At 32.3% G+C, this 288,358-nt stretch overlaps 4 protein-coding genes, 1 long non-coding RNA gene and 1 pseudogene across 7 annotated transcripts; 3 read left to right on the forward strand and 3 right to left on the reverse strand.

Moving 5' to 3' along the window:
• Positions 1-221: 221 nt before the first annotated feature.
• On the reverse strand, positions 222-161,680 carry LOC126856246 (regulating synaptic membrane exocytosis protein 1). The gene is made up of 23 exons (XM_050604587.1): positions 161,352-161,680; positions 122,038-122,382; positions 106,066-106,174; positions 90,449-90,527; positions 88,231-88,390; positions 81,933-82,184; positions 74,958-75,120; positions 74,161-74,469; positions 71,223-71,430; positions 59,782-59,957; positions 53,864-53,932; positions 39,719-39,843; positions 30,872-30,984; positions 30,689-30,753; positions 29,567-29,625; positions 14,146-14,324; positions 13,563-13,778; positions 12,151-12,479; positions 10,930-11,115; positions 2,697-2,784; positions 2,404-2,486; positions 1,777-1,884; positions 222-1,133 (listed from the first exon to the last, which is right to left on the reverse strand). Exons 2-23 carry the CDS (start codon positions 122,074-122,076, stop codon positions 823-825), a joined length of 3,426 nt encoding a protein of 1,141 aa, XP_050460544.1. The 5' UTR covers positions 122,077-122,382; positions 161,352-161,680; the 3' UTR covers positions 222-822.
• On the forward strand, positions 115,626-118,955 carry LOC126856332 (uncharacterized). Of its 2 annotated transcripts, XR_007688351.1 has the most exons (4): positions 115,626-115,849; positions 115,919-116,106; positions 117,248-117,746; positions 118,829-118,955. It is a non-coding gene; the product is annotated as an uncharacterized LOC126856332 (long non-coding RNA). The 2 variants fall into 2 exon arrangements; XR_007688352.1 differs by having other exon boundaries at positions 115,626-116,106.
• A 27,275-nt stretch (positions 161,681-188,955) lies between the features above and the next one.
• LOC126856303 (GATA zinc finger domain-containing protein 15-like) lies at positions 188,956-191,225 on the reverse strand (annotated as a pseudogene).
• A 1,632-nt stretch (positions 191,226-192,857) lies between these two features.
• Positions 192,858-193,885, forward strand: LOC126856325 (cytochrome c oxidase assembly factor 3, mitochondrial). Its single transcript, XM_050604740.1, has 3 exons — positions 192,858-193,018; positions 193,338-193,433; positions 193,507-193,885. The coding sequence occupies exons 2-3, from the start codon at positions 193,424-193,426 to the stop codon at positions 193,785-193,787; spliced, it is 291 nt and encodes a 96-aa protein (XP_050460697.1). The 5' UTR covers positions 192,858-193,018; positions 193,338-193,423; the 3' UTR covers positions 193,788-193,885.
• An 87-nt stretch (positions 193,886-193,972) lies between these two features.
• On the forward strand, positions 193,973-195,443 carry LOC126856291 (dimethyladenosine transferase 1, mitochondrial). The gene is made up of 3 exons (XM_050604691.1): positions 193,973-194,603; positions 194,683-194,836; positions 194,933-195,443. Exons 1-3 carry the CDS (start codon positions 193,973-193,975, stop codon positions 195,192-195,194), a joined length of 1,047 nt encoding a protein of 348 aa, XP_050460648.1. The 3' UTR covers positions 195,195-195,443.
• A 50-nt stretch (positions 195,444-195,493) lies between these two features.
• On the reverse strand, positions 195,494-272,751 carry LOC126856239 (uncharacterized). Of its 2 annotated transcripts, none has more exons than XM_050604579.1 (14): positions 272,385-272,751; positions 230,849-231,071; positions 214,828-215,227; positions 211,714-213,150; positions 199,943-201,888; positions 199,565-199,779; positions 198,006-198,270; positions 197,686-197,907; positions 197,446-197,595; positions 197,276-197,383; positions 197,017-197,169; positions 196,723-196,839; positions 196,514-196,615; positions 195,494-196,431 (listed from the first exon to the last, which is right to left on the reverse strand). In XM_050604579.1, the coding sequence occupies exons 2-14, from the start codon at positions 230,972-230,974 to the stop codon at positions 196,303-196,305; spliced, it is 5,370 nt and encodes a 1,789-aa protein (XP_050460536.1). In that variant the 5' UTR covers positions 230,975-231,071; positions 272,385-272,751; the 3' UTR covers positions 195,494-196,302. The 2 variants fall into 2 exon arrangements, with proteins under 2 accessions (XP_050460536.1, XP_050460537.1); XM_050604580.1 differs by lacking the exon at positions 272,385-272,751 and adding an exon at positions 265,972-266,386.
• Between the last annotated feature and the right edge of the window lie 15,607 nt (positions 272,752-288,358).

A 288,358-nucleotide genomic window follows, 5' to 3' on the forward strand; every position in this document is an offset into this window, starting at 1 on the left:
ACGATGAAATCATCTGAAGTTGATTGTCTTCTGGATATATGTTATACATGATTTCTTAGATCAAGTTTGTTATGAGATACATGATCGATCCGTTGCTAATTGATGATTGTTTTCCTCAATTATTTTTTATGATAATCTAAAATTTTTATAATAATATTTCATAATAATATTTTTTTAAAAAATCTATTTAAAGAGAAAGGATAATATATATTCTAGAAACACGCGCTTTTTTTATTATTTGTAAAAGTTAATACATGATTGAGTACTCGATTAATTGATGTATCATTTGGTATCTGTTTGTCTTATCAATCGATTTAATACAAGTCAATTGTATCTGTTTGTCTTATCAATTGATTTAATGTTCTTATCCTTTGATAACAGAAAATAGGATACATATGTATAGCAGAAAATAGAATTACTATTCATACATAATAAATTTTAACTGATCGAGATATTGAATAAACAATGATACCTTTTTCGAATGATATTTTGCATAAGATCATGAATAAATCTCAGAAAGGAGCGAAAAATTGCAACACGGAAAGATCCTCGTCGGACCTCGTCGACGATAAACTTGGTTTATCTTCTGGAACAACGTGCATCTCATCGCTACATTCAAAAACTCGTAATAATAAGACACGCCATTGTCATCTCGAGAAGATCGAGATCGCGCTGGTCTCGAGCTAGCCAGCACCGCGACGTCATCAGCCATGATTTCCATCAAGAGATAATTTTGACGACGGACTCGCCCTCATCCTTGAGCAAAAGACTCAATCTGAGGTCGAGCTCGCCGGCTTCGAGGGCCCACTTTTCCCTCAACCATCATGGTGAGTCCGCGTTCTGCGTGCCGAGGGTGTGAATCGGGAAGAGCGGATACCAGTCGAAAATGAATTCCTTCGGCGGCAGCAGGTCGAGATTCACTTCGGCGCCGCCCAACCCTTGATTGCTCTCGAAGCCCTGTTTCTTCTCCCACAGCATCACCAGCAAGTGTCTGCCCTGCAGGATGTCGCAGCGGCCGTACTTCAGCGTCTGCCGATATTGCGGATTCTTCGAGTGCCGTATCACGCGAGTCTTGCGCTTCTGCAGCCACTTCTCGCCGTCTCGTTCTCGCAAGTACGTCTTCACATAAGTATCTGCGAATAAAAATAAAAGTTTCGTGCCGTCGAGATCAGGACGCAAGAAAAATATTGTTGAAAATCAAAAATCTCTTTTCAGCGTGTCTGCATGAGGTGCAAAGAAATGTATTATATTCTCTGGTATGTGAATCTTCAATTAAATTTCTTCAGAGATAAAAGAAAAGAAACTTTCAATCTTTTTATAAATTATACATGAAAATAGTTTTGAAATGATCAAAGATTTCTAAATGATGAAGGAAAGTATTTTGGCGTCTTATTCAAATCGTTTTGTCTGAATTGAATTAATAGAACTGACAATCAGCTAATTTTGTTATCATTATCGAGATATTTATAAATAATATAGCACGTTTGTTTTATCGTAAACTTGAACTTTTAATGTACTTTAATGATTAATCGATAAACAAGTCATCGAGATTATTTTGCGTTAAACGCTTGCTCGGAAAGTAGTCTCTAAATGTTAAAAAAGCAATGCATAAATAATCAAGATGCATTATAAAGGTAACGGAATTAATGTTTGGCACGAGGATAAGATAGTAACATTTAAAGGCCATGAGTATCTTATAATAATCATAAACACAGAAGTGAGCTTCTTCTATTAGGAATTAATGTAGCAGTAAAGAGAAATAGCGCTTCAAATTACCTGGCTCCTCCTTCTCCTCGAGGCAGATGTCCCTTGCACAGATAACCTCGACTTCGAGAGCTCCCTTGCAAAGATAAAAGCCCAATTGCACTTCACCATTCTGCGCGCCTGCAATATACATGATCGCAATGGAGTAGATGGAAGCATTCAGTTTAGACAAAAGTTGCGTATATGCCTAAACAATTTTATTATATTATTATATATAATATAATATATAATATAGTATATATATTATTATATATATATATATATATATATATATATATATATTATATATAATATTATATATATTATATTATATTATATATTATATATTATATATTATATATAATATATTATATATATATATATATATATATATATATATATATATATATATATATATATATATATATAATATTATATATAATAGTATACATATATTATATATAATATAATATATAATATATAATATATAATATATAATATAAACATATAATATAAACAATATTAGAATAAAATTAATAAGCAATAAATTTAAAGTTGAATAAAATCTGATTTTTGCGGTTTCCGGATAGCAACTAAGTATCCAGCTAATATTAGCTCTAAATTATATTTTAAATTTGATTTTTTAATTAGACCTATTACCACTGATTATTTTGTATCCTTTAGGTAACACCTGTCCGCGACCCAGTTTCAGGTCGACGCCGTTTTCATTTCTCGCTAACTGACTGCAACAATAAGAAAATCGCACATATTCAATTATGTTTAGCTTAATAAATATGAATTTAAACTGATTCGTATCCACTCGTTTATTGTTAAATACACGATGATTGAAACGCAATATTAATGATGTAATCATTGATGAATCGATAATAAACACATTGTAAATGCGAGTGGAATAGATTTTTAATTCGTCATAAGAAGGATGAATCGCATACCTCCATTTCTCGTCTTCGTCGGATTCGCTATTTCGATCGAAAAATTTCTCAGGAATCTCCATGACGCTGTCTTTGCGCCCACCCCGCCCTACGAGTTCAAAGATATCTTTTCACATTATTGATCATTGACAGGCTGCAATCTGTATGGCGTTGCACGAATAAGCAAAAGTCTATCACTAAATTATAACTCTCATTCATCGATCAATTTTACTCATCACACATAATTATCACTCCTATCGATTTCCTAAGTGCACGATCATACAAATCGCAGTCAGATTATTCAAAAAGACAATTTACACCTGCCAATTAGAAGAGTCAGTTCTACAGGCTTGTTATTTTAAACTCAGTTTTGCGACAGATTTCTCAGAGAAGCTTCTTACTAAACAATACGACAATTGCAAAGCATCTTCGATCGTATGAATTTCAATTTTTCACGATTTTTTAAAATAATCTATATTATGTTATTAATATTTATATTACATATCCTTTTTTTTTATAAAATATTTATTAAAATTGATGATAATTGATAATATTTCGTAAAATGATGATACCGTATTGGTGGTCTTATTTAATTGCCACTTCAAATAGATAATTATTTTAAAGCTAATGAAAATTTCAGCTAAATCTTTTCATATTGAACAGATAGAAAGAAAGAAAAAGGTATTATATATAAAATTTATAATACAAAATGAATATAAATTGCATCTCTTTTTCATCGTTTCTTTTTTATATCCTTATGCTTTAATATCAATTTTTCAATTGCTCATAGAGTGATATGTATAATTTTAGTACACACAAGAATATACGCGGTGAAAATTTTTCTATGCAAGCAATTCGATCAATGCGAATAGTGCGGCCAAATCGTAAAATTCAACGACCGAAGCTTCCTGAATTAAATAGATATATAATAAGTTCCAACGCGTTCTCTCTACATAGAAGTAAGATACAAACTTCGACTCCAAAGTACCAGTGATAGCAGGGAAGTTTCAACTCTACGAAGAGGAAAGTTTGGTCTCGATAGCTGTAATAAGATAATTAGAAGCTCGGAGAGCTAGTATATGTAGTTCGCTCTCTCTCTCTCTCTCTCTCTCTCTCTCTCTCTCTCTTGTTCTATCGTTAACATATTCCGCTCAAACTATAGTTGTCACTATGATTTTTATACTTGTATTTTCTTCTTATTATTAGTTGCAGAACACAAATTAATTTCAATTCTGCCACATATTTTTCATCAAAAAAAAAATTTTGTTATATAATTATTAAATATATACAATTTCAATCAATTTTATATCTTTTTTCTCTTTTTTCATTGATAATAAGCCATTCAATAATAAGCAAGTATACAGACTATTTCTGTCGGAATTAAGAAATTGACTTGTTTTGATAAAATCGTAGAGATTTGTGGCACAAAATATATATTATTTCTTATTTATTTTTACAAAATATTCTTCGATGCAATGTGAATTTTTAATTAAATGTTATCTTCAGAAATACATATATAAATAAAAATAGATAAAAAAAGATATAAAAAAATTAAAAATAAGCCGATATAAAGATATAACGTAGAATCAATAGAGAATTATAGTATAATCAATACAGACAGAGTTTGTTGTAATCATATCAGTACAGTGCTACTTGTTAAATGCTCAGTTCAATACAGTGCTTGAAAAACGTGCGACAGTACGACAGTACAACATTTGACTTCTCTTACCTAAAATCATAACTGTAGATAGCAACAATGGTGTAGCAGAGCAAGTGGCTAAGGATCACATTATCTACAAATACTAATAATGCATTTTCAAGCGAATATTCTAAGTGTTACCTACTCGCTCTAATTGCAAGGAACGGGATGTTGGAAAGAGATAAGCAAAAAGAGCATCACGAAGGCTTGCAGAATAGGTTGCAGGACGTGGATAAGGTACTTTCTTTGCTTTCTACTCACCTGTCAACAGATGATTCGAAATTGTACAATATCCGCATTGTATAAGTAAATATACGTAAATATAATATAATATGATAGCAAATCGCAAATTTAATCGTCTATTGAATTATGTTTAAAGACTCATTAATGTTTTAAAGTAATTAAAGAGCATTTTTTTTTTTCAATTTGATGCTTGAATATAAATATAGTATATTTCTGCATTAGAATATATTAATACAATTACAATTATTTTTATTAATTAAACTAAATTGGTTGCATTAAAATTTTTGACAGTTATAATAAGTTTTGCGCGAATAATAATGTTGTGCGATTAAAAGCAATTTAAACGAAAACATTGTATATGTTATCTTTTAAATAAATACCTCATTCAAATTCATAAGAAAGATATAATCTTAAGAGAAAGGTGAAAAAAGAATGAATGAGTTAATTAGAGAAGAGGGCAAAAAATTACATGTTAAAGCTCTTGACGTCTTAAAGTAATTAAAGAATATTTTTTTCAACTTGCTCAAATATAAATATATATTTCTGCAAGAATATTAGAATATATTAATAGTTACAATAATTTTATTAATTAAGCTAATTTTGTTGCAAACTTTTGTTAAAACTTTTTACAATTATAATAAATTTTGAATAATAATGTCGCGCGACTAAAAAAAAATTTGAACAAAAACATTATATATGTTAACTTTTGAACAATTGTCTCATTTAAATTCATGATAGATGAAATCTTAAGAGAAAAGAGAAACAAAGAATATATGAGTTAATTAAAAAAGGGCAATAAATTATCTGTTAAAGCTCTTGACGTTTAGAAAGATTAAATAGATTAATAAATAAAAGTAGAAAGTAAAATGAGATACAACCAATAAAAGCAAGAATTTAATAATATATTCGAAAAGTTGAAACACCAACAGAAGTATAATTAATCTCGCTGTAAAAATTATTTCACGATGGAATTACGGAAGGGAAAAATGCGCGTGCGAAAAGAAAGAGATCTCGCGACTGAAATTTATCAGCATGTTTTCTTTTTGTTTTATGATAAATGATATTGCGTGCATCTCTAAAAAATATAATGTGACGTATCGGGGAGAGAAGACAAATTAATAACATATGTGCGCAAAAAGAGAGAATTGAACGTAGAAAAAGAAATAGCGTAAAAATAAACCGAGACACGCGAGAGATATCATAGAGACGATATTTTCTCTATAAAAACAAAATACATTGCTATCAATTCGACTTCTTTTTTTTTAAGTACCTTGTCTACGTCATTGATTAATAAAAATTACAGAAAAATAGAAGAGAGCAAGAAAAAAAAAACAATAAAAATAGAAAAAAAAAATTGTAGAGAAAAACAAATGTTTAATTACGTGAGCGTAAGGTAGATAAACGAGTCTGTTATTCATAAACTGATCATAAAATATTTGCTCTCGCTATATAAAAATTTTTATTCAGAAAATATATCTTTTCCATTTTAATTAAAAAAATTTTTTTTTCATCACAAAAAATTAAAACGCTGTTAAAGAAACGTGTTTTGAATAAAAATATCAGAATAATTATATATTTGATATATTATTATATTATTGTAGATTTTTTTATCAAAAATATATAAAAAATTTATTGTACCTCTTTTCTTAAACACAAGATGTTATTAATAAAATTATTATTTTAACATATAAACCTTTTTATTTTCTGCATATTTCGAATAAAAAAAAATTGAAAAGAAAAATCTTTAATATTAAAAATAATTGTGTCAAATTTGAAAATTTTGAAACATAGATAGATATTTTCAGATTCTATTTCTCGATTTCTTTATATCCATTATCAATTGTCCGTGAATATTAATAACTTTGTCTGTGTATCAATGAACCTACTCCTATTTTTTCTCCGCTACAACGATGCTGTTGTTAAAAGGGGCAAACTAAAGGAATCAGAAATTGGAAGCGAGATCTTGCTAAAGATATATACAGTACAGATAAACGGAAATTGGCGGAGGAGAAGAGCGATAGATAGTCAATGACAGAGAAAGTGTGTCTTACCGGAAGCCCGTAATGCTGGTTGACAGTGTCCTGCGGTTATTTATCGAGGTGGTATGGAGTGCGGCAGTGGGAAGGAGGCCGATTTACCGGTCCTCGGAGACACAGGCTCGCACTGCCACACAGTAACTGTTGGGACTACGCACTCTGTTGTCGTTGGTGGTGGTCGATGGTGGTTGTTTGGTTGGTTGGTTGGTTGGTTGGTTGGTTGGTTGGTTGGTTGATTGGTTGGTTGGTTGATTGGTCGTGCGTGCGTGGCCCACGATTTGTCGTCGATAATCGGGGTCGTGACGATGGCCAATGGCATTTCGACCGAGCGAACCGAGTGTTTCGTGATTCGAGTCGAGTATGAAGGGCATTCAGAGTTTTGGCATTGAGCGGACGATGCCGACCGAGAAAGGATATCAAGATAATCAACAATACGGTGAGGCGTTCAAGTTCAAAATGCACGCCAAGCGGTGCACTTATGCGAACGAAGATGCACACAGATGTCAATAAGTCGCGGAGAATGGAGCGACAAAGACTGATTAAATGATTGCGATTCTTTGATAGCGACAAGACGCTTGATAATCTTTTTGGCGACTCGACGAGGTGGATGTCGCGAGATAGTTTAAGCAAAAGTTAAGGAAAAGAGGGAGAAAGAGGGCGAGAAAATGAGCCGTACATTTTCTAGAAACGTCACTCAAGCTCATTTCTCATGCAATTTGCAGCCTATTTTCTCGTAATGCAAATCTACTCCTAGTCTTCGTTATCATGCTAACAGATAAAAATGATGGTAATCTCGTGTTTATTCGTTCAACTAGTGGAGTTAACACTTTATTTCGTTTTTAATTTTTTATCTTGCAAAAATGTTGCTATTTCAACTAGGTACATTCTATTAGTACGAAAATTTTGGCATATATTTTAAATATATCCAGTACGTTCAAGAAGTTCCGAAAATGATTTTTTTTTTAAAGAATGATTTTTTAGACGTATTAATGACATTATCTTTCAATCAATATTGAAACTAGGTGGTACCCAACTTTTTAAGTCCCTTATAATTTTTTTGTTATGTTACGTACAATAGTTTTTGAATAATACAATTGAAAGATTGTTTGTTTTTTTGTATTGTCACGATTTTAAGAATAGCAACAGACCGCAATTAAATTTTGCTTTAAAAGTGGAAAAACTATCAAATTTTATCAAACTATTGGAATTCTATCAAAATGTTATAGATCGATGTTTAAAGCAAATTTAATGTTTTAAGCCCGAATTTTATCAATCGAGTGAAATTTCTTTTCCATGACAACGCATCCGCGCATTCATCAATCGTTGTCTCCCAATTTTTGACCCCAAAAAATGTAACTATCATCCATCCATCCATCAGACTTGGCATCTGCCGATTTTTTTGTTCCTCAAGATAGAATTTGATGATGAAGGAGATTCGCTATGAAGATGTGAAGGCGATTCAACACGCTGTGACAGAGTGTTTAATTTCGATTTCTCAAAGGAATTTTTTTGGCCAAAGATTGGGAAATGCATGAGTGCGTTGTTATGAAAAAGAAATGATTCACCCAATTGATAAAACTCGGACCTAAAATGTCGAATTCGCTTTAAAAGTCGATCCATAATATCTCGATAAAACAGTTTTTCCATTTTTAAAACAAAATTTATTCGCGGTCCATTACTCTATTCTTGAAATCGTGACAATGCTAAAAGAACAAATGGTCTTTCAATGTGCACTACCCAAAAACTATTGCACCTAACACAACAATAAAATTATGGGAGACTCAAGAAGGTTGATACTAGTTTCAGTATTGATTAAGAGATAGTATCATTAATACGTCTTTGAAAAAATCAGTCTTGAAACTTTTTGAATGTACCAAATATATTAATTTTTTTGACAATTTATTTTTTGAAAGTCCACGAAAAACTATTCACATATATTATCGCAATCCACCCCGTGCGTTCAACACGGAAGCCGCTAGTTAAGCCTGAACGATGAAGAAACGATAATCTTGTTGACAGAACGATCAGCAGCGCATCGCTATTATGACAACTTGGCACGCCTGGTGTTGATGAGGCAAACAACATTTGGAGAAGTGGATGAGAAGCTGAACAACGTAAGAGCAGACAGGGAAAGAGAAAAAAAGAGAGGGACAAAATGTCGGCGTTAGATACAAGGTGCGTGCAACAGCACAGGAGCGCAATAGCATATTGTGTCTTTCGTTGTCCCGGTTACGTTGGTGATGATGGCGATAACGTTCATTCTTCCGCTTCTTGTAAAAGCCTTAAGCACTGCGAGAGAAAGGATTTTTGGCATTTTCGAGTCATTATTGTCAGGCTGTAAGACGATACGAGCAGTCAACAACAGGCACAATAGCGGCGCGCAACAATAAAATTGTAGTACAGAAGAGCGGAGATCACAAATGGCATTAACTTTTGCTTGGCTGGAATGAAGAAAAAACATTGATTTCCATCCGTAGGACACAAGCCGAAGCGAGAGACAGGCACAAAGGCGTGGAATGAACCTGGCGATTTAGATGCTTGGTAAGACCACAATCAATTCTATCTCAATTCGTCGACCGAGACGATGACTCCTCGAATGATGTAACAGCGAATGATGATTGACGAGCGAGGCTCGCACAGAAGTCAGCACGATAAATCATTTTGCTAGACTTCAGATGGACCCATTAATGGTGATCGGAACGTTTCAGAACAATTCCGGCTCGTTTCCATTTCGACGTCAACGTCGATCAGTTCATCGCAGTTTGGCAAATAGATATGCCGATTATTGTTGGCTCGCTGAATATTTATAGCGTAATCAAGGAATGAAGCAGACGCCGAATCGAACATTAAGCGTATGAACGATAAAACAACGGCGCAATTGAAGACACAAAACACAAAGCAAATTTCAAAAGCGGTCATCGTCATGGTCGACAACACTAAACAGAAAATCTGAAATCAATCTGATCCCGAATTCCCGACGTCATGACGAGCTCCTTTCTAGGTCGGGCTGCTCCGTTAGATATCATAAATTGATAAATGCAAATGAAGGATTTTTTGCAAATGAAAGAGAATATTCTCCGCGTGTTAACAATGTTCGCTCGGTCAAACCGCGCAGGATCGACAGGACGTGATAGTGCGAGACAGATAATAATTGCATCCGAAAACAAGAATATAGAAAAAACTTTACAAAAATGGAATAGATGCAGATTATATGTTTTGTACATTTGGAAGAATAATTACAAAATAGAACTATGAATAAAAATAAATGCAGAATATATTGATTGATTTTTGATTATATATGTACAGTAATTAAAAAATCAATAAAATTTTAGAAACATCTCTTTATTAAAAGTATATCTTACCATAACAAATTTTCCGAAAGTATCTTGTTTTTTTGTATTATATAATAAACAATATAGTAAAATATAGATCTAAGAAAATAAAATTTAAAATCTTATCTAATATACTGTCAAAAATATTTACATAAGTTATTAGATTAATCGTATTTATAAGTTTATGTAAATGAGATCTATTACATATGAAAAATATCTACATTATATAAGTTTATAAAAATTTATAATTTTCAACTATTTGTTTCTCAATTGAGAGAAGAAAAGAAAAGAATATATTTAAAAATCAAGATGGTGATTATAAAAATTGCTGAAATTTACATGTACAAAATTATTTTATAAAAATGCAAGTTAAAAAATAGGAAGAAAAACAACACTAATATAGAAAATAGAGGGAAAGAGAGAAGGAGAAATGATTTGTTTAATGCAACGAATGTTAAACGATTCAGCAAACGATTAAACGGTCACACGTGAGACGATGCATGAATATAATATAAACAATATACGCGCACATACATACACACACGTACACACACACACACACACACACACACACACACACACACACACACACACACACACACACACACACACACACACACACACACACACACACGCACACACACACTTATGTACATTTAGATGCACGATTTGCATAATATGATAGACGTTTATTAATGACACTTGATGTTAGTCAGAGTAGACTGTGATAATGACGGCGATAGGCCGACGAGAAACGTTACAAAAACAAACAACAATAACGGTGGCAAAAAGGAGAACCAGAGTGTTACAAAATGCAGTTAAAATGATCGTGAGAGTTGTGACGAGCGAATGGAGAGATACAAAGATAGACAAACAGACGGACGACGGACGAACGAACGAGCGAAGTGATGGCCAAGAAGAAGCAAGAAAACGTTTATACTCACGGCTGCCGCGTCTCTTGTCGCCGGTGAGGCTCATGGTCCTGTTGAGCTCACCTTTGGCTGCCTTCAATGTTCGCAAACCTTCCAGTATCTCTTCAGGATCCCTCATTGGTCTCGTGAACGAGCTACGCCGCCGATCACGATTGTAATGCACTATGGCGGGCATATCGGCTTCGCCCATGCTTCCACCTACGAAATAAATTCAATTAGATGGGATTAGATACAATTGCGAGGATATTATTATATCAAAATGACATCGGGGAAAAAAATTGATATGTTTCATTTCCCTGATTCGCAAGACCTAATTCTCTAATATAAAAATGTTTAATTTTAAAAACATACACATTTGTGGTGTTTATTAAAAAAGAAATATTATATTATATTATTATATTTATTCTTATTTGTTTTTCTCTCAATATTATTTTAAGACTTGCTAACTTTCACAATACTTTGCATCGATTTTTGCTGTTTACAATGTTTTATGCGAGCTTCTTGCTGAAGCGACGTAATCGAATAGCGATAATCAAAGAAGCTGTTATTTAAGCCAAGTAGCACTCCAACAAGCACTCGGAGATGCCGAACAATAGCATCGCCATTGGCTAACCACTATGTCGTTATCATTTTTGTAAAGAAGCAGAAGAAGGGTGTGCTTTCTTGAAGAAGAGCCAGTAGAAAGCGGGACACAATTTACTGGGTCAAGTATGTCAATTCATAATGTCAATTTAGAATTTAGATGTACACCGTCCGGAAAAGAGGAGACTGATTTTTTGTTCCTCATATAGATGCTGCTATTTGTTTGATTACTATAGAACTTTGTAATGTCAGAAGTACGCCTATTTTTTTTTTTTTTTTTAAGTAACAAATTTTAATTGAATCCATTAATCTACTTCGAACCATTAATAACCGATTTGAAGTAGATTAATGGATTCAATTAAAATTTACTTTTTTTATTGTGTTAATTAAAACTGTGAGTTGTTATTCAAGACATCATTCGTTTAATTAATATTCCATTCTTTTTATTTCTATTATTTATTTCTACAATTAGTATTCCAATCTTTTTATTTCTATTATTCCTATTAAATGCTCTCATAATTAAGAGTCGCATTAATCTCTCTTGATCGCGAGACCAATAAAATTTATACGAGAAAGATTCTCTTACGCGTCGGTATATTCCCGCTGGAGGGAAAAATGAATCGTCTGTCGAATACTCTTTGTGATACTCACGTTTGCTATCAGTACCGCCCTGACTTTGGAAGCTGCTCCTGCGGCTACCCGGCAGAGATCTGCTGTAATCCCGGTTGAGCTCGTAAGGCTCGACTTCGAGCTGTTCGGACTGGCTAGAACCGCGTCTGGAATTGGCGTGCCAGGCGTGATCTGGATGCAAGAAGCAGAACTCTGGACTACCGCTGTCGCTCTGCGTGTCGTCGCTGTAGCTACGATCGCGCAACTCCTTCCTCAGAAGCCGTTGAGCGATGTCCATTGACAGCGAACCGCGTGGCGAGCAGTACGGCGATTTTCCCGATCGAAGCCCGCGCGGATCCTCCAATCGATACCTAGACATTTCAAAAATTTAATAAAATTTTAAATATAAATTAAAAAAATAATTAAAAATTTAATTTTTTGTTTATATAAAATTAAAATTAATTTATAAAAAAATAATGAAAACATTTGTTAATTTAAAATGTATGATTTATTCTATCAAAATAATCCTTTTTCAGGCATATCATTTAATTATAAAATAATTGAGATATTTTAAAAAATAAGAAAAAATAATTAAAAAATCCAATAATAAACAAAAATATATTTTAATGTATGAAGCATAAAAAATTTTTGAAATTTTTAGAAATAGTTTAATTCTATTAAATATAATATATATATGTTTAATATTATTATTATTATTATTTCATTTATTAATCATATATTAATTTAATTATAGGTTAAAAAAATATGTAAAGAAAATAAATTATATGAATATAAAAATTGAATGATCATTTTAAATTCTTTTATGGATATATGAGAAGAGTTTAACCTTAAGATTAAATATTATTTTTAGTGTTCACTTAACTATAAAGTTTAAAAAGAAGAAAGTAAAAAAAATAATCATCACACTGCGACACATAATCTCGACATTTATATGTTAGTTAATTCAATTTAATTCATTTATTCAAACTGTTATCCTGCAAACGTGCTTATACTCTTTCTTCTTTATGTCGAATATGCTTGACAAGCAATTATGTTGATAACATTTTTTAAATATTATTCTTTTTATTATTTAGATTTTGTAAAACTAAAAACTTTTATATGTTAATATTATTATTTTTATCACATTTTTAAAGAATGTAAAAAAATTCTATAATACTTAAAAAGATATAATAATTGTATTCGAATTATATCCGAAAATTATAGATTTACTCAAGTTTTATAATAATAATTTGATAATTTTGTTTAATTTATAATAATTTTTTTATATAATAATAATAATAATAATAATAATATTAATAATAATAATTATAGAGTATAGCTTGTGATAGTTCACGGATTGCTGTACCATGGCAATCACAGGCTACGTTGTAACAATTTTATGCTATCCAATATGAAGGGTTCTCCAATCTTTATTCTTTGAAAGATGCACTTACCAAACCGCTCGATCATTTTCAAGCGCTCGTTGAACATCGACAGTGCATTCACCGAGGAACACATTATCACCATCAGGACAGTAATCCCAGAGAGTCACCTCGATCGCACGTTCCATCAGGCTCTCGCCATCAACTCCGGTAAAGAACAATGTAGCGTTCCAGATAGGTTTTTGGGTCGGCTCGGCCACGATAGTCTTCCGCGAAGTTGCATCGCCGCTGCATGAAAATCAATTAATCAATCTCTCATTTAGAGTGTCGAGAAACATAGAATAATAAAAATAAATAATAAAGAAGAAGTAAAATCTCTTCGCAAAAAGGTAGTTATAATAAGGCATTTGTAAGAAAAGTAATTTAATTATTTATGCTAAATTACTCGTAAATGTATGTTATTCAATATTATATATTTCAATTTTATAATTATAATTTTTTTGAGTACATATACTTGAATATATCAAACTTATGTATATGATCCTTACTTTGCTTTGATGCGTAATACGAATTTTATGCGATCGGGAATGAATTTCGTGAGAGCCGAAAACGTATGTTGGACATGTTGAATCCGAAAATTTATAAGGTGACTTACCATGGCGGAGCAAGAACGAGTTTGGCGAAAGCCTCCGGCAAGGTGCCGAATCCAGTGTCTTCCCGGGCACATAAGTCGTCGGCCATAAAAACTGAAACGACCAATTCTTTGCGTTCTGCCTCGTATGAAACCTGGATTTGTATGCGACCAGACACCTGCCTCTCTTTTGCTATTTGCTCCTAAAATACAGGAAACCGGTATTAACATCTCGGATATATCAAGACTTAAACGGTTAAAGATTTCTGCCAGTGGTAACGAATGTTCCTCGTTTTTTTTTAATAACTCAGATAAAATATACAAAAAATTAAAGCAAGTAACAACAAAATTGATATTACAAAGATGTCAAAGATCGTTTCGAACACATCATAAATATTAAAATTCGAAAAAATAAGTGTTAAATTATTTATTTTACTTTTATAACAATAAAAAATTTAATAAAAATTCAAAGAAATAATATGATTTGGAAAAGAATCAATAATTTTGAGATACGTTGGAAATAGTGTTATTAAATTATATTCATCAATCAACACACAGTTTATAAAAAGAATAGCGATAAAAATACTTTATCAAAAGTATCTAAATTTTACGATAGAATATTTTGAAGAATATTTTAATGGAACTTTTGTGCCCACTTACAGTTGCCATGAGAAGCTGGAAGCAGAGTTAATTTTGCATGCAGAAGCGGTTTTGCGGTGGAGTTTTGTTAAAGAGATAAAACGATAATAAAAAGATGAGAATGAGCCAACTAAGAGCAGTCCTCGAGGTTTTATTCATGTCAAAACCCATTCCGTGTCACAGACTATGTAGCATAGCAACTATAAATGTGTGTGTGTGTGTGTGTGTGTGTGTGTGTGTGTGTGTGTGTGTGTGTGTGTGTGTGTGTGTGTGTGTAGGGATGTAGTCCTAGAAAAAATCTTGGTTCTGAAAAGTTTATTAATTAAATTTTACTTAATTAATTTAACTTTTTGAGCGGATTAGTCGCAGATCGATAATATGTTCTAAAAATAAGAAGATAAAAAAAATTTTAAAATCCATAATTTTTAAATTTTGATTTTCTCACAAAAACACATACAAATCTTTCGAAAATCTTTAAGTTTAATATTAAAAACTCATTCTTCAACTTTTATATTTATAAATTTATAAATTTTTGTAAGTCTATTTTAAATTACTTCAGAATTACCTTTTTATTAAAGAAACAACAGAAAACAATATATGTTAATTATATAAAATTTATCTTACTTTAATATTTTTGCAATCATATCTTAAAAAAATCTTAGCATATTGCTGGTAAACACTATATATAATAAATCTTTTTCCATATTTTTTTTAGATATTATTTCTTATAAATATATTTAATGTAAATGTGATCATTGGACTACAACCCTGAACGTGCGATACAGTCAAGAAAAACGTTCGTTTAAGCAGATCATTAATTCTCATTCATTTTTTTTTTTTTTGCTATACGCGATCAACAATTTATATATTGTCTTCTTGGTCCTCTGCTTTTACTTCTTTTCCGGCTTGTTCATCCTTCATACGTCTTGTTTCCGTAATTCCAATTTCGCGTGCCTTTTCAGATCGTCCCAATCTTTTTATGTAATGTGAAAATATAATTGAAATCTCCATTATCCTTTTTTTACGTACGGTTTTCTCGGACTGCATACTGTTTGTCACATATCCACATTGTATATTTACTTGAATTAAATAATTTCTTTCAATGCGCAAGCAAAGACACGCGTTTATCGCAACGCGATTCTGCGGCTGCAATAAATCACATTATGACGTTTATATTAGGGAAGGTATATTTGTCATAAAATTTTTATCCGTGATTCTAATATTTTAATAATCGAAACAACTTTAGTGCATGCTCCTGCATTCTCTAAATAAAAACTCGTTTATATCTCGTCTAGTAAATTGATCGTACTGCTGTTTTGTTTATGAAAACAGAAAGCAATTGATATTACACTATTATTATTTTAACTATGAAATAACTATGTTATTTATATTATAACTACGTTAACTATGAAATAGGATATGAATTTGGAATATGAATATGAATCTCATATCCTGATTTTGGAACTGAAATTCGATATCATGTGATAATTATGGAGAAACTTTCCAATGATATGCTGATTTCAGAATTAGATTTTAACATGGCCTATTAAGACGTAATTTCCTGAATAAAATAATATGTATGATAAAAACGCTAATCTAAAATATATAATACGTTTTAAGTTAAAATTATTTAATAAATTTATAAGTAAAGCTTCAATTTTTTTTTTAATATTATACAAAAAATTAAATTCTAATTTTTTAATTTTAGAATACAAGATTAGCACTTACAACAAAAAAATCAAAATTTAATTGTTAAAATATAATTTTCAGTATTTATTTATATAAAAAGACTTATGCATATATATAGGTAGAACTCTCGAAGGTAAAACTCTTGCGGACAATTATTCGTAAGAACCTCCTTGACAACATATGTCAAGGTCAAAGTCATCGGCGTATAGGACCAACTTTGAGAGTTTTACCGATATACATTTATTATAATTAATATAATATTATTATATAAATATTCATAATATATATATTTTGTAAATAAAATATATGTATATGTATATAATCATTGTAAAATATTTTTTTTTTTGTAAATTAGAATAAGAGAGAGAGAAAGAAATGAAAATATAATACAATATGAAAAGATAATTAATAATCATAAGAAGAGAAAAAAGAAGTCAAAATTGCATATACTTGAAGATTATTTATAAGGACAATCTCTTTGCTAACAAGTGCGGTCTCGGTAATGAGAATAGAAAAGTTATCGCAGATAAAAGTCGAGATGAGAGAATCTTTTTATCCCGATTTAAAGTAAAAGGTGAAAAATGAATTTTAATGAAGATGCCGAGATAAGATTCTGGAAAGAAATCACGGCGAAAGTAACCTAATCATCAAGTTTTCTATCTCCATTATTTCTCCATGTAACAGTTTCATATATTAAAATCATCGCAAGTTTTTTTTTTTTGCCGCTTAGTAATCATCGCTGGAATTAGAATCTAAAGTTGGTAAAAATTGTATGACAGATATATTTAAACAATTCTCCTCTTAGGAAATTGATCTGTTTTTTATGCCGCACACATAAATCATTACCAATTATTTATATATAGTTTTTCTTAAATAATACATTTATTATGTATTAAAAACGGATAATCAAAAATGTTAAGATTAATTATCGCATATAACTACTGTGTACACATATTTATTATTCTCTTTTCAATCTTTTTTCAGGCATCTTTCTCAAGCATCTTCCTTATGTTGGCTACCATCTACGCTATAATTACACGTGCACACAGGGGATGGGTTCTGTCGAAGCCGAAAAAATATCGTTGCCACAAGCATTGATGTACAATGTTAGTCTACGGTTCTTTCCCAAGCTCGCACTTCCCAAGTATAGCAACCGACCAATGTTGTGCGATACGCTTCGTCCGTCTCTTCTCTCCGGAAAAATTTATCCGCCGTACGATATCGGCGAAAGTCGATTCGTATTTTTCTTTTTTTTTATTATTCATATTACGATTCATATAAATCCGCACATGCCTCGCGTATATACTAGGGAAAGCGACAATGTGACAACAAACCAAACGCCCCGCGTTTCTCTATCTCAGCAAACCGAACGCTAAAGATTATCGATTACTTCGCTCATTGACTTGTATGGCCAATCGTTGAATATTGAGCAAAAATAACTCCAAAACCCCAAAACGTAAAAACCATAAAAACTAACAGAGCTATTGAATGCCCGTTTGTATCTATTTATATTCGCCGATCGCGTTGCATATCGATGAGACTGCAGCTGACAGGGATTGCAGCAGCATCGACAACAATTCGTGAGTTCGCCACGTGAAAAGATCTGACGGAAGACCGAAAAATTATCTTTCTATCTCGTCAATATAGGGTTGATTGATCGCAATCACAAACAATGCGTTCGGACGTTTGGCATTTGTGCATCACTCAGAACGAGTTTGGTGTTCGTGTGTCTGCGCTCGCAATCAAAATTAAAGATAGCGGATAGATAGGAAAAAAAAAATAGCCATATATAATTTATATGTGTTTTTACGTAGAGAGAAAGACAGAGAGAGAGAGAGAGAGAGAGAGAGAGAGAGAGAGAGAGAGAGAGAGAGAGAGAGAGAGAGAGAGAGAGAGAGCCAGAAAGAAGTTGGTACACGTCGATCTATAAATTGAAATATTACTGAGCTAAACAACGAGGCAGCCACAGACTTACGGGAGAATTGAAAGAGAGAAAGTAAGAGGTAAGAGAAACGAGAGAGTCGCAAAGAAAAGAAAGGAAAAAAAAAAAAAAAAAAACGCTAACGTACAACTAGAATTCGTGCCAGTTGGGAGAGAGTAGCGTGGAGGGCCAATATGCTAAACTTGCTCAACATGGACAACTTACATTTCGTCTTTTTCATTTCTCTTTCGTCTCAGCGGATCTATTGCTTTTTTTTTAATTCTGATCATATTGATTTTTTATATATATACATATACATATACATATATATATATATATATATATATATATATATATATATATATATGATACACGGTGCGGTCGGCTTATGTCAGCGGGTATATATAGGGAGACACACAGTTGCATATATGCACGTATATATATATATATGTATATAGATATGTATAATATAAAGAAACGTAGATGACATCGAGTATGTACATACGTATGGGCAGAAATAACGGAATTTCTTAGAGTAACGTAGAAAGTGAAAAGACGGAGTACACAGAATATGCAGAAATCCAAAGAGGAGTCTCGTGTAAATCTCTCATATATCGGGATGAATGTAAAGAATTAAGGACACAGAACAATAAAAAAGTTAGACAGAGAAATAGGATACGAGAGAAAATGAGAAAGAGAGGGGGGAGAGGGAACAGAGAGAGAGAGAGAGAGAGAGAGAGAGAGAGAGAGAGAAGAGATATCAGCTAAACGAGATAAAATAAAATGAAGCTATATGTGATGAGGCGGAAGTGAGTTCGAAAAAGAGAGAATGAAAGAGCGGAACGCGGCAGATGGATATACATTTATACATATATATGATCTTTCTCTGGCAGGATGAAAATTATATAAAGAAAGATCGAGTGCCACAGCCTCCATGTATATAGTCGAGCTTCTTCCGCGAGAGCCTCTTTTTTTAACTTTTCCGCCGTTTCTCCTTTCTATTCAGATCACTTTTTCGAGAACGCGAGATGGATAATCCTCACATCGCGAGCTCAGGATTTAAATCTCGTGAAGGAAATCTGGAACAGTGTCAGAGCAGTTTTGCGAAAAGAGACTAATGAGCGTTTTTCTGCCCGCTTTATTTATAAAAATGAAATTTTATTTATGAAAATAAAATTTGTTAAGCAACGCTTTATTCATGACATATATATTTTTTTTCTGTATAAATGTAGTTTTGATATTTACACAAATAATACTTTAGGTGTGTAGTTATTTGAAAATTGTGTAAAATGGCAAAATAAAGTAAAAAATTTAAACTAAAAATAAAAACTAAATTTAATAACGCCCCAATTTTTTAGCATTCAAAAAACATTTTGAAAATATGTCGGCAGATACGTCGTGCAACATCCAATTGTGTAAAGAGTAAAATTACAAACACTCGTAACGTTTAATATACGCATAATGTTTTCGATATTACATAATATACGCAATATTAGCATGAATAAAATCCGCTTGACATTATTCCACTTCTTTGGAAAATAAAAAAAATCTTAGGTTTTGAAAAAATTTGACATGTGCTTCGGATCGCTTTCAGGCGACTTTAATTCGCAATGAAGCAAAGAAAGGAGAACAGCAACGACACAACTCGCCCCAACTGACACTTTCATTTTTTTTATGCTACGCGTCTTTTTCTGAATCTTCTTATTGCACGCGCGTTTATAGCGTCTTAACGCGTTTTGCCTCTCTTACGTCAAACGAAAAGCGTGACATTCGTTCTCTCTCACAAAAGCGACAGGCACGCTTGTTTGTTGCCTTTTTCTTTTTTTTTCGCCACCACGTACGTCACGTTTTGGAGGATTTTGGATATTACTATCATCTCTAATTTTATCGTTGCAAATACCCTGCAAAGAAGGACTCAAAGCGATTGTCAAAAACGGGATTTTCAAATGCAAGCGAGTTCTTGAAATTTTGAATTTTTATATGTTGCTTTATCAAAAAGACATCAGCTAAGAATTTTTAAAGACGATATGAGTGATTTATTTTATAAACTTTAAGTCTATTTGCAAGGTATGCGATTTTACAAAATTGGCAAACGTTTGCTGCAATTGTAGAACTTGCACTGAAGAATCGATAAACCCTGAATTTGTTAGCCCTAATATATATCAATAATTAATATATATTAAAATTTATACAAATATTAAAATTTATACAATTATCTATATATTTGTTTTTTTCCACATAGATATATGCTATATGTATACATATATACTGACGACTATTACATTATTTAGCAAACAATAGATTATAGAAATTTCTACATTTTCTGATTCGACAAGAATACTGATTCAATTTTTACCTTCCTATATTAGCAAAATTCTTTGATTCACATTGTTACTTGCTAAAGGCGTTCAGAATCGACGCTGCAGTATCTAACAATAAGGTAATATATCGATTATTACATGTGCAAGTTCTATAAATTGCCAAGTAATAAATGTACTCGCATTAGAGATGTTATTTATGTATTTGTCTTGTCTTTATCAGTTCGATTATCGACGAAACGTACGGGCCGCAAAAGAAGTTTTTTTTTTTTATCAGTGTACAACGTGTCAATATCTTTCTCAACCTGATAAAACCGGATACGCTCTATTCCGTTTATCAATGAACTCTGTCGATTACGGAAATTCTAAAAGTATTGTTATTTTACACCTTATTTAATTATGTTCTACATAAATTTCTCTTTTACTCTCTTACAATTATTTTATAAATGTATAATGACAATTATATATAAAATATATAAGGATAAAGATGAGATAATTGTTTACATTAATCTTACGATGATCTTGATCTTGATATGTTCAAAGATATGACTCTGAGTAACTTTTCCTTGTAATTTCATTGGTGGTGATTGTTTATTAAAAAGTTACTCAGAGTCATGTCCTTAACGACATTCAACATGTCAAGTTACAGGCCATCGACATGTCCGTTAATGTAAATAATTATCAAAGAAAGAAGAAGAAAGAAAGAGACAAATTTGACTTATCGAATTTTATAACGCAAATAATAATATGTCTTGCTGATATAAATAATAAATAAATTTTCAATAAAATCGTAAAACAGAAATTTGGATATATGATAAACGATTCTCGAAGTAGTTTTGGAATCTACAAACAGAAGGTAATAAAAATAATAAAATCACCATTTCTCTTTCTATACGCAGAAAATATATTGAATAACGTAGTCTGAAGTTTGTAAACTACTTCCACTTCGCATGCGGGCTATAAACACAATAAACTATAATATAAATTGCGCCCATTTGATTTTAATTATATGTAGTTTACATCAAAATTAAAGAGAATGCAATTTCTATATCAGAAATTAATTTTTCTTTTCCTAGTTAGATAATTTGTGTTTTCCTGTTAAAAAATATGCCAGTTAAAATTTTTGTGTTAAATATTTGACACATTTATGTGTTGCTATTGTATTAATTAAATTCAAATGTTAATTGAAATAAACTCTAATTAAACGTCATGTTACATTTTCTCGTGCGTTGCGTGAATATACGAATTGCGAGTACGCGCATAATCCGGCACAAGCTTACAATCTAAGGAATCCGTTGTCTGATATACAATATTCTCCCAATGTTCTCTCGACGATATTCTTTTATCCAGCATCCGGACATCGAAAAGCATTGGAGGGACGATGGTAACGTCAATTCCCCCAATTCCCGCGCGATTTTACGTCAGTTGCGTCTGTCACAATTGTGACAACTGACGTCACTTCAGTTCTCGCGTGATTTTACGCCAGTTCAGTGATGGCACATAGCAAGCCAGGAAGTGTCGCACTTTACTGTACTTGACTCTTTTTTTTTTACTTTTTTGTTTTCGTTTTATCAATTCGACCGCTCGAGGACTGCCAAGTACGTTTTCTGCCACGTGTGTGATCGATGCCGGCTCGTAAAAGAATATTCGCGCATTTCGTTGAGTGTCCGGAAGTGTCGAAATAAATGTACGGACGATTGTTTCAACCCGTAAACTGTGATGCGTGCGAGCGCGAATGTATCTTGACTGTATACGTCGACTGTATATGTGTGCGATTGATGTCAATCATGTTCTGCCAAATCGCCATTCGATTGAGGTTTTTTTTTTTTTGACAAATACGCATGTTTCGCTCATGTGATCGAGTAGAATTCGAGAGATATCAAGGATTATAGAGGAATTGAAATGACATTGCTCGCTTTACGATATTAAGATAATTGTTGAGTGTCTCTATGTTATTTACTTGCAGCCGAATTACTATTATTGGAATTTTTATCCACATTCCATTCGATGTAAAGAGATAAAATATTCTACAACTGATTATAATTAAATAAAAATTAATTTATTGTCAGAGAATGTCCTCCCAAAAAAAAAAATTAAATTTTCTAAATGTCATCGTCTTTCAAGCTACACAGTGAACATTTTTTAATGTTAAAATTTTCATAAGAAGCATAATACATATAATTTAATCAGCATATAAATATATAATCAACAAAGTTCATCAATTTCGACATTTTATACAATCCCGCAGATACTTCCGGCTATTTTGGTAAATGCTTTAATGGTCAACACACACGTAACACAACGCTTATAAGATCGGGATAAAAAGAAAAATACATTTGAAAGTTTTGGGGAAGCTGCGCCCTAAGCATCTAATTCTAAGCGGTAGCGATCTTATTCAATAATCGTATTTAAAACACATAATTTCGCTTATAGACATACCCGATTAATCTACGCATATCATTTGATTCTTTAACATTCATACAGGTAGAAATTTGTAGGTAATATTCTGCTTTTTTTCAGCAAAGAATGCATACATATATATATCTGATACAAAGAGTCAATTTATTGCGCGATGACATATGTATTGCACGTTGCAATTATAATTTGAGATATGCAGTATAATATTAGAATATCTTTGTCTAATGTAAAGCATTCATATCGTAAAAATAAATTTCCATTTTGATAATACTCAAGACATCAAAAAATTTAACAGAATATTTCAAAAGAAAGTGAGCGAAAGTTTTTTATAAAAATTCTTATATAATATTATCATTATTATAAATATTTATAATACATAGAATTTATTAAATATAAATGCATGTGCGCATATACATTGCGCAAAACATTGGGCGTTATTCGAATAAATTTTTAATTGAATAAAACGAATATCTTGTTATTCATTATTCATTTATTCGTTATTCGATTTCAATTCGTTATTCGTTATTCGAAAAAGGACAATTATTATTTGTTACTTTTTATTCAAAATAAAAATTACTTTTTTATATAAATAAATAAAATATACATATAAATATTTTTTACATAATATTTTTTTAAATAATTGCTCTGAACCCATAGAGATGTTCAAATATTTTATTTAATCTTCAAGGAAGTCTGATATTTCAACAATTTTCGTAATTTTTATAATTTCTTTATTAATTTCGTAATTTTCAATTTCATTATTAAGTTAATCCTTGCAGCCCAGATAAACGTTAGAAAAATCTAACTGATTTGTTTATTTAGTCCAGGAGTCAATAAACAAAGGTGATATTAGCGTCATTTCTTTTAGTCTAACCGTAAGAACATTATATAGCAGTTTAAAATTTTCGACTGTAAATTATTTATTTATTTAACTTTATTTATATTTTATTGATGATTTATTTTTTTTTCTATTGTGATCATGACATTGATAATGACGAAAGCGGCAACATTCATGATAGCTTTGAGTTTTCAGCTTTAGATTTGAACCAAACATCAGGACCTTAAAATTTAAATAAAAATCATTGAATATAATTCGTCCGTTTTTTTATTTAAAAAGTTTAAATAACGAATAAAAAGATAACAAATAAGTTTCACTTAGTTGTTATCTCTTCGCAATTTTCGTAAGTTTCAATAAGTTTCACTTATTCGTTATCCGCGAATAATAACTAATTAGTTTATTCATAATTCGTAAATAACAAGTAGAATTTATATATATATATATATATATATATATATATATATATACCTTATCTTTTTATTTATAAAATAAATGTTGCTCAACATTGGCGCAGAATAAATTCAAATTTTTTTTTCGTTTGCACAATATACGGATCAAGTATTTGTAAAAAGGATTATTGAGTCAATTTGTCATGTTGTTCTCTTGTTACAAATGACACTTCGTATCAGATACATGCCCCTTGCGCTTCAATGAATTTTATACTCTATGGACGCCTATTGGTCCAACTGTAAAAATCCCTCGCGAGAGATACAGTGGTCCATATAACAAAGTTTTCTAATAATCTATAGATCAAGTAGTAGTTACATTGCCGGTCGCGCACGTAAGATGATCGGCTTGATGTGTTATACGATATATATATATATATATATATATATATATATATATATATATATATATATATAGGCGAAACCGCATCACAATTATTAGCGACGCAATTAAGTCAAAACCTGAGCAAATCTATTTTTTTCAAAGTCTTTCTAATTTGTTTAAACAAGTAAAAAGCAGCAATATGTTTTCAATCGTTTGTGTTTATGCGATAAAGTAGGAACGGGATAAAAAAAATATATAAATATTAATATATAAATATATATACATATATATATATATTTAAATATATATTAAAGAATATATATATATATATATATATATATATATATATATATATATATTCTTTAATTTAATTAAATTGATTAAAGCCAGGTTTTGATCAAACAGCATCCATTTCGTAGATGCACGCCGATTAAAGAAAAAAAAAAAAAAATTAATGTATCAAGTACTTTATCAAAACACCCAATATACACACCTAAAACTGCGCTAAAATACTAAATTCATTTTTCTCCTGTATATTCCGTGCTTTACAATCGCTTCTACATCTTTGAAGCTCGCGTTAATATCTAGGAGCCGTGTGAATTTCCGCTTTCGCTCGTTCGCTGTCTCGAGAAAAAAATAAGAAAATAAATCTGGAAACGAGAGTGATTCTGTAAAAGTTTTTTTTTTATATATATAATATTATAATATTTAAATACAATATTTATGTATGATAATAGTAGGCAAAGAGAGATGTGCCGATGTGTTTTGTACGGTTTCACATGCTAATTAAAAATATACTTTTAATTTAAAATAAATTTATATAATAAAATTGTTTTTTATAACATAATAGCGCAACGAAACACACGTACATATGTGTGTGTGTGAGAAGATCAATATATAATTTTTTTAAATAGAAATATGATTACATAAATGTGCGAGCACATTTAACTATAATATTAAAATGAAAGTTCATCGACGAAGAAGACAGATCTTTGTAGATTAAAATTTATTTTAATCACTTGTTCCCAGATTCTCACGTAATAATCTCGCGATTCATATGAATTTTTCGCGAAAAATTGACGATTCTCATAAAAATCCTCAAAGGCGATACGAGCAACGCGCTACTCACACGATTTTTCTACGATTGATTGTACGAAAGCTTTTCTCATTCTTCAGACAGAAATCGGTTGCGGTGTCGCGTTGCGAAACCGACGGACGGAGGTGTTCATAAGCTCGCGGTTTAATCGATATAATTACACACCCGACCGATTCGTGTATCATGTTCATTTGCGATAATTAATCGGGGGGACTGATCAAATAGCGTTGCTTCAAAATGAACGACGCATCGGCAAACAATCAAATTAATGGCTGAGAGTGAACGCGTCAGACGAGATCGGGGAGGAAGAGGGGTAATTCGATCGCTTATAGATTAATTATTTTAGCACATGACAGGTCTCGGTAGCATTCGAAATTTTGTGTTAATAATGCTTGGGAAAAGAGAGAAAAAAAATTGAAAAAGAAACTTTCAGTTTTAATTATTTTGAAAGGACAAATTTCAGATATATTAAAATATGCATTCCATTAATTGGTTCGCATTTTGATGGAAAACTTTAATGCCCTTTAATTGGAGATGTTACGAGCGAGTTTTTAAGATCAATCTCTTTGTATATTGATATTTACAATGATAGTTTTCAATAATAGTAACAACAATGTATACAAGATATCATATTTATGCATATCTGTTCAAACAACAAGAAATAACAATAATTATGCTATTCGTAATTGTTTTAAATTTTGTCATTTATTTTATAATTGCTTTAGAAAATACATTAATTTTTTTTTTTTAGTACGGAATTTTTCATTAAATAACCAAATAAAAGTTTTAATAAGAGATCTATCTCAATTTCTATGTTTTGTATTAATATTTTTTGCAATCCCGCAAATATATGAAGATAACCGAACACCCCCGCGATTGCGCCGAAGAAATCAAATTGGCGTACACCGTAACGCGCATTTCTGCTAGTGATTGTACGAGTGCTGCTATATGGCCTATAAAGGGATCATATATGTAATAAAGTTGTTTTCGTGTCAAATCTTATCATCGATATTAGACGGTAGAAAGCAGTGCCGTGAATTCAAAAAATTTCATGTATTTTAATCAATCAAAAATATCATTAATATACATAATCTTACGTAAAACTCTAAGTAAATACACAAATATATAAATATGCCGATATATAAAATCGGCACTATATTTGTTTTTATATACTTTTTTATTTTTATCTTTATGTTTTTATATTTATCTATAATGTTTGTATTAAATTATTTTTTTAAGTACAGCTGTTCAAGATTGATGTCCTTATAAAAATGTTTTCTAATTTTCGTAAAAGTGTCAAATGTGATCATATAACGGGGAGATATTTGTTTTCAGCAATACATTAACCATAACATTTTAATTGTAAATTTATAGGAACATCATATTACGCGATTGTTGAGTGAACTTTAAAGGTAAACAGTCTGGTGTAATAATTGCGATATTTATGTAGCTTATTTTTCGCTACTGCATTATTATTCGAGTATACAAACGGCTAAGATCACTATCACCGATTGAGAAACAGCATACATACTATATCATGTGATATTAGAACAGCATATTATCGGATATTCACGGCACTGGTTGAACCTCGTCGTCTTTTTCTTTTTCTTTACTAGCTATAATACACAAAAAACAGTCTTTTCCTTAAATTTCATCTGATAGGTGGCTCGAGGAAATTTTTTACAAATGCGACAAGAAGCTAATTCCGCTAATAATTTCGCTTACTCTTGCTAAAACTCTGTGTCTAATATAGGATACTTTGTGATCCTTAAATCACCGCGATAACGGATAAAAATGACAAAAGGGGATGAAGCAAAATGAAAGCAATTAGCAATAAATTCCTTGTAACTCACGTAAGCCAATGATATATGACGATCGCTATTTTCTCATCAAGTTTTATTCTTTCGTGTAATTTTCGTAAAAAAAAGGAAACAAATACACTGATTGTAAAATTTCGATTTTTGAAATATTGAATTTTGAAAATGCGCAATAGAGGGAATGACGTATCTGTTACATAATTTACTGCTTGCCATTAAAATATTCTGATATTATCTTTCGCCCTCTGAGAACTAATTCAAAATATTCAAAATAGAATAATAATCGAACTAAAATAATTAATGTAACGTAATAAACAAATATAAGATTATAATAAAAGATTCGTCTATTCGATGGATCACGAAATTTTGCAAATATTTTTTTTCCCTTTTTTTTTTCTTATCTCTTTTCTTCGATTGGTATCGCATGAAATGCGCGATTGTGATAACCTCGTATCTTCATTATTCATAAAATTTAAAAAGTTACGTTAGCTTTTGCTACACTCTTTTTCTTTTTATCACGAATTCTAAAATCACACGAGCTCGAAATTATCGTTAAAGATCAAAAAACTACCAATTACTACATATCATATCAATCGAGTTGAATGGTTTTCAATTTTTTTTTTTTTTCAATTATCTAATTCCTCAAAAACATTCTTCAAATTTCCTATATCCTCGTTGATTATCTTCGTCTTTTTATGAACAGATTTTTTTTCATTAGACGCGATCGAAACTTATCTGACGACAATACGAAGAACATGCTCGTTTTGTTTTGAGGAAAAAGGGACACCATAGCTAATTACATCAATATACGTACAATATTTACATGTAGCGGTTTTCGCGCACAATCAGTGAAAATGTGCGGTTGAACTGTGTCGCATCGTTTTTTACTGAGGTAAAATTGGCGTGACTTGAGTGGTCTTACTTTTCAAGAATAATGCTCAGTCAGAATATCCGAGTACTTTTCAGCTTTTCTTAAACACCACTGACAATGCGCCTAGATAAGATTGTCGGTCCGTGAGAAAGATGTAATTTGGATAGCCATTCGGCTATTAGATCAAAGAGTTGAGCACCCGAATAATTCAAGATTGAACTAAAAATTAAATAATGCAACAATTAATGTAAAAATAAATTTTTTGAATACATGAAAAATTATATCACATTTTCATCACAGAAATTTAGCATCATTATTTGTATATTAATATCAACATTAAGATTAAACTTGTTATAGTAAAGATGCGTACAGATATTAAAATTTTATAATTCGCAGTTGTAAACTGGCAATTAACTGTAAAATTTTTTTACAAAATAATATATAAAAACTTAGAGACTTGAACGGACAAATTTTTACTTAATTTCCTATTGCACAAAAAAAAAAAATATTGCGACAAATCCAGGGAATTAAACAATTAGTCGAAGCGTTGAAGATGTAAATTGATCATGTTGTTTTTTACGCGACAAAATTGACTCACGGACATTTCGACTGCGATTACCATTTTTTTAAATTATTCGTGACACTTTTTACACGCTTCGGCACATTCACATAGCTCGATCATTTTAACTGATTTGCGTCGACGCTGAAAGCCGCGGTCTCACGCATTCATTTACACATGTCACCCGTCACGTTTACATCCGTCGTTTACACGCGTGCACGATCAGTTCGTGTTCATATATGGCTAACATGAATAACACGTATTATATTATATGTACAAAAGCAAAGAGAGGATGCGTGAGGGAGGATGCCTTTTTCTTTTCCTTTAGCTGCTCCCTTGCGCTTTTCTCTTTCTTTTTTTTTTTTCTTACGCTCTTATTCTCGGCTTTTAAGCGTGCTTATTCCCGAGTCTGCGTATGCATCGTGTACATCGTGTAGGGTAATGAAAGAAAGAGAGAAAGAGAGAGACGGTCAATGCGTGTAGGTGTCAATTTATCAACTCGTTATACCGGCGTTTTTGGCAATTTCCTGCGCGTCGGCGACGAGGGCGTTTTGTCCGTTTCGGTTTCTGCAAAAATATTTCAATATGCATCGTATCAGTAACGCACAATTATAATGATTGTTGGAAGTCATTTCTTTAATTCGTTTCATGTCAGCACAATCGTGGAAACATGTATTGTAGATTGAAAATGTTATCATTCTACAGCTTGTAGAATAAAATTTTGGGTATGTAAATCATTGATGATAAATTCAATATGCGTTATAAAAAGGGAATTTGAGGTATTTATGATGTGTTGTATGTATGTGTAAATAAAATTCAGGGATATTAATATTAAATATACGAAAAAATGTGAAATATTTAAGGATAATAAATTGATAAAAGCATGTATACAAATACTACATATTTCTCATTGTAAAAATACCTATCAAACAAAAGATTTTTAATTTTTGAGACCCCTTAAATTCTTTTGCGAGCGATTTTAATTTTTAATGGTAAATTATTTTCATGAAATTGCATATTTTCTGAATTTATACAAAGAAACGCGTTAAGAATGAGATAGAGTGATTATCAAATATTCACGGATACTAAAATATTCGTTCTTCATCTTGAGGTCAATACGGAACTGTGTCAGCGGTCAGAGGTCATTCTCGTCCTCGCAACGTCCTGGAATACCACTTGGGACTTTTATTCGTTATATAAAAAACCACTACGCGTGCTACTCGAAGTTATTTCCAGAACGACATATATATATCGAGCCTATGATAGGCTTTTCTTTTCTTTATGACAACCTAGTTTCGCGATGGTCGATCTTCTGTCATCAAATCAACTGAGTGTAGTCATAGAGTTTATGTTTTATTACAACGATCGTCATCAATTTTAAATGTAAAAATATTTTCATAGAATTTATATTTCGGACATGAAAATCGAATATTTTTCAGCCAATTTAAAATTATGATAATTTTGTTTTTTACATCGGCCAACGCGTATTGTCGAAAATTATTTATAGACTCGATTAATATTTTTATACGTACTAAGGGAAAATTTTCTCTAAGATACCATTGTTTCTACTAAATTTGAATTAAGAAATTTCAAAAATCATTTTTGACAAGATTTATCTGTTGGTACTTACCCATCAGAAGGCCCAAATTTGTAGGTGACTTTCCAGATTGCGGATCGTCTAGTAAGTCTCCGGTACTGTTTTTCGAGGGCGTCAGAGAAATCGGTCGGCAGGAAACACGAAGTGAATATAGAGAATCGATTTGCGGTTAGGTCTGTTCACTCACGGTAATATCACTATATGGCATTGACTTACATATCGGTCGCATGCTCCACCACCAATTCCGCTACGTCGTCGGTTCGCTCGATTATCTGCTGCACCTCCTCGAAGCTCCGATCGATAAGAGATGCACCGGACCATTCTAGCACCTACACATACACACACACACACACACACACAGAGCCATTTCATACAGTATATATTATTAATGTTAATTATAAATGCAAAAATATGAGAAAAATGTTTCTTTGGGACGTTAATTATTACGATCATTCCCTTTTCTCTCTCATTTTAATTGTTTTTTTTTTTTTAATACAAATTAATACACATAATCAGAGACACTTGATTTTTGGTGTATTATTATAAAAATATCTTACAGTTTTTACAAGAAATGTCGCAACAAATTACATTTTTTATTCGCGATGACAATATTAATAGCTAGAAATTTGATCTTTCTTTTTCTTAATTTTCTTAACTTCCCTAAATTTTAAAATATATTTTATGAAAGATTTTTGTGCATATTAAATTACTTATTAAAATTTGATAATATTTTATACAAAATTATTATACATTTATATTCTTCTATATAAATTTAATATACGCATATAATGATTGAACTAAATATATCATTCACGAGAGACATAAGCTCACATAAGAATGTATTAAAAGATTATAATTTTTGAATCTTTTCTTATCTCGGGATCACGCAAAATGATTAATAAACGAAATGAACGAAAGGGCTCAAAAATTTCCGAAGAATTGTAACCAGCGGCGGTAAAATTAATGTTAAGACGCGTCTCGGCAAGAAAGAGGGAGAGAGAGAGAGAGAGAGAGACTGAATTGCAATCGGTCATAAAGTAACCCGCTTTCGCTTGCGCCTTTAAGTATTTAAATTACTTTAATTACTTGAGCGGATTGCCGTGGGGAGAAACAAAGAGACCGGGTCGTCACGGGCGACAGTAAACTGTTAACTTTCGGGAGGGATTCGTTGTGCTAATCCTTACGGCCCGGGAGATATTAAGATTTAAGGGCCCATCTGATTTAACCAGATAGATGATATTTATTTTCGCGTACGATGGAGGAGCGTGAAAATTGAAATGCAGTGATTAAACAGGTGGATTCGTTTAATTTCTTATCGTCGCAAGCGCGAATTTGATAAACTCGGTTCTCCGATCTTCATTGATATTTAGTACGGATTCAGATTTAAAACTCTTTAACGATATATCTTATTGTAAACTTATACGTATATTTTTCGCTTCGCTATGTTGCAGTCAAGTTTCAATTTGGATTGTGTTCAGTCGCTTAATTAATTAATAATCGTTAATTAATTAACGAGAACAAAGAATTAAATATCCGATTAACGTGTCATAATTATTGCGGCGTGATGTGGAAAATTCACGATGATAAAACGCAAGATTAGAGTTTCTCCTTGTTCTCTCGCACACACACACACACACACAATGAAACATTAATAGCGTTTGCAACAAAATATCGCCATATCGACCGTTATTTAAATTTCAAATAATCGCGAAACTTGCACGTTTGTTTTAATTAGCATATATTGTACGCGAAATCCGAAACTATATTCACCGCCACACCTGCTGTATAAGGGCGGATTCTTTGAAGAACGTTACATGGATTCGCGTTAATTACGGCGCCCGATAGCTTTCAATTAAAGCACGAACAGATTCGAATTCAAATACATTGCTGAATACATATATATCGGTGGAAAAAGGAGCTCGATCGATATAGCACGACTATTTTCCTTTCGTTGAGGTGTAAAAAGCGTAAGAGCGAAAAGTGAATTACATAAATTAACTTTTAAAATAAAAAATTTACTTTTAAAAATTGATTTATTGTACATCGTATTAAAATAGACCCAAACTAGTCAGTTAATATATTTTGAGCTAATTTTATAATTTTTTACTATATTTTCTTCCGTGCTATTTTATTTTTAATAACTCTTTCGTTCTCGCGTATGATGCTGAAAGATATTAAATTCGCATGGCATATGACAAAATAATCGATTAGACATCCTCTTTTTTTTCCTTTTTTCCTCTCTCTCTCTCTCTCTCTCTCTCTCTTTATATAATATATAAAAGTAGGCAGTATGAATATAAGATAATTCATGTACTATATATTTGCTTGTTCGCGACAGCATCCGCATATATTCTTGCGACCAGCGTACTTCAGTACAATCTCGCACATAATTTTTTTTAGCAAACATTTATCCTTACCGTCGTTGCGAAGACAAGACGGCTTATATTCGAAAACGCTCGCAAGGAAATCGAGAAATAAATTTCCCATGTATGTGTATTAACAGACTGAATATAAAGATGTAATAAAAAGAACTTGCGAGAAAAATGAGAACGAGAGCAGGAGATTTGAGAAAAATTTTGTATTGTACGATATTTAACGAAATGCAACAACGGACAAAGTAATATAATAATTACGTAATGCTTAGAGATGCTTCAACGTTCAAGTTTCCCTTTTGAGAAATATCTGCAATGCGAACCTTTCGAAATGGAAATATTTATTCGTGCAGGAGATGGGGAAAAGCATTTTCAACTTTCCAGATGCCCGTCGAATGGTTTTCATTGCGTGCAAATCATTCCTCCTTTGTATTTCCGGATGCGAAAACGGATTTATAGGGAAGAGAAGAACGATTCCGGTGGCACGTAGTAATACAGAATTTGATCAATTTTTTATGTTTGATAAAAGCCAACCCGAATTTATAATTTCTAGTCATTTTAGAATCACCGTATTTTTTTGCAGCTGATCAATACATACTATTTATTTACGTCTTCGCGATTTCATACATTTCTTAAGTAAGTCAGAATCTACAAATATTTTTAATTTGTCTGAATCTTTTCTTTTCAGTTAAATTATTTTCCTTGGTATCATATATATATATATATATATATATATATATATATATATATATATATATATATATATATATACAGAGTGTCCGAAAATTCGCGCAACACCCTTTAAGGAAAGGTGGAGGGTGTTATTTTGAACAGAAAAGTCCTGTATCATTTTTTTCTATAATGCTTAATAAAAGAGTTATTATTGAGTGAAGTCTGGCCTATCATCGCCGATCTTTAGCTGGACGCACGATCGGTGAGCCGCGCGCCTGGTAGTGTGCGTGAGCGCTCAGATGTTTATGACAGCAGAAGTAATAATATTTAATCGTAATAAAATAAAATTATAAAAATATATAAAATAAAATTAATAAATAATATAATAATATAATATAATAATATTTACATAATAATAATATAATAATAGAATAATATTTACATAATATATATAATATGTAGGATACGCGTAGCGTATAAATCTATTAATAAAAAAAATTAAAGATTATATTTTATTATAATATTTGTTTTTTAATAAGATTATTTTTTTTATTTAAATTTATGTTTAACGATTTAATTTGAATTAATATTAGAATATTATTAGGGTATGATTTTTTTTTCATATTATTTATTAATTTTGAGAATATGAGTATTAGGGTTAATGTTTTTAGTAATTCAATGTAGAAGAGAGGATTTATATAAAAATAGACAGTCAATTTTATTTTATTACGATTAAATATTATTACTTCACAATCAGTTATTAAATTTGATTGATAATTTGACTTTCAGTCAAATTATTTAAATTATATGATACATAAATGTTTTATTAATTTATTTTAACATAAATTACTTATATAAATCCTATAGTATTTATTAATTTTATTTTATATATTTTTATAATTTTATTTAATTTTATTTTATTATGATTAAATATTATTACTTCACAATCAATTATTAAATTTGATTGATAATTTGACTTTCAGTCAAATTATTCATTTATCAAATTTTGCAATTTATTGAAACCATGCATGACCATCTGTCATGTCATAAACGAACATAAAATTATGCTCATGTACTCCGGCGACAATAATTAGCCGGCAACGGAAGGAATTTTTTTCCTTCATCGACCTCTTATGGGGGTCGAAGCTATATGCTCTGGCTAGATATAGCCAGAATGAATATGGCCAGGATCAAAGGTAAGTCCGACTGGACTAACGGAAACAATCTACGGTGCATTATATTAGGGCATTCTATTAGGACACGCGAATAAGACATGCGAATAGGGCACGCATCTATTATAAAATACATGTTATATTATAAAATTAGTTATATGTAATATAATAATATGTATTACCTGTTTTTTCAAAATCAATTAAATCAAAATTATACATATATAATATTTGAATTGTCAAATACGCAGCCATGACATATCTTTATTAATAAGAAGTAATTTACAACGTAATATTGAAATAATCAATCAATATCGACGAAAAGAAGCAACAATACTTGCGAGTATCGATTTAACATGTCCTTTTTAAGAATTGTTGGAGATTAACTTGTATTTTTGTTCATATTTATGCGTCAATATTGATGCGTTGGTGTCACGTGAATGTATCGTGACGTAAATATTCGTTCAGAATCACAAAATGAAAAAGGAAGAGGGAATGATGATGCTTCATTTATCGTTTTTATTTATTGTAAATTAAATTGATATTAAAAAAAATTGTTTCAACTCTTGGCAACAAAGCCTCTTTGTATTATTATTGTAAAATACATGAATGTACTTATGGAAGCATTTTCAGTATAGCGTAATAAAATAGCATTTTATTTTCCGATAAAATTTGTCTCACTTAACACAGTAAAATTCATTTTGTCGAGTTTACTTTATCATAATTAAATTAAAACAGAAAGAATTTTATTTTCATAAAATAAACTCAAATTATTTGATTTATAACAAAGTTACGATTAATGAAATATTGAATCAGAGAACGAATGCGCATGATTTTAAAATTATATTATCTCACTTTATTTTCAACCACTTTAAGTTATTTTAATTCTATTAACATTCAAATCTCTTTTCCAATCTCAATCTTCCAACATCAACTTTCAACTCGTGAAAGTTGACGTCTCCAATCCAAGTTATTGTTTAAACTTGATTTCTCGATTTGTATTTTTGAATAATTTGCAGGATTTTAGTTTGCAGAATTGAATATGAAAAAATTCTATTTTATTTTGAATAAAAAATGAATACTTTTTTTAAGTGTATTTTCCTATATTTCTATTAATATATGTATTTTAAAAATATATTTTTCATTCATTCTTAAGAAATTGAACAATGCAAAAATCTTGTACAAAATTTCTACAAAATCTATTCAATTGCAGAAATCGTATTTTTAATTTATCTTCACATTGTTTGGCGTCAGGAGAGTTTAATTTATCTGCGAAACGTGCACATATCACGCACGATCTAACTTTGAAAGTATTGGCCGGTAATAAAAGTTTCTTATACAGGTTTATTGAATCACGTCGACGATTAATCAGCGTACTGTGTCCTCGTGAACGTTAAATTTCATTTCCCACGTAAGCCATGTGACGACAACGCTCACCTGACGTCAGGGACAAACATTGTCAGAACGTAGAGGATCTGCTAAAAAGTGGATTTGCCTTTCGATTGACTCGACGTCAAGCTTTATTGTTATTAATTACCGCGTGGGCGATCACCCACGCGCGGTTTATTAACCGCGGGTGTATGTACGCGGTGCGCCACAATAATTCGCTGACCGATAAATAATCACACTGACGATATGGCATAGGACAAGGTATTACGGTATCATTATGACAGGATAAAGCACGATATATGAATTATGATAGAAAAAATTTTAGATCTTAATTTTATTATAATTCTCGAAAACAATATTCTGGAAAAAAATTAATATAATGAATATTTAAATTTATTGCAAAAAATCTTATTTTCTTGATTCACTGTATTCTTATTACAAATTTATTCTATATAAATATTCCTTCTTAGTTTCAACTTTTACAGGTTTTTTAAATCTCTAAATCGATACTTTTATCGCAAACATTTGATGAAAGATCAGCATTCGTTTTAAATTCGACGTGTGAAATGTAAAACCGTTTACGACCTTTTTACTGTCGCGATAAAATGAAAAAAAGAAAAGGAAGATCAATATTTAATTACGTTCTCGTCCTTGTTTCCAGGTCCGATTTAGTAAGAACTTGTTCTCGCAGGAGTTCTAATTACTCCGCCCCTCTGAGAAAAATGCTCTTTTTATCTTCATTTCTCTCTGTTTTTTCCTTTTTTTTTTGTTACTCATTATTTAAGTATAGAATAATATCTAAGGCAGCATAAAATATTCCTCTATCGAACCATAAAATTAATAAGAAACATATGTTTGTATCTATATTTATATTATGTGCATTATACTGTAAATCAATTCTGAATTAATAGAACAGTTCAATAAAATTATTATTTCTTATTATCTTTATTAATATTAGTTCTTTTATAGTAATATAAAAATGTAAAAACAATTTCTATTTACTTATATGTGTGTTATCTAAAAATAAAAAAAAAACGTAGTTTAATGCTCAAATCAATATTTGCATCTTTTAATATCAATTTTCTCTTTAATTAAAAGGAACAATAAATTCGTAATTAGATCAATAAATTAGCATTCAATTATACCATGTATTCGAATTTGATTTCTTGTAGTAGGGTGCACTAAATTAAGGAAAGTCAATTCTAACGGAGATCTAATCTAAAGTTGGACAGTAATGAATAGATGGATCGAAATAGATGTTGAGTTTGTTGCCCATTTCGATTTTACAAACAACGGTACGTAAGCGGATTAAACAAAGCTCCATTCGCACGGAAACGTCGCGGTGTGAATTTTCGTTACGCGCAACAAGTATGTCACGCCTGTCAGGATGTTTGCCATTTCCCGTTTTCATGTTTCGCGAAATTCAGAGCACTCCATTCTCTCTTAATCCCGACTCGATATTCAGTCATCGAGGAGAAAAACGAGGAAAAGCTGGAAGGGGAGGAGGAGGAGGCAAACACGCTTCCTTTATATCTTAAGAGGGATAATGCGCGCGTAACGAGAATGCCGGCTATTGTGCGATGTCTGCACGTTCCTCATTAGACATTGCTGCTGAGCCGAGAGAAGAAAGCTCGCCGATGATAAGCGATCATCGTCGGAACCTCTTTATGGAAATGTAATGACGGCAAATAGGAGCGAGAGAGCGTCTCTCTTCGTCTTGTCGATCGATCGAAACTGGCGCGCATCTATCTATACCGTGACCCTTTGTGCGCGATGACACTCGAGGAAAAAGATAGAGAATTCAAGGGATTGTACTTTCCGCCTTTTTATGCAGATTGACGTTTGAATGACGTCTGAGTATCATGCTGTTGCAAAACCATTTAAACATAAGTCGAAAAATATAGGTCTTGCTTCGATTTTGCATTACGTAAATATGACGTGTAAAAACATTAAATAGATATTCTTTTTCTTCACACATTATATTTATTTTACGCTTAATAAGCAGCTAATTTTAATTTATTTGTCCTAAAGTTTGCGTTTTGCATCGCGATAGATATGAATACGTTAATAATCCAGATCGTAAATATGGATACTTTTATAATAAAACTGGTTGCCCCACAATTAATGCATAATGAGCTTGTGCAGTTGCATGCAGCTTGTATGACGTTAAATAAAATTGATCAATTTTAATTTTAATATGACTATGCAAGCGAACAGAATGGCTCTTTTCGCTTGACTGTCAGTATACTTCAACTTTAAATTTAATTAGAATCGATGCGTCACAAACTGTCGATATTTACGCGCCTTTATCGTTTATAACAATGTTGGACAGGTAGAACGATGAATGTATGACAGGAAAATATTTTCGTCGCCATACTATATTTGCTTTCCAGGTATATTGAATATTTATGTTATGTTATTTGAGTGTTATTCTGTATACGATTGGCTGAAACAGTAGAGAGTTTTCTCTCATTTCATAAATGCATATATAAAAATAAAGAACTGACAAAATGGTTAAATTTTAGAAACATTGAAAGCCATACGTACAAAATTATCGCACTTTAAAAATGCAAAACCTATCGCGTGAATCTAAATAGAATGGCAGTAACGTCAATAATTTATCATAATTTTGTATGTTCTCGAACAAATATTTGATCGATTGAAATAAGGAGTTTAATTTTTTATATAAAAGTAATAAAAATGGATTATATTTATGTGTACATCTAATTAATATATTCAAATTTCTCACTACACGTTTTTTTTATAAAAATAGCATGTAATATAATAATATAAACTTTAAGCGTTTAAATATTAAACATGCTATTCCAAAATATTTAGTGCATTAAAAATATATATTGGACAATAAACAGATGATAACAAATAACTTGTTTAAATCTGAGAGAGACAATAGGGAATCGAGTCGTAATACGGTTGGAAAATTTGGTTTAAATTTAACATATATATCGCATGTCTTAAACGGCTCACACAAATATGAATGTTAATTTAACATAATATTAAATACTATAAAATAAATGCAAACTTTATAGTAATTTAAGATAAATTTTCTCACTCACGCTCTTGTTTTAGAATGAAGTTAACATTTTTCCTGTAAATTTTAATAGATAAATCCTGTCACTAATAATACGAAACATATTTATTGTATAAAATTAAAAATATGAACACACATTGTGTTATTTCTATGCTTTTTTTCCATTGTTTTAGTAATTTAACATTTGACTTCAATTAATACAACAGCAATATGTTAAATTAACACATAAATCTCTTAAATATTCAATACAAAAATTTGAACTGCCATATTTTTTAACAACAAACAAATTTTCCAACTGTGTAAGCAACTTTTTCAGGATTATTCTTTGAATGTAGATGTTAATACATGTATATGATAATTATATTACAACATTCTATGTAGAATGAAACATCAACATGTGCCTTGCACGTACCTTGTCGCCTTGTTGCAAGCCGGCCTTTTCGGCAGGGCCACCTGGTACGGTCCACACGATGCACGCGAAGCTGCGCCCATCCGATCCGGTCTTGCCACCCACCACTCTCATGCCAAATCCGCGCGCTGCAACAAAAGGATATAACGTGGGCTGAGAATGCGTAGGTAGTGTCATGCACCACCGTTCATAATTCCTGCGAATGTCTCGTCTCCGTGGGTAGGATTTACGTCACCGAGTCGAGAACGCATGGCTGCGCGCATCGCACGCACCGACCTCTTCTCCAAGAGGACATATTCACGTTTTGCAGGGCGATGTTTAATCCGGACTCACTGTTTACCCCAATATCCCCTTCCCCTTCCCTCTCCTCTCCTTATACAGGCAATTTATGCAATACATATTCCGCAACACTAGGTCTAGGAAAATAATTAACACCCACGCTCGCTTCCTGTAAACGTGAGCGAAAATTGCGCCGATTGTTAAGGTAACAATGTTATATTATTGTTAGTGAGCTCTGAACGCGCGCCCAATTAAATTTATAATTCAATTAATTATAAGTTAATTCTCATCTCCAATTGTCGAGACGTTTTTTTTTCTTTCTTTTTCTTTTTTTTTTTTAATAAAAAATAAGAATTTGGCAAACAGTAAGTTTAAAAAAAAAACCCGGATTTAAATACAAAAGTTATAATATTGCTTAATAATTATAATAATTATAAGTAGTTCCTTATTCTAATTTTTATGATGATATCGCATGCATGCGCACGCGCATATACAAAGATATCAGCGGAAATTGTTCTTAAAGTTTGCATATCAATTATTATAGCTCGGTTTAAGATATTGCATAAAGTATTACTCTAGTGAAAATGCATCATCATTTTCTCATACCAATTTTAAGGATTAAAAAATTTCAGTGAAAAAAGTTGAGAGAATCTTTAATCATTTTATATTGCTGAAAATTGACACATTTACTTTCCACTTAGCCTGACAAAAGGAATCCACAGTGTCGTGTCTCAATCGCATCTTGCGATTAAGCGCACTTTCACGGAAACAATAATCCGACATGATTAAGCCAATTTCGAGCCCTAAGGATTTTGTAACATCTGGATAAACCTTCGCGCGAATTCGACAGACACCCGCCTTATTGCCGGTTACCGTAGATCCTATGTCCATTAGGACGAGAACTCATGTAATGTTCCCGTAAAAGCTCTGGGGATTATAGACAATGAGGGGAGATCCGTTTCACTTTTCCGATCTATACATCGTACGGATTTTGTTTTATGGAATTTACATTGGATTTCCATCGGATTTGTGCTGTCCAATGGGATTAAAATGCTTAAAGAATTGATTATTTCTATTTCTTTGAGTGTTACTTTTCGAAAAAAAACAGAAGAATTAGCAGATCTTCCGAAAATAAATGATTAAGGAGAGATTAATTATTTAATATATTATATTATTATTATTATAATTATTATTGTTATTATTATTATTGTTTTTATTATTATTGTTATTATTATTATTGTTATTATTGTTATTGTTATTATTGTTGTTGTTGTTATTATTGTTGTTATTATTATTATTTATTATTTCATTGTTATTATCATTATTCCATTCCATTCCATTGCTATTATTGTTATTCCATTGCTCATTATTGTTATTATTCCATTCATTATTCCATTATTCCATTATTATTATTGTCATTATTCCATTTATTATTATTATTATTATTATTGCATTATTATTATTCCATTGTTATTCCATTATTTCATTGTTATTCCATTATTATTGTTATTGTTATTGTTGTTATTATTATTGTTATTATTATTATCGTTATTATTTATATTAATTATATTATATTATATTATATTATTGTTTTGTTATTATTATTTATATTATCTAAAGCCTAATATAATTAAAATACCTAATATAATTAATATAATTAAAATACTGTACAATATTGTAAATAGAAATATAAAATTCATTCAGCTCGAGAATATTGCAAACATATTTACGAACTAGTTTTCCATTCCTGACAGAAACCAAGTTTATCGGGGTTAATGGAAATTAATAATGCCGGAAATTTTTGCGGAAAAAGATTGCGCGATCATCGTTTTCTTGTTCACCGAACAATGATCGCGTTTACGCCGGGAAAAGCGCATAGAATAGGTTGAAAAAGTTCACTCTTCTCGCGCTATTTGTGCGGATGGAGCAACGTAACTCGCTTTCAAAGTTTTAACGAGCATAAATAAAGTGACGCGGCATGATGAGCATGTAGGACGAGAAAAATGGAAGAGATATTAGTGATGAAAACGGAGAGATTTGTTAATAATTGCACGTAACATTCGTAATTTGGCTGTTCCCTGCGCTACGGGCAAGAAAAAAGAGATTGCCAAGTCGATTTTTTCCAGCTTCACCCGCACACTACTCCACTTGTTTCTCACGTTCGTAAAAACAAGTTTATATCATTCGTTATTTACGATTTTTCCATAAAAATTTTCTATAAAACTAAGGATACAATCGTGCATGAACAATTTAAGAAAAAAAAAATTATCAGAAATATGAGTTATATTAAGCATTGTTCAATTGGAGAAGTTATTTATATAAGATATATTTTATCTAATATATATATATATATATATATATATATATATATATATATATATATATATATATACTCGGATTTTCCAGGTCAGGTCAATAAAATTTCTTTCAAGGGTCTTATAGAAAATTGAATTTGAAACAAAAAAGTTTCTATAAACATAGATTCAGAAACGCTTCATTAAAAAGTAATAATTAATAAACTTCAAAAAGTCAATATTGCGTAGATGCTAAAATTGCATAAATGAACAGGAATATCATTTTGAACATATTTGATAATTTGGTTAAAAATTATTTTTCTTTTACTTTTAATAAAATTGTTGTCCTTCTGGAGGGCCCTATTAATGCAATCTTGGAATTATCCTTTGTTTTAAGTAAATTTTTTAACGAAGTATTTCTGGACATGTATGTTTATAGGAAATTTTTTTAAATAAAAAATGTAACTTCAAAAAATTTAAATTAATTTTTAAAATTATTAGTATTTATTATCTTTTAATATTTATTTAAGAATCTATTTGATTTATTGGTTATCAAGAGAATTGAAGTGGGATTAAATTATTATCGAAAGTGACTAAAATGCTGTTCCAATTTAGAATAATAATTTAGTGGCTAAAATCCTTAAATGCTGTTCTAATTTAGAATAATAATTTAAAACTTCTAAACATTTACTTTCGATGTTTGATAGAAAGATACGGAAAGAATCAATATAACTAGCTTAATCCATTCATCCCACGCTTCTCATTTCTCAGTACTGCGGGAAAACATTTTTTCCCTTCTGAGAAACGATCTCTTCACATACTCATCTTCTTTTAGGTCGTGTTACGGAACAACGTAGGCATGGGACGCTGAAGCATCTTATTGTGATGACGGGTGGGTCGAAAGGGCACGGAAAAAGGGTGGTCGAGGACGAGATGTCGAAGGTGCAGTTCGGTACACAAGGGATGATAGAGGGGTAGGGAAGGGGCAAGTAAGACACCTACGTTGTCTCACGTGCTATGCGGATTGCGAACGCAGTCAACACCTTCGCGTTCGAACGTATCTACGCCTACGTGGTCAGCTGTGCGACATTGCTGGCCGCCGCCTGTAATAGTATTGTCTTCGTGAGTATTAACGTGAGAAATTCGAAACGCGAGCGCGCGAGGAGAAGCACTTAATTAAGTGTTATCATGCTAGCCGCGTAATTTCGTTCTGATGTGTACGAATTAATCCCACTTGTAATTGCTGCGCATAATCTTACCTCGATGCTCGAATCGTAAAGATACATTCGCGAAATGTATATTGTTGATTTAATAGAGTTTTTCGTCTGCGACAATGCTAGCGGAGGATGAGTATAAGAAAATCTTGTAGAAATTGTTTGCGGAAAATAATATTTTTGTGTTGGATATATTATAAATAATATATTAATGAATTTATATTATTATATAGTTTATAATACAAAGATATTACTTATTTATTTTACAATATTATTTTAATAGAGTTTGCGTTTACGCAATGTGAGTTTTAAAGAATCTAGTATCAGTATCATATTGAATACACGGAGAAATTATCAAAGAGTTATCGGTGAAAGCGTTATCGAACGAAATCGCAATTCACGGAAGAGTAAAAAATCTCACTTGAGAATATTTGAAATAAATCGAATTAGAACGTCACGTTGACGTCTCTCGTGGTTGAAACAGTCGCAATTTTAAAATCAATCCTATCGGCGAATCGGTTGTCATTTCGAACTACTGTCGTATTGGTTGACATGCGAACTTGCGTTTGCACAAACGCGACATTAACGAGATACGACGTGGACGCGACATCGTACCATTTAATTGATCAATGTCATCGAGCTCTCCAGCGTAGCGAGATTATCTGTTAATGCTCTGACGAACTGGTTAAGAGAATCTCGTTTGTGTCGTAACGCCGGGATAACTCCGAGAGCAATCCGTTTAGAGGTTTCCCTCGCAACGCTATGGCAATTATCAATAAGTATCAGTCGAAATGAGCTGTGTGCTAAAACATAGAGCTTGTTTGCATCGTATCGAATTTGTTAGCAACTCTGCATTCGCGTATTCTTTTTTATCAATATTAATCGACGATGAGTTGCTCAATAATCCGAAAACATTCTTTATTAAATCAATATCACTTTTTTAATTCTTGAATTTATTATTTTTCAAATCTGCCAATCTTACTTGAATTACCATAATGTTGAATTTAATAAATCTAATTAAATTTTATGAAAAAAGTATTTCTCTCAAATATATTTCAATATTAATCGACGATGAGTTGCTCAATAATCCGAAAACATTCTTTATTAAATCAATATCACTTTTTTAGTTCTTGAATTTATTATTTTTCAAATCTGCCAATCTTACTTGAATTACCATAATGTTGAATTTAATAAATCTAATTAAATTTTATGAAAAAAGTATTTCTCTCAAATATATTTCAATATTAATCGACGATGAGTTGCTCAATAATCCGAAAGCATTCTTTATTAAATCAATATCACTTTTTTAATTCTTGAATTTATTATTTTTCAAATCTGCCAATCTTACTTGAATTACCATAATGTTGAATTTAATAAATGTAATTAAATTTTATGAAAAAAGTATTTCTCTCAAATATATTTCAAAATTCAAGAAAAATTTTCTTGGTTGTACATAAAGCAGATATTATCAAACTGATAGAATATTGCTGCGATTGTTTGCGAAACGAAGAGGAGCGCAATATGAGCACTTGAAAATGACAAAGCTAATTAAAACTGATGTTTGCGTTCAAGAACTTGCGTTCAAGAAAGGCGATTTAATTACAAACAATACGCAGGTTGTATAAATATAGAGTGTGTTGCTCATTTGCATGTATTACTCTACGCTCACGATAATGATGTTAATTCTGAATTGTATTATCGTCAAATGATTTGCATGTTTAAAATTAATAAATGAAAATTAATCGAAATTATAAAATTGCAGCTTGATTTAATATGAGATTATTTATTAACGGCAGTATATCATAATATTAAGTATTGAATATAAATCATGGTTTGGCATCTAACTTTTAGAAAAATATGTAAATATTTATTACTCCAAACCAATTTCAAGACAAGGTGAAAAATTATCGTGCAAATCGTTAGTATCTCTGAAAAGAAAAAAATTTGTTGAATTTTATACCGTGTAGAGAAAAATGAAATAAGAAGGTAATATACAATATAATAAATATTACAACAATTACAAAGTTATATTGTTTTAAATATTTTTTTTTAGTTTACTCAAATAAAAAAGTCGCACATTATTTTTACTTTGTCTCTGCAACTAGAAACATCTTTCTAAAAAGCTTCAATTTTGCAAGGCAAAGTGAGAATGGTAATTATTTTATTCGCGTACTTTCGTATAATTTTCTGTAATAAATAAATCACAGAAAGATCTTGCTTGAAATCTATGTACGTACATAATGATAATACTTTTCACTTGCAATCCAATATACGTATAATTTTTTTGTCCGTCCTTTCCATTAAGTTTACCCTTGTTTTCGTGATTGTCGGTTCTCGATTTCCGAAGGTAGATAGCTTTAAATATTCAAAAAAGGAAAAAAAAAATTTCTTTATACAAACATTATATATATATATATATATATATATATATATATATATATATATATATATAAGGTGTCGATAATTCGCGGATTACCCTTTAAGGGAAGGTAGAGGGTGTTATTCTGAATAGAAAAGTCGTGTACCATTTTGTGATTTTCTCAATATTTAAGAAAATATTAATTTTAAAAGATCAGCCAACGAAGTGCCGCGAAAAGCTCGCGGTGCGAAGATGCCTCCCACTGTCAATTGATCTTTTAAAATTAATATTTTCTTAAATATTGAGAAAATCACAAAATGATACAGGACTTTTCTATTCAGAATAACACCCTCTACCTTCCCTTAAAGGATAATCTGCGAATTATCGGACACCCTGTATATAGCATCTAGATGATGACTTTCTTCGGAATGATATTCTTAAATACAAAAGAGCGCTCGATAATTCGGAAGAGTTATCGAGAGACTTGAAGTGATCGAGAGATGTGGAGTGAATTATAAAAGAGCACTATGTCCCGAATATTTTAGAAAAAGCATTGTTTTTTTTTATCAAATAAGGACATGCTTTACTTTATGACATCTATAGTTTCATGTTATATTAAACATGTATATACGTGTAAATGTCATTGTTACTTTTTTTTTTTATAAATAAGAAACATAACATGTGTCAAACATATGTTAAACATGTGTTTTACAAACGTATGTAATCTGTCAAGATCTATTTTCTTGACAATGTTATTAAACTAATGGATTGTACGCGGTCAACGCTTTTTTCAACGATTACGTGTTTCGAAGTAAAAGTTTAAATACGTCATGTTGAGATTACAGGCCGTGCTGTTGCGCGGAATTAAATCCCAGCAGCAACTCCATGTTTTTCCGCCTTGCCGACGTCGTTTAATTATAATTATTGTCCGAGTGAAATAAATCGTCTCCACCTACCGCTGTTCTTATATTAAGTATAACGATGTCACGCGCATGGAAGTGACAAAGCGAGAGGCGTTCCGCTCTAAATTATAGTTTGCAGTAGCGCTGGCCGTGATAATTCATACTCTGGAAAACGTGATCTACGAATTAATTTGCATTGTTACCGAGATTTACATGCGAGCGTCGCGTCTGCTGTCATGTGGAAAATTTTTACAATCTATCATGAACAATCGTATGCGCGCCGCAATTTGTTTCCGGGTTGTCACTCAATTGTATCCCGTGACTTGTATTTTTGTAGGACAATTCTGAAAACGTCCGTCACTCAACTATTATTTTTACATAATTCTTTAACCGTCATTTCATTTCATTTCATTTCAAATATTACGTTCACGTATTGATTTTACTTGTGTTAAATTCGTAAGTATTAATTCGTCATTATTGTATTGCTTTTAAGAGAGTTAACTTTATGGCTTTTCAAGCCGTATTCTATTGGCTATTAATGATCTATATTGAGCCATAACATAATTAGCACTATAGTATATTACTGAATTTTTATAGTAGGTCAAGTTTCTTTACGTAAATGTTAAGATGTACAAGGATATTTAGGATTTTTAATTATGAAATTTTCAATTTTGAAAATTAATTAAATAAACCAAATGCACACGTCATAGATTTTTAGATAAATTTAATCTCTTTTTTTTTTTGTAAATCTCTTTTTTATATAAATAATATTACTGAATTTTTATTGTAGATCAAGTTTCTTTACGTAAATGTTAAGATGTACAAGGATATTTAGGATTTTTAATTATGAAATTTTCAATTTTGAAAATTAATTAAATAAACCAAATGCACACGTCATAGATTTTTAGATAAATTTAATCTCTTTTTTTTTGTAAATCTCTTTTTTATATAAATAATATTACTGAATTTTTATTGTAGATCAAGTTTCTTTACATAAATGTTAAGATGTACAAGGATATTTAGGATTTTTAATTATGAAATTTTCAATTTTGAAAATTAATTAAATAAACCAAATGCACACGTCATAGATTTTTAGATAAATCTAATCTCTTTTTTTTGTAAATCTCTTTTTTATATAAATAATATTACTGAATTTTTATTGTAGGTCAAGTTTCTTTACGTAAATGTTAAGATGTACAAGGATATTTAGGATTTTTAATTATGAAATTTTCAATTTTGAAAATTAATTAAATAAACCAAGTGCACACGTCATAGATTTTTAGATAAATCTAATCTCTTTTTTTTGTAAATCTCTTTTTTATATAAATAATATTACTGAATTTTTATTGTAGGCCAAGTTTCTTTACGTAAATGTTAAGATGTACAAGGATATTTAAGATTTTTAAATATGAAATTTTCAATTTTGAAAATTAATTAAATAAACCAAATGCACACGTCATAGATTTTTAGATAAATTTAATCTCTTTTTTTTATAAATCTCTTTTTTATATAAATAATATTAACAAGTTTATATACCATGTATAACCATAATGCACAAATAACTTTTCTTGCAATACATCGATTTAAGTAAATGATACGCAAATATTACGCATCATTACTTTTCCCCACGATCTCTTGCAAAAAAAAACTTGACGTAAATATTTATACGTTATATATGTACATATGTATGTATCGAGCACCGGTTCCCTTCTAGTCTGTCGTGTTCGCTCGCATGTTACATGTACATCTCGATCAAATAGCCCGGACAATATTCGCCAAAATTCTGCTACAGTAAACAGCCCCATTTCTCATGATTAAATCAAAACAGATTCCTGTTGCATTCGTAGTCAACCTGTTGATCGTTAATTCCAAACATCCTTGTTTCTCTTAGTGCATTATCCCGTTCCGCAAAAAGTATTTAGCCTTCGCAAAATGGAACGAATCACGCTTGCAGTTTGTTGTGTCGATTAATACGCAGCCTATAAAAAAATATATTCTCTTGCAATCTGTCATTTAAGAAATTAATCGGCAGAAAGATGGGAGAACGTCCAGCTTTATATAAAAAATTTATAGGTTTTTTTTTCCTTCCCATGTAATGTATGTTTTTTTAATTGAATCTATCAGAATACAGATTTTTTTAAGCATCCGTGCTCTATTTATTTATATTATTTATATTTTATATTATATTTTTGAAAACTGATTCAAACTTATTGAGATTACTAATAATGTTTATAACTCTAAATCTTTATAACTTTATATATACAAGAGAAAGAGAAAGATCAATAATTTTTCTTTCACAAAAGTTTTTTCTTTTGCGAGTTCTTGTTTTTTTTTTTTAATAAAATTCCCTTGACCGGATACCTTCGAATATTGAGACAGCGAGAGATCAAGACAACGGGCGATTGCGGTGATCGACGTGTATCCGGATGTGCGGCGAGATGAGCGGTTTACAAACGGGCTCGTAAAATACACGAGAGACACGTCCGTTTACGTTAACGTGTCTCTATTGAGCCGTACGCGGTAAGAGAGAGAGAGAGAGAGAGAGAGAGAGAGAGAGAGAGAGAGAGAGAGAGAGAGAGAGAAAGAGTGACAGGGAGAGAGGAGAGGCCCGATCGATCGCGCACCTTCCGCATATTCCGCGAGCGCGGCTGCGTCCCGTGATGTGTTCCGTGTGTGCGAATTCGTACGAAAAGCTATTATCCCGGGATAGAATTGTGTGCGCAAACGACCGATGTGTGCGGTGAGAGCTGGACGACTGTGCCTGCAATCTGGGGATTCGTGCGAGGACGGACGGGATGACAGGTCTTTGGCACGCGCTAGGCGCCGCGCTATATTATTTATGGAAAGATGTTGAAATCCGTAGCTCTGCATATTCGCGGTTTTTCCCGAATATCCATTTAAATGGATCCTCAAGCGCGCGAGGAACAAACGCGTGACATTTTTGCGGACAAGATACGCGTATGCAAGCTCTTTTGCTTTCTCATAAAGGAAGCTTTGTTTTTTCATGAGAAAATAATTTTTTTCGTTTTCTATGCCAATGGGTTTAAAATATTCCAAAACATCGAAAAATCATATTTTTAGAAAATCTCTGTATGTATGTATGCATATACGGAATGTATTGTACAATCTCTAACTTCCGCAATTTTCGAGATATTGGGTTAAATTTTTTTAACTAAAATAAATTAACGAAAATATTATTAAATAGATAGAATGTCATTAAAGAATGGTTGGTATTAAATTTGGTGAGAATTTGTGAAAGGATTTATTTTTTATAAAAGTTTGAATTTGTTGAGAAATGTCTGTATTAGCTGTAGCTTCTGCAAATCTTAGAGATATCTTCCTCTATGAGGAAGCAAAAATTGAAAAACTCGCTTGCTTTAAAGAGCATGAGCTTTGTGAACGAAATAAAATAATGAAAAGCAATGTGCAATTTTCTAATTTGCACAATTTTCATCTAATTTATTTTAATATCATTTTGATTTTCACAACTTTGACAATTGAGGAATAAGAATAAATAACGAAACATTATATTGAGATGTATTATGGCGCTTATCAGGATTGCCTTTTTTAATTATTTCAATCGTAAATATCAAATAAGATTAACACAAGATCAATTGATTTGACAATTCGATAATGTTTGACAGCTTTCTTTTATTTTCTTTTATTCTCTCTTATTTTTGATTATTTCAATTTTAGACAATAATTGCCCACAAATGCGGATATTCTATATTTATTCAATGAGATGTTGCCATATCGTCATTCGTGGAAAAGCATTGCGAAATTACATCCTGGTTATTACAGCTATATCCAGTTTACGTCCATGCATTACGTATCATCGCGTTTAATGGCTTTCCCTTCGAATTGCGCGAATTGCAAAGCGGATCCATCATTATTGTGCTTTCTGTGTGATTACAACGTATTAGTGCGGCTGATGATGTCGTGATTAGTAGGTGTTGCTTCATACGTAAACAAGAAGCATGTTTGAGCAATGTGTAATATGCATTGGTCAAATCAGCTCGCAAATTGCAAATCCTTTGTTTTTCTGAATTATGAAAATTATGAACTGTGAAAATACAGTGTGACGTGCAAATATCTGCGCGAAATTATCAGATTCAAAAATCAATTTAAAATATAATAGCTTCAAAGTTTTTTTGTATTTATATTACAGGCATTATTAATAAATAACGAACAATAAAAAATGAAAAAAATCGTACGTAATGACACATGAAAATACATTAGAATAAAAATTGTCGTTTTTAGATTAATGATTTCGTATTGAATCAAACTTGAATCGTTAAATGGTTATATCGATAAAAATGAATATATAATTATATATTTTGTCTTGAATTGAGATCCATTTGTGTGTGTGTGTGTGTGCAAATAAAATTAATGAAGAAAACTGGCGTAAATAAGAGCATAGGCGCGGGTATTGATGCGCAATTTTATTATTGTTAAATTCAAATAACCAATGTGCATTTAAAAAATTTTTTCCTAATTTAATTGCTCTTATCCCAAGCCTATTGCTTGCGTTATTAAAATTAGAAAAATCGCATGTACATCTCCGTTCTAGACCAATATAATAAATAGACCAATAATATAAATAAACAAATACATGTAATATTATAATTTAATCGTCTCGGTATTGAACAAAGCTGCAATAAAACAGAAACCATTAAATCACCCATGCACTTGCCACGCCCGAGAGCTTTATATCATTAAATAAATGCAATAATTGTTTTAAATATTAAGCGCGGCGTACACCTACACACGTATTCATATTTGATAACAGCAAGCGCAATAATTATATAATCATGCAAAATTTTCGAGATTAACGAATATATATAAATAATAGAAAGTAAACCGCGTACGAGAGAAAAAAGAGAGAGGAAATCGATTTAAAACATCGATTGCAAAAACATTCGCGACATAATTCAATTGATCAAGCATATAATTTATTAAAATAATTCGCAACGCATACCGCGTAAAAATTTGTTAATAATTAATTTAACTGAAATACTATTACATATATGAAAAATTCTCTACGTATAGTAAATAATTGTTGAAATTTTGATCGGATGCTATCGAAGGGTTGAATTTTGAATTTTCTAGCTTGGCTTTTTAATTAATCATTAAGACGTAATCGGTATATTTCGCGCTTTTGTAACAGTGCAGAAACGAGAAAGAACAACGAGAAAACGCGGGCACGTGTTGTGGAGGAAGAAGAGTTTGAATGCGCAACGAATAATTAAATGTCAATCGCACGCCTACTCGTCAGGCGCAGGCTTAGAATCGTTGCGCTGACTCTCTCTCTCTCTCTCTCTCTCTCTCTCTGTCTCTTTATCCCTCTTTCTCTCTCTTTTTCATCTCCGCTCATTTATCTGCTATTTATCTGATGAGCACACTAGTTAGTTGTTGTAGTTGATATAATTACAAACCGTCATCCATTTGGAGCAACAGCTATATCGATCATCGAGAATTCCGCGTCCGTATATGACGTAGCACGTTGACAAACGCCTGTCATATACAATATAAGATCGGATATGCACACGTGAAATGATAATAAGTTGAAGTAATGATACGTACAATGCATACGCGTGATAAGAGTTTAAAAATTTTTTTTTTCGAGAATTTCACAAACTCATTTTATTTCAAATGCCTAGGGTTTAATTTTAGATTTGATTATTGAAATCAAGCCCTCGACTACGTAGATGAAAATACATAATTCATGGAGAATGTAAATGTGGGCGATACACGGGACATCACAATGGAACGGCTATAAAAGGCTCTAAAAGACCGAGGTGTAAAATGACAATGGATGTGGAGGGTAAACACAAGGCGTGAGAGAAAAAGAGAGAAAGAAGGAAGGTAAGGAGGGGAGGGGAGGGGAAGGGGGAGGGGAAGAGAGTCAGTCAAAGAGGAAACGACTCGTGAAAGGATGACAAAGAGAGATGGAGTTCCGCGGAGTGGTGAAAGATTAATGGTGTCGCATAGTCCCCGGCTGCTGATTAACTTGGATTCTATCAAAGTACTTCACAATTCGTTAATCTCTTGATTATTATCTCACCAAACTTACGAACCTGTTGCACCTCCTTTTTAACGAGCAATTATTTTGCGCAATACAGCAATTTCTTTTCGCGAAAACTACCCGTTATTTTTATTATAATTATATTGTATAATTTCATTTTGTTATTATGCCAAGGCAAAACTTTCTCTTGATCTTTCACTTTATTGCGATCAAGTCCTTTTCAATATGTATGTCATGTCATATAATCTCATCTTTAAAATTTTTATTAATTTATTATAAATTGTTTTATTAATTTTATTATAAATTGTTTTATTAATTTTATTATAAATTGTTTTTGTGCACTGTTTGAAATTTAAATCTTTTTCTCAATGTCACAATAATCTTTAAAGATAAAATAATGATATCTATAAAGTTTTATATAAGGATAAGAGAAATAAATAAATAAGTAACTTATATAAAAAAAGCAAACTAATATGATTTTTTATATTAGTATAAATAAAAAAAATTTATGAGACATTTAGTATAAATAAAAATTATATAAGCACAACTTAAATTAAATATTTTAATCATAAGCAAGTCATCATTAAATACTTTAATATCATATAAGTAAATATTTTAATAATTTTTTTATTTCAATATGCAATTTCAAAAGCATATTTAAAAAGAAAACATATTTTACAAATTATTTTAAATTTTTTAATAACAATAATCTCCCTCTTAGGATATATATATATATATTAGATCGTCAAACAATTATATTTACTAATATAATTTTAATACATACATACTAATGTTTGCGGAATGGACTGATGCATCAATAATGCTAAAAGTTTCAATGTGATTCACGAAAAGTCAATACTCAAGACTAAAGAGACGACATGAAGCATATTATTATTCGCCCAGTAGTAGATATCAATGATATGAATCATCAATATATCAGTGTCGGAGAACTTTGGCGGATCGGTAGAAGTTAGAGAATCTAAAGCAAATTTAAACTCTTCTTAAATTTCAAGTTTTGAATGCCTCAAAGGTGCTTTAATTATGGTGGTAATTTGTGCTCTAATTATATACTTACTTCTATGTCCTTTATCCATGACCGGATCTCTCCTCAACTTCACTCTCCTCTTCGCATTCATTCGTGGAGCTGAAAAAGATAGAAAATATATAAGTTTGAAAATTTTATCTCTTAAAAACTTTAAATATAATGACTAGCTTTCATCTTTTGATATATTAATGATGTTTGAAAAAAAAAAAATAAACTTTATGAGATTTAATAAGAAGGAATAAAAATGAGTATAAATAAATTAATAAATAATGAAATTTCTTTTCTAACGTTGTCGTTAACAGTTATCATGTCGGATTGCTCATGTAGACTGCATTCTCCAACTACATAGTAGCTGTCTGTCGTAGGCTGATAAATAATCGTTTCGCAGAAGAATGAGTTTAATTAAAATTGCCGATGTATTTCGCGAAAATCCTTCTGTTTAATACACGTTAAGAGCAACGGTGACTATAAGAGGCGAAGCGAGAAGAGCATCATCGAGATTTTCGGAGCAGTTCCCTTTTTATGCGCCCGGGCGATTTCTGCTCCATGTAGCATGAAGACGATTTTGGCGTTAACCTCGATTGCATACCATCTATGTTCGATCTCGACACGTCACCGAAAACTTGAAAAATTGATCCAACAATGACCCGCGGACAAACTTAGAATAGGAATAGACCTGTCGAAGCGACGAGGCGAAAATGAATGAGTATTTAACCGCAGATGTATTCTTCAGAAAGACAAAAGGGAATAAGAAGTATAAAGTACTATGAGAGTATTAAATAATTTATATATTTCTCACTTAAAATAAAAAAAAAAACAATAATTTTAAAAAGTTACAGAGAGACAAACGTTTTAAAGATAAATTTCATTGTAACATGTGCAAAGAAATTGTTTAATCTTATATATTTTTAAGTTTCAAATCTCTTGAACTTCAAATGAAAAAAAAAAAAAAAAACTCGTAAAACACGCTTCTGCGTAAACTTCGTTAGCTGTGGACGCAGCGAGAGTTTGAATGTCGTGCGATTACTTAACACGAAAAGCGCTTGATTATCTTTCCATCGTGCTCCTCACTCCGCGCGCCTGTTATCACGGTGTGTTTGTTGGCGAACAAATTAATCTCCTGCGTTAAGTAAATATCGAAGGACATAACTATTTAAATGAGAAACTCGAACGCCTCCCAAGAGTATTGCGATGATAAAAGTTTGTTATAGCTAATACGATATATCTGTTAATCTTCTCTTCTTTCTCTCTTCTCTCTTTTATTTTTGATATAAAAAAAATTTTTTATACAATAATTAAAAAATTAACAATTTTTGAATACGTATATGTGTGTTTGCATGATGATAAAATTGAGAATCGACAACAACAAAGAGTAATTTACATTTAAAATCTTTTCTAAAGAGTCTCTCGTAGTTGTTAAATTGTGATATATTTTTGTTTTACATTAAAAACATAAATTTAACGATTAACATGCGAATTGATTAATTCACGACACCTATTACTGCTCTTCGTCGCACACTCGTGTGAATTTCCTTTAATTCACGAGATGTTGCGTAGACCGTGCCTCGGCCCTACAGGCATAAATCAATTACGTGACTCACTAACAGTTTCAACAAACGACTCTCTCGTGTAAACTGCGTTATCCGTCGTCGCAGCAGCAAACTTGCACATCGTAAAATTACATACAATCACTTTAGCACAGGGGTTATCTTCACACCTCCTCTTAACTCTCTGCTCTTCCCCTTTGTCTCTCTCTCTCTCTCTCTCTCTCTCTCTCTCTCTCTCTCTCTCTGTCTCTCTTTCTCCTTCTCTCTTTCTATGGAGAAATTCGCTCTCACCTTTTTCATTGCATCTCGTGCGCAGCTTGTTGCATCACAGCTTATCGGCGAAACAGACTACGGCGTAATCCACCTTTCGATCGACATTCCGTTAATGAACACGTGGACAGATCGCGATTCGCACGTAGCTTTCGTAGCATGTCGTGTTGATACGCGATAAACTGGCGTCGTTGCAATCGATATAGCGGAGCTACGTGGGATAGTCGCTTGTCGAGCGAGAAAAATGAAACGGTTTTTCCAGCTGTAACTCGGTGACCCGCACGACGAGAAGGAAAATACGCTGTGTCGACCGATCTCGCGATAAAATTCTCCCGAACCCGTACATGTTGGCAGTCGTCCAAGTGCTTCTTGCCGCGTACTTTTCAACTGTCCGCGTCAGCTGTCAATTTTCTATAAACGCGACGGAACGATATCACTATCGTGTGAAATAATTTCCAAAACGAATTCTCTGATTCTTAATGTTTTTCAATTAAAATTAAGTTTATATAAAAGTTCCAAATTGGTCAAAACAAACCGGGATACGCGAAGGAACCAGCGCAGTAATTTAGGTGCAATTTTCTAGTTTATTGAAACTCTGTAACATTCGCGAACGTTTCGGTCCTTTCTTTGACTCATCCTCAGCGCAAATACATAATAATAATAAATTAATTTCGACAAAGACGCACGTAAACGTATTCAATATGTGAACATTAAACGCAGGGCATGTCAGTTTTGTTAAAATAAAAAAAAAGGTTAGACAAAAAAAAAAGATAAAAGGGTTAAACAAAAAAAAAGATAAAAATTAAAGAAATTCAAATTATTAAACAAAAAAAAAAAAAAGATAAAAATTAAAGAAATTCAAATTATTAAACAAAAAAAAAAAGATAAAAGGGTTAAACAAAAAAAAAAGATAAAAATTAAAGAAATTCAAATTATAAATTAAGCGGTGTGAGCGTCATCCATAGGGCATGTCTCTTCCATTGTTCGAGGGCAGTGGAAATGTGGATACAATCCATCAGTCAATCGTGACGATTCTTCACTGTATGCCATGAATGAGCATGCATATCTGAAGAGTGAAGAAGATAACACAATGGAATATATATATATATATATATATATATATATATATATATAAATTTTTATAAAAAAGACACACCTCTAAAGAGACACTTCAAATTTAAAACTTACGAAGTGATTGATTGATCCCATACATCGTGGTATGTCGCATAGTAGTAGTTGTAAATTTTAAATTAATGATTAATAAAAGTGAACACAAGTAATAATAAGACCACATTGCTAAGCTTAAATTAATCAAACAAGCGTATTTACACGTAACACGTGCGCAGTAAGTAAAGATGTGACTCTGATATAAGCGATTTAAAGAGTGAGCGAGATCAATATAACGTCTGTAATATGTCTAGGCCAATGTATACAATCAAAGGTTAAACTTTCGGGAGCTTGTTTATTGTGTTGACATACGCCTCATGCAAGCCTTCGGTATCGGTTTGTAAATTTAGGCTGTTATTCCGTCTTTTGATAAATAATATTTCACTTATCAGGCGTTTATTATAAATTGTTTCTATGTCTAATATTTTGACATCGTTCCATTTAAATTATTTCATGATTATGTTGTAATCTATGGTCAGTAATAACGGAATGTGACGTCGTATGTGGTTACGATGTTCTTTGATTCTTGTTTGTAATTGTCTGCCTGTTTGGCCGACATACGATGCATCGCAATTTATTTTATAGATAATGTTGCTACTTGATGCTTTAGGTACCTGGTCTTTATGTACTTTGATGAAACGATGTAATTTGTTTAAGCTAAAATAAGACAGTCTGACATCCAAATCCTTTGTTATACTCTTGATTCGTTCAGAGATGGATGGTACGTATGGAATCGTGATAAATTTTTCTTTTCTTATTTCCTCAATCTCATCAGACGAACTATGATTGTTTTTATTATGATTAATTTTTCAATTAATGATTATGTAACAATCCGAAAACTTGATAGATGTAAAATGATTAATACAGTTACATTAATTCTCTCTTTAATTCTCGAGCTTCACAATGAGAGAGCTGCGTTATTATACACTATATGTATATTACTTATAAGTAATATTACAAATAATTTAAGATATAATTATTAATTGAACAAATTTTAAATGATTTTTCAAAAAATATGTTCACACGTATTTTAGGAAATTTACGAATCAATCTTTCTTTCTTTCTGTATTAAAACACTGTGTATTTAAATTACTTCAAAAGATAATTTTCTTTTAATTTTAATTAAACGTGATAGAAGCTTTTATCGGAAGGCTTAAAAAAAAACTAGGTCAGCTATAATAAAAAGATACTGCATCGAACTAAGTTAGTCTCTCGATTAATGGTGATAAAATCTTTCTGCTCACAATGTATAATAAAAATTATTCATATACGTCTCACACACACACACACACACACACACACACCACACACCACACACACACACACACACACACACACACACACCACACACACACACACACACACACACACACACACACACACATCACACACATATATATATATATATATATATATATATATTATATAGTCCATATTTAAAAATTATATTATTTTTTGCAATAATATAAACCAAGAAAACTAACATGAAATAAGAGGGATATAAAACGCACTTTAATTGAGATGCTTGTAGTTTTTTAATCCGTGCAGAAAAATACTTATGTATTTATTAAATATTTATATAATTATTTATATTAAGTATGTATTAAATATTTTGTACCAACTAATAACTGATGACATGATTCTTCGGATAAAAAAAATTTTGAATTTTTACAACAATGAAACAGCTTTCAATTCAAAACAAACTTTATGCATTCGATTATACATATTTTAAAAGGGGAAATATTCATCTTGCAACAAATTGCAAAACGCAATCTAAACACTTTCGAGTAAGAGTCTTTCGCGATATATATATGCATTTTAATGCATAGTGTACATGCAACAGAGCCGTCTCTTTTTTTCCCTCATAAATATTTAAACTACGTAAATACATATTTTGCAAGATATTTATCCATAATTATAAATTGTATGAAGAAAATACTATGATAAATTTAGAAATGAGGGAGAAGAAAGCGCGTAAAAGTGTTTGCAAATAATTATTATGAAAATGAGAGATACAAATATACTTTATCTCGCTGTAGGAATACATGACATTAATAAAAAATTATAATAATGAAAAATGAAATAAAATGAAATATAATGATCCCTTTATTTATAGGACGGAGTAAGATCCTTCCGAGGCCCCATCAATTGTACATTATAATATGAATCTTCTGCGGGAAAGAGGATTCTGATAAAAGCAGGTCGCGCGTGCAAGTCATATGCAAACTAAGGGCGATATTTGATTGTGCTCGAATCAGGTATCACACCAGTCTAATTAACCCAAATGTCACGTTATTCTAGACAAAGGGAGAAAGAGACAGCCGGCTTGGTTTTCCCGTAGCAAATTAAATGGTATTTGAACACGACACCTTGGGCACTGAGTATGGAGTTCCACGATGACCTCCGAAATTAAATTCCAGATTCCTAATTAACGAGATTTCACCACTGGCGGATACAAAAAATTCAGGATTAACTGAAACCAGTGTTATCCGCGAAATTGAATCACTGCCCAGCGAAGCCCTCGAAGCCCGATCGATCATACGCACTCCCTTTCCACGTACAACTTTTTTTTTTTTCCGTAATGCTAATATTTGCGTACCCGTGGCGAAAAATTCCTGCGGTTTGTAGATACTCGATATTCCTTTAATAAAGTACAAAATTATCCGTGAAAAGTTAAATAATTAAATATTGAGTCCTATATTATCCTCACCCATTACACGATCAATTAATAATAAAGGAAAAATTATTTTTACGCGTGAAAGGAATAATCAAATTTTGCTATATTTAAAATAAAAAGCATGTCTTTTTGTGAGATTAATAATACGAATATTTTCATTCTTTACGAGTATAAAAATATTGAGAGGAATATTGAGAGACGAAAGAAACGGTGATAAATCAGCCAGAAGTATATTGTATAAAGAATTAACACTTTTCGGAAATGAAGTTTCGATTATTAAGTCTTACCAAGATCACTGTCGACATCATGAATGACAATCTTAATGCCCTCTCCATCGACCAGACTACTCTGTCGAGGCAATTCGCGTTCTTCAGCTGCGACCCTGCTAACGGCTGTTGAAGGAGCACCTTTTGCCGCTCCTGGTTGAGCTGATGTCAACGCCCTTATCGCGTTTATGTCAGGTCTGAAATTAATGTAGAATACCCAATATGATTAGCAAAAAAATCTTTCTAATAATGAATAATTCCTTATAATAATTATTTTAGAATAAAGATATTTTTGTGAGGTTTAATTAATTTTTGCAACGTCTAATTAAATCTGAAATTCAGTAAAACTCTTTAAGCCTAAAAAAATAATCAAGCTAAAATCAGGATTATTTTTATAAACTAGGATATTCAAAATATTCCTATATATATATATAAATTTTTTAAATATTCTATTTTAAATTATTCCATTTTAAATTATTCTATTTTAAAATATTTATCATTTACGTATTTCCAACGACGTGAGCAAATCACAAATACTAGCAAACTATGCGATCGACGTCTAAAAACTTCGCTTGAGAAACTAAAGACATTAATATAAGCCGATTTAAACAACTGATTACAAATATTATATAGGTTAGACGAGAGAAAATTCAAACTATCGCGGATTTAAGCCGCAAGATGGATATTGATCGTCCATATTGAAGCAAGTTTTGCTATTACTAAACTATCTTGGAATAATTGAGATAAGTTTATTAATAATTTCGCCAAGCAACGCTCGGGGCAAAGGTTAAAAAATGTTACAGCCAGTATTGACTCTCAACTTTCTCAGTTAAAATTGTAATAAGACTTTCGAGAAATATTATTTTATTTGCTAAATGATATGAAATTGGTATGAAACCATGTTGACTTAAAAATAAATTTTTATTTATGTATAATTTATATCAAACGATATAATTAAAATTTTTCTTGCTTCTAAATAGTTATTTGTAATTTTTAATTAAAAGTGAGTTTATATTAACTGAAAATGCAGATTAAAGAAAATGGAGTTCTTTTAAATTTCATATTTAATTTAAGCATTATTATAATAATTTAATTTTTTATTTCAAACATCTCGGTATCATACATCACTCAAATTACAATTTCGTACGAAAAGAAAGAAAAAAACGATCTTTTGCGAGCATAATAAAGAAATTTGACTTTATACTTGTCACGCTTTAATTCATCAAATTCTCTAACTTACAACATAAAACAAGTTTAATCTTAAATTGCATTTTCTCTGCGAGAAGAAAAAGCAAAGAATATGAAACATAGTCAATCTCTCTACTGATATTTTTACCAAAGAAAAATAAAGTTTTTTGTTTTATTTTTTTTTCTACACTCCAACGACACTCTCAAATGTAGCCCCGATTGCGTTAAATTGTTCGACTCGCGCAATGAGCATCGTCGAGTAAGCAATGAAATTATCCTCCCACGCTCAGCGTGATATCATGGACACAAATTACCACCCTAATTCCGCGCTATAAAGGCTAAAGAAGCTTAAGTTTGAGGTTCATAAAATAGTCTCGACCGCCGTAACTGCTATTTCTCCCCGTCGCAGAAAACGGCTAATAGCTTTCCGGATTTCGTCGGGTACATTTAACGCTAAATGCGAGGTCTGATTTTTAACTTGCGAGATAACTTTGTGAATGATTTTAATACACGAGACGTAAAACTTCAATTATATCTCTAGACTTTTTCGAAATTTAAATCACTTCAAGAACCGATCTGTTCATAATTTGTTTTTCTAAAGAATAATATTTTTTTGGAAATGTTTTTTTAAACAAAATAATTCTTTATACAATAATATTATAATGTATTATATATATATATATATATATATATATATATATATATATATATATATATATACAGTGTTTATAAAGTTTCTTCCCACTCTCTATATTTTGGAAACGGCTTAAAATTATGAAAAATCGCAAAGTACATGTTCAATCATTTTGAAGGATTACTCTCTTATAGAGGTTGAGGGAGTTGTCTCCTCAAGAAGAACCCCAACTTAAAAATTTCAAACAATATATTTTAATATGAGAGCTCCAAAAATGAAACTTTCTATATTATAGTTTGAAAAGGCATAAAAGAAGAAAATTTTTTGGCGCAAATCGGAGGTTGATGCATTGCCCTATTTCGGAATTATTTAGAGTCAGAGTTTGAAAAAGTCAATATTCAAAAAATCTTTTCTCTATTTGGAAAATCCTAAAAAAAAACATTCGAGATGTGAAAGTGTTTGTCTTTTTAAATCTTTCCCATAAAAAAATTCAGATTTGACTTTGGTCCTATAAAAAAAAAATAAAAAAATTGGCATCTTAAATTTAACAGTTTTTACCTTTAAAAAAAAAAAAAAAAAACAAGATTAAATATGAATTTTTCAATAATGTATCGACCTTCAATTTACGCCAAAAATTTTCTCTTTTTATACCTTTTTAAGCAACATACTACAATATGAGGTTTCATATGAAATTTTTGAGTTGGGGCTTCCCTGGGGCACTTCTTGGCGAGACAATTCCCCTCTTCCTTAAAAGAGTAGGCCTTCGAAATGATCCAACACATTATTTCGCGATAAATTTGGGACGTTTCCAAAATATAGGGGTTGAGGACAAATTTTATAGACACTCTGTATTAAATTGTGTTTCATGTATAAAATGCAAAATTTCTTTGAAAGTAATCTCTTTCTATATTGATGTGAGAAATTTTGTTCTATTAATGTAGCTTTCCTCAAAAAGATCGATTAATTTGACGTTAAATGTGAGGTATGAATATGGTTTCCAGTATGTAAACACATGCCAAGAGGAAAGCATCGAAACATCGGTACACTATGAAGTAGTTTGTCGTATATGCGGAGCTCTCGACATGCATCGTATCGAAAGTTTCCGGCATAATCCTGCAAAAGTTTCCACGTAAAGGAGAAATTTCAGCGATAGTTACGACAAGGGCACTCGCTACAAACTAACGAAGAATATCAATAGAGTTCCATTTTCGCGGTAAATTCTTTGATTGGAAACAGAATAAATAAAGAGAGTGTGCATGAAGAAACATAAAATGTCAAAGTGTAGTTTTTGTATTTACGAAGAAGCACGAGTGATATACACATATATTTGTTGAACGATATTTTAATTGGAAGCGTACAACTTTTTTAATATGTGTCAAAAAATATCGTAACATTAGTTGTTGAATTCTCGTTAAAATTAACTGAAAATGCATATTGAGATGTTATACTGCACGGTCCATTTACATTATGATGACTTTACGAGCCTTTGGCGGAATTTCTTCAAGATTCACTTCAGGAAAACGTAAACGAGCGATCTTGGTCGCTCATTCGCAAGAGAGTTGGCTGTAAGTTCGACTCGCACAAGAGAAATACGAGAGTGATCTTAGAATAAGAGGGCGAGTTGATGGAACATATATATGTCTGCATCGTATTTCCAACGTTTCACTTACGGAATAACGCAGCGGAAAGTTGCTCGCTTCTCGCAATAAATAAAAATTCATAAGTCGGTTGCGGGCCGATTATTCGCAAACGATTGTCTGAAAGCCCCCGCGGCTACGCTGCATTAAAAACAACCATATCATCCTCCCGATGCGTATGACGTTGATGCAGCCGCCCCGCCGTATCCTCCCGTTTTCCTCTCGCAAATTGAAATTTGCAATTTCGCTGACGATCGCGGCAGCGCGCGTGCCCCGCAGCGCTGGGCTTATCATCTCGCATTTTTATACGCAGCGCGGAAAAATCCTCCCTCCCCGAAGAAGAAAAAAAAGAAACCGAAAAAAAAAGCGATGCAAACTCCGAGGCGAATAAAACAGATTTCAAACGAGCCGTGCAACTTTTAACGAGTCTCGAGTGTTCCAAAAGCGTTTCCGCTTTCCCCAAGATGCATAATTTCGCGACCGCGGCACGCTCGTCGTTCAATTGTTTTCGAAGAAATGGAAAAAATTGAAAAAAAAAATGCGATAAATCACTACTGCACGTACGAAGTAGTATTTTCTCGATGTGATTTTTTTTTTATGTTCGTCGCTAATGGTATCTTTTTGTTAATTGTATTCTGTTCTGACGTAACGCAATGATATTGAATTACGATGATATTGTAAAATTTTCTTTATTATTTGATCACCTCTTCTTACTGTCTCTTAGTGTCTTATTGTTTTCGGGACATTTGTAATTGCATTTTGAGTCTGTCTTTGAAATAGCTTGCATCGTTGCGCCCCAGAATACAATTATAGAAAGAAGGTCAATTTTCCAAGGCATTTTCCTTATTTATTACAGCTGACACACGCAAGAAGAAATATATATATATATATTACAAATTCTAATATATTATTTTAATAAATTCTTGTACAAAAAGCAAATACATGGGATTTCACAATCCTGACTCTCAAATAATATCAATTATTCGAATGCAATTGGAAAAGAGATTTGTCTCTTCTATTCATATTACTAAAATACCTTCTTAATTAAAGAAAATTCTTCAATTTTCAACATTTAATAATGCCAGAATTAAATTAAATTTTTAATTTGATTTTTGTATTTTTTTTTTTTTTATTTTTTATTCAATTTATGTCGAGGAAGAATTGATCGAAGATTCGTCAAAGAATAGAAATGTTATTAACAACGAGCCATGACTATGTAAAGGCGAGATTGCTCTGCGAATGGACCTTCTTTCATCTTGCACTGATAGATCTTCCTTCTATAACCACGTTTAATCATACGAATTCGTACTCATGTGGTATCGACAAGAAGCGATTTTAGCCGCGAGCAATCGACCTTTCAAACGTAAATCCGTCGAGTTGATAGAATCTTGCGTTAAACGCACGACTTTGTCGAATGCTAGAGACGTTTATTTCGGAGAAAATAAAAATACTACAGCCGTGGGCAAAACGTTTTTGCAAACAGGTCGCGGCATAGGTCGAGATTGAAAAGTAGCATGCGATCACGCATCTGATTTTTCCTTTAAGTCTTGATATTTCGATGTAATAGAGAGTATGTTTTGGTACGGATGATAAGATCGCGCGCATATCTCTTTCTCTCTCCCTCTTTGCAAGGTTTCCTTTTTAAATCGCTGCCTTAATATGTTGCAGTTTTCCATCACAGTGATCCTCCCTTCCTTTTACATACAAACCTTTTTCTGACAACATTGCCAATTACTATGGAAGTACATCTTTTCTTTATTTGTAATTTGTGACGAGAGATGCCATTTCAGAATCATCCGATATAATTATATCTTAATTTGCATGAATATATCTTAAATTATATCTATAAAACATTTATTAAATTATATCTTAAAACAATTATTTACAGTTTTTAATCGCAATATTAATCAAATATAAATCTTCTTATTTCTCATTATTATCACTATGATCATTATTCAAATCTCTATATTTAAAAATTTTTTGAAAAAATCCATACAGAGAAACGACATTGTGAATAAGCAATTTTTTAATATTGATTTAATAAATGAGAACTCGATAGAAAGAATTAAATATACCTAAATTAATAAAGGTAAAAGAGAGCGTGGTCGTAGTGATATATATATATATATATATATATATATATATATATATATATATATATATATATATGACTTGCGTTTCTCGATATTTTCCGAAGACATTTTTGGTCTTTGTCGCCATTAACCTTTAGAAAATGGAATTTTCTTGCTAAAAGCGTGCCTTCAGCTCACAAATTAAATTCCAAACGTATATTTTTCTTTTAAAATATAAATTGAAATCAATATATGAATACACATTGTAAATAAATTGGCAAGGATGAGTGTGATGTACGTGTGTATGATGATTAGGAAAAATTTTCAATGGATTAGTTTTAATATACGACAACCTAACCGTCGTATAAAATTTAAGCTACATATAAGCTTGAAAAAAGTGACAGATGAGACTAGACTTGAAGAGGATAATTTTAAAGAATGTGGACTCTGCAATTGAAGTGATTAAATACATCCAATCTAGATTTTGACATTTGATTCCAGAATTGAATGTATGTGTGCTTCTCTCGTTAGATTTCTATTAAATCTCTTCTTTTTTTTTTCATTTACCATATAGGAAGCCGTATTGCATTCAGATCGAATTCTGCGATCAAATGCAATGTCACATGTCAGCTTTAGAAGAGCTTTCTCTCTTTTTCTCTCTTTCTTCCTGCCTCGATTTTGTGCGCGGGTTAGTCGGTGATAGATGGAAATTTACAAGATCATATCCCTTTATGAGATTCTTCTCATTCTTTTCATCGCGGCTCATTGAAGCCACTCTTTGAAGAAGGGAGAATCGCTTAATTGCACAGTGCCATCACGAACTCCAGCGGAATAAAAGCTTTTCCTAGCCGTTTCGCCGAATAAGAATGAGCTGCGCAACGATATCGATTAGGACATATTCGAGAATTTGCGGAAAAATAGAATCTTGCTTTACTTGCACGGTACTTTAGCGTTATTGAGAGAAATGTAATTTTTCTTCGACAAATGAAGAAAGAAGACACGAGAAGCATATCGTTAATAAAAGCAAATTAAATTTATCACATTTTATATTACTATTACACTTATAATTTATTTTAAAGGATAAAATTATTCCCAATTTATGAAACAGATTTACAATTTAGATTCGAGAAGCGTAAATATGTTGCGATGTTGCCACACAGAACATTGCGGCAATGTTGCTGCAATTAAATAAATTTTGTCACCCAGCTAGGATTAAGCAAGTTCTATAAAATGCGATAAATAGCAGGCTCGTGTTCGTACATTAGAGTTATCACAGTTTAGTGTTGAAGAAAATTCGGGTCATATAGCAAATTGGATACAGAATAACGAAACAAGATAATTACATAAAATCGGTAAAGTAAATGAAAGGGAATTAAAAGTTTGGAAATTAAAAAATTATCGTGGCTGGAAATACAGGATACAAAATTCGTAAATGATAATTAAAACTTTTACTGTTGTATTTCGAAATTTTGTTGAGAAAGAGAGACAAATATAAGCTATTATTCTTTCTTAATTTCTCTCTCTCTCTCTCTCTCTTTCTCTCTTTCTCTCAATATAAATAACTTTTTACTCAATTATAAATTGCATCGTTAAAATAAATGAAACATAAATGGAATATTGTCTTCAAAGTTGGGGTATTCGGCGAAAAAATTTACATTTTTTATTATATAAGTAATTTTTTTCAAAAATATTGCAGTTGTTATAAATACATTGTTATATAAACCAACTTAAAAAAAAAATGTTCTTTATCGTCTTTTTTTTTTTTTAATTTCTCAAATTGTTTTAATATTACCAATTTGAAGATGATATAATTAATAAATTTAAATGATTTTTAGATTATAAGAATGTAAATGTTATTGTGTGAAAATAAAGCATGCTCTTGCAGAAGAATTAGATTTTTAAAGCAATTGTCAGAAAAAAAAAGAAGGAGAAAGAGAAAGAAAGAGCTCGTTCTCTCTAACTTAATATGTCAGGTGGGTTGAAAATACATCGACAGCAGTTGAAAGTATGCCAGTTAAGGCGTGCGATACTTGGCAAAATTATCGGGACAATTTACCCTGATTTCCGGCGGTCTACCAAGATGACGATACCTAGGTCGTGATTGGCGGATCTCTCGATGCAAGCATTCGAGGCACGACCGAATTTCGACGTCGTGCAGCAAGGCCGTATTAAAGCGCAAGTGCCGCTTCTATTCTAAGCCGCTCTTCACAATGCAATGTTTAGCCGGTATAAGCCAAAATAAGCCAGGAGAGGAAATCGAACATTCGTTTTAATTCGTAATACAGCCAGCTGTTTTCTATTTCTCTCGTCTTTCCCGATTTAGCGACTCGCCGTGTCGCTTGGAAATTGAGGTCAACGAATGGTGCCGCTTTAAGATAGTACACTTTGATCGGTTGCAAATAATCAATGACCCTTTTCGAAAGTGTAAAAACGGACTGGTATTTTGAAAGCGTTTCGTATGTACGCTTCGTTTACCAGATTAAATTGCATGAGCTATGTTCAATGAATTCTTTCTAGTTTAACAGTGTAAAACTATAGCATTTTAGACAGTTAAGCAAACTAATTTATAAGAACATTTCACAGAAATTTACATTTTAAGAACTAATTTTTTTAAAACAATTTGGCAAAAAAAAATATATATATATATAAGAGTTGTAATAGAAATTGTATAAAATTATTTCTAATACTCTTTTATGCATTTTGTGTTTCACAAATGAATTACAATGATTAAAATCATCATTTATTATTACAATCCTTATTTTTTAAATTAATATATATATATATATATATATATATATATATATATATATATTTTATATATTTATAAATATATAAAATATATATTTACAATATATATATTTATTTAAATATATATTTATTAAATATATACTATACGTATATATTTTTTAACTATTAAGATTATTAATATATCTATTGTTAATTTAAATTTTTATTATTTTCGCAAAAATAGAGAAAAATATTTATTAATTGTAATTTTTATTTTATCAATATTGTGTAATTTTACTTTATTCTGTCCCTTTGTTTAAAATGTGTATCAAAAATAACTCTAATATAAAGAATTGACGTGTACGAGCGTTTTAATTTTTAACAATACCCATACGAGATAATAGCGATTATAAGCAATTCAGATGCTTTATAACGCTGGCTGATAATCTTAACAGGTAATTCTCCTCGGGCTTTTTCACTCGACTGATAAAAAGGCGAAGGGTCGCGCAGGTTAAGCCAATTTTGACAAAGGCGATACATCACGTAACGCGCGACCCTTTCATTAAACATCTCCAGACCCTTCTTATAATAAGCGTAACGTCTGAGGGATGACACTTTCTTGCCCAATGTCAGACCTTTGACTTTTCTTCTCGTAGAAAACGAGAATGAAGATTTTTACCGCAATCATTGAATCTGCGGACGAGCCCGGGACTTGATAACCCGTAAAAGAAATTATTTTCTAATATATGATTATAGCGATTACGTGTGTGTGTTTGATTTTAAATGTTAAATTAATTAAAATTTAAGCTTTTAGAAATTGAAAGTGAGATTACTTTCCAAGATGTCCATCTGAAAGCAAAAGATATAAATAATGCAAATAGAAAGGAAAATAAATATATATTATTGTTTGAGAGAAATTTTAATTTACCTTTCATTCACAACACAAATTTTCGACGCGCTATACTGTCACACATTTGAAATTGACATTTTTAATTTAATTTGCAATTTCATTGTATCGTATCCATATTTCGAGTATCGCATTTTACGCAGGCGCAGACCAGTTAATATCACAAACTTGTCTTGCTGCATATTTTCGAATAATCGTTATATAGCGTGGAAGATTAAGCTCGCTGAAATTGTAACAGTTTAGAACTCGACTTTGGCGAGAACCGCAGATGCTCGTACACGAGTAAATGCGCGCACTTAACGAAGACTGGGAGGGGGAGGGCGAGAGAGAGAGAGAGAGAGAGAGAGAGAGAGAGAGAGAGGAGCTGGATAGGTGGGTGGCATTAATTATTTCTCTAGTAGCAAACTTCCCTGTTTGCGATCCCCTCGACTTCTTGCTTGCAATACACATATATGCGCTTATACAATACACGTTGCATTCTGTTCCGTCGGGAAAAATAAAAGGGACGCAACCGCACGGGGATAAATGGAGGAAGCGAGAGAAAAGGGTAGTGAATCGATTCTCATTTTCACCACGCTGAGGGTTAAGAAAGGATGTTCAGTTCTATTATATCTACAGAAATATAATTTTCCATCAAATACACATACTTAGAAAGAAGATACTTGTAGCTTGTCATTAACACTAAGTTTAACTGAGTAAATTTTCTTTCCTTGTCTACGTACCATTAGTAAGATTAGCAAGAAACTATAGAATCGCTGAGATTTATTTAATTTAAACTATCAGCGTAAAAGAGTTTTAACGAAATGTAAACGCCATAGCAAGGTTTCTTTTCTTCAAAAATAGATTACGCGATAAGCATTATCTTGTTTTGAAATCTGAATATATTTCATGACAGCTCGATGTAAATAAAAAATTCCGTTTTATGTCAAGAAGTGTTGGAATGGAAAATCAACATTTTGAGAGTTTCAATAAAAAGATTCTGTCATCTTCGCAAGAGATAATTTGTATGCATTGAATACTTTAAGTTTCTTCCTTCATAATAATAAAATCAATAAAATATATTTTTGTCGATTAAAGTAAAAACTTCCCGAACATTGTTTAAAAAATATTTCAACAATGAGTTTATTCAGAAATATGCCGCTCTATATTTCTAGATACCTGAATTAATTCGTTGAAAAAAAAAGTCAATTTTCTCGATTTGTCCACGCATTTTCTATATAAATGACCAATCTTACTAAAATTATTAAAACTAACCGAATTATTTAACAATCTAATTTTGAATATAAGTTTGAATAAATATAATTGTAAAGGAAAATGATAAATTCTTGAAAAAAAAAAAAAAAACTAGAAATATTTTCTCATATATACTTTTGATAAATAAATAATAAATATATATTTGCAGTATTTAATGATATTTTTTGAAAAATTAATTTATACAGAGAAATATAAAATTTATACAATAAAAAATCTATGCAATTTGAAAAAATTATTGCATTTGTTTGTTTTTGACGAAAAATTTTATACATGTGTTTATAGAGTTTGATGTTCGTCAAATAATTATTTATTATTATTACAGAGAATACTTTTTTATCATTTATTACAAAAAAATATATATATATATATATGTATAATTTTACTTTCACATCTTTCGATGACGCAGCAAGCTGAAAAGTTTAAATTACTCTCTGAAAGCGTGGACGAAATGTGTCTGTCTCGATGTCAAAACTTCAGTGTCATGAGAAGTTAGAAAACAAGCAAATATGTGGGAATTTTAAATTAAAGCACGCAAATTGCGTATACTTTTTTGCAAAAGAAAAGCTGCAAAGTAACAAATACAAGTGAATATTTGCTGAAAATTATTTCAAACACTATATGCTCAAAATTAATTATATATTTAATTATATTGTTTATTTAATCACATTAAACTGCATATATTTGTATGATATTTATTCAAACTTAAATATGTAATACGTATACATATATAGTATACAAGTTTACATAAAGCTTACTGAATGATATAATTTGACGCAAAAGGGGTTCAAATACACCATAACTATTCAGTGATTATAAAGATTTAAGCAAAGCGAGAAGCGATTTCGCAAGGAAGATTATCTGATTTAACGCACGTCAAGTCACAAATTGCGAGAAAACTCTGTAAATGGCTTGATGTCATCTCAATCCAATTGTAAATATATTTAAATCCCCTGAATGAAAATATAGATTTCATTTTATAAGTAACAAATCTGTGGATTAGTACGATAAATCTTTATGAGATAATAGTGTCATTGATAACTCACAATTGGGAGCCCCTTCGCCGATTACGTCTCTCCTCGTCGGGTACAAGAACAGGCTGAGATACTGCAGGCGGTGCGACTGCAGGTGCAGATGACGAGTCTAGCTTAATCATCTTCTCGTCGTCGCCGGCTACCTCGTAAGGCATCACCGGCTTTACAGCGCGGAAGGAGGACCTGCGCGTTACGGGTCGCTCTTCAGGTTCTCGAGCGCCTGCGAAGAAGCAGATGATTAAGGACATTTTCAGGTCAATTATGTTATACTTGATATATCTAATGCGACTAGCATTATAACGCGAATAAATCGCCCGGAATAACAAGTCGCTGGCCGATAGTACAATTAAAAAAATAATATATGAATTTAATAAAATGTTTAAGTGATAGAAATCACTAGATTATGTATTTCTCAATTGTTTTTGAGATATTATTATTTATATATCGGAAAATTAAGGCAAATTAATTTTCATAGATAAATATCTCGATAAAATGTTACACACACATCATATACACGTACATAGTATTAATTAAAAAAAGTTTTTTATAAAAGTAATTTTATATATACTAATCGTTAGATGCGCAGAATCATTGCGAATTACATATAGAAGAACATATAATTATATTATATATGTAAATAATTAATTTTTTATTTAACGACGTAAATTTTTTTGTTATTTTCTTTTGCACTGTGTGTGTTTTACCTATTTTTAAAAAATAATTCTACCTTCAAAAGAAAATGTACACGTGAGAAAAAGTCAAACTGACATAAAAAAAAAGAATATTTATTTATTTTATTTGATAATATATGAAAAGTTTAAAAAGATTAATTGCAATATATATTCAAAAGTAATAAAATGATTATAGCTTTTTCATATTGAAGTACTACACAGTCAAGTACCAATGTTATTTTTCTCTAAAACATAGAAAGTATTCAGCACTTGACTTTTGGAGAAACCAGCATAGGTCGTTACCTAAAGAATGAAATACATTTTTGCTTGATTACAGATATCGTGGCTGAAATAATATTTGAGCTCTAACTAATTGTGAGATTATAGAGAAAGAGGAGAAATGGACAAACTAAAAGTGAAATGACCTTTCGATTGGATGATGATGATAATAATTGTCGCGACAATGTATTTCCTTGACAATCGAGTTTCCCGGAAATTTCTCACGTGGCTTTCCGACATACAGAACTCGAGTCGGTTTGTTTCAATTTTTTTTTTTTTTTATTTAATATTGAATCGCGCACTTGACTGCAGGCACGTTGAAAATCGCATCACGATCGAGCCAAGTATCGCGAATTGAAACTGTAAAATTCGATAGATTTGCAAAATACTCGAAGATCGATCGGCGCGTACGTGCATGAATATAGGTGGCTTTAAAATCGCGTTACGCCACTCCGTGACGCATCGGAAATAGTTTTCAGAAAGTTCACTGCAAGTTGAGTTTGATTCTGTGTGCACGACCTCTTGACGCGGAAAACGAGGAAGGTAGACAGAGAGAGAGAGAGAGAGAGAGAGAGAGAGAGAGAGGAGGGAGGAGGGAGGGAGGGAGGGAGGGGTGGGGGAGGGAGAGGAAGAGAAAGGTTGAATTTCCATGTCGAGTTGGCGCTTCCGATCACACAGTCTGGCAATATGCACGCGCAGTATTAAAGTTACACAGTCATTTCAGGATTCGCGATGCACACAGACGCGATTGAATTGAATACATGAAAATGGGTATTCCGAGACTAGTTTCGCGCAGTCGCTATTTAAAGCTGTTCCCTTATGGAAAATTTTAACGTTACTCTCAACAACTACCGACACCTAGTACAATCACCAATAATTTGGTGACGTAACATTTTCGTAAAGGACCTCAAATTTCTGTAACGACATACGTATACCATTACATATACGGTTTTATATTATACATTCTCTCCGAGAAACAAGATCGCACAGTTAATTGGAAGTCGTGGTTTGAAAACCATAACCTATAAATGAGAAACTCTATCGTTGTTATATATTGAAAAGATTGAAACCGCACACACACACACACACACACATCACTATATTCGGAATACGCTTAGCAAAAATCGTAACATTACTTTGAAATTTCCTTGCCGCTTTGATGATGATAACGCTAGATAAAACGCGTAATGGAAGGGATTATATCTGCAACGAAACAGAGGAAACTATGGACACAAAAGGAACAATACGAGCAAACTATCGCCGCTGCTGCTCTATTCGATTATCCTTTTCAAGGACCTTTACCGCCCTTAAGGTCTCTTAGAACGCGATCATTTCCAAATTGCCGAGAATATCGTTGCGATAACTCGTAAACGTGCAATATAGCGAGAAATCGGAACACGTATTGTTATCCTAGTGCCCGAAGGAAGCGCTGGAAGTTGGAAATTTCAAGATCGAAGAGCCGGTTATCAAAGTTTCCTTCGGAGATAGTCCAAGAGGTCAGGGAAGATAAGCGAGAGAAATTATGCGTACGCGATACAGCAAACCACTATTGATAAACGCTATCCGTCGTATTAAAGTAACTTTTGATGAATAAGTTACACAAACTATCATTATGCAAACTATTGTATTATAGCTCTCCTCTGATGAGTTATGCGATATTTCAAGTTAAAATATATACATATTATTAATATATATATTTTAATCCTTAATAATAAAAAAATTAAAAATTAAAAATAAATAATAAATAAAATACATATATTAAATACTATAATTTTTTTTACGATTATTTTATTCTTTTTAATTTTTTTATCCTCTTTACTTTAATCTCTCTTGTATTTTTTGCTGAAATATATCGCGTAATTGCATAATTATTTAAATATAATTGAACAGAAATTAAGAGAATTATACGTTGTCATGTTAAATTAAAATCACGAGCGAATCAACCAGAGAGAATAATTTTCTTATTTGTGAGAATAAATCTTTTTTTTTAATTAATGCACCTTGCGCCGAGATGGAGGCTCTTTGCTGGGCGGCGGCGATGGCCATCGCGTTGAGACCGCTGCTTCCGGGTGCGGCGTAAACATCATAGGCAGACGCTCGTCTCGGCAATTGCACCGGAAGTCCTAAAGCAGTGTCGGGATGCGTCGGCTGCGCGCCACCGCCAGCCATCGCTGCCGCTGTCTTAATTTCATCGTCGTAGGATCTCTGCCTGGTCACTCGAGATTTACGACGAATCGTGCCTCCTCCGCGACGAGCGCGTCGCCGACGCTCCTCTTCGTCGTCCAGATCGCCGCCTTCCTGCTCGATCGCTTTATCGGTAAAATTAAAAAATGTTACTCAAGCAGTTGGAACAAAAAATTTAAAAATTTATCTCAAATCATATTTTTCAATTGATTTTTTTTATTATCTATTAATAAATATTTTATAACTCCGGCTATCACTACAAATTTCAAATTAATTTCTATTAATTTATTTCTTTTTACTAGAAAAAACAACTAAAGATTTTATTTTGAAGTCATGCCCATAAAAACAATATGTCCAACTGTCAATCTGTCAAAAATTCTCAAACTGAAAAAAAAAAACAAGTCAAAAATTTGAATATATATTAGTGTCATATTAAGTACAGATTTATTTACCCCCGTTTTAAGAAAGCAAAATAAAATTTTTTTTATCGGTATATTTTCTTGATCATATCATCAATATCCGGTTATTATGCGAAACGTGACATCTGTGTTATGGGGTACAGTATGTGAAGAAACAACAGATATCTTATAGGAACGAATAAAATGATCCTTACCACCCGTCTGAGCTGGAATAACGACCCTCTGAGGGCTGGTCGCTCTCCCTCTATCAGAGGCCTGATGACGATCCGGCGAGCCACCCCTCGAGTTGCTCTTCCGGTCCAGGTCGCGCTCCCATCTGAGCTCCTCCCTCTGGCGCTCCCCTGCAACCTTTCGAAACTACAACATTACGACACCAGAGATTAGGGCTCGATGCGGGAAACGTCACCACATGTAGGGCAGGGAGAAAGTCACAGCGTCCCCAACAATACGGCAAGGGAAGGCGGGCGAGAGGTGCAAGTACAAGATTAGGTAGCATAGTTGGACACCTAGAAGCTGATGGGTTTATATATCAAGGCACAAAGATTAGGAACTTTATGATTGTTCAGATGATTGAATGAAGCTTCGTGACTGTTGACAGAAATGATTTGTTAGAAGCTATTAAATGAGAATCTCTAAAAAGTGTCGATATGACCACATTTACACTCAGCATTTAGACCTCAATGCGGCCTCAAATTTGTTTTAAATTATAAGCCGTTTGCTGTAAACATTTGATAGACAATCCGATCTGACTTCAGGTCAGATTTCATATTTTAGTGACCTGACCTGAAATGGGACGTATGCTTTTTCGGTGTAAACGCGCTAAAAGTTTATTTGCTCGCTGTTATTTTGTTGAACTGTCAAGTTAAGTAAAATTAAAGTGAAATACAATATAATAAAAATATGTACAAGTCTAAATAAAATAAAATATCACACATATGTTTATTATATCTTATTTTGTACACAATAAATATATATGCATATTTGGAATTATTAAAAAAATGTCTATATGTCATTAAAAAAATTTTGTATAATTAATTTTAATTTTCCTACAATTTTTTTATAGTCAATTTTTAATTTTTAGTTTTCCTAAAAATAAATTCTACTTTATAATCTTTAAATTTAACTTTAATTTAATTTTCAAAATTTGTCCAAAAATAAATTTAAATTTTATACTATTTATATTTTATTCTTTTGTTTTTTTTTAATTTTATCTAGCTCTCTTTCGGTGTAAATAGTTGATGACTAAATCTATTTTTGGATCGTGGTATAGATCAGATTGCGATCAGGTTGCTGGGTGTAAACGTGATGGTGTTACTAAATAGTAAATTAACTAAATAGTAGTTACTAAAAAATCGATGTTGCTAAATTGTAACGAGTTACTAAATCCTACGAAAGCTGGAAAGTTCATTCTGCTCTATCTATAAATCAATCTATCTCTATTTTATTTGAAAATAATCAAGATTCATTTTATCAGCGTTATACCATATCCGAGAAGATGGATTAAACATGAAATAAAATTAAATTGCTCGATGCGCAAGTTTCTAATTGTCTTTAGAAACGTGTGTCATTTTGTGAGGACAGATTATTTCTTCAAAGAAAATGAGTGATTGTGTCGCATACTTTGACCCGTGGATCGATTCCACGGGGCTAAAATAAACCTTGTAGCGTCTGCAAACTGCAACAAAGACTTTTCGCCCGACAATTCCGAAGCCGGTGAACTGCTCTCTTTAGCAGTGAAAATTAATAGCGTCCTCCCCTCCTGCCCCTCACAACGCTTGCGAGAGGAGGAAGACCGCGGAGGAAACAACGCGGCCGAGAGAACCCGCAATATTAATGAAATAGCCACGTCCGAAAATTAACTTCGTCCGGGTTTCGTCACGCGATCCTGTCGCGCGGCATAATTACAAGTCGGCAGTAATTAAAGCGAGAAGGACGAGACGAGAACGCGCTTAAGCATTAAGGGGTCCATTAAAACTCGGGATCCGTAGCTCCGGGAAGGGGCTACGATCGGTGCACACCATGACTAGTCATGGTGTTGTTTATTATGCACCGGGTAGATGTGTGATCGCGCTCTTACAAGCATCTGTCGCGCACATAAATATATCCACCGATGATGCAATTGCGCGAACGTGCGACGAAGAAATATCATTTTAGCACGACGATAAGATGCTGGCTCCTCCCCCGCGCCTCGCGATAATCTTACCTCGACGAAAACCACGTATGCAATACCGTACCTCGTAACTGCACGGGCGCATTCGACAACGTCTAAACTGGGTCGCCGTATACGATGCGATGTAACATGCATGCCGCATATGTACGTACATATATATCGGCGACTTTTGGAGCGTGAGACGTGGCGCAACGCCGGAGATGCATCGGATACTAGGCATCACTTTGGATGCTCAGTCAGTGGTAAATTATCCAATAGGCGTAGGCTAACAAATATGTCTAAGCTCGGAAAACTAGTGCCGTTATGTAGAGCATCTCGGAGGCGTAAATGCCAAATGCGAAATGTAATTTTAAAAACGCGTTTGCGTTTACAGTTGTTTAACATTGAAAAATCCTACAGCAACTAGGTCAGAGTTATTGAAGAAAGAAAAATTTCATCTCCAAGTGGCATTAGCATTTATATGAAGAACATTTTTGAAGAATTAATTAAATTCTAATAGTGAATTGTACAAATTTAAAATAAAATACCAGAATAAAAGAATATAATCTCTTTTTCCATCGGATAAATAAATAAATGTATATAGAAATTATATAAATACAAACGTATAAATGACATTTATAATTTACGCGATAATCAGATTAGTTTATGCACCCGGCTTTTAATTGTAAAATAATTTTCACATGATCTTTGATAATTATTTTTACGCCATCCTTTAACGTCATGATTATATTTCATTCATCATGCGACCGCTTTATATATTTAAAGCTTTTAAAGCTCGCGAGAGAACCGGCAACCGTGACGTGCGAATGGCATCGAAGTGGATTGAATGTCGAAGTGGAAAAAGCGTCAACGACAATTATCGCGAGCAAGATAAATGCATCGCATCGTTCCTCAATAAACGAGACGTATCGTGGGAGATTGACGTGCGTGCGAAAGCAAGCAATAAACTCTAATATTAACATTCGTCCCATCGTAAATACGAGACATCACCTCTCGACTTTGCATACGCCTACGCGTGCGTGAATACTCACTCCTACAATCTATTTCATTACGTCACGACATTCCTGACAAAGCGGAGTTACGATCCCGACTCCACCTATTTTACATCGAACGTCGAATTCATCGCCAGCCACGCTGGAAATACTACATGTTGGTCATCCGAAGGAATTAGATAAGTTAAATTGTACAGTTATTTATAGGTATTATATTAAAAAATTTAATAATCTCATCGACACATGTCAAATAATGCGGGATGCAACAAGATAATGATTGATTACATTTTGCTCGACAAAATGAGACCTTTTTCTTTGCTTTAAGTTCTGCCAAGTTATTTCTCATAAATTTTTTAGCGCTGATTACGGATCTAGCCGTAAAAACGGCGTATTACATTTTTCAGAAAATTTCAGTCCAAGTTGCTAAAAATAGGCATCTTTAATACTTTTGCGCGTTATATCATTGGATGAGGATGTGCTCCTGAAAGCAATGGCAGCTCAAAATAAAGATCAAAGTTTATATTTTATGATAAAAATGTTAAAAGTCTCAGGAAAAAAAGGTTTTCCTGAAAATTTCGTTTCTTACATTTTTATGGCTAGATTCATATCATAAAAAAATCATTAAAAAATCTATCAGAAATATCTTAGTATAACTTAAAGCAAATTTGAACAGTATTATTAATGAAAATATTTCAGTTTTATTTCATTGTCGAAAAAAAAATTCTTATAAATATATAACAAGCATTTAACAGAAAAAAAATATGCCACGTTGAACTTGTGTTGAATTTTGAAAATATTTTACATATATTATAATAGACGAATTTAATAAACAAAGAATGAAAGCCATAATATGCAAAAATAGAAACGTGGATTTTAATGTAAACGCGGCGTGCAAGAAGCGCTTTTATAATAGCTGCTTTTAATTTTTCCGTGTAATGAGCAGTTATATACAATGTGATATACAATCTCGTAAAATTTTTAAACTTTGTCGTTTTTATGATCTTATTCCTGCTGATGTGCAGAAGCACGCCCTCATTTCAATTTTACTCAATTTTCTTTCGTTTCCGTTCGCACAAGCACGGAGGCGATTATTCTGTCAAATGACAAAAACGCTTGTCGATAAATTTTACTGGTACTATAGTCGAAGTTTTCAACTCGCAACAACGTAAGTTTCAGCCTTAGAGCTGAATGATAGTCGATAACCGAAGCTTTGATAAATTCAAGGATAGCAATTTATTTGCGGAATATACGTAACGCAATATATATAACGTACAACAAATTTCGTTAAGCAAAATGTAAAAAATCGGCAGCGTTGCCTAGTGTTTATTTTTTATAAAAAAAAAAAAGAAAGAAATGTTGCAACAATATTGCAAAAATATTGCACGATTATATTTATATAATCGCGATTACTCTTTTCTTATATGGATTTAAAAGCACAATGATAATGACTCCTCCGACCGTATTTTAAGAAAATAAAACGCACATACGATTATTACGATGCATTTCCATCCGAGTTTTCAGAAAATTCGCACTTACGATCATCTCGTGATAATTACATGCCTGATAATTGTCTGTCTGAGTGTCGAGTCATGAGAAGTCTGCACACACACACGTGTGCATTCGTTTCCCGACGCGTGTGTGTTTGCGGGCACTCAGTTTGCGAGACAAGTGCACTGCGGGATCTGCGTGCAATGAGATCTCGTCGAGAGTAGTCGAACTCCGCGTCAAGTCCGACATTAGTGGTAGCGCGCCTCGTTAAAGCCGCACGTGACAAGAACGATCGTCGATTTGATCGTGCAAATAACTTATGATTTTCGCAAATTACCGTATATTATCTTGGCATAAAAGGCACGATAAAAATGAGTCCGTTAGTTTTGCGCTCGTTGTGCAATTTTACCGAGAGCGACTTTATATTCCATATTTTATAGAAAAGTATTTCTACAATTTCTTTATTAAATATATACACTTTAAAATATTTAATTATTTTTTAAAATATATTTTATTAAAATTATTTTAAATATTTAGAAAGAGAAGGTAAATATATTACGTCTTAATTAAAAGTTAATGCAAAATTAATGATTGTTATAAATGACGATTTTTTCGCACAATATATTTATTCAAAATAACATCGTCATTTAATGTCGATTAAAATATAATGAAATTTGAACTATTGCGTAATCAATGATGTTTTGAAAAACTGAAATAGCCATATTTTATAGAAATTGGGCGATTACCGACGTCACAATCGGAATAAAATAATTAGAGATATCCTTTGTGTGCAAGATGACCTGCACTTTGTTGCATGTGGCTTTGTTTGCAGTGGCGTGCAAGAATCTCAATGAATAGCATAAAGTATGTATTTGTAATAATAGTGAAGTGTGTGGTTTAAAAAGCGTTTAAGCGGACACTCAAAGCATATACAGTGACTCGTTTCGTAGCGGTATTTTAGTAACTCTCTAATTTCAATCATGATTACACGGACGTTTTCGTGTATATAGGGATGCTAAATTATGCATCTTGTTGGGAAAAGGGAACCTCGTGCGATGGTAAATCGTGAGTAACACAGAAAGCTAGTCAAACGACACGGTGCGCACGTAAAGCGTGGCTTTTCTCTCAATTTTGAAAATATTCTCAACTTTTTATTGCAAAAAAAAAAAAAAAAAATAAAGTCGTGTCAAATATATTAATTTTTTTTTTTAATGGAAAAGAAAACGCATCTAGATTAAAAATATGGATAAATTTCCAAAAAGGCCTTACTTCCGATTTTCATAAAACATTTGTGAAAAGCTTTTTTCAGGTTAAAATCAGGCTGAAAAAAGCCTCTAAAAGGAATTTTGATAACTTCTAAGAAAGTCATATAAAAAAAAAAAAAACGATAAAAAATATAATAATTGTTGTAATTATTTCATTAGCGGACACTTTGCCAATGATCTTGACTTTCACATATGTTGCAAGAGTAAAATTAGTGATTAATATTTGTGAATAATTTTTGTTTTATTTGATGGTCTCTATAGTTTTTGAGATATTTAACGCAAAAGATTTACTGAATAAAACATAATTTTCCGACAACATATATTCATTTCGTAGAGCGTACTCTTAGTAGATTGATTTATTTAAATATGACAAATAAAATACGAAGGGCGGAAACGCCTTTCTCGCCCATGTGTAAAAGTCATAATTTTTTGTATTTTTATAGTTTTGATAAAAGATCACTATATTATTGTGAGCATTTACTATTACTAAAATTATTATATTTAAAATTATTCGAAATTATTCGAAAAAACTTGCCAACTCATATATAGAACCGTATAATTATAGTACAGGACGATATAGGATGGACTTTGCTTTGCGCAGAAAATAGCAAACTCATGTAAAATCATATAACTCGGTAAATATCCCCTTTTGTTAATATTTTAAAAACTAAACGAGACTGCAAAATGAAACAAAATGATTATTTATCAGCAACCTCACATACTTACACATATGTGAAAGTCGAGGTCATCGGCGAGATGTCCGCTAATATAAATAATGATCGATTCGGTACCATTTTCTTTTGAAAAATGACTTTCTTCTAAAAATTGCCAGAATTTCCTTTAACGGCTTTTATTTTAACCTGAAAGAAAACTCTTCAAAGTTTCATCGAAATCTGGAGATCTAAACCTTTTTCGAAACTTTATTAAAAAATATTAAAATTTTGTAGATCAAAAAAATAATTAAATGTTGACTATTAGAGTACGAAATGTGATCGTTCCATCGCCAGGATTTCATCTATTAACGTTTTTCATATATATTATTTTACAAATATATGAAAGCGGTGTGCCATCAGAGCAATTATTCTCGCATTGTTAGATAAAGCGATTAGAAAAATCAGAGTTTCTGAGATAATTCTGAGATAGATTCTGAGAGATTCATTCCGAGATAATTATGCTACTTGCGTCATCCAACTCTCGTTTAATCGTTCAAATCAGAAAAGCATAGATTTCATCGCGAATCAAGTTTTCGCTTACCTTCTCCAGTTCCTTGAGACTGGCCGGCGAAACGTCGGAGTGTCTTCGAATTTCCGGGCTCCGCGGCGGAGCCAATCCTGTTCCGAGTGCGCCTATTTGACTTCCGGTGGGTCCCAATCGGGCGTCGCTGTGTCTCCTTTGAAGAGCTTCCAGGATCGGCACGTCCAGCAACGAATCTGTGGATTCCTGTGTCACTATCGGCTGGTCCCTCGAGGCGATCTTTCGGCGGCAAACGCTACATCGCCAGGAAGACTATAACATTTTGAGAAGTTTACATTTGATATTAATGTAAAGTTATTCCTTGCTCTTTGTACATTTCATGTTAATACAGATGAAACAATCGGTTCAATTTTGTTATTTATTATTTAATATAAATTTAAGATACACACACATAAATGCAGACGGATTTAATAACATTTTTCTTCAATTACGAGCCGAATTAATGATGAAATTTTGTGAAATTAAAGCACGAATGTGAAAAGCATAATGGACGATATAAAACGCAAATATTTGATTTAGATTAATCGATATAACGAAAACAATATATTTGCAGTTTCGAAAAAATATTTTGTTGGAAATCTAGAGAGAGAGCGAGAGAGCACACATATGTATGGACATTTTCGTTTATCTAAAAAAAAAACTTGTGCATTATTTTTATTTTGAAATAACAATATATTACGAATGCGAAAAGAAATAGGAGAATTATGAAAACTGATTTAAATTTTTTATTATACTAGACCACTATAAACGCGCTACTCGCGCGCCATTTATTTTATGTGCATGTGCATATAATTACTTACATATTAATTCTAGTTTTCCATTTTTTCAAAATAAATAAAATAAAAATTACACACCCACTTAATATTTAAACTATCAAAGATGTCGCTCAGTTATGACAAGCTTTTATTGATATAAAGTAATGTTCAGTGCATCATCGAGATAATCAGCATCGTGAAAAAGAGGTAACAATATTGCCAGTATCGATTTAATAAACTCCGTGATATATTAATTGATAATTTAATAATTGATTTATAATTTAAAATACATGTATAATATAATATTTTGTTTGTATATATACGTCATAGTGGAAAATATTTCGGCAACGAATAATTAAAACATAACATGGTATACGGCCTTGATGACGTAAACATTAACGCGCTATTGTTAACGTGTTATGGCTTTATTATTCTCACGGCGACACTCGAACAGTAAGTAAGTGGAACGCGAGACACTCCATCAAATATCTTTACTCAACGCAATTGCGACAAGTATCGGGAAATAATTTGATATCATAAATAATAATTATCTTTCACACACTTTAAATTTTGAATAATACGTAATTATATCATAATGGATAAATTCCGAAGCGCGTATTTTGCGTGACGTTTTAATCAAGAATCGAAATGATTAAAATCAAAATTGTAAATTATTGTTTCGCCGCGATTTTTCTCTCTCTTTCTCTCACTTCTCTCTTTATAATTATTTCTTTAAAAATACTTGATGTTTAATTATATTTTATCCGATTATTTTATTGTTCAATTTTTCGACAATTTAAATATGATTCGGATTAAGGACGCGTAATAAAATAGTCAAATCTCAGGTTCGGATAATGATTAACATAATAATAGACTCCGTGATATATTAATCGCTTATTAAATAATTGATCTATAATTTAAAATATTTGTTTAATTTATTATTCCGCTTGTATATACGTCATAATACACAAATATATTTTTAGCTGCGTCAACAACATAGTGTTCGCCCTTCGGGTGTAAACATTAGCGTGCTATTGTTAAGGTGTTGCCACTTACAGTCTTGTTATCATTCATACAGCGACGCTTGAGCAATAAAATGGTGCTCCAAATTCCTTTTCTAAACGCGATCGCGACAAATATTAGAATATAATTCGCTATGATTATTATAATTAACGATTAATTATCTTTCGAAAATAAGAAATAAAAAATAATTCAATAATAGAGATAATAATAATAATAGTAACTTTTATCATAGAGATAGCATACTCTTATGAGTGGCGCATGATTTTGGCATCGTATAAATATCAAAAACTTTATTTTTCGTGTTCTCTTTTACGATACAATAAATATGTACCTTTTTATTATTATACGCATCGGATATAAAATTCGATGCGTACAATAATAATTTTTTGAAATATTAATTATTTTAAACATCGGTATAATTTGGATTTTATATTTGTGTGTTGCAGACAACGTAGCCTCAAGACCAAATCTCTTGCGCATCAGTGCCGGTGAGTGATAAATTTTATTTTATTTTGAGGTGATGGATCCGTAGATTAGATGCAAATGTAGATTGTAGATTGTAAATAAATCCGTTGCCTCAAAATGGATAGGCTAGAATAAATGCAATCAAATAACTTTTAATAGACTTTTTAAATACATATTAAAACACATTAAAAATATAATTTAAAATATAAATTAAAACAAAAAATTGAAAAAAGTATAAAATATTTTTCTCAATAGAAATTTTATTTAATTTATTTAATGTAAAAGACGCTAATAATTTTATTTCCTATATTAATAATTGTGATGTTGCGCCAATTTTGTCATAATTTTTCATAGCCCATCCATCTTTGTTATCATAGCAATGAAAGCTTAGACAGTTTGTCATGCATCATTTTAATATAATTTTACTTTAGTCAATCTAATGCCAAGTTATCAATCAAATTTAATCATTGATTGAAATAATAATATTTAACCTTATAATAATATATAATATTTATAATAATATGTAATTTATTTTAACATAAATTACTTATATAAATCCTATAGTATTTATTAATTTTATTTTATATATTTTTATAATTTTATCTAATTTTATTTTATTACGATTAAATATTATTACTTCACAATCAATTATTAAATTTGATTAATAATTTGACTTTCAGTCAAATTATTCATTTATCAAATTTTGCAATTTATTGAAACCATGCATGACCATCTGTCATGTCATAAACGAACATAAAATTATGCTCATGTACTCCGGCGACAATAATTAGCCGGCAACGGAAGGAATTTTTTTCCTTCATCAACCTCTGATGGAGGTCGAAGCTACATACTCTGGTTAGATATAGCCAGAATGAATATGGCCAGGATCAAAGTAAGTCCGACTGGACCAACGGAAACAATCTACGGTGCATTATATTAGGGCATTCTATTAGGACACGCGAATAAGACATGCGAATAGGGCACGCATCTATTATAAAATACATGTAATATTATAAAGTTAGTTACATGTAATATAATAATATGTATTACCTGTTTTTTCAAAATCAATTAAATTAAAATTATGAGCATATATTTAATATCTGATTTGTCAAATACGCCATGACAGGCTTTTATTGATATGAAGTATTGTACAGCGTAGTATTGAAATAATCAATCAACATGGAGGAAAAGAAGCAACAATACTTGCGACTATCGATTTTACATATATTTTTTAAGAGTGGAAATGTCGTTATATTCTCTCTCTTCAAATACTGGGTAAACCTTGTAATGTCTGCATAATCAGATTTCACACGACCTGCTTTTATATAATACATATTTATAATAGTAAAATTTATGCACGGTTCATAAAAGCAAAGTTATTCTCTTTTTCCGCGTGCTCGGAGCATGAAAAATGGCAAATGGAGAGGACGAATGCAAATCTTGAAACTTATTAAAGCGCACACATTTCCATCATATTCACATGCGACGACTTTTCTCGCAAATTCTATAGCACAACGTTCCGTTTTATCAAAGATACATAGAATAACGCGCATGTATTTTTCAACGAATTTAGGTGACAGATATATTGCATATTAGGAATGAATAGAGACACGGAATGAATGGACTCTTGGAATGATTGCGCACATTCTAGCAAATTTGGGTTACCCGCACAAATGTTATGCAATGGCATACCATACGTTATAGTAAGCACAAGATTAAATATCGTGCGATCGACCGCGCACATTTATTGAATTTATCAATTACGCGTGTAATTAGAATTAATGCACGATCAACATCGCGCGTTCACTCGGCGAGCAAAAGAAAAGACAAATAATCGCGGCGTCCCTCAATTAATCTTCGACACGAATAAATGAAATTGTGCGAAAGGCAAATACATTTTTTTTTTTGTTAGATTTCCACGCGTTTTTAATTTCCTGGAAAAGCGTAGAAATTTGGAATTCTCAGTGATTTCTTTTGTACCTGGAAAAATCAAGGAATTCTCACGGAATTTTATTGAGATTCGGAATTTAGAGACAATTCTCTCTGATAATTTTGTTTTCATATTGCAAACAGTCGGCAAATTAAGTGATTTATGTGTTAAAAATATATTATGAATATATATCTATCTCTGTCTATTCAATGTTTTGACAAAACAATATACATATTCTTTATTATAATTTTGAGTGATAAAAAAAAATGAAAACAATGAAATAAAAAAAAAATGAAAACTTGATACAAGTAAAAAATGCTTATTTTACGAAATTCAATTTTTTTGGTACATTTATAAAAATCTAGGACTTGAAATTTAAGAAGCTTTATGTTTTTCCTTTATACCAGTGAAAAATATTAGAGAACACATGCAATAAAAGACTTTATTTTGAGAAAATTGCATCAAAAAAATCTTTAAATAAACTTTATCTGGAATTTTTTGAACAAAAATATCTGGAAGATGAGAGAATTTTTTTACAAGATTTGAATACCTGCATAATTCAGCCGCTCGTTTTAGCTTCTTTTTGCTTCCTCTCTTGTTGACATTCTTAATTATTAAACAAGTGTTTATACGACCAAACTGGCAATTTATTGTTTGATTATTATATCACGACGTTTCGACCATATGGTTTTGGTCCTTATCAAGTGAAACTAAAATAACAATACAATAAATAATGATAGTCATGTTACAATAAAATAAATAAAATTAAGCAACTTACGTTATAATTAAAAAGTAGAAAGAGAAAAATCGAAATGTCAAACTGACATTGTGTCAACCACTATGTTTGGAATACTGAGATCAACTAAACGACCTTTATTAATTTATCGTATATGTTGTTTAAATTCTCTGTATCTTTTTGGGAATTAATAGTGTTGTCAAATTTTTTAATAAAAAACATTTCAGCTATTTCTCTCTTTCTTACGTGTTTTTCGTTATGTAGAATATCAGGCGCTGACCAATCGAAGTCATGATCAAATTTTAATTTGTGTTTGCTAATTACGGATAAATTACTTTCGTGCATTTTTATATTATTACAATGTTCCTTGACTCTTAATTATTGATGCAAAATGATAGAGGAGCTTATAATTTTTTCAGTGGTTTCAAAAAGATCCTAAATAATTGAAGAATGGGAATTTTATTGTTAATGATTTTTGATGACAATTTTCTACGGTTGTTACTTTAATCTATTGAAACATTAAACAGAAAGTTCATTTTATTTAACATTATTTTTGCTTTGAAATGCAAGATTCTTCGCCTCGATTGGTCCACCGAACGCGAAAACGTCAAACTCTGACACTCTGGGATAACAAGAAAATCCAACAGAAAGTATAGCAGGAGTAAAAATTAGCAAGCAATGGGGGTGAACGTAATTTATGAGGTGGTGTTAGGCCCGGTATTAGGAAACTTTCGTTTACTCCGCATTACCGTGAGTCTCCGGCTTTTCTTGTCACTATCGCCTTACCGTGAGTCTCCGGCTTTTCTTGTCACTATCGACAATTAACTCTGCCTTTCGCATTCACGCTTCGATGAATACGCAAATAGTGGGATTTTCGTTTCTACGGGAACTTCTTTAATAAGTCAAATCAAACGTACAAAATTTATTTCCCTGTCCTTATAATATTTCGTATCCTAATTCGCGTATAATAATTACGGAAAATTCGCGCATGTTTGTATATATTCGTTCAGTTCGTAAATGCGTTTTTTATCATGTTTTGTAATTATAAAGTATAATCGCGTGACAGAAGATTTGAAGTATTTTTTGATATGCAAATAATCACATTAGAATAAAAATTTATTATTCTTATTAATAAGTATATAATGACGCATAAATGGGAATAATAGACGTTAGATAGCAGTGAAATATCGTGACTAATAATAATTTAATTTTGAAATTAAATTTTCACGTTTAATTCGCTCCTTTGTATTTTTTTCTTTTTTTTTTTTTTATCCGTTTATATAATCCAGCAATCAATTTACGCTCAAACACCATCCGTTTCGTTTTGTAGTAATATTTACTAGTCGAAGACAAGCAGGTTAATTAGAAATGGAGGCGCGCAAAACTTACTGGGTCGTCAGAATTCGTTGTCGTCGAATACGAGGCGCAGTCCTCGCAGACTTTGTGTTGACACTCGCAACAAGTTCGCGAGACTTCCTCGGGACCGAACGACTTCCGGCATACTCTGCAATCGTCCCCGCTGCTTGTCTTGCCGCTCGCTTCTGACTTTCTGCAACACCGCATCCAATAAACTTTGCTTAAAGTCCAAGATTTTATTCGCCATGATTTTTTTCAGCTCCATTAGCAACATTAATGTCGAATATTCTGTGATCAAATCATATATAAGTATATATATATATATATATATATATATATATATATATATATATATTACACAATCTATTTGTAGTAGGTAAAGCCTTACTTTTATTTATTTATAATAATAAAAATTATTTATAATAATTATTTATAATAATAAAAAAAGAATTAAATTATTATTTTTATAACCGATATATGTAGTAAATAAAGTACCGAAAAGTTTGTTCGCAGAACATCCTTATTTGAACAAGCGCAGATTACTTATTATTAATTAACCGACGATGAATCAATCCATGATCCTTAATGGACGCGTCGTATTAAATATCGCTCGGCTAGGTGCACGAGCCTGGCAAACAGTAGAAATAGCTTTCGGTGTTGTCGCGTCCGTTTAAATTGACAGTAGAACTTTAGGGATCGTCTTCTACACGGAGAACGTTTGCACAATCTATGACTCGTTTGCACACATGTATTTTCGAAAGAATAAATTTTTACCTGCACTGAGATAACGTAGCTCGCGGATTAATCGCGATGGATTATTATCAATCCAATAAAATGTTTTCAAATACATTGGATTTTATATCTAGTGAAATAATGAATTAAGAGCTTCATCGCGCTAACGTTTGAATTATTTAAAATTGCATTTATTAAAAAATTTGCTTTGTATAATGCAAATCTTCAATATTGAAAGAAATTAAGATTTTAAAAGAGCAGTAAAAGTAGCTTTAATAATTTTAGAATGTATAATATATGCACTTTTATAAATAATACAAAGTATTTTTGAAATTATAATTTATTAAATTAGTAAATTATTTATAAAATTAGAATTTATATCTTTTCATCATATAAATATATTGTATAATATTTATTATATGAAATATTTAAAACAAAATTTTAAATATATGCACTTACTTTTAATGCTTTGCATAAATTAATTTTTTTCTTTTTTTTTTTTTTGAATTTTTAGGGAAAATTTTCATTGTAAAGTCAACATTTTGAAACTATTGCAAATGACTTTTGTCAAGGATTAATTGCTTTCAAATATACCAATTTGGAGATAGGATGGAAATAGAGTGTTCGGCAGGATGCCCTTTGGGAAGCATCACGTGAAAAAACGCAATACCGGATTTTGCGTTTTTACTGTTACACACTGTTCCGGAAACTGACATTTTTTTCGTTCTCGTTATTAGCAAGATTGTACTCGCAATCAAGTTAATATTTTTATATTTTTCATCAATTTCAGTGATAAATATACTCCAATATAAAAGCGATTAAACTCGATTACTTGAATTGCAACTTTTCTAAAAAAATTTGAAAAGTTTAGAGTGTCTATGTCTGTAATATAGGTCGCGCGCGTTTCTGTTTATTTATTTGAGTATTATTTATTTTTAGTCTATTAATTTTTATTTATTATTTAATAATGTATTTTAAATTGTTAATAATTAAAACTCTAATTATACTCAAAAGCATGATAACACGTGTCGGCGACTTGATATGAATATATTGTTGATAATATAATGTGTGCACTCAAAAATTAACCAACTTGAAATTAAACGGAAATGAAATTATTTTATATTAATTCAATTGTGTACAATAAATTAAATTACGCGTAAAATGATGTTTCTCTTTGCGAAAAATACATAATAATGCAAAGACACAATATTATGATATTATATATATTTAATAATTTAATTTCATTTAAGTATATGAAATATATGAGTCATATACGTATATGATATAATTTGTATTGTAGTATATAATACTACAAAAAAAAGTATAGGAAATATGCAAGACTTTTAATAAGAAGTATAGCAATATATAAATATTGTTTTAATGAGGAAAATAAAAATTCTTATTAGCATGACACATTTTCGAAAGAAGGCACGATGTGCCTTCACTCTATAATAAGTAACAGCAAAAAACGTACAACGAGAGCATTTTATACACAGGTTACATTTTGATAGGAACTTACGATTTTAGAGATTCAATCGTGGAGGATTCCTCTTTGGGCTGAATGTCCTCCATCGGGGTGACCTTGGCCGGCTTGGTGACTGAAAAGAGAGAAAGAGGGATCTCCTTTATACCGTATACTTCACGAAGAGACTTCGATGTCCTATCCGCGGGCTAGGCTTACAAGACTTATATCCTCCGGGATCTCCCGCAATTGGCGAATCGATCGCTTTTCCCGCCCTTCTATTGTCTCTACAGAGTCTTTAAAGTTCCATTTGGATCTTTAAGGATCCTTCCATGAGCGGAGGACGGAGGGGTGGGGGGGGGAGGGGCTCGTTAAGTATTCAGCCCCTTCTTCCTCCTAGCTAGGGAAAGAGCCACGTGGCGATTTTATCTCGCGCGATTTGCCGAAGGCTTCCCTAATCCGAGCGACGGCGTTATCGCGAATCCTCGTCGGAAAACGGCCGCGCGATTTTGAAGGTCGGCTGTTATCCTCGACAGGAATGAATTCGCGATATATATCCCGCCGAATACGTCCCCTCTCTCTAAGAAAGAAAAAAAAAAAAGGCAGTTCCGCAAGAAACGAGATAAGGATTGTAATCGGATTGCTGCTTAATTTCATTCACATTGTACAGAAATTTGCCGTCGCATTCCATTTCTCTCTTACTGTTCATATCGTCGCTTCGAATTAGTAAATGGCGCTATGGAAATGTTTGCTCAAAGATGGTCTTGCCAGAAGACGCAAAAAGTATTTCTCAGCACCAAGGATATTGCATTGCATCACCAAGTAAAGCACTTCTCTGCAGCTTCTCAATTAACCCAAATACTCTTGCGAGTAACCGGATGATGACGATTTTTTTTTCGTCACGAGTAACGTCGCGAATTAACGGAATGAAAAAGATTACCGTACCGTGGGTTAAAAAAAAAAAAGAAATACTTTTACCTCTTTTTATGCGCTTTTTTTCTTGTAAAATATTTCTCCATATTTAAGGATTTTTTTTTTTTTTGAGAATCTAGAACTCTTGACAATATTCCTATTTCTAAAGATTAATTTTATTGAAAAAATGACCTATGTATAATTTAAAAAAAAAGTTTAGTCGAGTATTTATAACGTGAAGTTTTGGTATTTACATAATACTTGCTTTGTTTCTTCAAATTTGATTTACTTGCGCAGAGACGGAAGACGAAGTTCCGTAACTAAATGCATTACGAGATTTGTAAGGAGATTGTCTCAATAAGATAATTTCTATTAACTTAAACTTTATAATTATAATTATTGAACTACATGTATATCGAAAAGTTGACATAAAATTTGAAGTTATATTCTTCGAAAACTAGAGATAACGATACAAATATAAAAAAAGAGGCATTTTGTAATTAACGCGATTAATTACTCGCTGATGCGATACTCGTGATCTTTTTTTACGAGATAAACTTACGCAAACTTTCTAGAAAATGAAAAAGAAGAGAGGATTGCACGCCCGTGGCGAAAATCCGGAAAAATCAGAATCAGATCGCATCAGGTCGCGAGCACGCGAACGCATGTGGCCTGGATTAGATCGTCCGTGGATCCAATTAAACTTCTAGAAAAACCGACCAGATGCCTGTGATCCGCCGCATATCACCTTTCTCACCGCGGAAATTAACCGTCAGATCGAATCTTACGTGAATTATGACTCGGTCTGGAAAATGTGCCATACATAAAGTGCCGCTTCGCGAGCGTTAAACGGTTAATTCCGCTTGTTCTCGAGCAAAAAAAAACAAGAAAAAAAAAGAATAAAACTGGCGCTTTCTTTTTTCTTTGATTATATAGATATTAATGATGTATTACTAATATAGATTAATTATTTATTAGAATGTTTAAAATTATTTTATAATTGTCTATTATTTTAGTATTGCCCAATTAAAGTTTTTGTTTGAATTTTTATTAATATTTTATGATTTAATCGTGCCGCTTCTGCTCACCAAGACTAACAATTATCTTAAATGTGAAAAAGCGATCTTTTTTGTTTCCTCATAGAGGAAATTTTGTTTTCGTGGCAAATTTTTTTTCCATTTTATATCCCAATGCTTTTAAAATGTTTTCCAAAACGTCGAAAAATCATATTTTTTAAAGATGTCCGTATGTGTGTGTGTATGTATGTATGGTATGTACGTACAGAATATACATTGTACAACTTTCACGATTTTTGAGATATCGGGTTAAATTTTTTTAAATAAATAAAGTATCGTTAAAGGATGGTTGGTATTAAATTTGACGAGAATCGATGAAAAGGTTTATTTTTTATAAAATTTTGAGATATTTTTTTTTGTAAAAAAGCCAAAATTGAAAAACCTGTTGCTTTAAGAAGCTTAAGCTTTGTACGCGAAATAAAATGATGGAGAAACAATATCAAAAAAATATATTTTTATGTTTCTAATTTGCACAATTTCTATTTTGTTTTTTATATCAAAATATAAATAAAACAATTTGTCTTCTATTATTTTAATAGCAACGCATTATAATATCGAAAATATAAATTGGATTGATAGACATAGTGATGTTTGGATTTCGATACCATTATTTATAAATATGTTAAAAATTTATTTATTCTTAAATTATTTATAAACATTTAAAATTTAATTACATTCTTAGAAACATTTGAGATTGATTTTTCATAAGTAAAAATTTTATGTATATACTATAAGATATTTTTATATTCAACAATTTTTCGATAATTTTTCGAGCTATACTTGGACACAAGACAAATCTATTTAATTGACCGAAAAATTATCATGAAAGAATAGAAAAATTACCATCGCGACTTATTTTATATTAAATCTAAATACACTGTCAGTTAAATTTTCAATAAAATTTCTCTTCAAAAAAACATCCTCTTCAGATTAATCATAAACTACGATTTTGTTATACAACTTTGTCACATTTATATTTGTATAAATATTCTTTGGAAACTTAATTAATGAAATAATTAATATTTAATGTTCCAATTGAATATTTAATTGATGAATTTGTTTGATATTTAACTTTAAATATTGAACATCTTTATAATTAAATTATCTTTTAAATTGATATTAAACAAAAATCTCTTTCGATGTCATGAAGATTATCTGGTAACAAATACGAATGCCAATGTGGTGATTCAGTTTTATTAACGACATTAACTCTTTTCTCGTGCTGGCATTTTGTCGTGACGTTTTTCCAGAGACACGGATGGAAATCGCGTTTACGTTTCTGTCAACGTTAACAAAGCGGATTACCGGCCTAGTTGAACGCAACAAAAGAAATCTTTGACGTGCGAGAAATGTCAGGATTTTTCTCCTTACAACGGTTATTTCGTTATCATTGGGATTTACATGATGACGTAAGAATTTTGATGATCTGTGTTTTCACACAAGACGAATCTATCTAATTGATCAAAAAATTATTATGAAAGAATGGAAAAATTATCTACTACCACAACTTATCGACTCTTATTTTATACTAAATCTAAAAATTTTAGCTAACAATAAGATATAAAGTGTTTCTGATATTTCATGCGATTACACTTATTAAAATTTATTTAGGTAACTATTAAGAGAGTTGAATTGCGATAAAGGAACGTAAAGAGCACTTTGACATTTATAGTAAAATAATAAAATAAGAACCGGCACTGCAATATTTTTAAGCGGATTTATTATTTCTTCAAAATCAGCATTTGTTTTTAATGCACGCTTTCTCTGTATAACGCAAAATAACTTATGAAACATGTGTGTTATTTAATAATGTGTTTCAGTATTTCAAGTATTTCTGAAAGACAAAGTATATGAGCGAGATCAATATTTCTACTTTTGTCAAAAGCGCGTTATACATATAGGTGTACCATATAATATACTTCTCGAGAAAGTTGTCTTTAGATTTACTGTGTATTTAATGGTCAGAGTTGTATGTCTTGACGAGCTTGGGCGCTGCTGGTGACGCATTATCATTCTTTCGGGCTTTCAAATAACCATAGAAAAGACAAGAGAGCTTCCATTCTCCGAATGGAAAGTGCCTCTTCGAGTTTCCAGCACAGACAACTCGGATTTTCTCTCAACTTTGAGTCGTCGGAAGTACGATGGTCTGCTACAAACACGCGAGATTTAACTTTTGGAGAGTTGTATAACGAGAGCTTGATCTCTCGCATAACAACTTGCATTATCATTTCATATCAGTTTATTTTTTTGATTGGGAAGAGAATATATTCGAAATAATTCATCGCAAAGAAAATACAAAATAATAAAAATCGACAAAATTTATTATTAAACTTGATTTATGATTAAACTAGAATTTGATTGAAAAAAAATGTATGTAGAAAGAAAGAAAATATAAGAAAATTTCACACAAACGTATAATTTTTAAAAACTAATGTACATAATGATACAAATTCATTTGGAAAAATTCTCTTTTTTGTGCATCTCATTTGTATATGAGTATTTTTAAATAAATGCAAACAATTTTAAGAGATGATTCTTTGTCAAAAATTAAAAGCGGTCTTTCATATAAACATATATTTTTATATTCCTCCCTGGGGAGTTACATTCCTTCAAAGGGGGAGATAAAAATTAAATTTTTATTCTTTTTTTTTATTTTGGACAAGTTAGAAAAATGAAATTTGATGGACACTTTCCAGTAGTAAAAAGAATATTTATTAATTTTTTTAAAATCTTTCTGTTATTGTTATAAGGAAATGAAACTAATAATATTTATTCAATTTTTTATTAGAACTAACAGTCCGGAGTGTGATCATCTAAAAACATGCGTTAGAAAGCTTGATTCCTTTAGAAACTTTTTTATTTCTTTTATTTTTTTTTTTGTAAAATCAATAGTTTTCAGAAAAAAAAATAAAATGCATTATTATGCACAGCTAAATGGTATAGATTTCGAGTTACGAGAAGTTAAATTTTAGAATAAAAAAGCAAGCAAAACAAAATTACAATAAATATTGAAAAAAATAACAAAATTATAATTAAAAAGAAAATCTATTTTTCACATCCTATTTTGAAAGAATGTAATTCCTTCGAAAGGGATATGGAGTATGTGTTTATATAAAAGACCACCCTTAATTTTTGACAAAAAAAATCATCTAAAATTTTTCACACTTGTTTAGAAATACCATGTATATTATTATAATAAAATCTCGTTTTTAAATATTTTTTTATTAGCTCGATTTTAATTGATAAAAATTTTTGTTTTTTACCTTATGTCACACACATACACATTAAAATTTATTAATTAAAAATTATTAATCTGCTCCATATTTCGTATGAATATCTTCCTGTAATATACATAACACTCAGTATTTCTATTTAATAAATCGATATAATGACAGCTAAATACTTTGTGAAAAAAATTTTGCATCAACAATTCTTGATATCCCTCAGTTAATAAAAATTAGATATTCTGTAGATAAAAATATGTAGCAAATGCATAGTGTATGTTCTTTGCCAACTAATTTTAAAAAAATCAATATATCTCGCGATATTTATTTTTCCGTTGCGGCTATATATGCTTTCGATATTTTTTTCGATGAACGTCAAACGCAGAATCCTTTCGAATGATAAAATTGGAAAAAACTACGTTTTATTGAGATAATATCAATCGAGAATTGAAGGAAAAATCTGTGAAAACTTACGAAAAAGACGGAAATAATTGTTCGTCGACATGATTAGGTAAAAGTATAGTAAAAAAATTATCTCAAAAATTGGATGAAAATAGAAAAAATATTTGGCTTTTTTACGCGCGATAACTATAAGCAAAATATTGTTCGGATCATCTGAGAAATATATATACTCGTCCATTAAAATATTTCGCGATGTCAAGTGCACAAAATCACTCTATTCGATTGCGATATGTCGCACTATATATGAAACAATGTATATTACACTTCATATAACGTAAAAAACATTTGTGATAAATTTTATCGAAACATTCAACGCGCGAATGCAATACGTACATGTATACGAAAAAGAATTTATTTCTCTATTAATGCAAATCCATCCAATTTCGCAGGCTCATATACGAAGAGCAATATGTTTAGACGTAGAAGGGAATACTCTCTCTATGGATATTAATTTCAATTCCGCTCAGACTATTCGAATCTACCTCGATTATCGACGAGTATTTTTAACATTATTTTTCAACAGCAATGTGCAACCGCCAGCGATATCATCGCCGATGTTATACGCTAAAAAAATAGAGAGATGCATAGTTTGCAAATATTTGTTTGGCCAACAGCCGCTTGATTTCCACGAATTTTCATCATTCGCTAATAAGCCACGCGCGCGTAATTGGAAACGCGACATATTTTCGGTATCGCCTGCAGAACAGCTGGTCGATATCGTCGCGCGATTGACATTGCGCCCGCGATTCGGTGCACGATAAACGGACACGTAATTAAAGCCTCCGATCACTGATGTAATACTTCCGTAATATTAGAGATAACAGCGCAATGACCTATTTATAGCATTTATGCAATTCAATGCAATTAATATTAATACCGTAAATGTAGTAATTATCGGTTTGCATTGTTACAAAGTTATCCGAAAATCTCAATCTATTATTGGAATATTTAATATTGTAATATAATAATTGCGTATAATTATGTCGCATAAATAAAATTTATATATAATTGAAAGACGTTTCATATTTTTCAAAAAATTGGACAAGCTTGTTTTTTTTTTTTTTTGCACGATGACATGACGACGATATAGAAATAGCGAGTGAATAAATTCTAAATATTTCTCTATGTGTTTTCTTCAATATTCAATCGACGTTATCCATAAATTTCCATCAGTGAATTATATTATTAATATTTTGAATTCATATGTTTGTTCTCCAATTTTTACTCAAGAGCACAAAAATGTATATGTATATGTATATATGTATGTTCATGATAAAAAATTTAATATTATAACATAATATTAAATTTAATATTATAAGAATTATAAATATGTTGAATATAATTATAATGTTATTATAAATAATAATACCAAAAAATTATTTTACATTAGATTTATTTTACATTAGATATCAAAGTAGTATTGACATTAAATATTAAACATTATAATTATAAGTGATGTATTGCGTAAACTTACATCAATTTGTTCCCAATCAAGGCTTGTTGCATTATCAATTATCGATAATTCCTAATTGATCGCACATCACATATTTTATTAAATCGATGATCATCTCATAGGAGCGGCGCGCGTTTTTATAAGCAAATTATCGTACTTGCGAATCGCATTGTCAAATAGCTGATAGCTTACACGCGCAATTACATTGCTTAAATTGGACGGTGAAGAGAAATTATCAAATCGTAATGGAGAGAGCACATGTTATTGCTCGACGGCGGCACGCTATTAGTAGGTCTATTGCTGGTAATTGATCTCCTGATACAATCACATTGTTAATCATAGCTTTAATTAATGGAGTAGCGGGTTAACAGCGAATCGGCCAGTTGAATGGAATATCATGGTATTAGTAGTCACGGAATGTATCTTGATGCGATTGACACGTATATGCATCAAGATGTACGATTAATTTTGACGATAATTCGTATATTTCGCGAAATATTTATTCTTACGTAAATATTGGCGCGATGATACGAGAGACGCGGGTATCTAGAGTATCGATATGAAGATAAATACGATAGATTTTATTAATGGTCGAACGCTTTATAACGCGTTCATTTGCATTGTTACAAAGTTATCCGTTATTGTTATAAAATCTCAATCTATTATTGGAATATTTAATATTGTAATATAATTGCGTATAATTATGTCGCATAAATAAAATTTATATAATTGAAAGACGTTTCATATTTTTCAAAAAATTGGACAAGCTTGTTTTTTTTTTTTTTGCACGATGACATGACGACGATATAGAAATATCGAGTGAATAAATTCTAAATATTTTTCTATGTGTTTTCTTCAATATTCAATCGACGTTATCTATAAATTTCCATCAGTGAATTATATTATTAATATTTTGAATTCATATGTTTGTTCTCCAATTTTACCCTGTATACAGGGTGGATCACTAAAGGTGTTACAGGCTAATAATGCTAAAACTAAACAAGATATGAAAAAATAATTCATACCGACATGTTCAGTAGGAAGACATCATATAGTCAACAAAATAATTATTTTATGAGTGGAGTGGAGAATTAGCTTTATTTTTTTAAATAAAATTCTCTATTTTTTAATGCATATCCTTATAGTATTTCTTGAGACTTTTTTAAAACATTATATCAATAAAGTATTTCTTCATTAAGTATTTTTTGTTATTTTATATCTTAATATAATATTTTTATATAAAATATAAAATATTTTATTCATAAAATATTTATTTTCGTAATATTTTTTTTTAATAATCTTATTGTAATTCTTTTATGTACAGAATGAGATGAATTGATATAAAAAAAAAATAATTGTTTTTAAGAAAAAGTATGTAATTATTTACAATGTATTTCTCTTTAAACAAATATTTGTTTTTTTTTTTCACATCAACTGATTAGATATACTATAAATAATTCCAAAAGTAAGAATATAATATGCAATAAAAAAATAGGAAGTTTCATTTAAAAAAAAAAATAAAGTACAAACTACTTTTTTAATGTCTCATTTAATTTCAGCTATATTAGCGTGTAACATTTTTAATGATCTCTGTGTATAGCTCAACAGCATACGAGCATTCTCGTATTATCAAGAAATAGATAAGAATGATATATAGTTTTATCATACGTAATTATCTAAAACATTATTTAAAAAAATATTTCCAATATTAATTTTTTGTGGCAAACAATTTTTATTATATTTAAATTGGAAATAGTTATTTTAAAATATATATAGAGGGGAGAGAGAGAGAGAGAGACACAGACATTGATCAAGGTAACTTCATAAATAGTTTATATTATATCATACACTGTCGTTACAATGTCGAAATTAGATTCCGCAAAGTAGAGGATATTGATGTGAGCGATTCGAAAACCCTTGTTAAAGATACCATTGATAAGCAGACTGTTAGAAGCATAAATGCAAGGGAGGAGATTAAAATCAGTCATATTCGTATTATGTTGCTGAATTATACCGTAATGGCGCCAGCTTGAACATTAAAGACGACCCATTCAAAACATTTCTTTCCTCGTCTTTCAAACACGCGAACAAAAGCCTACTACATCTTCGTCATGTATATGTAGGAATAAGGCAAGATCCGACTTTCAATAGAGAGAGATTTCGGAGATTTCAAATCACTCATATCTTTCCGCTTTTGCCCTCTTTTTTTTTTATTCCATAGTACTTTCAATAGCCTCAAATTTCCCTCTCTGTTTCCAGTTTTCCATTTCCTTCTTCTCTTTATTTAAAATACATCGAACTTATTCAATCAGAAATGATTGAGTGTCAAAATAATGATATGTCGAAAGAATAAAATGAAGTAAGAATAAATTTCTATTCGTAAGCTACTAATAAATAATAGTAATAAAATATTTTTTAACAAGTATCTTACGATAGAATGCAATCAGTTAATATTATCTCCCCTATTGCAAAATTGAAAAAGAAAATATACATAAAGCAATGTATCTAAAATTAAAAATCATGGAATTGGATCTCTTGAGTATTCTCAACTATGCTCATCACGAAGGTGATGTTGCATACTTTATGATTGAATTATTTTGGAATGACCCTGAGGACAAGGATTATTATCTCCGCTTTGCCGTTTCATCGCGAATGGCAAACACGTGTAGAATTTTTTACAGAATCTTTGAAAAAGTGCTTTACCGAGAGAAATGGAAGACATATCTTCAAAGATCGAAGATCCCAATCTATAATCGAGAGACAGTGAAAAAACGCGTTGCCAAAAGTGGAGCAAAGAAATAGACATGGGCAAAGGGGAGATGGATAGAAAGGGAAAGCAGAATGAAAATCAATGGCGGTACCAAGAGTTGATTTGAATTTTATATATAATGCACGTGTAAGGGCGATTCTTAAAACAGAAGTGAAGATGCGCGCGAGGTAAGTAGACTTCACCGTGTTGACTCTAGCGACCTCTTGAGAGTTAATTTGAGTTGCTAAATCAGTGCCGACTCTCTCAACGAAGAGGCTTCAGGCGAAGGATCCCCTTGCAGGAGGTTGCCAAGTCAGAGATCCGCAGAAACTACTCTTAACTGGCCGATAAACACGAGTTAGCTGCGAGGCACAACTCACACAATGACAGTGGTTTGCCAATCTACTTAAACTCCAACTTAAAACTTGCAAATTTCATTGTACCTTAATTAGAGAAGGGTCTATTGCCTATTGTTTTAACGTTCGAATTATGATATTTGCAGTATTAAAAACATAATGTAGAAAAGTAATATATAAAGAGATATAAAAAAACATATAAATATACAAGGTGTCTATAAAGTCTGTCCCCACCCCCTATATTTCGAAAACGGCTCAGAATTATGAAAAATATCGCAAAATACGTTCGATTATTTTGAGGCTATTCTTTTAAGGGGGATGAGAAACTTGTCTTCCTAAGGCGAGGCCTCAGAGCGACCCAACTCAAAAATTTTAAGTAGAAACTCCCATAGTATATTGTTTAAAAGAGCATAAAAAAAAGTGGCACAAACCGGAAGTTGATATGTTGACCCGTTCGGAAATTATTTAAGATCAAAATTCGAAAAAGCTAATTTTCAAAAAATCGTTACTCTTATTTGCAAAATCTTAAAACATTCGATGTGTTGAAGTCTTTTCAAGTTTCTTCTATAAAAAAATTCAGAGTTGATCTTGGCTTAATTAAAAAAACAAAAAATTTTGGCGTCATCTTGAATTTAAGTTCTTTTGCGTATCTTCTTCAAAAAATACCACAGTCGAATCTGAATTTTTTTATGAAAAGGACTTAAAAAGATGAACACTCATACTTCAAACGGTTTTTTAGGATTTCCCAAATAGGAGTAACAATTTTTTTAAATTGATTTTTTCCAATTTTCACCCAAACTCCCGAACGGATCAACGTATCAACTTCTAGTTTGCTTCAAAAATTTTTTTTTTATGATTTATCTATATGGAGGATTCCATTTGAAATTGAGATAGACTCTCCCTTAGGACACCTTAGAGACAAGTTGCCCAACCCGCTTAAAAGAATAACTCCTCGAAGTAATTGAATACGTATCTCGCGGTTTTTCATAATTTTGAGCCATTTCCAAAATATAGAGACAAACTTTATAGACACCCTATACAGTATTATAAATAAAAAAAAGAGGAATATATGTGTGCGTGAAAAAGAGAAAGAGAAATAATTGTACTATTAATAAAAAAAATTCCAAATTTTGTTTGTGAATGAGAATATGTTTTTCATCATTCGTACATTCGCTAGCACATTTTTATATTCTAATTTTTTGTCTTCTACATTATTTCACATTGTTTCTTTATCAATGCTTGGAATTAATTTACCGCGGATTTACATTTTCTGTTGTCTATTGTAACATGACTGAAACCTCTCCAATAATAGCTGACTTTGGCCGAAACTATTTTCACCAATCGACGAAGAAAATCGCATGCGTATATAATCCAGCTTCGTAATCTCCCGGTGGGTATCAACATCCCAAATTGATAGAGAACCGCGTCGCGAGGGACGAAGAAAAGCACGTGCATCGTTGATGGGCTCGCGGGAGTTGCGGCTGAATGTCGTATCGCTCTCGTGCAGATCTGCTCGATGGAGAAAGCGCAGCGTATATTTCAGGTGTAAATAACAATTGCCATTCCATGGAGTTTCTTTCTCGATGGCATCCGCATTCCCTCTCGTATCATTCTGTGAACGTATCTTTGTATTTTACGTCTACTGTAACGTAAGCTCGCATATTTCATTCAATTCTCGGCTTCGCTAAAGTTCGTCGCTTTATCGAAACTTTCCACTTCGTTTCTCTCTTTCCTTCTCTCTCAATTCTCTCCTCAAGACTTTTCCATCTCGTCCATGCTCTGTCGTTTATTTTTTCAAAGGCTTTATGACTCTACCATTCGCAGTCCCGTCGACGTTATTTGGCCACCCTCGTGCAACTAGCTCAAGTTTCTAGTGGGGTAGCAAAATGAAAAGGGATATCAGCGAATATAGTAGCCGTTTTTTTAGAGACGTAAGTCTTCAGGTAATGCCGCTGTTTTCGCAGTATCTTGAAAGCCTTTCTTCGTTCTTTTCCCGCTTATCTCTTGAAATTGTAAATAGATTATTTTTATTTCTAAAATTGGAATTTTATTAAATATAGGTATTAATTTTTACTGATATATAGAATTAATATTTATATTTTTTATTTCAAATTATTTATTATACATATATATATATATATATATATATATATATATATATGCGTTAGAACTATTTGTTAAGCCTGACAGATATTGTAGATTATTACTACAATAAAAATAATTTACAAAATTATTTTATTTTTAATTATTTCAACAATTTATATATATATATATATATATATATATATATATATATATATATATATATATATATATATATATATATACGCGTTAGAACTATTTGTTAAACCTGACAGATATTGTAGATTATTACTACAATAAAAATAATTTACAATTTTTTACGCTTTGTCTATCTATGAAATATATTCTTCTGTAAACCATGATTCATTTAAAATTGTACAGTTATTATAATTGCATCTAGTAATTTGGCCCCTAGAAGGACGAAAAGGTGATGGGCAAAATTCATGATTAAATAAAACTTTCGATCTGTAAATCACTGTCGATAGACGAAGCGAAGTTGAATCGTCGCGCGAAAACCCGAGGATGTTGAAGACATGGAGAGAGAGAAGGGGGGAGGGGGGGGGGCAGAACGAATTAATTAGAACTACCCGTTATGTTGAGAATGACATTAACTCGCTTTCCCTTCCTTTCCCTGTCCTATGATCACTTGTGATTGCGAAAGGTTTAAACATTGTTACCTAATGTCGCGCGAACAAAACGCGCCTTAGGAAAATGAGGAAATGGGAAATCGATCTTGGAAAAATCGGCCGTGTCAAAAAACTTTCCTTTTTTTCTTGCAATTTGGCAAGTCCTTTTCAAAAATCGTTTTTTCGACATGAAAATTTAGTTTGCAACATATTATAATTTTTAATAATTAAAAATAGTTTATAAAATTCCAATCGATTGTTTGTTAATAAAGAATAATTTTAAAGATTATTTTATTTTTAATTATTTCAACAATTTTTTTTAATGGAAACTCCCGCGCGCTAATATTTTCAATATAGATACAGCAATTATTCGAATAATTATATATTAATTAATAGAATTCGACAATATATTGTATAAATAATCTCGAGACATTTTTGTGTAAAAGTAGATAAGTCTTTAATATGTTTTTGTGTAGCTTTATGTTCTTAAACAGATTACGAATGCGAGATTAAATGAAAAGGGAAAAACTCGCGGTGCGATTCATGTCACGGAACGAGAAAAGGATAAGCCTTTTCGAGGAAAAGGAGGAACTTTCTTTGCAGCTTAACGAATCTCTGTAATTTAAATCCTGCCTTGCATCTCGCCGAGGTTAACTCACCTAGCGAGTATTTTTATCACGCTTTACCTCCGGCCTTCCTTCGTTATTAGTGCTTTTTTTCCTCGGATCGAAGTAAAATAAGCTCTCGATGTATATCGCGGCGAGATTTTTTTCTTTTGCATTTTCCGACCACGTCTCATTCCTAGAGAAAGAAAGAGAGAGAGAGAGAGAGATCTTGCTTTCTATCTTTTTGCTTCTCTTGATCTCGATTAGCGGATTTCCGAGTATCGTTCCTTTCTTCTCAGAATTCAATGGAGAGATAAATTGTGCGCACTGTGCTTCCGCAAATTATGTTCTCGAATCTCTTCATTTTCCTCTCATAAGTGTCATGAAATCCGTAAAATCGAGTTTGTAAACTTTTATGAATCCGTAGCACAAAAATTAGTCTTGAGATTAACTTTCGCCGTCGATTGATGAATCCTTCAATCATCGCGTAATCCCGATCTTCCCCGAGCAAGTGTCAAATCGCGACAACATGAATGATGCATCGCTGTGTATTTTAGTATATACCTTCTTGAATCTCTCCAAGGTAACCTTTAAACTTTCTGAAAGCGTAGTTGTGCAAATTAAGATCTTCTGGGTGTGCGAGATAGAATTCCGGATCTCTTTCGCGAAACGTGAATGTAAAAGAGAAATATGTAAATTTAATTCATACCTTTGTTTTTTTGAGAAGTAAAGTGTATTAAAGCCCTATTCAAGCACAAGACCATTATGTTTGTTTGTAGGAAATAAAACGCAAGAAGACCGGCAGTAAAATATTATTACGTCCGTATTTTAAGAGCTGTCAATTTGGGAAGCGGAATAATTTCATTCGATAGGAAAGTCTATTCACGAAACCTGGCAACAAAAGTTCTCGATAAATCGTCACGTTTAACAATGCCGAATGCTGATAAATTACGGCACGACATTTCTGTAAAACTTGCACGACGCTGAATAAATCAAAATGAACATCGAATCGTGATAACCGGCGACTGCGTGCGGCCGGACAGGTGCGTTGAAATTAGATGTACCCTGATACGTTTACCTTTAGCCTTTTTTAATTCGATGCACAAGAAATTCTCGATTAAATCGCGATTATATCTTTTTTATAATACATAATTTTCAGAGGAAATTAAAAAAAAAAATCTATCCCTCACACAGCGATACTCAATTTGTCTAAATTTGACAAAATTTGTCACAAAATAATTTTTCCGTCATTTGAACTTTTGCGAACCTTCATCAAGAGAGAAGCCACGCATCCAGAAATTAATATTCGCGACTGTCGAGGACAAGGCTTTTCATAGCGCGTCGCGCAAAATGAGAGAAAGAGAAAAAGGCGCGCTCGATGAAAAGCGCGAAAACGCTTTTACTCGACTATCCTCGACTCTCGTTGGTCTCTATTTGTATACTTGTCTCCCAACGCGGTGTCCCGCCGTATAATTGGACAAACATGGCTGATTTTTATGTAAGAGTTGCCCTGCACGTTACGCATGGTTGCGAGCGCAAAAAAAAAAGAACGAGCATAAATTCTGCAGATTCGATTCGTGACCGAGATTGTCGTAAAATAGAGGTGCTCGTGAGAATGAAATAGTTGAGGAGTGCCGGTATTCTGCAGTCAGGTCAGGTACAAATGCGAGGAAACTGCACGAACGAATTCGAGTTGACGTGACGTCAATGTGATGACAAACGATATTATGGTGAGAATATGATGAAGGGGACTGTATTTCTTCGGTTATATCCGAACATATTTTGACAATGTATAGCGGAAGTAACTTGGAGTCGTTAATGTTAATTGGAAAAAATATTTCAAAGGACATTCTTTTTAAAGTATGAATAAATATTTTCAAAAGATACAAAACGCGAATGCACCGATGAAAGAATTTAGCTTTGAAAAATAATTTTCAGTAAGATGTCGATGCTTTCAAATTTCCTCTTTGCACGCGCAATTTCTTTCTTCTTTTTTTTATATATAGAAAATATAAATTTTCCACGTGTGATTAAGTGTTTATTCATATAAATCTATTTTTCATATAAAATCTGGATTATAATAATTGCGTGCAATTTAATGCAAACATTAAGATAAAAAGGAGACTCACCGTTTCCTGTCGCTATAATGTTTCCCAGCAATCTGCTCAAGGTTTTTCCACTCTCTTCCGGCGTAACCGACCCCGACGCACCGGTTTCCGGTTGCGTCATTACATTCATCTGCAAGATAAAAATAATATTTTGTTACTTTACTTGAGAATCAGTTTATTGCACAATAAAATTAATACAATTCTCATAGTTATTATAAATCAACAATCGTAAAAATATTATATTAGCTTATATCTAATTCCACTCCCTTATATATAAATATTACATTTAACTTTACATTTAACCTTACATTTAAATATTGATATTGAAAGTTTTGCGTAGAGATAAAATCTGTAAATACAGATCGATGATTATACAGTTTTTCGAAAAAAGTCATTTTTTATTGAACGGTGTGTATCTGTGTGTATAATAAATTATTTTTTAATTGATATAGAGTTAAAGAATTCGTGAAATGTAAATTTAGAGAATAGATAACTAAATCCTAATTATAATATAAGCTAAATGATCCGTCCGTTGGGAAGCGGACTAACAATAGCCTAATAATACAAAATACTTAAACATGAAATACCCCAATTCACGTTTAATTGCACATCCTTGACAAATGTCAAGATGACAGATATTAATTAATATCTCACCCGGAAATCTCTCTTCCGCATGCTCTATGCTTCAACAGGAACATTGTCAAACTCCGTCAGCGTGATTATACAAAGAGAAATCGTCTAGGAATAATCCGGAAGCGAGTCGGCAATTAAATACTTTTCGCCGTAAGCGAAAATTCTTACGGAGTATTAAAATTGAAGCTAAATATGCGACTCTTCGGTTTATGTTTCATTAGAGCGCTATATTACAGTACTTCACAAGAATTATCGCCGGCAGGCTAAACTTGCGAACCTCGGAGATTTTAATCAAGAGTCATCGTAGGTCCTCTTCTCTCGACATCAGGCTGGCAAGAATTCTCGCGGGTTTACGTGCGCATTATTTTATGCAAAACGCGTTAGAATGAGTTAGTGAATGGGGACAAAGTTTTATTCATCTTATTATCTCGACATTTCGTAGGTTTTATATTTTAATATTTAACATTATCTATTGACACTTGTAATAATTCACATTATATGTGATGGAAGATCTTTCTCGCAATTGTTTACGATTTATCATATAAACTAAGAAGATAATGGAAAAGCTGTTTAAATATGGCACCGTAAAATATTTTACGATGATTAAATTAATAATTATTCAATTTTATTAGAACATGTTATTAATTATTAAATATTTATTACAATTATTAAATTCTTATATTTAATCATTATTCAAGTTATGAGAATATTATATAATTGGAAAAATTATTCTCTTATTCTATTTATATATATATTTTCTGTGAATTTTATACTCAATAGATTTGACATTACACAATAATATTTAGGAATTTTCAAGAATTTTCAATTATTGAACAATTCTTATAACATAATATTGTGTCAAAATAAAAAGCAATAATACAAATTATATTATATAATAATAACATTAAATAGTATAAAATATAATAAAAAAATCTTGCTACATGTTTTTTTTTAATACAATTTTAGATACACGATCGTGATTATATTTTGTTCTTCTTTTGCTTCCTTAAAAAAAAAAAAACAAGACTAAAGGAAACTACTTCCGTTTTGTGTTCCGCGCTACTCGTAGGACAAATCCAAAGACACACTGCATGAAACAGCCGAATCCAATTTTCTTCTCTTCTTCTATTTTCGAAAACAAGAAACTCGAGTACTTATTTTCCGGGAAAACTTTCAGTCCGCCAACGTTTTATATACTTTCCCCAGAGCTTCGATCTAGCCACGATGACCTTTGAAGTATAGGACGGTAGTAAATATCTTTGCAAATACGAGCGAGTCCTATGCGAAAGCCAATCTCGTAATCGAGATGTAAATTGCATCGCATCTGGCCGATTGCCAATTCTCTCTCTCTCTCTCTCTCTCTCTCTCTTTCTAACTTCATTTTCTATCAAACTCCGCTTTCTGTTTGTGATATGCTACTCTCTGCAATCTCCTCTTGTCCGAGGTACTCGCTACCTCCATTGGTCGCCTCTGTGCATACTTCCCTTGTACACAAGCTATATTATTTTTGTTTTCGCACATTGAGCGTGGCATAAGATGATATGCATAATGTGACCTCGTTCCTGGAACGATTCCAGCGGTCGGAAACAACTGGCGGGACGCTCCTATGATTTGATCGGGGCTGCCGCTGATGAAATGCGCCGGGCAATGCATATACATATATATATATATATATATATATATATATGTGTGTGTGTGTGTGTACATACATCGGGAATATTAAACGCGCGGCTGACCGCGTGTGGTTCCTCCATCCTCATTTTGCTGTCTGCTCGCGTCATTTTGCAGATCAGCGTGATCATCGAGTCTGACATGCATTTGATTACATCGTGTATAATTTGCGACAAGCATCGTTGATTTTATGATAACAGGATAACACGGAATCACGCTATTATAAATAAATTTCTCGTTCGAACTGCGGATTGGAATATTTGAAAATGAAGATAGATTTCGAGTGCATCTAATATATTTGACACACTGGATATATTTTAATTAATCACGCGGCATTGACATGATGATCGACAAATTCGTTCTTGAAATTCGATTCACCTCCACGTCGCTCATGCATCGCGCATTCAGATTACATGTGTACGTTATAACTCATTGAAAGTTGCAACTGTTACACGACTGTTCAATCTGCTATTGCAATTGTTGTATCACATAGAAAGTTTCTTTCTTGTCTTCTGCTTATTGTTAAAATTACCGCAAAATTGTATCAAAAACGAACAAATAAATAAATCGCAAAAAGCTTGATATATGTGTTTGGTTTTAAGACACTCTCTTCGTCGAATAATTTATAATTATATGCACGAATAATATACTAACGTTAAAACACATTTACATTTCCCGTGAGTTGGCGAACAATTACCGATAACACATTTATTGTATTTTGCAAACGTTATGACACATGTAATCGAAGCTTCAAGTTCGTGTAATCATCTACCATTTGTGAATTTAATTGGAGATATTCTCTACCCTGCCATTATTTATAATTGTTAATATTTAACTTAAGAAAAAGAACGGAATGTATCTGGCAATTTCGCAAAAATATAGATTCTTGTAAATTACAATAATGATAATTCCATGAGTATAATCGCTCATATATATGAGCGCTCATATGACATATAATAGCAAATTTTTGAATTGTTACCCTTAATATTTTTTTAAGATTTTAACATAATTTTTATTTTTTATTTGCGTTTGCAAACACGTTTTTTCCTTTCTTCATGGATAATATCCTGTATTAATTACTTCACACGAAAGAAAAATTTTCTTGTATTGATTATTATGTATGCGTGTGTGTGTGTGTCTCTCTCTACAAATATAATATCTCTAATCATTCTAAATTTGAGTATTCAAAGATAAAACCGGGTACTTTTATGGATTTGTTTTCTTACAAAAAACAAATTTTGTAGGAAGACAAATTTTGTTGTCCATTAGTAGTCTTTAGATCTTAAATTATGAAGAAAATCAGGCTGGTTGTTGAAAAAAAATATTTAATTACTATAGATAACATGATTTTTTGCAGAAGTCAAAATATCCGGTTGCTCTACCGATAGGGTACCTATTTAAAAACAATTACAAAATCTAGATTTATTTTAATCAAAGTACAATACAAATATGTATTCTATTGCTATAAAAATCACAAATAAAGATATCCTCTTGTTCTACATTGCTGCAGACTTTTCTTAATTAATTTTTTAATTTTAAGGCTCTCAAGATTTTTTTTTTTTTAATTTCTTTTTTTGAGTAGTAGCTTTCGTTTACAATTACTTTTTGTAGGGAGAGTCAGGATAAGTCAGGATACCAGTTTTATTCTTTTCATTACATGATTTGCTCTAACATGAAGAAAATAACAAACAGGCGGCTGTACATTCCGGCGTACAAAGTGACGATCAAAATTAGTGCGATACTCTCTAATATATACAGAATGCAATGCTATATTTATAGAAGCAGATGCTCAGTATAGAGAAAGTCTATAACGACTCGATTGTTGTCCCAATATCGATCTTTTTTGGTTCAAAAATTTTGAATTTTAAAAAAGGAATATCGTGAGCACAGTTAATCTCAAAATAACAATGGCATCAATCTACAACTAATAACACAAATTAGCCAAAGATTGTAACATTTATCACGAAGAAACAAAGGTACCCGGTTTTACTCTACTTTTCCCTGTAGCAAAATTATTGATTATTTAAAAAATTATTATTAAAACGTAATATAAGTATTTCTGCGATTTAAGGTTTATAAATAATAATTAATATTTCATATAGCTCTTAAACGCCTAACATACAGTTAAACGTCACTACTGTCATCACGTACAATGTAACAGACGTTCCACGATCCTCATATACGTATAACGTGTAATTTACGACACTGGGAGAAGTATAATCGCATGATAGATGAAAATGGCGGTGCGCCCATGTTTGCGTAGATACTCACGGAAACTGTCGTGCTTGTCCGCTTTCCGACTTATCGGTCACCACGGCCATGGTAAATAATCACACCAAGTTGAAAGCGTAGGAAAGAAAAATTCGCAATGAGAAAAAGAATAAATGAAAAAAGAAAAAACTATTCATTCAGCACCGGGAATTAAATTTTGTCATCATGGCTAGGTAGCGTGCGCTTAAATTGAAATAAATTAAGCGTGTATTCACACACAGTGACGCCGAAATTACTAGATTAACGCCAATGTTTATTAGAAATGAAAGGGAGGAGACACGTTCTAGAGAGAAATAGAAAACTTTCTCTATTAAAAGTATTTTTTATTTTATTGTAAATTAATGAATCGTGCATTTTAATCGGGAAATTATCGATAACATGATTTTAACTTATTTTATGCCACAATCATAAAACCTATCTTAAATCAATTAGAGCGTTAAAGTTTTTATATTTATGATAAATATCTAATAATAACGAACATGATTACAAATGTTTATATGCACTGCGCTTACTAAGCTTTATGGTACACATTAAAACTAGATAATTTTTTACCAAAAAGACACGTTATTCTCATTTTCAATTTTTTTGACAAAAATTTAAAAAATAATATGCCATGTACGTCATTAATGTTTTACATTATGTACAAAATGAAACTTTTACGTAGAAAAGTGTATGAATAAAATATGATGTGTGAAAGCAGCTTTTTACGATTTTGTCGATAAAAAATATATTGCTGAACATAAAAGCTATGATCAAGAAAAAAACAACGGGGATAAATGAAAGAGGCGGATAATAATAAATGCTCTTTTCCTAATATGCAATATTTTCTACGCGGGAATAGCGCGATCCTTTAGATGATGAATAATGTGTTCTATCTAATGAGAACTTTTTGACGATACATATTTCACGAATATGCGAAAAAGAACGGCCTCTAATTCCAGTTGTTCGAATTGCGGCATGATTTATCCGCATAATTTGCTCGCGACGTATTTTCGGGACGAGAAAATTGGATCAATTGAAAATTTTTTTGTTTTCTCTTTTATTAGCAATCATAAGTTTGAAGAGAAAAGAGAGAGAAAAATATTACCTTAATTGTTGAGGGTTTGGCACTAACGGGCGAAGTTTTTAAGACTCTAATAGCGAAAGTTGGTGTTCTTTTACCGGTGCTACGCTTTTATCGCTATTTTTACGCGAACGCAACCATTAAATGCTTCGCCTGCTATAATAGTGCAATCTTTTCTAACTTGAAGTTTCTTAAACGGGCATTTTTCTTGAAAATATGATCTTTTTATAAGCGAATTGAGTAAGTAATCATGTAGCAAGCTAAAATGTCAATTTAGAAAAATGATAATAATTGTACTATATGACAACTTTTCACAATTCTGTTAAAGCGTAATAAAATCGCCGTAGTGATGATTAAAATTAAAAATTATTTAATTAAATTAAATAATTTTATTGTGATAATTAAATTTAAAAATTATAAATAATAAGAATAGATTAGAATCAAAATCACATAGTCAAGTTTGTTTCTTTCACCTTGCCAATAACATCTTTGAAAAAAAAACGAAGAAAACGTAAAATGTCTAAAAATCTTTTGCAAAAGATTATTTCGACGAATTATTCGCAAATAAATGCAAAAATCTCATCGTCAATTTTCTGCGTTTTCTCTGTTAAAAATTTGTATTTATCCTAATACTAGAACATATATCAATACATATGTAAATGTAACTCGCGCAGAAGGAACGCATTTTAACCAATTAATAGTATAAATAAAATAAAATATATAAAAAAAATCATAAAGACCTAGAGATATCGCGAAAATATTTTAGATTGCATTGCCAGAGAAAATAAATGTGCAAATAACAATTTGCGCGAGAAAGTATGCCAAGCTATTAATGTAAGCAAATAACTTTGTGTTTGAATACAGGTCTAATACACTTGATAGCTAATGATCAAAGGATAAATTAATTAACTGTTGAATGAATTACAAGAACAAAGGTAGTGGCGGCAGGTAAACCTGTTAATGACACGAGCAGTTGCACGTCATCATCGGGCTTTTAAGCTGGTTTTGACACCTGTCGACTTTATGATGGAAACCAGAGGTGTTGCAAAGCTGCGACAGAGTCATTATCAGGCTTGCACTTTCGAGCACGATCGAGAAACGAGACCTCTCGTGATCTTTCGATTTACCTTACGATATATAATTTGAGCCTGTAAATGTCAGAGCGTGTTTGTCGCGCCAAACATCGGATTGACACGTGTCAAAGCAGGGCTATCGATTTTTATACTTTCTAAAAAAAAAAAAACACATAGGTGTAAAAAGAGCAATACGTGTAAATTTTTTCACGATTTTGCTTATATTAACTGGAGACGAAGTACTTGCTTCTTTGAGACGTTTCTGAGAAGGAAGTTAGTTTTAACGCGACTTTGATGAAATTATTAATTATTAATATAGCGTAATTCATAATCAAATGTGTTCAAATTTTGGACATACAAGGTCGCGAGAATGTAAATAACGCATCAATTGCACCTTATCAGTTCATTTTGTATCAAGACTTCTTTCGCTATCCCACGCGATATGACGCTTTCATTTATTCATTGGAGTGCGATCACACGAGATGTAACGGTTTCATAAAATTGTGTATTCTCAAAATGATCACGACGATGAATTGCACGTTAAAACGCGCGTCCTCATCATCCCTTCACATGACACGCCAACAGTTCAGTGCAATTCATGTTTCACGTATAAAAAAAAATGCAAATAATCGCATCACTGATAAATTAGGGAAGAGGTCAGTTCCATCTTTCGCTAATATGGAAGACGATCGTTAATGAAATTGCTCGTGAAAAGTCGAGTGAGCACCGTGTGGCGGCACGGAAGAAAAAGTGCGTTTCAAAATCTGCGCAATAATGATACCAACGAGCCATTATCCCAGATATGTTCGACGCGATAGTCTCTATATAACGCTGTAAATGGTGTGTGAAAAAGACTTTTCTGTGCCAGTCCACGTTCAAGAGAATGTACTGTATTAGCGAGAGAAGAGGTTGTCCTGGAATACGATGCTTGGTAAGACAATCTCTTAGATTAGAAACGATAGCATTGAAAGTCAAGTAATAATATTGACCTCATTCGATTCAGGATATCTATTCCCTGGAAAAACATTCTCTGGACAATCTGTGGTTCTCAGAATTTTTTTTTTTTTTTTTTGTACCTGGAGAAATCAGGGAATTCTCCTGGAATGTCATCAGGGCTCAGAAAAGTAAAAAAAAAATTTTCTTTAGTAATTTTGCTTTTATATTGTAAATATTAGACAATCTGCTAATAAGTCAAGTTGAATTATAAATTATTGAATTGTAAATTAAAAATACATTTTAATTAAATATGCATACATATTCTTTATTTTAATTTTTAGTTACAAAAAATGAAAAACGTTATGCAAGTTAAAAATTTCTATCTTAGATAATAAAAACAATTGAGTTTTTTTTTTAGTACATTTTTTTAGTACATTTGTAAATCCAGCGCATGTAACTTAAGTAAATGATTTATATTTTTTCTTCATGAATGTAAAACATTAGAAAACATGCTCAATAAAAAAAAATTACTTTTAGAATTGCACCCAAAAATTTTTAAATATTCTCGTTACTTGGAATTTTGAACAAAACTACCAGAAAAATTTTTTTACAAGTTACCTGTTGATTAATCTTAAACTAGCTTCGGCGTGAATAAAAGCATTATTTTTTGTTTGCATTAAATCCTCAATAATGCAAATTGTTTATTTATGTAAACGATATAATATGTAAATGTAAGAAAATTAATTCTTAAATATATAAAGAACTGAATATCGCTGTAAGCGCCGTAGAGAAATAAGGAAATAGAAAGCGCTGTGCCAGCAACAAGTATTCCTGCAGCAATCGCTATAATACACTCGCGCGCAGCAATACACTCTTATCTGAAAATACTGTATTAGTTATTGATCGTATAATTGAAAAAATATTTGTGCGTAGGTGCAGCGTATTTTCCGTAGAATTTTCGCGAATTTTCGATCAGAAGATGGGAAACTTCCCTCCTTCCGCAAGATCCCGACCTTTCATATTCGTTTTTGAGTTGTTCGAGTTTCTTGCCTGCGTTACAAGGAAACGCGCGTTGGTGGACAATTTTTTATCGGGAAGATCATAGTTCGACTTTCGTGATATTTTTCTGAAAGAGACGAGTCTTTAGACACGCACACATACATCGTGACAGTGTCGTGCTGAAAGTGACAGCTTGTGGGCGATCTAATCGTTATCACTGATAACTTTAGCTTTATCGCGAAAGTTTGTTAATAAAAGTTTGCTTTATCACCGAGATCGAGCGGGATTGATGAGAAGGCAAAGAAGGTCTGAAGATTTAGTGATACGTCGAGCAAATTTCACCGATAGATACATAAATTTTTATTCGAGCCATCCTTTTAAATATAAGTTGAACACCATTTTTAATCTTGTTGACCATGCTATTTTACTATCTGACGACCAGTTTCATGGAAAAAACATTGATGTCGTGAAGCAGATCTTACTTAATAATTGTTTTCCGACACACATTGTAAATCGTTATATTTGTAAGAGACTGAATTTTTTGAAACACCGGAGCAGTAGCTTTCTAGGTGATGGGGAAATTGATACAGACAAACCCTCCTACATCGCACTACCGTTTGTCGAAGGCTTGAGTGACGATGTTGGTCGGTTGCTTAAAAATATGGGACTGACAGTGGTTTACAATATACCTAAAAAATTAAATTCATTGATTAAACGCGGCAAGGATAGTTTGCCTATTAGCAATAGAACGGAGGTTGTTTACAAAATAAATTGTAAGAATTGTAGCGCTTCGTATATTGGCCAGACAAAAAGACACTTAAGCACCCGAGTCAAGGAACATTGTAATAATATAAAAATGCACGAAAGTAATTTATCCGTAATTAGCAACCACAAATTAAAATTTGATCATGACTTTGATTGGTCAGCGCCTGATATTCTACATAACGAAAAACATGTAAGAAAGAGAGAAATAGCTGAAATGTTTTTTATTAAAAAATTTGACAACACTATTAATTCCCAAAAAGATACAGAGAATTTAAACAACATATACGATAAATTAATAAAGGTCGTTTAGTTGATCTCAGTATTCCAAACATAGTGGTTGACACAATGTCAGTTTGACATTTCGATTTTTCTCTTTCTACTTTTTAATTATAACGTAAGTTGCTTAATCCTATTTTTTTTCTTTGTAACATGACTATCATTATTTATTGTATTGTAATTTTAGTTTCACTTGATAAGGACCAAAACCATATGGTCGAAACGTCGTGATATAATAATCAAACAATAAATTGCCAGTTTGGTCGTATAAACACTTGTTTATAAATTTCACAGTCTCGAAAACTCTAAAAAAAGAGAGACACCAGGGAGAAGTTAAAGATCCCGCAACAGAAAGCGAGGATAAAGATGAGAGAAGTATGTCTTTAACAAGATTACGCGCTACTTTGACGCGTCGCGATGTACGTTTGGCATTTTGAAGAAGTTTTCAATGAGAGCGAGAAATATTGCGAGCAATTGAAAATAGTGCGATGTAATAAAATCGTCTATAAAATAATTTTTCAAGTAATAATTTTTCATCTCAATTCCAAGACAAAAGTCTCAGTTCAATATTCTTTTCAATTTTTGATTGCAATTTTTTAATTTTTGTGCTACTCAAATCTTGCGAATAGAAAAATAAACAAAAAAAAATTGTGCAAAAACTTGCACATTGCTTTCTCATCATCTTATTTCTCTTACAAAGCTTAAGTTCTTTAAGTTCTTTAAGAGGAAGCCAAATCATCACCGATCCTCACTAACTTCAGTACCAACTATTTTTTAATAATACTCTATTCATGTCAAAAAATTTAATCCAATATCTCAAAATTTGCAAAAATTGAAGCGTGCACATTTCTCAAAAAATTCAAAATTCAAAATTATAAAAAATGAACCCTTTTACTAATTTCCTCATCAAATTCAATATCAACTATCCTTTAATATTACTTTATTCATGTAAAAATATTTAACTCGATATCTCAAAATTTGCGAAGGTAACAGCGTGCGCAGGCATTTCTCAAAAAATTCAAAATTTTATAAAAAATGAGTTCTTTCACCGATAAAAAAATTTAGCCCAATAATCGCAAAAATTGCGGAAGTTACAGATTGTACAATGTATATTCCGTACATCATACATACACTTTTAAAGACTTTTAAAAATAATTTTTCGACATTTTGGAATATTCTAAACACGGTGGCATAGAAAACTGGAAAAAAAAATTATCACAAAAACAAAGTTTCCTCTATGAGGAAGCAATATGTAAAACATTTAAATATATAATATATAATATTATATATATTATAATATTATAATATTATATATATTAAATATTATAAACATTTAAATATATAATATATATTATTATATATTTAATATATTTAATAAATATATTAAATATATAATATTTAAATATTTATTATATATTTAATATATTTAATAAATATATAATATATAATATATAATATTATAATATTATACATATTAAATATTATAATATATAATAAACATTTAAATATATAATAGTGCAGCACGAAAAATATCGAAGTAATATTTCCGTTATCGATTATGGATGGAACGCCTGGACGTGAAAGGAATATCGAAGCGTGCACGCTTTTTCATATTTCGCTCATCGCTTATTAGCAATCGATCTTTTCAAAGCCTTTCGAACATATACATATATATGCCGTCGGTATTTCTATACGTGCGTTATACAATATTAACACACAGTCAGTGAAATATAAAACTGATCTCCGATGTAATCTTGACGGCGCCAGATCCCGCGCCGGCGATGAAAGTAATGGCGGTGTTTGAGACGAATCGCCAAGAGAGGGTCTCGCAGCCATAAAAAGCGAACCTCCCGTACGTATCACGATCGACCTTTAAGGCCATTGCCGAATATTGAGGCCATCGAGGAGCAAATAAATAATCTCGCGCCGTGGGCTCGATAAATTTTGAAACAGCCGATAAATACAGCCGAATCCTCTTGCACCGCCAGAGATCGGCTGGACCACTCGTGTGCGAGGTGAGAAAAAAACATAACAGCCGTAAAAAAACGAGGGTAGCGCTCACATGATGTTCTTTTCAATATCCAAATGGAGTACGAAATTTTTATGAAAAGGTTGGAAAATAAATTTATAAAAAAAGAAATAAATTGAACATCAAAAGTGTTTAGAATGAAAATTAGTGTAAAGATAAAGTTTTATATTGCTATATATTAATATTTTTTTTTTTTACTCAGTTACAAATTCTTTTCTATTACAAGTCATGTATATTAGCAGAGTTGGGAAGTAACGTGTTACCATTACAGTTATTTTTTTGGTAATTATAATGATAATGACGTTACAAATTTTATTTGTAAAAAAAAGTAACTTTGTTACATTTTTTCAGTAATGAGTAACAAATTCAAAATTTACTTTGGTCGTTACCTTTTTTGAATTTACTTGGTATAATTTTCATACAAAGAAAAATATTCATAAGAGTATTGAAACGCAGTATAATTAATAATGATAGTGCCATCAAAATTATATTGTTATTCAATGTAAATAATGTTTAAAACTTTAGTATTTAGTATAATTAGTAGTTTAATTTGATCTTAGCATTAAAAATTAAATTAAATTAAAAAAAGTAATAAAAATTGTAATGAACCTTTTTTTTTGAGTAAACTGTAACAGTAACAATTTACTTTTTAAAATTAGTAACGAGTTTTTAGAAAAAAAAAAACAAAAACAAGTTATTTTATATAAAAATAACTTTTTTTTTTTTTCTAAAAACTCGTTACTAATTTTAAAAAGTAAATTGTTACTGTTACAGTTTACTCAAAGAAAAAAAAGATTCATTACAATTTTTATTACTTTTTTTAATTTAATTTAATTTTTTTTTAATGAAAGATCAAATTAAACACTACAAATTTATACTAAATACTAAAAGTTTTTAAACATTATTTTACATTGAAGTAACAAAAACAATATAATTTTGATGGCACTATCATTATTAATTATACTGCGTTTCAACACTCTTATGAATATTTTTCTTTAATAATAATAATAATAAGTAATAATATTAATTATATTATTCTCTAATAATATAATTTTAATAATATCATAGGTCAGAATGCGAGAAAACATTAAGGGCGGAATGAATAAGAGTGACGACGAGGAATATTTGTGCGGCAAAATTTCGCTTAATGTATTTCCATAGGACACGAAAGAGACAAATAGCGAAAAAAGCGGGAAATAAAATAAAATCAAGTTTATATCAAATATTTAAATGAAGATAGAGGAACTATTCAATATGCGCACTGCGAGCAATAAAAAACAGCGAACCGTGTGACATTAAATGTCTAGTAGAATATTACGGAAAATTACGTCCCTATAAAAATAGCGAGAATATAATTTTAATTAAAAATATGCAAAAACATTTGCAGTAATGTGAATTATTTATTACAAGAAATAATATATTGTAAATATAATATGTGTTTGTGTGTATTATTTTTCATATTTTTATTACTCAAGCAGATAGCGTGCTAATTAAATTGAAAATCCCAAAATTATGAGAATCAAATAAAGTCAAATATTTTTCGAGTGTATTTATATATCTCTTTATTATTGATATAAATAGAAATGTAACGGTGAGACAGGGCGCAGAGAGATGATAGAGCGCGGAAACTCCAAAGCTACCGTAAAGCCGGGAACATAGAAGGCACATAAGAGGACCGACGAATAAACATTTTCAGCGGCACCGGCTGAGAGAAATATCGCGTGCGAAAGCTTTCATCTCATCAAGCTGCTTTTGGAAAAGCGCGGACGTGGCGCAAAGAGATTTTCTACAGAGAAACAGACACACACACACACACAAAAGTGCACGCGGGCGCGTAAAGAAACGGTTTATACGCAAAAAGATCAAGAAGATAATCCTTGTGTCACGAGTACACGTGTCGCGAGCGCGAGTTATTTTATCCTTTTTACATCTTTTAATAGCGAGTTTGTCGCAAAGTTATTCTTTTTAGCACAGAAATTAAATTAATTTACTTTGTAACAAATGTTCAAAGCAAACTTAATTGATTATTTTGATTTATTAACGATGGAAACGGGGAAAAAAGATTCTTATATTTTTGCTTCCTCATAGAGGAAGCTTTGAAATTTTCTTTTCAAATTTTCATGCTAATGTGTTTAGAATGTGATGTTCTAAAAGGTCGAAAAAACATATTTTTACAAAATGTTGAGTGTGTGTGTATGTATATATGTATGTGTACAAAAAAGGACGAGGTTGCTCTAACTTCCGCAAATTTTGAGATATCGGGCTAAATATTTTTACATTAATGTCGACATATTTGTAATTACGATTACTAATATTATAATGGGAAGGAAATAAAGTTAGGAGCGAGCAATGTGCAAGTTTTTAATTTGCACAATTTTGTACTTGTTTTATCTTTTTGTCTATAATTATTATCAAAAAATTAAATAATTGAAAATGTTGAGATATATGATTTTCATCTCGCTTTAATATATCACGTTAAATATTTGATATTTATGACTATGACTCAGTGTAATAATATTAATTTCAATATCAATAAATTTTAATATTCAATTTTAATCATATTTCATACCACCATTATATAAAATGACATATATCGTAACATCGTAACATTAAAACGCAGACTTTTCATATTTAATTATGCAAATGATCAGATTATATGGACCGATTATTATCAAATGGAATAGCTCTCGCTAACCGAGAGAACGGAAGTAGTCGTATTGAAGGGAAATTTACAATTCTAAAGTGTGACTTTTATGACGCTCCATTTGCACACGAATAAATGCTTTACATTGCCATTGATCGAGAAACCAAGTTCGCTGTACTTATATATATATATATATATATCTTAAAATCGCGCCTGAGTCTCGGGATCTTATGTCCACAGATTTGGTCTGGATAGATATTGGGATCGTCCGTTTTCGGGCGCTCCGTATTTTCGTCGGGATCGATGCCAACTGTTGAATATTCGATGCGCCGCGGATATTTGTCGGGATGAAACCGGTCGTTAAATAACCATCCGGGCACGATCTATCGATTACTGAGAATTTTCTATCCTCATTTGATTCATGCAGATCTCTCGCCGTGCGGCTCGGCTCGCGTGATGTAATTACGGACGTTTTAGTGTATAATTCACATCTGCATGACTTTACATTTCATTACGTCTAAAAAAAACTCGATTGAAAATCGAGTGACGTGATGTGACGTAATTTTCATTCGCATTCACGGATGCGAACGAAATCCATATCATCGGTGTATCGAATGCAATTATGTAGTGGAATCTTTGACAATTAGCGTCATGTGTAATTTGTGTTCCATTATAGATTTAATAGCGTCATCTTCTTCACACGTTATACAGGGTATTTCTAAATAAATGTGAAAATTTTAGAAGATGATTTTTTGTTGAAAATTAAGAGTGATCTTTCATATAAATATATACTTCTATATCCCTCCCTACATTCCTTTAAAAGAAGAGGTAAAAATTAGGTTTTTTTAAATTATAATTTTGTGTTGTTTTTGTTCTATTTTTTCCAACATTTACTATAATTTTGTTTTGTTTGCTCATTCTAATTTTCAAATCTAACTGCTTCTATGTACTTCAAACACTTATTGCAATTCTAGTGTTGTGCTGTATTAATTTTAAAATTTAACTCTTCGTAACTCAAAACCTATGCCATTTAGTGTTGTGTATAATAATGTATTTTATTTTTTTTCTTGAAAACTATTGATTTTAAAAAAATTAAATAAATAAAGATGTTTCTAAAGGAATTAAGCTTTCTAACGCATATTTTTAGATGATCACAACCCAGTTCATTAAAAAGTTCTAATAAAAAATTGAATAAAAATTGTTAATTTCCTCTTATAAGCATACAGAAGATTAAAAAAATATTAATAAGTATCCTTTCTACCAGTGAAAAATGTCCACTAAATTTCATTTTTCTAACTTGTCCAAAACTTGAAGAAAAAAATTTAATTTTTACCTCCTCCTTTGGATGAGTGTAACTCCTCAGGAAAGAACATAGGAGTATATATTTACAGGAAAGACGCCCTTAATTTTTGATAAAGAATCATCTCCTAAAATATTTCGTACTTATTTAGAAATACCCTGTATGTATATTAATATCGTTAAAATTCACATTTTTTAAAATTTAAATTCAACGCTACTCTCATCAATTCGTATTTGAATAAATAAGGTAATAAAAATTCCACAGACAAAATCATTTTGCAATCGCTTAATAAAAATTGATCTGAAAAAATTCTATACGGGACGATGTACCTACCTTCTTCATAAAAGATTTTAATGCGTTGTTGCTAAACATCTTGACGGCTCTTTGATCCCGCTGGTTCTCAATGAAAAAAAAAACAGGGGATCCCTAAGTCCCAATCGCGTCTCTCGTCACTTTCTGCTGATCGGTGTTGACTGCCGGCATAAAAATCCGTGGTCCGTTGCTGATTCACAATCGCGGATCTTGGTTTACAATATGTCTGTGACAGAAGTGTAGTATCTTGTTTGATGACAACTGGAGCCGTGCGGCTCGCCCTCCTGCCGCGAGATCATCTCCCGCGATTGTTATCACCAGCTCTCAAAGTGACATGGGAGTCTGCGGTGCGTCTCGTCGTTTATTCTGAAAATCAAATGTCAACCAGTTTAATGACGTGCGAATATGACAGGTTCGAAATAAAAATGCACGTATATAATCGAGGCCGTATTATCTATAACGTATACATTGTAATTGGATATTTTATGCTTAAATAAATTTGTGATAAATGATGAACGCGCGATATATATGTCCACTTCTCTGAATTATGAGCTTCGATAATACAATCCATAATTGTCATCCCCTTGAATGTTCTACATTTTATAATTATTTTCAGAGTTTATTCCGAGCGTAATAAATAGATTTTCTATGTTAAAAGAGGAATATCAAGGTTTTTGCAGAGTTCTCGTGCCATATCGCTTCGTAGTTTGCAAACAGTGCTGTCGCAGCTTAATGTTAACTGCTTTAAAAGGAATATTTGACCGAACATAACTTCGTTAGAAAGTTTAGACAAATATTTACCAGCGCAAATTAATATCTGGCTTTGTTTCATCGCGCACACAAGGTCAATAATTGCTGACAGCAAGCGCATGCACATTGCTTGATGATTAATTTCAATTTTTTGAACAAAAATATACGAAAAGGTCATCACATTAATAATTTAATTTCTAAAACATATATAAATACAAAATACATATACATTTAATACTTTAGTAAATTATAGTATTTTAGAATAATGATAAGACAATATAATCTTCTTTTTAGTCTATTATTAACAAAAATTAATTTTTATTCGGAGAGGCGCAAGCTTCTCATAAAAATTTTGATTGTTATACTTTAATAAAGTAACAGGGAGAAACTTGTTTGATCTTATTTATATTTCATGCTCCATAAAATTCTGAAATGTCACATTGAATTTATATAAAGTCACACATGTCAAAGGAATAATTTAATATTTATGTATTTCATCATTCAGTATTTTCAATTATCGAAAAACGTAGGACATGTCGAAAGATTCTTAATTCTCTCAAGTATAACTGATGATGTATTTATAAATACGAATATCTAAATTTGAATACGTCATAATACTTGAAACTAATAATCAGTTACATAAATAAACAAGATGAAAATTGTACAAATTAGAAACTTGCACATTGATTCATCATTTAATTTCGCTCACAAAGCTCAAGCTTCTTAAAGCAAGCGAGTTTTTCAATTTTGGCTTCCTCATAAAGGAAGATTTCAAAATTTGCGAAAATTAGAGCATGTACAGACATTTCTAAAAAAAAAAATCATAATTTTATTAAAAATAAATCCTTTCATTCTTATCAAATTCAATATCAACCATCCTAATGATACTCTACTTATTTAAAAAAATTTAACCCGATATCTCAAAAATTGCAGAAGTTAGAGGTTGTACAATTATAATATATTCTGTACATATACATGCATACACACATACAGATATTTTTTTTTAATTATTTCTCAAGTATATTTAGTACATTATTCTCTCTTCAAGTGTAATAAGTACATTATTCTCTCAAATATAACTGATGATGTATTTATAAATACGAATATCTAAATTTGAATACGTCATAATACTTGAAACTAATAATCAGTTACATAAATAAACAAGATGAAAATTGTACAAATTAGAAACTTGCACATTGATTCATCATTTAATTTCGCTCACAAAGCTCAAGCTTCTTAAAGCAAGCGAGTTTTTCAATTTTGGCTTCCTCATAAAGGAAGATTTCAAAATTTGCGAAAATTAGAGCATGTACAGACATTTCTAAAAAAAAAATCATAATTTTATTAAAAATAAATCCTTTCACCGATTCTTATCAAATTCAATATCAACCATCCTAATGATACTCTACTTATTTAAAAAAATTTAACCCGATATCTCAAAAATTGCAGAAGTTAGAGGTTGTACAATTATAATATATTCTGTACATATACATGCATACACACATACAGATATTTTTTTTTAATTATTTCTCAAGTATATTTAGTACATTATTCTCTCTTCAAGTGTAATAAGTACATTATTCTCTCAAATATAACTGATGATGTATTTATAAATACGAATATCTAAATTTGAATACGTCATAATACTTGAAACTAATAATCAGTTACATAAATAAACAAGATGAAAATTGTACAAATTAGAAACTTGCACATTGATTCATCATTTAATTTCGCTCACAAAGCTCAAGCTTCTTAAAGCAAGCGAGTTTTTCAATTTTGGCTTCCTCATAAAGGAAGATTTCAAAATTTGCGAAAATTAGAGCATGTACAGACATTTCTAAAAAAAAAATCATAATTTTATTAAAAATAAATCCTTTCACCGATTCTTATCAAATTCAATATCAACTATCCTAATGATACTCTACTTATTTAAAAAAATTTAACCCGATATCTCAAAAATTGCAGAAGTTAGAGGTTGTACAATTATAATATATTCTGTACATACATGCATACACACATACGGATATTTTTTTTTTTTAATTATTTTTCGACGTTTGGACTCTAAACCTAAATACATTGGCACAGAAAACTGGAAAAAATTTTGCCACGAAAACAAAGCTTCCTTTATGAGAAAATAAAAAACCTCGCTTTTTCACATTTAAGATAATTATTAGTTTTGGTGAGCAGAACCGGCTCGATTCATTCATATAATATTAATAGAAATGCAAAGAAAAGCTTTAATTAGGCAGTTCTATTCGACAACATGAGCGAATATAATTTAAAATAGAGAAAAATAAAATGTAATTACGCGACTAATGCGTTTGATATTGCGCGACTTGATGTTATTAAAAATAAAAATTTTTACCGGAAATTGCGAAACGAGAGATCAAAACGAAGTTCGCTAAATTTAATCAACGTACCAACATTCTACAATATACTCCTTCTCATTAGCTGTAATTTCAATCAAGGAAATCATCCACGCGGCAACTAAAGGCCTTTAATTCCCGAGTGTAGTTGATCACGAAGGTACTGTAATTACAAATTCAAACTCCGCAACGCTGCTATAGTTATTGAAACTAATAATAAATTTATACAAACCTACATATGACATGCTTACACTCTCTATTTATACACACACGTTTCTGTCTGATGTAATCAATAATGCTTGACAATAATGAGGTATTTGTAATCTACACAATCTGTACTTGTGTTTTTTATCTCCGCAACTAATTAAGATTAAATTATCATATTAAACGCTTGCTATCGATAACTAATAATATTGAATAACAAATTTAAATTAATACATCTTCATAGACTCTCTTTTCTCTTTAACATAATAAAATTATCAAATTTGTAATAATAATGTCATCTTTATATGCGATTAGTAGATATGATTGCTTTTTTAAAATGAAAAATTTTCTATAAAATAAAACAATTTGCGAAGGACTAATTATACATATACTGACAGAAATTGAAATTCCAACATTAAAAAAGAGTTATATAGATAAATGAAAATTACAGAATATTTGTTTACATAAATATTTATTTTTATTACATTTTTATTTTTATTATATATATATATATATATATATATATATATATATATATAATTTATTTATTTATGTAGACATTTTTTATTATTATTATATATGTTTATTTATTACTATTATATATATTATTTATTATTATATTTATGTTATATATATATATATATATATATATATATATATATTTATTTATTTATTATTATGATATGTATATATGCTTCTTAAAGTAATTTTTATTTTATATATATATTAATTTATAAATATATTAAATTTTTTCTTATATATATAAATTTAATATATTTATAATTTAATGTATATATAAAATAAAAATAAAAATAAAAAATGTAATAAAAGTAAATATTCATGTAAACAAACATTCTATGTAATTTTCATTTAGCATAACTCTTTCCGTTGAAATTTCAATATTCGTCAACGTATTTATCATAAGAGACGTTTTCTTCAATGTTTTTTTGAATGCGAATAACCTGTAGGGATGTTATCATCAATCTCGAAATCATCCGAAATATTTTTTGAACGTTAATTTCCGCAAAATCATTTTACAAGCACCGATGCAGGCATTCTAACGCCATCGGCCGTTTGACAAACTTGATCAGCTTCAACTTTTGATTTCGTGCAGGGGCAGAAATCCGGCGCGGTCTCACCGCATACGCTTTGAAAGCCGCGTTCACCCTCTTCCGCATTCTGCGGATCGGGCAATTAACCTGTCCTGCGGTAAGACAAATTTCGGTTGCAACCGGTTTTCATGGCTGCGTGAATCATAGTAATTGCGATGTAAATGGCTCCGTTAACCATTCTGCTCGACGGAATTAACGCGACGCTGCCCTGTTTCGACGTCGCGCTAAGCGCGTCATTGTAATCGAAATTTGTTATTGCCTCGGGCTTAGAAATTTCGCTTAATGTTACGCGGTCATGTACATGCATAAAATATGAGCAATAAACGCACGACATCAGAGATATAAATATACATTAAAAGTACAAATGTTGGCCCAAATTAATATTGAATATTTTAAACCTCCGTTAATTGCAATATTTTTTTCTCGTGAATGCAAATTTCACGGATACACTAATTTTCCCATTATTTTCCTACGCTTCTTGAAACAATTTTTCTTTTATTTAGCACTTGACTAATAGACCAGACACTAAAGTACATAAAAAACAGTGAAGAACAATACGTAGTAACTTGAATGTATATCTATTGGATGTTGCGATTAACGGAGGGTTAAAAGATAAAAAATGGGGGAAAACGTTCCGTTTCTCTCAAAGTGAGGGCGGAAACATTCGCACGAGGTACGCGGTGAAGAAGCTCACACGGAGACAAAGCGAAAATGTGTTTGAACGTGGCGATGAGACGATTATATCAATTTTCGAGAAGGAAAGGCGGGAAAAATATCAAAGAGACAACGAGAGCGGCGCGAAAGGGTGATGTGGGGAATCACGGAAAGAAGCACGCTCTGGAAAGAGGAAGCGTGGGAGAAAAAAGATGAGTATGAGGTGGACGGGGTGGAACAATGAGCGGAATGGAATTTGAAGATCTCCACGCTCGTAATATCCCGGCGTATATTAATTTATCTCATAATGATCCCGCCGCGGCGGATAATATCCCTCGAACGTGGGCGCCCGTCGCTCATGGATGAGGAAGGAAGGAAGGAAGGAAGGAGGAGGAGGAGGAGGAGAGAAGCAAGCCGGCAAGAAGCAGTCCGGTATTTGCTCATATTAATCGCCGAAGTTAATATTGGCGTGGGATGACGCGATCGACAGGTTGGCGAAGCGCGGCGTTGGTTGCACAATTGCTCGAAAATCTGATGGATCCGCGAGTACGAAGGAGAGAGAGAGAGATGGGGTGGTTCTGAATATCGCGTAACGCGTTGATATTTGGTAGATCGTTACTCTTCTCCCCGGGGGGGATTAAATTTTACGAGCTACGTTAATTAGCGAAAGCGTATGGTGATTCGTATTGGGAAAAAAGGAGCGAGGAGGAGGAGGGAGGGGAGGATGTTAATGACTGGTGTATCTCGCGTGGTCATGATGAATAAAGGCGGTATCGTATTTTCGCATCGCGATTGATGCCGTTTCACTTATGAGTTTACATATGTGTATTTTATATTTTTGCTTCTCTTAGTAAGATAAAAACTTTTTTTTTTTTTATATTAAATCCTTTATCGTTATCAAACTGATGCTTGATAAATATGCCAATTTTCCATAAATCCGCTCCCAATATTCTTATAATGGATATTTAATACTGAGAAAATCAATATTGAGCATCAATAATATATTGAGATAAAGCCCAAAAAGACTCCATCAAGATATTATGAATAAACAGCAAAAGCAGAGTCGTATATAGAGAAGCATTAAACCGTAACACGCATTATCCGCGATGGATGGATCGCCTTAGAGCGAAGCGCAAACAAACCACTCCGCAATGTACGATGAATAATCTGACTAGAAGGAGTTTCCGATGACGTATACGAGAAGCGGAGACAAAATTATCCGATAAGATCGGTCGGTGCACGAAACGCAGAAAGGAGTTCACAATGATCGTCGGAAGAAGGACGCGGTCTGTGTGTAGCGACCTTTATAAACGCAACGATGAACAGCATAAACGTGGAAAATATCTGGAGCGTATTGTTGCGAGGTTAAAGACAAAGAGGAAAGGGCATTGCAAGTTCTAGTGTAATGGATATGAACAATCAAGACAGCTGGCCGGCACTAATTGCACGGACTTGGGTCTATTGTAAGGTCTTAGCAGTTAAAATCACGTCTTACGGCGTGAAAATAGAACTGAGTACACACGTGATTTTAACTCTGTTCAGATATTTCTTACGTCCATGTTGGGCAGTACGTTTATGAAAAACCTCGGGATGTATATGTACATAATATCGATGAGATAATGAAAAAGCAAGCAAATGAAAGATGAAATAAAGGCGGAGAGAAATTTCTCGCTTAAATGAGCGAGAGAGAAAAAAGGCTGCAATAAAAAGAATGCCATAAATCTGCAAATAACACTTGAAACCGATACTGAACACAATACACATCTATTTTTAAACATCGATCTCTTGTATACACGGTTCTTCGATTCACATTTTAGACATCAGATGTGAATCACTGGGATATAGGATAAGTTCGACGAAAGTGTGTTTCTATTCCAGTTTAAGATACAATAAATAACAAATTTCCTTTCCTCAAATTGTTTTCCTATTGTACAATATGATATTTCGAATATTGCAAGAGAAGGATATTTATATGCTACATTTAATACTATAAATGGATACTTGAAATTTAGCCTAAAATATATGATCGTTGATCAGAAATGATCATATACTTTATTTTGCGTCAAATACAAGATCTCAAGAATTATTTTTCTTTTTTTTTAGAAATTTAGAATTAATAACAAAGTATATTGGAATAGTTTTCTCTAATAGGTATACTCTCTCTGTCTGTCTGTCTGTCTGTCTGTCTCTCTCTCTCTCTCTCTCTCTCTCTCTCTCTCTCTCTCTCTCTTTCCTCTCTGCTTTTATTTATAAATTTTAACAAATAAATTGTGTCATTAATTTTTTTTGCACGTACATTTCGAATGACCCATTTTTCGCCAGTTAAAATACACGCGATCTGAAATCGTATCGTCTGCGGTCAAAAACTAGTATATCGAGAGCCGTGAAAGCAGACATGTCAGTTATTGCAACGCTACGCGTGCGGATACGCGATATATGAGTGGCTCACATTCCTTTTATATGAACAAAATTCCGTACGCGAAGAACGGACGCATTGCGAAATAATGAGAAATTATCGCATACATTCAGCTTTCGTAATAATACAGACATTAATTTTGCTTTTCGTTTTTAACTCTTTGAACAATCACGATGACATAAGTGCCGTGTATATATGGCGAGTCGTTAATTGAATTTGTCGCTTAAAGCGATGTGTTATCTGTTTTAAAACCATTTTTCCTTGATTTATGAGAATTATTCAAAATAAATGAGAAAATAAATTCAATTATTATTCACTAAGTCTTAGAGTCATCTGTAATACTTGATTCTAATTATGAGTGTGCATGTACATTTGTCTACGTTTCATAAAATATTTTATTTTACTTTTTTTTTTTTTAAATTGATTGCTTTTTACAGAATGTTGCAAACAAAATTTTTTTTTTTTTGCCCAGAGATTTGCCAGAAAAAAATAAAAATTTAGCCGAAAACGGCATTCTGAATTAAATTGATCTTGAAATCAATTATATTCTTAATTCTGCAGTTTTGTTTTCGAATATCAACTAAGCCCGTAGTCAAATTGGAAATGTTAACTCGAGAGGAAATCGAGAAATGACCGCGTTAAATTAGATCTCTATGTGTGGTCGATTGCACAAATCTGTCAGACATTTGCACTCGCGATATAAGAATATATCTCGATCAAATATGCGATGAGACAACTAATAACTATTAAATTACTTAGAATTAGAAATATATACGATTTATTTGGTGAAAGAGTGAAATTATTCAGAATGTTGCAAAAAATTTTGCACTGCAATGTAAAAACTAATGCATCATAAGTTAATCTCCATTAATGTTGGCTGTAATTCTAGATAGAGCGCTCCTCAATCCTTCAAATTACTATTTTAATAATAATATAATAATGTTTTTACATCCAAGTTTTTGGAACAAATAAAACCTGAATAATCAAAGCATAATTATTATAATATATTATTATATTATTATTATAATATATTATTATATTATTATAATATATTAATTATATTATTATATTATTATAATATATTAATTATATTATTATATTAATAATATTATTAATATATTAATATATATTAATATATATTAATATTATTATATTAATATATTATATTAATATTATATTAATAATATTATATTAATAATATATTATTAATATATAATTATTAATATATAACGTTATATATAAACTTATCCTTCTGTTTCAATAATTTCGGACAGAAATTACATCAAGCCGCGAGAAAGAAAAAGAAAAGATTTCCGATCAATTTCCACACGTAATCATCCATCGGTTTTCTCTAAGAAGCGACGGAACAACTTCTTGGTCCACGCTTGCGATATTTTCTTATTGCTTGATGGTGATAAATCGCCACGCTGGGAAGATCGATGATACGCGATTTCAGGCATCGTTTGTACGCAGGGATTATAAAGACTCCCGTTACAAAGCAACCCTTGGTTGATCTCATCCTCCCCGTAAAATGATATTTGTCCCAGTGTAGCTACTTGTTGAGCTCGTTATATACTTTAATACCGCGCTAAGCCGGAGACTACCACCATCGTTGCGCGTTATTGTATATGCGTTTTACTCTCGCATACAGGATTTGCAAATTTAAAATTGTAGTAATACATATTACATATAAAGCGATCACACACATAACGTACATATAACGATATGTATGTATACGAATATGTATTGCTTCAAAATTGACTGACATATTGTACATCTTACTTATAGAACAGCTAATTGTAATGCATAGGATATATATATATAAATAATATAAATATAAATAATAAATATAAATATAAATAATAAAAAATATAAATTTTTATTTAATATAAATATAATATAATTTTAAATTTAATTTTAAATATAATTTTTATTTAATATAAATTTATATTATATTATATTTATATTAAATAAAAATTATATTTAAAATTATATTATATTTATATTAAATAAAATTTGTATTAAAAAGATAAATATATATAAATATATATATATATATATATATATATATATATATTTATCTTTTTTAATATAAATTTTTTTAATATAAATGAATTCCCTCTCTCTTTCTCTCTTTCTCCCCCTTTCTATTTTTCTCTTAATCCTATTATTCTGATGAAATTTGAATTACATCGAAATAACATATGTGTTAATATTATTCAATAGCGAGAAAAAATTCATTTGACGCGATACTCGTTACTCTGCAAAGCTCGTTATTTTCACACGCGACCTCATTTTCTGCCATACGCTCTTGCCATTTGAAAATCTCGTAAATAATATCGAGTTAGTAACGATCGATCCTCCAATCGTGTCAACTCGAAATAGAGTACTACTTCTACGATGTGTGATTTTTTTTAGCATTACGGTTGGTCTTTCGTTTTTACCAAGCTCGCGAAATCGTTCTCTGAAATTCATTCTCACGCGCAAAGGCATGATCATAATGAATGAATCTAATCAATCTAACTGCATCAACAAACGTTTCGTTATCCTCTTTGCAAAATGAAAGAAAACTATCGTTCTTGTTAAGGAACGTCATTTTCATCGCAAGTCAGATCAAATGCTGAATAAATTTTGTTTCTTTGATATCCGCGAAAGATTTGCCTCATTAAAATATTTTCGCTTTTGAGAGCTTCTAAAATTGATTATAGGTAAAATTGTTGTGGAGGAAATATTTTATATATCAATACGCTCCACAGATATGACATACGTAATAACTACGTGAACGGAAATTAAAAATAAACACAATAATATCCCCTCTTGAGACCGAAATTAATATTTATTTTATGATGAAAATTCTCGGCCTGTTGTTTGCTTGAAACCGGAGCAAATGAATTTTTATCACATACAAACATAACGTATTTCTACAATATGTCAATATGACACATACATAGGACACATATATACACTCTACTAGAAATTCTAATTTAATATTTTATTTATTCTATATTCTATACGGTAGTATATCCGCTTAAAAAAAAAATATATATATATATATAAAAGTAATATTTGCCTCGAAAGTCGCGATATTTTCATTCTTTCACGAGCGGAAATTTTTATCGCACCATCGGATACTTTCGTCATGCGTAAAAGTATGTCGCGCACGTTTATATATACATTATCACATATTGTGATATATGCAATATTCTGTGTGAAAGTGTGTGTGTGTGTGTGGCATAGCATTTCTATGTGCAGCAACGCATCGATCCTGTGCATGCGCGTGTGTGCTTGCGCGAGAACGGATTCGAATCTATTATCTCATATCAAATTTCATTCCTGTAAGCGCGTCGCACGTGCGTGTCGCGCACATCCGCCTTTGTTACCTGGTGGGTTTATTACGTGTTGCATGAGCTGCCCGAGCGTGTTGTGTCAGCAACATTCGACTGTTGTCCTACAGTATCGAAGCATCACCACCCGTTACGGATTCAATCGGATCGTTTTAAACACAAGGGAAATGTTGCTGCAATATTAACAATGAAATACAAAAACTTGGTCTTAATTACATAAAATAATATGATCAAAATTATTCCCTTCTTGATGTTAATAATTTTTTTTTTCTAATGAATTTTTCTAATGTTATGCTATATTTTTTGAAAACTTACATTATACTTATTTTTCACTTCTACATCAACGGATGAAACTCTAAGCTATAGCCTTTTTAATTGGTAGCACATAAATTCAGCTATGATGGTGTTATATTAAACGCACGGCGCGCATCGTTCTCTTATACAGAATTAATTCAATTTCTCGTAGACACGCCCGGCTTCCTAGAGACCAATGCCCACAATTCTACATCACGAATTACCCACCGCTCCGCTTCTCTCTCATTTTTTATTCAACCGGCAAAGCGGCCTCCGCGCCATAATGCGCCACAAAGGTGTAATAATGATCATACTCGGAAAGAGTTTACATTTTTTATTTATTCCTTCGAATAAAATAAGCTTATCTTCAGGGCATAACGACAGTTTAAAGACAACTATATTGACGAAAAAAAAAAAAAAAATACCGCCACAGTAACTATAAATATAAATGCATTAAAAGTTTCAGACTCCGCTGATAGAGGAATCTAAGAAAAATGCAAAATTGTCAGCCTCCCTTAGTCGAATAATTTTCATGGCTCTGTAAACGGCGTGAATTTCCAAGTGACTTTCCAAGAAAAACGCGACTCCCGCGAGAGATCTCGTTATGCGCCACCACTTTGCGGGAATTACCTTTCCCCTCCCTTTTCTGAGAGCAGATTAGTCTGAAAGTTTTCTCTTGCGACCACAGCAAAAGTTACATGCACATGCAAAGGGCGCAGTAACGTATGATTACGGTGCGAAAATTAAATTAATTTAAAAGAGTTCATAAATTTCATTGAATATCACGGCATTGAAAAAGCGACGGTATTCTTTTCACAATGTGTTTATTTATCTCCCTTTGTTATATCATGAAAATTAAAAGCTACATCTAATTAATCACAATCAACATGACAACTATATTGTAAAAAATTTAATGAAATTTTATTTTTATTACATAAATAATTCAATAAATTTGTTGTAATTTTGTCTTATTACATAAAATACACAAATGTTAAAAAGGCTGATTGATGGTAACTCATCAATCTCCGTTCACGATAGAGGATAGCTATAACAAATTGGTGTGCAGTAAAATTTTCTTCCGCAATATTACTTTTCAGTAGCAATATTTGATGGGTACAAAAAAAAAATATAATATTTGTTACAGTAAAACCTAACAAACGCATGATACTTTCAATCTATAAAAATAATATCGAGAGAGAGAGAGAGAGAAAGAGAGACCTCTTTGATATTTTTATACGTTTTTACGTTTTGATATATTATATGAATAATTAAACAGATTAAATTGATTATATCCTTGAACTTGTTTTGATGTTGGACTCCATTAAAGAAAATCAATTTTCATATAAAGAAAAAATATATTGCTAAAAAAGAAAGCCCTTTCTTCCCCCCGCCCCTCGTCTCTCTCTCTCTCTCTCTCTCTCTCTCTCTCTCTCTCTCTCTCTCTCTCTCTCTCTCTTAGATCTTTATATTTAAATCATTTTTTTTAATCAATAATTTATAACTATTGCAAGAAAACCTTCAAATAATTGACTTTATGAAATCTGATTTGATTATCAATGTTTTCTAATCCTACTTCTTTACTATCAATGCTTATTTGATCACTAGTTTCGATTTCGTGACAAACCACTTATTACGGTTTGATAATTAAATCGCACCCGACAACATTATATGGCGATGCATTGTGAGGTTTATCAATTTCACTAATAAATTGAAAATCAGAGTATATGTTATTAATTTTACATTTTATCACGCTCCCCGGACAGAAAAGTAAAATTTTAGTACATATTTAGTAGTAATATTTTTATTCAGTATCATTTTTATTATTATTTATCATGTATCATTAGGCGTAATTAATTTGTTTCTTTTTTTTAATTTTATCTTTTTTTATTTAAAAATCGAAAAACAATACTATATCACCATATCAACATATTATTATCAAATGGGAAATAAATCACGTTGCAACTACTTTTGCGACAGATCGCGCAACGCGCGACATATTGTGACAGTAATTCGTTACTGTTTGTCAGCAGCGCCGAGTAGATCGTAAAGGCAACGAGCGTATAGTCCATTAAAGGGATAACGAGAAGGATGCTAAACTTTTACGGCAGGGTCATCCATAACACAGTTCACTAATGAAGCTGTCAGGTATTAAAGTGTCGTACCTAAGGACGGATAATTATTAATGATGACTTCAATGGCTGCAGCCGAGTTTCCTATATGCCATGTCAAAAGAAAAGTTAAGACAATCGAAAGACATATCGACTTCCGCAAACAAAGTGGAATTTTAAGGGGATGAAAACATTTACATAAAGCTTGTACGTACAGATTGATTATGTCAAATGAATGATCAATCAAAATTTTTAAGAAAATAGCGTGAAATATTTATTTAATTAAAGGTGTCTGCTTGAATTGTCAAAATGACTTATTCATATTCTCCTGCTTATCGCACACTCCCTGGCTTGGGAGTGTAAATAATATCTTTTGACTTTTCAGAAAACAAAGAGGTAGTTATACGTGACCCGGGTAGGAAAATTGATTTCTGATAAATATCAATGTTAAATCTCGCCTTCTATGTTCTTATCAAAATTTGAGTATACGTGAAATGAAAATTTCAGAATTTCTCAACAATGACTTTTTGCAATCTTCCTTTCAATTGTATAGAAAACGTATGGACTAAAAGAAGGCACTTCGACGAGTTGATAGACGATGTCGATACGTTGCCAAAATGCAATCTCGATTACATTGAAAGACAGCCAATAACTGTGACCGTGGTACATAAAAGCGTATATTGCTTTCGAGTTATCTTACTAGTTCCGATCAAGACTTATTGACATCCTTAAGAAAGAATTATATTACATTCCTTTCCGTTTATGCCTTGGATAGGATAAAAGGAAACTCATATAAAGAAAGTAGAATTAAGGGCTATATCCAACTCATATCCTCCGCCTCCGAAGATTTTCTGATAAAGTTGAAAAGATTCTTCGCATGTTAGAGATTCGTATAAATCGTTTGGTCTTTTTTTTTTCATCTCAAGATTTAATTAGAAGTATTAAATGTTAATCCTATTGCGTGCTTTTATTTGTGGGAATTAAGATACAATCTCTAAAATTGTTTTCCGAAACTGTAAAAAAGAAAAGAAAAGAAAAAATAGAAAAAATAGAAAAGAGAAAATAGAGAAAACTTTCCTCTTACTCTCGTATCATTTAATTGAAAACTCGATGGAACGGAGAAACGCCAAAAGGTTTTTAATTAAATTACTGCGATGCAAATTCGGACAACAAACCGCAAAATACGGAGATTATCAATAATCGAAGGGCGAACGGTAATGTTTAATTCGCGATATCGTCCATCAAAATCGTCAAGCCTTTAACTATGATATTATCAGACCGGAATACCAATATTTGGGTCGAGGTTTGCGGTATAAAATCAGTCCTGTACACATTCCACACACATACACACACACACACACATACACACACACTAAATATTCCTGGAAATTCAGCTGATGCGCATATAGATACATATACATGTGCGAAACGGACTTATTCTAGCGGCCGTTCTAATTAAACCGACAGAAATGGATTGCAATACGCGCGGCGTTATTTAATCAATATCGCGATTCGTACTTGAAGATCTCCCTTTATTTCCTGAAGGAAAGAACGATTCTCTATTAATGAATACCGCGGCTGCGAAAATTAATTCGATCCGCATGCATAAAATTTGATGTTTTGCGCGATATTGACGAAAGGTCAGCTTAAACGATAAACAAAATGTTTACTCTGAAAATTGTAAGAGACTCTAACTCGCAAATGTCATAAGGTGCGATCACATGTGATCTGTTTTAATACATTTATGATTTCACAATAAGAGGCATATCTGTTTGAACCTTCGAAAAATGAGTACATTTTTCAGATTTCTTTTGCAGCGCAACGAAAATTTGATAAAATTTTCTTTTACTCTATTAATAAATGTTATTAAGTGCTTAAATAAAAATTTTTAGCTTGAATTTTTTTTTAAAGTTGTGCAAATATTTGCAGATTTATATTTTCATGCCCAGTATGCATGGAAACATTTGTTTATCATATCCGAAATGAAAAATACATGTTTTTTTTTTTTATTAAACATATTAATAGCTATCTACTACCCAAGCGTTATTTCAAAATGTTAAAAAATCAAAAAATGATGGCATGTTGAAAAAAAAAATTCATTTTTCTAAAATAAATTTATCTTTTATTTATAACAAAAAAATAAGAAACCAGATTTAACAGATTTTAACAAACGCGGAATCTTATATTAAAAATTCGCATGCAAAATTTGAAATCAATCTGTTGAATGTAAGGGTTTTCATCCACACTGTGCATGATAATAAAAATCTGCAAATATTAGTATGAATAAAAAATAAAAAAAAAATTAAGCTGTAAATATTTATTTAAATACTTAATAACATTGTAAAAAAAATTAACAGTTTTATCAAATCGTTGCGCTGCAAAAAATCTAGAAAATATATTCATTTTTCAAGAGTTGAAACAGGTATGTTCCCTTAATTAATAGCGAATCATAATCTATGATCAAACTGCCACTAAAGAAATTTGTTCGATTCCCCAGTTATCTTTCGGTTCTCGAATTAGGTAGATATATTCGAAACTTGATTGGTAAGCTGTTATCCGAACGCGCGACAGCCTTGTTCGTTAGCTTTTTTATTAATCTTGCTCGCATTACTTGCTCAAGGTTGGCTTTGGCGACTCTCCTTCCCACTTTTACAAGAAACGGAAAGGCTTTTGTGCACGTTGCACCATCGATCGACTCGATTAAGAGCTGCCGGCGAATCGAAGCTCGTTCCGCGTCGCAATCAAGCACGAGATAAACTCGATCCCGGAGGGTTCGCTTCCGCGACTTAGCGCAATTTCCAGCGACACACACACACACACACGTGTGTGTATACGAGACAAGATAAGCGGAGGTGAAAACGCACTCGTTGCAATTGAGAGATGCAAGAAGTCAACCGTGTTGACGAGAATCTCAAGTTACACTCGCTCGAGTGCATCTCCCCGCCGATGCACCAAGGCAGAAATTGTTTCTTATCAGCGCCCTGAATTTAGAGAGCAGCGTGGATCGAATATGTTGTTGGGAATCTAATACCATCTTCATTTGCCTTTCATTCATCGTCTGATTGTGTAAGATGAATTTCCACCAAGCTAATTTTGACACGCGTAGAAAATATACGTTGATGAAATCTTTTATAATCCTTTTTTTTTTTCTTTTTTTATAAAGTCATCACGAATCACCGTTGATATATTCAAGCATGAATTTATTTTATACATTTCGAAATTATACATACATGTGCGCAGCAAATGTTGAAGTGACAGTTGATAACTGTCATTTCAAAACATTATCAATTATTAGCTGTATTGTCAAAAATTTCTCGACGAATGTGAGAAAGAAGAGTGTCGTTTTTAAATAAAATTAAATAACAAGAAACAATAAAAGAAATAAAGTATATTCTTTAATTATATTTTATATTATATAATATATATATATGCAGAGAGAGAGAGAGAAATAAATAAAATCATATTTCGCAAAAATATAACTTAATACTATAAAAAATTAATTATTTTCAGTCTTATAAAATTCATTTTCCCTTAATCACCAATTCTCTATACATTTTTAATTCTCTGCAGAATGTGTCTATTTCGCGCACGACCTTGTATTATATTTGATAACACCCAGTTTGCAAGCAGGACAAAGCTCTCACGCTCTCAGTTGTCCGTTTAGTGCTCGGTCGAATCGGCTGTCGTCGGTCGTAACGTAGGTGATCTCGCAAGGATAACATAGAAAGACAGACAGAGCGAGAGAGAGAGAGAGAGAGGGAGAGGGAGAAGGAAGGAGAAAGAGAGAGAGAGAGAGAGAGAGAGAGAAAGGCCGACGTTGGCTAGGAAATGGCTGCAACCTGTAGCTATTGATCGGTAGGGCGGCGAAGCCAAGTGTGTGTACGTGCACGCGTATTTTCCTCTCGCCGCGCTTCACCCCCTTCGCCATCCGCGACTGCTATCGGGAAAGCCCTGTAAGCCTATGTTTTCCCTCCTCGTCCTTCGACGTCGATTCCTTTGCGACAAGTACGTACATATTGCATATGACGGAAAACTTATCCCTCGTAACTCGTCCTGCGAGAGAAATTGAGGCTTCGCAAACGCGTTACCACCGACGCGACATTTATATCTCGTGCATCTCGTCAACCGGCGCATTACCTTGTTCTATCATCGTTATTTTATGATTGGTAAGATTAGAAAATGTAAACGCGGCGACGTGGCATAATAAATATAACGAGACCACCGGACTCGCCCCTTAATTCTCCGAATTTGAGAAATTTGTTACACGAGGTAACATCGCCAATATGTAATTAATATATGTAATTAATATGTAATTAATATGTGTAATTAATATGTAATTAATATATGTAATTAATATACATTCGTCACTGTATATATAAAAATATAAAAATCCATTTTTATAAAATATAGATCTAAAATATTTTTTTTGAAAGAATATAATTTTTTTCGATTAATTTTTATGCTTTAGATCGTAGCTCTCACATATTTGTTTTCCTCGGCTTTTATATTTAGCTGCAAGAGACTGCTTCTTTTAAAAATTTATTTCTAGTCGGGAAAACAAGCTCACGATAATCGAGTCTAAATTTAGAAATTTCCACTGAGAAAAATTAAATTTAAAATCTTTTTGAAGTATAATTTTACTATTAGAAATAAATTTTTGGACTAAATGTTGTGTAAATAACAATACGAAAATCATATACATATTTTCATAATTTTGTAAAAAAGAGAAAAATTGTTAAATATAGTAGAATAAAAAAACAGTTTCAAATATATCAGTTTAAGAATAAATTAATTACATAAAATTATATAAATAATAGAATAAATGAATTACATATTAACAAAAGAGTTGCCTTTCTGATAAATTTTTATTTATTATTACACACATATGTATATATATATATATATATATATATATATATTTATATATTATTTTAATTACGTATGTAATATAACAGATGTGTTAAATTTGCATGACAAATAACGATATGTAAACTTCAGAATCAACAACAGTGTCGATTTGTAGGATGCATATGTATAAGCGATGAACTGAATAATACCAATACCAATAAATTCATCTACAGGAAACATGGCTATTGTTGTTACGTATGCGTGAATTGATTCCTTTAGTTATTATTTAGTGTCAGATACAAATTGAAGTAGGATACAACAAAATGGCAGGGAGGTTTATTCCTGTAAGAGATGTAAACGTCTCGATTGATTCCTTTCTCTTGTGATCTGTGGCTTAATGCGGAAGAATAAAGGATCTTTATGGGGTCGTCATGGATTTTCTATTACCTCCTCGGATACGAATCCGAATTTTATTAACTCTTCGTCGACTTAATCGAGTCATATAGACACGATAAAATAGAATAACACGGCTATCAACCGCCGAAATGTATTATTGCTCGATATTGCTTGTCGTTTGTCAAGTAACGTTGTCTATCTCAGTTTTTTGTTATCATTTAAATACGACCATAATACGCAGCTATACACACAATCTAGTTAAATGAGCATATCTACAGAGAATTTTTATTTGCATTTGTCTCGCTGCTACTCGTTACCACTACTTTACTTTCTCATAATTAACATATTTAATATTAGTTCGTCTATGCTCGCGCGCATCGTAAAAATTATACTGTAATTTTTTCCACGGAAAATTTTCATGTGAACCTTAATTTTTTTTCCTCTCAATTCCATTAACGTGACATTAACAAAATATAAAAAGAATTTAGTCTACGTTGCTATTCAACAAATATTATAAAAAAATGTAAAATGACGAAGTTAAAAATTGCCAAAAATTTTGTGCTAAAATTTTTTTTTTATTCCTATAATGCACGAGTATATTCCAACTACAATTTTGCCATGTGACTTGCAATGTGAGCCATTTTGTTTGTATTGCAAAAAACATTACAAAAGACGAAAGAAATAAATTTAATAAATTAGCACCGCATGCATGTCTACAAAGAGACGTGTTTTTAAAAGTTTCACAGAATGTTTAAAGAAAGAACAATGCCCGCGTATAATTCACCATAGAGTAAAAAACGAACAAAAGCTTTGACCATTGTTTTTTTGTAATATTCGCTTTTGTTTCTTTTATCACTGACTCTATTTATTTTGTAACTGCATCTTTCTTCTAATTCACGTATATGCCTATCCGCGGACGAAACGAGTCTTTAATCAATTTATTGCTTCCTAAACTGATAAATTTTCAAAGTATCTCTGGAAAAAAATTTCCAAATAAAAAGTTGGCATAGAATTTATCTCACTCTCTCTCTCTCTTTCTTTTTCTTTACAAAAAGAATAATTTTATTTAAGAGAAAGCTTGACATTTTCTAACATTTTACTTGTTATATAATTTTATTTTGATACAATAGGTACAAAAAAAGATGATTAAAAAAAATTTGTTTCCGCAACTTGTGTTCATCTTTGGAATTTCGTTGAAGTATTGTAGTTAAGGCTGATCGATAAGTCGAACATACTTCGCGGAACTATGTTAATTAATTAATGAATTTTTTCGCTTCGTTTAACCTCTGGCAAATGCCATCGCGAAACGAGCGAGGTGCAGAATGCAATCGGGGTCTCTCCTTGAGATACCTGCCTATTTATTGACAACAATAGCGCGCTAATTATTCAAGGCAACGGTGTGGCAACAAGTTAGTCGATATCACGATTCTCGTAAATAGTGACGAATCGTTCGCCTAATTAAATGTAACTAACATAAATCGATAATATTTTAAATAAACGCCGGATCTACGACAAAAATGTCATGCAATTCGTCTATCATTTATCATTGAAATATTTTTACATTATATAAATGAAATAAAAAATATTACGTGTATTAATGTAGGATATTTGAAATAGTAAGTACATAAAATTATACATATATAATATTAACCGTTTTTTTTTTTATTATTTATGTAACTTATTAATGCAAATATTGAAGTTTCTCTATTAACTGTCACAAAAAGAAACAATTATTTTAAAAATATACTTTTAATAAAATAAAATAAATAAAAAAAGATAAAATAAATAAAATAAAAAAATATAAAATAAAATTAAAAAAATAAAATAAAAAATAAAATAAAAAAAGAGATTAAATTTGTGGCATTTCTAAGAGAAATCTCGCACTATGAGCATATTCACTACAAGCAAAATTGTGTTATTTGTCGAAAAGCAAGTAACGTTTGGTCCCCGTACAATAGTCTAATCAAGACTCCGATTCATCAGTACCTCGTGAATCGATCCTGAAAAACGTTCCCCATACACAAGCGGCATCCCTTTCGCGTCACAGATTTTTCCATCCAAGCGCGAAGGGTCGCGACCCGGCCGACATCTTGCAAAAGTTGCTTTGACACAAGGAGAGTCACGAAATCTGGAAATGTTTCTACGACATCGCTTGAACGATCAGTTCTTTATTATAAGAAGATGTACATTATGAAAAAAAAAAATATATATATATATATATATATATATATATATATATATATATATATTTATAAAGCCACGTTCCGCCGGATTAAAAGTATTTATTTCTCGACTATGCAAATATCGCGAATACATCGAGTCCTTTCAAACATCTTCGAGTCCGAATATAAATCGAGCACTCGAGTGTCCGCTTCGATCCGATGAATCGAATCTTTCACGCAGGACGCGAAATCCCACCGATATTTCGAGTGCGCATGTAATTCTGCCGGCCGAAAAAAAGAATAAAACAACAGCATATTTTGTATGCAGAAGGGACGCATCACATTGTGGACTGCGAACTCACGTATTCCGCACGTCAGTTCTCCAGAGACGTTTACGTGTGGAATTGCAACCAAAAGAAATAGTAGTGAAAAAACGCATATATATAAACACCCTATATATATATATATATATATATATATATATATATATATATATAAGATGTTTCAAAATAGATATATATATATATTTTTTTTAAACACCTTATATATATATATATATATATATATAAGGTGTTTCAAAAAAAATATATCGTATATATATATATATATATATATATATATATATATATATATAAGATGTTTCAAAAATAGATAATCAAACAAGAGCATATTCTGCTTACTACATATAAGGATGAAAAGAAGTTAAGCAGAGACAAAAAGAACTTTGCAAATTGTAAACATTTTTTATTTACATCGGACAACACGCGTTACATCAATGTTTCATGAATTGTTAATTAGAAATGAGTCATCGCTTGGTCTGCATGTTCTGATTTGAACCCCTTGAATTTTTATTTATGGGTACATCTTAAGATTCTCATTTATGATACTCCCATTGCTAAGAAATACTAATTGTATTATCATTTTGTATGACAAAATACGAAATTTTTGAACAGTCCTTGACAATCTATGCGAGGCATGCATTAGTGCCGAAGAAAATCATTTCCAGCAATTTCTGTAATGAAATATTCTTAAAGTCTGTTAAATATTTATAGCTTGCAAAGAAAGCATTTTTGACTTCATGTTTATATAACTTTTTTTTTATTCTTATAGTGAGTAAAATATGCTAAATTACAGTTTAACCACCTATTTCTGAGACACCCTGCATATGTATGTATGTATGCACGTGTATATATTTTTCCCAAGCGACGCTTCGAGACTTAAAGAGAGACAGGCTTCAATCCACCAGAGTTTTAGGAACAAACACGCGGTTACAATATCTCGTTACATTGCGCTTGCAACCTCGTTTATAGCCGACTAGTACTTCCCTCTCGCAGTGACGATAGATTTGTCGAAGGCAGACTCGATTTCAATTTTCGACATTCGTGCGCTTGACAGAATCTGTTCGCTATTTCACATCCAAGCTAAAACTGCAAATGATTAAAGAATACAAATTTTAAAGATAAATCCGTTTATATAAAATTAACATAAATTATTATAAATTTGAAACCTCTTTATAAAACATTAAACATTTTTTTTTATATTAATTACACATACATACATATATATATATATATATATATATATATATATATACATATATATATATATTGTCTGAAAAACTTGTAATTCCAAATTACATGGATAATTTTTACTGAATTTTTGTCAAAAGTAAATATTTAAGATTTTATCAAAATTTAGAATGCTTTTAAATTACAGAATTTTTACATTAAATAGAGTATTATGGAGAGATTTAAATATGTTAAGAAATTTTTTTACATCTCTCGCAACACATTTTTTTTTTTTTTTCAAAAATAAACATCGTCTCTTTTCAGAAGAAAAGTCCAGTTTCAGAATAGCGAACAATGTGTTGTACATACACTATGAATCATATTTCACTGCGTGAGAAATTTCAAACAGCCGGCTCATAAATCAGGATGAATGGCGTTAAAAGAAATCAGTTGTCCGGTTTCATAAGTTACAAGAATTTCAAAAGTATTGACATTACACTTCTCTACCTCCCTGTATCATATCATATTCATCACGTGTCACTTAACATACTTTGCCCTCGGAAGCAGCGAATATCGTATCTCCAATCCGCAAATCCATATCTTCCAATCCCCAAAACGATAAGATATCACAGGAAATCGCATGAAATTGTCATTGATGACGCGTGAACGTGGAATTATCAATAGTTTACGGTATGATCATATCCACTCTTCTATGTAATGTATACGTATATAAAAAATTTACGAGAACGGGAATATTACATTTTACGATTGCGTGTTAAAAAAAGTTGTTAATATCTATGTGTCAAGCATGATACTTTTTCTCTTTAATAAATGATGATTGTATATATATATATATATATATATATATATATATATATATATATGTCACATATATATAATATATATATATATATATATATATATATATAGGGACTGTTAGAAAATAAGCGAACTGATATAAATGACCCATATAATAAAACGCAGGAGATGAAAGAAATGAAGGAGATGAAGGAAAAAGGATGAAAGAACAAATAAAACAATTCTCTTATGACACTCGTTTATGATAAAAGCTCATGGGAGATATAAATCATCCCTCTACTCTCTCTCTCTCTCTCTCTCTCTCTCTCTCTCTCTCTCTCTCTCTCTCTCTCTCTCGACGGTTTTCGTTACTAATATCGTTATCGCTGCGTGCCAAGCTTATTCTCAAACTATTGCGCCATCACGAAACTCACGCACGTATATCGTGCATGGATATATAATTCATATCTCGATTGAGCAGAGACAAAGGGGGCAAACGAAATCTCGACAGGAATCGCATTAATCATTCAACAAACAACGCACGCGAGATTTTTGTGGAGAAAAAAGGAGAAGGAAAACCACCAGGGACTCGAGAGAGAGAGAGGGGGGGGGAGGGGGAGATAAGGCTTGTTCCTTTAAATTACCATCGACGAAGTTGGAGAATGGGCAGAAATCGACGGATATCTCGCGGCATAGAATTCGGTAAAGGGAACGTGTATGCAAAGTGTATGCATGGGATGTACGTAACGGCGGATGACGAATCCGATAATGTCATCACGTCACGCATATGTATATTTCATGGCGTATTTCTGCGCGCGTGATTCGATCGCGCCCGCGTGATTATCATTCGCGATTCACGCTTATTGAAAACTTTACTAACGGCCGGCATGGCATTCCTCGTAGTCTCGCGTGACAGCAGATATATATGTAAATTACGATACGATCAGCTGTTTTCGCGAATTTATACAGATGTCTCGGTTGTTTAACGACGAGATGGAAGAACGATAACGTGAAATTGATGATGACACAATTATGTGCGCGCAATTATAAAAAGTTTGAAATATTTTACTATTTTAAAAGTTTTTTGCATTTTCTACATGTAACATTAGGTTTATTGAGTTTACGTAAAGTCCGCGTCGCGTGACCAAATTTGACATCTAATGTGTTGTTAGATTACTATCGGCATGGTCTTCGGTAATGTCGGATCAATATACCAATATAATGTGATCAAAATAATAGTCTATAAAATTTCAAATTAATACACGTTTGACAAATATATATCTTATACAGGATGTCCCATTTTAAATAATGCATTTTGCTATCTTTTCTGTAATTTTTTTTCTTGTCATAGACAGAAAAGCTCTCGAGATAAGCTGCAAGAATATGCAATGAAAAATAGGAGTTTCCATTTAAAAAGTTCAAGATGACCTTCATGTGACTTTTAAATGACTATCCAAGATCAAATAATTGCCATCATCTTATGTCCCTCTCGAAATCATACAACTTTTGTCTGAAAATTTTTTGTCTATGAACAAATTACGGAAAAAGATATTAAAATGCATTACTTAAAATCGGACATATAGTATCGAATCAGCACTTAATGTTAAGACATATCGATTTAATGGAATCGAAAGAAAAGAGCTCACAGTGAATTATTTAAAACCGAGCGTTTATTTTCGATTTTAAATATGCAGCGAGAATAACGAGAGGCTAACATTAAGGTAAGAGGTATTACATAATACGAGAAACTAATACTTGGCAGATAACTTATAAAAATATTTCAAGCATCAAAATCAAGTATATTCGTATAGAGTTTTGCTGATAACTTATACGTTGCAAAAATAAAATGGTATACATATCGCGCTGACTACGCGCTTTTTAAGCAAATTTTATTTATTATTCAAACAAATATCTAAATCTGAATGTTTGAAAAAAAGCACATGTCATACGATTTTTCACATGTTCTCGTTTCTGTACGATATTATAAATATAAAAGATATAGTGTATTATAATATAAAATATAAATATATAATATAATATGAAATATTTATATAAATATATATACTATTAATAAGATTTCCAATTTATTTAACTTTTTATATTATTTATTGAGATATATATATATTATGTAACTCGCAATTCTTGATTAGATGTTACATAAATTATCGCCTGCATAATTTATTTATAAAAATTTTAAAATATATAAATAAATAAGCAAAAAGCGTGACATTATGTAATATTATGTATACCGGTGATTACAATATCACGCGTTTTCGTTAAAATGCAGCATTTAAATTTTCCCTGAATAATTCATAAATGCAAATTACACGTTCTATCGTAATTTTTTTTCTTTTTTTACTTTAATATCATAAATTGCAGTTGTACGGATAAATATGTTCTTTTGATAGAATACGATGCAACGGAACATGAGCTTTTGATATGACGTGATAATAGTCCCTGTCTTAACATCAATGTTGTTTCATGTAGCTGGATATTAGGGCCGCTTTCAAGGTTCGCTGAAGGTACACAGATGACGTGTAACGAAGGCGCGTTTCCTCGATCGGAAGGTAATTCTTTGCCCGAAGCGAGGAACGACTTGGCGCGAATCGAAGGCCGACGGAGGTAAAGAGGGAAAGAGGATTGAATTTCGCTCCCGCCTCGAAAGGGTAGTTTCGAGGTCGAGGGCTGTCGACCGACCCAAGCCGACCAATATAGCTACAGGTGTCCGAAAGTAGTATTTTTATTCTTGAAAAAGACATGAGCGACGTACAGAAAAACGGCCGTACGACACATTTCATTTATGACATTTAGCTAAACTCCTTCATCGAAATATATATAGTCATATGTATGTGATTAATAAATTATAGCAATTAATAAATAAAAAATTACAATAATAATAAATATTATAGAGAATGTTGGTGTAACAATTTTAATTTTAATAATAGATTCTTCGATCAGTCTTGTAATTTATTTGGCTATGTTCAAAATTATAAGTGGGCTTTACTCTCGCGAAATAATTTCTGGAATCTGGTTAAATAATATAAATTTGATGTTCATTTAAATGTTAAATATATACATTATCCTTTTTATAATATTAATTTGAAACTTTTGTTGAAAATAAATTGTGAGAATAATCAACTATATCGTCAAGATAAGCTACATACGTGTATTGTTTTTCTCCGCAAATAACAAAAGAAAGTAAGAGGAGCAGGTGAATTTTCAAGCCTGCTTATGATTGCTTTAGCTACAGGTGTTTGAAATTACGAGCACGCGAGCTCGTTATACACTACGTGCGTTTCGCTTACTCAGAACAATTTCACACGGACTTGCATGAAGAGGGTAGAATCCGTGATGGTAGAAAGGAATAAGGGAAAGCTAGTTATATTTCGATTTTGACATTCGTTTTTAACAATCGCGATTTTATATTTGCTCAGATATTTCATATAAACCAGTTTCTTTTTTTAATATTAAAGAAGAACCACTCTTTATTTTCATGAAACAAAAATTAATTTCCGTTATATGTATATAATTATAAATCTGAAATTATGTTCAACAATTTATATGTGAAAATGTAGAAAAAGCCGTAATCAAATACTAATGTATTATGTCTATTGCAGTTAAATATTCGAAAACGCTTTCTATTTGAATGTTTATTTTTTTTTTCTTCAATGTCTTGCACATCCTTATTTTATTTGGCTCAGATATTTATTTAATATAACTCTAATCTTTTCTCGTATCTTCGAATTAAACGGAGAATTATGTGTCTATAGAGATCATCATAAAGGTTGGACTGACAGTCTTTCATTTCTATCCTTCAATGATCTAGAAAGAGGAGGGTTTTTCCATTTCTTTGCTCTCTTTATGTAAAAAAAAAAGTGATATGAAAAGGTGTATCCAAACAAGTACGCGCATTAAGCGCGTCTTCTTTTTATCTTGAGATATTTTTTCTCGAGAAGATGCAATAAACATGCAACGGAGTTCTTATCAAACGTGCTCGCGTTTATGCACCTGACACTGCGAAGGAGAAATATACTCAGCTGATGCAGAAATGACAAAGTTGGTAATATATTCTCAATTCCCAGAAGGAATTAATCGTCCAACGATGTTTCTCTTAATCAATCTTTCAGCCATACATCCCTCTCTTTCCTACTCACTTTTTTCTAACTTTTATAAAATTAACGATACCCACATATTTAATTAGAATTAATTGTTGCTTGAAGAATTCACGAAGTAAATTTACGTGAAAATGCTTTATCTACTTGCAAGCATTTTAACAACTAATCTCCCTTGACGGTACTTCGTTGCAAACTTTTCTTCAGCCATCTTTCATTCTCCGTGTGATTTAGCAGTACGGACAGTCACATAAATATCATTTTCTAACAAGTTGGGCAGCGAGGGGAGGAAAAGGGGGTAGATAACGTTCTCCAAACGAGCCACTATGCGATTTAGGTCGGCCGTTCTCTGTAGTTTACGACAATCCGTGCGGCGTAAATGTGCCCAATTTTGCAATTTTCAACGTGTAATCGCATGTATATCGCGATTGATCGTGACGGGATAAGAGCCGATGGGAAAATGTCTCCATTTTCGGAGATGAAACACCATCGGCTGTACATATATATATATATATATATATATATATATATATATATATATATATCGATCGACTCTCGGGGAATAAGTAATCATCATGTGCCTTGAAATGCGAAACTGGGACACTCAGTGGCCTTGTGGCATCCTGCGCAACAATGCTGTTGACGATAACACATCCGTCAGGTTAAAGTAGACCCAGACATGCACGCCACTATAACAGTTGTTATTATATCCATAGAGAAACGCCTATATTATACGTAATATGATCATACTAATGCTAACGATCTGATTGCTCGATTTGAAGCATCATAATTTTATAATGCAATTTAATGAGACGTATTTCAGACAAATATACAAACACATTGTTTTTTTTTATTTATCTACTATGTTCTTGTTTTTAGAAATATTTTATTTTGACTGAAATAAGGGGGGGGGGATTTAAGCAGGCATTTATAAAGTAATCATCCATCCCATCCGTGATAGCGGCATTGTCGTACCTGTGTAGGACATTTACACACTTCATTATTATAGAAATAAAATTTTAAATTTAATAAAATTTTAAATATAAATAAAGTAGAAATTAAAAATTTAATTTTTTATTTGATATAAAATTAAAATTAATTTATAAAAAATAATGAAAACATTTATTAATTTAAAATGTATGATTTATTCTATCAAAATAATCCTTTTTTCAGGCATATCATTTAATTATGAAATAATTGAGATATTTTAAGAAATAGGAAAAAAAAAGAACAATTAAAAAATTTAATAATAAATAAAAATATATGATTGTTGGAAAACAATATTTGTGAACAATATTTGGAAAAAATATGCGAGGCACGAGTGGCTGAATCGGACCGGAGTCTTTCTCTTTCCGGGCAACTCTTATCACTGGCACTGAGTTATTCAGACCTTCGTATCTTTTGCCACTTTTAACGGTATATACTCCAGAACAATGTTAGAATCTCGTTCAATGGATGCAATGCCGACGGCATACACCTTCAAAGCGATCCTCCAATCGTACTAGACAATTGAAAATTGACGCCCGTAGTGGATTAGTCTTGACCTATCACCAGTCTACATGAAAGCTTCCTCAAGGCTTTATATTACTAATCATACTGAGGAAAGAAAAAATTAAAAATGTTTAAAAAATGTTTAATAAAAATTGTAAAAAATATAGAGTATAAAGGAGAAAATCAAGCTTGGTTAAATCGGTAAAATCAATAAAGTAATTTGTGAGCTTTTGCGAAAATCTTATGATAAGTTTTACTTGAAATAATCATAGACAAGTTATTTTTTACACTATAATTATTAAATTTAAATTTATCTAAATTTGCTTAGAAATATTTTCTGAATATGAAAATGTCAACAATTAAATAATAATTTAGTTTAATTAAAATAAAAGCTATGAAAATGGATAATAATTTTGACTCAATCATAAATTAAGTGAAAATAAAGGTTAGAAAAATTGATAATAACTTCAGACTTTTAGATTTAATTAATTACTGAATTGTAGATATAAACTGCGAGATGCGCGGAAAACGGTAATAATTCGACAATTAATTGTAATAATAACGGATAATTATGATTATATCCTGCGATAATCGGTATTAGAAAATTGGTAGTATTAAAAATTATGTGCAACAGAAAAATTGGTGAATTAATGTTAATGAAAATTTCAATAAAACCATTTGTTCTGTCGCATCTTATGATTTTATGTAGATATCAAATTTGTTTTTCAAATATATATATATATATATATATATATATATATATATATATTAAAAAAAAATTAGTCAACAAATTATGACGACTAATTATAACATGAACATTTTTATCAATTTTAATAAAGCTTTATCTATATTGCGTTATAACGCGATTCAGATTATATGATCTCATCGGGCTCCAAATGTCAGGCTTAGATCGAAACTCGCGCGGTAATTTACATAAAATTTCAATTCAAGAATATATATATATATATCTATATATAATTGAATATTACAGCGTGCGCATGCGGCTGTAATAGAATGGCGTCGTCGCTTTTGCCACTTTTTCCCAAACGACCCCATAAATTAACCGTGTAGCGCGCACAATGAAATAGCGAGAAATCTACGATTTTAAGATAAAAGAGAGAAGATTTTCCCGACCGCAGCTTTTGACAATACATTTTACACGTGGCGAATGATAAATCGCGACTATTTCCTTACAAAGGATGCATTCGCAATCGATGATATTCATGTTCGATTCTGTAAAAATCATTAAAAAAAACTCGTGCATGCAAAATAAAATAATTCATATTTATATGAATGTAAAATATATGCGTAAGTAATCGTCACGCTGAACACTGATTTCTATTAATAATGATAGAGCGCAGTCAAATTTTTTTCAAAAAACAGTTTCAGAGAAAAATAAAACTCTTTATATGTATTTTTACTCTATTTTGCAATACTCATTGGTGGCAATATTTTTTTTTCTCTCTCTCTCTCTCTCTCTTCTTTTTAATTCCACGCTATCTGAACACAAATAATCGTTATGATTTTTCGCTTTTGAATATAACGTTCTTTTCGGAATCAGCGTGTGATCGTTGAACTATGGAATCCAAAAAGCTGAGTTTCGCTCGACTTAATCGCAACGATTCAAGAGGATTCGCAAGTTATATGAGTAATATATTTTCTTTTATTTTTATTTTTTCATTCCGTAAATCCGTTAGATTATTTTTCGATCGCGCGTAAACACGATTGGCTCAATTATTTATTAAATCTATTACAAAACAGATATTGTTGATAATCAAGAGGTAAACATTAATCAATCGATTGTAATGTAAAAATATTCTTGAATTATAAATTTTAATTATGTGTGCAATGTATCCGTTATATTAATATTAATAATATATGAATTTAATACTACAGAGAATATCGTGTAATTTTATGTTAATTTAAAACTGCAACGATACTTAATTCAATGATTATTCATAAAGTATTATTTATTGCGTAATTTAATTTTGTGCTTTTAGGTATATTCTGCGAATCGATTAAATCGCCATCAATTTCACTTATCAAAAACGAAATATACGGTGAAAATAAATATACAGTGAACGAAAAATGCGCAACGGCAGACTTAACATGACGAATTTTTCGAAAAATGCAAAAAGTGATAAATTCAATAAAACCTGCAAAATGTAGACTGAATCTATCCAATATGCAAATTTAATAGACGAGGTTTTTTAGCAAAACACTTCATAGTTTCCTTTAAAAAATGTATCTGTGTACATCACTTTGGTCATGATTCAAATTCGAGGTTTACCTCAATTCATTCGTTCCTCGTTTACAAGAGAACGACCTTAGCCTAAACCCTAAACCACTGCAGGACGATCTCATTAAATTGGCGCATACGATTTCTCTCGTATCTATCAGACATATCTTTTTAAACAACGCTCTGAAAAAAAATTGTATTACCTCGCAACATGGCACAATCATGGTACAATCTGTAGAAAGGAGTGCTAATATTGAATCATTAATTATGTTCTTTATCTTTATTGGTTTTTCTCGCCTCGATGTAAATTACATTCTTTATGTAACAAAAAGAAAAGAAAAGCTACTTTCACATTAATTCTTATGAATTTTTAAGATAAGCAATTTCCATAATTTTATGTAATTAAAAAGTTACAGAATCTGAAAATATGTAATTATGTAATAGTAAAGTATTTATACACAAAATGAATTACACTTGCAAATTTCCGTTTAATAAGCTTGGAAAAAAATATTGCCATTTTACAAAAAATTTTTAAATGTATTTTATTTATATTTCAAATAAAGAGAAAGAGAGAGAGGGAGAGAGAAATTTGTTTCAATATTAAGTTGCTATTATTGTGACTGAGCTTTTGTACTGTAATCATATTATAATTGTTCGTCATTAATCATACTTAATATTTCGCCAGGTGCTATTACAGTTCATACGTCAAACATTTTTATTATTTATTAATTCTCATTAGTAGGGAATAGCAAAGCGTGCGTAATACAAAGCAATTACGCCGTTGCAAACGCGTGACAAGCAACAAAAATCAATGTGCATTCGTCAAGAATTTCCTGTTAAAATAAGAGATCATTCGCCGTTCTTTTTCTTTTTATCTCTTCAAAGTTCATGCCAACGCAAAGTTGATATCTCTATTTTCCGATATTAAAGCGTTTTCCAGTATTAAAGAGAATAACAACTAATTTTCCAGTATTTAAGAGAATACAAACTAATTACGAAATTATGATTACGCTAATCATTACCAATAAAGTGCGACAAAAACTTTATTGGTACAGAAATCTAATATTCAGCCTTCAGAGCTCTTGCTATTATCGAAGCTCTTGTGAAATTTTCATTAACACACTTTCTCTCCTACAGAATATATATATATATATATATATATATATATATATATATATATATATAAAAATATAAAATTGAAATTCTTATTTTATCATTTTGCAAAGCAAACGTATTTAATTTAATTAGTATATAATATATTTATTTGATTTAAATATTTAATTTATATATATATATATATATATATATATATATATATATAATTAAATTAAATATTTAAATCAAATAAATATATTATATCTAATTAAATTAAATACTATATATATATATATATATATATATATATATATATTTATTAAATTAAATACATATATAATATATATATATATATATATATATATATATAATAAATTAAATATTTAAATCAAATAAATATATTATATACTAATTAAATTAAATACGTTTGCTTTGCAAAATGATAAAATAAGAATTTCAATTTTATATTTTTTAAATCCTAAATATTATAATAAATATATTAAAAAAACGAAGTTAACGAAGATAAAAAAATGAACGTTATGATTCCTAAAGGATTCCTGTGGGAGGATGAATAAGGGAGTTAATGAGCACGTATAATTTTCGCAAAGTGAGTTTCGAGGTAGTTTCGCAAGCGAGATATCGGGTATAAAATTTTCAACGCAACTCTTTGACTGCGTTTGCATTTGTAGTGACGTTATACATGGGCCCTATTCGGTTTTGTGCACCAATAAAACCGCACAGTTCGAGCGTGAGCTGCTGCTCGATGACATACGATAAAAAGAGAATTTCGAGATGTGCAGTTGACATACACTTCCTTTGTAGGATAATCGCCGGGGCGCGTTCAGAGGACAGGTAAGGCAAATCGATACACATATTTCCATCTTTATCTTGATGTGCATAAGCTTTAAGACGCGTATGATCTGTGTCTTATTCATATCTGATAATAGGCATTAAAAAATTTGTGGAATTGTGGAATCAATTGAATTAGTTTGTAAAACTTATTTTTTAAAGAAATTTATTTATTAAATTAATTATGTAATAATTAATTAAATTAAATATATGCATTAAAATATGATCTACAATTAATATTTTTAATTGATTTCTCCCGCATCCGTAAATTTCTAAGTTATTAAATACTTTGAATTTTAAATATTTTTTTATAAATAATAAGAATATAGTTTGATTGACAGTTTTCAAACTGTATTTATCAAGTTTTATTAATGTAATCCGCTAATTTTATCTTGATTAAAACTCAAAAACATATTTTCTTAATTAATTATTCTAGTAAAATATAAATTTCCCTTATAAAAAAAAAAAAAAAAAATAAAGATCCATATCTTGTATTAAAACAAAAAATGTTTTTCCGTCATAATTAAAAAAGCTGTAATTACTCTCGTTATTCTCTTCGTGTTCTTCGTTTACACCCACTGGAAGTCATATGTAGCAGAAAGTTTATTACTACAGCTTCATTACACGTGAAATTCTTTGTTATCCTAATTAACTGCCACACACAATCAAAATTGATACCTTTTTTAAAAGGATAATAATAACTATGCGCAATAATAATAACTATGCGTATCATCATCATCATCTCATAAAGAGCCGAGAAGCGAATGACGGAGGATACTCGCTTGAATTTTTCATATTCTCATTCGCCACAAAAGACGAAGCGATGATAGAATAAAAGAGTACAAGGGTTGGAATGTGTGTGGTTTATTAAGAGGATAAGACGAAGCAACACGAACATGCCTCTCGTTCCTCCGCGATGCTTTCAGAAAAATTGCGCGAAGCAATGTTTTTTCTGAATTGATCACGAGTTCTCGAGAGGAAAGAAAGGGCTTGTGGAGACGCTGAATGTGTAGACGTTGCCGAATATTACCCTCCGCCCTTTCACGTGCCGCGAACAGAGAATCGAACAAACGACGAAATTGAAGAGCGAATGGGAAAGCGTTCCTCGGGCGGCTTTTGACGTTCAAGCAAATCAAATTAATTTACGTTCTCGAAACTCTGAAGGAGAGAGGGGGTTCTTTAACAAATCCCGTTACTCGCGTCTTTCAGTATCTCGCGTACGCCGACTGATTCGATAGCTTAGTTTCTCCTACAGCTGTATGCTGGAAGAAGGAGTTTACTGCATTACGTGAAATCTATCGAATTTTGCGATGTTGTGTGCAGTTTACAGTCCGTGCAGCATGTATTTGGAATACATCTTATTGTAATTTGATTTATACATGACACGTGTATTTGTATTCTGCGAGTGCTCGAGGCAGTTATGCCAATTGCGATCGGAACCCGTGCGCGGAATAAATTTTCTTATTTTTATCATTTTTATAGAATAAATGTAAAGCCAAATGCGGAGATTGTCAGTGATATTTATACGAGTAACTTATAAAATTTATGTAAAATCACATTTTACAATATAAATTTTCTATTCCATTTAGCCTTCCATGTTCCATCTTTTATATATCAGTTGTTGGAGAAAATTTTTTCACGAGTTATAAATTCGAATTCGTCTACCTTTGTAGTTGTTTTATTTCTGAAAAACGCAGTGCGCCTAAATAAGTATTAAAATATGCGTATTTTTAAATTATATATTATGACATTTCGTTTAGGAATTTTAATGACGATACATAAATCAGGATTTATGTCTGGATAATGTCTTCATAAATGATATCTGAATCTATCAACTTATTTAAATTTTTGCAAACTTAAAAAATTCGACATTCTCTTAATTACAAAAATTATACAGCAAGCTAAACGCAAAAGAGAATCGAATTTGTTCGAAAAAAGATGTATGTATTTGCGTGAGAACTGGTTAAATTTCGGAAACTGACACTATAACCCTGTCCTTCTTCCTAACAGGAGAGTTTAAAGATGCAAGGGTATCTTTAGAGGTGAGATTTGCGGCGTTGTTTGCCGTTTGACTGACCCCGTTTTGTGTAAATCGCACTATTCTTTCCGCTCTCTTCAGAGATGTGCTTGAACGTTATCATCTTTGCGGCACAACTTTCAAGGGGCACAACTGCTATGTCGTTCAGTTTCTTTATAGCCTCGTTTCTTTGAGAATTATTATTTTATCAGTATGAGAACAGGGGATAAAGAAGCCAGCAATGACTCATAACATACTGTTTCTCGTGGAGAGAGGGAGGGAGGGAGGGATATTGTTCCGTTATTTCAAAAATTGTCATTTCGAGTTTTCTTATAATTACACATTGATAAAATTATCTCTTTATAAATTAAAACTTTTACATCAGAGATATATAATTTTTTCTTGCTGCCTTTTGATTAGTAATTTCATATTTCCTAACCACTTGCGATTATCTTAAGCGAGAGAATATAAACGGCAGTGCGTTTCCCGTAAAATTTGCACAATTTGCGCGGCCACTTGCTCTTTCAACAATTTTTTTCTAATCGTTACATGCGAGGAAAAAATCTCTTTAACGATTACTTGTCGGTGAGATTTCAAAAAAGTATCACAAATACACGAGGAACTACGAATTACGTAGATATCTACTTTTTGACAGACGCGACGCTTGAACCCTGTCTGACCGTTCAACTTTTTTTGTTGTCCGTTTGCCTCATTGTTATATGAATACTACGGTTGATTGTTAATACGCACGTTTGTAGTGCGCCATTGAAGAGTTTAGAATGAAGCAAGCTCATAATTTTCAAAGTTTTCTTTTTAAATGCAAACGCGACGACATAAAGCATCTAAAATAAACGCTTTGCAACTTGTCTCATTGTTAAAAAATTTTTTTCTTTCTGCTTCATCTTCGCGTGAGCAAAGTGAGATTTTTAAGCGCGAGAACAATCGTGCAATTTGATTCAATTTTCAAGGTAACGGGGAAAAATCCCTTATTCAAAAGTTTTGCGAGAGCTCGATACTTTTGTCAGCGCGAAATAGCTCGGATTTGAAAGAATGTTGAACTTTATATACGCGACCGTAAATAAGAAAGCTCGCGTTTCTCGAATAAAACATCATATGCCGACACTCTGTTTCACTTTGAACAGCAACGGAGGCCGCGACCAGGAAAGTGAAGTGGGAAATATTTCGACGATCTTTCATACTCGCGTTGACAACTGACACGCGATTCTCGCGGGCTTGCTTTTTGGGTCAATGAGGAATTCTAGTTGGGTAAGACCCGTACAGAGTAAAGTTGCGACTCCTGGGAGATATGAAAATTGCACAAGAGAGCACAATTGAATCTTGATCGCCGGAAACGCCAATTTGCGAGATGAGAAAAGACGCCGCGGAACATTAGCTTTGTGTGAGTAAATGTGCGCGAGAGCTTTGTTGGCGTCTTGCCAACGGCTGTGCGCTTTGCGTCATGTCAAATTTATTGGTTTTCGATGGCTGTAAAATGGCGACCGCCATATTAACATAGCTTATTAAAGTTCGCTATTGACTTATTATTAATAACGAAAACGTTGCTTCAAAAATTCGATAATGCAATTTCAATAGTTTAGTTTAGCCGAGCAGGATTTTAATTAATTTTGTTCAAGATTAGAAGTGTATGAAAGAGAAAATGTGATTTCATGTTTGACGATCTCATTAAATATATTATTTTGTTAAAATATAATATCCGATAACTCTTACCTAGAAATTAATAATTTTTATTTTATATAGATTAATTAGTGTTATGTTATTTCTGCGAGCGTTTACGGATGAACAAATGTGAAATTTCATATTGCGAACGCAAAGTTATTAAGCGTGCGACAAAAAAAATTTCTGGTTTTTACCGCAAACAGCCATTATTTAACAATCAACGCGGTTTGACTGATTTTTCTTTTTTCTTTTTTTTTTTTTCTTTTTTTTACCGATCATTTTCACACGGCCGGTTGATTTATGCGTTGGCTGACATTTTAATTAAACTTGTGGAAACGTTATTTTTCGGCTGATAAAAATTGCGTGTTAATAAAATTTTGCCCGCGTATGTGATCGTAATATCAATTATTCATTTTATCTATTATTTTTTTTCATCTAAATAATCTCGACATTTCTTTGTCTATAAATAGAAAAATCTTTGAATGCCTTTTCGCTCAACGAGTAAAATGAGCCAGATATCTGAAAGATACAAGTCAGCGTTACAAAAGTTTCGTCACAAAAGTCTATCTATATCGGAAATGATATTGCGCGCTATCGACGCATTTCCTTTTACTACTAAATTTGTTTCGTTTGCTGAAAGATTCTCAGAAAACAGACGATCGCGAGAAGGTGGAGAGCGCAAAGTCGTTATTTTAGCATCGAGGAAGATTTAAGAGGACAAGGCAACGGATTAAAATTACACTGTCATCGTTATAATATCTTGCGTACAAGTTAGATGACACTCTTCGTGTTCACACTATATAAGTTCGCGAGATTACATAAAGAACTTCCGTTTCTTACATCGTCACAATAGGGACAAAAGCATCATAATAAAAAAAGTTGCAAAAAAGATAGAGAAAATTTCTTATACAATCTTTAGGTATATCTCTCTCTCTCTTTCTTTTTCTTTCTTAAAAAATAGATTTTAAATTAAATTATTTGTCTATATAAGATCATATCTCTCAAGAAAGAATCGCAAATATTGTATTTAAATTCACTGAATATGAAAATATTTTTGCCCGATATTAAAATATTGATTTTACATTTTATGTGTGTGTGTGTGTGTGGGATATTTAAAATAATTATATGTACAATAATTATTCTCTTTCTCAAATATACAATAGCTGTAGCTAAAAACATAAACTCTTCTTTTACATTCATGATAATAACGAAATAATTATAATCGAATATGCACATGTGAATAGCAGAATTATTTGTCAGTTTATATTCGTCACATTAAGGCAACGAATTTACGCGGCGTTATTTAATGCAAAAATAGAATCAATTTTCGAATTACGTTTAAAAGAGAGACGCAATATTCATGTACACATGTTTGCTGTTAATTGTGAAATATCCCGACTACGACAGGCACAACTTGACGATTTGACCAACCTGTTACCCTCAGATGCACTTTGAAAGTTTCCAAATTACAGGCGGATTAACAGCTGACATCGGACGAATTCGATCGCATTAAGAAGGGCGCAAAATACGCGGATAAGGGGCTAAGAGAACGAGTAATGCCAAGCTCCGAGAGTTCAATCTCGTCTCTCGCCTCCTACGCGTGTAATTTAATTACGATCGTGTATACTCGCGCCCGGTCGAGAGTAGAGACTTGACGCGAAACAAATCTTCGCTCTAATCTAACAGCCGGTGAAGCAACCTGTTACTTGCTGCTCGAAACTCGCCAAGTTATATCAAACTGGCGGCACGACGAGATCGACCGCGGAAACCGCCGTGCATCATCCACCGCTCATCATCTATCGCCTTGTTAATCCAGTCTCACCAGGCGATATATATTTCGCAACACTTTCAATCAATCGCCATCGTGTCACCGCCATCAACTTGATGTCTCGACCGCGATTTGTCGCGAGACTTAGAGATTGACTAAAAGACGTTTGCGATCGGTAATTCTTCCATATTAAATTCATATTTTTACAAATGATGCATGTGTTATATGTACATTGTTATATATACATTGCTGAGAAGGAATATTTTTCATTTTTTTAAACTTTTCGATTTGTTAAACTCTAAACGATAACAAATAAAAAGAATTTTTATATTTTAAAAACAAGGATAATTTCTATAAATGTAATTTTCATAATAATGCGCAAGAGATTTACATTCATTATAATTACATTCATTATATATGAGACTTAAATATATTATATATTTTCTCTTTTTAAAATATATTATAAATTGAAGTAAAAAAATTGCACAAACTCTACTAGCTGCTCGCAATTTGCATCTTCCGATCTCCATTTTTCATCGCAATCTTTCAGCATATTTTCTGGTTTAATCCAATCTAAATTTATGCTACTGCTATTCGATCGTAAATCATAACCAGTTCACACCTGAATATCGATCACCAAACGTATTATATGCCTCGCCATTTTAATACAGACTGGTAGCCAATCCTTACGATGGATCCGTGATTAAACGTATGCGAATTTATCACGATTTTTAATCAATTAACACATCTAAGAATGGAAAATAGTAACCTATGGAAGAGTTTGTATTTAAAACACTTTACTTCATACGTTTCTTGTATAAGTAGCTTGCTTAGACATATTTCCGAATATATCTTCATTGCAATCTACACAAACAGCTGTTACTTAATTTATCCCTAATGTCCCTAGTACACTGTATAATATTTGCATATTATTAGTATATTATTAGTATCTAAAATTCTAAAAAATTGGCACAAAGGCAAAGTGGCTGCAGTCAATATCGTTACATATATATACATATATATATATATATATATATATATATATATATATATATATGTATGAACACGCATTTCTGCTCGGTTCGATCGCGATCGATCGCTTTTAAGAACATTGCTATAACACCAACCTGTTACTTGTCGGCAGCGCGAGCCTCCAAGAGGGGAATAAGGGGCGCGTGTGCGACCCCTCGAGCCCGCACGACCCTTCGGCTCCCTTTCGCACGGATGCACGTGCTCTTCCTTCTCCTCCCTCGTCCTGGCAGCGCGCTCACTTTTTCCCCTCGATAAGAACGCCCGCAGCCATCTGGATGCACACGCCGGATAGAGCGTGCCCGGCGAAAGTGAGAAGGGGAGAGACCGATGATCCTGAGGAGAGAGCGATATCGCGCGGTGGTTTGGTGGTGAAAAAGAACCGGATGTTGTATCGCCGCGACAACCCTAACGAAACGACCGTATCGTCGGGCAGGTAGCCCGGCTTGCACTGCCCGGGTCTACCGTTTCTCCCACCGCAGGACCGCCACCGCTACCTCGTCCCTCACCCTCACCGCCCTCCCTCCCTCCCCCCCCTCTCCCGCTCCTTGTAGTGTGCCGCGATAACCTCCCCCTTCACCTCTCTACCTCCTACCTTTACCTACCGCATCAGCCGCGTTCTACAGCGAACGAACGAACGAACGAACACGTCCTCTTCCGAAAAAGCCTCACCTCTCGCAACCCCACCTGACACCGCTCCGTTTGCTTTCCCCCCCTCTCCCCTCCCCTCCCCTCCCTCCCACCCCTCTCCCTCCCTCCCTCCCCTTCCTCCACCTTTCTCGCCATCAAAGTCCGCTTCGACGAACAGAGGCTCAGAGCGCAAGCTCGCACCCCTTACTCTCAAGGGTTAGCGGCAAGAAGACTTCGTCTCACGGTCGACCGATGCAGGACGAAGGACGAGACCAAGAACATCATCGTATCGGGGACGAGCGCGCGTCGTGTCGATGCGTGCGTCGATCTCGACTACTGCGTACTCGTGGCGCGCGTTCGAAGAGCGTGATCCGTGATCACGCATATCAACGTTGCGATTTGAAATTCGGTAGTGAATGAATATGATGGTAGTCGGCCCCCTCATCGGGGGATAAGTATCCGAGAAGAGAGAAGCTGACGCTGCGGGGTTGAAGTGACGTTGAGAGCGGGGCGCAGTAAAAGCAGCCAATTTTCATGGAAAACCTCTATTCTCATCTTCAAATTTAAATCGCCATTATAAAATTTGTTCATGCTGCATTTTGTCCAAATTTTCTTCTCCCAACGCGACAAATAATAATGTTCAGATATGATGATACTTATCCCAAGAGAGCAAATGATTGAGAGAAAGTGATCGTATTTATGTTATATCATTTTAAGCTACCCGTTATTATTATTATTATTATTTTTTTTTTTTTTAATTGGCCATCCAGTTATAAATATTTTTTTTTTAATTGGCTTATTCTCTATTTATTGATGCAAAGTTTTATCGGAATAAATGTCGACTTGTCACAACGAAATCGTACGTGCACGACTGTTGCACGATTTTAAGTTAATCATACGCAAATGTTCGTTGAAGGATGAATAAATAAGCGACTCACGGATATAAATCTACGTTATCCCTTAATCCAAGGATCGCGAATATGAAGCGATACGTAAAGCGGGGATGGAATGAATAGATAAAGAGACATGCATACATGTATATGTAAAGGAACGAATCAAAGTACGCAAGGCGAAATTTCGACAACGTTGGTTGAGCGCGCTGAATCTCGCATTCATTATTATCGCCGAATATGATCTATGCAAATGGCGTACGTGAGCAAACAACATAGTTTCCTCCACTGACATGTTTAATCAAAAGCGCTGGAAATCGAATTGCGTCACCGAATCTTAACTTTACTCGCAATAAATTGCGACATGTACCGCGCGCACGCGCGTCTCACATATTCCGAGACGAAATAGCATACCCTGGTATTCATATTCTTATATTTAAGACCGTCTTAAGTACAATTTTAAAATGTCATCAACCAATCACAGGACCATATTAGCATCTTAAGACATTATTTAAGACGCTCTTGAAATAAGAACGGACTATGAATACGGACCATAACGTTCTTAAGATGCAGCTCGTAAATATTTCTCCTCCAGCATAATTCTATCGAGAACGTAAATCTATCGTCTTGTAACACAGTCGTACGGAAAATTATGTACTCTATAGAGTAAAGAAGAATGTATTGTATATTAAGGAATCTCGAGAATGTCAGCTGATCGAAAGTGAGCTTGACATATTGAAAAGAGAACTCCCTCTTGGATTGGTTTTCTCCAATTATTTTTAATTTACATTGTGTAACAATTTTAATTTATAAAAAGTTCAATATATATATATATAGCTATAAAATTTTTCAAAATTTAAAATATTAAAACGGCTCCGAAATAATAAACAATATTCTGCAACAGGACTAAAGGAGCAATTATCGTGTATTCTTATAATAAAATCCACATTAAAAACAAATACATAAACATTTAATTAGAATAAATTAGACATACAAAGTACAATATAAATAGTGTAAAATTGATAAAACAACTACTAATAATAGAGAATTGATAAAAACACAATTAGATAAGATTAAAAATATATTTTTAAAATTCGCTTTTCAATAATTAATCTTGTTTGGCAAAAAATAGGCGAAAAATCCATAATCGAGACGAGTCTCGGTATTCTCCAGCTGTTCGCGACACTCTTATCACTCCCTTGAAGACCGCAGGTACAAGTCCTACGAGACGTCACGCCAGCGTCACTACTACCTGATCGATTTCGCGCTCGCTGAGAGGAAGTTTCCTGGCGAAGGCTCAGGTCGGGCTCGTACCTCGCCTGTATCCCTGCCCCTCCATTGTCCTGCAGCCTCCTCCGCACCATTCTCTTGCTCGGACGCGGACCGTTCGAAGGGAGTGAGCGGCGAGGAGATTTCGCGATGCGCAGGCGACGTACCGCGCGCGTGTTTCAGGACACTCGGCTTATTATACGGTCGGGGGTGTCAGAGAAGAGAGAGAGAGAGAGAGAGAGAGAAGGAGAGAGGGAGAGAGAGTTCTGGCACAGGGGGTGACGCGGGAGGGTGGGAAGTGGGTGAAACAGAGGAGGATGTCGAACAGTGTTGAACAGTGCGGAAAGTTCCCTGGCGGAGAGATCCAGGTGAGGAGGAAAACGCGCGTCTCATGATGGAAATAGACCTCCGACGATGATGCTCGTTATCCATTCGGAATAAAAAGTATAACAGATCTGAACTCTAATTTCTCTCGCCGTAATAATGAGAGGGATATATTGCTTTTGTTCTTCCGCGCTCTGTGTTGAAAAGATTTTTAACAAATGTTAGAGAAATTTTTCGCGTTTGATTTTTCCGTTGAAATTGGAAGAGTTTTACTCAGAGTTTGCGTAGTTTTGAATAAATGTCGATATTCTAGACAACACACACGTTTATGATAGAAATGTTTAATATTATTAATATTTAACATTAATAAAATACCATGTAATGCGTTAACCGAATATCACGTTGCGTATATTAAATTCACATTACCCAATAAACGTGTATATTAAAAACATAGGGGTTGAAGGTTGAATATATTAAAAAATATTGACAATATTTTTATGCTTGCGCAAACTGTGCGAGCGAAAAGCGTCTTCCATATTTCAAGGTTCTCGAAATATCAACTTAAAGTTCAGGCTGAAGCTTGAAACATCGGCAAACAACAACGGAAAAGAAATAACAATTTACTTTTGCCTCCGTGGATTTTCCTGAAGGAAGGAGTTCTCGCTGACTCTGCGGCGTCTGCGTCTCTACTATTTCAATAATTAGAGAGAAATTGTTTTTAACAATTTACATTAACAATGGTGGAATGCAAGGCCATGTCGGGGAATCCTCTTTCATTTCTCGGTGCAACTCACGAAAAGAATCCGTAGCGCGCTTTGACCGTTGATTGTTCCATAAATTCTGGCACCGTCATTAAATTCTTACGATGCGAGAATGTCTTTGAAGCGCTCTGTGAAATGCGTTAGCATTATTCAACCCGCGAAATCTTGCCAGGAAAGTTAAAGTAGAAACGCAAACGTCGACTCACTTGTCTTGCAAAATATATTTTACGCTTCTCGTCCCGCGTACACTTTGTTAATCTCGAAAGAGTAAAAATCGTTGGAAAAGTTTGCTTTATAAAATATGGGGATAAAGAATCTTTTTACATTCTACTTAAATTAATATTTCAATTATATAGAGATTAACGGATTAAAAAGGACTAGGATAAACATATAATTCTTATTAAACTGTTTTCAAAAATTTTTAAATAAATAAGAATTTTTACAATAATATATTTTTTTCATATGAGATATAAGTATCTTAAGCTTCAAATGAATAATTTTTATTTTTATTTATTTTTTCTTTTTTTTTTTTTGAGTTTTCCCTTTGCGCGCACAAATTATATTAATTTAGTAGAAAATATTAATCATTGTTCCTGATATAATGTATCGTACACTTTCTAGCGCCGAGGAATTACAATGCACTCCTCCAACAGCGGTCCTGAATTAATCCTTTGTGCAACAGGACTTACGCAAAACACACACACAGAGGGACAGTTTGGTACTCGGATATGTAGTGCTTTGTGAGCTGTGTCGAAAGGACGGAAGCGTGCTGGCGTTATGCAACGAATCTTTGTGTCAGAAACATTCAACTACGTGCATTAATACATACAAGACAATTAGCAATATTCATCAAGGAACGAAAGTGGAACATCGATATTCCGATTTCGCTCTACATTCGAGATAACCGACGAACGAACAAAGGATGCCGCAGTTGTAACCGATCGCGACTCATTCATACACATCGCCTGATTAATTAGAGGAAAAGAAAAGTTCGGGACCACTCCCGTTCATTTCTCCTCTCGCTGACTTGTGGCAGAAACAATTTTGCCGCTCGCGGAACTTTTTCCATTAATCCAATGCCACCGATGGCACACACCGGCTTCATCGGTCAAGAGCAAGTACGATTTCATTCGTCAATTTAATAGAAATCTCGATGATAGCCTAACTTCCAAGGTCGTGTATTATTGAACAAGAAACAAATTAAATTCTTGGAAATTTTTCAATTTTAATATACAGAGTGTTTTTAAATAAGTGCGAAAAATTTGTGCAATCAATAGTTTTCAAAAAAAAAAGTAAATAAATAAATAAAATGCATTATCATGAAGCGTGGTGGCATAGATTTCGAGTTACAAGAAGTTGAATTTTAGGATAAAAAAAGCAAGCAAAACAAAATTATAGTAAATGTTGGAAAAAAAATAAGACAAAAGCAACACAAAATTATAATAAATAAAAATCTAATTTCATTTTTTTAATTTGTTCAAAATAAAAAAAAATAAATTTTTCCCCTTTGGAAGTAAAAATGTAATTTTTCAGGGATAAATATAACAGTAAATGTTTATATAAAAGATACCCTTTAATTTTCGACAAAGAACTATCTCCTAAAATTTTTCGCATTTATTTAAAAACACCCTGTATATAACAATGATATAGTCACCGTATATACTTTTCCAACGAAAGTGGTAAAGCGCTCGCGATCGTTACTAGAAAAAGAAAATTTTCTGATAAGAAAAGAAGAGATTAAAGAAGATTAAAATGCGGTTCATATCTCTTCATAAAAACATTGGTAATAAAATATTCTTCTTTGCTAAAGTAAAATCTACACCTCATATTTTTAACGCAACGCGGATGGTAATCTGCATGAAAATCGTACGAGATTATGCGGAAAATTGTGTCACACATTATATGTGGCGGCTTTGAAAAATTTAATCAAAATTTTGATCCTGCTACATTCCTTTAATCTTTAATTATCCAAGCATAAAATTTGCATGTGTATCCCTGTATATACAAACACGATAAATTTTCAGAAATAGTCTGTTTACATTTGCGGGAATTTAAGCGAGAGACATAATTATTATATTTTATTACTGAGCTAATTATAATTACTCTCGTCAATTTTGCACGAGCGCAACGTTCCTGCCAACGTTTATTTCGAGCGAATATCCAGCGAATAGAATTTTGTAGTCAAATATTATTCCGACTGTCTCCGAGCTCGTAACTATTTTACTTTCATAATTATATCAGTATGCGAACGTTATCTCATAACGTCATTTCAGTTCAGTCGCATAGGCAAATTCAGGTACGCTGAAATGTCACGGCATGTCCGATTCTCGCCAAATAGTCTTCAATTTTAGGATGTATATAAAAGTATACGGCGTATATAGATTTGAATGCATTTAGCCATCGATCAATTTCTTTCGCGCTAATCTAATCAGTTTCTTTTTTTTTTAATTTTTATTTGACAATGTAAATGTTCTGAAACGATTTTTTTAAGCATGCGTAGAGGACAATATTAAGAGGTCCCTTGAACTCTCAAAAAAAATGAGTACATTTTTTAGATTCCTTTTGTAGCGCAGTGATAAAAATTTTTTATTTTTTTATAATATTAATATAACATTATTAAATACATTATTAAAAATTTTTAGCTTAAAAGTTTTTAAAGTTATGAATATTTGCATATTTATATTTTCATGTACGGTATGCATAATAAACTCAAGCTACGTTCAACTGATTGACTTCAAATTTTTTTACATGCGAGTTCTTAATAAGATTCCGCATTTGTTAACAAAGCCATTTTCTAATTACCCATTTTTTTTTGTTATAAATAAAAAAAATATGGATTTTTTTTTAAAAGACAATTTCTTTTTCAATATGCCGCTTTCTTTCTTTTTTTTAAGGTTTAGAAAGCAGATAGCTTGTTTAACCCCTTAACCTACAACTACGGGCATAGCCCGTAGTAGGTGATCGGGCCAATCGTAAATATTACGGGCATAGCCCGTAGTAGGTGATCGGGCCAATCGTAAATATTACGGGCATAGCCCGTAATAGATGATCGGGCCAAACGCAAATCGTACCACAGAGTGATACCCATAATATTGACGATTGGCCCGATCATCGTACGGAACAAGTCGTGCGAATGGCACGAAGGTTGCGCGAGCTTGTATACGTTTTCGGCCCGAAATGTTCGAGTCGAAGTCGTAGGTTAAGGGGTTAATAAAAAAAACTTGTATTTTTTATTTCAGATGATAAACAAGCGTTTTCATGTACATTGTGCATGAAAATATGAATCTGAAAATACTTGCATAACTTTAAAAAGAAATTATTTTGAGCTGAAAATCTTGATTTAAGTACTCAATAATATTGTATTAATATCATAAATTAAGGAGCTTTTATCAAATTCTTGCGCTGCAAAAAAATATAGAAAATGTATTCATCTTTTGAAGGTTCAAATGGTTCATATGCCCTCTTAAGAAAAAAAGAAATAACGTACGTAAATAAGGCTATTAATAAATAGAGAGCCACCGGAGCAGCTTTGCCCTTGCCGGTTATCAGGCAATTTCGACGGCGCTGAGATAATAGCGCCATGCACGTGCCTTCGCACACGAGGGTGCACGAAGTGATTCAATTTCCCGTAGAGCCCGCGGTGTACGTTGGAGTTGGAAAAAGGCGTATCGGAGGATGCTGTGCCTGCATCATCCTCTCGAGTAACGCGTTCTTCATTACGGATGCAGGCTTGCATCCACTCGAATCCTGCGCGATAATCCGCGGCCGGATTATCGCGAAAATTGAAGTAACTATGCGATTACACGGAGAAGGAACCTCTTCTCTCACCCATTCTCAGCATGTCTCCTGTGTTTCAGGAGATGAGATATTAAGAAGGCGTAAAGTGATGGCGCAACGATTAATGAAGAAATTCTCCTACGCAATAGTAAATCTATTTTGCACTTTGTATTGGAATATCATTGAATTAACATGTGTTTTTACAATAGGAATGTTTGAATCGTAATTTTGGAAACGCAAGCCCATTAATTTCATAAATCGAGATGTTCAACTATAGACTAAGCTATACTCGAAATAACAGTCATTACTTTTGAAGTCGAGCGTCATTTCAAAAATATTTAGTCAAGTTAAGCTGTAAGTCTTTTATCGATATTTTGTTATTTTATTTATTTAAAAATATTTATTTAAAATATTTATTTAAAAATATTTTGACTGTACAATAATAGCAAAAAACTGTCAAAATTAAAAAAAAAAACTAATTTCTTATGTTTATACTGATTGAAAAATAAAATAAATTCGTATTATGAAAAGAATTAAAGTATCATAAAATAATGTAATTTTTAATGTCTTTGTAAAAGAAAATAGTTGTAATTAATATTTTTCCTAATTTATAACAAAAACTTTTAATCGTGAATACCTCCTGAAATCAATTGCAAGAAACAAAAAAAAAAAGAGTAATTTGCAGAAAGAGAGAAAGAAAGAAATAATATTTTTCTACAATTTTTAATAAATAACTTTTAAACAAGAGAGTAGGAGGATCTAAATCAAGTTTTGCACAAATATTTATTAAAGTTTTCTTAATGTATGTGTTAAAATAATAAATAATTTTTATTTCATTGGCAATGTTTTTTCCTTGTCAAATTTGTCAATAAATGCTACAATACACGATATTTCCCATAAAAATCAATATTAACTTTAAACTTAAATTTCCAAACCATTAAGAAAATTGTTTTGCACAGATATTTAGAAGAAATAGTAGAATAGTCTACGAAAAATTTTCATGTTTTTGTCAATGCTTTGACATATGTATAACACATACATCCTTAAAGATTTGAGAGGTCTATTGAAACAAATATAAACTGTATAACGATTATAATATCCTTTTATTTTTATACTCACAATTAGAAAAACATATTTTCAATTTGCAATGCTCATTCAATCTTTGATAATATTTAGATATATATTTTTTAGTCACATCATAGGGCATGATTAATGGTCAAGCAATTGTAACGAGAATTGCAACACGCATGACGTCGAAAACGATTATTTATACAATATACCGCCAACATCAGTCGCGGTTAGTTCAACTAGCGCTCGTTTACATTGCAAACATCTTGCACTGATCACCTTGACCTTTCTGCATTCACCTTGACAAAGTTTCGCACAAACTCATATCTCTCTCTCTCTTTCTCTTTGCTTTTCTTCACTCCGTATTTTTTATATTTTTCTTTCCTCTCCAAAGTTATATCGTATTCTAATAATTGACATTAGATACAAATTACGTATTTAATCTCTATTGATTTTTCTTTATTAACAGCAATAAAAAGTATATCCTAATATATTTCTAATATCTCCGAATAAAAATATTTAAGTATTCAAAGTCACGTTTATAAGTCACAATCTTAAACTGTGCAACAATGAGGCATTAATATAGCGATACAATAAATTACAAACTTTTCCACGCCTATGTAATTTCTCTTGGTAATATAAGCGTATAATTACGCGTTATACCGCAACAAAGACTGATTAAGACTTTCACAAGCATTCTTGGAAAATCTCTTTATTTCTTCCGTAAATTGTTTTAATAGAGAAATCAGATAGAACAACTCGACGTACAAATTTTCTGCAACTTTGAGGTTTGATATAACTTATTAATGCAAAATAAGATCCATGGCTCTCGCGGAATATCTTTATATTTCGCTATTTCTTCATTACTATTTCGTCATAACATAAAGACATAGTGGAGTATATTTATGTTTACACGTAATATAATACTCCTGAGTTCTGTGACGCATAAATATATAATTAATAAAGTTAAAAAGTACATTGTATAAAAAAATCAAAACTTTTTTTTTCCTTTTAATTTCTTTAAAAGTCTTTTTCTTTTTCTTTTTTTTAAGATTCCTCTAAACTAGGTCATGCGGCTTATTGGCTATCGAGCTATTCGTGGACGCGACAGAAAAACCGACAACGGACACTCTTATGTCCTTCGAAACACGTGTCGTTCAATTCTAATGTCGATTAAACCGGCGCGCAAAGTTCTTCGAGATAAAACGACTCGATTTCTGAAACAAGTCAAGAATAACTTCCATGTTAATAAGTAAAGCATGAAAACTTCTCCGCGTACAGAAATGGCTGGCGTGCTTGTCTCTATCCAAGTTCCTGTCCAGGAAAAGCTAAAGGACTTCCGCATGATAATGGAGATCGATTTGACGTAAGCGACACGTGTATTCGAGTATAAAAAATGGCCAATGTCAATTGCGGTTAAAAAAAAAAGATTACTAATTATTAATGATAGATCTCTGCAAAAGTATAAGCAATAATTGAAAAATATTTTGTACATTTTTTTATCTTTTATTTTAAATTTTTTGGCCTATTATTTCTTTTTAAAACACAGATTATAATATTTTGTATTACGTATAACTAATATTTTTATTTGTTTAAATATGGCAATTTAGAGGCAATCTTACAAAATAAATTTTAAGACTTTATTAATATCTAAACAATTTGTATTGTTGTTTATTTTTTTATGTATTGTCTCTTAGATTCCTGACAGTTTGCCATCTCTAAGTAGATGAGATTGCCTAAAAAACATAACAATGATTTATGATTTACATTGCCCTTTTTTAATAAGTTATTATCCATTCAGTATTCTGATGATGTTTAATGCTATACCATATTGCGGAGTATAATTAGAAATTAATGATTTTTGAATTTATGATTTAATGAATTTATCGATAAATTTGGCACATAGCTAATGCGTATATCTCAGGAGTCTCGTTTAGATTTCGTCTATATATAGAGATAAAATAATACATTATTTAAAGATAAGTCAGCTTATTTTACGCTATTAACATATTCGTAAATGGCAACGAGAGACGCCACATTAATTAAGCAATCACTACTGACGTAATTAACGTTATAATTATATCCGAAAATAAATCGTTATATATATATATAGATCGACTTCATTTTAATTAATAAAATCTTCTTTCTCTCTCTCTCTTTCTCTTTGTACCGTACAATAATTGTCTCGAGTATAATAAATGAATATTTTTTTTATTCTTAGTTATATCATTCACTACGTTTAATTAATTCGACAACTATTTTATCTTAAAGCATTAATTTTTGACATGGAAATTGAGTTTGCAATTACGATGACGACAGTCTAAAGATTCAAATTGTTGTGAAATATAAAAAACTGGACTGCGTGACAATTGCTATAATCGATAGAGCTTTTCTCATAATCCTGCTCGCAATTCTGTGATATAGGCACACACACACACACACACACATACAACAGGGTCTGTCTGTCGTTTCGCCAAAACCCATATCGCACGATATCGCGCATTATCATAGATATTGGCCGAGGACTTTAGCTTAGAGCCTCCGGTACGCGTTAACGGTTCTCATAAATAAAAAATATCGTTCCATGGTATGAAATCCGCCGCCTATGGAGCGGCATCTTCGCCAGGAGTATCCCGCCGTCTCTTCAATCGAAAGGCCCCGTTTCTCATTCTTTCCATCTTTTCGAAATACCCGGATTCTTCCACTTTTCGCTCGATACCATCGTACACTTATTACATTTTCCATATCGATGCCACTTCGACGAAAAAGCCGATTTTTCTTTTTCGATGCAACTTTTCTCTATGGCTTTTATATTTTCCAAGTGCGCATAAGATGGACGCGCGATGAGTTTCAGATAAAAGTCTAAAGTTTATCTTTATATCGACATGATGATAAGATTGTGCAAATAATGTATTAAGAAAAAAAAGCGTATATATAATATTGTTAACTTCATTGTTAGCGTTAGATGATACGAGAATTTAAAATACATTTTTTTTCTAAAATTGCTATTCCTTTAATGAAATACATTTTTTTTTAATTGCTATTTCTTTAATGAAATACATTTTCTAAGCAAACAGATAATGCATTACTGCATTATAAACAAATATTAAAATAATAGAAAGTTAATATTATTTATATGTGTTTTAATGTGTAATAATACATAACAAATACATGAAAAAAATTAATTCTGTATACATCATTACGATGTTATCAAAATGTATTAATATATGATATAACAGCGTATCAAACATGAAAATGGATTTCTTCTAGTGTTACAATCTTTATTGGAAAACCATAGAATAAATTACAATGTCTTTTCTCTCCCTCACCCCATTCCCCCTCCCCCTCCCCTTTCCAGTACATCGCGCTCACAGACTTTTATATTACATATATACACAGACTGCTAACAGCGATGTGATAGGCAGCCATTTACAATTGGACAGAATATAACCTAGCTGTCAATCAATATTTATTTTTTAAGAGAAAACTGCAATATTTAATATAACTTTTATATTAAAAATATTTAATATAACTTTTATATATAGAAAATATATACAAAATTTTTATATTAATATTACAGCTTTTTCTTCAAAAATAAGTATCGATTGATAGCCTGGTTATATTCTTCAGTCTACTATATATATAAGCTGCGTTCCGATATTCACTTCGATTTTCTTTTGTTTGTGAGTAGTTTAAAAATCGATCTTTGTGCTATCGTGAAATCGTAATAAAAAAAGTGAGAGAAAGAGAGAAAGCGGGAGAAAGAGGAGTTTTTAAAAGCGCCACTATTAATAATATATATTATAAACGAGATAAAAATGAGCCGTCGTCTCAGCTGTTGTGTGAAAATAATTTTATAAAAAATTTTCAAAAAGGAACGAATTACTCGACGTTACCCGTAAAAGTCCACGTCTCTACGAATCAAATTGAATAATAACAAAATGAAAAATGGAAATGGAAAAATTGGATGAAAAATTCCTAATCCCCTCTCTTTTTCGAAGCCGATGATATCTGAATAGAGAGTGCGAGCTCTCTACTTACGTTAGCTTCGGCAAAACTTTCGCAATTCGATTCTATGGGTGGCGCGAACTTCGTTGTGAATCATTCTCCAGGTCAGCCTTCGCGTGGGTGAGTACTAGACTCGTAATGGAAACCCGTGCACTACATACAGCAATATTTCATCTACCCTAATGGAAATAGTATAGGGATATGGCAATAATATAAGTGTGTGCACGTAATTGGGAATTTTGTACTATATCGATTACACGTATACACGCACACATAGCAATTGCGGCGCAATTAATTATCCATTTAATAATTCAATTAAGTATATATGCGTTATTAATCAATTACTTATTTAATTAATGACATATTCTCATCTCTCATCTGTCTCATTTAATGGGGTCGCGCGAACCGTATTGTTCCTCACATCACGCAATTTTATCACACAATCATTTTGAATTAATACAATATTCTCCTAATAGACAACTATAATTTGTCGCATAAAATATTTCAGTCATAATAAAGATATAATTTGTGCTAATTTATATATAGCCGACTGATTTAATTCGCGTTAGGTATCACAATAATTTGATTAATGAGAAAGCTTGTTTAATATAGGTACAAATATTTTTAAAATCATCTTTTCAAACAATTATAATTCTATAATTATGGATTTTGACAAAGTAATTTAAATAAAATTTAATCTATATATAATTACTTCCGCAGCTATGGAGAATAGAAACATTAATATTTGTTCTATGGCAAATTTAAATTGATTTTTTGTAAAAACGCAATAAAAGCAGAAAAGGAATTGTTTGCACTAAACTACTAGTTTTAAAGGAAAATTATTTTAGAAGTTTATTTAAGAAAAAAATTTATATGCATCATTCTGTGTAATAGAAACTTTGAAATAGTAAATATTATTTGAAATAAATCTGAAAAATTCTGCTCCGATTCAGATTTTTTGATGGTCAATTTCAAAAAATGAATCCATCACCAATGGCTTCATTTTTCTCGCAACCGCTAAAAAGGAAGCATCAAATGAATTGTTAAATGTCGTAAGACTTACTCTGAAATTTTCAGTTTTGTATGCTAAAATGAAAGGAGCAATTTCCGTCTAAAGCCGAAATTTAATTTCCAACAATAAACCTTGTTACCGAGAAATCGATAATACTACGTTGCTCTGTGCAAAGAAATATTCGTTGAATTATTAATACAAAAATCCTCATGCATACGCAAATCTTGCATTTTACGGGCTCTCTATCTATCTATCGCAATTTCTGACGGGAGAACTTAAGAAAAGCAATACCTATCAATAAGAGAATGGATCTCTCACTTTACTCATTTAACGGGGGAAATGGAAATCGATGATCAAATCGATCGCACGATCGTGTTATTTTCGCATTGTTGATACATTTTCTCGGTTATATAGATATATAGATTTGCCGATTCTAGTTCAGAGATTTAATCTTTATTGTCAATTGACCCGATCGTGAAGTAAAGGATAATCGTAGATATACGTAACACGTGCGATCGAGTAAAAATATGTTGGGGATCAATTTTGAAAAGTGTACGCGAGCATTTTGTCGATAAGCTTGCCTCTGAAAATTATGCAAAGTTTGCGATACCTAATAATCGAACGATATAAGAGACAATATTATATTCTCTATGAATTATAATTCAGCCATGAATATATGTAGCTTAGCAGCATATCGAATTTATTGCACGTTACGACATGAAAATTGTGTTCGGATAATCCGGATGTTAATGATACGTCAACAATGAACGGAGAAATTCGATAGAGAACTTGTTATAATTAGAGCGTTGTCTCGAAACGTTGAACATCCTGAAAATGTTAATAGATATAGCGCGTATATATGCTTTTACTGCAAATCCGTAAATCGATTCATTATTATGGTATCGCGCGCGGCGCCGCATTAAACAGATGAGAATGGACAAGAAAATTTGCGCTAATAGCTCTCCCGGTGCTGGTAATCATTAATTTCAAAATTAATTTCAAATCGTTATCAAATTATATAACTATTGCGATACGATTATGCATATTCTTATAAATACGTGATTATCTATTTTATTCACAAAGAATTAGCTACATAAAATATTATATATATGTTGAAAATAATCATCCTCTCTCTCTCTCTCTCTCTCTCTCTCTCTCTCTCTCTCTCTCTCTCTCTTCCCTTCCTTCTCTGCATACTTAAATTTAACAACCTTGTTTTTTTTCCTTCGGGAAATCTTTATATATCTTAGATCTAATATAGAATCGTCACTGAGACAAAAAAAGTTGTTAACTTGATTAAATGCGTTCAACTGATTACTATTTTTTTAATTGAAATATTTAGATATTTAAATTAAATATGACATATTAAATCTAATATAACGTATTTGACTTAAATACTTAAATATATCGATTAAAAAAAATAGTAATCAGTTCAATGTATTTAGTCGAGTTAACAACCTTTTTTCTCAGCATATAAAAATACAATATAAATATATCAATTTTTACTGCATCGTGCTTATGAAGATATGATACAAATGTATTTCTTTAAAGTGCAAAAGAAATATAATAATAACGTCCGCATGATATTTAATAGAAAGTTTTTGAAGTTAATTTATTGAACCAAGTGTCTTCTCTCCTCTCACCACGGATAACAAAACAAATTATTGTGTCGTATAAAAATTTAGTTAAGGAGATTATAACGCGAAATGACTTACAGAAATAGCGCACGCTGTTACTCTTGATAAAAGTTTTTTAAGAGGCAACAAAGTCTGATAGAATTTAAGAGATGCGTAAAACACACGGAAATGACGTGGGCGAAAGAGGAGAGAGAATGAAGAGTGTTTTAGCATCGAATGTCACACGAGAAAAGTATTCGTAATTTTTCCATCAAGATCACAAATCAGTCAGGAACAAGTGGGGCATCGTATAAATTCATGCAGTCACGCTCATAAATTCACCAAAACAGAGATACTGCTCGTGTCGTTTTTGGACCGGACGCGGGTTACGAGAACTTAACGTATGTCAGAGCATTAATTTTTTGCTAACGAGAAAAAATTGCAATTCCATAACAAGTTTGAACAAAAGGCAAACCAGATGCACATCAATCATTAAAAGATATGGACGTTCTAAGTGTTCATCAAATTATTTAATATACTTGCATATTCAATTTATTGTACGCTTTCTACTTTAAATTTGCCTTTTATCTGATATTTTTTATATTTTAGAAATATTCATTGTAATATGTGTGTATATTTTTCAACAAGCAATCTCTTTTAAAGCTTCTCTTTTATCTTTGCAAAATTAGCATAATATTTGATTATAAAAAATAATTATTTACTCTAAATAAACAATAAGTAGAAACATTCAAACAAGATTCAATTTTAATCAAAATTCTAAAATAACTAACTTTGATCACTCCCTTTTCAATTAACGTTCAACGTGAGAAATTGAAGACGCAAATGCGTATTTGAGTACTCTCGTGAAATATGTCTATTTAATATATCGCCAGAGTGTAATCGTAACGTCAGTTACTCTATGGGGGAGCTTAGCGAGATCCAATTGAAAATTTATCCGAACCATCTAATCCACTCGCGAACTGACTACCAATTGTACGTCGAATTTCAACGGCGGATTGCTCGCAATCTATCGAATTCCACGCATGCACGTCGTTATTAACGTACCGAGTGAAGTATGTACGTGAGAGCGCATCGCGCACGAGCTGTCAGACTCCTCTTGAAAAGGAGCAGTCGATCGATCAACGACAACGACGAAGAGCATATTACAGATACAGCTACTGACAATGAATAGACTATGTACTTTCTGCACAATAGCCTATTATACCGCAAGGGAATAGATCTTCTCTAAGCATCGTATCGCTAATCAAATCGACGTATCTTCTATCTTGATACTTGATCAAAAGGCGACTAAGTCTCTAAAATAAAACTATACTTATTTATATGACACACTTTTGTTTTTCTTATTTATATAAATATCTGTCTAAATCAGTATTCATGAATTATTTCTCTTTTCTGATCAAGAATTTCCGACTTTTTTTATTTTTTGTGATATTTTCGACTTAATGATTTTCGTATTTAATGATTTGTGCATTGAGATAAATACGATTTAGAATTTTAATAGAACTGTCATAAAATTATAACACATTAGTATTTTTCAGTTTTTCTTTATATAACTTAATATAACGTTATATAACGAAAAACGTTAATGTACGTAAGTAATACGTCGTTAAATAACGAAAAACGTTGATGTACGTAAGTAAAAAGTCGTAATGTAACGAAAAACGTTGATGTACGTAAGTAATACGTCGTTATAAAACGAAAAACTTTGATGTACATAAGTAATACGTCGTTATATAACAAAAAACGAAAGTAATACGTCGTTATATAACGAAAAACGAAAGTAATACGTCGTTATATAACGAAAAACGTTGATGTACCTAAGAAATATGTCGATATATAATGAAAAACGTAAGTAATACATCAATATATAACGAAAAATGTTGATGTACGTAAGTAATACGTCGTTATATAACGAAAAACGTTGATGTACGTAAGTAATATGTCGTTATATGACGAAAAACGTTGATGTAAGTAAGAAATACGTCGTTATATAACAAAAAACGTAAATAATATGTTGTTATATAATGAAAAACGTCAATACACGTAAGTAATACGTCATTATATAACGAAAAACGTAGATAATACGTCGTTATATAACGAAAAACATCAATGTACGTAAGTAATACGTCATTATATCACGATGAACGTAAGTAATACGTCGTTATATAACGAAGAATCCTTACGGAAAAAACAATCAAAAGAACACTTAAAAAGACACTCAAAATAATACTCAATTTGAGTGTTATTTTGGATACTCAACTTGAGTATAACTCTCAACTTTTTTTCTTTAAGCGTTACTTTTAAGTTGAGAATAACACTCAAGTTAACTCTCGAGTTGAGGATAACACTGAAGTTGTTTGTTTTATAATATTGTAACGGTAGGACCGTTACTACCGTACTTGTAGGATTAAAATATATATAGCGATTACGATGCATGGTTTATTTCTTTCACACACCCCACACACCCGATCCCGCTGTCTCATGCCTCGCACGCTATCTCGCTCGCTCCGCTCCACACGAACCAACCCCACCACCGGACCGGCAACGCGTAGGGGGGCTCCGGCCAGATATATAAGACGGTCCGACCGAAGCAACGGGACCAGATTCCATCCCGAGATCCAGCCCGCTACATTGACCCACTAGAACGGACTCAGGCTTCTCTGAGTTCGACCGGGTTTCGCCGGCTCTCCACTACCTTTAAGGACCAGGCTTCTCTTCGTCCGATCAGGTTTCACCGATGCTCCTCCGTTGCCACAGAGACCAACGTGACTTGGACCTATGCGCAATACCCTAACACCAGTACCGCTCCTGTAGATAGCTACTGCTAGTATTAAGCCTGTAGGGTTAAGTCGCTAGCTTTAAGTCGGTAGAGATAAGTCATTAGCTGTAAGTTACTTAAATAAGTCACTAGCCTTCAGCCCAACGCCGCCCGGACTCGCGCAGCGCCCACGTGGCACACCTCAAGCCCTGCCTGTACCGGTCCGCATGCTTGCTACGTTAGCTGCTCGTTCCGACACCACCGCTTCTGCTTGTATATATATATATATATATATATATATATATATATCTTTGCTGAATAAATATTTTCCTAACACAAGTTCTCGTAAGCCGGAGTCTCCCCTTCCCCCGAACCCGGACACCGACGAGCCGATCCGAGCGGCAGAAAAAGGGGACCGCGTTACCTTTTGGCGCCCGACAGGGACCTGCCCAGTCGAGACTCCCGCTTGCGTGAACCCGATGAAAATCTCCTGAATCTACAACCTTGCGAAAGTCGAGCTCGCGACCCACTTAGCGATCTACGGACTCCTTATTGACGGTACGCTCGACATTCTACGACACCGCCTCCGTCAATTCGTGGGGAAACACACAGAGCTGTTTGAAGAAAGAGACCTCGCCGGCATGCCAACGGAAGGGGAGGTAGCCACCCGGGACCAACACTGTTCGATCCAGCCACGGTTCTACCCCGCTTGCGAAAATAGGGACTCCACTTCGACGGAAAGGACCCGTTTGCATTCTTGGAGCGCTTGGAGGAACTCCGGAAGTCATACCAGTATCCCGATAAGCTACTCCTCCTTGGACTACTCAAACTCCTGCGGGGGAACCCCCTGCTGTGGTACCGCAACACATACGAAGACTGGGGCACGTGGGACGCATTTTGTGCGGCCTTCCGGCGGAAATACCTCCCACCGGGATACCGCGAGCAGCTCAGACAAGCGCCCAAGCCCGTCGACAAAAGCCCGGGGAGGCCTTTGATCAGAACGCCACCGACCTGCTGATCATCATGAGGCGAGCTGGGGACTACTCACCCCAGGAGTGGACCAGCCAGCTCTACGAGAACATGCACTCTAGCTATCAGCTATATATCCGTCCAACCAAAGTTACGAGTGTCGAGGAGCTCAGCCCCAAGGCGGTCAAATATGAGAAGATTATCCGACGCCAAAAAGAGGAATAGACAACAAACCAGAGTACCCCCAGTTTGTCCGTCGCCGCCGCCGCCTACAACAGAGACGAATGCTGCTGGCGGTGCAAGCAGTGAGGCCACACCCGCCTCGACTGCAAAAGACCGTCGAGAAAATTCTGTTCCCGATGTGGCAAAGTCCCGACCCGAGACTGTCACTCGCCGGCGGGAAATGCCGCACGGGCCAGGGAATCAGCGGCTGTCGCCCGTCCCGAGGACAATAATTAAAATTTAATTCGAGATCGCACCTAAAGATCCAAGTGCTCGGCCGGCCAGTGTGGGCCCTGCTTGACTCAGGCTCGGAGATATCGTTCGTCAACCCCAGTACCGTGGATCGGGCGCAGCGCTGGGGCCACCTCCACGAGGAGGTCAACCAGCAGATCAACTTGGCAAACGGAACGACGATCCCCATCACCCAAGAAATAAACCTACCACTAACGGCCATAGGTCACACCCTGAACCACCGATTCCAGGTCCTTCCAGACCTCCTCAGTCCCGTCCTAATTGGCATTGACCTCTGGGCCAAACTCGGGATCATCCTGCCAGCTCCATCTCACACCGCCACCCACGCTCAACTAGTGCTGGGAGAAATCCGGAATCGCACTACGTGGCCCGGACGAGGACCGACGACTGAGGGAATTCCTGACCCGAGAATTGGTTGCCTTCGAGACCGTGCAGGGCCCAACTGACCTCATTGAACATCGGATCCGCCTAACCACGGACCAACCAATCAAACAACGATACCGACCCCGTAACCCGGCGATGCAGGCAATAATTAACAGAGAGGTTCAAAAGAAGGAAGAAATGGGCGTTATAGAACCTTCCCAAAGTGCATGGAGCTCCCCTATTGTACTAGTAAGAAAAAAGGACAAAACCCATCGATTTTGTATCGATTTCCGTAAGCTAAATAACGACCGAGAAGGACGCCTACCTCCTACCCCACATCGCGACCACACTCGACAAATTCCGGAGCGCCAAATACCTGTTCACTCTGGATTTAAAGAATCAATACTGGCAGGTGCCATTAGCCCCGAAAAGCCAACCAGCCACCGCCTCTACCGTCCCCGGAGGGCTCATGCAATTCCGGACCATGTCGTTTATACTACACTCGGCCCCAGCCACGTTCCAACGTCTCCTAGACTCCATCCTCGGACCCGAGTTAGAACTAAATATCTTGGTTTATCTGGAAGATATCGTCGTAGCCAGCCCGACGTTCGACGGCACTTGGGGCACCTGGCCGAAGTCTTCCGGCGATTGAGAGACGCTAAACTACGACTCAATACCGAGAAATGTCACTTCTGCCGGGATGGCCTCCGTATCTGGGCCATGTTGCAGAATATTCGCACAGACCCGGCAAAAATAAGCTCCATCGTGGGTTGGCCCGTGCCTACCAACCTCCGACAGGTTCGCCGATTTCTCGGCCTGGCTTCGTGGTACCGGCGGTTCATCGCGGACTTTTTCACCGTCGCCGCACCTCTGACATGCCTGACTCGTAAAAACGCGCGATGGGCCTGGACTACCAACGAAGATGAAGCATTCCAACGTCTCAAAGACGCCCTAATCTCCGCCCCCGTACTCGCCTGTCCGGATTTCAGGCTACCCTTCACGTTACAGACCGACACCAACACACACGTTTTAGGAGCCATACTCACCCAACGACTACCTGAAGGAGAGAAAGTAATCGCGTACGCCAGCCGAACTTTGAACCACGCTGAACGGAATTACAGCGCGACCGAATTGGAGTGCCTCACCGTGGTCTGGGAGATCCACCGCATACGAGACTACCTAGAGGGATATAAGTTCACCGTACTCATCGACCACCAATCCCTCCAGTAGCTTCAGCGCCTGAAAGCCCCCATCGGCCGACTCGGTCGATGGCTGTTTGAGCTACAACAATATGACTACGAAATAAAGTACCGACGCGGAACACTTAATCAGGCAGCCGACGCGCTCTCCCGGCAACCCGAACTCGCTGCAGCACGACTAAAACCACACTGCCCACCGACGAATCACTGAAGTGTTAGTTGTGTTCCGTTGTCGGATATACAGACACATCCAGCCTACCTCAACCATGAGAGGCAACACGCCCGACCACATCCAGGGGACCGACGGCAACCGGAAATCGTTCCAGCACCAGCCACGACCCACCGACACCTACAAGAGGCGTACGAGCTCGTCAGGATAAACTTGGCGCGCGCCTTTCAACACCAGGAACAGCACTATAACCTACGCCGACGAAATTGGCAACCAAAGATAGGGGAACTCGTATGGGAAAAGAGCCACGTTCTGTCGGAAAAAGCAAAGGCATTTAATGCCAAACTAGCCCCGAAATTCGTAGTGCCCCTGGAAGTCCGCAAAATTATCTCACCGGTCATAGTCGACCTGCGAGATACTCGCGGACGCTGGTACCGACATATCCATATCCAAGACCTAAAGGCACACGCGGATCGACCAGGAGCCGATAAGAAAGAAATCGCTCAGGAGGACGAGCAACCACACACAGCCTGTATCGTGAGAACACCTAGGAGTATCCCATGTACGATACCGGCCGGACTCAGAAGAACACTACGCGAAGGCGCTGAGCCCACTAACGGCGAACACCGCAAACACGTGCGAAACATGGGAAATGCAAGCACACACACGTGCAAAAAACGCCGAAATTCAGCGATTGATACCGCGCAAAAAAAAATGGTTCAAACGCATTCCAGGCGACCCGAAAAGGTATATAAAGGTATAAATCAAATAGCGGAAAAGCAATCGATCGACAGCAACGATGCAGTCACGACGCGAGCAGTTGATAACGTTGTTTGGGGGCTTGGTCATCCGACGAGGACGATACCCCGATCACAGACGAGCCAAGGCCGAACAACCAGCTGCGGAGGTAAGTACCGCGGGTTGGAACCGCAATCCAGTGGTCCGATGCGGAAAATCGAAGGAAAGCCCTCCTCCTGATCACTCCGCCGCTGCCACCACCGGATCGACGCCGACAGCGACATCAGGGGTGACCCCGTGCCGCTCACGTAGTGCCAAGCGCAGCCATCACACGACCCGCCACCTCGACGGTCCAATGCGCCGCCTTCACGCGACCTCCACCAGCACGACCTATGGGGCGACCTACAGCACCATCGCTACCACCACCGCCACTCCAAGCGGTGGACGCACGTCAACCGCCGCCTATAACGGTCCAAGTAGCTCCCGGGATAGCAATGCGGGTACCACACCGTACTGTGCACGTCTCCCGCCATTATCGGCAGTGGACACCGGAGGAACAATGGATCCTCTGGTTCAACCTCGAAGGAAGCCTTCGTACGAGCCACCTACGCTGGATCAACGCCGCCACACAAAAAAAGAAAGGGGAGTGATGTAATAACGGTAAGACCATTACTACCGTACTTGTAAGATTAAAATATATATAGCGATTACGATGCATGGTTTATTTCTTTCACCCCGCACACCCGATCCCGCTGTCTCATGCCTTACACGCTATCTCGCTCGCTCCGCCCCGAACCAACCCCACCACCGGACCGGCAAGGCGTAGGGGGGCTCCTACAGGATATATAAAGCAGCCAGACCGAAGCAACGGGATCCAGATCCCATCCCGAGATCCAGTTCGCTACATCAACTCACTAGAATGGACTCAGGCTTCTCTGAGTTCGACCGGGTTTCGCCGGCTCTCCACTATCTTTAAGGACCAGGCTTCTCTGAGTCCGATCGGTTTTCACCGATGTTTCTCCGTTGCCACAGAGACCAACGTGACACTTGGCCCTGTGCGCAATACCCGAACACCGTACCGCTCCTGTAGATAGCTACTGCTAGTATTAAGCCTGTAGGGTTAAGTCGCTAGCCTTAAGTCGGTAGAGATAAGTCACTAGCTGTAAGTTACTCAAATAAGTCATAACTTAAGCCCGACGCCGCCCGGACTCTCGTGACGTCCACGCGGCACACCTCAAGCCCTGTCTGTACCGGTCCGCACGTTTGCTACGTTAAGCGGGGAGCACACACTTTTGCATAAGCGCATAACCATAAATATAAAGAAATTGATTGGTCCACAAATGTATGCATAAGAAAATGAACCAATCAATTTCCTTATGCTTATTGTTATGCGCTTATGCAAAAGTGTGTGCTCCCCGCTTTAGCCGCTCGTTCCGGCACCATCGCTTCTGCTTGTGTATATATATATATATATATATATATATATATATATATATATATATATATATATATATATATATATATATATATATCTTTGCTGAATAAATATTTTCCTAACACAAATTCACGTAAGCTGGAGTCTCCTCTTGCCCCGAACCCGGACACCGATGTGCCGATCCGAGCGGCGGAAAAGGTGACCGCGTTACAATATTGCACCGTTTTTTTGTAATATTGCAATGTAACATTTATATAATTTTACAATGCAATACATTACGGTGCATTATATTTATAATATATATATATATATATATATATATATATATATATATATATATGTATATATATATAATTATATTTATAATAATATAGTATATATAGATGTTTTTTATCTTAACATTTATATACGTTTTCTAAACCTTTCATTTTTATAAGCATTCTGCATACATATATATATTATATGACAAAAACACACTTTGACATATTTAAACATAATTAAGTAAATAATAATATAATTAAATCTAAATAATTTAATTTGCGAAACTTAAAATCTTATTTATATAAATATTAGATCTTAAATCCATTTTACATCTTTAGTAGATAACGAAAAAACAATTTTAATTTTTTCGGACATTTATCTGCCCGATTTCTAAACGATCAATCAAATATTTGAAGTGCCTGTGTTAGCATCATCAGACAAATTACAGTTATTATACTTTAATCTTATTAGCCGCTTTTTGCAACCTTTATATAATCATCGTGACTTAAAATTAAATGCGAGATAGAGAATGCAACGCACGTCGCATAGCGATAAATGAACAAACTAGTGACTACCAAATATTAGTTTTTGTATTGTTTTTGGAATGTGGCTGTAACATTATCATTCAATATTATAATTACATGTTCCAATAATATTTCAAAAATATTACATAGCAACTTGCAAGATTCATTTCACATTTTTAGCGTTAATAATAATAATACTCAATTATGACTCAATTGTCTTTTGAAAATACTCAATCTTGTGAATAACACTCAAAGGTTTAGGGTTTACACTCATCTATACAGTGTCATATTCAAGTGTTAAGAATAAACTTTTAAAAGTTTAGTGTTCACACTCAATTTTGAGTATAAACACTCAATATTTTGATGTACATACTCAATATTGAGTGTGAACACTCAATATTTTGGTGTACACACTCAATCTTCAGTGTAAACACTCAAAATTTCGAGTGTATACACCCAAATTTGAGAGTAAACTTCCAAAATTGAGTGTATACACTCAAATTTGAGAATAAACTCCTAAAATTGAAAGTTTACTAAATTGAGAATTTACTCTCAATATTTGAGGGTTTTTTCCGTAGGAAAAGGAACATTCTATTAGATTCCTATTTTTATAAAAATAAGTATGTATTACCTTGTTCTAACACATTTCATATTTACAATTGCACGAAGAATTACAATTGATTTTTCTTTTTGTATATCCGCAAATACGCGAGGCGCAATTTCCTTTGCATGTGCAGCTATATTCTTTATTAATTTTATTTGTTGTTGTTGATGTTTCTTGAATTATTTCTTGATTTTGAGATAAATTGTCAATTTTTTTAAATATTTTTGTAGTCATATCCTTTAAATTATTAACTTGCAATTGTAAATTCTGTATTTGCTCTTGCAGTTTATTATGATCATTTTCAGAATTAATATGGGCTGCAAGATTCGTTCTAAAAAATTAAATTTCTATTCTAAATTCTATTTCTATTCTATCTATATTATATAATCTACTTCTATTTATTTTTTTACTTACCTAAATAAATTTTCGATGTTTCTGGTCATTTTTCTCTAATCTGTCAATATTGTTTACTTTTTAAAATGTAAACGGATTCGACGATTTCTGTTTATATATTGGATCTTGTTATATATATATATATACATATATATACATATATATATATATATATATATATATATATATGTATATATATGTAGTCTTCGGCCCCCCTTGCATCCCCCGTGTGTGTGTGCGCGCGCATGTGCGCGCGCGCGTGCTTTCTGTCCATGCATGTACTTTGGTATATTTCAAACTTTAAATAATTAATTAAAAATTAATTATAAACTAACAAATATAAATAAATGCACTACAATCATCTACAAACAAAATACAATTGATTTCACAATTATTTTAAAAAAGTGTTAGCCGTCAGCTAACAACATACGAATTGTTAATTTTTGATAAAAAATGCAATAAATCATAAAAATAATAATGGAGCAATATAAAGCAATTAAGGAGCAATCGTTTGAACTATTAATTATTAAAAAATATGAACTTTCAGCGCTAACTTATTTCTGGTCTCGACAAGTCCTTTCTTCTTTGCTTCTTTGTTTCATATGATCGAGAAAGCGGAAATAAAAAACTGCAGGAACCAGGAAACTGTAATTTCGGTGCAGCTTGCCAATTGGTGCGTACATTTGTCCGTTTTTGACTGCTGATCCTTTATTGTGGATTGGTGAATTTTAAATGTATGTAGGAAATGCCATTTTTAAGATGGCTTAAAAATGTGTTAAAAAATAACCAAAAAAAAATATAATATTTTTGTAATGTAATGTTAACTAAATATTTCTAATGTTTATTTACTAATTAAACAAATAATAGAAAAGAAATAATCTATACGCGTTCATCGACAACCTAATATATATGCATTCATTCAGTGCTACTTCAAAATATTTGATCGATATATAAAAGACAAAAAATTTTTATTCTTTATTATTGTGGCTGCGATCCAAAAGTTGTTGCCTGTATATTGAAAATCTATATTATTTTATATCATGTACATTATAGATTTTTAGTACTAGCAGTGAATATCGAAAAGTAGCCTTTTGAAGAAGCAAAGGATTTGGAGCTATAAGCATATAAGCGGTATCCAAAAATATTAATATAAATTATAATAATAAAATTATTAATTAGATGTGAAAAGAAAATGTCATTATAAATGTTTGCATTTAAATGTTCACACATGCTAACAACATATATTAGATGCAAGTCCGTCAAAAGTTATCATGATGTCTATTCATTGGAATATTTTGGAGCATGCACGTGTTTCGATATAATCGCATTGTTTTGTAGCGTGAACCGCATGTGATGACGCCATGGCTATAACTATAGGGACTGGAGAACCTGGAGGTGGAAATAGGCATATATATACCCATACGGAACTTTTTTTATTTAACTGTTATATAATTCTCAACTAATGTTTTCAAAGTATACTCAAGAATTTATTGTAATAAATACACATTTTATTTTTAATTCATAAACAATTCAAATTTTTATTAAAAATTTTTACTAAACTCTAATAAAATATAATTAATAAAATTTTAATACTTATACTAATACTTTAAAATAAAGTATTTTCTTTAATGTAAAAATTTTTAATACAATTCATAATACATTATATTATTATTAAAGAAAGAAGTCTTAATTTTTAGCTAAAACTAAAGATAAATGCAGAGTAATTCAAAATTATATAATTGGGTTATATTTTGTAAAATTAAAAATATATTCTTTTGGTTTTAATACAAATATTTATGCAATTAAATAAATAAATAAATAAAATATACTCAACAAATTCTGACAAGCTGTTTTCTTTTTAATTATTGCTTATAAATGTATACAATTTTTTATTAAAAAAAAAATATATCTTTCTGTTTTTATAGATAAATTTGAAGTTACAATTAGTATTACCAATACATTACCGATAATCTGCACGTGCAATAAACATGGAAATTGCTCTACACGCATATGTGGTTGTAAGAAAAGGAAAATAAGTTGTAATTTGTGGTGCAGATGTAAATATAAAATATATGAGAACAAGGTAATATATACTTATTTTTTTAAAAATAGAAATCTAATAGAATATAATATATTTTTAAAATTTTATATAAAAATTAATTTTATATAATTTTATTACTGAAATCAAAGAACAATGAGGATGATAATGATAATGATGAGGAAAGTTATTAGATTCCCCGCTTAAATTATTTTAATTAATAGTTACGCTATTTATGTGTGTATGTGTGTGTATGATTGGACGCACTGTAAATGTTTTAAATATTATAATACTTTAGATTATAATAATTATTGCAAATAATTAATAGATAAATTAATCAGCTGTCAACAATAATTGAAATCAAATCATTGATAGATTAAAAATCTGAAAATCTAAGCATCTAAAAATTAAATAAATCGAATTTTATTAATATCAAATATGTGCATATATGTTTAAATTATAATTAAAATTTGACTAGATGTTTTTTTGCTTTGTTATCGATATTTCATATGTATCATGACAGCGGAATAATAATAGCACGATTGTCAATCGTTATTTGACATTACATTTTGACATACATTTCAACAATCGCAGTTTCATATACTAATAATTATATATTATTTTTCTTCAATTATACTGATATCGCACATACCCGAAAAATAATTAAAAACCAAGTATTATATCTTATTCAAGTTTATCTGCTCTCTAGTATGAACATCTAGCTCTTGCTTTGCAGCAGTTGCAACATTTGCTTATGATATAGAAGGCAAATATATATTAGTAAGAATACTCGATGATATACTGTTTGGTTGTAAACAGAGTATATTATTTGAAAAATTCGGAACATTAATCATCTGCTTCATTGGATTCTCATACAGATGCAAGATGAGACTTAAATCGCATAAGTCTAAAAATGAAGTTATATCCTACAAACAGAAAATACCAAAAAATAAAAAAAATATTCAACTTCAAAATTACAAGATAAGCAAAATAAATAGAAGAAAATAACAGAACTCAAAGAAAAATTTGAAAAAAATTACCGGTATCTGCTTCGTAGTCAAATTTCTTAATTCTTAGAGATAAAAGTTTGCGCTATTTGAGACTGCACATGTTTGTTATTCGGAGACTGTACGTTCTCGTTGCTGACAGAAACATTCAATAATCGGACGTAATTCGGAGAATTGCGGCAATGTACGATTGTGTACGTCGCGAGATATTTGATCTTCGGATAAGTCCATGATGTGCGGAATTCGATGTTGCAATCGCGTGCGTGTTCCTAATCTAAAATAGATAATCTATCCAGCGACAAGGATCAGGTTGGTCGCATCTCGTGCTGTATGGCCTCGCGAAGAATCGTCGTATGTCACCTATTGTCTATCATCCAGTGATGCATTAACGCACGGAATACGCGCACTTTATTTATAATTATTTAAGATCGTACGTAACACACGTACGCATAAATATATTGCTATAAATTATAACTATATGTACTTTCACTTAATGAATCTTGACTCAAGCAAATATCGTCAGTTTCCAAATTTATTGAATTATTCAATATTTGACTGAGATATGTATTCTGTTTCCAAATTTATATCTATACAAATCTGATCATTTTTAGTCTCTTGACTGCACTGTGAATCATTCAAGTTTATATCTCTTGAAAATTTATTCTCAGATTTTTTTACAAGATCATTATCTGCCAATTTTAAACTGCACAGAGATTCATTCTTAGATGTTTCACTTTTGCTTATTTCTTTTGAATTAAATTTTTTGACTAGATCTTCCCAAGGCTCTTCCAAAAAGGAATTTATATCTATATACGCTGATATGTTTGCTTGTCTATGCATTCCTTTATAATCCTAAAAATAAAGATTTATAATATCTAATAATTATTAATATACTAATTACATATGTATATTGTACATATATTGCATTATATGAAACATACTCTATTGTTTGGCAAAATCTTAATCTATCAAGAATCTCACCTTTCTTTTTTGTCCATGGAATTGATTGCCAAAATGCTTGTAAGTAGAATACCGATTATTACAATTTGATCTTGAAGTGGCGTGATAGTTATTCCTGTTATTATACCACGCTCTACCTGGACTGGCGCTATTGCGTCCATTCGCAGGGCTATACCGATTAGTATTGTGCTTTTTGTGTTGTGTCACCGGCGTGCTAACGTTTAGAGTTTAGAGGAATAAAATTATCCCCGCAAGGCTGCAGTTCATTGTTTACAGAAAAACACTGATAACTATTATTAACGGACTCATAACCTCTATTATTCGCGTTTTCGTTTAATTTCCAATTGTATGGCGTATCTCTTGCACCGTACGTCCGACTACCATGTGGAGTATTTAATGGCGATCTCTTCATTTTTCGAAATTAATGTGTTAATTCTAATGTACGATAATTATGTACGGCGAACAAATATATAACGTACAACTATTTACAACTTCTTCTTTCTTAAATGGCACCTGCTATCGGTCGAGAGTCAAGGCTACTGCACGTAAAAAAGTTTTAGTCGTAATCATAAAGGCCATTGCACGTTAACAAATTTTAGTCGTAATTATAAGGCCGTAAGAAAATTGACCAATCACAATCATTTTAAACATAATAAGAATGTTTGAACTGTGATTAGTTGATTTACTTACGGCTTTACGATTACGACTAAAATTTTTTAACGTACAATGGCCTTAAATCAACCAATCACAGTTCAAACATTCGTATTTTGTTTCAGAATGTTTGAGTGTGATTGGTCAATTTTCTTATGGCATTATGATTACGACTAAAATTTTTTAACATGCAATGGCCTTTATGATTACGACTAAAACTTTTTTGTTGATTTACTTACGGCTTTACGATTACGACTAAAATTTTTTCACGTGCAATGGTCTTAAAGGCGATCTCTTCATTTCTCTTCATATCATCACTCGCCAGTGTACTCGCTTTATCATGCAGTTGATAAATTGATAATTTATAAAATATACTATGTATCTAACATAATAAAAATAAAATAAGTGTCTAAAATAATATATAATATTTTGTTCTAATAATTTGCTAATGCTAATAATGCTACAGAATTCATAAAATATTACCTTGTGTATTCTTACTTATTGTCAGACGGTCGCCAAGATTTCGAAAAACAAACCAGTTGACGTTATTTCTTTGTAATATATACTAAACTAAATGAATCTGTTGCCAAATTTTTCTGTAAATTTAATTAACATTAATTATTATAAAATAATAATTACATATATATCTACATATATACGTGATTAAAATTTTCATATTCTACTCTTTTCATATTTTTAATTATAAAGGTATTGATAAGGAAATGTATATCGTAAAGAGAACTTTGATAAATCACTTAAAATTTTATAAGATATGCTATTAAAATACATACATTAAAAATGGTAAAATAAATTACGAAAATAAATAGTAATATTAGCGCAAACTTCAAGATTTATCTCAAAGAAATTTTTGATTACATTAACTGTATGTAACTTTTTCTATTAATTTTTTCTAACAATTTATTTATTAATTTATTCTATGTATATCATATATAACAATATTGTTAAAAATGCAATTTATTTTATCACCGGTTTTATCGCCGACGAGATATTTTATTAAAGACATCATTTTATTAAAGACACACATTTTATTACAGTCTTATGGAATTTATTAGTGTGACTGAAAGAAAAACTCACTGCGTGTTATTTTAGTTCATCCAGTTATTGTTTTATTATCAAAAATGTATAAATCTTTTATGTATTAACTGCCTCAAATAAAACAACAAAATAAAACATTTTATTATTTTTACAAAATTATATATATTGTTTTATTAATATTGACAAAGATTTATTTACCTACAGTATAGCGCCTAGCAATTTTTTTCATTAATATGCTAAATTCTATAAAATCGATGATCGGCATTTTCAATAATAAAACAATAATTGAATGAAGTAAAAAATAACCGTATAAACTAAATAATTCGTGAAATTATCTTTGATGCATTCAAAACTGGTAATGTTAACATTCTGCAATTATCTCCAGACTCATTGGGCCCATTTAATGGTCATAGAAATTTACTCATCAGGGCTGATGGTCTTTAATAGTCATCTTGTCGGTGCAATTTTATTTATTTTATTCAAAAGCGAATTAATATCGAATATTGAACATACGAAATCGATGGATCACGTAATGTGCACAGTCGTTGCTGCGAAGGCAGTTTAACGTTAGGTGTGTTCAGGAGACACAATCGTTGCACAATCATTGGATAGCAATCGAACGTGATTGGTTCTTACTTCTAGAACCAACAAGTCAACGTCGAGTATTGACAAGACGATGCTCAACGGTTGTGCAACAGCGGTGTCTGCTGAACACATTCATCGTACTCTGATGTTTGATTGTGAATTGCACAATGTGTAAAGGAATCTAAAACGAGCTTGTTTTTTAATCGTACGTATAAATTGCAGATTTTAATCTTAGTGTAAAATGCTCCTAGAGCACGGAACATGATTAATATTTTTAATTAACTGTCATACATATATAGAGCAATTGTTAATAGAAAGTTACACATAGATAACTTAACCTAAAAATACTTGTCTTAGAAATTTCTTTTTCAAGTAAAATTTTGAATTATCTATAATTTATGAAAAAGCTGATCACCGATATCTAAGATCAGTTTCTTAAAAAAATTGCGAATCAATTTAAGTTAATGAATAGAATTTGTAACAAAAATAAAAGATCTAAAAGAATCTTTTTTTTTATCCTGCAGATCTTGTGACCAATCCAGGATTCAATTGGCAAGAAGTGGAAACCGATACCTTCACCATAATTTATTAAAAACAATAGTGTCTGGAAATGGGAATGGGTGAATGATTTAAATTGAACATTTTATATGGTGGGTTTTTTAGCATAAATAAAATTAATTATTTTGTCTACAGATAGTCAACTTGAACAAAATCAAAATATGCCAAAAGTTGACTTGTTAAAAGACGCAGGAAAACTCAAATTTACAGATGTAGTATACATGAAACGCCTAGAGGAGCAAAATCTGCAAAGAGCAAAAAGGGTACAAGGATATCGCAAATCTAATAATCGCTTGGCTTTTGCCTTAAGCCTTGGTGTCATTGGGATTTATACATATACAATATATTCGGTTAAGCAGGAAAAATTCTTAGATGATTTTGAAGAGCCAGAAAAGAGTATCGAGAAGCGTGCATAAAATAATTTAGTTTTGAATAAAACAATTTCTAGCTTACACTAAAAACTTTATGTTTGCATAAGCTTGTATATAATAGATTAAAGAGTTCTGAAACAATATTTTTTTTTTCAAAGATTATATTCTATAATTTATTCGTTTATAAGAGAGCTGCGTGTTTATTTATAATACGAGATTAATATTTGAAAATGTCTATCCCACGATTGCCACCACTTCCATCTATTCGAGACATATTAAAACTTTATCGATTGAGTGCTGTGAAACGTTTATCTCAAAACTTTCTTATGGATCAAAATTTGATCGATAAAATCATAGCAAAATCAGGACAGCTCACTGGGAGCCAAGTATTAGAAGTTGGTCCTGGCCCAGGTGGATTAACTCGGTCCATCTTAAAACAGATTCCGAAACGATTAGTAGTTGTTGAAAAAGATTTAAGATTTAAGCCGACTTTAGAAATGTTAGCGGATTCATTCGGAGCGATTAATGGTAAAATGGACATAATATACGACGATATCAGGAAAACAAATATAGAAAGTTTATTCTCGATGGAAGAAAAGAGAAATTGGGACGATAAAGCTCCGGATATCTATATCATAGGCAATTTGCCGTTCAATGTATCGACACCTCTCATAATTAAATGGCTACACGCGATAGCCGAACGCCGGGGACCTTGGGCATTTGGTAGAACAAAAATGACATTAACGTTTCAAAAAGAGGTAGCAGAACGTTTAGTGGCTGATGTCTCAGGCGAACAACGATGCAGACTGTCGGTAATGGCACAAACTTGGACATTTCCAGTACTTCGTTTTATTATACCTGGTATATAATGACTTATTCTCCTCATGTATTTACATAAACTCGTTTCCTTTATTTGTAACTCCTAATTTGTAATTTTCAGGCAAAGCCTTTGTTCCACAGCCAGATGTCGATGTGGGAGTAGTATCATTTACACCATTGGTCAAACCACGCACGCAACATGATTTTAAATTATTTGAAAAAATAACGAGGCATGTGTTCAGTTTCAGACAGAAATACAGCATACGATGTATTGAGTAAGTTTGCTGTCTATATCATTGGTATATTTACCTATTGCGATAATAAATAAAATTAAGACAAATAAAGTTTTTGTGTTATTTTCTGTTTTGCAGGACTTTATTCCCATTGCATTGCCGCAAGGAATTAGGTCTAATGATGTATAAATTATCTGACTTGGAACCAACGCTTAGACCCACGCAACTTACCGTAAATGACATCGATAGGTTAGCGACCGCTTATAAATATCTGGTAGAGAAACATCCAGAGATCGGTGTATACGAGTATCGCGCGTCTCGCCATTTATTACCGTTAAAAAACACTAAAGACGTTGTAGTACAGGATTATACGGAGGTGCCGGAAGAAATGAACATCTAACAAAGATGGTTTATATTCAGAAACACGCAAATGCATCATATTTAAATTTTATTAAATCGCAGGTTTGCAATGCAGCAGACTAATTTATTACAATAAATTTCGGAAGATTATAGAATTGTGAAAACTTTTCTGTAAATATACATTTATATACATATACGATACTATGGCTTAGTTATTAAATAAAAATATAGTACAATATACAGTTTGTATTTTTTCTGGTATTAGATGTAATAAAAATTCTGTTAATTATTTTGAAGAAAGAGAATATATATATATATATATATATATATATATATATATATATATATATATATATATAATTGCAGAGGAAAGAAAAAAAGATGTGTTTCCTAGTTTTACAAAAATTCTCAATGCTGATTGTACGAAATAATATATATTACGGCATCTCTTCTTTGATACTGCTGATTCATGTGAATATTATTCTTCAATATTATTAATTTGCGTACCCCTATTACCTCTAATAAAATCTACCCTATTATTGTCGTTTTCATAATGTGCGACATTGGTAAAAAGAGTCGCAGATGGAAAATAAAAGATGAATAAGGATTTTAATATTCGTAAATAATTTGCGAAAAGAAAACGTTATACCCAATACACCGGTCGATATCACAGCTACTCGTTCTTTTCCGAAGGATATATAGATAATTATAGATATTAAATAATTTTATGCTTATGCAGAGACGAGTATATATGGATACTTAGAATTATTTATTAGGAATCGATAGAATTGTATGCGACTCGGCGCCACGTAACATTTTAATTACAGTGACATAGGAAACTCAAGTTTCTGCAACGTACTGTAACAATCGAATGCATATGATTATACCTGAATTCGATAATAACTAGATTTACGTGTTGCTCATCGACAATCGTATATCGATGAGCCGAGGAAATCCTTTGGTCCAGCGCGTGTTCCCTTTCTCTTTCTCTCCAAGAATTATTCATTTGGAGATCATGTATACGAATTCGTGAAATCGCTTAGGACTTTTCGCGCTATTGCAAATATTCCATCTTCAATATAAGCGCATTCAAGAATAAATGCGATAATCTCGCGTTACATATGCGTTTATTCACATCTAAATCTTCGTTAATTTCTTGCTACACCGCAAATCATGATGTTGGGGAGAGCTCCTCGACGTTTACGCCAAGCACCAAGTGACTGTGCGTGAGCCTGTAATGTTCTGCACCATCTTTTCGTTCTCGCGCCGTCCTCTGCCTATAATAATATATAAATTAATTTATCATTTTCATTCTGATCATTTCATCGATAATTTTCTGTTCGTATGTAAATTTCTTACTTTAAATATAAATGTCTCCTTGGAAGATAATTCCTGTATTTCGAAATAATCTTCGAGATCCGTTTCACAGCACACTATACATTTATCAAGGTATAGCGGCTCCTAAAATGATGATGACAATAAAGAATATAGATTCGCGATCATTAATATTATTGAATGATAACAAGAAAAAATTATATATAATATAATTATGATATACAATGACTTACACGTAGTAAAGAATATCGTCCAAGTTTCTCTTTGACCAGAAGTAGAGTAGCTTCCTTGACGCCTATTTGCTTCGGAAAGAGCGAGTCGTTGTTAAATTCGGGATGCTCGGCGTTCGGCTGAAAAGGTCAAAAGATAGATCAGAATTAAAAATTACTCCAAAATCACAATTAGAATCTATCTTTGATAGAGAAATTCCATTTAAAGAATACTCATTTAAGTACAAAGTTCTTTTAAATGTGAATTTTATTTATTTTGTATATAAAATTAGGTGTAAAGGATTGACAATTGTTTACCTTGCCGTTTGTGACAAGCATGGCAGTAACAGGTGCGAGTTTGACAGTTCGACCGCGTCTCCAATTATTGTCAGTCGGCTGTGCTACCAGAAGACGCCCTTCAAGAGCAAATCTAGCTTCCTCGTGAGCCCATTCCAAAATCTCGACGGCCATCTAGCATAAATTTTACCATTGATAAACGACTACAAATATCTTATACATATTATTGTTTTAGAATTAAATAAATACACAAAATAAAAAATAAATTTAATTGCATTACCTTTCTCAACTTGATATTCACCATATCTTGTTCGCCGATGGACCGTCTGCCATTCTGGATAATCGATATTCTCCTCCATAATTTCGTCGACGTAACATCTTTCGCCTCCTATTAATGAAACATATATATATCTCGTCTCATGAAACAATTTTTTGCATCAATGTACTTACAGCATTCATGTGTTCCAAATGTAACTCGATGTTTGTTTGAGCTTGCTTAAGTCTCTTTTTCGCTTCTTGGATGTCGGGTCGAACAGAAGGCGTTGCTTTGAGCAAACGTGCCAGCAGAAGCGGGTATTTCGTAACTCTTTGGACAGGAACCTAAAAAAATAATTAGGAATAAAAAGAATTTTTTCTAATTAGTTAATTAAAAATTTAATAGACTAATTAAGACAAATTACGTGACGTTACCATTAAAAAGGAGTTCAAATTCATTCTTCGCAAAACCGTGTTTTCCATTTGAGAAACCCTGAGGAAAATGCGTAAAAGCTCCTTTTCTTTTTCCAAGTTTTGCAATAATAAACTAGCGCTGCCTTGGCGCGTGCAATAGCTCTCGAAAGCGTGGAGCATCCTTTCCGACTCGAGGAAGATCTTGCCCAGGTCCACCGTCAGAAGATCCTCATCTCCAGATTCCTACGCGATCGAAAAAAATCATAAGTGTAGTTGCAGCGTAAAATTCTTCAACACAAATCTATCTAAAAGTAACATAGATTCTCCGTAGGATTCTTTACCTGAGCTAGTTCCACGCTGTCCTTTAATTTCTCGGCCAAAACGACATTGTGCTCGAGCAGCTCCTCGACGTTCAGAAAGATCGCCGACAGTTGCTCCGACGTGAGGAGACCCGCTCCTAACATTGGCCGATGGAACTCCTCAAGTATGATCTGCAAATCTCGGCCATACTTTTGTTCGGTCTCCACGATTTCCGTAATGATCTCTTTCCGCTCCGCGCGCTTCTTCGAGCACTTCCGGCACACAAAGGGCGCGTAAACCACACCACTGGAATAGGCAAACAAATATATCTATACGCGATAAATCTAATGAATAACACTATTTAAAAAAAAAAACTTTATTTATACAACATCAAATGAAAGTAAATGCAACCAAACGTGGAGCTCGCGAGCGAATTTGTATTCATAATCCATGATCGCAGATGAAAGTGATTGTCGCATGCAACTTGTCAGACGCAAACATTATCGATTCATCAGACATCTCAACTGCGTTCTTCGATAACGAAGAACTTTCGCTCTCGGGCGAATAAAATCTATAGCGAGAGAAAGTCAGGCCCGCTGTCTCTTGCATTTGTCGCGTAATTTAGCCGCATGAATTCCAAATACATCAATAAAGAGAGCGTTACCTCACTTTGATACAGGTCATACAATCAAAAAGTATAAAGAACAGTGTGCGAAAAAAGAATCAATTAATCACGGCTTTTGATGATTAGGCTCGGCGTTAATTCTGAAAGAGGAAGATGTTCTTCTTGATGATTAATTTCTCATGGGAAGAGAATCGGTGCTCAGATTGCTATGACGGATGCAGGTGGATCGACCGCGAAAGGTCCGCAAGCGTAACGAAACGACATTCGTTCCTCGATCCGCGAGATTGCATCGCCAAGAGGTCGAAATAAGCAAAACATTTTATTCGAGGATTTATACTTTGTTCGGAAGCGAAACGAGCGAATTCCTAATAAACTGAATCTCTCACGATCGAAATCCGGCTAGCCGTGGAGGACACTCTCCGGTGAGGACCGTTATATCTTCTCTCCGGATCATCGAGCGCTATCTACGCCAATCCGACTAAGAGTGATAACGATTTACGCGGACGTCGAAGTTAAAAACGAGTTTCAGAAAACGCTCGCGTTCATTTTGCAAGTCGAACGGTACGTGAAAAGCTATAAAAGCGAGTCAAGTTGAAACGCGAGAGCGCTGTATCCATAATGATTTCGCTTATTAATGTGCATCATTCGTGCGTTAAATAATATATACCGTCGCGCGTAAGAGAGAAAAAAAAAGAAAAAGATAAACAGAACCGTTAATCACACTCGCGCGATCGTTTCTCTCGCGAACATATATTTCTTCAACGATTATTTATATAATCCTCGCTGTATAAATTCTTATACGATTTAAATCCTTTATACCAGATACAATGGTTTCCAAGTAAATCACACGATTAGTGGCGTAATTTTTATCCAATGGAGATTTGCGATTGTTAAGATACGTTTTCCTGAGTACATCTGTATAATATCGAAACACCATAACAGTCTCAATTGGTGATTCAAACTCTTGCAATTTACCTGTCCGTTATCAGAGGATCCAGCCGCTGCTCGCAATCCTCGCACAGCTTCGCAGTACCGGAGATCACTTGTGGTATCCCACCCAAGAGGCTTCTCGGACCGGAAGAGACGTTGTTGCCCGCTCTCCAGCGTCTCACGACACCCCGAGTGCTGCTGGCTTGGCTGCTCTCGGACCCGACCCCGCTGTCGGTTCTCTCTATGTCAACCGTTCTCGACTGTAAAAATAATATAAAAAATTTTCAGATTAATAAAAAAAATTTGTAGAAGTCCATTATAAATTAACACACGTAATCTAGAAATCTCTGAGATCTTGAGACGAAAGATTGTTTGCAGAATTTTATTCGCCAACCAAGAGTTACTAATTAATTGTAAACTCACCTTTAAAGTCTCCGGCGAACTTGTCAGGATGATGTTACACTCCTCGCTGCTGTCCGACACATTGGAAATCTGTGAGCTTTTAGAGCTGAGATCGCCCAGGCTTGTTTCCTTCTGTTCGTACAGAGCCTCGAGGTCTCTCTCGGCGTCATCTTCCTCGTCTTCATCCTCATCCTCGTCTTCTTCCGCAGGGCGAGTGCGATCTTTAGAGTCCATCAGAAAATTCAAGAGCTCGAACTTTGTGGAGATATTGCTGTCATCCTCGGGCGACGTCGACATCTTCTTGAAGAAATCTTCGGGACTCTTGGACAAGTAGGCTTGGGCTAGATCCTCCGAATTGGATTTCTTGAAAACTTCCTCAGATAAATATGGGCCAAGAAACTGAGCCGGCGTCATTTTTTTGTAATATTCGACGTCGCCAAAGTAAATTCTGTCCTTGATGTAATCCTCCGTGGGTGGAGGGCTGAGCGGCAACGGCGGCGGTTCGTCAGGTATCTCCTCGTAGATCGGTTCCTTGATCACTTCGTAGGGATTCTCTTCAAGGAAGAGATTCGTTGAAATAAAGTCACTGTCCGAGTTCAGGCTGGATGATCGCGAGTAATTTGCTTCGAGAGTGGACTCAGAACTCTCGTATTCTTTGCTTTTCAGCAAGCTTTGCTTCAAAATCTTTAGGATGGCCTGACCGCTATCCTCGTCGAGGATCTCGCCATTCTCGCGAGCTTTTCGTAGAGAGTCTTCGAGCAACTTGGAGATTAGAGCTTCTTTCGACAAGTCGGACGAATCTTCGATGTCTTTGAATCGTGATTTAGATTCCGATCGCGTCACTTTCTCATCGGATATGTAAAATCTCGAAGGCTGATTAGCATCTGAGGACTTCAGTTCGACACTCAATCTCTTCTGTTTTTCAAAATTCGGTGCCGGCTGTTCCGTGTGTCGACACAGTGAGGAGGTTTCCTCGCTGGGCGACGTAGATGCTTCTTCATTATTCGTCTTCGAACTCATCTTACTATCTTCAACGATGTGATTAGCCTTTCCGATTTGTTTGGAATGCGAGTCATCGTTTATTGATTCCACTACAATATTCGATCTGTAATTCTCGAGTATCACCAGAGTGCGATTCTCCGCGGAGCTCTGGATCTTCGGCGGATTGTCCGAGTTCACGGAGATCACTGTCGGATTGCACACGCTATCCTCTCCACCGACGCTGATAGTCACTTTGTTATCCCGCGTTGGTTCCGCGCTTGTATTCTGATCGCCGTTAATCAGAATGGACGTTCTTCTAGCACCCTTCGAGCTAGAATCCGGGCCGATTTGTAGCCGATGAACCAGCGGCGATGAGCGTGGACTCACCGTGATCTTGCAAACGTTGTTCTCGGGCGAGTTGATCTCGATCCTTGAAGATCCGTAAGAGCTCGCCGAGTTCCACGACGTTGTCGAGGCCGACGAAATTGTTCTCCGATGATCTCTAATCGAATTGGCGGGAGTCTCATCCGCGCTGGACTCGCCGATCTTGAAGCAATGCCTCTGCTTACCGGGTGGCGGGGACCAGCTGGTGGGTCTCATCGTACAAAAATGCTCGTTGCTCGCATCGGAAATATCGCTACGTGCGTCCAGCAGCGGCTCGATCTCCTTCTCGACATCGTCAACTCTCTTCTTCTCGAGCTCTACCTTAATGTTCTTATTCACCTCGATCTCGCAATCGGACTCCTTAAACTCGCCTGTTTCTGCCACAATCTCTTCTGTCTTGCCTCCTCTTTCCGGTGAGTTTTCCTCATCTGCGTTCTCGCGCGAAACTGCGCATGTACCGATCGACAACGACGGCGACTTGATCTTCTTGCTCAAACTAAATCGCATCGTGTCCGAGAACAGCACGTCACCCGCCGAGACATCCGGTTTACTGAATGACCGGTCGCTTTGGCTTCGCGTCAAGAGGGATTTTCTCGTGTTCTCTGCGGGCAGCGGTCCAGGGGAAATTAATCGGTAAATAAAGCGAGTAATTGAAATGACGGCGTGTTTTAATTTTAACTCTCTTTATAGTGCATATGATTTTTTTTTATATAAAATGTCGTTTAGTAATACTATATTATACTAATTTATAAATTTCATACTTTTTTTAGTATCAGAAATGGAAACCACTTTTTTAAATGTATTTTGGATAGCTGAATTCAAATTCGCAAGGTAAAGTAGCCTATCAGATCAAGTTTTCAAAAAAAACAGGATTGAAATCATCCAAAAACGCGTTTTTTACCATTTTTGAAAATTTATTGCAGACGAATCTGATGTGCAAGAGATCTCAGACAAGGCTTAAATGAAAACTTAAACATTGCACTTTAATATAAAAATATCAAATCTTTTACCGCAGAATCGATTCTCGCACACTTTGTTTTTAGAGGCGATCGCACTGTGTCAAGTAGAACGACTGTCCCATGCAATCTGATTGCAGGTAAAAGATTCGATATTTTTATATTAAAATACAATGTTCAAGCTTTCATTTAAGTCCTATCTGAGGTCTCTTGTACATCAGATTCGTCTGCTACAAATTTTCAAAGATGATAAAAAATGCGTTTTTTGGAAGTTTCAACCCTATTTTTTCTCAAAAATATAACCTGATAAAAATATTTTGATAGTAGATTCATGCTCAGCGTTTAAAATTACTCCAGAAAACAGTGTTTAAATACTTTAATACAAAACCTTGTAAATTAGTGTTATATTTGAGCGGGATATGAAAGGAAAATGTTGAAATATCATGTTAATATGATCGATATATCGATATAAACGATATATATTTAAAATGTATTTATTACTGATAAATTAACATTAAAAAAAAACATTCAAAGTTAAGTAGAAATTTTAAAATCAACCATCAATTCCTTTAAAAACACAATGAATATAATGAATTATTCCACCCTTATTTTTGATACAGATTAATTTTAGAATTTTTTTATAAAGCTGAATCGCAATGCTTGCAATAATGATTCTGCAGGAAAAGTTGCCTCGAGCTGTGAAAGAGTCCCACGTATTCTATATAATTTTATATTCAAATAGTCGATTTATTTTATGTCCATTTTTCGCGCTTTGTGTTTAACAGATACAGATACACTTCTCGCTTTTGCAAAGCAAAAATTTCCATTCTTTTCTCACGGATCTGGCATCACTCGAATCCCAGGAAGAAAAACCGCAGATGTAAAGCAACTGAAACTGGAATCGGATACGCGTGAAAAGTATACTCGGTGATCTGATACCAAGATTTAGTCGGATGCGCGTCTGAAGAGAGCTGATGCTCGCTTTTATGCAAATTTATGACGATAGCATTTTATAACAATGAATTCGCATAGGAAATTCATTCAACTTATTCATTATAATATTATAATTGCCTTATACATCCTGATTAAAGATAAGAAATTCACGTAAATTAATTGTGTTGCTTTTATATACTATTTTATAAATGAATTATATATTGTTTATTTTATCACATATATATTTCCGTTAGATTAATATATCTACAAAATATAAAGAGTTTTGTTTTTCATTTGCATTCATTTGATTTAAAACGTTTCACTAGTAGAGAGAAAAGTGAAATTTTCTAAATTTTCTAACTTTGAATTTTCGTTAAAAATTCAACAAATACGCATGACCGTTAAAATGATTTGCTCATCAAGTATCATCCAAGCAAATCTATCCTTTAGCTTTTCAATCTAATACCTCGTTCAAACTCCGTTCGATTATCAGCACGCGCAATGTTGCACCCTCCACATGTCAAGTTAATATAAAATTATCGAGGCCTCTCCTCGATCGCCTCGATACGCGGTGTCTGTAACGATCGGTGAAAGTATACGGATGTTTTGTGATCTTTGATGGTTCGCAGCAAACGAGCTCGTAATTTCTCGCCGCGAGAAAATTCAAACGTTTTTCCGCGGCTTTACGAGGTTGCCAGGAATTTCTGAGACGCATACGATTACTTGGCCGCAAAAGCGATTGCGCAAATTACCGATCCGCCTCGTTTATGACTTTATGGATCGGATCAATCTCACGCACGAAGAGGAAAGATGGGCTATCGTTGCCGCGAGGTTTTGCGAAACTAATTGTAAGCGTTGTGCCGTAGCAGCTAATAAATCTTCTCTATACGGATTTAACTTTGATCATCAAGTATCACGATATCGAATCTAACGCTATTGTAAATGATATATATAAAATAAAAGAAGATGAATAAGTAATAAAAAATAAAAATTTTGAGCTCCTTATTTTTTAATTTATTATATTTGTAATTTTAAGATATTATGCTCATAAGCAGTGAAAATTATAATGTACTCTGACTAATTAATTAAACAAAATGTCAAATTGTCAAATAGAAAATTTATATCTTTTTTTTTTAAATTGAAAAATATATAATATAGATAAAATATTTATATTTTTCTAATAAATATAAATATATAAAAATATCAGTGTATTTTAAATATATATATATAGAGTCCAAATCAGATCAATGAAATTTCAAACTCTTATAGAAAATTGAATTTGGAACAAAAAAGTTTCATAAACATAAGTACGGAAAGGCATTGGTGTAATTTAATTTATTATTTAATTACCCATCAAATTTATTTCGTTACTTTTTTCAAATGGACGAAGAATTTTGAAGTTATTTTAAAAAATCATAAAATAAATACATGTTTTTTTTTTAAATTATTAGCGTTATTAGCTATGTTTAGAAACTTTTTTGTCCCAAATTCAAATTCCTATAATTCTCTAAAGTTTCACTGACCTTCTTTAACACTCTGTATACAGTAGCTTTTAACATTCTAAATTAAAAATAAAATTACATAAACAATAAAATTACATTTAAAATAAAAATAAAATTACATTTTATTGGAAATGCGAAGGAATTAAAATTTACTATTGAAGAATACGAAACGCGTTCAAGTTTCAAACATTTACACTGCGAATAAGGTACTCTCACGAAGAAAGAACATTTCACGCACTTTTACCGTGTATCTATAAGAAAAATAAATAATGGGGCAAAGAAAAAACTCAGGACTGAACAAAGAGAGAAAGGTGCGGCAACACTTAAAAAGAATGTCGTTCTTAAAGATCCTAGACAATGGGACAACGCTCTTTGACGAAAGAAAAGCGCGAGCCCGTGAGCTAAATGATAAAGTGACAAGGTTCCTTGTTCGCGTGAGGATTTATGCCACTACGCACAAAATGAGCGTAAAAGATGTTTCATGATATACGGATCGTGCGATGTGAAAAAGGATTATCGAGGCACTGCCTCCTGTGGTCGGTGCGAAAGAGTGAAAACGCGAGATCTTTCTCTTTCTCTCTCTCTCTCTCTCTCTCTCTCTCTCTCTCTCTCTCTCTAGAAAGCATAATTACACGGTTATGGACCGCGGATCAAGGGAACTAACCGATGATTTATGAGACCCATGGGTAAACAACGACGGCGCGAAGGAGTCAAGGTTCCCAACTCGAGATACTCGATCAGATGCATCTATTACGGACGCAGCACGCGTGGCTGATGCAACACGAACATTCCTGCAGAATGATCGATCGTTTCTTTGAAAATTCTCCAAATAAATATCAGAAAATCTTCTTCTCTTCCGTTATCGTTATTATGCATGTGCTTGATCTTTTTCCTCGTTTACTTTCTTCTAATTAATCATATCCCATGTAAAATGCATATCAATTCAATTGCAATGTTTAATGCATGTAAAGATATCAGATCTCTTTTTTATCTTCAATCTACATCTTATTTCAATATTTTTTTCTGAATGATGGAAGGAATTAAGAAAATTGTATTCACGCACAATAAGATTATAATATATATATATATATATATATATATATATATATATATATATATATATATGTATGTTATTATAATCAAAAATTATTAACTACTAATAAAAATCCTCAACCTACATCTTATTTTAATATTTTTTTCTAAATAATGGAAAGAATTAAGAAAATTGTATTCGCACACAATAAGATTACAATATATGTATATTAAAAAAATTATTAACTACTAATAAAAATAATAATAAAAATTAAATAGCATAAAAACTTAAATTCTTATATATTCAACCGTGATCCGGATCAAACAACAGACGCGTTTCAACTTAATTACAAGAAGACTGGCTGCAGTTATTAATTTCCGAAATGGAAAGAGCGTAGCGAAAGCGATTCATCATGTGAATCATCGTCTCATTCGGTTATTATTACATTATACCTGAATTATCGTACGCGCAATATAGAATGTGATACCGATGAAAATAATTCACGATACGACCGCCCGCGCGAACAGGAGAAATGAACGTAAAAAGATTCACGCCTGGGAAAAGAAATCGGCATTTAGATTTTATAATTCGAATGCGTCGCGCTCGCTCGTGCTTGAGCTTAGAAAGTAGACTGGGAATAGCTAATTAAAACATCGTAAGGAGGAAAGACTGGAGATGAACGTACAAAGCAATGAATGGAGATATACTCTATATCCTTGAAATACTTATACATCGAATATATTTAAATTTATATTAAACATATTAAACATATAGATTATTTATATTAAACATGTAGATTTAAATTTATTTAAATTTCAAGCAATAGAGATATTAATAGCAAGAATTTGTTTATTCCATAAAGCAATAATTAAAACTCGCAAGTATTTTTTTTTTTTAATTTAAATTTAAATTTTTAATTATATTTTAAATTCACATGTAATGCTTATTAAAGACTCGTGGATGCGTAAACCTTTTTTGGCGATATCATGTACATAATTAATGATTATTTTCATAAGTTGCGTTCAATGACCTTTCTCTCAAGATTGATGACTTGTATGAAACGTGTGTGTATGCGAGCGATAAATATGAAGGCGGATACTATAAACGCGTACGAAGAAGAGAAAAATATGCATCATGTCCATGAGGCGTTTCGTCGTCGTGTCGCTCGCCTGCGGTTATCTAACGCCACGCGGTGCATTTACACCGGAAACACGATCACCGGAAGTCATGGTATAGGGGATTTGTTTTATTCTTCGTTACACATTCACATACCGCCGCAAGCATGAGGATACACGAGCGCATTTCATGAGCAATCATGAATAGAGATCGGGCACAAGAGGAGTTATTTACGAAGAAAAAGAATTTTTACTCTGAAATGCCTTACGCTATCTGTGCCTCCTGTAAATAAACTTTACTTTTATTGTCTTTTTTCTAAAAAATAATTTATATAATATTTATATAATATTTATATTTATATTTATATAATATTTTTGCATATTTATATTTATATAATATTTTTTAAAAAACTGAGAAAGAGAGAGAGAAAGAGAATCATGTAAATTTTCTTGATAAAAAAAACATGAATTTTTTTATCAAGAAAATTTACATGATTCTCTTTCTCTCTCTTTCTCGATTTTAAAAATATTATATAAATATAAATATGCAAATATGCTAAATATATTATATAAATATAAATATAAATATTATATAAATATTATATAAATTATTTTTAGAAAAAGACAATAAAAGTAAACTTATATATATATATATATATATATATATATATATATATATATATATACAAAGAAAATGTAAATTTTACAAAAATAGCTCTAAAATGTTCTACCTGTCTTTCTTATGTTCTTTGCACATAGCTTTCGTTCTTGCATTCATTCAATTTTCTAGGGGCGCCTGTAAATTATAGGACGATATTTTTTTATGGCTAGAAAAAACGTTCACTGTTAATTAGGATAAATTCTACATTGATGAACGGGACAAACATAAATAACTCTCAATATTTTCGAGAGATTGGCATCTTGCAAATTTTATTGAAGTGTAATACCGTTATATACGTTATTCGCCTTGATCATTCGATGTATCGCGAGCAAATATATCAATCTTGGAAAAACTTCATCGTATTATGTATTAGTTATTACGATTGCAAGTACTATTACGTCATAATACCAGTTTGTGATATCACTACTACAGGTGCTATTAGTAGGAGCCAATGTAACTTATGACGATTGGCAGAGATCGCGCGCGGAATATCAATTAATCGCAACGCTAATTAATATGGCGTACGTAAAGAGGGGCGCAATGATCGTTAATGCACGCTCGTTTCTATTAATAAGACGGAATATAACTCTCATTTTTTTTTTCAGACGAAACCGATACGATTAAACGAGCCAAATCGGTCGACCTGGCGCCAATCAAACAAGTTAATTCACTATTTTTCTGTTACGTCTTATCCGCGTTGCAGGCAATTTATATCGCGAGCTCTACATTCTTAAATCCGCGTCATCGTGTCGCAATGTCTGCTTCTGAGGTTCTTTTCGAAAGAAAAAAACATTTAGTTTCATAAAATATGTTTAAAATATCCATTATCGAAATTAAGTTGTGTAAAAGAATTTATATAATAAATTTTTTAATTTCTACAGAGTTAAAAAATTTATGTTTTCTTGTTAAAAAATATGCCAGTTAAAATTTTTATATTAAATATTTAACACATTCATGCATTAATATAACATATTGCTGTTGCGTTAATTGAACTCAAATGATTTTAAAAAATAATTTTAAAAAATGTAAAAATAACACAATGTGCACATATTTTTAATTTTACACAATAGATATGTTCTGTATTTTTAATGACAGAATTTATTTGTTAAAATGTACAGAAAAAAAAATTGATTTTATTCTATAATAGGAGTGAGAATGACTACAAGCTCAATAACGTCAGTAACTTTTTTTCTAACAATAAATTAATTTTATCATTAAAAATATGTTGATTTTACAAAATTTATTTCAAATTATTATGAAGTTTGCATTTATTTTATGTTAAAATATTAATATAGTATTATTGCCACTATTTAATATATATCCATATTATGTTAAATTAACACAAAAATTTGTGTGGAATAATATAACTATTTAAAACATGCGATATACTTTTATTAAATTTAAGCCAATTTTTTAATTGTATAAATAAATCAGATATTATATTTTCTGAAAAGAAAAACAAAGAATGTATTTGCTCATTTAGAACAAACTCACCAAGAATGACAAAACAATTATAGAAATGACAAAAAAATGAGATTGCACATTTAATTTAAAACTATTAGACTTCTATAATATTAAATTTCCGGCTTTTGAAATTGTTCGTTGTATAGTCTCGCGAATCGGCGCCACGTGATGCCTTATTGTCAAAAAGATGCTACCGCGAGATCTTTTACATCGTAATCGGACGATACGCGCATTTTCTCGAGAAGAAATAGACCATAGGATCAAATCGGACGATCAGCATGTATGGAATTATGTATGTAACTCTATTCTTCTCCCTTTGGACAAGTCGTCGATAAATATGTACACGTCGTTCCATATAAAGACGACCGTCGTTCGCATTGTTCTCGATTGTCTCGTATCTTTCCCACGCGTCCATTTTCGCGGCTTCTCTCTCTTTCATCGCGCGCGCGAATGCAAGATAATATAACACCGGAAAGAGTGTTTTTTTCACGACAAATATCGCGGCAGCAGCATTGTTGCAAGAACTTACAAAAAAAAAAAAAATTATTTTGTGATGAAAAAATTATCACTGTTCGATATAATATCCTCATTCTTAAAAAATTAGAAAGACGATAATTTTGCGTCACTTTATATATTACGTCGCGTATTCTCTGCAAAAAATAATCCACTTACAATCGATTCCGAGTCACGTGTCGCAAGACAAACGCTATAAAATAGCTCAATTTTACAGACTAATAATTTTCTCCACGATGGTAATTCTCTTAAAAAAGATATCCTTTTGTTTTATGTGCTAGAGAAGATGCAACATTTTTTTTTAATGTGTAATAGCTACTACGTAACTTTGGAACAAGTAGCCAGATGATAAATTGTCAAGCCCTGACCTTATACACTTTCGAATGCTCCAGTCAGAACTCATGTGGCTCTTTTAAGCGACACTTAAAGCAAACAGCCTGAGGATAAGGCTCAGGGTCGTCAGGATCAGCTAACCTTTCTCCTCATCAACAAAGCGGGTCTTAAGGAAGGTTACCCGCAAATTTCAGCCGCACCTTATTACCAGTATCCGCATTTAATTTGCTTTCGTATTAATTTACCAAACTCTATGCATGATAATGCATTACATATATGCGTACCAAAAAAAAAAAAAGAAAAAAAAAATCCATATTCTTTATGCAATTTCTTGGATTAAATATATTTTTTCGAGACAAATTTCGCCGCCAGAGAATCGCGATTTCAATGATCTTTATAAACGTGTGAACACGGAATTCAATGATCCTTATAAGAACCTCGAGGACAAAATGCTGTGCACCGTTAAGAGAAGCGTAAGCAAACGCGAGCCGACATCCTTGAACGCGTAATTTTTTTCGAAAGTTCAAGGATAGCCCGATAAGCCGCGTCAACCTCAACGGCCCATTAATCACGCATATTAGCATAATGACCGGAGAGAAAAGAGATCGTAACCGGATGATAATACGATAAGCGTCGAGGAGCAGCCGATGTAGGATTATCGATTCGCGATAAACGCGGATTTTTGCCCGCGATATGAAACGGCCGCGTCATATTTTTAGATTTCGCAAATTTCCGCATACGATATTAATCTCTATGACTATAAGCACATAGTGTCAGAAGTGTCAGCTTCATAAAGAGATCGATTATAATCGTCGATAAATTAATTGTCAATATACAGCTGCATATTTATAGCTCTAAAATAACAGTTATATTATTATAAAAATTTTATATGTTCAGAAATTTATAAAAATATACGATATATGATAAACGATAACGTAATTTTTAATCATGAAGAATGTAATAATGCATAGAAAAAAATAATATGTTTCAATTCTTTGCTTTAATATATTTTGTGATTCTATCTATAAATCATATATTTTAATTATGAATTTTGAGCAAGCATTTTATATATTATTTGTATGCCAAATAAACAAGATGCAAATTGTGCAAATTAGAAACTTGCTTTCTTATCATTTTATTTCGCTCGCCAGCGGGTTTTTCAATTTTAACTTCTTCATAGAAGAAGTTATTTCAAAATTTGCAAAAGTTAATAACATGTATAGACATTTCCCAAAAAATTTTATAAAAAATGATCCTTTTTTCCAAATTCATTTACCATCCATCCTTTAATAGCACTTTATTTATGTAAAAAAATTTAATCTGATATCTAAAAATTTGCAAAAGTTAAAACATGTACATTTCTCAAAAAATTCAAAACTTTATAAAAAATGAACTCTTTTATCGATCTTCACCAAATTCAATATCAACTATTCTTTAATAATATTCTATTTATTTGAGAAAATTTAGCCCGATATCTCAAAAATTGCAGAAATTAAAGGTAATCATAATTGACAAGACATTTTTTAAAAATTTGATTTTTCAAACATTCTCTACATTGGCAGAAAAAATTTAAAAAAAAATTTGTTACAAAAACAAAATTTCCTTTATGAGGAAACAAAAAATGTGAAAAAAATTCTCCTCCAAAAATATGCTAAAAAAAAATAGAATGAAGCGACAAATTAGATTCTATTGTTATTATTTTTGTCGCATATATATTTAATATAATGTTATCAATGAAATTAAATCAATATGATATTATCAAATATTATAATAAAGAAGCAGAATAATAATCTGTTGGCGTCTCGTAATCTCGAATTGATATATAAATATGGTTTTAATAAAATGATAACGCATGTAATATAAATAATGTAAGCAATGTAAAATGAAGAAATTTATAACATTTTAAAAAGTACTCACCTTCGGATTTTAAGATAAGGTCCTTTTCGTCCACAGCAATGCACGGCAGACGATCCTTTAACTCCTCGATCTCGATCTCCAACTCGGTCTCTTCTTCGAGTCGGACGGTGCTCTCGTCTAATAATCTCCTCTCTCCCGATAATGTCTTCTCCTCCTCCCTAGTAACGATCTTCGATGACGGTAACGAAGCATTGAGCGAGGATTGCTGTACGTTGCTGATTTCGTCCTTTTTAGATGCGACAGGGCGACTGGGCTTCCTGGACGGGACAAATTTGTCTATCTTGATCCTGTCGAGATCGGGCGGCGTGATCTTCTTCACTTCCGGCACGATTTTCGGCTCCTTGAGCCTGATCCTGTCCATCTTTGGATCCTTGATATTCGGGATCGTGATGAATTTATGTTTCTCCTGTTGTTCCTGCGGCACGATCGGCGCTTCCTCCCGTTCAGACCCGGGACTGCTGATTCGCTGTTCCTTGTTGCAATTGGGGATTCTGCCAATCTTGTTCCAAGACAGTCGCGTCGCTTCGGATGGTTTTTCAGGTGCGAATATCACGTTATCAACGTTAAAGAGCACATTCTTCCTCTTGCTTTCGATCATGCGGCCGCGTTTTAAAATGCTCTTCAACGTTTGCCGGGCTTCCTTTAGCCTTCTAGGTGGTCTCTTCGGTGATACCTTGGGTATCGGGATCCTGGTGACTGGCAGTGGCGCGTCGTCGTCGTCATCGTCATCGTCCGAAATTTTCCTGAACGCCTCATTGAAAACTCTGATTCGCTGACCACCGATCGCCGCTACGGCGCTCCTGTTCGGTATCCTCTCGATCGACTTCACCTTCGACGAATCGAACAGACTGGACATTGTCCTGAGATCGTCTTGCTCCAACGCGTTGTCCGATAAATCGTCGCTTAGATCGTCCTCGTCTCTCTGCTTCTTCAGTAATAGATATGGATTCACATCGCACTCGAGGATGCTCTTCCGTGAGTCCGCAGCGATCGTTCCTCCTTCCTTCCAATCATCCTGGCCACTCCTCCTCTGATTTGTCTCTCTCGGCGATTTTTTTGAAACGCGGGTCAGTCTCGCGGACGTCGTCGCGATGGGATGAATCCGCGAGTGACTTTCCGAGGTCTGTTCCAGCATCCAGTCATCCGGAGACACGCCGCCGGAGAAACCGGGTCGCGATTTGCGATCGTCGTAGCTCGCAACCGCGCTCGGCTCCTTATCGAACCACTCGGATCTCGACGACGAAGACAACGACGACGTACCCTCGACCGAGCCCTTTCGCTCCTTCGCGGCCCCCCGCGAAATCATGCTCTGGCTCCTGGAATCTCGCTGCGAGGACGATCGATGAGGCGAGATGCTGCGCGCCCGCAATCTCGGCTCCACCAGCCGGTTCCGTCGCATCTGATCGTACGGATCGTCGATCGAAGTCCTCAACACGCCTAGCAAATAGATTTAACCGTTTGTAGTCGCTAGAGAGAATCGCCCGGCGGCCCCTGTAACCCGATTTATTACGGCGACCTAGATCTCTAGATCGAACGTGAAATATGAAATTTTTGCGACGGCACGCATTTCAGTTTCTACTCCACATATATTATTTCGAGAAATTTTCTTCGCGGTAATATTTCCTCTCGGGAATATATATTTCGGTTTCTCGTATTAGATGTTGAGGAATTTATATTCTGAAAATTTTCAGCGTTTTTAATTCTCTTGGAGAAATTTCTTTACAACACTTGAGGCTACAAATTAATTCAAAAAATTAATATTTTTTTATATCTATTTTATGTGTAATAATATTTCACTTTTATGCTAACTAACAGTAATTTATTTAAAATAATAATTTATTTAAAAAAAAGCATCGTACATAATGCGTGCATACAAAAACTTTGTAACCATTTATTTGACCGTTATTTTTACTTTTCACTAATAAAAGTAACGCTAGTAATCAGCTGATTCGCGTTTACATTTCACATCGATCGTAAATCGATACAAGACGGAGCGATCCAATCATCATCGCGAAAATCATTCGAGTGTAAAGTATCAATTGTCTGAAGCATCGCTACTTTACATTTCTAATGATTCGTAAAGTATCGCAGCTCAACCGCGACTCGAATAAACGGAGAAGAAGCGTACGATACAGTCTAAAACGATTTTAATGCAAACTAAAGTACACGGCTATGCGAGAGCATCATCGTTGAATAAGATTCAGTTATTAGCTCGCGGCCGAGAACTTTCTGCGCTTCGTTGTATGCACGCTATCTCGAACGCAAACGAGGAGAAAATCTCTCTCTAGTACGAAGCGCACGCAATTAGAGCGTGAACATTATTGGCAGTCAGGAGCTCTTTACATCCCCTCACTTATTTTACGAATTTAGTCGACGCCCTCGTATACGAAAGTATATTTCATGTCAAAATATAATTAATACATAATTATTAATATTATTATTATTATTAATTATATTATTAGTTATATTATTAATATTATTTTCTTAATATTAATATTTTATTATTAATATTTATATTCTCATTTATGTTCCCATAAACATAGATTCAGAAAAGCTTCGTAAAAAAATTGTAGCTAATAAAGTCTTTCTAAATAATTAGTTATAATCAAAATTTAATAAGAACAGTTTTACGTTTGCATTTGCAATATTTGCACTACAAATGTAATGTTTACACAAAAATCATCGGAAAGTTTTTTCCAAGTTTCTGCCTTTTTCGTTGTTATAAACTTATTTTTTTTTTTTAATGCTTTATCAAAATTAAATAAGATTAATGTAATTTAGTTTGTTATTTAATTAAACCCATCAAATTTGTTTCATTACTTTTTTCAAATGACTGAAGGATTTTTAAGTTATTTTTAAAAATCATCAAAAAAAGATCTGATTTTTCGAAGTTTGTTAGCTATAACTTTTTAATGAAGCTTTTCCGGATCTACATTTAGAAATTTTTTTTGTCCAAAATTCAATTTCCTATAAGACTCTGAAGTTTCATTGACCTAACACCCTGTATGAAACAAAAGTTAAATAAATATATCCGCGAAATATTCTCCGAAAAAACTCAAAAAAAAAAAAATCGGTAATAAAATAGCGAACGAATTGATGAACGGATTCACTCACCGGCGAGACTGGGCCTGGATCTCGAGGATGACGGTAGCCGGCAGGTGCCGCCGAGGGGCAGCCCGGCGACCCGATGGCCGCCGCATTTGCGGCAGCTGCCGAGCTTCCTGACGGTGCCGGAGAGGAACTCGGGACAGGAACATAGCACGAGCAGCGGTGCCGCGCCCGACGGCGGCGGCGGCGTGAGGAACGGCCGCGGTTGTTCGGTCCGCGACGACCTCACCGTGCCGTAAAGCCACGGATCGCCGCCGTAAATCATCTGGCGGGAGAACACGCTGCCGCCGCTTATGGTGCCCCAACCGCCCTTGCCGGGATCATCCCCGGGATTCTGGTGGTGCTGCCGCGACAGACCCAGTCGTACGCTCCACGACTTCTTGCCCTTGCTCAAGGTGTCGTAGCTCTGCAAACAAAGTCGCGGAGAGATAATAATTGAGAGATAATAGCAGGATGTCTACTCAAAACATGTAAAAAAATTCTTTGGTAATTCCGTGATCTTTCAGATATTTTTATTCAAAATTCTCGATAAAGAGAATATTTAAAAAAAATTTTGATGCAATTTTCTAAAAGAATATTTTTTTATTGTTATATGTTTCCTAGTGCTTTTCACTCATATGAAGGAAAAACATATAACCACTTAAATTTCAAGTGTTAGATTTGCAAATTTATTGAAAAAATTGTTAAAAATTACAATAAAAAATATGTATATGCGTATTTTATTAAGACGTTGAATATATAAACAGAGACAAATATATTTTTTAATATATTAAAAATATTTTTATTAAAAAATATTAAATAATATTTTTAATAAAAATAATAAATTTATATTATAAAAAATAATAAATTTATATTAAAAATATTTTTAATATATTAAAAATAATTAGCCTATTGATGAATTACTGACTGCTTATAAAAATAAAATTATTAAAAAAAAAATTTTTTTTTTAAATTCTCAAAGTCCCAACAAAATTTCATGAGAATTCTCTGATTTTTCCAGATACAAAAAAAAAAATCCCTTAGAATTCAAGTTTTCCATGTTTTTCCAGGGAATAGACTCTCTGATTAATATTGAGAAGAATGAGACAGATATGAAGGACAATATTCTGTAATTTTTTCAGTGCGCATGTTTTTAAAAATTATCACAAAACCTGTAGTACCTGTAGTATAATTTCTTCTCGACATAATTATTTCTTTCTTTGACTAGCGGATATGAAATTACAAATCCAACATCAACGAGGAATGTCTAAATGTATTTGTCAATTTCCTACAATCTTTTTTCACAGAAACAGAGCATTACACAATCATCGTACTTTCTATAATACTATATTACTCGAGTTACATCAATCGCTCTAACGATACCGCGAAACGTCCAATATATTTTTTTTCGACGTGATTATTCGCTTCTTCGGATGGAAGCAGAAAAGTCCCGACCGTCGTGAGAAATCATCCGAATGTGTATTTGCAACGTACGTCGTGTGATCCGCGGCATTCTTACGGTAATTGGCTATCGGTAATTACGGATGCATCACTCCGCTGACTCTCCGGACTCTTCGATATATCGCCAGCTGTAATAACTTCCTGGATAGGAAGAACACGTAAGGGTCCTAAACACAATTAGAGTTATATTCGCCCAGACACAAAACAGAGACTCGGCCATTGTTGCCTCTGTCATTGTCATCATTTTTCCTTTCTTCGGGCTGTTTACCGATGGTATGCACAGTAAACACGGCATGCATATGACATCGATATTTACGTCCGAAGAAACGAAATTCCGATGCATATCACTGGGAACGAGAGAGAGAGGGAGAGGGAGAAGGGACAATATATGTGCGTGTTTCTAAAAATATATATCTTTTTATGTCAGAATAACTAAACAATAAAGCAATCTTCTTATGTCAGAATAATTAAACAATAAAAAAAAGATTTATGTCACATTAACATGAAACAATATAAAAATCTTTTTGCATAGAGCAACATTTCCTTACATTCAGATTTCTTAATTGTATTAGTTATAAATCTTCTCAATTGGAAATAAAATATTCCAAATTCAAAGATACATAATCAACGTATCAATTGCAAACAAATATATTCAACTATGCGTGTATTTTCGTGGTTAACGATAAATTTAGCTTCTCCAATAACTGTTCAACACTAAAGTTGCCTTAATTTCAAAACACATTCATGTATTAATTTAACATATTATCGTTGTGTTAATTAAATTCAAATGTTAAAATCAAATATGTTCCGTTAATTAGTAACAATTCCATATTATTAGTGACAGAATTTATTTGTTAAAATTTACAGAAATAAAAATTGATTTTATTTTATAATAAGAGTGAGAATGACTGTGGACGGTCAATAATATTTTTTCTAAATTTTTATCATTAAAAGTGTATATATAAGTTAATTTTACGCAAGATTTATTTTAAATTAATATAAAGTTTGCATTCATTTTGCAGTTGAAATATTAACATAATATTAGTGTCACCATTTAACATATCCATATTATGCTAAATTAATATAAAAATTTGTATAGACTTAAAATTGTAACTAAACGTAACTAAAAATTGTCTAAAACATGCGGCATAAATCGTTAAATCTAATGTAAACTTTCCAACTGTGTACGCGAGAGCAAAAAAACACAATGGAAATATTTTTATCAAGCGACATCGTACCGTTACGCGTTGTTCGTATATGAAATTTCGCGTTTCGCAAAAATCGCGCGCGTCATCACACAAAAGAGGAAGAGATCGCTCGCGACGATTAAATCGAAATAGGTTCTCGCGGATGAACGAGAAGGATGCTATTATCCTTAAAAGCCTTAATTAGATTTTCTTAATCGCGTTGATATTAGGCTTTCTAGGTTAGGTTTTCTATCTAATCCGCTCAAATCCGTTCACAGTTCGCGCTTTATAATTATCCACTCTGCGCTTATCTTCCTGATGTACGCACTCCGCTGATAAGTACACATAAGTGCAACATAGGTACAACATATGTATACTTCAAAGAAGGACTACATCTCGGAAGGAGAGAGCGGGACATGTCCGCGACATGTTTTAAAGACTGAATCTAATCTGCGAGCCTGCGCGACACTCCGTCTCTCTCTCTATTTCTTTATGCAGTTGCAAATAAAAAGACTTGAACGGGAACTTATTTTACAATTCTGGCAGTGAGTGGAAAAAGAAGTTATTCCGAGTAGAAAAAATTGCTTGACCATTTAATGATCATAAACTCTAGCCAATATTTAGCTAGTAAGAAACAAAAAATAAAATAAGAAACTATTGTACTTTGACTATTTGGTAATCAGATTTGCTGAGATATAATGGTTTTTGCCAGTTTAACCTTCTTTGAATATGCTCAAAAATGTCATCATCAGATATATTCATATCATTAATGGATTATATGAGTGTAAACTAGACAAGTTTTATATTAATTATTTTATTCAGAAAATATAAAATGACGCCAGGGTCCTTAATTTCGGCAGAACAATAACTTTTCCGAAAGTCCTGCGAGAAGATAAGTGAAAGTGGGATGTATATCGGTTAATATATGGGTTACATACAATTCGTAAACTGAGTTGAGTCGCACGAATGATATCGAAATTGAGCAGAATTTATTAGATTCAAGAATGCGTGAAATTGCGGTAATTAAGGAACGTAATTGAAAAGCGCAAAACGGTATTCATACACGCAATAAATTTTGAAATAAGAAAGTCCTCTTTATAAATCTGCTCCTAAATTAATGCCGTTATAATTATAAAGAAATTTTTCATACAATTTTTCAGCTACTTCTGCATAGCTATATATAAATAACTATATTGCATGCGAGAGAGAAAGAGAGAGAGAGAGAGAGAAATATTCGCAAATTTTTATCTCTATATAAAAAAATTTTTATTCAATTTATATAACCAGTACAGTACGAAAACGTCGACTTGTCCTGCATTTTTTTTTTTTTCGACTTGGCAATTATTAGAGCGCAAAATCCACGCTCGCAGCAGCAGCAGCTGCGGAGCAAGGTACGACGGAATGCACGACGAAGCGCATAAGGTCGGAAAATGGGGCAAGCCTCGAGGGCGAACAGCGAGGTGCACTTTACTTTCTCGTCCATGCGGGACTTTCGCAAAAAATCCTGTCCCACAAGCTCACGTAAGAGCCGCGGCCAGTCGAAAAACAGAAAGTAAACTAGCATGTGTACGCGATCGCGAGAGCGGCGTGTATGCAGGTAAAGTATGTATACACATAGACGCAGGTCACCACGCCTGCATGCACGCCTGGCAGGTGCAGACGAGATGAAAACGGGCGTGGCTGACGAAAGCGATTTTGGATCGAATTAAACGATCTTTACTACGAGAAATTTGACTCTCGCGAGAAAATAGATATTTGAACTAAATAAATAAAGTATGTAAATAAATATGATATAAATAAATTTATACAATTTTTATACAAGAAATTATTTTCTTCTTTCGTTGATGCGTTTGTTTAGTATTTTGTATACGTAAACATTAATAGATAAATTTTCTTTAAGGAGACATGCTCGTTTCTCGAAAAATGAGTACGTTTTCTAGATTTTTTGCAGCGCAACGACTTGATAAAAATCTTTCATTTTTTTTTTTTACAATATTAATATTACTAAATACTTAAATAAAAATGTTCAGCATAAAAGAATTTTTTTTGAAGTTATGCAAATTCTCGCGATCATATACGATCACGAGATCTTCGATCGACTGTGATTTATCTTTCTTATACGATATCTCGCTAGTGCAGCGAACATAGCTTTAGATCTTTTCATATCGCCAAAGCGTCTACAAGGCGCGACTACTTCCTTTAAAGACTGCCGGCTCAAGTGGGCAACGATCTTTAGATGCGCCTCTCGTGAGAGCAGCTCTTCTTCTATGTTAGTCTAAGCAACTCTCGAGAAAATACGAGATGAGATCTCTTCAGTGAAACATATACTCACGTGTACACAAGATCCAACTTCGCGAACCTGATCACTACTTATTGCATACTTTTTATAGAACACTTGAGATACTTGAATACACGATTAATTAGTGAGAATCGAAGAGACGAAAACCTTAAATAGCAAAACTGCAAGTTATTTCTTTCTCTCTCTTTCTTTTCATTTTCTTGTATTTATACTTTTCTAAAGATAAGATATTATTGGTCAATTACCTTTATATATGTGCGTAAAAAAATAAAAAAAGATATCTCAGGTAAAGATACAACCAACGGATCGAATTGGTACCAAGCTTTAATGCTCCATGCCTAATCGATTATAGAGCGTTAAAGAGCCTTAAAAAAGCAATTTGATCCATATGTGTATTTCTCTTTTTCTTAATTATAAGACGCAAATATGCAGAATTCCTTTCGCATCGATTTTTCTCTTTGCCAATTCACGATGTTTACCAGCACATTCTGGTGTAAATGACACATCATTTCATTCAACTTGCTTGAATGAAGAGAAGCATGAAATTGGCATTCAGTATCCCTGAAAGAACACGAGATCTGCCTCTTGATAAGCTAACGTTAATTCATAAGGTAACACGTTCCAAAAGCGTTTCAAAAGAAGAATGAGGAACGTATCACACGATTGCGGTGGAAATACAGTGACCCTTCTTGCAAAAAGAAAAGATAGAAAAGAGGAAGAGGAGGAGAAAAACGAGACAGGTGAAAAAGCGCGCTCGCGTGCTTAGCCACTCATCTCCCGAGGTCATCTCGATGGGCGATCACGGAGGGAAGAGAGTAGACTCCTCTCTGTTAATGAATAGCTGTGATACTACTGGTCTTTTCTCATAATTCATTCGCAAAAATAACTACGCTTCTAAACCGTCTGATTGCAAATAATCTTAGTATGTGCAAAATATTTATCGTTCATTCAATTTAATCATTAAGATATAATCATCTCATTTTATATAATATAAACTTTTTTTACATTTTAGTTTTCAACAATCAATAATACGATACAAAAAAGCTGCTTCAGTACTTTTTTAGATACTTTTAATAAATGTCGTAAATTTTTTGCTCACATAAATTTTATATAATTTTCTTTCTCCCAAAAAAAGTTTTAATGCTATTTTTTTTCTTTCCATTTTTTCAGATTATATGCCTGATAAATTTAATCATTTAATTGTTATTAATAAATCGTATCTTTAGCGTCACGAGAAGTCACGTTAAAAAGCGGCCTGCCGGTTCCGTGTCAACAATTACCTTTCCGGATGAAAACCGCGTCTGTCACGCTCAAGTGAGCGTACATTTCCGGTTCGGGACTATATCGAGGCAGGCAGGTCGACGACTCAGAGAGTGAGAAATTATCTATTCCACCTCCACATGATCGACAATATCTTTTCTGAGGTATGATAGAGGCGCGCCCTTCTGCTCTCGCCTCTAATACCATCGGCTCCGGCTATGTCAATTGTGCAAAAAAGCAATAATCATAATTCCTGTCATAACTGCGGTAACAGTTTTCATTCTCCCCATTACCGCGGGAATTATCACTTCACTTGCGTGGAGAAAAGAAAGGCGGCTGTGTCTCCGCTTTATGCCCCGACAAATCAAATATTCTGTCTCGAAAATATCTCGACTTTGTTACTAGAACTCTTCATCGAGCTCGTAAAAAAATCATCTTTGCTATGTGTAAAGGACCTCTAACTCTAAAAATTATCGCACATCCTTTTCATCTATAAATTTCGCAAATAAATTGAAAAATGTTTCTTTCTTAAAAAATATATAGAGACGCAGATGCTTTTTTAAGTTAAAAATAATTTATTATTCTGGCATACATATCTAGTAAGCTTAGGATAAATTTTTATTCTTTTATCAATCCTCTCTAATTAAAGCTTTAACAAAATTTTTAGCATTAATATAAATCAAAGTATTGTAAAAAAATCATGCAAATTAGAAACTTGCATATTGCTTTCTCATCATTTTATTTCGCTCACAAAATTTAAGCACTTTAAAGCAAACAGATTTTTTAATTTTGGTTTTCTTATAGGGAAAGATGTCCCAAATTTATAAAAGTTATAGAATATGCAGACATTTTTCAAAAAATTCAAAATTTTATAAAAAATGAATTCTTTCACCGATTCTCCATCATATTCAATATCAACTATCAACCATTCTTTAATAATATTCTATTTATGTAAAAAAAATTTTGCCTATTATCTCAAAATTTGCGGAAGTTAAAATGTGCACAGATATTTTCCTAAAAATTCAAAATTTCATAAAAAGTAAACCCTTTCACCGATCCTTACCAAGTTCAATACCAACCGTCCTTTAATAATATTCTATTCATTAAAAAAATTTAGTCCAATATCTTAAAATTTGCGAAAATTAGAGCTTGTACATTACATACATACAAATATACATTAAAAAAAAAAAAAATGATTTTTCGATGGTTTTGGAAAATTTTAAATACATTGGCATCGAAAATTGGAAAAAATATTTTGTCACGAAAACAAAGCTTCCTTTATGAAGAAGCAAAAGACAAAGTTAAATAATTAAGGAATACTCGTGCACATAAGGAGAATGGTAATATTATCACGTCGTAATAATAAAAACATATGTTCGTTGCGGCTACGTATAATTCTGTGATGTTGAGTGCACGAACACGTTTTTCACGCGTCGCGGAGCAAACTATAGGCTCGAGGATGGCTGATCAATGAAGAAAAAAATAATGGTCACGAGTACGTAGACCGCGATGCACTTGCACGCGCTGTTGAGTAAATACATTTTCTATTTAAGAAAAAAAAAAAAAGAGAAAAAGATGCGGGTTACGGACTATTTGTTATTAATTATGCAAATTATCGCTCGTCGCAATACGGACAAGTAACGGTTGCGCGTTCCATTTAAATAAAATTTCACGATTGAATCGAACGCAGTGATGCGCGTTATGCAACCACAGATAATATTATATCCCAGAGAATCTCTACGCGATCGTCGCGCGATTATTAATAATTTTTCTTCAATATTATTTGCGATTATTTCCTTGCATTTATTTCCTCGCATAAATCAATATATATTGTAACGCGAAGGACACCCTGTCAAGGTTTTTGTATAAAATGTTCAATATTATATTAATTAGGTATCTCTCTCTAAATATATTAAAGAGATATCTTAAATAAAATCTATTATATCTGTATATTTTATGTCTCTTTCTGTATCTAAGAGACATTGAATATCAGATGTGCTCCAAAATTACGCGTGTCATTTTTAAAGGAAAATAATATCGCAATGTGTAATTAAAGAATAATCGAAATAATTCCGAGCAATTAAAATGGATACTTGACACACTAACGCAATTATAGGCATTTCTTCAAAAATTTAGACAGTTTTACGATTTACAAATGTATATTTGCTTGTTTATCATATTATAGGTATTGCAGATATAGTTATGTACGTGCTATCGCACGCGATCTTCCAGCTAAGCCGGGGTCACGGTAGATGCACCGCGGATGCATTATCCTTGTGACTTCACCAGTGCGTCTCCGCGTTGCACAACCACAGACCACTGGCCAAGACTCGACGCGTGTTATTACGACGGCAAGTACCGTGTCTCAAGTGCCTTTCGATACACACAGATCATCCACGTGATACCTTCGTGGTGCAATGCAACTGCATTCGTATCGGAGATGAAGGATTATGAAAACTGCAGCTTTTATGCAGGATGTCTACTCAATGTTATAAAAAAAAAATTCCTTGAAAATTTCTTGATTTTTCTGATATTTTTGTTCAAAATTTGAAGTGAAGGGAATATTTAAAAAATTTTTTTTGGTTCGATTTCCGAAAACAATTTTTTTTTTATTTATATGAAAAAAAAACGAAGCCGCTTAAATTTCAAATGCTAGATTTATAAATGTATTAAAAAAACTGAATAATTTTCGTTAAAATAAAAACTTTCATAACACATTTTTATTTTTTATCACTAAAAATAAAAATAAAAAGTATGTAGTATATATTGAATATATGTGTAAACAGAGATAGATAGATTTTCATGCTTTTCAAAAAACTTTTATATAACTGTTATGGAAAATCTCGTTTTGTGACAAAATTATATTTAAATTTAAAATAAAAAAATTTTTCATATACTTTATACAAATATTTGATATAAGCTCGAAAGACTTTTGTACAATTTCTACACATCTCTGATTTGTCTATAAAATCTTGAAAGGTTAATGTTTAAAATATCCTCGCTCTTTCTGCGACAACGTGAATAAAAAAATTAATAGACTTATTAATAACATATATATGCCAATCGAATAAATTTCTCTTCTTCTTGTAACGACAAAAGAGAAACCCGTTAAAGCGTTAGCAACGTTCAAACTTTCAATATACTTGTTACTCTTTTTATAACGATCGATTTTTAAATATCGCACGTATATAAATATACGTGCGAAATTTTTTCCAAAATAAAGTTTACTTTACTAACGGAATATTCGCGGAAGCGATTAAAAGACTTTTATTCACTGCGATCGGAGAGGAGAAATACGAGATGGAGCGCGATTGTTTTTGCGCGAAAATTACGTCAAGAAAAGGAAAGTGTCACGCTCGACGGCCCACGGCGGCGGCAAAATTTTCACCTCGCAAAGAACCTGTCGCGGCAGCGGCGGCGCTGAACGAGGATGATAAAGATTAAAGACGATACGCGCCGACGAGTGTGACGACGATATGACACTTATAGAATCTGCGGTAAAAAGATTAGATGAAAGGAAAACACTCGAGACGCGTGTAGATACTCGGAGTTCGAATGCGTTCATTCGGTCAAACGAATAAATCAACGAGTTGAATTTCCTTTGCCATTTATTATCCTAAATTTACTATCCCATATAAACGGGCGCTTTAAATTCCTATCTCTATTTTTAAAGACGCAAGAAATTAATTAACTTATGCCTGATGATAATTAATTAATATTTTTGAGATCGATTTGTAATTTGTTGGATCTAAAATCTTATAAATCATAGATTTCTTGCCAGTCTTATAATGCCTCTTAATTATCATTCATATAATTATGTATTTATTTGCGCGTTACAAAGATTTATATCTTTCATAAATGTAAGCTATGTTTTTAATATTTTTTTACTCCGCGCCTTTAAAAAGATATAAAAATGGGAAAAATTATATTAAAGTATTTGAAAAGTTAATAATCTCAGAATACAATTAAAGAACTGGTAGAAAATGTATATTAAATATCAAATGTACATATGTGTCAATAACGTTTTTTTACGTAATATGCGATATTAGATATCGATGTGAGATTATATTTCAAAGAAATGAAATTATCGAGTGAATAGATCAAGTTGAAAGATTAGGTTCAGCTTACGTGACAAAGTATTATTGCTCAGCCTTATTACGGCGATACAGTTGCAAGATAAAGACTGTCAAATAACACATACGTTTTGCGCGTAATGCGAATATTCATTACAAGCAAAAATTGTTATTAATAATTATAATATAATATATATGTTTATGTATAAAATTCGAAAAATTCGAAAATCTGGCATTACAAAATCCATAAAAAATATTGCATATTTTGCAGTAATTGAAATATAATATCAGATGTTTCGATTTTTTTTATTTAACATCAATAAATATTTGTGTCTTTTATGACTAGGTGCCATCTTGTAGTTTGACAGATATAAGAAAATGGCGTTTAAAAATATATGTATATATATATATATATATATATATATATATATATATATATATAAAAATGTGTAAAATTAAAACATTTTTTTCTACTAAAAAAAATATCGTAAAAAAATAAATCGTAAAAAATCGTAAAAATCGTAAATAAATCGTAAAAAATCGTAAAAAAATAAATAAAAAAATAACATAAAATATATCGGTGTAAATATCTTTGTCTTTAAGAATCAAGGGACTGTTACATCACGCTTTGTGGACGCGAGATAAATAAAGTCACGATTGAAGGCAAGAAATTGAGGGAGGAAATAAAGAATGTCGAAAGTTTCGTCCGCGCACGTAGCAACGTGGATCAAATACTAACTAAACTAGTTGACTGTAGCTAACAAGAACCGGGAACGCTCGAAGGAGCGTGGAAAGTTGAACGTCTGTGAGAAATCCCGTATCCTCGAATAGTTATATAAACTATTACCGGTCACGCAGCATAAGCAGAATGTCGCTAAAATCCTGGATTACAGAATATCTAACGAGCAATCCGTAGTAGTCTGTCAATATAAGAAAAGAAGCGATACAACATCTTGAACCGGCAAATCCTCTTCAAAACAAGCATTGCCATTTTCGTTATTTCCACATTGAATGAATTCACGATAAATCACGATTATCAAATTATGACAGGCATTGCCGTCTGTTTTCGAACATTATTTTCCGAACACGGAGATGAGCACATAAAGGTGAAATCAGGATCATCCTCTCGATTTATGCGGTGCGAGAAAGAGAGAGAGAGAGAGAGAGAGAGAGAGAGAGAGAGAGAGAAGAATACTATTTAATAATCCCCTAACGTGTCTGAGAGGAAGCGCGCCGCACAGCTGTTGCTAAAATAACATCTTACGAAATACGTTGCATGTAAATATATTTTATTATCAGCTCGTGAACGATGTCCCATCGTTTCTTACGATCTCGATTATCCAATTAGATGTTGCGCTTCTTGCGATGAGAGCATTCACGTAACGCGTCGATGAAAATTTGTAGCCGGATTGAACATAAATAACAGCTAAGCGTTGTCATCGGCTAAATGTTTTCGCGGTTATTTAAAATTAATTTTTAAGCAGCCCCTAGTCTCGTAAACAAGACACTTGATTTGATACGTGAGACGCACGAGTACGTGCATGTATGTGTGCGGTGATTTATGCATCGTGCGCGATCGTAAAGTTTTTGTTCATCTCTTATCCTCGCGAATGCGTATCACTCTCCTCGACGGGCAGCCTTCGCCTAAGTGTCCGAGATTACTTAAGGAATTGCGCAAATTTATCCCCATTCGTAACGCTTGTCAATGCGATGGAAAGTAATAATACTTACATGCGCCAAGTAATGATACTTATAAATCCGCTATATTATTTATAAATTCGCCGCTTTATTCGGAGCGAGTAAATATAATGGAATCCTTACGCGAATTTTCTTTGTTTAAATCGTAAATCCGTCGTCTTTACGCAATCATTTTAAAATGTTTTGGCTGAAAAATAGTGGCAAAAGAATGTCAAAATTAAAAAAATATATATATTTTTTACGTTTATATTGGTTAAAAAATCAAATAAATAAATTCGGATTATGAAAAGAATTAAAGTATCACAAAATAATATGATTTTTAACGTTTTCGTAAAAGAAAATAGTAATTAATATTTTTCCTAATTTATGACAAAAACTTTTGATCGTGAATATTTCCTGGAATCAATTGCAAGAAACAAAGAAAAATGTAATTGTAAAGTAATTTGCAGAAAAAGAGAAATAAATTTAAATAATATTTTTCTATAATTTTTAATAAATAACTTTTAAACAAATAAATGGATTTAAATCAAGTTTTCTACAAATATTTATTAGAGTTTTCTTAATGTAAAAATTTTTATTTCGTTGGCAATGTTTTTTTCTTGTCAAATTTGTCAATAAATGCTACAATACGTGATTTTCCAAGAATCAATACAAACTTTAAACTCTAATAATTTCCAAATCATAAAGAAAATTGTACGCATGTTTAGCACGGATATTCAGAAAAAATAGTAGTTCACAAAATTTTCATGTTTTTGTCAATTTTGACATATGACACACACATCCTTAAATGTTTTACCACACGTATATTGCAATTTCTAAACATCATATACGACAAATTTCGAAATTTCCGATTACATCCTATGTATCGTACAATGAATATAAAAAAAAAGAATTGAATTAATGACAAGGCTTATACATTATTACAATATAATACGCATTTCGCGTGATTGCATGAGATATGTAGGAAATATTTCTGAAATTTTTGTTTTAAGAGTTGCATTCACATCCAAGTGTATATTGCTTTATCTACGTTAGATCGGCAACGAAAAATCAGTAGTTTCACTGAACAATATAAAAGAAAAAAGAAATCTCATTCCTGAAAGAGATTGCAGATCAATAGAAAAAAAGAAAGTTGTCGCTGCACGCTATTCGGACTTGTCATGATAAATTGCGCAATTAAATGGCAATTTCAAACATGGCGATCTATCGGTTCGTTGCCCGTCGTGTTGATCGCATTATTAATAAAAGCAGAACATTCTATTTAATAACAAGTATTGCAGTCTTTTTTACCACATTACATTACAACACCGCTGCTTGAGAAAAAAAAAAGAAAATGTCGCAGAACTGGTTAAAAAATAAAACATATATTCGTAAGTTATATAAAATTGCATTAATTAGATACATTTTTCCAAGTATCCATGCCTATGACATTTTGTTGTCAATTGAACCGGTCGACATTCGAGACGGCCTTCTCTCGAGAGAAGACATAGCGTATCACCGCGACCAAGTTGACGCGAACACAAAGTATTTGATGTCATAATCGCCAGCGACTGGTTTTACGGTAAAACCAGGCAAGCCATTATCCAAGCGACAGAAAAATTGTAGCACGAAGCTCTTATGTCTCATTATGACAGTTATCCTTCGCGAGACGTTCTCTGTTTCAGAATTTCTGCTTTTATATGCCGCATCAAGTTTACCTCTTTGGATTTTTCTCTTTCGTAACGTATCAAGTTCGTTTATAATTGGAATATAAATCGTGCAATGAATTTTGAGATCATCAACACATGTAAAATAAGAAGATAAGTATCTTGCGCGATAATGAAAGAAAAAGGAAGGAAAATAATAATCATTGAAATACTCAAGTCACTACAGTTTCGGTTCTTTGGACAGATATTCTTGGTTTTTTTTTTTTTCATTTTGTGTATTTTATTTTATTTTATTTTTTTTGCAAATATATAATTTATTACAAAAAATACTGTATGCTAAACAATTGTTTAGCATATTATTTTTTTTTTTTATATTTGCAAAATTCTTTAAACAACAACCGATATTGACATCACAAATAACCGACAGCTTTTTAATAATTCCGACATTTCGTAATTAAAAGACTGAGATTCGTATAGAGAAAGATTCTTACTTATTGTTAATCAATCGATCGTTTAAAAATTCAGCTTTTTCCTTAATGGAAATAAACATGAAGCAAATACCACAAACTCCACCGTAAATTATGTCCAAGTGTGTCTGCTCACAATGTAGACAGCAATGTAGAAATTCAAACCGCAAAGTCATAAGTTTTTCGACTGTCAGCAATAGTCCGACAGATTTTCTATCGAAACGATTCTGTTTAAGCGACATTCACGTGCCATTCTCTACCATCATAAAACGCGAATGTCGTTTAAACGAATTGATTCGCGGTTGATGGAGAGACTCATTGCAATGCAATCGGAAAAATTAATTGTTTATCAATGGACGATATTGGTAATTAAACCAACAAAGTGTCACGTTATGCAGCGTGCTTGCGATCAACAAGCCTAACATACATCGTAACATGATTATTTTTTTACGCCAGGCTGTTCTAAGAGTAAAATGTCTTTATATCTTTAGATATAATTATAATCTTAAAATTATATTATATTATAAAAATTATAAAAATTATATTATAAAAATAAATCTTAATAATAAATTAATATCTTAAATTAATAAATATCTTATAAATTATATCTTCAATATTTATACCTTCAGATTTCTTTTCATTGACAAATTTCGCAGAGGAATAAAATGTTAATGCGATTGTATATACATATGCAATAAAAAGATTTGTTATCAGAATTGAAAAAGAGAATATATGCACCGAAAGAAAGAATTTTTCTGCATTTTCAATCAAGTTTGATTGTTTTATATTGATAGATTTTTATAAGTCTTATATGTCATATTAGATTTCGCTCATATAAAATAAACGAAAATATATAGCATTGTCTATTAAATAAATAAATTTTATTTTTTCATAATTTTTTTCATACTCTTTATAATCATAATTTATGATTATATAAAAAACTTTTATAAAGCTTATAAAAAAACTAATAATATGCTCATTTTAAATATGAAAATAGAAATTGTCTGATGAGCCGTGTCAAATTGAATTGTTATCTATGATGACGTCTATTTCAGCATCGCTGAAAAATAATATAATACGCAAGAGAAAACGGAAAGAATAAAGACGAAAAGAAAGTGAAGGTATAAAAAAGTTTATGATTCAAGAGATAGACAACCACGTCACGTTCATTCATCCCTACATTACGCAAGCGGTTTATACCCAGTAATTAACCCATCTGAGTATGCACTTTCCCTATTTTGACACGGCTTGCCACCATTCTTTCTCCGTTCATGTAAACATCCGTAAAATGATCAATTTGTCTTTCTGCAAGCGATAAAAACTCTAATATGCCACGATATTCGTTTTCCTTCTAAAGACATGCCATATAAGTGCTTTGTATCCAAGAAAATATACGTACTATCGTCGTTATGTAAGGACGTTTTTGCCGCACTTAATTGACAGCCTTTCCTCCATTCGAGGAAACGGGAGACACTTGAACTTTTTGTTTCAAGCGACATTTAAATTATATGAAGAAATGCAGCATCGCAGACAAGCTTTCTTCATTGCATCCGTCATCTTGTATCCGATACATTATATTGCATACCGTCGTCATAAGAGTGTTCTAATGTTTCGGGAAGGATCTTGGAAAAAGGATCGATGCTCTTTCCTCGTTCGCGAAAACGGAAAGAGGAGCGCTCAGCATCAAGCTGCGATTAGACCGCGCGGTGAAATGCAAGACCAGAAAAGCTCTCCTTGAGATCTTCTCGACTCGATGCCGCACTAGCTCGGCATCTCACAATAACCGACCGGCGGATGAGGTTGCACAGATCGAGGTTCCACGATTTCAACCACGGTTTTATCCCGTTATGTAAAACGCCCGCGTAAGAGGCGTCTCGCACTCTCCGACACGCTATCCCCGACGCGCATTTCGAGCGGCTCTACAAATCGGATATGGATTTTTTTTTTCCGGACTCACCTTGCCGGAAGCGGGCGAGCCCGACGTGGGGCTCAGGCCCTGTTGCAGATGATACATCTGGGGGGTGAGCATAGACGATGGTGCGCCGAGGCTACCCGGGGCGACAGCCACGCTCGTCATGGTCATTTCCCGCGACGGTCGCAGACCTCAGTGTCTTCGTAGCACCAGCAGTCCGCGCCCTTCTGCTCCTCGCGCAATCTCGCATCCTCAGCTCCTAGCGAATCTGTAACCGATAATGGAGCAATTGACTTTTTTAGATAAACCTAATACAAGTAATACATATCATGTTTTAACAAAAAAAATTTTAGTAGAGTTATACATGAACAAAGACAGTCTTTCGTTATCAAATTTTGAATTAGAAACATTCAAGAAAATCTTTCATAAAAAAACTGTGACTTCAATGTAAGGCAGAATAAATAAAATAAAATTATATATAATAAATTTATATAATTTATATAAAATAATATTTATGTAATTTATAAAATATATTTATATAATTTATATATTATAATAATATTTATATAATATTATATATTATAATAATATTTATATAAATTTATAAAATAAATTTATATATAATTTATAAAATCACTGACTTACAATATTTTAATACCGACTTTTATAAGAATCTTTTTTATATAATAAATTTTATTGCTGATATTTTAAGGAAATATATTTGAGAGATAAACAAATAATTTTTCTGCTCTCTATATAATATTTAACCCGGTTATGTTTCATAAAAAGAAGCTAAGCTATATTTAGATATGATACTGATATTAATTGCATTATCTGTGTAGCGAAATCTACGTTTCAGCGGCGAAATGATGAGTAAGGATTCGATGGTAGCAAAACGGCGGCATTTCCTTGCATAATCACCGTGATAGATTACGTAACCTGACAATAGTATACCGTGGAATTTCACTTCCCCGTTGAGAGATCACGATTGTGCAATTTTCGTCGCGCCAGACGAGATATTTGGCCGACCAGATATCTCGCCTGCTAGATCTAAAAAATATTAATTAACCAAAGTTATCACGAGCATTGGATAACGACAAATATATCTCGCAAATTTTATGCCTGTTTAACACCACGTAATATTTTTCAGTGACATTTAGTATGACGTGACATTTCGTTCGCGAATTTGTCGCTCGGTCGATCTTTATTTAGTTGATGCAATTGTTACTTATCTTATTATATTTAATAATTATATATTAATTTTAAATTCTTATTTTTATTATAATTACAATTCTATTTTAATTTTTTCTTTTGTAACATAAATGTTTAAATAATATTTTTATAATACTATAAGTATATTAAATGGAATCAATCAGAAAGAACCAATACGCAATGCCTTTAATGCAAATCACAAATGTGAAAGCCAGATATAAAATGCAAACTCAGTCTCAATTATGTAATATAACATTTATAGTACGTCAAGTTAAAATTCGGCATTTATGTAAAGAAATACCATTATGTAAGCGAACGTATTATTCACTGAGCCTCTAATCGACTCCATTATTATTCTATCTGAAAACTTTCGTCAATCGATCCATTTAAAAATTAAACAGAAAAAGACAACAGATCTATTAATGAAATAGAAAATTGAAGTAGAAAATTTTATAAATAATTCATTTAGCTAATTATATCAACCAAGAATATTTTATCGTGCTGACTTGGAGAAATATATTTAACCCAAGTAGATTGAATAAAGGTTTTAAATGCAAGAAGACACGGATCGCGTGATTCTCACTGAATACGCACGTTCGTTGGGACGAAGCAAAATTAAAATAGATAAACTTGAACACTTCTCAGCTAACATCTATGACTAACAGTCGATGCAAACGAGTCCCACAAATTAATTCCATGAACGAGGGAACGCGATGTATGAGTGACTCGGTAGCACTTAATTAACAGAGCGAGAGACTATCTAATAAATGGAGCAGGTAACTGTTCGAAAAAGAAACGAAACAAACGCGACTGCGAACGAATCTAACGATGAATTGTATTATAATGCACGCTACCGCCTTAGCGGTAAAGCCACGTCATTTCCAGACGACGAAATTATGAGAGATCTTTATTTCATTATTTTACTTATTTAAATCTTCCTTTCAACAAATAAAAACTCGTAAAGTTTATTTTTTTATATTAGAATCAAAACGATCGTTATCGATTAATTATATCTTGCTTAAACCAGAAAGCAGATTTCAACTTTATGTATAGCTCTGATTTTTGTCAGATCAATTGTAGAAGCTCATAAATTATTTTCTAATAACTGTCATGTCCGAATTATATTCATACACACAAAACTTAACCCTCTATGGGCCCGTGTAACTTTCAGGTCACATTTCAATTTATCGATATTTTACCAAATAATTATGCGAACATTATAGGCTGCGTGACTTCAAAGTCACATAGTGAATATTTAAAACAAATTTTTTTTTAATTTAAAACAAAATTTATTTAAATTTAATTAACATCAGCACAAGATTTAAAACAAAAATTCGGCCCATAGAGGGTTAAATAAAGATGTCTGCAGCGAAGTCACCGATCCAGCCGACCTGTTACAGCCGTGCAGTGCATTCCCGGCATTCTTCCTCATCGATGCAGCATCATCGACCCACTCATGATACATGAGCGAGCACATGCCAGGTAATAACTGAGACGAGCGCAAAAACTGAAACTATTTTTGCGCGAGATCACAAAAATAAGCGCGGAAAGAAATAACCGCGAGTGATCAATTAAGATCAAAAAGAACACGAGGCGAATAGCGTGAAACTGCATCGATTTATTATATAATACGATTTATATAACAATTATAAACCTCCTCTCTGGAATTTTCTATCATAGATGACAAACACGAAATTTAAGACTAACTCATTAATTCTTCATCAGTCGTGTGTCAAAGGTTGTCATAATTAATGCACAGAGTTGTACTTAGCTTTTTGTAATTAAAACTAGAAAACGTCATTTTTTTTCATGAAACTATTTACGCGTTAAAGATTAGCAAGAGATTGAAACAAACGTCAAGGTAAATGCATAAAAAGTTGTACTTCACCGATTTAATCGCCACTCTTAGATATGTTATATATTATTTTTGTGAGATAAGACACACAAATTCGTGTAGTTACATGTTGAAAACTGTTAACGAACTGCGAGAAATTGATAAGATATTATCTATCACCCTTATCCCATGAATGTAAACAATTTATTTTTTTCCATGTTCACTCTACAACAAATACAATGTATACAAACTTCAACTTTCTTAATGTTATTTTATGAGAAAAAATATTAAAACTGTGAAACTTTAATTTGTTATATATTTTAAACATCTAAACCAATACCGTCCAATATTCGTCTTGATTCTTGCGAGGAATTACTCAGAACACTCTCCCCCTTCCCCGCTACAATATCTCTAAGTAGCGATTAAATCGATGAGATGTCACTTTTTATACATCAACATCACAAAAAAATTCTATAATGCTGTTAAACTGTCATGTCAGTGTATAGTAATTATTTTGATGTATTATATATATTATATATATATATATATATATATATATATATATATATATATATATATATATATATATATATATATAATTATATATAATGAATTTTATAAATTTATATATAAAAATATAATTATTTATATTTATTCTAATGATTTATTTAAAATTAATTATTTATTATTAATCATTTATATTATTTATAATTAATGATAATATTAATTTTCTTTATTTCCCTGATATTCTTGAATTCAAATATACGCGCATATTTATTTAATATTTACGTACGTATACGGACGTTACATATTATTTAACAGGCATGAATGCGAATCGCGTTTCATGAATTGCAAAACTAGGAACGAACAAAGAGAAGCAGCGCCGACTCCGTAACAGGGAGTGTACGACTCGCCGAAAGACAATCATCAGGCATTCGCTTTCGTAATGATACAGTATGTCTACGATCTAACACCAGAACAACGAGAGAGAGAGAGAGAGAAAGAGAGAGAAAGAGAGAGAGAGAGAGAGCCGTAGGGAAAATGATCGTTGCAAAAGGAACTAAATAATATCAGACTATCATCAGGACTTCAAAATCGACGGCGATACTCCCTGTCTCAGTCTTGCTCCTTTTTTCGTCTAAACAGCTTGTATCCCGTAATTATACGTTGCAAAGTCAGACTAAAAGAAAATAACGATGCGACAGATAAAGTATACGATGACAGAGTTCAAAGTGAGAGTATCGATCTTTCTTATCTAAAAATTGAAAATTCTTCTCATCTCAAAGCTACACAACAATTAAAAATTAACAGAAGTGAGTAAAATTTGAATGATTTAATTTTTTATTTAATTATGAGCAGATTCCACTTTAATTTAAGTGTAAATCAAAATTTAATTTTCAAAATATGTAATAGAAAATTGTAGAAAATTGTGGAGGAGACAATATGAATTGTTATTAATCTTTCGATAAGAACAAACTCATTCGAAACTCCTCGAAAGATATATCATCAACGAAGAAAATGAAAGTAATAGCAAAACATCTCCTGTATGGATCTATATTTGGATGGATAACGACATTGCGATCATGCGTAGCAAGTAACTAGCAACAGGATGACGCTGATGATGATGATGATGTAATCCGCCGTGAAACCGAAAGACCGCGCATTTCCTCGGTCGTGTAAGCTACAAGCACATGTATTCGCATTGACTCGTTATGTGCACAGTTCGTCGTACATCGTCGATAAATGGCCGCGGTGAAAAGTAATAGCCGAGGAAATCGCGCATAACGGACAATTATGTCGTTACCATAGTAGTACAGCAATCAGCAACGCGCGCGTTTACCCAAAACTTCGAATTAATCGGCGTATTTCTCACGATGCGAGTTTTTGTAATGAGGTCATTTTCAAAACCTTATTTGGCAATCGAATTAAATACATGTTTAATGAATCCTGAGAGAAATGAAGCAAAAGCGATAGATTTTAGAAATTTAAAGAGTGATACAAAAAAAATATGTAAATTTTGAAGTAATTTAGAATTATCGGTAAATCTTATAAGGGCGATCTCGCGAAATTTTTTGAGACTCACATATTTTATGTATTTTAAGGTGTAGAAAAGGAATCTGTTGAAAAAAATTGACACTCTCGTTCCATTTTTTTATATATTCCTGATTAAAGATTTTGTGCAATATTGACGCCGAGTACATTGTCTGCTTGATATATAAGAAAATAAACAAAAATAACTTTTTTTGTTATTGTTAATAGTGATAAGAAACACACAAAAAAATCAGATGTCCTAGAACTATAAATTGTATCATTATTTCCATAATGACAGGTTCTGCCGTCGCGAATATAAAAAAATTTACACGGTCATATTCAATCAGAGATAATGCTTTGTCACATGAGCATCTTCCAACCTTATCGTATGCACATTAATTATGTCCTTCAACGGACTAATCGACGACGTGAATTATAGTAGGAAAAAAATGCATCAACTTTTCACTTAATGATATGTCGGCTTACATATATAATGTGTCATGTGTCATACACAATTTAAAATATTGAAAGAAATAATAATTTATCATTTATGTTCAAATCAAAATTAAAAATCATAATAAAAATATATATAATCGCTAGCTTATTACACTCGTTAAAATAATAGAAAAAAGTTATTACACAAAGTGATATTTTATCACTTTTATTATTATAGAATATAATAATTATTATAATTAATAATATAATAATAATTATATAATAATTATAATAACAATAATGATAATTATATAATAATAACAATAGTTACAAATAATAATAACAATAATAATTATTATTATATAATTGTTATTATTGTTATTTTTTTTTTATTTTTATAAAAGGTTGGAGAAACAATGATATCTCCTTGGTCATTTTCCATGAGATCTATAGATTAGGAAAATTCGATAAGAGTCTCTGTACGACTCATCTTCCGGAAGAAACGCGTGAGACACGGCATACCGTTAATGTGGGTTAACACACCTCTTGAAGGACGACGTAAGTGCATACTCCGAGTACTGTTAATCCACGCCGACTGTTTCTCATCATCATGCAGCGTCGCGGCGTTCAATGATTTTTAAGTAATGGTCGCGTCGCGCATTCTGAGACGCAGCCAGTATTCGAGATGCGAATATTTATGGATGTAGTGACATATACGCGGATGCTGGAGAAAAAACCTATATCGAAAGCAAATCAATCTATCGTATTAAACATATTATTGAAACATATTAAAGAAAAAACAGTAAATAAACAAGATATTCCTTAAATTATAACGTAATGAATCCTCTGATTATAAATATTATATTATAATATAAATATTAGTATTATATTATAATATAAATATTGTATTATTATATAAATAATATTATATTATATTAAATATAAATATTAAATTATAATAAATTTATATTTATGATTGTATATATAATAAAAAACTTTTTGTAATCTTTGCACATTTAGAATGCATAAATTTAGCTTACATATTTATTTGATGTAATTAAATATGAAACATAAATGAGTTTGAAATGCGAGTGGCAAAACGAATTACATATAAGATAAATAAAAAATTGTAAATCAGGCGCGTATAAAATTATCTGTAAAATAATTTTAAAAATCTTTGTCTAATTAAATCAAAAGTACGACGAATTCAAAAATATGTTTGAGGAATTTATTTTGGAGTATTCTAATTACAGTTTAGCGGTTTTAGCAGTTGATTATATCTTTTTAATATAATATGATCGACACATAGACATAGATTTCTAAAATAGGATTGATCGAGGTAATTGTGACAGTGGGACAAATGTGAAATCGTAATATTCTCTAGTGATAAAATTTTAAGTCATTATCTTTTTAATCTTCATGATAATTATCGAATTAATAGTCCTCAATTTCATAAATTTTTAATAAATTAAGCGTTAAAAAACATTGCAGATTTTATTTTCATTATCTCAATATTTGAAATATATAATGCTATCATATTATAAATAAATAGATAATAGAAAGCAACCGCTGCCTCTCTTATTTGCTTTTTTAATGACACCATATACTCCTTGAAAATCTAGAATAAACGTATATTGCGTTTGTAATATTTTTTTTTTCAATTTATCAAATCATTTCAACATCAAATAAAATATAATTTATTATTATATTATATTATTATATTTTTATTATTATATTTTTTATATTATTATATTTTTTATTTTATTTTTTTTTTATTATATTTTTATTTTATATTATTATATTTTTTATATTATTATTTTTTATATTATTATATTTTTTATTATTATATTATATTATATTATATTATTATATTATTATTATATTATTAAAATATTATTTATTATTATATATAATTTAATATATAATTTATATGTAGAATGAGACACACACATACTCTGTAAAGAAGATTTTAAAGAAATAGCGAACAAGAAGCATCGGCATGACAAAGCGAATCGGAAAGATGAAAGCCAACGCAAATGTCGAGACATATTAACTTTCCCATGTATCATGGTCAACGACCGTTGAATGATGTCTAGTATGGCTAACTGATTATCAAATAGAAAATTTTTCAAGATCGCGAAAATTCTCTTACTCAATAACAGATTAATCACGTCATCAGTGCACGAAAGCCAATGTATCCTACCATATGAAGCTTTGTTTTCACGAATACCAGATCGCGGATGATTCTTAGATGATGCTTTGGCCGAATCGATAACGGTTCTCGCGAAGAACGGTTATCGATGCCGATCGCGACAACGGAGGGAAGATGAAGCCGAAGAGACAATGCTCAAGCTAATAGGAGATGGTCTTCTGCGAGAGACCCTCACGGCGAGACAAGAAGATGATCCCGAGGATGATCTTCGGGACAGCGTCACGATGCGAAGTATGAAATTGCCGCGATTGGCACGCGTACATCGAGCGACAAGAATAATGATCTTCTGTTCTCTCTACTAAATCGCCGTAAATTTATCTCGTTCGAGAGAAATTTATCCCGCTCGCGCCTCGATGATCACCACGGCGGGGATATTGCAGCACAGCATCCTCCGTTGCCAGTCGATGATCTTCGCAACGGCGCGTAACTCCGGTTAACGTTAGGAAGGAAATTTGGAAAGCGAGAAATCAGCACTTTTGTTATCTTCCTTGACATACAAAATCAATTTCGTACGAGCCTAAGTTTCTTAAGATTGTATAGTATATATTTAGATTTCTCCTCGTGATTACTATCAGTTTGAATCAAATTGTTTCGCAAACGCGTAGAGAGAGAGATCTTTCTTATAGAGATCTCTCTTATTTTTATATATAAAAAATTATGAAAAATTAAGTATAATACTAATTAAATATAAAATTAAATATATATGAAAAATTATATATATATATATATATATATATATATATATATATTGTGTTCTATATTAAATATGATTAAAAATCTGAATAATCACAAAAGCATGTATAAAAACAAGATGAAAATTGTGCAAATTAAAAACTTGCACATTAATTCCTCATCATTTTATTTCGCTCACAAAGCTTAAGCTCCTTAAAGCAAGCGAATTTTGATTTCTTCATATAGGAACATATCTCAAACTTTGCTCAATTTATAGTTAATTACAGATTTTCAAAATATTAAAAATTTTATACAAACTGAATCCTTTCACCAATTCTCATCAAATTTAATACTAACCATTCTTTAATAATACTTTATTTATATAATAAAATTTAACTCAATATCTTAAAAATATCTTTTGCGAAAGTTAGAGCGTGTGCAAACATTTCTAAAAAAATTCAAAATTTTATATAAATTGAACCCTTTCACCAATCCTCATCAAATTTAATACTAACCATTCTTTAATAATACTTTATTTATATAATAAAATTTAACTCAATATCTTAAAATTTGCGAAAGTTAGAGCGTGTGCAAACATTTTTAAAAAAATTCAAAATTTTATATAAATTGAACCCTTTCACCAATCCTCATCAAATTTAAAACCAACCATTCTTTAATAATACTTTATTTAATACAATAAAATTTAATTCAATATTTATAAATTTGCAAAAGTTAGAGCGTGTGTAGACATTTTTAAAAAAATTCAAAATTTTATTAAAAAATGAACTCTTTTACCAAGTTTCCCCACATTCAATACTATCCAATATTCCATAATTCATCCAATATATCCATAATTCATCTTTTAATGATATTCTATTCATTTAAAAAAAATTTTGCCCGATATTTCAAAAATTACGGAAGCTTAAAAGTTGTACAATGTACATTCTGTACAATCATACATACATATAGGTATTTTTAAAAAATATGATTTTTCGACATTTTAACACATTCTGAACATATTAGCATAGAAAAACTGGAAAAAAAAATGTTGCCACTTGAAAACAAAGCTTCTTCTATGAGAAAGCAAATAAGTCCAATAATTTCATTATCCGATGATAAAATCGGAAAAAAATAAATGTATCCGCGAGCGATGGTAACAGTGTATATATACTTGCGACATTATGAGTAAAATAGAAACTTATCAAAGGTAAAATATCACGGTAATAATTACGCTTACGGCAATATTTGCAACAAATGACGATAATATACAGCGATAAGTCAACGAGAGATGCAGGATTTACAAAGTGAGACACGAGTGCAACATCAATGCCACGCGATCCTTATTTCGAAAAAGATGGTTGGGAAAGTGTCTGATAAACACGATACCGCGAATTTATCCACCCGACATGTCGGCGCGGCCACTCGATTGAGACGGTGTCGGTTGCGAAAGGCGCGAGAGAGCGGCGTAAATGAAAATAATGCACCGCGGAATCGGCGCCGGAATAGGATGAATGGACGATAAATATAACATGTTACTTCTCGCGCGGCGCGAAGAGGGTAAAAAGAAATCGTAGAGCGATGGAGGCGGCAATCTCTGGAGCCCCCGAAGCGTGAAATTGCCACGTATCGGCGCGCGTTACAATACGTGCGGGACAAGTGACCGGCGGAAAGATCTGACAATGAGAGAGAGAGAGAGAGAGAGAAAGATTCAGATTGTAGAGATCTCTTCCGATTTCTGGTATGGAAAAAAAACTCTATAAGCACTTTTCATCACATACATTTCACACATTCTCTACAGGATGTTAAGAAAAAAAGGATAAAATATTTTAAAGGGATTTACTATGTCTCAAGATAAGTTAAGTCTTAATAAACATAGATGTGCAAGCCGTTTCTTAGATATTTGCAATATTTTATTTAGGTTCTTATTTAGAGTTATTTAAAAAAATCTGGTGTATGCAGAGCCAACATCGTGTATAAAGAAGTCTGTGTCATAATCAGGCTGAACCTAAGTGTGTGTTTGAAAAAGCACGAGATTTTTTTGCGGAGATTCGCATAGACGTGGAAAAAAATCATTTTGATCTTCTCCAATAAGATAAAGTTAAACAACAGTTGTGTTTATCTTTTTGCATAAATTATAATAAAAATAAAAATTTAAAAGAAAAAATAAAAATTAGAAATATAAAAAAATAAAAATATAAAAAAGATAAAAATATCAAAAACAAAAAAAAAATAAAAATATCTCAAAAACAATTCATTTGCGGACCCATGTTCATTAAGACTTTTTGACTTTTTTTGGCATACTCATCCCTTTAAATTATTTTACTCTTTTTTTTAAACACCTTGTATATTAGTGGTAAAAAATAGAACAAAATTATGATTACTTTAAAACTTTGAAAGTAGCAGAAAAAAAATCTTACAAGACTTCTGTAAGAATTTCAATTATTATAATCCTTTAGTAATTTTGTTCATTGATCTATTTATTTATTTTATCTTTATTTATTCTGTGTGCCTCTTCTTTCTCTTTTTCTCTCTCGATTTTTAAATTACACAATTCCTAAATACTGTGCAATTCCTAATGAAAAATCGAATGCTGGACAAGAGAATTAGAATTGCGAAAGAGAAGAGAATAGATTTCTAATAAAAAAATGCAAAACAGAGGAATGAAACAGAATTACGATAATAAAAATGGACAAACTGGAGATGAGTATCTTCCGCGTGAAACAAGAACGTTCACCGGCAGAAGAAACGCGGATAAACCTTCGGATTATCTGCTACCACTCGTTGACAGAGCGCAGAAATAAGAGAGGAGAGAAGGATTTATTTGCCGAGTCCGCTATGGTCGCGAAAATATAGCGAATTACGCGTTAATTACGGGCGCTGATTGCATTTCTGATTGGCCGCCGCGAATCTTCTAACATCGTAATACAAAACTAATTTTTAAGAAAGAATTAGATGATCATCAATTAGTCTTTTCTCTATCTGTTTGAAAATATTATAAAACTGAAAAGCCTTATTTTATTGCAGACAGTTTTGTTAACAATTGTTATTGATATTAGCATTAATGTTTATTATTCATAATTCATTTTTTATATTATTTATAATATTTGTAATATATATATATATATATATATATATATATATATATATATATATATTTGTAATAAATATTTTTTTATAACTTTAGAAATGTATCAACCATAAGATTAAATTATATGTAGCTCTGCAAATATATATGTTGTCCTATATAGTTTTACAATTTTTATATTTATATTATTTGAGTCATCGTAATTAATTTGATCAAAAAATTAATGAGAAGCTTCAAAATTGATACTAATTACAATAATTACTGGGTAAGGAGTTACTGCAGGAGATCTCAATATAACGGGACTAATTTTACTACTGACCCAGTAGTAGTAGTTCGATAGATGATAGGAAAGGAAAATCGAGCATAACGGGCGACTATGGATTTCAACGGAAGTAGGTTAGACGCAGGAGAACAAGGACCGGACACACAAAGCAAGATGAGCGAGACGCAAAAATAAAATGAAATTTTATGGCGTCTCGCGTTGACCAGTCCGAGCCTCATCACAGCGCTGACCCACTTACGGCTCCATATCGTGGATCTTCGATCACTTTCATACCGAGCCAATCCAACCAATCAGCAACCCGTCTCGAATCCTAGGTCAGTGAGTGTTCCTTAAGTCCCTTTTTCAATGCATTAAAGTTTCAATGTTCTTCAAATTATACATTTTAATAAAATTTTAAATTATTTCTTGATTATTATTTCAATTAAATCAATTTAATTCTGACAAGAATCAAATTCTAGCAATAATCATAGATCAGTTAACGACAAAAACTTATATAGAAATAAAAGAAAAAAAAATTCTGGTATATTATAATTAAGAATTTGAATGAAAATTTCTATTCAATTTGAAACTCGATTTCACTCCGACAAGGATACATTTCTAGATCTCGCAAAGATGCAGCAAGACGGACAAGTGTTACAGTTCGAGTATTCGAAACAATCAAAGATCGAGAAACAATCAGCGAACGATAACCCCTGATGATCTAGGAAACGTCCATCTCGATGCAATTCTCGATACGGTTTCAACATTTTCGCCACGCTAATCGTGTCTCATTGATCTTAAGAAGTACGAGGAGCAGTCAAAAATATAAATCAAATTTTTTACAAAATTTTTATTTGATTAAAATATTATACACACACTCAAGTCATTTTTCTACATTAATTTTCTACTAATATTCTTCTAAGCACTTTTGCCATCGCTTGGCAGTTTTTTTATTCTAATGTCAAAAATAGTGGCACGTGTCCGATGTAAAAAAATGATTTGGGTGTGCGTTGAAAATACTTTAATCGAAAAAATATTCCAAAATTTTTTGGAAAAAGTTCAGTTTGCACAACTGATTTTGAGCAAATTCCACTACCTTTTTTACGATATGAAAATAAAAAAAAAACTGCCAATCAGATGGCGAAAATGTTTTGATAGAAACTATGCAGAAAAATGATTCGAGTGTGCGCTGGAAATATTTTGATCATCAAATAAAATGTGTCTTAGAAAAAATTCAGTCTATATTTGACTGCCTCATATATCGGAGCGAAACATTTTGAAAGTTACGCAGAACCAAGTATAACAATTTTTGTCGAGCAAGGCATATTATAGTGGCCTATCACAAACGTGTATCGTGCCGAAATCAAATATTATTAACATTGCCTATACTTGAAAATGACGCGCTAAATTTTCTTATCATTAATCACGTAAAGTAGCGTCATTAATAATTTATGCATCGTTGCATAACGACCATACCGTTATACCAAGATACTTCAGATAATATTCGCAGTGCGTGCACACAATCCTGTACATTGTGTATTTTTCCGACTCATTATGTTTGATGTAAAATTATCTGTCAAAAGTCATTTGTGTGCCGCGGACGTCATATACGTATATTTTAAAATTCCCGCATCCCCCCCCCTCTCCCGTACTTCAAAGAGTTACCGTTGAATAAGATCGCCTGATTATGTCTTACATTTGTTCCATATAGTAAGTGTATATAACGTTACGTCCGCTAAGAGAATCAAGACGACCGCATTTAACGTTAAACGCCGGAAACGAATACGGCCTTAATGCGTACGGTGACTACGTTGGACCCAGGTCCTGTTACTAGAGTATCCATACCGCATGAGGTCGCACGAACGTGAATAAAAATTAGGATGCGTTAATAACGTTCCTCGACATGGGTTCCTTTCCGAGAAGAGCTGGTCGCGGTCGCGTTTATGTCCCGCTCCTCAAGAGAGAGAGAGAGAGAGAGAGAGAGAGAGAGAGAGAGAGAGAGAGAGAGAGAGAGGAGAGAATATACAGTTTATAGGCCGTACATTATGTACATACGTATGTGTAGGTTATGTTACGCACGCGAGCTCTAGTCGTTGTACGCGAGACTCGTCGCGGACTAAACTGAATAAAATACAATTTACTGCACGCTGGTGATGTACCGCCAGAGTGAATAATTACTCAGGCAACGCAACCACCGAGACGACCGTATAGGTCGGTTAGCGAAATATCATTTGCTGAAATTAATCCACCGCTAATGGCTGGTTACGACACGCGCAAGGTTACTCGATAATTAACTTTCTGAATATGCTACAAAAAATTTCGTAAGATATTCATATAAATTTTGCACATTTATATTTCTTCTTTTTCTTCTTCTCTTTGTTTGTTGTTTCTTTTTATTTTCGAAGAGAAAGATATTTGTATCTCAGTTATTAAAAAAGGATGAAAATAAAAAAAAATAATTATTTTATAAAACGCAAAGGTCAGTAATAATTTATTCAGCTTCTGTATTTTAAAATAACTAATATATCATGATACCGAAAGTTTAAATTTTACACTTCACATGTTCAATATTTTTTCATAATTTATATATTCTAGGATATAATTTATGATTAATAAATGTTAATGAAATTTTTTAAAAATTAATTTCCACATAAATCGAGCAAAATTCAATGTTTCCGGCGAGATCTTTGCTATCTTTCAGATAGATTCTTGTCTCATTCCTGTCAAGGCTACTAATTAGCGGCCAAACTCCATTCGCGATTAGTTCCCTTAATTAGTCTCTTATTACGAGAAAATTCAAAGACCTTATTTGGCGCGTGTTTATATCATACGGTGACGCGTGGCGGTCGGTCTTGCTCGAGTGACCGCCTTATGGCGAGGAAGTTCGTGGATCTTATTTAACTTGTATTTACCATACTCTGGTCTTTTCTCGCTGCTTTTACCTTTCCTCGTGATGTCAGGCAAAAGAAGCGAATAAATGAAGGAACGAACAAATTTCGTTCTCGCTCGTCAAACTCGAACCGCTTTCGCATGTGTTTGAAAGTCCGGCGTCGAATACCTCAGGTGTCTCCGTGTCATTTTTGTGACGTTAGAATAATTAGGAATCCAGGTATACCAGAAACACGTGTCTTTTTGCTTGAGATGTCCTCGGACACTTTCGCAAATATTTGAGATTTCTCTCTTCTAATTTGTATTGATTTATTAACATATTAACATATTTATTGACATATTAAAGCTTTAAGGATATTTTGGCTGAATAATAGTAGCAAAAAACTATCAAAATAAAAAAGAACATATTTCTTACTGTTTAAGAACTCAAATAAATAAACCGAATTATTTAAAAAAAATTAAAATATTACAAAATAATATGGTGTTTAACGTTTTCATAAAAGAAAATACATATAGTTATAATTAATATTTTTTCTAATTTATAAAAAAAACTTGCACGGTCCTCCTGGAAGGGTTACAAAAAGATCCTTCACCGTCCGAAGTCAAGGATCACGAAGGTGGATGAAAAAGGATGATTGAAAGAAAGAGGGAGATCGAAAAGTAGCGAAGGGAAGAAGGAGAGGGACCTTGAGGCTGTTTACGAGGAATGTTTTATGTGTATCGTACGTAAGCGACGAAGAGGGGCCACTTTCATGAAGCGAGGAAAGCCGTCTACCTACATTGTGCATAGTGGCCAGACTACACCTGGGTGCGATTGCATGTCTTTTCGTACGCGGCTTTACGAGACAGTAGAGAAAGAAAAGAACTAATTCTTTATTATGACAAATACTTATTTTACGAGCATCACTCTTCGATTAAAACACATGCAAGCAAATTGAATAGCGAAATAAAGGAATAGCTTTATTAATGAGAATATATTTAATATTTAATTTGGAGAATTAAAGATGCATGCGTCATATGTCAAAACATTGACAAAAGCATGAATATTTCGTAGATTGTTCCTCTATTTTTTCTGAGTATCTGTGTAAAATCTAAGCACAATTCTCTTTTAACAACTTGGAAGTTATTTAAGTTTAAAGTTAATATTGATTTTTATGCAAAATCGCATATTGTAGCACTTATTAACAAATTTGACAGAATAAAAACATTGCCAATGAAATAAAAATTTTCACATTACAAAAATTTTTTTAACACTTTCATATTAAAAAATTCTAATAAATATTTATGTAAAACTTGATTTAAATTCACTAAAAATTCTAGAAAAATATTCTCTCTCTCTCTCTCTCTCTCTCTCTCTCTCTTTGTGCAAATTATTCTTTTTTTTTGTTTCTTGCAATTGAATTCAGGAGGTATTCACAATTAAAAGTTTTTGTCATAAATTAGGAAAAATATTAATTACAACTATTTCCTTTTGGGGTTTTGACGAAAACGTCAAAAACCATATTATTTTGTGATACTTAATTCTGTTTTTAATCCAGATTTATTTATTTGATTTTTCAAGTAAATTTTTAGTAAGTAATATGTTCTTTTTTTAATTTTTTCAATTTTTTGCTACTACTTGGGCAGCCAAAACATCCTTAATAAAATCCACCGACATATTTAATAATTATCTTTGAATAAAAATTTACGCACATATATAGTATAAAAAAAATTAATATAAAATTCTTAATTTAACTTTAATGTAAATTAATTACAAATATATATTCTTAATTTAGATAGAATAAAATTCTTAGATATTTTTGTGATTTATAGTTCTCTCAAAACTAGTATTGTCGCAATTAATCGATTTATTGTAGAAACATAACGTATTATCATTGGCAGTTTGAGAAAAAGAAATCAAATAATTCGAAAGTATTTTCTCTCGTCGATAATGGCGAAGTGATAGTATCCTCTCGCAAGGCAGACTCAAGAATGCGTTCAGTGAGCGGGACACCTATCTTGGAAGAAGCGGCGACAGTGCTTAAACACCACGCAAGCGAATCGATTCTCGACTCGATCGTACCCGCTGGCTGATGGCGAGGCGAGGCGATGATGACGGGACTGGATCCACGGCAAGATCGGTGTCGAGATCGAAGGCACGCCGCAGCCGCGTGCGTGCAGTCACATTAATGCCATGCAAACACCATGCAAATTACTACGGAATCTCTTTTTCGATAGCCATGAAAGATCTCGTCTTTATTCTCAGCCCTACATTCCCATAGAATTCCGACGATCGACGTCTCTCCTCTCGTAACCCACGCACGCAAAAATTCGAATTAATCTCCTTAAGTAGAATAAAATTTCGAGTAATTTAAAAAACGAAATTATTAAATAAAAAATAGTTGACCTATTAAAAAAAAAACTATTTTGATAAATTTATATCCAAATCATATAATTATTATTAATGGTCCTGAATAAAACAAATTACAACTTTTTAATTTTATTATTTTATTTTATTTTATTTTTTGTCAGATTAAATAATAATTTTATTCTAAGAATAATGTATATTGAACATTGAGTCATTTAAATAGGTCTTTTATTTATTTCAAAATGATATCTACGTTTCGTGATCGAATGAGATGCTTCTCGCATGAGAAAGTAAAACTATTCGAGATTATCTTAGTAAATCGACCGCCTTCGTTTCGTATCGGCGATTCGCGTTTTTCCACGACCCAGTTAGCTATCGGTTATGGTTTCGAATCAATTAATTATTGCGTGTCCAAAGAGACATAGCGTCGTCACGCTCTCGCGTCGACGCCAAGCGTAGCGTCCTGACAAGCAAATCGAGGGCCGGGATTTCGATAGGAATTTATCGCGAGTATCAAGCGGTAGCATCATCATGGCATCATCCAGCACGCATCGCGTAAAGTGACACCTGCTCTCGTGGTATTCGTAAACGTCGAGTCGCATTATTTATAAATACAGTGTATTCCGACACCAAAAACACTTGAATATTTATTATACCACACTGTGCTACGACAATGTCGTTTTCATTTATAAGAGAGACGCGAGAATAATCAGGCTATATTTGTACGTGCAGGATTGGGTCCAGTTTAGGCACATACAAGGTGTTTCGAAATAAATATGAAAAAATTTAGGTGATGATTCTTTGTCAAAAATTAAGGGATATCTTTCATATAAACATATATGCTTATATTCTTCTCTGAAGAATTACACTCCTCCAAAGAGGGAGATAAAAATTAAATTTTTTTTTTTCAAATTTTAGACAATTTAGAAAAATGAAATTTGATGGACATTTTCCACTGGTAGAAAGAATACTTATTAATATTTTTTAAATCTTTCCGTATCCCTATAAGGAGATGAAACTAACAATCCCTATTCAATTTTTTATTAGAATTTTTTAACGGATCGGAATGTAATCATTTAAAAATATGAGTTAAAAAGCTTCCTTTAGAATTTCATTTTTTATTTAAAAAATTTTTTTGTGTGTAAAATCAATAGTCTTCAAAAAAAAAAAAAAATAAAATACTTGTACACAGCAACGTGCTAAATGGCATAGGTTTCAAATAATGAAAAGTTAAGTATTAAAATAAATTAAAAAAGCAAATAAAACAAAATTATAGTAAAAATTAAAAAATGGAACAATAACAACACAAAAATTTAATTTTCACCTCCTTTGGAGAAAAAAATAACTCCTCAGAAAGGAATATAGGAATATATATTTATATAAAAGACTAATTTTCGACGAAGAAACATCTTCTAAAATTTTTCACTTATCCAGAAACATCCTTTACGATCAAAACGACAAATTAAATTATATTATTTCGCGTAATAATAAAATAAATTCTATTCCAAAAATGCAATCGCGCATTCAATATTTATACGTCAAAATGTGTTGCGAAAATGGCCTTGATGCGAGAGGAGCACCTACGCTTAAATAAATTATTAAATGTGATAGCGTCAGAATATATTTCTTATATTTCAATGCAATTCAGTTGTTAATATTACATAAAATTAAACAAAAAATGCTAAAAATCACAAAGATAAAATGTATAATGCTATAAAATATTACGATATTAATAACGTCTAATCATGATATCAAGATATCATTAATTGCTAAATTGTCGTAAAGATATATGTATCTTTCAAGAATCTAACGTAACGCAATGAAATTTCGAAATATGCAAATCAGCCTTCGAAATCCAATGTATTGCGAAAAATGGCCTTGATGCGAGAGAGTCACCCACGCTCGAATAAATGATCAAAAAGCTAAAAAACACGATATTGTGACACAAATATTTTTACAATCTTCCATCATCTGTCAATAATAGCAGTTTCTGCATATGTCCATGCTTTTTATTAAAAATTACATCGTTGCACATAATATAAATATGAGTATATAAAAAAAATAATATTAAAATAATAACACAAAATTATTTTCATATTCTACATGTACACGAAACCAAAGTCTAGTAAAATACGTATTCAATAATAATTCAATTTAATAAAAAAAAGTTTATAAAAAGATTAATTTTTTTACCATTCGTAGATTAATTTATATATGCATAACAATTAATAGAATGTATATGTAATATGTGATAAATGTATAACATTAATCTGTGTCTTAAAATTGTAGAAATATAGTAAACTTCGTGTTTTGTCTCTTTTCTCTGTCCTATAATTTTTTCTTTGTCGCATTATTAAGCGGAATGATTAAGCGGAAAATCTTATCGTACGATATATTCTTATTAAGAGCACTTACGACGATTAAATATCCATTATTCTGTTGGATTTTTATTTACGATCGTATTCGTACGTGTTGGAATTTTAACATCGAGCAAGTGCTCGATCGCGGATAAATATTTATCATAATCACTCGTTTTAGAAAACAACGCGCGTAATAACGATAACACTAGTTTACAAGGTTTTATGCCAGAGCATTTGAACAGTGTTTCTAGAGTAACTTTAAACGCTGAGCACAAATCTGCCATCAAAAAATTTTTATCGGGTCAAATTTTCGAGAAAAACGGGGGGGGGGATGGGTTAAACTCTTAAAAAACACGTTTTTTACCATTTTTGAAAATTCATAGCAAACGAACCCAATATGCAAAAGATTTCAAACAAGGCTCAAATGAAAGCTTGAACATTCTATTTTAATATAAAAATATCGAATCTTTTACCTGCAATCCAACTGCATAGTACAACGTTCTACTTGACACAGTGCGGTTATTTCTAAAAACAAAGCGCAGCTTAGATTTGATTGCACCTATAAAAGATTGGATACTTTTATATTAAAGTACAATATTCAAGCTTTGATTTGAGTCTTATTTGAAGTCTCTTGCACATTGGATTCTGCTATGAATTTTCACAAATAGTAAAAAACGCGTTTTTGGGGGATTTCAACGCCGTTTTTCTCGAAAACAACGACCTGACAGGCCATTTTGTCTTGCAGATTTGGATTTAGCGTCCCAAAATACGTTTAAAAAAAAGTTATTTCCATTTCTGGCACTAAAGAAAATGTAAACTTTGTGAACTAGTGTAATTATAAGTCAGAATAGTTCGCGTTACTATATCGTTTCCTTCGTATCCCGTGACGTGGAGAATTCATCGAACTGCTCGTTTATATACATCAGTGGAGATCTCTCGGAGTGACGTAATGTATATTTCACCGTAAGCGAAGTTAAATCGTGCAGGTATCCGTTCTCCTCCTTTCTTCGAACGTGATCCACGATTGTGATTCTTTACGACGACGTATAAAAGTTCGTTCAAAAACAAAATGAAATGGGTATTCTGCACGAATGATTCATTTCGGATGGATATATTTAAATAGTAATCTTTCTTGGTGGTTCTACTCGCGATGAACAGAGCGTGAACATCGACCTGACCGACGATTATGGAATTATTACCGGGAACGGCACCGATTCGTTACAAGAACAAGCCGACGTACACACATTCGCGCGCATGTAATATAGTGAGAGGAAAGGCGCTTTAACAGAGAGGACAGTGACTTCCCTATTCAAGAGAGCGTATTATAAGTTCGCTTGCGCGTTCCCGATCATTTATTTTTCATAGATCTCTTATCTTGATTCACGCGAGCGAATTGCCGTGATGCTCTCTTGATATCGGCCAGCTGTGTATAAAATGTGTTCGATAGACATGTCAATAAAATAAGTAAAAGTACTCATGATAAAGATATATAGTTAACGGAGATATGCAACGGTTATTGACGTTTCTAGTATCTTGTTTTGATTGACGTTTTGGTTGATGGCTCGATATGTGCAAATTTTGATAAACGGTAAATATAAATTAATCTACGAACGTCGTAATTATGCAAATCAGATTAATTCCTGAATCTACTTTTTTTAATATATCTCTTAATATCTCGTCTTCTTTTTCATAACAAAAAAGAATCATTTCTGGATTAAGGAAAGGATATTAAGTACGTTTCGCGCGTGCACAAGGATGATTGCGGCATTTTGCCAGAACGCGAAAACCGATTTTTGTTACCAGTCGATTATTAAATAGGTAACTTAGCCGTATCGTACGCAACGCTGCCTAGAAATCGGAAAAGACAATGGCCGCCACGTTGTATCGCGGATAAGGTTAACAGCCTTCATAGCGAGACTACACAAGTGTCTTTTACATGATATGCACCTGCCGTGCAACATGTGTGACTGATGCACGCATGGAAAGAACATATTCTGTTCGATGTTAGATAACATCCGCGACAGTAATATGAAGGCTTATATGATTTTCTTAGACTCGTGCTTAGAGAAATATAAATAGATACTTGTTTCATTATATAAGATGTAATACTACATCAGGAATATTTTTTACAAATAATTTTGCCACAAAAAGATGTGTAAAAGAAAATCATAAATTATACGTCTCTTTTGAAAAATTATTTCTCCAAAGTTGTACAAAAAATATATTCCAGATGCTAATGTCAGGTAAAAAAATTATTATACGTATTATATATATATATATATATATATATATATATATATATATATATATATATGTTTAATTAGAATTAATGACTCTTTCAAACTAGGTTCCATCATCACTTTGCCACGCTACTAGCTCGTATTATTCTATTTTCAATAGATTACATGTGCTACTTGATCTACGGATTATCTTGCGACTCTCTTCAATTTGACGCATCATCGTCAGCCAGGCGTTAAAGTCTCTCCTTTTCTCTCGCGACTACACATTACACATTACAGCGATCAACCAGTAACAGTGGCTGATGTACAGCGACAAATAATTAATTGGTGCGAAGGTAAGGGAACGACTTAGAAAAGCGATTGAAGCGAGACGGAGCATTTCCTCCTCCCGACAGCGAGATTCAAACCGGTTGCATCGCCATTTTCCCCAAGTTTTTACCGGCACGGCCAACGGTTTGTTCAGCACAAACAGGTCAGCCAGGTCACCCTGCTTCTTTATCCTTTTCAAGTTTACTGCAAGCCGTTTCAATGATGTCGGAAAGAAATGCAACAATTCCAATCATAACAGCTTCCGGTATTCGACTTAATGACGCGGCGAGAATTTACACGAGTATTTCACGGCGATGAGTTCGATAGGAATTCGTTAATCAAAGGAGGTGACCGGACCACTGGATTAACGGAAAGCTTATTTTTAGATCGAGACGGTCTAATAGTGAAATAAAATCAATTTTAAATTCAAATCCAAGTAAAAAGTTTTGACACGTTACATTGAATTTTTGCTCTGATATAATTGCTCTAGTTGTCGAAAACAGTATTTTGTAAAATATATAATGCACATAATCGAACTAAATAGAAATATCTATCCTAAATAAAATATATCCCAAAAATAAAATATCTTTCTTTCTCTCACTTCGCCCAATTTAAAATATATTTATATAACACATGAGTATTATTAATATGTCCAATCAAATATATACATTGTCAAGATGTCTTTCTCTCTACGTTCATTAATATTAACAATCTACTTATAAAAAATCCTCTGCAGTACCTCTTCAAGTACCATTGGTGTAAAGCAAACACGACGTTCATCATCATCTACCGCGAGTACTGCACAACGATGTAGCTTAGGTGGTATTTTCTGAGAATCGCCGTTCCGGTATCGCGCGTAGGCCCAAGAAGTTTGTGTGCCGCATTCCGATCTGCACCACCTAGACCGGTATTAATTACCTAAGTCGATAAGCGAGGCGACAAGCTGCGTACCGGCGACGGATGTCGCATTACGGGACTTTTCTGCCATCGTGCAATAGAAAGGAGTTTTGCGTATATGTGCATTTATGTGTGTATATGTTTGTGTGTGTGTGTGTGTGTGTGTGTGTGTGTGTGTGTGTGTGTGTGTGTGTGTGTGTGTGTGTGTGTGTGTGTGTGTGTGTGTGTGTGATTGTGCCGGCATAAAAGGAGATATCTGGCGATTACGTGGACGTTCGTTCAGATTAATCTCTCCGTTCGCCGCGTGGAGTGAAGTCGTGCTAGTAGCACGCACCAGCTGCTGAGAAATTGTGCTCGCGGATGAAGAACGAACGCCTCGCCACTCATGATCCTCAAAGCAGCGAATTTTTTCATGCTTGAACCGCATTCTTTCGCGCACTTTGACCCTTTGTAGTTTTCTTTAGCGTGTATCGCAGGCTGCGCGACAAGCCTCTTAAGGCATAATTCAAATCATGCAACGCATTGAATGCTACTCAGCGTGTAACGATTACTTAATAATTACGATAGTTTGAAAATTATTTTTTGTATAAAATAATTTTTTTTATCGCAATCTGATTTTTTTTTTGTGGAAATTCTGGGCTGCCTTCTTCGAATATATATATTACGCAAAAAAATAAAAGGGCCACTTTTTTCTTTTACAGAAAAGGCTTCACCTATATTTGCGTTTAGATAAAGGGTTCACAGCATCGTCAGACATCGCACAAATATAAATATAAACGTGCGATCATCAAAGTCTCCATAAGGTCGGTCTCTATAAACGACTTTTGGTGAGTGGGTTAGTCACGAGGAGCACATTCGTCTGTTTGTTTTCCTATTGACACACTTTACAAGTGTGGCGTAATACGGCACGTCCAGGGATACTCAATCCGATCGTGCATTACTTTTCGATGGGTTACCGAAGTCAACCCACGGTAGCGAGCCCAGCTTGGTAGCCGTGGATTGAGTCTCTCTGATTGGCTAACGGTCGCTAACATAACTTGAGCTGAATCGCAACATCGGTTCTATTAAACTCGAAATCGCTATTCGTCATTGACTGTCACCGCGAGCGAAATACAGTCAAGGCGGAAAACAACAAGGACGCACTCGCCAACATATATTAGTCCTATTGTATTCACAAGATGATGGAAAAGGATTTTCGCACACTTGTAGAGAGGAAAGGAAGGAAGGAACAAAGGACGTGACGATCCATTGTCGGCGGAATCAGCTATTGTAATCGATGCTCGTTCTTTCTGTGTAACACGCTGTTGCACTTCATGCCCTTCATGAGTTTTCGCATTGCAAAAATACACGCGTACGATCTTTACTTAAGGAGATTCTTATAAAAGTATAACTTGCATTTATAATTATTATTTCTCTTTATAAAATGTATTACGTCAAACTATGTTATTTAATAAAATTTTGTGATAATCCGTTTATAATTTTGTGATAAAAAATCCTTGCATTTTATCGAGTTAGTATAATGATGCTGTTCTAATTATCAATAACATTGTTAAGAGTCGATGACGTTTTAATGAATTTTAAATATGGCATATACTTAATTTTCTTAATCTATTCGTCTATTTTGAATAAAAACGGGATTAAATACTAACACGGAAGTGTGCACTTGCTTCTGTACTTGCTTATCACGCATATCACTTAACGCACCAGATGCTAACTTTGAAAGTGCGCGATTATAATCACAGGCGCTTACTCTGCTAGATCAGAATAGGCCAGATACAAACTGTGGTCACGCGGTGAAAGGATCAGGATTTCCTCCCGAGGATTTGCATACTTGCTTACACGGCCGTGTTATACGCGTAGTTATGCACAGACTTCTTGGATTAGATAAAATGGTGAAGTACTTCAAGTATATATCAAGATTCATTCGCGTAACGCTCGAACAAATAAGATAGAGTTTCAAAACTATTCAAAGGAAAAGAAAATATATATATATATACACTACTCAAAAAGAAAATGGAGAACACTTTTCATACCCTAAAAATTGGGCTATTTTCAAACCGCTAACACAAAAAATTATCGTAGACACAAAATTAGAAAAGCATTTTGAAGCTTGAAGTTTCAACTTTAGCATGCTATCAATGATTTAAAAAAATTTGTTTATCTTTCTTGTTCTATGCTTTAAAAAAGAACACGTTTTGTTTCATAAAATTATTTTTGATACTCTGCAGCTTGATAAAAAAATTTCTCTTGAAGAATTTGACTCAAGTTTCATAAAGTACAACATTTTGCCTACACAATGCTTTTTTTTTAATTTTCCTATGATTTTTTTTTGACCGAGTTACACAATTTCGAAACTAAACTTGTATTTTTTAGAAATGAGAAAATAACAAATTTTTTTAAATCACCGATAGCACATTAATTTGAAACTTCAAGCTACAAAATACTTTTTTAATTTTTCGCCGAGAATCAACATTATTTCTAAAAAATACAGTTTAGTTTCAAAATCGTGTAAAAAATCGTGTCAAAAAAAATTGGTAAAAAAATTTAAAAAAAAAAAAAAAAAACATTTTGTAGATTCAGTAGTTGTAAAATATTGCAGTTTATGGAACTTGAGTTAAACTTTTTAAAAGAAATTCTTTTATCAAGTTGCAGAATGTCAAAAATATATAATTTTAAGGAGCAAAACAATGTGTTTTTTTTTTAAAGCACAGAACAAGAAAGATAAAAAATTTTTTTAAAATCACTGATAGCGTGTTAAAGTTGAAACTTTAAGCTTCAAAGTGCTTTTTTGAATTTTGTATCTACTCTATCTTTTGATGATTTTGTGTCGAGTTTCAACGGTTTAAAAATGTTTAGAGGATGAAAAATGTTTCTTATTTTTTTCGAGTAGTATATATTTTTCCAAAAAACTGTTACTAGAAAATAAATTAATAAAAAAATTATATAAAAAATCTTTATTTCTCTCAATACTTTGTACATCAACGTTGCATGTATTTGAAAATTCTTTCTGCATGACTTCGCACCACGTCAAATATCAGGCGAGAAATCATATGGCACAAGATTCCCCGTTAAGAAAGTAGAGAGAAAAAATTATTTTTTCAATTTTTGTGTGTTCATGTTACGATCTCGCTCACTATAATGCGGCACTTTTGTGAGATTCACGTGCGGCGTGAGATTCGGCGCGACATCGGCAGGCGTGCGAATTAACGGATGATATATTCGTAACCTGTTCCGATTTTCTCGCGGCATGCTAACGGCACGGCCGATCGTCGTGAATAACGATTTACCTCTCTGTAGAAGAGGCGGGACGTATGTTTTCGCACGGATTTCTACGAAAGTGGCGTAATCGTTTCTTCGGACATAATTGCGCGCGCCTGAAACGATATATTTATTTTTATTTCATCAAGGTCGCTCATTGTTTGCAACTAGTGAAGTTTACACATCATCCAATAAAAATAGAGGAAAATTTTCGTTTTTTGTTAAACGCAATTTATTTAGATTGTTACTTAAAGACATTATCACATTTCGAATGATTCACTAGTTTATTGAATCTCAGATTAAGTTGATTATTTATAATAATAATATTGTATATATCTTTCATATTTCAAATTAAAAAAATAATGACAGAAAAAAAAATTTATATATGTAATGGATACAAAATTTGTGCGAGCATTTCATCAGCCATCATTTAAAAGAACATTTTTTTTAAACATCTTCACAATATAATATATATATATATATATATATATATATATATATATATATATAAATATCTTTTTCAGTTCCATTTTCCAAAATATTTAAATGTTTTTGTTACTACATTTAACATTTTAATAGAAAACTTATATAACTAAAAATTAAATCATTATTTCCTTCTCTCTCTTCATATGTTACTCATATATATATATATATATATATATATATATATATATATATATATATATATATAATTATATCAAAATATATAAAAAAAAATTTTTGAAGGTTCTTTGAGCGATGAATATGATAAACGTATTTTACCGATAGAAAGTATTTATTATGTCAGTCATGCATCGAGACACGCTCATCGTGACTTGTTCGAGCGCCATCGAACAAGTGACCTTAACAGAATAACGTGCGCGCCCATTATTACGTGGCGGAGTGTGGTATATATTATCTGTGCATGTCTCGGGGTGCATCGGGATACAAAAGGTTACTAGGTTTCGTATTATGCAACCGGGTGCGTCGTCACTCCTCCATTCCCGGAACGTGATCTTCATCGAAATCAAATCTCTGAAGCAAATACCGAAAATTACATATTTAAATGATTAATTTTTAAATATTTAATTTTTTTTCAATATTTTTAATTTTTCGATATTTTTAATTTTTCGGTATCTTTAATTTTTTAATTTTTAAAATTAAATAATTAAATATTTAATTTTTAAATTGATTCAAAATTTTAACATTAAGTTTATGAATATTTTTGCGATTTTTTTAAATTTCCATTAATATATTATTAAAACAAATCTATAAACATTCTCAGTTAATTTAAAATATATAAACAGTACAAAAAAAATTGTGATATCCGTTATAAATTATTAATTCTGCAGTTTTTAAAAATTGTTCTATGATATATGCCAAAATATATTAAATATTAAAACAATGTCAGTTATAGAAAGATAATATCCTATAGATGAAAAAATTTATAATTCTGTATAGTTCAAAAAACATACATTAAAAAATAATTTTATTAATTTCAAAAATAGTAATACAAAATATTAATAATAATAATAAAGTACAAATAATTGGAAATAATAATAAATGTTAAAAATTACTCATTGTCAGTGTGCTCACTCGTTATCGAAACGATCTATCAAAGTTTTAAATTCCGGTTACGCAAGAGAGACGATGTATAAATGCAAACCGCGAACCCATGGCCACGACGGAATCAAATTAATTCAGAAGACTTCTCCCTCGTTTTTTTATTCGCAAGACAGTTAATAACCTCGAACGACAAGTTTTTAGATCATAGCTTGTACGAGCGACCAGCCAGCTCGAAGAACGAAAATCAACTTCTCAAGTCTCATTCTCTTTACTCGTCCATTTTCATTATTTTCGCTACCTGCATTTTTTCCTCCATTATCAATTATTTTGCTCATCTCGCAAAATCGTGTTCCTAATTTACTTCCTGTCACGTATATCTACCTCACTATACCTACTCAGAGATAATAAACGTGTCAGAATGAAAAATTTTCGTCATGTCCTCGAACGATATACGTCAATTCCTTGTTAACGAAATGATAATTGGCACATACTCAGGCGCAACAAATAATATTAATACTAAATCTATAACAACTGTTGCACTTGAGAAAAAGACTGAAGAATAAATCAAAAGAAAACCGTAATATTTAATATATAATAATAAATAAATTAAAAATAGTATTAACGTAATTTTTAACGTGCGTTTATTCTAATCAACAATTATTGCTGTAAAACCGAATGTTTCAAGCCATTTTTTCTTTAATCAATGCATTAAATCCTTGCTTTAATGGGGAGATAAAAGTTATCGTGGTGTCCCGTAATTCACACACTACTCCGGCTGATCGACCAACTTTAAATTGCATTTTACGTAACACATACATTTCTGATATAAAAAAATCATATAATTATAAAAAAAAATAATTTGTAAATAAATATAATATAATTTACAAACGTATAACAACAAACATAAAAAAGTGATATAAAATTACATATTTTTTATTTAAAAAATAACAAAATAAATTTCTTATTCCAACTTTCTGTTTACCTTTTTTCTTCTCGCTTCTCAATATATTGTTAGTTTTAACTTTCTTTATGTAGATAAAGCGATAAACGCACTTGGTAATTTCCTACTTCACTTATTGTTAGTACATCAAACTAGTTAATTGAGAACATCGGAAAGCAACAACGATAAGCTACATATCCGAAATAAAAAAAAAAGAAATGTAATCAAGTTTCGACTACAATTCGATTTTATTCCAGATATACTTGATATGGCCAAATAAATTAATAATTATTAATCATTAAGCAATATTTCAAATTCTTATGTCAACGAAATAAGCACCGAATAGGTTATTAATAGTATATGGATATGCATTGTATCTTTTTAATCAACTTTATTATCTACATTCAATTAATCCGCAGGTAAGTTGGAATTTCTTTCGCATTTTTCGTGTTATCAATTATAATTATTAATTTAATGTATCTTATTATAATATATCCTTTGAAATGAATAAAAATAACAATAAATATTTAATAAAAATATATTATTATATTTAATTTTTGAAACGTATAAATAAATAATCTTTATTTTTACATTTCTTAATTTGTCCACGACTGATAATGCATAATAACTCATAATCGCATAATATGAAACATGAATTTTTCAACTATGTTCACGTTATCAGAGAGATTCTAATTTTTGCATCTTGTCCATTTTTTTATCTCTTTTCCCCTCTTGTGACTGATGGTCACTGATCACGTTATATCGATGTCGTGCACGTCAGTGCATCAAACATCCCCGCGTCTTTGGAAACCTGTTCTCCGTTGGTTCTTTGAAGCTTCAATCGCCATTCACCGTTCGTTTCGTGTCGCGGCCCGAAAATTTTCATTTTTATGGTACGAAACTGGGGAATGGTGGAAAAAAGAAGAGAGGAGGCCGAGAGAAATTCAAAGAGAATTGGATAAAGGAAGAAAAAAACCTTCCTCTGACAAGACTTTGAAAAGGAAACGGCGCTTGATACTTGCGGTAACTCGGTATGTATTTATCTCGAAGATGATAAAAATAAGAAAATATTCACCTAACAATGACAGTATCTTTACCAGCATCTTCAGAATGGGAAATTGGCTTATAAATTTTTAATCAATATAATCATGCATTCAATATCTCAGCGATATTTCAATGCGTCATCGTAGCTCATTTTAAAAAATAATGAGGAGCGTAAAAAAAAATATCTAATGGAAACCTTATATATGATCAAGTGTACAAGAAGTGAAAGTTATACATTTGGATGAATTTTGATTGGTATCTAAAGTTATATGTATGTATACAATAAGATACCATTAAATTTTTATCATTAAAAAATATTTGCTTAATACACGCGTTCTTTTTAAAAGCCTCTACTATCTCTCGACTATCCATCTATGACCTCGAGCCAAACATCTTCACAATAACTCTAATTAAACAATAGAAAAGGTGGAAAAGCCACATAAATATATTCATCGTTTCGAAAGTGCTAGATATCTACCGGCTCGAGCGAGTGCGTCGGAGAAAGTCAGCGGATCCGGAAACGGTCGTGCGGTGGTACACGATTTTCGGCGGTGGTTGACTTCCGGTTCGCGAATTCAGCCTCGGCTCGCTACCGAGGCCCAAACAAAAGCCTTGTCCATCATGGCTTGGGGCAGCCGAGCATGAAACCAGAAGACTTTAATTCACGAATTCCGGTGCGGTGGCTGCGTGCACGAGAAACAAAGAGAGAGATAGTGCGACGGGGGGATTCGGGGAGAAGCGCGAGCTTACGCTCTTACCTCTCTCTCGCCTGTGTTTACTTTCTACGAGAGACAATCGAAGGGAATCTCTTCCCGGGATGCTTTCACGATTGTCTTCCGCCGCCGCTGTTCTCACCGGTGGCTCCCGGTAGCTTCGGAGAGTCAATCGTCTTAATTATGCCGACATACAGCTCGCGTTGCTCGCACATGCATACGGCTTAATTTCGACCGCGGCGAAAGTGTTTTTAACCTCGATCGCGAAAGTGCATCCAGATGCACAAGCCACCACCATCACCATCACCATCATCGGGAGATGCGTGTGAGATAGCCCCTTTCGAATTTTTATAGCCTGAGACTGCGCTCGTTTCGCTCGCAAGAAGAATTTACGCGCCTCCGTAGAGGTCATCCTGGTTATATCGTTAACCTTGAAATCCGACTAGCCAGCCCTCAACCATCACAGCCATCTACGTTTCAGGTTGCATTTTAAAATTGTCTTCGATCGTTCAGAATGTGCAAAAATAAAGAGCCCACAAAAATAACCAACAGGATATGCCGTTTGTATATTTCATGGCTATTGAGTTTTAAAAAATGATAAAGACATGAATATGTCATGTTTCGTCTTTCTCTTTATTGTAAAAAAATAGCATTATTAGTTAATGCAAAATAAATAATCCGATAAAAATATTAATCATAGATATATAATTTAAGGTTTAAGGGAAGAATACTTTTAAACAAACACATAAATAGGTTACTAAATAAATAATTTAAAAAAAAATCCCTTACAAAGTTACTGAAATCATCCAAAAATAATGATTAAATTATAAAATATTTCATTGCGAAAAAAATATTAAACGATTCTGTTTTGCGACTAGAATAATAATCCAAAATCCAGAGGAAGCTCTCGCAAGCTGTATCATTTTTCGGTACTACTGGCTTAATTTAGGGGACAGAATCGGCCGAAAAAATTGTACGAAGGGGATCGAATGGCGCCTCGCGCCGTCATGGTCAAGCGTTTTCCAATTCACGATCGGATCAAATAACTGAGATTCATATACGATAAGTTGGTCGCGCTCAAAAAATACGAATTCAGGGCGGGACCGACAGCGACCACGTCGTTTTCACCAATCGGCGAAACGCGAGTGAAACGTCGTAATAATTATATATTACATTGACGGAGAAATAACCGCGTCGGTCACTGCCAGAAATTGCAATTTTCGTGAACACGCTGTGTTGTGGAGAAGCTTTCGTTTTCGCTCTACACTGCCATACAGTTTTTATACCGGATAGAAATCACTCTCATTTCTCTCATGTGTTTTAATTGCTTTTTTTTTTTTACAAAGCTTACGACTCTAAAAAATGCTCATTCTTTTTCATATATTTTTTTTTTTATATATAATTGAATTATCGGAAAAGAATAAAATTTATCGTCGTTTCGAACAATGTGAAATAAAAAATGTTAAAATGGAATCAATTAATATAGAAAAACTTTGGGTATCTATTCAAATCTTGGAAAAAAGTGCCCTGAAATTTCCTGATCTTTCAGATATTTTGAATTAAAAATTTCAGATTGAGAGAATATTTTTAAGATTTTTTTGTGTATTTTTCCAGAATGAAATTATTTATTGTATGCGTTTTCTAATGTTTTTCATTCATACTGAGGAAAAACACAGAATCATTCAAGTTTCAAGTGCTAGATTTATAAATGTACTAAAAAAAACTGAATAAGATAAATATATTTTGTCAATTATTTTCATTTTTTATCACTAAAAATTACAATAAATAATATGTATAATATATTCAATATTTTGTTAAAACATTGAATATATAAACAGAAGCAAATTGTATATATTTTCAACACATAATTCACAATTTGGCTTATCAACAGATTGCCGATTGGTTATAATATCAAAGCAAAATTATCAAAGAGAAAATTTTTCTGAAAATTCCTTGAGTCCCAATAAAATTCCATAAGAATTCCCTAATTTTTTCACAAAAATTTCCTGACAATTCCAGGTTTCCCATATTTTTCCAAGGAATAGATACCCTAAATGATAACATTCTGACAAAAAAATACAGTTTCCATTAGATTAAGAAAATAATGCTCGATTGAAGCATGTGACAGTAATACGATATGAACAGATGAGGCAGTTGTCAGTAGAGTATAATATCAGCTAGAGAGAAATTCTTTTTTACTTGTCCGCCGCAACATCTTTCATTTCGCAAGATTCTCTCCACGACCATTTTATCTAAACTCCGTCGTTTCCTTCTTCATTCTATTTTGCGGTCAAGACTGAAGAGAGTCGTGGAAAAATGACAAGATGCAATTGGTGGTTGTTCGTGACGGATATACAAGGAAGAGGGATCGGTTTCAACTTGCCTCCTAACAATAAGTCACATTTTTTATCTATATTGTAATGTTCTTATAAATCCCGATATTATCAATGATTTAATTCACATTTGATTTGATATTCAGCATAAATTTGTGCGTTAAATTAGAGATTAATCTTAATTTATATTAAATTCAATTTAATTATTTATATTAAATTATTTAAATTATCAAAAATGTATCACACGATGTGCTAAAAAATTATATATATTTAGATATTCTACTGATTGTTGTGATTTGATTTTAATAAGGCAATTGATAAATTAATCCAATGAATAAATTAATGTTTATGTATCTTGTCCACAATTAATGATGACATTCGGTATTTTTTTTCCAATGAGAATAAAAATTCGAATTTGCATCTCGACAGTAGTCACATCTTTTTCATTTATCGATACGCGCTTTAGTGGATATGAAAGCGCGATCGCGCATTACAAATTGACATCATCACCGAGCTGGGATTATTTTAGTTGATTACCGACGACAGTTATAAATACGACGGATACTATCTGTAAATCTATGCGCGAAACATTCAAGCGACGCAAACTTAGAACAAACGTATATCTGATGTTTGAACAGAGTATCGTCCAAACAGTATCGACTCTCTCTCTCTTTCTCCCTAGTTTATTCATGTACGTATTAACATATCGTACGAAGGGCTCTCTGCGGACGATACCATACCGGTATATTATGCATTCTTCAGTGGTCAGTGATAATCCAGAATGATACATCACGTCGCGGGCGCAAAACACGAATCACTAACGAGATCCGGTTCGCTTTCACAGAAACGTGCGACACTCGATGTTATTCCCGATAAACAAATGCAAAATGCATCTATAATCATAAGAAAAATACTAAATTGCAATCCGGATCAATGTCCGACATATGAAACATGATAAAGTTACAATATGTACTGCATTGCTAATTCGAAGTTGATTTTTCCCGAATGAAAATGTCAAATGAGATTACCATTCAATGCAACTTTCTAATTCTCAACATTATATATCACAACTAAGTCTCAAATTAAAATTCTGATAAAGGAAAGTCGTAAAATTAAACGTGGAATATTTTTTTTTTAAATTTATTTTCTTTCATTTATCTCTTTCGACAATAAAAAGAAATTTATATATATTTGTTTTCAAGTTTTTATTAATTATTACAAAATTAAGTTTTAAATATACAAATATTTCAAGATTTTAAGGAATATATCAACTCCAAATTGATCCAAAAAAAATATTGAAAACCATTCTTTTTCTCTCTTTATTTTTTTCTTTTTTTTATATACATGTATTCTTTATTTGATTATACATATAATTAAATTATGTGTATATTAGATTATATATGAAATTTCACACTTACGTTGATATAACATCATGTTAAACCGCTATTTGATATTTTTATTTAATATTTAATTATATAAATTATTCCCTCAAAGTAATAAATCAACTACGCCCATTGAGTTAATACGGATTTGAGTTAATACGAATAGTACAAGATGTAAGATTTTGTAGTCAACGAATAGCTCGTCATTGTGACGCCTTCGCGGAGAAATCAAGCTGCGGCGAAGCCATACGTCCGGTATGGCAGGTATAAACGGATACTTATTAATCCAATAATCTGCTGCGTAATCCAACATCGTTTATTAATCGTTATCTAGTCGCAAAAGAAGCGAGTATCGCACTCGCCGCCACTAATGAGCATCGCCCGAAGACAAGGAGATACATGTGTCTAATGAGCGTTCGCCGCGCGTGATAATAAATCGCTCGCTCGCGCGCCTCGCGAAAAAAGAGGTCTGGCATGCAAATCGATCGACACTCCTTTTTGTTCCTGTTTTCGTGCGCGATCGATTGAACTCCGTCAAAGCGTTCCGATCCAATAAATGAGAACGGAACAACCGCCGCGGTATATAATAATCTTTGTCGATCATGCGAGTCCGTTCGGCCGACGCGATCGGCGACAATTCGTTCCGACCAGCTATTTTGCTCGCAATCGACTGAGAAAACTCCACTCCTTCTTGACGAAACATTCTAAATTTATTTATTCGTATCATTCTTTTGTATCTTCTTTTGTCAGCTTAACTTATATTTTCTATTTTCTTTTAATACATTTACAGAAATAAAGAATAAATTTAAATATATCAAGTAAAGAGAATAAACAGTAGATAATATTTTTTACTACTGTATCTATTATAATTTTTGGCATAACCGTCAAAAAAAATTTTTAGCCTTCCGTTTATTTTTTATTATTCTTCTCTGATATTCGCAACATACAAATCCATTATCTTAAAAAATATCAATTTTTATATATTCAAAATATTTATTAATAATATTAAAAATATTATAAATATTATATATTTCAAAGCAAATAAACATACGAAATATTTTACATATACATTATATTACATAATGATGTAAAATAGATTATTACTGCGGATATACCGAATAATTAAATTCATAAGCAATAAATAATAAATAATTTATAAATTGCTCACCACACAGTTCCATTATCGACCAATGCCTCTTCAAGAGTCTCGTTCTCTTTGTTTCCTCTTCTTCTGTTCATACTTTGCTGCTCCTTTATGACACTCACACAATACTCACTCGCGAAAATACTTTATTTACGATCGCATGGTACTTGGCACGTCACTCTCAAAGTTGATCGCACACGACGCAAATTTTGTTACATGCACTTCGATAGGGAAACAATTACGATCACACAAAGCTATGATCCTTACGTTACGTTCCTACGAATCCTGCGATATACTCCTCTGTCATTTATTAATCAATAATGCGAGCTAATAATCTCTAATTATAATAATTTAATTTAATTTAATATTTTTTTCGATACTTTTCTCAAAAGATAATGCGACACGTAGAACATCTCGCGCTGATACTTGCCCACTCGAATATCGCGAATGATAAAGTAACTGCGCGTTATATAGATTAAAGTAACGAGAAGTCACGTTACACATCAAGGATTTATTAACAACTGTAAGGAATAGTGACGCGTTCTTGATATATTAGACGATATGTCGGTGCGACGTAGTGGGGTGAGTCTCACTAAACAAAAGCAAGTGAGAGGGGAAGGGAAGGACATGCAGAGGCAAAAAGATTATTGTTATGCTAATATCACTATCCGTATTTAAAGAAACGTATTATACACGGAGAAAATTTTCCAAAGTACAAATTACATGAAAATATATTCCTTTTTACAATATTTATTATTTGTAAAGCTGGAACGATATTCTTAGAATATTTATTACTATAAAAACTGTAAATTATGTATTTTATTGTTTTTAATGATTATGCAAAATATTTGAATAATTATGATATTCCTTTATAAAATATAATACGTATATAATGTTATTAAATAAAAATATTTTTTTCTTTCTCATGATTTTTCTTAGACATATGTTAATATGTTTCACAATAATAAAAATTATATTGTAATTTTTACTATGACAATTTCTCTGTGTATGTTGTTATTTGCATAAAGTTCTTTTATCTCGGCTTTTAATAGCGATTCAGTTCTCTTGTAAAACTGGTTTTCCTTACAGTTTGCACAAAACTATGATTCGCTATATTTTTATATGCCGTCATCGCAATTAATAAGTTTATTATCTTTAATTATAATATACGTAGCGCGAATAATCGCTTTCTTAATGTCTTACTTTTTTCAAAACAATGCAACATACTATATAAAACGTTTCACGTCACTATCTTCTCGAGTCTTCTCGCAAATAACAACAAAGTAATCTCGCGTTATATTAAAGTAATGAAACGTCGTAATATAACCATTTATGAATAATAAATTTGGAATCCAAACAACACGATATATTTCATAATCTTATTTTGTAGAATATTAAATATTTCGTGACAATAACTAATCAATTACGCGCTTTTTGGCGCTCGTTTGCGATGTATAAACACGCTATTGTTTACATGCCATCACGTGGCCTTGACATTTACACGACGCAACATTCAGGAGAGGGGGAAAATACTCCGTGTTCCGCAGGGATTGAATAAAACTGTAAACTTTTATAAAGAAAAATTATTTGTGAACTTTTTTAATTTTAAATAATTTCTTTTCCGTTTTGAGTTTTAATTTTTACATTAATATTTAAACATTGCTTTAAAAATTTTCAACAGTTAATTTAGATTCATTTTAAAAAAGTTCCGAAAGAAGATATATTTTTGAAAGTTTATTTTAAGGTAAAATATAAAAATTAAAACTTGCTTTAATTAATATTATTTAAGGAATTAAGAGCAGGATAGACATAGAAAAAAAGCAGGTTATAACATTTTATATCTGTTCTATCTTAAGAACGATAGAAGAAATTTGAAAAAAAAAATAAATAAACAAGAATTATATGTATTATTCAGTATTTAACTTTAAAAGTTAGATATTTTCCAAATTATTTTCGTTAATATTCGTTCTCACTGCTTGATTATCTAAAGAAACTTATTTTTTCAAAATAAAATAAAAGTTTCTGTTTATTTGTAATTTTTTGTATTTCTAAAAACATAAAAGTTTCCAATTTATTTAAAATTTCACGAATAAAAATTTTAGTAAAAAATAGATTATTTTGTAATTATTTTTTGGGAAAAAAAGATATAAGTACAAAAATGGTTATTATTATAACCAAATTGTAAATGTTTACAGTTTCACTCAATCCCTCTGTAGCATTCCGTCTATCATCACATTATCTCTCGAGCACAATACGTACTATTACGAGATAGCAAACGCGATCCACACACATTCCCTATTAAAATAAATTAAATTATCAACTCGCGCAATTAATTAATTCCCTAACGACTCGTCGACGATTCGTAAACGAATTACTGAGGCGATGGCTATTTATCAAAGCAAATACTTTGTCACATGATATATTCATTTAAAACAGGAATCGAAACAGCAGAGAACTATTGTTTTGCCGTGCAATTATTATTTTAATCTAATTATATTTATGAGTCATATATTACATTTGTAAATATATTTAAAATAGAATATATCTTGCATCGCTTTAAATTTTTCGCCTATTTTAATACAATATATAATATTATCATTCATATTGATATAGCGTCGTCAAATAAATTTAGTATCGTTGACGATACTACTGAACGAATAATTTTGTGTGATCTTTATTTCCGTGATGTGTTCTCTCATCATAATACAATAAGATTCGCGTCATGTACGATCAACGTTGAAATGTCATGCTGGGAGCCGCGTGATTATCGTGATTTTGCGCGATCGTATCGTGAGTGCACTTTCGCGAATGTTGTGTGAGTGCCATAAAGAAACAGCAAAGTGCAGAGAGAGAGAGAGAGAGAGAAGAAAATCTAGGAGAGGCAGAGAGGAGAGGCATTGGATGACAGCGAAGCAACTGTGTGTGGTGAGTAATTTATATATCACTTATTATTTGTATTATTGTATTTGTCAACTTAATTACTCTATCTCTCTACGATAGAGTGATTTATTTACTTTACATCATTTTACATCCGGTTAGGTATACACCAAGCTAAACAGAGTCCTGATTTTTATCAAATTAATTTTTTTCTTAACGCAAGAGATTCTAAGAAATGCAATAGTAATTCTTATTTTTGGCATATAATGCTAATTGCTCGTAAAAAATTTGTATCATGAATCTCGCTTAAGTCCGCTTGACGACAGAAAGAAATGTGATGTGATATTTTATTGGAACTGGATATACTGGATGCTGTATCTGCGCCTGCTGTGAGAGAGGCCTGTTAACTATTCGCAATTGTAAGATATTTGCGGAATATCCCGCGGGCATTCGCGCTCTTTCAGAGTGCGAGGCTTACATAAATGTTCTCGCAATGCCACCAACTAATGCGAATCGGTGATTACCTACCGCAATAAATGGCCAAACGTTTTCAATTATGTTTCTTTACGCGACGTATTTCGCGTTTCTCATAATTTCGGTTTTGAGATGGCAGAGGCAGATACACGCCCCTATTTGACAGATGATATTTCGAAATTAATGAATCTACGACTTATTTCAGACTTATGCGTATTCGTCTCACGCGGCCCACCTTGAAAGGTCAATCCCCTCGCGTGACTTTTCAGAGAGTCACTACTTCTATATAATAGAATAAAATATATTGCAGTTGTTTCGAATTATTATTATGAAGTGCGTTAAACTTTCCTAGAACAATTTATTAAGATTAAACGCGATTGATTAAGCAATAGAAATTCATCATAAAAATTATTATAAAATTAATGCAGTAAGAGAGTTCTTTAATAAATTATTTAAATCGATTATGTCAATTTTTCATAATCGCTTTCTTTAATTATTTTTAATGAAATAGAGGGACAAATATTTCAACAATGATTTTTCTTTGCTTGTTAATGTTTTTTAAAATTCATAAAATTTTAATTAATCTTCGATCTGTAATATAGAATCTTAAAAATCTGAATGTTCTTTTTTCGCCTTTTAAAAAAAATTTATTTATATGTTTAGAGTAAAACCAAATTAATAAATGCGTTTTGTGTGTTAAAGAAAAGAATCTCTACAGTTATAAATAAACAGAGTTAACAATCGCTTTAATTTGTTCTATTTAGAAAAAAAATTCATGTTACAACTTAAAAAAGACTTAAAAACTTAAAATTTAAAAAAGAAGAAAAAAGGAAACCAACATTGCTGCAATTTTTGCGATTTTAAAGGAGCTTTTAAAAATATCTATTGAAATGCGAAAATTAAAACGGCTAAGAAAAATTAATATAGAAAAATATATATATTTAAGAAAAATATATATTTTTGTAAACTTTCATAAAATGATAAAGTCGTATCACACACCATAACAAAGACGAGCGGAAACCGGATGTGTCGGCGATAAAATCGATATCTCTTGTAGAAAAATAATGACCCACAAATTTAACGACTGTAGTAGAAGTTCATTTACCGAGCCCAATCAAGTAGTTTCATAGCTTTCTCGTCACGGATTTGATATAAAAACGATTGTTTAAAAAACAAAAAACTTACACTCGCGATGCTTACTTCTAAAAATTTCTGTTCTTGTTCCTTTGTCAGAACAAAATTATATTAATACTGTATTCATGGAAATTAAATTTTATTATAAAAATTAAATGCCGTTAAATGCCTTTAAGATATAACGGCAAAAATAATTCGCCACATACAGGATGTTCCAAAATAATTTTTTTTTAATTAGGTGACAATTTTTCAAAAATATTTGATTATATGTCAAATATTTTTAATCTCAAATGATATATTTTAATTAATAAATTATTATAATAATTCTTCTGTGATAAGTTTTTACTTGTCAATTTAATCGTCAAAGAATATGTTTAAAATTTTCATAGCAAAACTTCGATTGGAAATATTATGTGTAAAATAAGATCTCGTTTCATATTTTGTTATTAATATGAGCATATGTTTTTGGGGCACGCCGTATAATACGGAAACAGATGGTCACGTTTCTGCAACGCGAAGAATGTTGTGCAAATGACTAAATATCGAAACGCTTGTCTTGAAGAGATTCTATCGAATGACAGAAACAAGGGATTAGGGATCCGTAAAGTAACTTTAATTAACCGAATAGTATATAAATCTCCTCGTAGCATAACATCTTCCTCAACTTTGGAAATTTTCGTTGTCGATATTGTATTAATAAAAAAAGTTCTACTATATCTCCGAAGTAAAGCATCATTCGTAATACAATTATTAATCTATTTTAAGCAATATAAAACACGATACCGTTACTTAACATGAAAAAAGATTACGGGAAAAATACAGTTTGAATAATTGAACGTTCGAATGATGAGCATTCTATTAATCGGAAATTGGGATAATCAAGAATAATATACGTAATCACTTTTGCTAAAAAAGTTCACGCCAAAGGTTTCGAAATTATCCGTGCAGAGTGCATGAAGTGTGATATAATATTTTCATTGTTTTTCGATTAATTTCTTATATAATTTAAATCTCGATGTAAGATTTCACAATTGAAATAACTACAAAAAATATTATTGATATCGATTTGAATAAATTATGAGTTGACAAGTAGTAATTTATCTTTTAATCTGACACTGCTATTACAATAAAATTTACAATGCTGATAAGATTGCTAACATCTAGGAGAATTAGTGTAAAAAATCCTACTAAAATACTTTTGTAAGCGATTAGCACACATGCACACTTAATATAATAATTTAATAACATAATTTCTTACAAAATTAATATTATTTATTTTCAAATAAAACACATTAATTTATATATATAAAACTTTTACTGAAATTATCATAAAATAAACGTATCTCTAACGTATAATTTTTTTTAATTTTATCGAATTTATTAACAATCGAATAAGTCGTTAACGAGTATAAGTTCATATATTTTCAATCATTTTTATAAAATTTGATATTTAAAAAAAAATACTTATAATAACAACAGAAAAAGACATCTTTGTTTTTATAATTTAAATAATATGTAGATTTTATCTAAAATTTTAATAATATATACATTTTCTACATACATTTCATAGTATCTCACTTTGTTAATGTACGATGATTTTAATTTTACATTTGTTAATGTACGATGATTAGTTTTAAGAATAATAAACATTAGAAAAATTTATATATAAAATACATATATATGTATCGCATTATAAAAAATATTTAATGTATTGAAATGTAAAAAAATATTTATTTTTTATAATTAAACGTATTCCGAGCATTTAATTTTCAAATATTTAAATTCTCAATTCTTTGTAAAATCTTTCACGTTAATCAGCGGTCTGAAGAGAAGCACGCATTCAAACCTGAGGACAACGAACTTCCTATAACGAAACTGCGATATGTTCTACAATCGCAAAGAGCCAACGATCCGTAGATCTAAAGTTGCGCGTCGAGACAAAAGTCACTTACCCCGCGACAGCAGCTTAATCCATCCGGTATCGTATCCAGGGTGTCATGGCACACAATCAAGAGAAGAACGAGAATACAAAAAATTCTTCACCACCAAAAGCGCGACGCGAAGCGGAACTCGCGATTTATATATCGGGGACAAACCTATCTCCGTGTCACCGCGCAATCGCACAATTGTCATTCCCATTCAACACTTCCGTTCGCGTGCGAATATGACTGCCGAAATCATCTCTGCGTATACCTTTTTTCGCCCCCTTTTCCTTCCGGTTCTTCTCGTCTTTGAAAGCGCGAAATTCAAGAGATATCGCGACGGAGCGAGACGAAGCGAACGGAGCCGACGACCGACGATGAACCGAGCGGGCCGAACGTCGGCGGCCAAGTGAGAGGCTAGCGGCACCGCCGCGCGAGCCTCGTGACGTCACGGGGCCTCCTCTCCTTTTTTCCATTCCACGGCGAGCGCCGTGGACGCGCGCGCGAGAAAGGGGCCCGTCTCGCGGGCCCCTTCTCTCCGCGTCGGCGATGCCCTTCTTCTTCCTCGTGAGGTGCCACCGCAGGAGAAGCGTAAACTCCTCGATGATAGTCGAGGCGCGCTATCGGCCTCGACGTTTCCGCCAGCCAAATTCTTGGCTTTTGTTCGTCGGTCGCACGGTCCCGAATCAACTGTCGTGACCGTTCTCGCGGATTCAATCGTGCTCCGATTTTTGAGACCAACGAGTTCGAATTCTAAATTCTCGAGAAGGAAGACAAAAATTCAATTGTTAATATTTTGCTCGCAACCTTGTGCGTAGATAATAGAGCGCTCTGGCATACTTCGATGCTTATCGTTTTACCTAGACAAAGACTTTCATTATGATTTGTATATCTGACTCAAGATTGAAATCTTTTGACGTGAAATTGAAATCTGTTGTCTTTTTGAAATAGGTCATGAATCGTTATATGCGCTTATACGTTTTATATTATGCCTAAAATTAAAATCATTGCGTATTATAAAAATCTATAAGGTAAGATATTTCTACAAAAATATATGTATATGGAAGAATAATTTATATTTTATATTTTATATTTTGTTAATATTTTAGATAATACTACATATCATAATATACAATTAAAATTGTAAAAACAACATTGTTTCTACTGTTATAATATATTTAAATATCAAATTTTATAAGAATTAAAATAAATATATGAAAAAAATAAAAAATATATGAAAAACATCTTTTTTTGTAATTTACTCAAATTATTCGATTATTAATATTAATATCAAATCGTTTTCATAATATTTTGTAAATCCAACAGAGATAAAACACATGTTATTAAATTACAAATACCCTTTAATATTTTAAGATATATATATATATATATATATATATATATATATACGATATATATATATATATATATATATATATATATATATAATGCGATATATATATATATATATATATATAATATGATATATATATATATATATATATATATATATATATGTATTTTATATATAATCTTTCTGATGTTTATTACTCTTAAAACTAATCATCGTACATTAACAAATATAAAATTAAAATAAAATAAAAATCGTTTAATAAAATTAAAATGAAATATATATATATATATATATATATATATATATATATAAATATGAAAGTATAAACCATTTTGAGACACGACGCGATATAATAAAAACTCGTCGAGACAGAGCGCAAAAAAAGCGTTAATATATAAAGCTTTGCTTCTAAAAATTGCCGTACAATCCGAAATCCGCTCGTCACATTAATCCACGTATCGCTACTTATCACATGGAGAAGTTTGCTCCGAATTATATTCCGTACAGTTAGACGCATTCTCTTCTCCCATCGCTCGAGATCGATCGAGCGCGACACCCGTTACATGGAATCGTTCGCGAGCGTTTCTTTCGAGCGGGACACAAAGCGAAGAGCGAACACTTTCACGCGCAGGCCGAGTTTGTAAATATCATGGCCATAATATTTTCTATCCGCTCGTCCCCCTACACGCCATTCGCTTGTACACACGGCGACGAAGAAACGCGGGTTCCCCTGCTACGCTCGCGCATTATTACGCGTTCTTGCGCCCCTTACTTATACCGTTGCTGCTTTATCTCTCGTCGCGAGACGACATTAGATAGACGTGGCCCTCTTCGGATCCATAATCATTGCACACAGACGCCTCGGCATTCCTGTGCATCTTGATTACCCTTTATTATGGCAGCCTCCGCGACATGTGTTCGAGCTTCGTTGACATACTGTCGCGAATTGCGATAGAGGGATTGTATCATTTTTGTCGAAATTATAATGATAATATTAGAGCTAAGCGTGAAATTAAAGATGACGCACGAGAAAGAGAATCCAAGTTTCCATTCTAATTTGAAATTATATTTAAAAGAATACATACATATACATATATATAGTTTGCTGTTATCTCGATAATCATTTTGATGAAGCAACTGTATTATTTCCTCTTTATCTAAATAATAATAAGATGTATTATCTACATCTTTATTTTATTCTTAGATGGAAAAATGCGTCATGTGCCTCAAGTTAAGACAATGATTGCATTCAGCAAAATTCAGCTCTTAATAAGCGATTCATGATTCTTTAATATGTTTGGTTCTTATATTTAGATCCAACGGAGAACCAAAGATAAGATTCAATTATATTAAAGAATCACTACACACTATACTCATAATTAATGTGAAATTATAAAGAATAGACCTAAAATGTGCTGCGTCTATCTTGTGTGCGCGTAGGGGCGTATTTTCTATTATTTTTACTGCCGAAAGTAATTTTTTCAGTTTTGTGTCTATATATATATATATATATATATATATATATATATATAATCTATATATAATATCATAGTGGAAGATGGAAAAGTATTTAATGAAAAAATCTATAGGTACACACATATACATTTATATTATTTTAGTTGTCACATTTTTCCTTAATTATTTTTTTGAAGCTATTTTAATATGTTATTTTAATATTATCCAGACAAAAAGCTTTATAATTTTACCTATTATCTAGAATCTAGATAAACTTAAAATAAATTATTTTATTTTATCTAAGATAAAATTTTATGTGTCTTATCTTTATCTACATAATTTCAATATTATCTATACAAAAACTGATATATATATATATATATATATATATATATATACCTTTTTATATAATATATATTTTGTAAAGATATATAAGAGTGTTTTCGTTGAATATATAATTAATCAATTTCAATATATTATTCCAAATACTTGTTATTAATTATATTACTAAGAGATGTAGATAAAAAATAATAAGATAAAATAAATAAATAGAAAGAAAGAGAAAAGAGAAATTCTAGTGTACGCGCGAATACTTTTCTTCTTTCATTCATGCATCAATTCACGGCAACATCTACGTCTTCCGCCTACTTCCGTTGAATTATGAATTTCGAGGCGCGTTGTTGAGCCGCGATTTTCTACGAAACGTCGAAACCTGCGAACTTGAAATGTCGAACAAAAATTTTCCGCAAAGCTATCGCAATGTGCGGAAACGCCAGGCGACTTTTACGATCGAGACTTTTTCTTCAACTTTATAACGCCCGGCGGCATTGGTGAGTCTCGGTCAGTGGACTTGAGTCATCGGCAGTAAGAGGAAGAGGAGGAGGAGGAAAAGAAAAAAAGAGAAGAAGCGGCAGGAGAAGAAGGAAGAGGTGGAGAAGTACATACACAGCTGCCCATGGGGAACGAGAGAACGACCCCTTCTCGAGTACATCGTCAATTGCTCGGGTATTTAGGATACGTTGCGCTCTTGGGCAGGTGATGCAAGAGCACGAGCAAAACGAGCTAATTCTAGTTTTGAATTCCCTACCACTGTTGTTTCAATCATTGTGTATAATAATAAATAATAAATACACCGAATACCGCATTAATGGCATTATAATGACGAAGAAAAAAAAAAGCCATCGAAAATGTAAACTGTTGAATGAAATTAAAGCATGTCCAATTGCAACGACGTGTGAAAATTACAATACATAAAAGAATATGAATGACGAACGTAGTTGAAGAAAAGTGAAGAGACACAACTTTTTTGGTTAAAATATTTTTTATAAATTTTTATTTTCAATAGTTAAAAAAATAACTATTTTGTGAAGATTAAATTAAAATAACACTATTTTATAAATAAATATGTACAATAGTTTTTCATGGCGTGTGTATTTGACGCTTTTTTTAAGGTAAGTTTTTAAAAATGTAATCAACATGAATGATGAATCTAATTAAAAAAAAAGTGAAGAGATATCCTGTGGACCATATAGTTTCTTCCCTACATTTTGAAAGAAGAAATGTTATGGGAGTTTTATGTTGCTCATAGGACAATTTATATTCCGAATATATTATAAAGATTGGATTCGATTACCAATTTGACAAATTTAGACAAAATCCATGTTGCAAATTCGTGAAAGCTCGCGCAATGACCGGCTTGATATCGCAGTCGTTATCCTGGATTTCTCCACGTTAGATCTGCAAGCTGATAGACGCCGTTTTTAACATATGCCTCAATAACTAAAGGAGCAATGATGAGACCGGTGAGAGGAAGAAAAGACGTCGCTCACGACTTGTAAAAAGGAAAGCACAGAATTTCTAACAAAGAGAATCGTCAAAGTAACAAGTAGTAACTCAATACAACACAAAATGATATATTCCTTGAATTTTCATTGAACGCAAATACTAATTAGCAGGAGTTCGATAAACTACTTTCCATAGTATTCGCACAATGGAAAATATAATTCCACGTACTTTCTTAAAAAGTAAATCGCGAAAAAAATGGGAAAAGTAATTCACACGAAAAAAATTTGCTTCGCATTCGTAACAAGGAAAACGAGCCTCTCGTGCAAGATAAAACTATGCTGGGTAGTTGAATACTCTTCAGTGTTCGCACGATAAAGCAGATAAATTCATTCTTAGCTGGAAGCAGTTAATGGAAAGCAAGAAACGTAAGCAGCACAAAAGGAATCTGTTTCACATATGTAAAAAAAATGGATTTCTCGGATAAGAAAAATAATGTTATTAATATTGAATTGCCCGTAATTGCCCGTTTTTGCGTCACCTCGAGAAGGAGTGTGACACAGTGTTTTAGATAAACGCGATATATTATTTGAAAGTCACTATATTACAGCGACATGATCCGTGACGTGAGATAACGACAGCTAAGTGAGCATACTTCTCATGCTTTTCTTTTTTTTTAAAACTTCCACTTTTCGCATAAACATAATCGCTTTCAGTCCGAAGATTTCACTGGCTGCGACATCGCGAGACGACGATCTCGCATTTAAAATCGCGTTAAAATCTCCTCGGGCAAGTAACTATGCAATTATTATTAAGTCTTTATAATAATAATAACAGCAATAGACTCAGAGTAAAAACAATTGGGAAAACTGGCAGATAAGAGCGCGGCTATCGGTGCGCGAACTTATTATTGTTAAATTTTATTATACAACTTTATAAAAAGAATGCATTTTATAATTAAAAATTGTTTATAATTAAAAACTGTTTGCACCATATATCTGCGACCATAATCGAATATTTCTAAAATTCAACAATTTATCTTGTGAATAACTGTATATACGTAGGTAGACGCACTTTGATAGTTCATCTTGAATAATAGCGAAGGGAAGTAAAACCGCGAAGGTGGAAGCGAAGAGGAAAACGTTGGGAATAATTAAGAGAGTCGTCGACTGGCACGACCGTAAGTCCGTGATCTTGAGGTAGCATTCTTATGTCGTGGGAGTACTTCACATAGTTAGCATCGCGGAAGAATGCAAGCGAGAGACAGAAGGAGGCGAGTGGATGCGGAGTGAAGAGGGAGAGAGAGGATTCTAAGCAGAAACGAAGTCGTGTAGAAAAAAAGGGAGAGCGGCAACGACATAATTAATAATTTCTCTGTGGTACTTCATGTTTTCACTGATCTTGAGTCTCGAGCCTTTAATTTGTATCAAGACACTTTTCTCTTTTGCATAACAAAAATTCACGACACGCGACGATGTTTGCCTCGGTGTCACTTAAACGTTTAATTCCGCCTGCCAAGATTAAAAAAAGAACTTTATCGAGTTATCAAATATAGAGACGTGTCTACCAGTTTTTTTTTTTTTTTTTGAATTTTTCTCTCTTTTTTATTTTCATATTTTTTTCTACTACTCTTTTTATTTTCGCGAATAATTTTGAAGATACAAAGTCCTCAGTACCATGATACTAATTGTAAGAAAAGCGTTATGATAATATTAACAATAAGAATTATCAAATTATTTTTATGACGACCAACGTGTCGAGTGATTTCAACGACAAATCAAGAATGAAGCTTTGAAAACAGATATCGCCTGCCGAGCGCCTCGCCTGGCCTCCTGCGAGCTTAATTGTATCAGAAAAGGTATCGCTCGGCACTTTCTCTCGCGCAACGAGCGAGAAAGAAAAAATATAATAAAACCAGCATAATAAAATGCAAACTCCAGCGTTACACGTGGACGTGGGTGCGTATGGGACATTTGAATGGAAATTGACGTTCTGTTGCTGGTACTTTCGTGTGAAGCAATTCGCATATTTTCCAATTCCTTTCCTAGCTTTCTCGGGATTGTTTCGATTATTGACCCAGATCGAACCGTAGTATATAAATCTATTTATAATATTTGTAATACAATATTTATTTTTTATATTCCCTATTTTTATATATTCCTTATTAAAGATTATTTTTTTTATACTTCTTATATCTCAATATTAACTTTATACTTATTATTATTATTGTACATTTAAATATTGCATGTATGTAAAAATATACTGGCACATCATCTATTTATTTTTATTCTTTATTTTTATATACCCTTAATTAAGGATTTTGTTTTTTATCTTTTTATGTTTTTTTATATTTTAAACTGATGTTATTATTATCGTACAATTTAAGTAAATGTACAATACATATATATGTGCAATATCCTGTTTTTATTTAAATATACAATAATAATACAAATTAAATAAAAATTATATTAAAATATAAAAAATATAAAAAAAAGAACTCTTTAATGAGGAATATAAAAATAAGGAGTACAAAATAAATGGATGACGCGCCAGTATATTTTTACATACATGCCTCCAATAAAAAACGTTTTATGAGAAACTTCGTGAAAGAGAGGAAGTCAACAGAAATTTAAAGGCCGGTCGATGGAAAGCTCCGTCGAGCCGGTAGCCGGAGATGACCCTAATTTGTATGTCGCCCGCGAGAGACTTTTCCTTCCTGTGATACGCGTGTCGATGGCACGTTGTGAGAAAAGACAGAGAGAGAGAGAGAGAGAGAGAGAGAGAGAGAGAGAGAGAAAAGAGACCGGAGTCGATCTCTCGGCCGCGTAGCATTGTGTCCTACGCAGAAACGCGTTTGTTAAAGTATTCGAAATGTGCCGGACGCGTTTGCCGCTGCGTTGCATCGCGTAACCATGCAAAGTTCAGGAAGAGAGCATGTCCCCAGCTATGTTTATCCTATGATTCAGCGTTACTCGGCCGATCGTAGGCCGTGCGTTTCACGCAGACCAAAGCACGAGTGATAGATTCGCGCGTCCTCGAGACGAACAAACATTATGCAAACCATTCTCTCATTTATTTTTTTCCATCCGGGAGTATGCAATATTGAAGAGTAGCAACATTCTTAAAGGGAGAAAACAGTGTAACGGGCAAGAAAGGCTATATTTAAAGATTTTTTTTCTGGTAAATAATTTTTTTTTTTCCTTTGATATTTTTTTAACATTACAAAGTATATAATTTAAATTACTTTTCCAAAATTTTTGTTAAAAAATATTAATATTAATTTTTATATAGCTATAATAGCTAAGAATGTGAGCCGCCCCTCTGAAACAAAGAAAAGAAATATTTTCCTAAATCAAGACAATAGTTTCAGTTGGATTAAAAAAGAAATAATCTGTTACAAAATCTATTACAAATGGCGAATTTTTGAAGAAAAATTCCAAAATAGGTAAGAAATTGACCTCTGCTTTTTAACATTACAAAAAAACAAATTATTCAATCGAAAATTCCATACGTGCAACTGAAGCTATTGTCTCATATTTAAAAAAAAATACTTGTTTTTTTTATTTCAGAGCTTTCGTTGCTCCGCATGCACTTGTTATTTTTAAGTGGCTCACAATATTGGCTATTGTGACTATAAATATTAGTATTTTTTAAACCAAAATTTCATAAAAAAATAATTTTAATTTTTATGTACTTTGTGATGTTAATAACGTAATTTAAAAAAAAAATTATTTACCAAAAAAGATACTTCAAAATAAATTTTTTTTTAATTGTTACAGTGATTTCTCTTTTTAATGATATTAATCACAAACGTAATATTTTATTTACTAGTAAATTTTTATTTGCAAACGTAATATTTATTTACCAGATACTTTTCTAAAACCGCATATTTTTAAAATTTTATTTTTCTCTTTACTAAAAGAAATTGTTGAAAATTTATTTATTTTTTACTGTGATTCTCTTTATCTCTTTTCACACATATTTAAATTACTCTTACATTCTTCCGCTTCCTCCAATTGAAAATTCAGGATTCAAATAATTCACACTGCTAAAATCGCAATGAATTATCTTCTTAAAATAACATTAAACCTATCTCGCAAATTATATTTAAACATTCCATTAAAGCTTTACTAAATAAACACACGTAAATAATGTATTCCGGATTTCCTAAATAATAAATGTCAAACGTAAATTCGCGTGATGTCATTCGCTACAAAGTCCTGCTCGATCCCGTCGCTGGGAGCTGGTTTTGCGCGGGAAGGCGCGAAGGAAGAAAGGCTTTAAGAGAAGTCCCAGGCGCGTTCCTCTTTGGTCGTCGCGCCAATGTGGCTTATATAAAGCATAGGATAATGAAACGTTCAATACGCCGCACGGAGAATGATGATATAAGAGGGTTTATGCGCGGCGAACGATAGATCTCTCGCGTTCGGCTCTGATCTATATTATAAAATAAAGGTGGGTGTAACGTGTGTAACGGTACACCATAGCTGCATCGCGCCACCCACATTCGATGGGATTGCTCAACGTTTCATATATGGTCATAGCCTAAGGGCGAGGGTGAGGAAGAGAAAGAAAGAGAGAGAGAGAGAAGGGAAATCCTAACGCTCCCAATCGCGATATCCTCTTGTTGATGAGACCGATCTTTTCTGATAAGAAAATCTTCCTGTAATACGACACGCGATACGAGTTTTCACGGTTTTTTTTTTTTGTTCCCATCTCAAAGTAATACAAAATATAAAATTGTATAAACTAGTTTATAAATTTCATAATTTTTTTAGTGCCAGTAATAGGAACAACTTTTGGGACATTGAATTCAAAATCGCAAAATAAAATGGCTTATCAAATCAGGTTTTCGAGAAAACGAGATTGAAATCCTTAAAAAAACGCACTTGTTACCATTTTTGAAAATTTATCCAATCTGCAAGAGACTTCAAACAGGGTTCAAATGAAAACTTGAACATTATATTTTAACATAAAATATCAAATTTTTACCGCAGATACAATCGAACCTCAGGCGCGCTTTGTTTTTAGGTATAATCGCATTGTGTCAAGTAGAACGATTGTAATATGCCATTCAATTGCAGGTAAAAGATTCGATATTTTTATATTAAAGTACAATGTTCAAGCTTACATTTGAGCTTGTCTAAAGTCTCTAACACATCGAAATTGTTTGCTACAAATTTTCAAAGATGATAAAAAATGCGTTTGTTAAGGATTTCAATCACGTTTTTCTCAAAAAACCTGACCTAATAGAAATGTTTTCAGATTTGTGCTCAGTATTTAAAATTATTTTAGAAACAATGTTCAAATGCTCTGGCACAAAATCTTATAAACTAGTGTTATTAATAATAGTAAAAACAAAAATTATGATATATATACGAAACTGCATGTAAAAGTTAGCGTTACAATGTTTTCTGGAGTTTATAAATAAGTTTATAAAGAGTTGATAAAATAATATTGGAAAGAGAGTAATTGTAATTGTGATAAAAATACACAAATAAATAATACGTATCTTTAAATTGTTTTAATAATGATTTTTTTATGCATCTTGAACACCATTTATACACGATTGACATTTGAATGTATGGACCAAAAATCATCGACCGACGCACAAAAACAAGTTTATAAAAATCGTAAAATTATGCAACAAGTTATTTTTCATTATTTACAACACTTTTTCACTCTGCTAAGCATTTTTATACGATGGTATTATTACCGGCTTTTGTCTTTATGGATTACAAAAATATAGGAAGTAAGAAATACAACTCATGAAAACGCAATCTGTATATGTCACTTTTTCGAAAAGTTTTTTTGCTTGCAAATATATTTGAAGGAAAGCGCGAGATAGTTGCGTGATCCAGCCAGAAATTGCTGCGGATCTCTGGGCGTGCGAGGAAAATTAGACGCGGTAGCATAACTTTTTCGTTTACATAACGGAGCAGCCACCGGGATATCGGCGCGGTAGAACGTGGGCAAGCGATTTGGCGAGTGGGAATCAACGAGATACGAACCTGAGAAACGCTTTTCGATTAGGTAATGTCTAACGAAGCAATGCGCGTAATGTGCGAAAAGGTGAGATGCCGATTTTCATATACAATCCGCCGTTATACGTAAATAATTAAGGATATATAAAGGTGTCAGAGTAACATTTCTTTCCAATCGTGAATATCATCGGCAATAAAACTCGATTTTTCTTTTCTCATTTTCGGCATTTTATATCGCGCGGAGACGTGCGTAGTAATTGCACGTTGAACGCATCGATTTCATTCACAATAAGTATATACATAATCAATGACGCATTATTCGAGATTGCCTAAAATTATTTTTCTCCACGTACGGATTTTTGCCGAATGGTATACAGCTACAGGTCATCATCGCGGATGAAAGTTCGTCGATTGCTTTACGTAATACACCGAATATAGATGACCGACTATCTTTTTTGATAATGATCCCCGATTATGAAAGATTGGCAAACGGTGACATAAGACGTGTTATTATTATTTTTTTGCTATATGGATATGCATCTTCTCATCTTTGAAACTCTTATACTTCTTCTTCTTCCTCTTTAAATAGGCTTAGAGCCTGTTTTCTCCGATCATTTCGCCTCGCGAGGCACAATTATCGATTCTGTGAGCGTCAAATGCTTTTTATCGGGGGTAGGTTGCTGGCCTTGTCCCCGAACCCTTCTTTTTTAACCCGTGCTTGGGACCGGCTGCGTTAGATAGTGAATTAATTCATCCACCATCCGTTGCAGGCAAGATACTCTCAGCAGGTTTTTGTCATTGCCTACCGAGAGGTGGCGACCGTGAACTACGATATTTTTAAGCTCGGGCTGGATTTGAACTTGAGATCTTTGGCATAGAAGAAAGTAAACACACATCTCTTTACGCCACGATCACCACGCGAAACTCTTATACAAGGATATTAAAAGAAAAAGAAAATAGAACGTATTTATATGATGCTAATAACTGAATAAATATAAAAAACTTATGTGACCGAATGTTATTGTTTAATAGCGCCAAAATATATAGTGATTTTTTATTTTATTACAATTATTTTAATACAATTAGATATATAATTCAAAATTATTATTTTATAAAATATTTTATAAAATTATTATTTTATAAAATTGTATGTTATATCTTTTATGATTATATAAAAAATAAATATTTTATAAATTTTATATAATTTACAATATATTTATTTCTTACATAATTACATAAAAATAATACAATTTTAAAAATTAACAATTTCAAATTATCGTTTTTCATAAATTTATCTACCAATTTCCTATAAAAAGACACCCGTGTGTTTAGAATCAGTCCGACTACATTGCAGTTTGCCGAGCACGGAAAAGCCGCGATACTTTCTATTTGGAACCCCGAACACGATACAATTTCACTTGCTCCCCGGTGTTCAGCTCCGCCCACAAGAACTTAGCACAATTGGCGGCCTCTCACCGACGACGACCGGCGTTGAGGACTAAAAAAATAAAAGATAAAAAAACATTGGCGACGGCAAACGCAAGGGAGCGGAGAGAACCCGCGTGTAGGAAATAGTTCCGGGTTCGCGTCTCTTGTGGGACGACGTTGGTCACGCGATTCACGCGCTCGGCTAATAATTAGCGGAAAGGCGTAAGAGTTGCCTGGACCCTCGTCAGGAAGTTGCACTTAGAATAGACGTGTCATTAACGAACCTATGCGGATTAAGTCTTGTCTAGTAACTGACAACTAAACGATTGGTTTTCGACGCACATTCTACGTAAAATAAAATAAAACAATACTAAAAATGACAAATTCGTTATCACCTGTTATTATGAAAGGTATCAAATTACAGAGATTATATTTTTTATTATATTTTATTTTATTATAGATAAAATATGAAATATGATGAAGGAGGAAATATCTCTGAATCTATGCTTTATATAAATAAAAATCATGTATAATATTCCAATGATTGAACATTATCAACAAGTACAAAGAAATATATAAAAAAATAATTTCTGCTATTGCACTTTTAAACGAAAACTTAATATATTTCAAATTTAAAAAATTATCAAAATTAAATTTAAAAGATCATAGTTACTCGAATTTTTATACTCTCATGCAGGATACAAATCAAATAATTTCTTAAATTTTTATTTCATATTGAATTCAATTAAATTCATCGCACGTAATTGGAAAATTTCACAGATATGTGTATTCAGCAAAGAAATCCTAAATAATTTTCATATGAATTTAATAATGTAAAAAATAATATAGAAAATAATAAATTTAATATAATAGCTTATATTTTTATTTGAAGAAACTAAGGACCAAATTTTTAGCAATTTGTTTCATTCCCATATAGTTTATCTAATCATTTATTTTTTATTACTTGTTGGGTGCAATATAGTAATATAGTAATGATTTAAATTAACTCTAATGAAAATACTGGTCGATGTTGAATGAATCTATCTCATCTGCCAAAGCATACATATAAGAGGAAATTTATCAGCTCTTATCAGAATATTTTGCCGCATTGCAACTTCCGACATTGATTATAATAAATTTCGCGAATCAACAGTAAGATTATTATATATTAATGCGTGCAAATGTTTTGTTTCTACAAAATTGAAATCTAGTTAAAAAGATTAATGGTAACAATATCTTACTCCCTTCCCACGCGAAAGAGAAATTACATATAATATTATCTTGGAAATAATTTTGCTTTAAAAACTACAATTTTAAAATATGTATATAAGCATTCTTAAAAAAATATTTTTTATAAAAAATGATTTATAGAGTCACTATTTATTTCTTCTAATTTTTGATACACAAAGAATGATCTTCCTCTTATCTTTTCTGACTAATTCATATATTGAATAAAAATATTTTTCTAATTCATATTGAATAAAAATATTTTTTGTTCTCTTTCTATCAGCGTAATGCGCGCACATATATGTATTTATTTAATTTTAGATACTAAAAAAATACAGTATAGAGAAATAGGACAAATATAAGTTTTAAAAGACTCACTGTGTAGCTATGCTACTGCCATCTGTTGCCGATACGGAAGGAAAGTTGTGTGCAGAAGATAGCTCATTGCTAAGGATTTCATGCCATCTATAATAATAACTGAGATTTAATTTACAATAAATAGTGATTATCAGCGATTGTATGTGCAGAGAATTTTTTTGTATAATCTCTCTTTTTTTCTATACATAATTTAATTCTAAAATAACTTTATTCATATCGGAAATAAAATCATCGAAATTCATACCATCAAACATCTCTTAATCTGAAAAAAAATGAATCTTGCAGAATAATATTTATATACTTTTTTAATTTATCAAGAGTGACATGATGCCGATATTTCCTTTTTAAATAGCAATGATTAATGAATGAATATTTTGTTATATTTTTAATATATATATTTTTATGAAATATTAAAAATATTTCATTTTACAAAAACAACAATTTCAAAATTTAATTTTTCTCGAAAAAACTGTATACCTTTTTAATCATATATATGTATATATATATATATATATATATATATATATATATATATATTTTAAATATTCTAATAATATTTTAAATTATATATTTAATTAGATAGTTAAATTCTAAGTTTACATTTAATATCTATAGAAATAAATATAGAAAACACAGATAAATTTTGAAATGTTGTGCTTTGTTATATGGATTTTGAATACTAAATGATTGTAATGGTAAAACTTTATTAGAGCGCCTCAAATTCTTATCATATCGGTTGATATAACAGAGACCGCGTCATTGCTAAATAATCTGATATTGCGAATGCTATAACGCAAATAAAAATCCAGCCTGAAGAAGCTTAAACAGGACATGAAGCAATGACGTAATATGTGGGTCATATATTTTAGCGACAATTATCGTATCCAGTAATAATCCTACGTTGAATTTTTTTTTAAACGGCTGTTAATAGCGTTAAGTGAAAGAATTTAAACGTCGAGCAATAATGAGTCCGCCGTTATTAGAAATAATTATTTAATCGTTTTTTAATCAAGCTAATCGATAAATTGAAAACAAGATACGTTTTAACTGGCCTATTAGAAAAGAAATAAAACATAATGAATAAAAAGAGACGAGATTCGGAGTAATGGATTTTTTAATTTCTCTGATTTTAGTGTGTCGATTTTTTTCAAAGCATTATATATTTTCTTAAATATGCATAAAATACTTTGCATATTTTTTAATACATATATAATAATTTCCAAAATTCTTGTTCAAGATTTTTCACTTGCTCCAAAAAGCAGTGAAGAAATCAAAAGTAATATTTTCATTGCTTTCACAAAAACATTTTAACAATAATTCGAAAGAGATTTATATTATCAGATACGAGGAAAATTCCGTTGCACAACGCTGTATCCTAAAATAAGTAAACAGACCTTGAGACAGCTATACGATAGAATCAGTTTGAGCAAGATCAGAGTCGCGCTTTCGTTAAACATTAGCATGCAAGGTTCTATTGCTCGTTAGCTCTTTTTGTTCCTACTTACGGCCCACTTATATCCGACTCGCGCATTAATAGACACGGAAGATTTGTATATCAAGTGCACGCATGTTTTGCGCGCGCTTTTATGCAACGATATAACGAATGGAATAAGACTTAAAGATTGCTTGAGGTGAATAAAGATGAAAAAAAAGGCAATTCAAACATTCTCCCGCAAACAGAGATATGTATAATAAGAATTCGTAAAAAATTTATAATATTGTTTGAATTAAATATATATACATATACATGTAAAATGTTTCCTTAATAGAAGCTTGCCTTTTCTTTCCACTTATAATACTTGGAATTTTTGTTCCTTAGTCGGTAATGCTCAAAATATGATTCTGTTGAATGTTTGTATATTCAATCATCAGATAATCTAATCATGTAATCGACGAACACCTGAGCAATATTATAAATTACGAACAAGTATGTATGAATTTCAACCTCAATTTCGATTTCTCATAATTCAAATATTTTTCTCTAATCCATTAAATTTTGCTCGTACTGGAAATAACCAGTTGTAGTTATCATAAGATTATGACTTTGTTTTTTTCATGGAGAACAGACTATAGATTCTTTAATTACTTTCTTTTAACTTCTCACTAAATATATAATAAAGCAAGCAATATTTTTTTTTTTTGCTCAAGTTTAATTTTCACAGCTAAAAAAATTGATTGAAATTATTCTCTCCCAAAATTCATTAAAATATTTAAAATATTTATCTAAAAGTTTATACGCACATACAATATTTATAAAGATTTTAAAATTTCTCTTATTGTTAGATGTACTTATTAATTTGTAATCATTTTCAGATTACGCGAATATCATAATAGCTATTAACTATTCTAATTAAAATAAAAATTATTATATTATTATAGTTCAATCAAATACACAT

The sequence above is a fragment of the Cataglyphis hispanica genome, chromosome 18 (assembly GCF_021464435.1).
Source record: "Cataglyphis hispanica isolate Lineage 1 chromosome 18, ULB_Chis1_1.0, whole genome shotgun sequence".
NCBI classification, from domain to species: Eukaryota; Metazoa; Arthropoda; class Insecta; order Hymenoptera; family Formicidae; genus Cataglyphis; species Cataglyphis hispanica.

What these genes read in the sequence shown, in the direction of transcription:
- LOC126856246 (XM_050604587.1), bottom strand. Translation starts at nt 122,076, where the DNA reads ATGTTTAGCAACAACGCATTAAAATCTTTTATGAAGAAG. An exon ending in TAAAATCTTTTATGAAGAAG is followed by an intron (nt 106,175 to 122,037) that starts GTAGGTACATCG and finishes TTTATCTTGCAG; the next exon opens with ATGAATGTAATGACGCAACC. An exon ending in AGCCTCCATCTCGGCGCAAG is followed by an intron (nt 71,431 to 74,160) that starts GTGCATTAATTA and finishes GCTTCTTCGCAG; the next exon opens with GCGCTCGAGAACCTGAAGAG.
- LOC126856239 (XM_050604579.1), bottom strand. Translation starts at nt 230,974, where the DNA reads ATGACCATGACGAGCGTGGCTGTCGCCCCGGGTAGCCTCGGCGCACCA. An exon ending in ACAGCGTGGAACTAGCTCAG is followed by an intron (nt 197,908 to 198,005) that starts GTAAAGAATCCT and finishes TCGATCGCGTAG; the next exon opens with GAATCTGGAGATGAGGATCT. An exon ending in GACGATATTCTTTACTACGT is followed by an intron (nt 196,616 to 196,722) that starts GTAAGTCATTGT and finishes TCATCATTTTAG; the next exon opens with GAGCCGCTATACCTTGATAA.
- LOC126856291 (XM_050604691.1), top strand. Translation starts at nt 193,973, where the DNA reads ATGTCTATCCCACGATTGCCACCACTTCCATCTATTCGAGACATATTA. An exon ending in ACTTCGTTTTATTATACCTG is followed by an intron (nt 194,604 to 194,682) that starts GTATATAATGAC and finishes TGTAATTTTCAG; the next exon opens with GCAAAGCCTTTGTTCCACAG. An exon ending in TACAGCATACGATGTATTGA is followed by an intron (nt 194,837 to 194,932) that starts GTAAGTTTGCTG and finishes TCTGTTTTGCAG; the next exon opens with GACTTTATTCCCATTGCATT.